The 278,354-nt window shown below is 42.5% G+C and overlaps 10 protein-coding genes across 16 annotated transcripts; 5 read left to right on the top strand and 5 right to left on the bottom strand.

The window, feature by feature from the left end:
• The first annotated feature begins 21,697 nt into the window (after positions 1-21,697).
• Positions 21,698-28,465, top strand: cdc42ep3 (CDC42 effector protein (Rho GTPase binding) 3). The gene is made up of 2 exons (XM_041947750.1): positions 21,698-22,326; positions 26,646-28,465. Exon 2 carries the CDS (start codon positions 26,873-26,875, stop codon positions 27,950-27,952), a length of 1,080 nt encoding a protein of 359 aa, XP_041803684.1. The 5' UTR covers positions 21,698-22,326; positions 26,646-26,872; the 3' UTR covers positions 27,953-28,465.
• Positions 28,466-73,885: 45,420 nt separating this feature from the next.
• Positions 73,886-87,959, top strand: opn3 (opsin 3). The gene is made up of 4 exons (XM_041947274.1): positions 73,886-74,292; positions 76,429-76,748; positions 86,168-86,419; positions 87,190-87,959. Exons 1-4 carry the CDS (start codon positions 73,974-73,976, stop codon positions 87,460-87,462), a joined length of 1,164 nt encoding a protein of 387 aa, XP_041803208.1. The 5' UTR covers positions 73,886-73,973; the 3' UTR covers positions 87,463-87,959.
• Positions 87,813-101,382, bottom strand: LOC121613691 (kynurenine 3-monooxygenase). The gene is made up of 15 exons (XM_041947273.1): positions 100,943-101,382; positions 100,533-100,602; positions 100,258-100,355; positions 99,552-99,641; positions 98,815-98,863; positions 97,074-97,161; positions 94,730-94,895; positions 94,559-94,630; positions 92,320-92,441; positions 91,649-91,796; positions 91,512-91,569; positions 91,339-91,421; positions 90,412-90,513; positions 90,263-90,322; positions 87,813-89,419 (listed from the first exon to the last, which is right to left on the bottom strand). Exons 1-15 carry the CDS (start codon positions 101,003-101,005, stop codon positions 89,273-89,275), a joined length of 1,416 nt encoding a protein of 471 aa, XP_041803207.1. The 5' UTR covers positions 101,006-101,382; the 3' UTR covers positions 87,813-89,272.
• Positions 101,383-102,585: 1,203 nt separating this feature from the next.
• ide (insulin-degrading enzyme) lies at positions 102,586-131,873 on the top strand. 3 transcript variants are annotated; one of them, XM_041947278.1, is made up of 25 exons: positions 102,586-102,710; positions 103,641-103,825; positions 104,706-104,913; positions 106,346-106,515; positions 108,239-108,361; positions 108,741-108,853; positions 109,017-109,179; positions 109,577-109,669; positions 109,834-109,925; positions 110,318-110,398; positions 110,758-110,861; positions 113,116-113,218; positions 113,343-113,465; positions 113,940-114,022; positions 115,879-116,023; positions 117,937-118,047; positions 118,296-118,416; positions 119,269-119,360; positions 121,452-121,563; positions 123,312-123,479; positions 123,984-124,256; positions 125,250-125,311; positions 128,359-128,431; positions 128,519-128,586; positions 129,452-131,873. In XM_041947278.1, exons 1-25 carry the CDS (start codon positions 102,625-102,627, stop codon positions 129,545-129,547), a joined length of 3,048 nt encoding a protein of 1,015 aa, XP_041803212.1. In that variant the 5' UTR covers positions 102,586-102,624; the 3' UTR covers positions 129,548-131,873. The 3 variants fall into 3 exon arrangements, with proteins under 3 accessions (XP_041803212.1, XP_041803209.1, XP_041803210.1); XM_041947275.1 differs by lacking the exon at positions 115,879-116,023 and adding an exon at positions 114,967-115,111; XM_041947276.1 differs by lacking the exons at positions 102,586-102,710; positions 115,879-116,023 and adding exons at positions 102,792-102,945; positions 114,967-115,111.
• Positions 131,874-131,935: 62 nt separating this feature from the next.
• march5 (membrane-associated ring finger (C3HC4) 5) lies at positions 131,936-162,208 on the bottom strand. The gene is made up of 6 exons (XM_041947326.1): positions 161,785-162,208; positions 150,463-150,665; positions 137,001-137,131; positions 136,624-136,807; positions 135,658-135,824; positions 131,936-133,930 (listed from the first exon to the last, which is right to left on the bottom strand). Exons 1-6 carry the CDS (start codon positions 161,826-161,828, stop codon positions 133,814-133,816), a joined length of 846 nt encoding a protein of 281 aa, XP_041803260.1. The 5' UTR covers positions 161,829-162,208; the 3' UTR covers positions 131,936-133,813.
• Positions 162,209-162,957: 749 nt separating this feature from the next.
• cpeb3 (cytoplasmic polyadenylation element binding protein 3) lies at positions 162,958-200,274 on the top strand. Of its 4 annotated transcripts, XM_041947065.1 has the most exons (11): positions 162,958-163,017; positions 164,767-165,710; positions 172,038-172,191; positions 180,692-180,748; positions 184,219-184,242; positions 185,682-185,849; positions 187,126-187,215; positions 195,138-195,256; positions 195,801-195,915; positions 196,420-196,601; positions 198,187-200,274. In XM_041947065.1, exons 2-11 carry the CDS (start codon positions 164,778-164,780, stop codon positions 198,412-198,414), a joined length of 2,070 nt encoding a protein of 689 aa, XP_041802999.1. In that variant the 5' UTR covers positions 162,958-163,017; positions 164,767-164,777; the 3' UTR covers positions 198,415-200,274. The 4 variants fall into 4 exon arrangements, with proteins under 4 accessions (XP_041802999.1, XP_041803001.1, XP_041803002.1 ...); XM_041947067.1 differs by lacking the exon at positions 162,958-163,017 and having other exon boundaries at positions 164,613-165,710; positions 172,038-172,122; XM_041947068.1 differs by lacking the exons at positions 162,958-163,017; positions 184,219-184,242 and having other exon boundaries at positions 164,613-165,710; positions 172,038-172,122.
• Positions 200,275-204,975: 4,701 nt separating this feature from the next.
• btaf1 (BTAF1 RNA polymerase II, B-TFIID transcription factor-associated) lies at positions 204,976-226,983 on the bottom strand. Its single transcript, XM_041947922.1, has 38 exons — positions 226,551-226,983; positions 225,324-225,447; positions 224,871-224,985; positions 223,765-223,908; positions 222,764-222,963; positions 221,690-221,823; positions 221,335-221,464; positions 221,132-221,200; positions 219,924-220,013; positions 219,745-219,840; positions 218,842-219,018; positions 218,457-218,597; positions 218,169-218,293; positions 217,518-217,638; positions 217,263-217,367; positions 216,924-217,073; positions 216,019-216,161; positions 215,661-215,835; positions 215,327-215,530; positions 214,492-214,912; positions 214,158-214,342; positions 213,905-214,061; positions 213,581-213,690; positions 213,115-213,316; positions 212,751-212,899; positions 212,437-212,589; positions 211,835-211,956; positions 210,983-211,150; positions 210,688-210,765; positions 210,471-210,600; positions 210,223-210,364; positions 209,987-210,117; positions 209,577-209,699; positions 208,936-209,088; positions 208,407-208,618; positions 208,122-208,281; positions 207,602-207,772; positions 204,976-206,489 (listed from the first exon to the last, which is right to left on the bottom strand). The coding sequence occupies exons 1-38, from the start codon at positions 226,562-226,564 to the stop codon at positions 206,340-206,342; spliced, it is 5,574 nt and encodes a 1,857-aa protein (XP_041803856.1). The 5' UTR covers positions 226,565-226,983; the 3' UTR covers positions 204,976-206,339.
• An 11,280-nt stretch (positions 226,984-238,263) lies between these two features.
• On the bottom strand, positions 238,264-241,941 carry ccnj (cyclin J). The gene is made up of 6 exons (XM_041947930.1): positions 241,854-241,941; positions 241,534-241,625; positions 240,648-240,858; positions 240,268-240,567; positions 239,269-239,428; positions 238,264-239,116 (listed from the first exon to the last, which is right to left on the bottom strand). Exons 2-6 carry the CDS (start codon positions 241,600-241,602, stop codon positions 238,744-238,746), a joined length of 1,113 nt encoding a protein of 370 aa, XP_041803864.1. The 5' UTR covers positions 241,603-241,625; positions 241,854-241,941; the 3' UTR covers positions 238,264-238,743.
• Positions 241,942-247,442: 5,501 nt separating this feature from the next.
• Positions 247,443-253,186, top strand: LOC121613859 (RE1-silencing transcription factor). Its single transcript, XM_041947538.1, has 3 exons — positions 247,443-247,579; positions 248,475-250,727; positions 250,894-253,186. Exons 2-3 carry the CDS (start codon positions 248,489-248,491, stop codon positions 251,565-251,567), a joined length of 2,913 nt encoding a protein of 970 aa, XP_041803472.1. The 5' UTR covers positions 247,443-247,579; positions 248,475-248,488; the 3' UTR covers positions 251,568-253,186.
• On the bottom strand, positions 252,990-273,157 carry blnk (B cell linker). 2 transcript variants are annotated; one of them, XM_041947539.1, is made up of 24 exons: positions 272,959-273,157; positions 272,618-272,680; positions 265,872-265,918; positions 263,184-263,249; positions 262,557-262,603; positions 261,247-261,275; positions 261,051-261,168; positions 260,639-260,742; positions 260,462-260,534; positions 260,267-260,350; positions 257,496-257,521; positions 257,377-257,405; positions 257,191-257,250; positions 257,028-257,055; positions 256,866-256,917; positions 256,702-256,762; positions 256,587-256,614; positions 256,373-256,403; positions 255,927-256,002; positions 255,750-255,778; positions 255,545-255,600; positions 255,348-255,431; positions 255,103-255,258; positions 252,990-253,508 (listed from the first exon to the last, which is right to left on the bottom strand). In XM_041947539.1, exons 1-24 carry the CDS (start codon positions 273,025-273,027, stop codon positions 253,392-253,394), a joined length of 1,533 nt encoding a protein of 510 aa, XP_041803473.1. In that variant the 5' UTR covers positions 273,028-273,157; the 3' UTR covers positions 252,990-253,391. The 2 variants fall into 2 exon arrangements, with proteins under 2 accessions (XP_041803473.1, XP_041803474.1); XM_041947540.1 differs by lacking the exons at positions 265,872-265,918; positions 272,618-272,680; positions 272,959-273,157 and adding an exon at positions 263,715-263,867.
• Between the last annotated feature and the right edge of the window lie 5,197 nt (positions 273,158-278,354).

The following is a 278,354-nucleotide window of genomic DNA, read 5'->3' as shown; positions in this document are numbered from 1 at the left end:
CCCTATTGGATTTTATTCAAGTGTTGCACATGGCCTCATGTTGCCTCCATATTATACATCTGCATAACCCCACTTAAGATGCAAAACTACCATTTTTTTTACTAATGTTTTTTTAAATATATTTTTTATCATAGATTTGTGGGTTATTTTCCCTTTTCTCATTTTATCTTGTTCATCTGCACATAGAGACAGGCACAAGATCAACAGATTGATAAAACCTTCCATCAAAAAACAAAAAACAAAGCAGCAACAACAATGACACTGACGACCTTAAGAGTTAGTTCATTTCATAATAGCCTCTCTCTGAGATGCCAACATTTGGTCTGTGGACTCTCTAAATGGTTATATCTTTCAGCCTATAGAGAGGGAGTCAACTAAGGTGACGGGGAGTTTCATTGCATAATACAATGTAAAGATTGCTACGTGCAGTTTCCTCCCTGCTCTCTGAACACAGTATTGTTCCTTAGCCCACAGCCTGCATTCTGCCTGCACATGGAACAAAAAGCCCACCTGAAACTCAGAGGCATGGTGGTGCAATAAAAAAAAAATGCTTGGCCAGCCGTTCTGGGTTGGCCCCGAAGAGGTAGATATGGAGATAAGGGAGGCGCATCCAGCAATGGCCTTGCTCCCATTGGGTCAAAGCCAGCAGATAAGCAGATATTGTCAACACTGTTGTTTCATCCACCCACCACAAATCAGCCCAAGCTCTCATACCACAGGGGGAGAAATAAAAGCAGCCTCAGATTCGCCTTTGTGCACATAAATGAGCCCATTACAGTTGTCAAATAATACACGGGAGAAGAATCAAGGTGAAACAAGGCATCACTATCAGGACTCTACTGACAGACCACAGAGTGTGAAGCCCAATTGTTCCCTGACAGCACTGTAGGAGCATTTTCTACTCATGTGCATGAGACGCAGTGAAAGGAAAACTAACTTCTGTATCAGTTGCGTGCCGTGTTCACAGATAGTTTAAAGATTCACTCGGCCATAAAGATGCAGCAGGTGTTGTGTAACAGAAGACACATTATCACTGAGATATCGTGTTGGTGAGGAATTGGGGAAGTCCAAGTCATGGGCCTACACTTGCTTTAATGATGTCTATCTCAGCTGCAAGCGCTCAGTGTGCTTCTCCTTAGGAGACTCAGCTAGTAACTGAATTAGGATGTGTCACCAAGGAACTGAAAGCTGTAACAAAAATCATAGCATGGGTTATAACTGTCAGAGGCCCTTTACAGCAACAGTGTCTGATGAGACTACTGCATCTGGAGAGTTGATTTTCTGGCACTGCAATGATGATTCACTGCCTCGTCCCTTTGAATATGCGATTACTAACTGAAAATGGTTTCTTTACTCTACAAAGACACATGCTCAGTCTCCTGAAGGTGTACCACAATGGAGAAAGTTCAATGGATCTACTGAACTGTAATTCAGGAAATGCTGGTTTCCAAAACGTGGCTCTCAGAAATGTGTCCTCTCTAAAAACCAGTTCCACTGAAAGTCCAGGTCTGTTGCTAGAATGGCAAGTACTACCCTGAAACTAACTTACTGTATAGCGGGTTAATTTGAGCTGAACTCCTGGTCCCAAGCTAGCTTTTAACTATCATCTTGTGGAGCTCAACTCGTGTTACCAACATCTGACCAAGCTGAAACCCATCAGTCCGCCTTTTCATTGGACTGTGACCATAAGTTGAGGTTCATGAATACTGGTTCCCATGCATGGTGGGCGGTTGGAGGATGAGTGAGGGAGCTAGGATGGGTTGATGAGAAGAGTGATCGCCTTATGAAGAAAACCATTCAGGTGACCCGCCGTCTGGCCCTGGCATTGCACTCCGGCTTCCATGATGTGTTCGAGTCTGTGTTTAGTGTGGGTGGAGAATGCGGTTTACCACACAATGATGGAGGAGGTGAGGACACTCTCGATGGTGCTCCTGTAGAACTGGGCGCAAACTTTCAGGGAGATGTTCATCTTCCACAACAGTCTAAGGAAGAACATCCTCTGCTGAGCTCGCTTGATAACATGAAATGAGTGTGTCTCTATTTCAGATTACTGGTGATTGTGGTACAGAGATGCTTAACAGACCAGCTATACACCTGCATTGTTGATGGGTAGTTGGACATGTGAGGTGGGTGTTTCCAGAAGTTCCTGACCATCTGTACAATCTTGCTGACTGCAGCTCCAGGTTATTATCTGAACACCACCACACCACCATTGTGACATAGTGTTCCTATAGGTCAACTCATCATTGTCCTTGATGAGGCTGTGGTGTCATCAGCTAACATGACCAGCTTGATGGAAGGCTGGAGGGGCAGTCACTGGTGTACAGGGAGACAGACATGGGGGAAAGGACACAACCTTGTCTAACACTGATATAAAAGTCGTACCTTTTGCTTCCTGTTGGTAGGAAGTTTTGGCAGGGGTACCTGCAGCTTGGTGGGCACATGGTCAGGAAGGACAGTATTAAAGGCTGAACTTAAGTCCATAAAAAGCACATGTGGTGCTAATAACATAAGCAGCAGTTCAGTTCCAGCCATTTTTATTGAAATGCAGCAATTAATAATGATATTAGTTACACCTGTGCTTAAGAGGTCAAAATGTCTGCAGCGACAAAGGTCTGTTCAACTTTAGTTCCACTCCACATTATCCCTCTGCTCATGTGCACCCCCTTATAATGACTCTGTGTCACCCCACAGATGGAAATACAGGTCTACCATTAGGCTGCATAAATCTAAAATTTAGTCCTGGGTCCTTTTGTTTCTCACTATTTAAATTATTTATAATGTGTGTTCAATGTGTTGCATATGTCCATGAGAAGAAAACCAGATGATCAGTGCCCAGTTAACATGTATTATCGAACAAAAAACAGTATATAATGCTTTTTCTATAGAAGAAGTGCAATGTATTATAAAAAATTACATTTTGCATGAATGAAGTCTAGATTTTAGGTGTCCAGTTATCTATAGTGTTTAAACCTGTTTTGGATGCGCCTGATCATGTCAGCTCCAAGGATCTTAAAGGATTATAATAATAGCCTTCTAGCATACAGAATTTGGCTTTGCATTCATCACATTTGCTCTCTCAATGCACCTCTGCAGTAACTCAAGTATCAACAGAAATGATGTGTTAACATTGTTGATTCATTGGTAATTCAAGTTATCCTGAGACAAGTCAGGTTTCCACTGTCTGGTCTTGTTTTTCCACTTGAAAATGCAGGACTGTCTGCATAGAAAAGGCTAAGCAAGAGTTGGGTCATGAGAATACAGCTATTTGCATATTGACATCGTGCTCTCTCTCTCTCTCTCTCTCTCTCTCTCTCTCTCTCTCTCTCTCTCTCTGTCACACACACACACATCCACCTCCACCTACCTTATTAAAATCCTGTTTCCCCTGTCTGACAGTCACTGCACCCTTCCTGCAATTAGTCATATTATAACATGCTAATGTTTGCAGCTCAGACTTTAGACGTTTATTCTTTAAGGTGGAATGTATTTGTATCGGCCTGCAGAGAGGATGAGATGACAAATTCATGTGTTTGTGCTGTTTTTCTGAGGTCATCACCGACATTACAGTAATCCGACACAAAGTTAGTGCAATATTATGATATTTCTTTGACCGTATCATTATTAAAATACTTGCTGTATCAGTACAATAAATTGCCTGTAAAATCAGGCTCCTTAGTTAGTTACATCACTTACAGTAGCAGTCACATGGGTGCTTGCCACACACCCAGCTCGTTATGTTTGTCAGGTTGTTGTTTCAGGCCTGTATTAATAATGAATTTGTCTGTATGAACATCTCAAACCCCACACTGTACAGATGTGTGTGCAGAGTCTGTATGTAATTTATGTACCATATGTTTTTTCTTTCAAGTTTGTGCTGGTGAGATTCATTTTGCTGTAAAATTTCGACATTAAACTAAAATAATTCTTACGATTCTCAAACTAATTATCAGCATTAACTTTATAATTCATGCATGTTTTACAATTATGTTATATTATTTGATTTGTAATAGTCTTACTGTGCATAGAAAATGTGAAAAATTGAAAAGAAAACATAAGCACACAGTTTGAGCAAAGTGTAAAAAATAAAAACTGGGCAAGCCTTTTACATGGAGGTTACATTGCACCCATACAGTTCCTCATGAACCAGTTTCCTGGCAGCCAGTTAGATTTTAGAGTGGCTAATAATAATCTACATTGAATATTTGTGAATGTGGTTCAGTGCATGTTATTAGTAGGGCATTGTGATAAAATATGTTCTTAGGTTTTATCTGAAGTGCAACCTGCAGTATCTGAAAGACTGACTAAGGCTGTTAAAAAATGTGTTTACTCCCTACTCTACGAATGCTGGGAAAATCTAAAGCAGGCAGATTACATCAGAGACCTCTCTGTGACTTCTGACTTTGCGACCTAATGATTTCTTCCTGTCTTCCTGTCCTCCTCCGCAGTGACTCGGGGACACAATCAGTCATGCCATCAGACAGTGTGCATTCCTTCCAGAGCAGATACACATCGCTTCACACATCACCAACAAATGTGGCAGAGAACTCTGTCCCTCATGTTAAAAATTAAGCTTTTTCCCCTAAAAGTTGGAAAAAACACCAAGTAAAAACACATAGTTCTCTAAAAAAAAAAGTTTAAAAAATAACACCAACACATTCCTATTTTTGAACTTTGATCAGTCCTTGCTGTCCTCTCCCCTTACTCAGCAAACGCACAAGCTTAAAACATTTATCTCGTCTAAGAGATATATGAACATGACCAGCAGGTGGCGCCTGAAGAACTTGTATTGGATCCTCCTGAGAGGTGGGTAAGGAGCACAGGTAGGGCCTGTGGACATCAGCATACATCAGAAGCAGACAAGCAGCAGATTCTGTATTGTGCGATAGACCAAACGAGTTTTGTCACTAGTCTACATTCACCAAGACACAACAGCTCTTTGTGGTTCAGGCTGGAATAAGCCAAAGATCAAGATAATCTGCTCCTAAAGCACAGTCTGTGCTTTATGTCGACAGTTCCAGACACATTGCACATAGACACATGTGAAGGTGAGAGGAGCCTGAGTCACGTCTCTCTGGGGAGTTACATGATGTCTGCTCTCCTCAGGTGGACCAAACATGATAATTAGATGTTACCACCTGTCACAGAAGACTCCACTTAGTCCAAAACATCAGTTTGGATACAGTGTAGGACTTTTTGTAAAATCCATTCATTGAAACGGGTAGAAGCGCTATATTTATCTCTAACATGTATATTACCACAAAACCGAAGGCAGAAGCATATATAAACTTCAACATTTTACATAAAACAGCTCCAGCTGTCTATAAAACAAGCTAACACATGCTAGTGACCTTGTACAGCTTTGACCTAACTGCGAACACGCCCCCAGTGGCAATGCTAACATGCTGACAGGTATTTACCACGTTCACCATCCTAGTTTAGCATGTTAGCGTGCTAACAGATTAGCACTAAGCACAACGAGCAGCTGAGGCTCTGGATTCATCATCTGTGAGCTATGAGTGTCTCAACAAAGTTTCTCCCTCCGGTTTTTGTTGAGACATTTCAGCTGATAAAAGTCCAACAGTCTGCCTAGGTGCTCTCGAAAACATTGCTGTTACACCTTAAAACCAAGACACATTAAATAAAAGACAACAAGGGAGACAGGAGTAATTGAGCGTCTGTAGGCTGGCCCCAGGAGACGCGGTTGCAGAACATCCATCATCTTCAAAGAGCACCTGATCCAGTTGGTTCTTTCTTCATTTTCTTTTGATCAATGTTTAATGTTGTCTCAGAGGGGGAGCAGTGGGTGTACAGCATATAAAAGTGAATTCACTACAAGGGAGAAATACACCTGAGAGTGTGTATGGCCATCCCTTTGAACAAGTGCCGTAAGATGCCACAGAATTCATCACCATTAATGCAGTCCATCATCAGTCAGTTTTAAAATGTCTTGTCCATCCTGATGAGACATGCAGGTGCAGTTCAAAAGGCGATTTATGGTGGAGCTGACTGTTAGCAGAGCCGATCAGCCTCCTCAGGACGGACTAAGGTGGAGTCATTATCATGAGGCCAACCGCGAAGGGCTTTTGTCACCAAGTTGCAGAAAGTTCAGCAGGAAGTTGAGAAAATGGCTTATTGTCTGTGACACAATGAACTGCTCCAGCATGCAGCACAGGTTTGTGTTGTCTGAGGCGGAGAAATTAAGAGATCTCTGTGGTATTTCAAAAATGTGAGCAGGTAAAAGCTGTTAAAAGTGGTTGTAGAAGTAGAAGGTACTTCGTAGTAATGAGGGTTACATTTCTGTTCAGAAATGGCATAATATAAACAGAATAAATCCATTCATTGTTCTGTGGAGCATCTCAGACACCACTGCACGTGACCTTATAGATATACAACTTGATTCTCTGAGCTAAATTTTGTTCTAACACTATTTACATATCATTGTACACTGACAGTTAGGATTCAGAAATACATGGACTTAGATTGTTTTTATATCATTCATGTTTGCAGGAAGTCATGAAGGACTCAACTGCCTGATTATGTCTAAAACTTTTCATTTTAATTGATGGGATGCCATCTTGCAACACAGTATTCAGTTCCCATGATACGTGATGCTCACTCATTAGGAGGCACCCTTTAGATACTCGTTAATAATAACTGATATTCTCATTTCTTGTGAACAGACAAGTAACACCACGTACCAATATATGTTCTCAGCTTGAATGTCCAGCGTCTTTATTGCGGGGGAGTTTAAATAAAAATCATACATACTGCGGCTTTAACTGGGGTGGTGCTTCCTTAAAGGATCATTCCGGATTATTACAACTTGGGTCTTGTTTGTGTAGGTTTGGCCATCATTCCTTTCAGTTATGATAACATTGTTCACCTAGTTGATAGTTGAGACCTGGGAACGCAGCCACATTGCTAAAAAGAAATCCAGCAGTTCAAATATAAGTAGTGAGAAGATCATACACGTTTTAAACAAACCATCAGATTAGCCAAACCTGTCGTGGAGGAGAAAAAACAAGCACAAACTGAACTGAAAGATTATTATTCAAACTGTCCATTGGTCACATCAATCACAGTTTAACCACTGACCTCGTGGCCACTGTACTTACCTTGGGTGTGCACTCAGTTTTCCTGTGCAATGATGGGTTACTGTCAACATTCCAAATATGTTCGTGTTTGTTTTTGTCCCTAAATGAGGTGGGTTGTACACAGCAATCTGGCTAAACTGTTGATTTGTTTACAACCTGTCTGATCTTCTTGCCGCTCATGTTTCATGCCCCATTGAACCTTGCTGTATCAGTGTCACCTTCGTCTCTGACACTTACTTTAGTAATCATAACTGATGGCAAAAGCTGCAAAAAGAAGACCCAAGTTATAATAAACTGGAGCTATCCTTTAAACAAGGGTGGTGGTGCCGCTGTGGTGAACATATTGTAACCTGCAGCCGGATGTCTTTGTTTCGGTGATGCCGCAGTTCTATAAATCAGCTCAGAAACCATATGATGGCAAGACATAAAAAAAAAAAAAAACAAAGCGAACAGTAAACAATGCATCTCCTCCCCTCCTCGCCTGAAGCTTCAATTTCTTATGTTTTTCTCTCTTTCAGGCTTTATTTGTGTGGTTGCTGAGTGAAAGCCACCACAGTGGCAGCGTGGCCCAAAATAGCCAAGGGTGGGGAAGGCCAGCGGGACTTGCATGTGGGCTGCTGAGCTGTGCGCTCTGTAGTGTCTCTAAACCATCCGCTGGCCTGTGGAATGGAGGCTGCTTCCTCATGCATGCCAGTGGTCAGAGCCGGGCCTACACACCCTCAACTATTTCTGTCCTCTTCTCTTGCTCTTTTTCATTTTCTCTCCCTCTTTCTCTCCCTCTTTCTCTCCCTTTTTCACATGCAGCTGCCGTTTCGAGCTCTGCAATATGTGGAAATGCAGTGGAAGCATAAAGGGACCTGAAATGTGGGAGGGAAATTCAGTTTGAAAGAGAAAAAAAGCTGAATTCAACTTTGCCCTCTCACCTAATTTCCACCTGATCCTACTACACCAGAAAAATGAAAAAGAAATATCCCATTCTACTCCTCTATTCCCATTATTCTTCTTCTATAATTTATAATGAGCTGAATAATTTTCAGTTAAATGTATTTGACTTATTTATTCCACATACTGTGTGTTTTGAACCATACACGTCTTATTTTTGGCCGGTTTGCTGTAATACAATACCGGTGACACAAGAATGCTCATCTATTTTCACATGTCGTAAACTGCTCTGGAGAAGGAAATGTTTAAATGCAAATGGAAGAAATAAGATATGCAGAGAGTTAAATGCATGATGCTATTTCTGGATTTTTTTTGTTTTTTTTTTAAATGCAAGCCGTACGGGAAAAAGGATAAACACGCCCCGTGGAGTTGTTAATCACAGCATCAGTCATCAGAGTGAAATGCACTTTTAATGATAACACCGACATTCCTGGGGCGTTACAGTTGCAGATCACACAATTATGTGGGGCTGATTGAATCTAATTCGGTGACTAATGAATGTTTAGCTACCGCGAGGCATGGCAGTTCAATGTGAAAGAAATGTGAAATATTCCTTTTGTCCGGTATCTGAATGTGTGAACTGCACCGCTGGGAAATATAAATTCAAAGCAGCGTAATGACAGTGTGTTGGGGACTTACAGAGGGTGGTATTGTTTTAGGGAGGCCTTGAGTTAACATTTGTTTGTCTCCAGCTTTCTTTGCTGGCTTAAATGTGCAGTATTCAGCAACACAAAGGACCATATGAGTGAAATATTGCCTGTTTGTCCAGATGCATTCCAGGCACCTGGTGAAGCACAAACACACAGCCGCTCACTGTAGAAGAATGCGTCCACTGGACGCTGTATAAAACCCCGTTCAACCTCCCTCTATCTCTGCTGCACTCACACACTGACCGTCAGTGGCCTGGAAACATGCCAGCGAGGCCTACTGTATTTCTCTACCGTGCATTACATACATTAGATACTGCAGAGGCCCACTCTGTGTGGTGTAGTGACCTAAACTGCCCACACTGTCAAACCCAACACATTTCAGCGGAGAGATGTAAAGAAATCCCGTCGCCATCCATCCCCAATAATACATTCCAGTCTTGTCTTCACATCTCGGCTCAGACACTTCTGTCTGTATCAGCGGCTGAGGGCCGTGATTGACGGCTGGCCTTGGCTCCGCAAAGTAAGAGATAAGCAGGCCCAGATGGGGCAGGTCGGATGTGTCTGCCCACATGATTTAGCCCTGAGTCTGGGACGGCGGAGGGGACCAGCGGCGAGCTTGCGCACCGACCCACCCCCCACGCCATGTCAAATACATACCACATGGGAGAGGTGTAGATCACTGTTTGATCCGCCCTGGGGGAATCGGGGTATCCAGACGGGGCTGGTTTCTCTGTTTCAGCCTCTGTATGACCCAGCTACTATGGGCAGAGAGGTCGGATAGTTTACCGCGCAGTAAATTGTGACGGATAAAATATATGGCTGCTCATTACACCGCAGAAGCAAGCTGATGGGTTTATCCTGGACCTCAGTCTCATCATTTTACCGTTGTCTGCTCTTTTGTGCGCTGGGTTAAGAGCTTGCATTACAGTGTGCCTCAGTAGAGTGGCGTAGGTTGAAGAATCGCTGAGTGATGGCCCCGTAATTATAGCAGATGTTATCATGTAAGAATAAGTGTTTCTGTCTGACCTGGACGAATGGAAGTTTAGTTATATAACAATCATCCGTTATTTTGTGGTGAACTATGATGGATAACAAGTTTGTGTCAGTGTTGATCAGGAGACAGAAGACAAGTCTGGAGCTGAATCTGATCCTTATCAGCTCTCTTTGACATGTACCAGATTGTTAAGGAGTTATGCTTTATGCCTCTCCCTAAATTACAACTGTACACAATAAAGTGAGCATATTATGGAAGCCTTACAGATAAGACATGTTTTCTGCACCAAACTGCAGGGATCTATCATTTGAATTCAGGCTTAAAAGCTCAGAAACATTTACCCCTCCAGTACCTTTCAGCTTAACTGATGTTTAAGGAGTTCGTACCTAAAGTGCTGTACCATTATGGTTTACAGTGATTTATGTGTTGTTTTCACTTGGTCACAGTTGGGAGGATCAAAAAAGTGTAGGCTCTTCAAGCGGAGGTACAACTTCTCACCGAAGGGGAAGCCGAGCAGAAGGGAAACAACTTGCTGTCAAAATTCAGAGGAGACATCAATCAGGTTTTTAAGACAACCACGTGTCTACAGCCACGCCAGAGAATCTGTAATTAGCACTAAAACAATGTAAAGATGAGGCTGATAGGGACACCATTAGCTTTGCAGGTATTTGATCATAAACCAAAGTAAGAGACAGATGAATATTTTGAGGGACGGGTGTTCAAATCCATAGAGGCCGTTGTTAGTGTGGCTAAGATGTTTAATGTAGATCGTTTTGAATTGGCAAATGTAATGCTTGCATGCTTAATTAATAAATCGGTATTTTTTATTAAATCGTGGTTGGCAGCTTTTCAGTGCAATGTACTTTGTAAATGATAAACTTAGTGTAAACAGACAACTTTTCACCCCCCCAGCTTTTCGAAGTGTTGTTATTGTTGGTGCGGCTGTCACAAACACAACCAGATCGCTTTCTGTTTTCCCAAGAGTCGAACCATCAACACAGCACAAGCTGCATTTGTTTCCACATTTCCACGAAGAAAGAAACAATCAACGCCACTTTGGGAATAAGAGAGAAGAGGTAAAGTGAATTTTACACGGAGTAATTCACTAATTCATTCATTTAGTCTACAATGGAGACATGAAAGCAAATAGAAACGATGCCAGCCTGAATGGATCGCGGTCTGCCTTCATTTTAGTCATTACATTGTGCAATCAACATTTATATCATAATGACAAGCAAAAAAAAACATAGAAGATAAAAGTGCACATCCAAATGCATTCTGCTGAATTACTGGAACGTATTTGATTTCAATACTACCAGCCTCTACTTAAGTTAAGGTCTTTTTAGGTCTGAGGCCTCAAAACCTCCCACTGCTTTCATTATCCAAACCTTTAATCCACATTATTGAATGCTTACAGGCAACATTAGATCATAACCTCAGCTGAACGATTCTGAAGCTACTAATTTGCTAACAAAAAAAGATCACCGAAAGATGAATTTATCAGTTAATTATCAGCTCGGCTTTCAGTCAGGGTCCTCTTTGATGGGCTCCGAGCTGACGCCACAAACGGTTTGTGTCCAAGCTATCAGATGGCCTTCCTTTCACATGATCAGCTCTTTTGTGGCCTCTCTGTGCCTCTGTCTTTTGCACACGCTCAGTTTCCCCCGCACACGCTCGGTGTCTCAATACTTCTGTGCACGCTCACTGGCTCTGAATACAATAAAGCCTGAGGTATCCCTGGTATTTGTCTAGCCCACGCAGCTCTCTCTGCCTTTGACACATACTCGAGTTTCTGAGGAACAGGCCATTATTACAGGCCGCCACACAATACTTTCTGAGCTAATTTCTATGTTTGAGTTGAGAAATGTAGAGTGTGAGACTGTGTGTGGCATGTTTTGACATTACATAAAGTGAAGGGTCAGTCCGTGAAGTTGAACAGCGGCTGAGAGGAATGTCAGGGTCAGTGGACTTCGTGTAGTCACACAGAGTAACTGAAGAAGTGTCGAGTTAAAATACCTGCAGCGTTCTTCCCGTCTGCGGACAGGTTTGGGCAGGTCACCATCGTACTACCACTGTCAGCTCTAAAACCACCGTGTCAGCTTTGCAGGCAGGGCAGATAGCTGAGGAGTCGCTTTACACAACTTTGTTCTGGGGCAAACATTGTAGAGATATGCTGATGAAATCTTTATTTAAAGGGCCAAACCATCAACAACCAGTAGACTTAATTTACCTACGTTTTACATGATTACTGTTTTCAGAATTTTGCCTCTTTTCCATCTCTCTCACGGCTTCCTCTTTTAGCAAGTTCACCGCAGTGTGAAGGTCACTGTGTGTGGTCAGATTAACCCATTTGAGCTCAATGTCGGTGAGGCTGTGGCTCTGCTCAGAAAAAATAAACAAGTAAAATGCACTTTCAAGACAGATGACTGGCTCCCTATACTTAAAATCCTAATTTACATGTTTAGAAGGTTGCTAATTTCACTTACAGCTGAAATTAACGATGTTTTTATAGTAACAGTGGATCAAATAGCTATGTGTAATGAGACAGGGTTCACATGTAGCGACAAAACCAGAGAGAATTATCATCTGCAGTTATCCTCAGCTCCATGTAGCGTTTTGTCATGTTTCAGCTCATTGTTTGGTTTTAGGAGCTGCAACTGTTTGTTTCCATCTCATTTCTCTCATCAGTTTTATCTCCAATCCAGCAGGCTGCTGTTTTTAGCTAAAAAGCTCTGATAAATTTGCTGTACACTGCCCACCACCACAATGGCAGGCAGACAAGTTACCATGTAGCATAGACGGTATAAAACATGGATGTAGCCTTTGTGATGTCAAGCCAGGTTTCTGAAGAGCCATCGTGAAGCTCAGTGACAGCGACTCTGGCCGTCGCCATCCTGGCACTGCCTGACTCCGCCAAACTCCCGGCTCATCCAAAAATGGTCAAAGAGGTGGAGTGTGGGTGGAGTTCAGAAGGGCCCAATGAAGTGTGGTTGCTGCAGCCTAGTGGCCAGCTGTCACTCAAAGCAGCCGTGCCCATAATTATGCAGAACTTTAAGCCTGATTATAATTTAAATGAGCCATGAATGGGGAAAGTATCTTTAGAGACGAAAACCTTTTTTTTTTCTCCCAGGCTACAAACATGTTTATTTATGCTGTAAAGCTGGTCATTTTAATTTGGGGGTCTATGGAGATTGACTCACTTTTGGTGCCAGCTTCAAGTGGCCATTTGAGGAACTGCAGTTTTGGGAATTTCCACACTGGCTTCATTTTTCAAATGCCACTTGGCATTTTGCACCTTAAGAGCCACATATTTCCTTTTTTAGTTGATGGCATCCAGAACAAAAGAATAAATTTTGGTTTGCATTCATCAGGTGGCCTGGAACATGACTCCAAATTAATGCTGGTCTGTATCTGCTGTGAGAAGGCAGTTATTAGCCATAACAACTTCAGCAGGTCAAAAAATAAAAATTAACGCAGCTTTAAATTATCCACTTCCCGTTTAATACAGGAAGTGCTGTCATTCCAAAGAATAATAAGATAAGATAAGATAAGATAAGATAAGATAAGATATACTTTATTAATGCCCAGCTTGGGAAATTCGGGTATTCCAAGCAGCAGGTAATGGCAGTTGGGAAAAAGGTATTTGTACTCCTCCACAATGTCAATGCCCAGACCCTGGATGCACACTGGTGTAGTCAGTGGTGCTTTCCTGTGAAAGTCTATCACCATGTCCTTAGTCTTGCTTATGTGCAGCTGGTTTAGTCCACACCAGTCGCAAAGTTAGCAATAACTTCCCTGTATTCCAAATCGTTCCTCTGTGATACACATCCAGCGATGGGTGTGCATCATCGGAGAACTTCTGGAGGTGGCAGCTGGCTGTGTTGTGTCTGAAGTCCGATGTGTAATCTGTTATGTATGTAATCTGTAATGTTAAATGAAGTTTGGGACAATGTTCGTGAAAGATTACTGATGCTACGATAATGCATATAAAGTAAACCAGTATTCTTTAACCGTGCTCCCCTGCTTTTTAACAGAGCTGCTACTGATCCTGCAGTATACAGAGTTCATTACTTAAGCAAAGCTAATGTCATTATTCTGCTGCTTTGAACTGAATGTAGGAACATTTAGTAGGGATCCATGAGTCTGCTGTAACTGACTCTGGTTAAGAAGTTCAAATTCCCCAAAATCTAAATGTCAAACGTTGTTAAAAGTTGGTTGTGCTTGAGCCAGATATGATTTTGCTAGAGAACCCTTTCAGTATGTGGCCATGATGTCAGCTGTCACAATACTTTATCCAGTGTTTTCTGGAAAAAAACAGAAAGCAACAGACAGAGATCTAAACTGGAACTGGATCCAAGTAGGGGGGATAGGAGTTGCACGCTGAGTTTCATTCATTGTTTAAAAGAATGAAATTCTCAAGTTCAAACTGTTGAGATAGAAAGAACAGCAGATGGTGTCTGGGTATCTTTAAGAATTCCGACTCAAATCTTCCCGTGCCTCTCTGCCTTTCCGTGCTCAACGCTGTTTTGGAACCAATCACATGCTTTACTGTGGGATGCGTGCCATACATAGAGCTAAAATGAGCAACAATGCCCGAGAAATCCTCAAGAATGTGTTTCTTATTTCAAATTACACAATTAAGCAATTTTATAGGAAGCATGACTGCAATCAACTTAATCAAAGTGTTTCTAAGTCGACAGCTGGAAACCTCCAACGCTTCTAATGAACTGAGCTTTTGGAGATAATCTCACCAGATGTTACAAAGCACATTGCTGTTGCTGGAAATAAAACCACACATACTTCTATCTAAAGCTGGTGAAAAGCAGCCAACACACACTCTGATAATGCAGAGTGCAGCAAAAATACTCCCAGAGATCATAAATACTCATTATTATTATTGGCATTATCAGTTCACTTCAATGAAATCAAAGGCATAGCTTTCTGTCAGTGATTTAGGACTCTTCTCATCTGCTGGCGTTTCCAGTCACAGCAAATTGTGATTTCTTTTTTCGCTTGACACAGCAAAATCTAAAGTGTCAGCTACAAACAGATTTTTTTTTCTTTACCCCTGGAATGTTATTTACTGACCAAACAGATAAGACTTCCATAAAGCAAACTGGAAGGACACATCTATTCCCAGAGGACATCCAAGTAGGCACGCAGAAAAACAGGAAGTAATCATTCGATCAGATTGGAGGTAACCCGACAACGACGGACTTCAGCTGAGGTCATTCCCCTCCCAAAGTTGTCATGCAACGACCGTGTAATATACTCCAGGTTCAGGAATAGAACAGAGCAGCTATACACTCAGTATCTCACTTCACTCTCACAGGGAATGCTGACTATTTTCCTCTCGTCAATCTGAGCCATGAGATACGCAGTTGGAAATGTCACTGTCTGGGTTGTTGCTCGATAATTACCTCCAAACATCAATTTATCACGTTATCTCCTTACATGAAAAAGCACTGTATAACCACTGCTGTGTACACATTCCAAATTCCAACATGGTGGAGCATGTTCTCCGAGCCTGGAAGACATTTCTAACGAGGAACAGACTCTGCAAACGGCGGAAGAATAAACAATCCCACGTACAGTCGTTTGTGTCCCTCAGGGTATCTATAGATCTCCATCGGCAAAACGTTAGACACCCATGAGCGGTGTTGATGCTAATATCCTCCTCCCAGCCAGGGATGGGACACAGCTCAGGTTCAGGCCTCCAGCTGGCCTCAGCCTCACTCTGGCTGGTATCCTGCTCACCCCTCATGATATGGGTGAGGGCAGCCTGCCAGCTGCCATGGACATAATAACGCTTTGGTTGTGGATGGAGCAGGATGTAGGCTGGTGGAAATAGACTACCACAAGCTGATTGCTAGAGGGTGGCCAGTGGCACAGCTACTGGAATTCCTGTGGGAAGAGTCACCCCTCAACAAGTGATGTATCACTTGCTCTCTTTCCAAGGATGTGAGCCAGACATCAACACACGAGCGTAGATGTGGTCAGATAGTCTGCTGCAGAAGAGGGAGCGTGTTCGAGGTTCGGGAAAAATCCCCCTCGGATACTCTTACACTATCATCAGTCTGAGATGTTTAATGCATTCCAGGAGTTATTTTGTGATGAAGTGTAACAGTAAGTTACATTTACTTGTTGCACATTTTTTCCTCGAGTTTGTCCCGTTTCCATCTTCCACAGAACATGCCTCAATTTGCTGCAATCAGCTGTGGTTTATGCATGGACGTCACAAGCGTGCCGGAGGCATAGCAGTGATGATAGCGAGCAATAACATTAATGACTGAGCGTTGGCAAGTTTTTCCCATTAGCAAAATTAAAGAGTCGTGCCCCTTGCTCCTAATGCAGCGTGACTGTGGCTGCACTGCATTCTGGTCTTTTGAGACTGTAACTGGTTAATGTGCCTTGTTTATGATGAATTGTGCCAGTTCAGTATTGATTTTCCAGCCACAAACGGGCCGTGAAACAAGCTGAGAACACAGCATTGACCTTTGTTTTGGCAAATGTGTCAGCAAACTGTTACTTTATTAGACACGGAGCAACATTAGCAGCAATTTGTCAATTTGGAGTCATGTTTCTGGCCTCTTGACGAATGTATGTCCAACATTTGCTCTCCTTTGAGTTCTGCTTTGGCCTCACCAAGTCTTGGGGAAGACATCTGGGTCTTAAGCTACTAAAAATCTTTGTTTTCCAGCTATTCAATAACTTTTTCAGTGGGCCGTGTGGGGCAAGTTACATGTAGTTATTAAACAGAGCCTGTTTATATAGCTGCAGCTGCCTGCTGCAGCTGAAATTGGAGCTGATGAGGGAGCGCTGAAATTAAACAAAAAAGCAAAACAATGAGCTGAAAGACAGTAGAAAGCTTTGTGGAGCTTAGCTTAGAGTTTGCCTTGTTGTTAACACAAAAATGTTGACAACGAAGAAGGTCTTCGAAGTCTAAGGAACTGAAATTTCATTGAGCTATTTCAGATTGATTTGAAAACAAGGTGAAAGGCATATTGAAAGTATCTATGTTCCACATAGTGACATATTTACAGTGAAACAGGATAGGCAGGTGCCACACATGCCCACTCATTTTCTTTTAGGGTGATGGAATAGTAGGAGGAGACATCAGGAGGAGAGAGATGAAGCCCATCGTGTGCTCCATTTAGTTGCTGAAGCAGTTCACTGTAAAATGCCCTAAAGCTGTCACAGATACCACTTTCCTCAGAGTGATTTAATTCTAGTCAGCGGGCCTGTAACCATGGTATTTTGAGGAAACGGAACAAAGTTTGAGGTGTCGAACACCTGAAGACGCACCAACGTACCATTCAGTTGCCAGGTAATGGACCGACGAATCTTAGCTCTTGCAGCTAGAAGTTGAAGATTGAAGGGTGGATGTCATGATAAAATATGTTGAAATTGGTTGGTCAAGCTTAGGCAAGCACACGTCTTACTTTGTTTTATAGGAAAAAAAAAACCTGGATGGATGATTTTGATGTAAGAATATAAAGAAATTAATTTCTTGTATTTTTTTGATAAACTGTGTATAGAATATCTGTTGCTGGAAATACATCTGCAGTATCTTTATGTAGCACAATATCATCTGCATTTGGCCATTTACTTAGAAACCACAGCTATTTGGTATCAATGCTGTGTTTTAAGGTGAATATTTCCTTAAAACGTTTGAATCCTGCTGGAAGTTAATGTGCTCATAATTCATAATTTTTTGTTGCAACCAAAAAGAGACATGACAGTTACAGTTAATGAAAACACACCTTCTGAACACAATAACTGCTATGCAAGTTGCATTTGTAACAGATTCCAGCGCTTTAACTCCTGACCACTTGCTCTTGAACTCCACCTTTCACCTTAAGCCAAGTTTGTTCAGTTGCTAAAATAGGCACAAAAGCCGAGGTGCTACCTCTGGTGTGTGTGGTCTGCAGTAATTCAGGATGGTGCATCGCCCGCGCACACACACAAAAAAACATTTTGGGATGCAGCCACAGAGCAAGACAGTGTTTAGACTACCCACAATCCCCTCCTCCCCTCCGCTGGGCTGCACATCATCCTTGCACTCAGAACATTGGCCAGTGCCCTCAGGATCGGTTCCCTCCCTGTGTGCTGCCTGTGGGGCTGGGAACATTGTGAAATGTTTACTGTCAAGATGAAAATAAATGTGCACATGAGGACCTACAGTGAAATAGTGCAACTCTGAGAGCAAGGTTCGATAAGAACGGCAGTTATAGACGAGGCTGTCACATGTGGCGTCATGTCTGTTAACAATGTGTATTGAGCGTGTGTGCTGATTGCTTTGTTCCTTACGATGTTATTTAAAGCTGAAAATGTTGAAAAATGAAATGAAAGCCTGCTCTAGAGTCATAGGGAGGAGTGTTGTTGTTGCTGCATATGTCTCTATTATTTTAGAGCTCCCTTTGGAATTAGTCACACTAACCTTTTCAATGGCTGCTTCACATTTAATCATAAACATGAGAGCTCAAAAGATGACATTAGTCTGTGTCCACACAATATTTTTTTCCATATCCTCCCCAACTTTCTGTGTTGGTCTCATGCTAGATGGATTCCAGTACACAAAGCCCGGGCAAACCTCCATCGCACCATCACCGGTTTCAAATAACTGCACTGAATAGCCGGCAGCAGAAGCAGCAACCGTGTTAAAAGACAACATATGGCAGAGCTTTGTGGTACTGTTTCATATTCCTCACCTCACTCACTGGGCTTACCTCAGACAGCAAGTGATAATGATGTAGCTTACTCCATCATGGGTGTGAACGCAGCTGGAGCAGGAAGGGTGGAGTCGGCTGATGTGTCAACTGAGCGAGGTGATAACATGAGATTAAAACTAAATCTGTGCGACAGGAGAAAGTCAGCGACAACACTACTGCACACGCTTGTTTCAACAGACAGGAATGTGGTAAATATGCTCAGAGCGGAGGATACCTCTTGAAATCCTGTTTTTCTCAGTTGATTTACTTTAGTGGACAAGGACGGGCTTGTTTACCTGACCTGGGATCAGCATGCGCCGTGTCCGTTGGAGAAAAGTAACCTCAGTGGAACAGTTTAGACAGGACACCTCAGACTGCAGAGAAACCTCACTGAGAAAGCGCTCCTTGTGTAAACGGCAAAGACGTGGGCCACAGCAGACAAATTAGTGTTGAACTGGAAGAAAAATTGAGAGTAATTTCTCCCACAAAACAACCCAATGTGCAACATGTGATGAAAAAACAAAAAACAAGATGACAAGCATGTTCCTGGCACACACTGTGTATTCAACAGAAGGCACTTTGAGTTGATGCTGCTGTCTCCAGTTTGGTGAGAGAAAATCTGAGGGCAGTTGTGGGGAAAAACAGCAGGCTCTTGGAGAAAACTGAGAAACCGTCAGTACTGTAACTGTAACTGTAGTCTAATGTTGGTAATACTTTATAATCACGGAAAATTAATAAATCTGTAGCTTATGGCTTTATATATGTTGATTTGTTAAAGGCTTTACAGATCAGTAATAATCCATTAATAATGACAAACTTTGGTTCACTAAAATGAAAATATGTTTGTTTGATGTATATTCTCCTATAACTTGCTGTTTTAGACATCCCTTTGCTCAGTGCAGACTTCATGGCTTATTAAAAGGCGAAATGTGTATGAGCATGTGTTAATGACTTGCCAGCATATGACTACAGATTTGATGTCTTATCAGAACGTGAGTAAAGCCACATTCATAATGTAGCAAAGAAAATGAGCTGAATCTGGAGGCTGATATTTATAAACTAAGCTGTAGAAGCAAAGGTCAGCACAGCGCAGAGCTAACATCCACAAATTTGATCTTTCAGTACCATTAGTGTGTAATTATAATGTAGACTGATGTGTAGAATTACTTTTTTTTTCCAGTTAAAGACTAACTTTCCTTGGTCTACTTTGGCCCATGGCCCGCTATAATAGTCCTACTCCTCCATAAAGGGTTCTTTCAAGACAATAATCCTCTAGGTTTGGAGCTGTAAAAGGTAAAAAGCTGCTCATCACTGGATTTTAGTTGGACAAAACAATTTCTCACAACTCAGTGACCCATGTTTTCCCTTTGTTGGTGGCTTAACTGATCTATAAAGCAAACAATTTACTATTCTGTGAACATTTCATTCAGATTAATATGATGGTCGTTAACATTGTATTGTGTCTTCTTGTTTGCCTCACATGCTAAATGTGGTCATTAGCAGCTAAACAGTTTTACTGGCTTTTGCTTGGTTGTTTTATCTTCCTCTGCATGGCTACAGATATTGAATAGTGGGTGCTGTTATTATATTATTGCTGATTTAGTTGCTGTCGTCACCGTTGCGTCCCTCCTGTCCTATGTTTGTACCTCTGATTTTGTTTGTTAACACGACTTTGTAACAACAGACATTTTGACATATCAGGAAGTAAAGCACAGGTGTAAATATTCCAGTAAATGATGGCTGGATTTCATTTAGCTTCCGCAGTTTTAAGGTTCTGGTCTAGTGCATGCTGGCTCACACTGCTGTGGTTTGCTGGGTCACTTACAGAGCCATTGTTAATGTTCGTAACACCGATGTTTTTCCTACTATGACCATTCAAGATGGCTGCTGTGAATAAGGCCTGTAAGTTTTTGAACATCTTGCCAAGGGACTGCAGTTGAAAATCAGCCAGCTGGCTAACACTGACACAGTAACAGATTGATCAATGCACATTATCCTTGTGAAATGACTGATTTACCATTTATTCTAACGTAATTATCGACAGCTTTTAATTCCCTGGCTATATTTCTCATCTCTCTACTCCTGAGCAATTTGTCTTTTTTGGGGGGGATTATGTGGAGTTTCCTTTTTGGGCAGTAGCTCTGGAGTTTCCAGGGTTTAACGGTCTTCCTAAATGAGAAGACAGTGTTGTGTGTTCAACTTACTGATCATGTGCCGGCCACATGGACGCCGCAATGACATCACCCCGAGGCGACACGACAACACCGTGCTAAAAGGGTTCCATTCACAACTGCTGTTTAAATGGTGCTAAATAACGCCTGTGTGAGTTAAATAGAGGGTGTCTCAGCAACGTAAGCTGTCCACAAACACACACAACCGCGCATTAATTTCAGCGTAAGACTTTGCAAAGCATTTAACAGTATATGGCTAGTTATTACATCGGTGAATCCATCACAGGAAATATATCGGTGGGCAGAACGCAGATTAAGAATGAGCTACCCGGGCCAGATTTATCAGGAAGGAGAAGTGAGAATTTGTGGTGTTTGCAGAGGGATGTGCTGTCTCGTGCTGGGCAAGGCAGGATTATTGTTAAGGTACTACTCGGGCTTGTGAGGACATGCATTCACCCCTTTTCTTAACCGCACACCCGCATTGATTGAAATACAAGCACCCCTCCCCCGACATCTACCTTCTTTGCCCTTTTGAAATACACTGTACAAGCAGAAACACACACCTCTCCTCTGCTTTCCCCAGCCTCTTTGGAAACTACACAGCAAACTGTGACGACACCTCTGAGCTGCAGCGGTTACCAAGGTGATGGTTTTTTTTTTTTTCCGATACAGGAATAGAACCTGCCCCCCCAAAAAAGGGGACGCACTGCAAGATCTGCCATGTCCTTGCCTTGAGGGCATCAGGTTAGAGCCTTCGCGCAGACTGTCTCGTGTCTCTGTCTTTGCATTTAAAATCATTACGGTGAAACAGCGATTCACACTGAGGAAGTCTGTTTTTGCTGCAGCTCTACCCATGTGCTGCCCATTAGCCTACTTGTAAATGTCCCCCGCATGTGCTGCAGTGCTGCAGTGTTTTTCAGCTATTAGTTCATACAGTGACGCCACTGCTGCTGCTTTGAAAAATAAAGGATCGTGCACAAAATGAATAGAAGTGGATGTAATCTGAGGTGATTTTGGAGAGGCAAATGATGGGAGGGTGGGCGTGCATATGTGATAGACAGATAAGGATAGAGAGGAGAGGCAGGAAGAGTCCAGTCAAGTGTCTGCCAGCTGCTGGCCGCATTTACAGAATAGCTCTTCAGATCTGAGCAGTCCGCAGTGTCAGACAGGGTGAGGCAGAAAAAGAGTGAACACACACTCAGTGTGCACTTCATGGACTGTTTTAGAGAGGAGAGACAGCCAGACATCCCATGAGGCATGTGCCTTTCTCCACACAGCGCTCATTTAGTCAAGCTTGTGATCACTCGTCACCGCAGCTCCACCAAGGCACAGGAAGCAAGGAGGATCCTCAAACACCACAGAGCTGCTTAAAAAAAATCCCAGCTCTGGGTAGGAGAGGGGACAGGCATGCACAGGTGCTGCTAGAGAGAGAGAGAGAGAGAGAGAGAGGGAGGGAGAGAGAGAGAGAGAGAGAGAGGAAGGGGGGTGTGAGGGGAGGTGTAGGAGGAGACTTGACTTGCTTCAGTATTGAATAGGAGCCGGAGCGCAATTCCAAAACAGCTGTCCGGCAGACGTCCCAGTCGACAGAAGTGCAGCCCCGAGGCAGAGACAGGAGGCAGAGCAGTGTCAACATGCCACAGGAGCAGCACAGCAGCCGCTGAACACACACATCACACAACACATAAACCTGGGGCTGCAGCAATCAGGAGAACACCAGCGATACCTGGGAAGGATCAACATCTCCCCATCGGAATATCTGAGGTGAGTGAGAGCAGGAACATGTTTTATTTCACACTCTGATGGTACAGTAAGCTGGATTAGTAGATAGGAGAATGCTGCTGCAATTTACCTGCTGCCCTGGAAGCATCTAGGGGATTTTTTTGGGGGGGAATGTCTGGAGCAGAAAGGGGTTTTGCTTAGTAACAGTGAAACGTGCGAAAGCTTGCACGGTAAGTTAAGCTTGTACAGGGGTGTTTGGACACTCTCATACATGCAACACAAGAGCTGAACTGTTAAGAGCAACATGATATCCTCCACGCTTTCCAAGAGAGACATTTTTAGTCCGGCTACACACTTAAGGCATGTTCCCCTGAAATGCAGAGCTGGCTTTGCCTTTATCTCTCCTGGGGAGCAGATTTGGAGGAGGTTTTTATCGGTGCGCTGGGAGGAAAGGACTTTTTCTGTTTGGCCAGTATATGTTGACATTCCCTTCATGTTTCATGTGCTTTGATTCGGTTTCCTGCTCATCTCTGCCAAGGATAACTCTGGCAAGTGCCGGCCATGCTTGTGGGTGGCACAAGGGGAGCGAGAAAGAAAGACAGAACAAATACTCCACCCTGCTATTCACCCCAGTCCCAGCACGGCCACCAGGCCCCCGAAAGTCAGGCCTTTGCCTATAATTGAGGTTTTTTTATGTAACAAACAGCTCGGTCTATTCTGTAAGGCTACCATTACCCTCTGTGGTATGTGCATTTGCTTTTCATAACAGCCCCAAAAGAGAGGGTCTTTCTGCTATTCAAAGGCGTGACAGAAGTCAAGGCCATGGTTAGATGTTAGAAGAGGATCTGGGAAGTTCAAGCTTCCATAAAGTTGATTTAAAGGCTAGTTTGTCTCCTACTCAGTGATGATGATACGCTGACCACAGCTTCAGAGGTGCAGAACAGCATGCTGTTTTCAGCAGCACTGATGTGAAATGTCAGCACAGTAACCCCATCACGGGAGGAATATTTAGGGGATGCATGACGTCTATTTTAAAGAATGGGGAAGTCATACGCAAGTCATGTTTTAAACAGCTGCTGTCTCTGTGTGCGTCCCTCATCACTGGCTCTGGATCAGTTTGCTCATCATTTCAAAGTCGCATTTATTTAGGCTACAGCAGAGTTACACCTCCCCTAAGAATATGCTGACCCAGTTGTATCACACGTGACTTTTAGGTGTCCAGAAATACCCAGACAAATCACGAGCCGTTAGCTTAATTACCAGATACCAACCCCGCATTTTATCTGCCCCCACTCTCAAACTTTCATCACCTTGCTCCTTCTGCTGCCCCCTCACTAATAACTAACCCAACGAGCACGAACTGATGAGGCAAGGCTCCATTTTTAAAGAGGCTGGAGTGGCTCCAGATCGCCTCATGCCCAGACAGATAGCTCTTGTTGACCCAATGACACAGTGGCTTTATCCTGCAGCTCCCATTATGACTGAATGGCTGCCCAGGCAAGCAATTTTGAAAGGAAGGTGCCATCAGATCTACACTTCCCCAGAGGTGTAAATGAAACCCCCCAACTGCATTTCTGCGGAGGTGGCGCCGCCAGGCTTGGACCAGTCAACACGTGCCATGCTGCCTCTTTTTGGACCACTTCCAAAAGGAGGGTGCAAATCTGGCCTTGGCTATAAGATATACCAGAATACACCTGCTCAACTATTAACAGCCTGCAGAGACACAAATGGATTGATTGGGTTAGGCCACATGGGTCCATCCTGGGATATCCTGAGCTCTTGTAATTGATTAATTTCCTTTTGGTCCAATGCAAGCTTAACTAACATTACTATGGCTTTTGAGATTCTCTACATACACTCAGATCAATACTGATTTCCCCAAGCCCTCATTGAATTAACCTTCATACTGGTTATGCAGCAGACCGGCATGAGGATATTGTTTTCCTCATGCTGCTCTGTTGGCCTCTGGAATTCCAGTCATGTTTGTCATATAAGCCAAACTGAGCCACCAGCAGGACGGCTGACGTGAAGGTCAGACCTCCAGGCTTTCACCGCACCAGCTGACTTCTCACGGGCTGCAAGTGTTGACCTTGGGTAGGATGCATAGCAGATGTCCCCCTGTGTGAGTTGCAAGAGTTGGAATGCTCCTCTGCTAGAGGATTTCCTCTAAGTTGGGTCCATACTATTGATTCCGACCAACATTATCATCACTTATAATGCATGGGCTGTGCATAGTCTCGTGCCATTGGAGAGGAGAGGGTCCACACAGACCAGGCAGGTGTTATAATTTCATCAGGGCAGACCAATAATCAATAGGTGTTTTTGGTAGGAAATGTTCAGCCAGCCGTACAGCGGTGACCTCCTATTCTTAGGAACAGCGCTGCAGAAGTTAACACAGATATAGATATGTGCTCTCTGAGCCCACAGGAAGCAGCTTTTGGCGTGGTGGTGCATTTGTTTCACTTCCTATCCAAGCTCAATTTCCCAGTGCAGCGAGCATCAGCTGTCAAGGTCAGAAAGGACTGAGGAGGAGCAGCGAGAGAGGGAGAGACACTACAAAAAGAAAAAAACAAGTGGGTGGAAGAGAAATGGAAGAAAAAAAATATAAGAAAGAAGTGAGGGATTTTGCTGTACCCCCCCATCAAACACTGCAGCACTCCTCTTCGCCTTCCCCCCTCCCTTTCTCTCGCTCACTATTAGCAAACAAACATGCTCTCCTTCGCACACATGGCCTGCATTCAAAACTGCTATCTCTCACGAGCGCAGTCAGGCACCTCGCGCACACACTCACGCTCACACCAGCACTCGAACACACGAGGGCCCTCGGTGAGCGGTGTTGCCGTTCAACACACTCGCACATGCCCTGCATCCCTCAGTGTTTGTCATGGCTATATATAGCCCATAGTGCTTTCTGGGTGACAGATTTATTTGTGCTGTAATGTCACCCCATGAAGTGAGAAGATTCCACCTTGTACTTCGCATCCTGCAGAGTTTTCACCGAAGTTGCGGCCCTCGGAGGGCAGATATCAGTGCCACCGTGCTTCATCTAACAGGTTGGAAACACAAGAATCTGTGTTGAAAATGGATTTCAGCTCAAAGGTTTCCAGCCTGCTGTTTGGATTCAAATACGCGGCAAGTGTCTCTCTGGCTCCACACTAATGTGCCTGCTGAATAAACATAGTCTACTTAAAGTGCCTCTGATAAGGCTGATGCAGTGTGTCTCTATGGGGTCGGCTGCAGCAGGAATGTGGATGTTTTCTCAGTGAAACCGTTTTTTTTTGTTTTTTTTTTGGAGGGGGCAGCGTGGGTGGGTGGGGGGAGACTGCCCAGGCACTTTTTGTGTAGCAGTGCACTCTGTCAAGACGGTCACTGCTGACAGATCTCTCATAAGTAAATATGTCTATAAATGGGCAAGCTCTCTCCTCCCTGGTGCTGTCTCCCACCCCCTCATCACACACACATGCACGCACACACACACACACACACACCCCGTCAACTCCCTTCCTCCACCGAGTGTTTTTCCCTTTCTCCTTGGTTGCTATGTCATTTCAAACGGTCAAAGCGATTCTCTCCTTTTTAGAGAGTTCATCCTACACTAAGCTGGCTGCCAACATGGTGACATTCTCAGTTGGGTTTGTAATGGAAAAGCTCTGAGAGGGCCGCATGCAATCAGCCACCTTTTATCAAATCCAATAGCACCTCAATAATGTTTACCCATCCTGATGCATTGTGCAACCTAGCCGGTATCTCAGCCCTTTATTAAACTCTGCCCATCAAATCAATTCACAAACTGCATCACCTTCTTTCTTTCTTTAAGATCCACTTGCAATGTAATCCCTCATTCTATCTCCCCCACACAATCCCCCCTAAACCCCTTTCCTCCCCTCTTTCTCCCCTCTGGTCCATCTCTGTCTATCTCTGTGCGTGTCTGAGCAGTAGCTTGTTCCTAAAACAGGCTGCCCTGCTCTGATCCCACTAAAGTCCCGCTTTGCTTCTCCTCTCCCAATCTGCGCTCCAGCTGTTCCACATTAGCACATCCAGAGTTGCGGAGGCCAAAGAAGGCTCATGTGTGGAAATGTGAATAGAGAAGCAAAAAGCCTTAGACCCAGGCCTTATCCTCCTCTGCTCTGGCGTCTGAGCTCGCCAGATGCAAAATGAGGATGAGGATTTTTTTTTTCTTGCAGGATCCAGAGTTTATTTGTGGGACTTGTGTTGGTTACCAGATTTCGTTTTCTGGAAGGCAGGACAGGAGTTTTATATCAGTAGCAACATTCATCAAAGTAACCTTCAGGAAATTTTGACAGTTCTGAGTTTATGTTTTGAAAAATGCTGACATATTCTTTATTTGTCTTTGATTTCAGGAAAGAGGCCATTTGACCTTTCTACACTGCTGGACAGCACCAGTCCTGCGTGGAATCCGGTTTCCTGATCGATGCTGCAATTGCTGAAATTATTTTTGGAGTCCTGAATGATCGGTGTGCTACTGAGAATGTAACTCAAGCTTCTCCCCTGTGGAACTGTAACATCCAGAGCTTATAGATCATTTCCGATTTTCTTATCCCGCATATCTGAGCTCTCTCTCGCAGCCATGCCAGCGAAAGCGCCCATATACCTGAAACCCACCAATAACAAGAAGGGAAAGAAATGTCGCCTCAGAGACATTTTGTCCCCAGACATGATCAGTCCGCCGCTCGGGGACTTTCGCCACACCATCCACATTGGCAAGGGTGGGGAGAGAGATGCCTTTGGAGACATGTCTTTCCTCCAGGGAAAGTATGAACTCCTACCCGGAAAGGGAGACGTCCACCCTCAGTATGGCATCCAAAGTGAGTTTCTTAGAGCTAACAGCACCGGTGATGCTTCCTTTGCCGAGACCCCCTCGCCAGTGCTCAAGAACGCCATCTCCCTCCCAACTATCGGCGGCTGCCAGGCACTTACCCTTCCCCTGATCTCCTCCACTGTGTTCTCCATGCCCCCGGAGCCGCTGGAGGACATCATTGGGCCTACAGCTCCCATGAAACCTGACAGCACTGAGGAGGTAGAGATCCTGCAGATGGATGCATTGTTGCGCTCCATGGAGGTCTTCAACAGCGAGCCTTCATCTCCCTTCGCAGACGTCCAGTCGAAGCCCGACGTTCTCCTGGACCTGCTGGAAAACACAGATAAGTCCGCCTCCAAGGCGGTTGCCAAAGCTAACAAAATAAACATGAGTGAATCCAGGTTTGACAAGCCATCGTCCTATTATATCAGCGGTCACAGCAACAGCACCTTCAAAGCCAACGGAAGCCTGACCAGCAACACAAGCAGCGACAGCTTTGACAGCTTTAGCGGTAAAGGGGACTTCCAGGGCAAGATCTGCAATGGCAACAGGAGTCTCAATGGCAATGGCAACTGCAATGGCTATGGACACTTTAACAATGACATTACCATGGGCTTCAAGCAGGAGCTCTCAAAGTGCAATGGAGAGTGGGTGGACAGGGACAGTGGGGTGGAGGAGGGCCGCATCTGTGATTTTGAATTTGAGTTTTCCAAGGAGAGGAGCACATCACAGGATTCCCTCGCCCAGATCACGGGGTCATTCCTCTCCCTTGAACTCGATCTGGGCCCATCCATCCTGGATGATGTGCTCAACATAATGGATAAACCCGCAGCAAAGAGCAGGCCTTGAGCTGCGCTGAGGCCCCAGGAGGAGAAAGGGAATTATTAAACTATAGCCATGAGGAGGGAGAGACTCAAAAAGCAATCAAAATGGTGTCTGGACATATCATTGAGATGAAAATGAGCTACAATAGACAGAGCTGCTTATGTTTTTATTGTCAAAACATGTAACTATTCTAGCTTCTATGGAGTGTTGATTCTTCTTTTTGTTTTTGCCATGCCAGCCGCATGTTTAAGATGCATGTATTGAGTTACAGCTAAAACACAGCCATCGTGCCTTTGACTGTAAAGATGCTACATGATAGATTTGTGTTCTTATGTTGACTTCCACAGTGTATACATGATAACTTTGAGGTCCTTTGCTTTTTTACACAGTCTTGAACCTAATGCATTTTGCGACTTTAAGTGTGTTTAACAAGGCATTATTTTGTCACGTAATTCATTTGCCACGTGATCTCTTTCAAACAGCAGAACACTATGCATATTTGTGTTTTTAAGGTTTTAACAAAAATAAATGTGTTTTGCCCTATTCTGCCTAATTTCTTGCATGTAATGTGTGCATACACCAGAACTGAGAGCTCATTTGAAAAACGATGTGGCACAGAAGGGAGACGGCAAACAAGAGAGATACCAAAGAAAGAAAGAAAGAGCTACAGATTGACAGAAAGAAGGACAGAATGGATTTATTTTCTCGCCTCTGACATTCCTTACATTCTGCCTCCCTGCCCTGCAGTGGGAGCACCGGTGGGCCTTCATCTGCCCAACCAGGCGCCTGCTCCATTTGTTTGCATGTGGACGGGACAGGCAGAGGAGGGGGCTTTGAAATTCCCTGCATTCCAGCTACAGAGCAGAAGTGTCCAGGACCAGACATAAATCAGCTGTTTCAAGGATGGAGGGAGGGCGTCAGCCTTAGAGCCACGCTATCGTCAGCCAGGATGTACAGCGAGGTTACAAAAGATGTACTTACAACATAGGTAAACTATTTCAGTGCTGAATGATAGATGAGTACTGTCCCTCTGTTGAACCAGCAGTGTTGAAGCAGAAGCAAGAGCTACCCCTCAGCAGTGGCCTCCTCACTCTGATCCTCAGTCCCTCTGGGCCTTTCAGTACAGACGCATGAGGGGCCATAACAAGACCTTATGGAGGCTTATAGCAGGCTTCCCACGAACACCCACGTGCCCACGCTGTGTCATGCTTGTTTAAAGAAAACAACATCAGTTCCCTCACATCCAGCAGTCAAATGTACTTGTGATAGCAAGGTAATTTCACATGCAAATAATTATCTGGGTTTGATTTCACTTCTGTAATTGAGCGGGCCAATGTGGCGAACCTCTCTGAATCCCTCAAAGGCCTCAGAATGTCCATAAACAACCGCGACTGGGCCGGCCGAGGCATCTGAAGCTGCAATAAAACCAGATGTTAGAGGAGACACGAACATCTCCCCATGCAAGAAAACCCATGTCATGGCAGATGCCCCAGCCATTGGAAAATCCCGGCATTAGTGCTGAAGGGTTTGCATACGCTGAGTTGAAACACACACCCTCCGAGTATGAGTAATGAAAACCTTTGCTGTCAAGGTAATTACTATGCTTCTACCTGCAATGGTACATCATTGACTTGATGACAGCCTTCATTTTGACAGGCACGGACCCCAAGCAAACTCCCTTCGGTCTACAAAAGAATTTGCGACCACAGCACTGTAGCGTGTTGTGTAACATATTAGAAGTGTTTCTGTAGAGATGCCAAAGCTCGCAGACACAAAATACCAGGAAATACCAGTGTTTTATGAAATCCAATACAAATACTTGACATATGTTACACCCTGAACACTGGCTCTACGACTGCGAGTTCAGAGCCCCGCATGAAACACAGAGTGAAGACTTTTATGTGAGCGACCAGTTGGCCCTCTTTTTGTAGAGGTATGTCTTATTGAAGCTTGATGTTTCTATTATTATTTTTGTATTGCACAACTTGGGCAGTGTGTGCGCTACCAGCAGACGCAGGGTGCCCTGTCCTGTTTCTGGCTCAAGTCTTCCGTGAGAGCCCGAGGGCAGACGAGAAAATACCAGAGATGGAAGGTAGAAGTAGTCCTAGTGGACTGTTTCTCAATAGAGCAGGGCCAAGGTGGAAGTTTGACCTGAAGAGACCTTGACTCCAACCGCCTCTGATATTCCATGCTGCACAGCAACACGATCAGGCAACTCATTGTGACACCCACGGACTCACGAGCGGAACAATATTGCACTTGTTTTTCGACCACGTAGCGGCTTTCGCTTGGCTTCGTGTTTTGCAGTTTGCTCGACTCTCTCTGCAAATGAATTCACAGAGAAATGAATGTTGCTTTTGTTCGGATCTTTTTGGTGCAGCCAAAGTGGTGTTACTGAAACCAGGGGAGTGACTGCCAAATTGGTGATGTTGGCCGAGTGAGGGAGGTGACACGGGTGTTGCCACCACCTGCTGCCTTGTAATTTCCCGACCAGTTGCTCTCTTGACAAGAACAGAAAAAGCTTAATTGCTAAATTCTGTTTTTGTGACTTTGATGCTGTGGTTTCGGAGGATGGTGAAAAACATGAGGAAAAAAAGAACATGCACACCTTTTTTAGCATGTTAGTATTTTCTAGGAAATGACAACCAAAAAATGTACGTTTAACACTTCTTGTGAGGCAGGCATCAGAAAACATAGAAATTATAAAGTCAGAAAGTACACAAAAGCTATTTGCGTTACATTAAAGGTAAAAGGTTCAAGAACATTTCATGAACGTTCCACCAGCAGATCAGTGATCTGGGGATCCAGCTCCTCAGTTTCCTGGGCTAAGGTGAAGCTGTCAGTTCACAGATGAATAAGCTTTGGCCCAGAGGCCACCGGTGCCAAAGAAAGCACAGCTCAGACCCAGCAAAATTTTCCACCCAACCTCCACAACAGCACTGCATAATGTGCACACTGTCTTTCACAGAGAGGTTGGTGAAGGAGCCCCTCGCAGCCGGACTTGAGCTGTGTCAGGCGGATGAGAGGGGAAACTTTAATAAGATGTTTCCCTGCTCATTGGCCCTAGATGGAGACAGCAGAGACGTGAGCAGCAGGATAAAGCTCCTCTTGTCTTCACCTGCTTCAAATGTACTGCAGCACGAAATGAGCCCAAACACAGATACAGTACTTTCCATGTAGCCAACAGACTGAGCAGGAGAAAATATCTGAGGCATGAGAGCAGCTTCTCAGGAATACTATTGTTAAACATTTCTTGCCTGCTGCAGGGATATCGTTCAACGTTGATACATATTGTACGGCATCCAAAATTGAATGCCATGACTACGATAATCGGGGCCTCAGTAGTAGAAGTTTCTTGGGAACATTTACATTGGGATGCTGAGCTTGGAGCTTGGAATCAAGTGTTCTGCAGATCTGCTGATTTAGTAGCGCGGGGCTGCAGCTCCCTTTCAAAAGACAACAGCAGGAGAGGGCAGAGAGAGCTTATTCTCAGGGGTGAATAAAATGAGCCTGAGCAGGGGTTGATGCAGTGCAGATCCGAGCCAGCTCACATACAGTTTGGTCTGGCAGGCGGGGGATACCTGAGGTTCGCTGCAGTGTTGACTGTTGTTTGGCTGACTGTAACCATAGCGAGTCGAGCTTGTATTTTCGGCACGTGAGGGCTGAGCTGAAAGGAGGGCAGAGACGGGACGAGAGTTAAACAGGGCAGTGTCACCTCAGAGGCAGCAGAATGCCTCTGAGACAAAGCCCAGGCCCAGTCAATGGTGGTGCCACGCTATGCAGAGCAAAACAAGGGCTACTGTACGCTTAATAGCGTACTTCATTTATCTTGAAGGTGAATCATAATTTCCTGGGTTATTTGTACTGGGCAGTATTCAGCACAGAACTTTGTCTTGTGTGAACTGTTCTATTCAAACATGGAACTAAAATTCCAGCTATTAACTGCAATTTTAAAAGTTAATGACAAGATTAAATGCTGATTATTTTCAATTTGCAGACTTTATAAATTGGTAGAATTTGGCATCAAGCCTCACAGACCAGTATTTGTCCACAGTATGTCACTTGTCATGTTGCATGAATCAGAGTTAAAACAGTTTTAATCTGTGAGTGGTGTCACTGGACAGGAATGAATACCAGGACATGTGCTAGTGTTCAAGAGGAGGCATGTATGCATGTGTATAAAATGTAAGTAGTTCTTTAAAGCAAAATATGTTTTCTTTATTTTAATCCATTGGGTCCAGGAGACTTGACCAGTTTGTGCTAATTAAAGATGCTAAATTTAAAGCCAGACCTCTGTAACCTGTAACCGTTGAAAGAAGAAACAACACAACCTTCCTATTACAAATGAAACTTTATCATTTTATTATTTCAATAATTATGAATACACAGATGTACATAGTCTGGTATGACCAGTAGATTATGGTGACTAACGTTAGCTTATTGGTCAGTAAACTTAAGGTAGATGCTCTGTAATTGACATTAGTTTGTTAAGTTAGTGACAGTTCTCTGCCTTTGTTATTGCAATAATATGTTTTAGCAGTTATAGCATTCGTTTTTATCCTGTTTTGTGGCCGATGTGGCAAAGTGCACAGTTCCACGTAACTTTCACTTGACTAATTCTAGTCATATATGTGTTTAAGGCATGTGACACTAAAACCATTTAAGCTCCAATTAAAAATTAACTGGAAGCAAACAAAGGAATAGAAAAAAATCTATGCGCTACACTACAGTGCATTTTCCACATGGACACGACATTGTGTACATTATAGTATTAGAATGTGGCTGCAGTCAGCGACACTCACTGTCCTCCCATCTGCTTTATGACGGGTGCTCTGAGACACTGGGCCTATAACACAGAGTCTGCGCTTGCCATTTTAATCGGCTTAATTTACAACAACCCCCACATTGCAAACAATTCATGCATTATTCATATTTATTCATATGAATTCCAGCTTGGGAAGAATGGGACTGTGACTGAGCCCAGCAGAATGGGGCAGTAATGTATGCTCTCTGTATCTGAGCTCTCCTTCTAAGGCAGCACAAGGCGTTGAAACCAAAGGCTGAGATCATGTGAGTGTTTCTAAGATCACCCTTGTCTATATTTTGTCTCTTTTCAAATGGCATGCCCCTAACCCAGTGCAGCAACTACCCATTCGGGTGCTCTCCTTTGGCCAGCAACTGATATTCGCCCATAGGAGGTATTTATATATTTGCTCTTTGCTGCATTTCCTCCAGACACCCCTCTGAGAATTCCTTCAATGCCCCGCGGAGGGAAGGCTCTCTCCCCTTATAGACGTGGGTGACATCACTCACCATCTTTTCCTCTTGCAGGTCAACAACATCTCCGCGGCCCTAATGAGATGACTGGACTCAGTCACCTTGTGGGATCTGATAATGAGGCCGCGGGTCAGTGACTTGCCCTGGGCGTGGCGTTTATTGGCGGACACATGCCACTCCTAAAAGTAGAACAGACTGTTTATAAGGATTAAATGCAAGACAGTTTTGTCTGTAGCGCTACATGATTGTGTCAGTGTTCATATATATTTCATATGTAAAGTATATACAGTCTGTTGATAAGCTTTTTCTTTATTTGAACGATGAGCTTTTATCTAGAGTTTCTATCATCTTTGTTGTGATTCCATTTGCTTTCTTTCCAAGAGTTAAATGAGAAAACTGTGTGCTGCTTGTGTTAAATGAACCACTGTTATATTAGATTGTATTGGCATGTAGCTGTCAGCTCTTTTCACTAACAGATATATCACTGTAGGCGTGATGGTAGGCCTGCCACACCTGCCACCCTCATTGTGATAACAAGAGCCCAGGAAGAAGGAGAATGATAGATCAATAACACTCTCATGTTTGTGTGCTCACCACCAGCAACATGTAAATCAGTAAGCAATAAAGGTGCTGTTGGTAGATGTTTTTTAACTCTGGACCGAGCCAGGCTCCAGCCTGAGCTAAGCTAACCGCCTGCTTATTGTAGCTTCAAATTTGCCTTGCAGACATGTGGTATCAATTCCATCGTCTACCTCTCGGAGTGAAAGAGCGCATTTTCCAAAATGTTGAGCTATTGCTTCAAACCTTAGATCCTTCAGCTGCTCCACTGACAGCCTGATGAGCGTTATTTGGTGCCTTTAACTCTCAGAAGGCCTCTGTAAAGCTTACAACGCTCAAAAGGCAAATCTTCCCACAATGCTAGAAAACTACCTTTGGCCCCAGAACGTCAGCCTCCTGTTTATTTTCAGTGGAGCTGCCTCTGGTCTCTCGATAAAATGATAAATTCCCGACTGTCTTATATCTACAAGAGGGATGACTCAGTCCTGAACTGTCTAAGACCACGCAGCAGTGCCGGCCATTTACTCATATGTTATATAAGTGTATTTGCTAAGCATATATTGTGAGTTCTACCTGCATGGGATTACACAGCTATAGAGAGCAGAATGTATGAAAGTACGGAGCGCTCAGGTCAGACTACATTCCTGCCGTTATGGCCTACCGCCTTCAGGATCCTGCCTTTTAAGGTAAGCCCTCACTCTGTTTCTCCTTATCCCCATGCAGGCTTGATCCCTCTGTCCCCCGGGGGCTCGCCGGGTGCCCCAGAGTCTCCTTTTATAAGTTGTCACCAGCCAGTCATGCGATCACATCTGCAGAAAATTTCCGAGCAGGTTCCCTTCCTCGGACCGTAAAAAGAAACAGCAGCTGGCGGCCATTCATTTTACGCTTTGTTTGGAGGAGCTTTTACACTTCAGGTTTGCACAGATGAGTTACGGCCAGGCTGTAAAGCAGAACAACACACAGCACGGAGAGGGAGAGTAAAACACAAGATCTCCAAACTTCCAATTTGAGAAGAGAAAGAGGAAGAGTTATGAATGAGGGCTGATGTTCTCATAGTTCTGTGACCTCTGTGCTGCTCTCAAGAGCTGCATTGTGCTTCCACCTGAAACACACCAAGCTGCGTCTGCGAAATTCATCTCATTTCCATTTGACACCGTGGGGAGTAAAGCAATATAACAGCTTATACTTCAGCCTCTTTCACTGGATTGTCAATCATCTGTGAGGACTGAGGAGCCCTGGCTCTCTTCATAACCCCCATCAGCACTAAGAATGCCTTGGACAGACTCCCGGTATGCATCAGGTTCAACATTAAATGACTACCAAGAGTTTTAGCATCGAACAACCCAATAGGAGTCAATGTCCGCATCACTAAGGATGACTCAATAACTCAAAGCAGAATGTCATGTATTATTCAAATATATATACGCCTTTAAATCTCTTCCCCATAGGTCTGTGAGTGAAGGTATCAATTCTTCATCAGGCTGACAAAAACGCAGTAACTCAAGTGAGCCCTCTATAGGCACGTCGAGCTAAAGCACTGAATCACACACAATGTCGAATATCATTTTTGAGCGTTTACTTTCCCAGTTACCTCTGCTGATGGCATGACTTCTACACTGCTGCACAACAACCTCATTAATCCCACACATCAACTCTTACAGAACTGACCTTTCCCAGGGATCACAGGTCGCAGGGTCTCCGTCTTGCGCGAGGGGAAATACCAGCAATGAAGTCTCCCAGATGCAAAGTTCACTTTTTGGCTGTCAGTGAGTTTGAAGAACATGACACTTTGTGAGGAATATCCCCAACCAGAGGCCGGTCACAGGTCAGACTGGATGTCCTCTGAGGACCTGTGTGCTCGTGGCCTACGGGAGCTGCTCCGCTCTTCACTTTTTGACAGATGTCAAACTGATGAATTATTGATGATTAATCAGATAAGGAGCCCACACACAGAAGCACGGATAAATACTGCTAATGCCAGACACTAATCCTCTTGCTGCTGGTAGCAGTGTCTGGGTGTCAATCATAAAAACCTTTGCAGGAGGAGCGTGCACAATGAGACGGTGTAAAAAAAAAAAAAAAAAAAAGAGCACCAGTCAAACAGTGGAAAACTGTGTAGACGTGATGGAAATATGGCATTCATGTATCAGTTCAAGAAAGGTTAGAGTCTGGGAAAAATGCACATAGCAATAAGTAAAAGGGAACACAGGTATGAGACACAATAATAAGGTCATTTTTGGAGACGCTGGGAAGGAGTTGCAACATTATGTACAGTACATCTACAGTGAATCTGCTTCCCCTCCATCCTGGCAATGGTCTTGATATTGTGAATTTGGAGTCAATAATGTTATCTAAATCAAAACCTGGTGACAGTTGTGAGGATATTACTTTCCATTCATATTCAAATCTAATCAGACAACACCCAGAAAGTCTCACCGAAGCAGATACGCAGCATTTTGAGTGCGTTGAATGAACTGAACGAGCCAATTTCCCCTTTTCATCCCTGTTGAGTTTTTGTATCACTGATTTTATTGTACATGTAAATATCAACTCTTCCCTAATAAGTTTATGATTCACCAGCTACAATCTAGAAAGCAGGAAATGTCAACCAGACGTTTAGGGCTAATTCTGAAAAAATGTCACAAGCACGAAGCTTCACAGTGGCCGCAGCGAGCTCAGGATGAGGAAGTGGTGAGCAGCACCCTCTACTGTTGTAACAGTGGGTGTCTGCTGCTCTGACCCTCGAGCCCATGCTCATTCAAAGACAGCCACATTCAGCTTTAACTTTATTAAGAGGATTTTCCATTGTTGGCATGATCTGCAGACCACCCAGATTTGTCTCAGCACTTGGACATTCCTCACTTATGAATGTCAAACACTATACAGCTAATTGTTTGTTCAATCATCCTGAGAACAAGATCTTCTTAGTGTAGAGACATGGTAGTTAAAGTTTTCCATCCATCAAAGCTGGGTCAGGCCAAAGCACGGGTCGAGCTGGTTGGGTGGTTAAATGGCCGGTGAAACTGACCTTCATCACATCTCATGAGGATGATGAAGTCAGAACTTTTCCATTTGTTTCAGATGGACTGAAAGACATGCATGGCGTGGTGCTGTATCAGTTTACAGCTACTGAAAATGTCCCATCAAGGGTTACTCTAAAGCTCTTTTACAAAAGTTGTGTTTTACTAATGAGATTATCTACGTTTGCACCTCCCTCCAAGGGCAGGGAGAGGAAGAATGAAAATGACTCAACTATTTTGTGGTCTGGCCTGATCCCAAGGCCTTTGCATGCAACCTGCTAATTCGTCCGGCTGGCTAACGACCGGCTTGCGTGCCAGTCGATCATTAGCGCCCCGTCAGAAACGGTCACCAAACATGTCACATGCCCTTCGGTCACTCTGTTCAGGGCCGACTGCCGGGGGGCCGTGCATGAGGGAGGCGGCCATGACACACACACACACACACACACACACACACACACACTAATAAATGAATAGCACAAGCACAAGGTAATGGCACAACAAACAGTTTGAGCTAATGTTGTAATGAAATGCATGATTTCTGCCAGTTTAATTATTCCTGTCTTAAACAAATTAGACCACTAAAAGACCAGGTAGACTGTGATTTACAAAACACTGCAGGCTGGACAGACTGATTCTGAAAATATAGTTTCATATACAAATTTTGCCAAGCATGAAATACACATATATTATGTTTTTTAGTTTCTAAAACAAATCTAGCAATGCCGTATTTAAAGGGGTGCTTAAATATTAAAATAAAAGTTTAATTAGGGTGAGGAAACTTACCATGATAAGAGATTTAGCTTTTACATGTTGAAATTTGGAATTTTTTTTTTTTTTTTTTTTTTGAAAATAATATGTATAATCTATTTTGAGAGCTTAAAGATTAAAGTGAAGCACATGACATGATGAAATTATAATAGACAACATGTAGGAAAACACTCGCAGTGCTTCACATGCTGTTTGAAGCAGTCATTTCATTCAACCATTTGCTACACCCTTGGATTTGTCAAGGCAAGACGGAGGCCACAAACACATTCTTTCAGGGAACTGGTTGTAAGACTGCAGATCTCCATTTTTCTGTGTGTATGATTGAAACCAGGCAAACATCCAGTATCGTGCCAGTGTGTGACAGGACCAGAAAGTGGATGATAAAGTGCGCTCTGCGAATTTGCATGTCACACTGCAGTGGAATATCGTATATGTCATGTGAGTTTAGAACATTGTAGTCAATGATGAACTTTGAACTGAATCAGCTGGTGTCGACTGACAGGACAGGAGGATGTTTTAGATACATACAGCTACTTTTCTCTATTTATTCTTTTTAAGCTGTATATGTGGCTGTCAGTTGTTACATATAATGACAGCTGCCCCTCTGACACACTGTAAAGCTGACGGGTGCTGAATGTCAGTCATTCTCTTTCAGGGAATAAAACCTATTTCCGTTTGGCAGGGAAAAGAGTAGATTCATGTTTTGCTCTGTGGAGTAGACCTTAAAATCTGAGTATTAATATTCCTAAAAACATATTTTACATATTTGGTCCTTTTCATGTGTGAAACTGGAACTTGACTGTGGTCAGAGACCATATTACTTTGTAATATAGTAATACTCACTGTGTCGTGTATCCTTGTAATGATCGGAGCCACTGGGTGGCACCCTGCTGTTACGAAATTTTCTTTCAAACTGACAACAGATGATCATTTCTGTGTGCTAACATGAAATCACAGAGAGCTGGGAACTTTGTGTCCCCATGAGACACAACCCCCATCAAGGGACTTCATGGACCCTTTGAGGGTGAGTGGCTTTATTAGTGTTCACAGTGTCCCCAGATTTAGGACCCTGGGGAAACACCATTTGGACTTCTCTGTCCTAAACGCACCTTCTCAAGATCTTACTTAAAAAAAAAAGGAAATTTAATGTGTATATGACTGTGCTTAATATTCTGATCGTAAATGTGTGTGCACACATCATCTGAGTACCCTGACATGCTCTCCTACCAATATAGGCCAAGGTGAGGCAAATTCTTCATTATTCTGATTAAAAAGTAGCTCCAGAAGTCCACAAACCTCTATTTTCCTTTCAACAACAAAAAGGAAAAATACTTTTTCAGTAGTTTTCAGATGTTTTTTGGAACATTATATGACACATTTGTTGAATCCAGCTGTTCTTTTATCATTCCATGAGCTTCATTCACTCTAACAAATGTGTTGACTGTATGTCCTTCCTCATTAAACATTTGCAGAGCTGATCTTTCTAAATATTATAAATCTTGTAAAAATTGTTTGCATTCATTTTTTACTTGCTAGCAGTCTTCCTCGCTGCCTCTGTTAGTGCATTGCTACGCTCATTTGTGCGCAAACGCCAACTTTCAATCAGTGGAGCAATCAGCAAGAGTGTATATCCTGTGGCCCACACGCTCATAAAGTAAAATAAACCACTGCTAGCCAGAAATATCTCCACAAGGGGCCTTTAAAGCTTCACTGTAAGACAGCATTTCCCAACATTTTTGGCTTGTGAGTCCTCAAAATAATAACCTCTTGTGACCCCTTATCAGGGATTTGGGTCTTAGTGGGGACATTATCTTGAATTATTTCTTTGTTATTTGAAGAATTTTGCAGGCCAGAGAAGGTGAAAGGATTCAAAAAAGAAAACAAAGCAAGAGAAAAGTACAGGAAATTTGGAGATTTTTTTTAAACATCTGGCAAACCCTCAGATTAATCTTGCAACAGGAAAGAAAATTCCATCTTTACTATCTGAGACATTAAATTCCCTGTTTGTCCTGAAGGAAACAGATGGGAAATCTTCTCTACCCTCAGGAGGAGACGGAGCATAAACATCAGATCGGCCTCCATCATCCCTCAGAGACAGATCATATTTATGTGCTCAAGTCATTTCATAGTGTTTCATCAAACAACTTCACACATGCCCATGACTTTATTTTCAAATTATGTGTGTATATATAATTTTGAGCTGCTCAAGATCAGCACCATCTTGCACCACCCTGTGTTTGTTTTAAGAAGGGCCCCTCACTGGCACTAATACAGAAAATTATGAGGGAAGATTCCAGCAGCTTAGCCCTTGCATGCTAACTGATCCATTAAAGCCCTAAAATGATCCGATCCAAGCCAGCTTTTCTAAATTACATAAACCTTATTAGAAGAGTTTAACAACTCAGAAAGTGGAGCAGTCACAATACAGTCGCCATATGACTGAAATCTCATCGGTGAACGCAGCAAAATGATGTTGTTTTTGAAATCTCCTCTGTAATCTCACATGAAAACCTTTTGTTTCATGTTTAAACCAATTGCACTGACTTAGCAAGCCATGTGGAAAGTTTTTGTTTGGTCTTAAGTGGCCACAGTTCAGTTTCTGGCCTGGCCATTGCAACAAGTTCATGTGTTTATGTGTGTTTATATACTAATACTGCACTGCATGCATTTGTACAATATTCACACGTGCCTATTTGAAAGGCATAAGCAGTGAAAAGTGATTTGAGGTGATGCATCAGAGAGGCTGGACTGACATATCGCACTCAGAATGTCTTTTGACTGACACCTCTGAATCTGTGATGAGCAGACAGTTTGTCTCCAAAGAACAGACAGTTTGTTCAAGACGATGAGATGAAGGAACGCTCTTCAAAGCCGACTGGACCGTCAAACAAACAGTCTTAGAGTTTCAAGTGCTTGTTGTCTTTAATACTTTTCTCTAGCACAAGCGAGCACAGCAATGCACCAAGTTGTGTGAATTTTTCAGACTTCAAAAAGTGTTGGACAATCAAAGGCAGTTAATGCAGCACAGTGAGGAAACCCTCCTGAGAAAAACTCATATTTATCATTTTTGACTTCAAGGCAGAGTGGATTAGTTAATCTCATGTGCCATCTAGTGTTTAAACTAGCATGGTGCAACACCAATTACTGTCTATGCATAGTACAAGACATCAGTTCAGAGAAAATGTGTGAATTCAAAGTATTTTTAAGCCATTTATATATGTACAAAAGTTAATTTGATGGCTGCTGTTTCAAAGTTGTCTTTACACAGTGTGATTGATGATTTAATAATGCAGTCACACAGTTTCTATTCCCTTTGCCACTGGGCTAAACACCCTATTATCATTGCATGAGGACGTCTTAGGTGGCTGTGTGGTTTAATCAACCCATGATTAATATTTGGGAGCCAGTAATAGAATCAAAAGTAAGTAAGTTGTTTAGTAGGAGATGCGAGACTGCTGGAGGTGTGATTGTGGTGTACAGGGTGTTGGCTTTGAAGGCCTTTGTGACTTTGCATGACAACAGCAAATTTGCCATGTTAGTGTGATGTGATGCCAGTGTGATTGGGATTTAAGTCAGGCGTCTGGTGTCTGACTGTCTGCAGGTGCCTTGCATACAAATAGCCATCGATCAATAATGGCACCGCGAAGGTTACATGGGCAGGAAAAGTTTGAGGCAAAGCAGCGGTGGATGAAATAATAGAACTTTAGTTTGGTCAGATGCCTGTCTTTGCTTTAGGATGAATAGTGAATAGTGAATGGATGAATAGTGCGTTTGGGTTTGTGTGTCATTGCAGTCATGCTGCATTGTGTCTACTGATCAATCTGTTGGAATCATTTATGTTGTAGATTGTACAGTTTGCATGCGCATATTACACATTACAATGTAAAACAAGTACAATAGCACAGTAGTTAATGTATAATGGTATGATGGACATCTCATGGGAGTCATTTGTCTGCCTGAAGGAAAACTGGACCAGCTGCATCCTGAGATGAAGGTGCTCCCTCAGCAGTTTTTGAATGTATGGAATCCTTCTGATAAAACACTACTAACAGTATATTAATAAATGTGTAAAAGCACTTATTTGAACCTATGGAAACAGTTTTTTTTAGTATTACCATATACAGGATCTTATTGTTATTGCAGACATGATGTTCAGAAAAATGCAAAAACTGATTCATCATATCCTTCGTATCCAGAGGAATGCCACATCCATTTGAGATTTTTTTTATCAAGATTTATTTTTCTCATTTATAACCAAACCTAGTCAAGGATGAGTAGAGAGCAATAACAACTAACATGAAGACAGTAACACTGCACCTGACGCTTATCACAGTGAAACTGTTCAGTATATTACAAGAGATGAGAAAACAGGGAGTCTTTTGAGATTAGTCAACACAGAAAACTGTTCTTCGCTCACTGTTAGATCAGACTCTCGCAGCCTTTTGCTCTCCAGCGTTTATCATTCTGTGGCACTCTATAATTCACTGGGTGGTACTTTCTTCCATCTTGTTTTTTCTTTGTTTCTGGAATTGCTTTTGAATGTTTTCTACTTCTTCTGCTGAGACATTATCGAACTGAATCTGTGAGACTCAATATCCATTTAACTTCCAGATTAGCTTGATTCATACAGGAAACCTTTTTTTTTTCGTATATTCAGCAGTAATAAACTGAGACATCTTTGATCAAAAGGGAATAATTGTTGATTTGGATGGCTTAAAGGCCAACTCCACTGTCATTTCCTGACAACGTTGATTAGCCTCCCTGTTAATTAGATAAGTTCATTTTGCAATCAAAGTTGCTAAATTGCTAAAAGGGATGATGACGACTGCCTATAGCAGAAGCTGCTTCAGCCTCATTAGCAGGTGCAATGTCACGACTCTTTCTGTCAGAGAACCGAGAATCATTGTTGTGCGCAAGCTCATCAGCTTCTCTTGTACTTTCGTATAATTGTAGCATTATAGCCTCAGTTCTATCTCTCTGAGCAGGTGTGTCTGCCGTTTATCTGTCTGCAGGTCAATCTGTCTGTCTTAGTTCAGCGTAGTTTGCTGGTCTAACTTATTGCATTAGCAGACTGTGTTCATTTTATTTTTCGGTTTCCTCCACTTCAGTTGAATGCACTGTTAATTTTCACGGTGGTATTTGATGTGCAGTGAATGAGAGCAATCAAGGCAGTGGATCACATGAAATCCCATCTGATAATTTAATTCTTTCATAATTTAGAAAAGAAGCAGTCATGTGCTTGTGGTTTTATGTGAATCCAGTGACAGTGGACAAATGACATGCAACTCTTTGGTGTGTAAAAAAAAATGATGCGTTCCAGTAGGCAACATGAATCTCCGTGCTGCAGTTGTATTCACTGGATCATCTTTTGCCAAACCAGAAAAAGTGAAGCAATAGTTTATTTAGTGATCTGTAAACAAAGTTAATTAACTGTACTGTCCTCTCTTGCAGCACATAGCTTCATTGAAGGTCCTGATCCTTTCAGAGACAACCCTCTTTACTTGTTTAGCCACCAGGAAGCAGCTGCTGGAGATGCAGTGGATTTGGGTGGAGACATGAGAACCGACAGACCAGGTTGGTCTGCCCCAAGTTCCATTACCGTTTGAAAAAACAGTCACCAGCAAAACTTACGCCATGACATCAACTCAGTACAGTTTCAGTTTTATTTGTCATATGTAGATTAACACAGGGTCAAATATCCAGTGAAATATGTTGGATGATAATAAAACTGGTCACCTCAGCAACAAGAGCAATAACCATAAGGTAGAAAAAAAAATAAGAAGAAACATTTTGATATTGTCAACCAGACAGTAGCACAGGGAACAGTCTGCGTGCTGATTGGTTGTGGTCCCTGGTGATGCTGCGTGTCCTCTGCAGGCACTGCTGTGGAAGATGTCCTGAATAGCAGGGAGCCTGTTGCCAGTCATCTCACATCTAACATTAGCTACCTTGTCTACCAATATTTCCAGTCTCAACTGATGCATTTACCATGATAAAGTCTTGTTTCCATAACATTTAACCACCTTGATAAATCACTGCACACTCTGTGTATACATTCTATACAGGGCCATGAAAAAGTTTTCAGACCTTCGATAAAATCTCACTTTTTAACAGGATAATAAATCATGCTGTAATATTTCTTTGCAAGTATCTTGGGTGTCTACCAGAGGTAGAACAAAGCACAACAATATTTTTCATATTCTCTACGGTTTCCTGCATTGAATACAAAAGTGGTTAAATGGACAGAAGCTGTGACACATCCCATAAATAAAAGAAGTGCAAAATAAAGCCAGCTGAATGGGGGAGGGAATTTCATAATGCAAGCTTTGATTGATGCCAAATTTGTTGTGTCAGTGGGCATTGGGTTCCTCTACATGTTTGAAAAAGTCAATGTGAATTGATGCACTGAGAAAATACAGAACTACAAAGTACCATGAGTGGAAATATAAAATATGAAGGTCTATGATGGATTTGTTATCCATTGGTCTGAGGAGTGAGGAGTTGCTAGTAGTGTCAGAAAGCTTAGTAGACCTATACTGTAACTAGGAGGAGGCTGATAAGAAAGGATAGGAGACTGGAGTTGCAATGTTGCATTGTCTTATCATCAAATGTGATGACACATATGTCCTTGTTTTGCTTGTCAACTATGTGAGCAAATGGATGTTTAAATCATCTACTGTCTCTATGCTATGGTGGCCCTGAGGGTCAAAACACAACAACATTTCAGAAAACACAGCAATATTTCAGACATTTCAAACCACGCTCACTTCAAATGATGAGTGCCGCGGAGTAGGCTGATAAGAGAGGATAGGAGGCTCACTGTGTCAGTGTTGTCCCACTGTTGTCTTATCATCAAATGTGATGATATGTGATGTCCTTGTTTTGCCTGTCAGCTGTGTAATGTTTGTTCAGAAAACACGCCACCAAGGTGAAAAGGAGGTGAAAACCAGAATTATTTAGGTTTGAGTGACTGCTATCACTATCCATGCCAGCGATGTTGAACTTGACACGTACAATAAAATGGCAACATGGTTGCCATGGTAATGGAATTATGTCCGATAATTAACCACACCCCCATTCTCTGTTCTGAGAAAGAACATTAATGGAGCAACATGAAGTAACACTGGCTGGATTGGTACTTTGGTACTCTCAAGGAAAACAATACATGTCGGTGGTCACTGACCATTTTCAGGGTTGGGTTGAAGCGACTCCAGTTAGCCCACAATTTGATATACCATCTGAAATAAGTTCTGACAACAGATCGGCATTTGTACAGAAAATTGCCGAAGGTACCTTACAACAGTTAAGAACCAAGCAGCGTTTGAGAGCTGTTTACCATCATCAAAGCCAGAGCTTGGTTGAAAGAATAAATGAAACTTTTAAAGCTAAGCCAAATGAGATCTGTGCTAGCACTAACTTGAGCTGGGTAGAAGCTTTACCTCTTGCGCTTGTGAGCTATAGCATGCAAACTCATACAAGTACGCACAAAACATGAACAACTGCAGACAGAGCTGAAAAGACTATATAAAACAACTAACTGCTATCCATTTGCAGGAAAAAGTGACACAGCTGAGACCCGACCAGAGGACTGAGAGACCAGGTGAACATTAAGGTCTTTCAGAGGAAGTGGCACGAGCCAAGATGAAAAGGTCCAGACAGAGTGACAGTCTAAGTGGAAGGAAGCACAACATCATCATCTGAGCCACTGCACGAAAGTTCAAGACAAAAACATGGGCAGTATTAAGTCTGAATGGCATGAGAAACAAAATAACTGTGAGGCATGTACTGATGACAGTGGGCATTTCTATGTGGGTGACAGGAAACTCGGGACAGGAGAAGTGTCAAAAAACTGGTGAGGACGCCACAGCTCCTGAACGTGAGTCCAGAAAGTGACTCAGTCACCTTGGAAGGAAGCCAGAGCCCATGACCCGGACGAGCACGATGCAAACATTCCAAACCATACAGGACTAGATGTCGTGCCAGCATTGTTAAATAAGGCCAATCATTTTTTAATTTCTCTCAGTGAAAGCCGAATGATGCCGAACACACATGCAAAAGCAATGTGAAGTAGTGTTAATAGACAGAATTCGGTTGTGTGGCTTTAGGACAGGCAGGCAAGGATTAAAATGGGGATTAGATCAGTGTTTAGTAACTGTAACTATGGGAAACCAGGTTAACATCAAGATCCAAATGGGTCACCAGGGGAGCCCAGAGTATACCTAGACTGCAGCTCCAGGTAAGAAATGCAGACACTGCTCAAGGACCAAATTACCCACAATCTGATACGAGAAGACGTGGTAGTACTGAAGTGTGAATTACTGAATGACAAGATAAAGTTACACATCCCACCTCAAAATATTTAAAAGTTTGTAATAACACATGAGATTCAAGCAATAGAGAATAAAGAATTAGATTCTGAAGACAATGTGTTGTGTGGATGGAAGAGAGATCATCCTCTATCAACCCAGAAAAGATGTGGACTGAGAGTGACAAGAGAGCAGCTTTTTGGAGAGCGGAGATTGGCGCACAAGCAATCCGACCTAACAAGACTTACGCACTGGAATTTTAAGGTACAGATAAGAGGAGAACCATCCCCTGGCAAAATTGCGAAGTCAAGAAGTGAATGATGATGCAACGCTGAACATCACCACTGACAGCCAATGTTAATATAGCCACCACTGCTATGGGCAAATCGGCAACCCTCTTTTTAAGCACAAGTGCAAATGTTGCTATTCGAGGGCCAGGGACCACCGCCGATCCTGAGAGTTTGACACCTATGCATGCTCCAAGCACAATCAGTGCAGCAACTCCGGGAATTACTACCACTTCCCAATAATATTAGGTAGCGCAAGAAAGAGCTAAACCTATGCAGCGAGGCGTGAAAGCTATGACAGATAGTAGTGAATGTATAATGCTGCAGAAGCTCCAATAACATTACCCACAGTTGTTCCATAGAAACATACATTTGAATAATGCGGTACGGTACAACGACGTGAGTGTAGAGAAGGTAGATTTGTCCCTCGACAGGACTTAGCAACACTTTTTAGGCTTCCTATGTGTAGAATCCAATATAGGTTTTTGTATGGATCTCAAAAGAATCATGATCATGATACTGCATCTAAGGTAAGTTTTTCAGTTGCTGTGAGGAAACAGCAGAATCTGAGACAAGAGTTTAAGGAGAATGCTGGAACAACTGGTCATGGGATTGGCTTTTGGGGAAATGGGGAGCCCTGTTAGTGAAGGCAGGAATCCGTGTGTTAATGGTTCTGATTGTAGTTTTTCTATGGCATGTTGCATCGTACTCATGCTGAGGAAGCAGTGCCTGAGCACCATGGACAAACAGACAGATCACACAGCTGGTTTCCAAATGGCTCCGATGATGAACATGCTGTCACCAGAGCGGGTGGCTAAGCTTCACCTCACTGAAATAGAAGACGGACATCCAGACCTGTTTCCCCTCCCTGCCTACCTAACCGACTCGTGTGAACTGGTGGCAACAGAGGGGAACACTGTCACACAAGACAAACCACGTAGAGGATGATTCAGCAACTGAGAATGCAAAGGAGTTAAGAGCGTCTGGGTAAACTCAAGATAAGATGCTTGCCTGAAGGTTATTTTTGATCACTATTAGTAACAGTAATCTGAATGTGCTATGCATGGTTAATACATTTTATTGTTTGAAATATATTGCAGTTTGAGTATCGTTCTGTATGAGGTTTTACACCCTCACGGGGGGATTATGTGGTAGAATTTGTTTATGCAATATGCACTTCTAAGTCTTGGAAGTGTTCTGGCGATGTTGAAGATAAGACACCCTCGCAATAACAGGACACTCAACAGTGCGCATCTTGTGAATGTTCAGACCTCGGACAGATAACAGGAAGGCTTAGGTCATGATTTTACCACATTCACCATAACAACACCAGTTAAGGAATATGACCTGAAGTGAACTGTGTCTCTGATGTCTCTGGCCGGACATCTTCTCAAAATAAGTGGTTGTCGGTCACGTCTGCGAAAGTATATAAACAAATGTAGACAAGATAAGACGGGGCTTTGCTGTGAGCATCTGTGCGTGCTGCACTCAATAAATAAAGTCCCGCTCTGGCTGCATCTGCTACTGCTGTGTCGCTCTCTCCATCACAACACGCACAATAGAATGGCAATCTGGTTGCCATGGTGATTGACCATGTCCAACTATTAACCACGACCCCCATTCTCTGTTTTGAGAAAGAAAATGAATCGAAAAACATGACGTAACGCTGGCTGGACTGGTAGGTGAGAGAAGAAAGAAAGAGGAGACGATTTTAAATTGCAACAGAACGACTTGAATTGAGCATTGCACGTTTTAAATGCAGTCAAACCCCAGCAGGAAATAACCAGGAGCTTCCTGGCACATTAAAAATGCATTTATACGATTAAACGTTTCACCGTATGGCTTCACCCTGTGCTATCTCAGAGAGGTGTGGCACCATCTGCAGGAGGTCATCATGTATTCCCTCTGCACCTCTTCACCGAAGGTCATCAGACGCATAGCTACTTTGCTATGGGATGGAAGGTAATGGCATTAACCGCGCAGCTAAATTAAATTAAATGCTTTTAAATGGCTGGCAGGAGGGAGGGAGGGAGCATGTTGAAGCCCCATCGCTCCAAGGTCATCCATCAACCTGTGTATCCTTAGCAACCGTGAGACTTTGGTCAGAGGTTAGATGGTCCAGTTCAGCTAGGACTCCCAGTGTCCTGCAGTCTCATGACGTGTCTGGTATCATAAATCACCTGGCTTCAGAAGTGATACGGGCTAATGTGTCATTACCCGACTTGGAATCTTTGATTGATGGTATCATCAGTGAGAGACGATGCCCCTTTAAAGGGAAATTTCAGTATTTTTCCACCCCGTTCTCACAAGGTTCATGAAGGGCCATGCTAAGTGTCCAGCAAGACAGCGTACCTCAGGAAGCCGTTGGTGCTCCTGCGGTCACTGCTCTTCCTGGATGACTGAGGAGGAAAAGAGTGCAGCGCTAAACTGGAAAATTTTGACGTGTCCATGAGTTAGAGTGATCTCAGCTGTGTAAACCCAGCAAATCTGCAGCTCTGATCAATGTTGCTGTGATACCGCAAAAATAGCTAATCCGAAGCTATGTATACTTCCAGTCTGACTCAGAGACATGCCTTTGAAATGATTTATGTAAAGCTCATGTTTATTTGGAAAGCTTTGGCAGGATTGTGTTGTTTTCCCTGTTGCACATTGTTTTGCTGCTGTTCATGTTCATCTCTACGACAAAGATAGTCCAAAGTTACCAAGGCTAAAATTATGAGAATAAGACCCAGGTGGAAAAACACTGGCCTTTTATTTGAAATATATAACTATTTCATAAAATATATCAGTACACTTGTATATTTCTCTTCCAGTTCTGAATGAATAGCAGCTCTCTGCACACAGCAAGCCAGCACAGCACAGTGTGCTGAATGTTTTCCCCTGATGCACATTTCCACAGTCGTCCAGCTTTGCCCGCTGGCTGGGATTTTTATCACCCACAGGTGGGAGCAGGGATGTGGGTGGAATTACAGATATTGGTCTGCACCAGTGAATCTCTGCTGTCACACAGTGGCCAGCTGCCTCCCCCAGGTAGAAAGCAATCAGAGGGACTCCCACTGCCGAGGCACAGCCGGGACGGTCTGCAGATGAGCTTCTTTAAAGCAACGACTGGCTGAGTCAAAGAGAGTCACGGGAAAATGAGGGGAGAGCTGTTTGAAGTTTGATTTGTATGAAGAAGTGTCAGCCGGAGTCTTTGGAAAGCATCGATCTGACCTGAGTGAGATGATGAAAGAGTCAGACTGACTGCAATCAAGACTCCCCTTTCTCATCCAACCAATCATTTGCAGTGAATTAACACACATATAGTTCCAAAATCGTGAAGCACCCTGAGATGAACTGAAAGGAAGAAGTGAAAAACAAGACTAGTAGTTGATTAATTCAGTCTTTAACTCCCTTAATCCTCAGACACGTAAACAGAGACGCAGTAGCTTTAATATGTTACCATCATGAGGTCTGCTTAAGCACCTCTGTTGAATTCTAATCCAAGACAGCCTCCTCTTCAGAAAAAAACAGCGGATGTTAATGCAGATGCTTTAATTTCATGCTAAGCAATCCCCACGAGCACCGGACCCCGGTGAGCTTGATTTGTATGTTTGTCTGCCAGCCCCTCCACATTAGAACTCATTTGATGAATCATGTTACATCTCTGTGGTGAGAGGACAACAGAAGAGTGCAGTGTGTGTGCAGGGCCTCATCGCCTCTTCTCCGGTGTACTGCTCGTCATGTGCTTTTTGAGAGGCCGAGCATGCAGTGACAACAAGCATTTTCAAAGTGTCTCATATTTGTCAGCGATTTGAGAGAGAAGCTGCACCTGAGGGATAAAACGACAGAAACACGGACAATCAATTATCTCAACTGCTTTAAAAAACCCTCTTAAACAACCACAACAAATCATCTATCCACCTGAGGTTCAGCTTCTACTACAACTCCAGATCCGTGGCTGCCAGAGAAATGAGCGATGACAGACGACACGGCCCTCTGGGACAGCGTGCACAAGGTAAGGTAGCGCCATAAATCTCCTGGCCAGCCTCCACCACTCTCCCAACATCGCTGTTCTGTAGCGCTGTGGTGCATTTAAGAGACGACCCCCTGAGCCTTTTGGGCCCATGCTGCACGCTCACATGGCTGGGGCGCTTTAGGGTGACACTTACGGTGATTTACACACCTCGGATAAATTAAGGGACAGGCGGACGTCTGCTGCGCCAGCGGCGCCATCATCAGCCTGTCAGCTGAGCTCTAAATCCAGCGCAGTGGACAGGAACTTACGAGGAAATGCAGCAAAGGGTGGTGTCAGAACACTTAAACTGTCTATAACACAGTCTAGTAACTATACAGGGGACGCTGGTGGAAAGACATTTTGGTCGTAGTTTTACATGGAAAGCATGACTGGAAGTCAGTGAGGACACACATGCATTACCCAGACACCAAATATGTCTTTAAAGATTTTTGAATACTACTCTTGCAACAGGCAAAGCGCAGATACTCAGCTGCTTGATCAAATACTGGATGCAGCTTTCCAGTCGACAGCCCTGTTTATTTAGCTCTACTCGTCTCACACAATGTTTACACAGGCAGCGCAGTGAAAGCAGAATATTAGCAGCGCAGCAGCTTCAGTCCTCTGTCTGTGTCTGCACACGATGCATTCAGGCAGTGTTGAGTGTATACGACCCACATTTTGGTAGCGCTCAGCCCAATTAGATGAAGGAAAATAGGCTTGAAGTGTACAGATATGCTTTGGGTTGATTAAAGCTGGATTGATGACAGCTGACGCAATCTGTTGGCGAAGCAAACAAGGGAGCAGCATGTGATTTAACAGAGAATTTCCTCTCACATTGGTAATTGTGTTTAACTTCAAAGTAAAGTAAACGGAGCCACTCGGCTTGCGACCGCCATGAAAGTAAAAAGGCTTCACCTCCAGCGCAATTACCTGTCAAATGATGTGTTCAACAAAAATGAAATTTGTCAAATCCTCAGGGAAGTTCAGTGCTGAGTGCTGACTCACACTGTCATTCTAAATCCCTGCCTGGTCCGGACTTTGTCACACACCTCATTTAAATGCAAGACAGCCGACTGCCGAGCGTGCGGATTTGAGAGTCAGAGAGGAAGACGGACCTCAGATATGACACAAATAAGAGGTAGTCTGGTGTCTGAATCTGTCACCGCCTTTAATCTCACTGGCCTTCTGATGATTGCTAGGTTGCTTAAAAAGCTGCGCTGGACATGGCAATCAATGTGACTTTTTTTTTTTTTTTTAATCCCACACACACAGCAGGGAAAGAGAAAGAGGCTGAAAAGTAGGACACAAGCAAATTAAACTGGCCAAGCTCTAATTGTCCTCCCTTGCTTATTCCTTGTCTTTGTGCTTTTCTAAAGACGGTCAAATGTTGCCTGTGTGCTGAAATGATGTTTTCATTGTTTCACTGAGTGATAAATAGATTTTAAATTGATCCATTTTTGTCATGGTTTTTTAAGAGAGAAACACATTTACGGTAACATGCCACGAGGACAGCCCATAATGACTTCCATGGTGAAATGTGAAATGTAATATATCATATGCCAGTAGGGATGTGAAATGAAATGACTTGACTGAATGACCTGAGTTAACACAGTCTGTCATGTCCCTGTTACTGAAAGTGTTATTTTCAACTGCCAATCTCACTCTCCCACACATCCTACAAAGATTTTGCAATGGCACAATTTTTCATCCATGAAACACATGATTGTACGCATTACTACAGTTCATTAGAGGTGATGTCAAACTGATTTACACCTCCATATGATTAGTGCAACAGGATGGAAAATGCAACAGGCTCTAACCCTTTCAGTACCGGTCTCTCTGATTTCATAGGATTTGAGGGTCAAAACACTAGAATGTGGATCATCAAAAGCTTTAGAAACAATGACAGGCAGTTAACTCCTTGCATTGATATAGTGTCTTAATCAGTGTGCTTTAGAGGCGCTGGCAGAAAGATTTCTGATATCAGATATCCAAACTTGGATAACTACAGGTGCACGCAAAGAGGGATTACAACAAAGTTGTAAATTCCTGGTCTTGCGTGAGCTGCACGTTCTTTTCATCAGTTCTGACTGAACGCCCCCGCGCTGCTGTAGCTCACAAACACTCCAAACATCAGAACTCCACCTCCGTGCTTCACAGTGGGGATGGTGTACCATTCATTCATTGACTTCTCTCCAAACATGGCGTTTATGGTCGGGACTGTAAAGTCTGACTTTTGTCTCATCACTCCAGATGACTTTGTTCCAGAGGTTTTGAGACTTGTCTAGAGGCTGTTTGGCACATTGTAAGTGGGCTGTTTTGTGACATTGGCGCAGGAACGAGCTGCAGGAGCATGCAGGTACCTCCTTTTTGAGCATCTTTGCATCCGACCAGTTTTTTGGCTGAAAACTTTTGTTGGTATCAGCAGAGCTCCCAATTTTCCACTTCTTCATCCAAGTTTGAACACTACAAATTCGCATTTTTAAAATCTTTTTATATCCTTTTCCTGATATATAAAATTCAACTACCTCTTCTCTCTAGCTCTTTGACAGTAGTTTTGCTTTCCCTGTGTCTCAGTATACAGGAACTGCACTGCAGCCCTGGATGAAATGTGCAGTGCTCCCTGAAGAGCTAAGAACCTCACTGACTATTTCTATACGGACACTTATAACAATCAAACAAGTCACAGGTGTGGAAACTTTCCCTTAACGGCCATTTAAGCCTGTGTCTGTCAGCTTGTGTGTGTATTATCAAACTTTCAAGGTATGCAAATTTTTGTTTAGACTTTTCATACATTTTTTTTTTAATGATGCTGTTTAGAAGACCGATAAACTCCCTGCGGGATGAATGAATGTATCCTTTGTATGAAATTGTGGAGATTAAAAAGGTGCAGCACAACTTTTCAAAGTGGCTCCACAAGGCTGCCTCGCCATGCAGTGTTTTACACAGCAGGCGGATTTGAGTGCTCGAGAGGAAAACAAGCAAAGAATTTACCGAATCAAAATATACTCGTCAGGAACTCCATTAGGATGAGGCATTTGGTTAAAACAGTGGCCTTGTGGAGACATGAAAAACACTTTGATGGATTACTTCTTAAGCAATTCAGTGAAAGCGTGTTCCAGGCTCGGCAGAAAAACGTCTCATTTAAAACAAAGAGCATGAAAATGAGGGTTAAGTTAAATCGCTTACTTTTTAAATATGTCAATGCTGTGGGCAATCATTCGTTGGTGTTCAGGCTCAAATTGTTATCTTGAGAATCAAAACCTTTCACACATCAACGGGGAAATAATAATAAATGTCACAGTTTGTGATTTTAAAGTGCTTTGAAATGAAATGCTGGCATTTCCAGTTGAGAGGGGACTTCATCATACAGATAAGGATAAAGGCACAGAGTGCTTCAGATCCCGTGTTTGCTTAACACTCATTTATGTGTGTTTTAATCCTGTGCCTGTGGATTTTCTACAGAGAAGAGAAGCAAATGATGGGCAGGAAAGTGGGTGAAGGTGCTTAAAACAAGACAGTAATGTTCCAGCCCACTTTAAATACTGAAACAAGCCCTTTTTAACGAGATCTGTCACCCGCCTGCCAGGAGAAGAGCAGTGGAGGAGATACGATCATTTAATCAGTGCTGTGCTGGGGATTCAGCTGAACAGAGGTAATTCAGGAGCGATGGGTTCAGCAGCATGGGTCAAGGTTCACACAGTCGTGGGACAGTAAGTGGGAGTGACTGACAGTTCAAGGGCTGTTCAGCTGCACAGGAAGGAGATTTAGACCCTGAGAAAGTATGAGACACGTCACTAAAACATAGGTCAAATAAAACAATAAAAATAAAGGATAAAGATACAATACCTTGCCTTCAGACCTCTAAACAGTCTACTTTGACATCGTGTCCAGCCTGCAGCTACTTGTCTCAAGCAAGTCCTCACAGCTGTTGCAGAAGCAGATGGCAAACACAGCCAAGCCTCTTTAAGAATGCCGTCACACTGTTAACCTGCCTGCTGCATGTTTTGTTATTCACCCCTGCTATTGTTGATTGGACACAGCACACAGCTGATTGTGTCCATAGTGCAAATTTAGGAGTTTGGGATTTGCAGAGATATTTAGAGTGCGATGAACAGATTCTGTTGCACATGATATCTAATTTATTTTCAAAGAAATAAAATGTTGAAACACTTCATAACTTAACTACACAAGCTTCCCGCAAGCTTCTTGTTGGATGTGTTACAAATAAATCCCTTTATACTTCATTTTTTAGCATGTGATTATTAGCATCTATTGTAAATTAATAGAAAATGTCTGGAACACAGACTGATAATGAACAATGATTACTGTAAATTTTATTTTCAGAAAAACTGCAGAATTTCAGCTTGCAGATGTAGAAACTGGTTATACAGCAGTGTAACAAATGATGTGGACATTACAGCTGTGTCAGCAGGAAAAAAAAAACTCCTCATGGTTGAATTTTTCACAGTGCAAAGAGTCCTTTCTGCCTGTGAGCATTCCTGCAGCCACCACTCTCCTGAGCCTCAGGGTGCCTTTGCTGCACAATTAGATATGCATTGTGGCAGCAGCCATGAGCACCCTTGAATACAATCTGTTGCATACAGTGTGTGCATCAGCAGGTCCCCTATTCCTCCTTTCCAAAACAGGCTGAACTCACTCCAAACCTTTGGCTTCAGTCTTTAACTTTCAGCCTGAATATAATTAAAATAAGTTAATTAAACTTAGTATTTTGAAATTGAACTAGAACAGCTGCAATTACAAAACACGTGTGTTTAAATGAAAAAGCAGCATAAACACAACTCATGAGCAAAGAATGAGCTTGGACAAACTGACTGCTCTACATTCATTAATCGCATAAATGTCACCAGTAAAAACTGAAACTTTAGAGACCCTAGAGCTGAAATGCACACAGCTGGCCAGACACCATGAGTCAACAGCGTAAGTAATTATGCATGTTTCAGATGGGCTGCAGCAGGGCAGCACGGCATCCTCAGGGTACGCAGAGATGTGGCTTGTCAGTTCACCACCTCTCAAGCAGGCTGCCGGTGGAGAAGTGGTCTGTATTGATCTGCAGGCGCCGCGGGAATAAGCAGCCGGTGCCCCGCAGTGCTGGCACCGTCAGCATCAGCTCTCTCTGTTTACTGCCCATTTCCTGCCTCCACCTCTGTCTCTTTCTCGTTTCCATAAAATCACACGCAACCACCATAGATTAATGGTACTGTGGTGTTTTAATCTGACTTCTATATGTTGATGATTGCTGATTTGACTTGAAATTTCTGACTGACACATTTTTCACTCTGTTGTCTTATCTACAGCTAGACTCGACAGACGAGTTATATCATGCACCAGGGACTGTGCAGTGACTTTATGTTTTTGGTCTCATTCAAATACAATACAAAACTATGGTTTAGATGCCAAAAATCACTTTTCCTTAACTCACCATGGCTTTGACATCTTGTCTGTACAGAAAGACAGATTTAACAATGCAATCAATGCGACGTGTGTGCGCATGTGTGTCGGGGCTCATTAGAAGTGTCAAACGGGCAGCTGCTGCAGGGGTCTTCTTCTCATTTGTTTCAGCAGTGCCTTCCTCTGCTTGTGCCCTTTACCACCTCCACTAGAGTGTGATGAAGGAGGAGGATCATGGGAGGGGAGAGGAGGGAAGAAATGAAAGAAATGAGACGAAAAGATGGAGGCAACTCAAAGGCTGGAAAAAGGGAGGTAATGAATGCGAATGAAAAATCCAATCCTGCTGTCACTGACCACAGCTGCCCACCTACACTGTCCAAAAAAAAAAAAAAAAGGCAGACTGAGCTGAGTTCCTCTGCTGTAGTGTTGATGGCGGAGTTAGGCTCCCAAGGCTGCCATAGTATCAGTATAGTCAAGTTTTGACATTGTGCCTACCAGCATGGCATCTTATCTCTTAGCATGACGTACGTACATGAATACCATTTCTTTCTCTAACTGTGCTGTCCCTCCCCCCTCTCCCTGCTGGGTCTATCGCACTGACCTTGTCCTTGAGATACTGCACTTCCCTCACACACCCAACCTCATCGCATCTAACACTTTCACACACAAGTGCACATGCCTCCCTCCAAATCTGCTGAGAAAGCTGCTGGAACCACACTAGAGAGTGACAAATGTCATTAGCATATAATCTTTCGCTCTTTCTCTCTGTTTAACACATCCAAGACTAAGTTTGACTCAAATTTCTGTGCAAAGAAGCATAGATGTATACGTGTGTGTGTGTGTGTGTGCATGCATGCATGCATGCCAAGTTCCTTACTGTCTCTATTGTCCTAAGAGATTTATGACCACCCATTTCCATGGCTTTAATCTCACATTGCACTGTAGTTGCTCATTGTTGGGCTTTAATGGAGCAGCAGTACTGTAGCAGCATTATGGCTCTCCTCAGATTACAACAGACAGTAGATGTTGCACAGCCATGCATCAGGATAATGAATGGGGTCTAATCAATAGCCTGTCTGCTTAGAACGAACCCTCAGAGAGAAGAAGCGAGTAGAGAAAAATAGGAGCGCAGTGTCTTATTGATTATTCATAAACAAAAGTGAGATTTTTTGTATAAACATATTCTCACAAGTAAAATCATTGATTGTGCGGCACAAGTGAAATGCTTTTAAAGATGTTTGTGCTTTATAGATTCACCCGTGAGCTCTGCCACGTATCAGTTACATATCAATACCGATGTCACACGACAAGTAGCTCTTACCTCTAAAGACCTCGTCATCGTGTTTTATGCTTTTGTTCCCCGAGTCTGACACTGAGATGCAGAAATGTCCCGTTCAAACCGCTGTGCAGCCAAGAGACTGTATTATAATATAAATCAGAACAGTGTCCAAAATCAGTTGTTCACTACACTCTATAACAGACACTGTAAGCTGCTTTGGAAGCTATTGACACTGTTTGCTTGACAAATGTGCTTCCACTGTTCCATATCATATCATTTTCATTATAAGAAGCGTATGATATTGATTCGCCACAGTCAGGTGTAATAATCCAGCCCTGCACCCAGACGCTCACTGTTTTCTTCCTAATAGCTCAGCATCACATCCTAAACCTCAGTGCTGCGGAGAGAAAGCAGGTTAGCAGCTCAGTGTCAGCGCAGCTTTAATTCAAGCTTCAACCTGTACTGTGTGCACTGTGCGTTAGCCACCCATGCAGATTTTCATGAGAGAAAAATCAAATGTCTCAAAGTCTTCCCAATAAATCGTTTTAGTATTCCTCCCTTTTTCACTCATTTGTAATCTCTGGACCGTGTGGCTCCTCTGATCCAGCTTCAGGCAGACGTGCCGCACAGCAGCTGGACTCAACGCTTAAGTGGTTTCAGTTCACTCTTGATGGCACTGTCCTGTAAAGCCTCCTGTGGAACAGATTGTGCTGCCTCACTTGGCCCGTACACGGTGGCTGACACTGACTGTTTGCTGTGAAGCAGTTGTGTGCTTGGTCGAATTGGCACTTTGCAGCATCGCTTCACTAAAAAAAACCCTGGTAGATGTTCGGACTAATTTGTGATAATGCCCTTAAGTGAAGGATTTTTAGTGAGATGAATTCTCATTAAAATTGCGCATTTATATTTCTTAATATTAGAAGAAGCTGAGTACACGTTCTTAATTTCTCACAAAGATCATAAGAAAATGAGCTGGCACATAAGAGAGATAAAATAATAATATATAATAAAATGTCTGTTTCATCTCATTACATCTAAAGAAATCTGTTTATTGTTGATGATGTGTCTGTGTGCAGTTTTGTCCTTGGCATTTGCTCTCACACCTATCCCACTGCAGGAATGACATTAATTGCCACAGCATGTTACAGACGTCCACCATAATACGTCATTGTGAAATTAAGCAGAGCGTCGCATTGATCTTGCGGCATTTTCTGTGTCAGCTGCTATTTGCTCAGAATAATTAGATGATGCAGGCAGGCCGCCCGCCTCCGCCGTGTTTGAAACCCGTGTGGGAGTCAAGCGTAACTGCTGGTGGCTTTAAATAAAGCTAAATCATTTGAGCACAAGCCAGTATGGCACGATGTTCCCGCTTTGTAATCAGAGTGAATCAGTTTTTCCAATTGTGTCAGACCGCATGACATTGTTAATTATGGTGCAGTCGCACAATGTGGATACAGATGCAAGTGGGGTGTCACATTCTAAAAATGCATCATTTCACATCTAAAATACCATTGTCACATATACTGTCTTATACACAAACACACTCTCATCATCAGAGATGCATTTGTTCTCCCACACATGCTCATCAGACACCACTAGAATGACAATGATGCTGCAGCAGCGCCTACAAATGGTCCTTGTGGTATTTTATAATTGAATCTCAAGGTAACAGCTCATTTGACCTATACAAACGAGACAGGTACACTGACATATTGAGCCGTCTATAATGGATTAGAGCATCAAAATGATGCTATTGTGTCACCTTAATTGCTACCTTTCCTGTGTGCGCAGCTATCGTGGAGTGTGCAGGCAGGTAAGCTAAATAAAAATCTGTGTCTTCTGCAATAGGAAGAGTGTCAAAAAGATCATTGCTAAGATGATGGAAAAGTTTGAACAAAAAATTGACATGACAGAACCAGAGCAGTTTTAAGCTTTAACTGAAATGTTGTCAAGAAAAGGATAAGAGGGTTTCAGTTTGACAGGCGGCTTGTTGTTAGACAGGAAGCTCGAACATTTATAGGCTACACAAGCTTCATAGGGATTAATATGTAGGACAAAATTATATTTTTGTGATAGTAATAATGGGCCTGCGGCAATGTATGTGGTCAGCACACAGATAAATCACTCTGTAAGAGGCTTATTAAAGGACCAGTCTGACATTGTGGGAAAACATGCTTGTTTGCCGTTTTACCCAGAGGTGAGGACATTGATAGAAATGTCAGCTTGAGCCTCCATTACATTGATTTGTTCAGGATACATTTAGCCTAGCTTAGTCTGGATCAGAGGGAAACTGCATCACCTGAGGCAAAGGAAAAACAAGCCTATATAAAGCTGTGCTTGAGCTATATGCTAATGTTAGCGTGCTAACTAAACACAAAGTACGCCTGAGGCTGATGGGAATGTCATTGATTTTGCAAGTACAAAGCAAAATATATGTTGATGATGGTGTTAAGCGAAACAGCAGGAGGCCAGTAAAATTATTACAATTCATCCTGAGGGCAACATAAATGGCTGGACCACATTTTGGATAATCCAGCCAATGGTTATCAAGACATTTTAAAGAAAGGCAGAAACATAAACCTCATGTTGGCACTAGAGGAAAAGTCAGGGAATCACCAAAGTCAATGGGATTCAATCACTGGGCAACATGAATATCAGTGAAAAAATGACAATCCATCCGATAATTGTTGAAAAAATGTCAGTCTGGACCAAAGAGGTGGACAGAAAGACATTCTACTGCTCTCACTCAGTTACTAAAACCTCATTATTTCACTTAAGTAGCCAGCGTTATCATCATAGATGTCACCTCAAGCAGCTCTGAAGAGCATTACAATGACACGTGAACAGTACGGCACAAAGGAAAAAAGCATAATGAGAGGCATTCATGGTCTATAGCATGAGCATCACAAGGTCAACGCTATAGGAGAACTTAAGAGAAAATTGTGATGCTATAAAAAGCCCATTGAGGGTGCGTGCACATGTCCGTCCCTCCTGCTGCTCTGCTTCCACAGCAGTCAGTAAACTGTGTGACTTCTATGCATATTATTCAAAGACAAAGTAAAGACGCTCCACTTCAAAGAGGATGTGACTCAATCTTTACTTGGCCTGAACGCTGCCAGCCTTCCCTGCCGGCAGTCAGTGAGTCAGTGTTTTGTTTCGAGCATTTAACAGCTGAATACATCATTTACAGTAAATAGCATGAAATTATATTAATTTGTCCTGCCAGATTCGTTTTAAAGATAACAGAAATGCTGCCTGGACTATGTTCGCAGCCGGTGTTTTTTTTTTCCAGTGAAGAAATGCTTCATTTTTGCTTGTGCTGCAGCCAGCAGCTCGTCAGTTTCGCTTAAAGGTGAGGAACAAGCTGGCTAAGCTCTGTCCAACTTGTTGCCTTTACAGTTTGGTTTTTGCATGAAACAAACAAGATATAGGCCTAATGTGTTAATTAGTGGTCTTTAGAGGGTCTGTTACGTAGCTTCTGTTACCTTCAGACTGAGCCAGACGAGCTGTTTTGTTTCCAGTCTTTGCTCTTATCCAGCTGGCTGTAGTTTTATATTTATGATAGACATGAGAGTGGTATCAATCTTCTTGTCTAACGCTTGTCAGGGAAGTAAAAAAAAAAAAAGCCCATATAGCAAAAAAGTTGATGGATTTCTTTAACTCTGTGCTGTGAGTTTTTAAACTTGACCAAATCGTTTACAGGAAAACATAAGAGACATCGTCAGTCAACATTGTGCAGATACACTTGGTATAACATCATCCCTGGGACACAAAGCTGTCTCCAGAGAGAAGTGTGACTGGTTCACTTTACATGTAAATCATGCTTTAAAGCCTGTACTGTGTAATATATTATTAAATCATCGCTACCCTTTCTATATTGCCGACCTTTCCATGCACGTGAACTGTATGCAACGATATGATGAATGTTAGCTTTATACAAGTTGTATTAGTCTATAATCCCTATAATGACTTTAATTAAACACACGTCATTTCATGGCTTTCTTCCACAGATCCATATATAACACACGAAGGACTTGAGTTAGATCAAAAGCACTGATAAAGAACGACCTGCTGGTAAAGCTGGTGTCTGTCATGTTTTTAATCAATATAACCACATTGTGTGCATCTCAAGGGTTTATTTAGACAGCAGCAAATCTATTGTCTGCCATTGAGGCATTGCACCTGTGCAGGCAATGATACAGATAAACTCTTCAAAGCCTTTGGCAGACTGGAGCTAACAAGTTTCACACTACGTTCGTGTTTTCACACGTCAAAATCAACGGAGGGCCCAGTAAAATCACACCTCCCAGGGTGGTGTGTTTTTCAGTTTTTGCTGAGTTTGACTGAGGCTACCACGCAACCTTCCACGACAAACGTGTGATCCTCTCACAGCTGCAGAGGGAAACAGCCCAGGGGAAGTTAAATATTTCAGCTCGGGAAAAGGCCACTTTCCTCATGTAGCGGTGAAGTCAGCAGCAGACAGGTGGATGGATGGGTGGATGCGTGATAGAATGCCAGCCGCAGAGAGGATCATCAAGGCATTGCTTGCATCCCTTTAGGTAGCTGGGAGCCTGCTGGCAGAACATGACAGATTGACGCAACTTCTCTAACGCTGACATTTATTCTGAATAGTAATCAACCCCTGTGATGTTTTCTATGGTAATTACATTGAAAAAACTCATCCTTCTACAGAAAGTGAGGCTCAGTTTGAAATGACGCACAGTCAGAAGGCCGTGAGTTGAATCTCTAGGTAGGTTTTTAAATGAAAGGAATCTGGAGCGAATATTGTAAATGTCTTTGTAGCTATTTTCTCTTTTAAGATAACACGGACAGCCATCACCGCTCACACACTGAAGCAAAGCAATAAACTGAGCATAGTATGTCGTCTTTGAGAACTAATGGATTTCCAAGGTCACTGCTAACGCCCTCAATATTTATGCTTAACATACAGCTGCACAGCACGGACAAGCAATTTCCAGCACAAACATGTATTCTTCGTCAGAACATAAAGAGAATAAATCATCCCTTTAAAGGTTTTCCGTCAGAGAGGCGTGACTTAGACAGTGAACGGGGTCTAAACTCTACCTGTGCACACTCCGAGTCACAGCACGATGCAAACACCTGCTGTTCGACAGTATGCCTTTACCACAGCACGCCACGCCTTTAACGCAAGACAAATATCACACTGATGCACTAATATGTACAACCTAAATAAGAGGCTGAATTTTAGATTTCAGTCAATAAAAAAGTGAGACCTTCATCTGTGTTTCTATTTTCTTTGAACTCTCCCTTTCATTTAGAGAGAAATCTTAATAGATTCATATAATGACATAATGATCTGCTATTCATGGGGAAAATAACGCCCACCCTACCCTGCTCTCCCCAAACTTTTAGCCATTCTCTGTCCCTCCTTTGTCATTTCTGTACAGCCCCTAAATGGTGTGGACGTCAGAGTCTAATTCCAAACCTGGATCAAATCAAACGCAGGTAAGAAATTTATATCTTGCGAATAAATTGTTTTTTGTTTTGTATTTTGCTGATCTTTTTTTCCTTATCATATTCACAAACTTTAGACTGGTTTCCTTTGTAGCTGTAGCCATGGCAGTAACCTCATTTCCCCGGATGATCAAGTACTGTGGATAAACAGAGGTGTTTTGATGCTGTGTTGATGTTTGTTATTTGGTCCCCTGCAGTAATTTAAAGTCTTCCATGTTCCATTTGTGCTTGACGACTAGTTGGAAGAATTTGACTGTCACTTGGTAGAAATGTCAGACAGCCAGCAGCAAGCTTTCAGCTATAATCACATGGATGAAAGAGCCTCCACCTGGAATAATCATTAAGTTGATGGAGGTGAAAAAAAAGTTGGAGACAGGGGCGATCAGAGGGGAATTAGAGTGAGGAGAGCCACAGACAATAAGACTGTCTCTGATTAGACAAAAGTTTTTTTTTTTTTGTATCTGCTGATTTTCACTGAAGCGGCCTTGCATCTGTGTTTGTATGAATGAATTCGGAAGAAATGGAATCCGCAAGAAGCGCACAATCCCTCGACGCGAACATCAAAGAAGCATCCAAACCTCCTCCTCGAGGGTCTTACTCCTCAAAGACGTGCAGAGACCTCATCCCCCATCAGCAAACTGATACCTAATGAGGTCAGAAGACTTCAAACAGTGCTCTGACTCAGCCCTGCTCCCACGAAGACGACGGGTAATGTATTAAAGATGAGAGGAGCTGATCGTCTTATACCTGCCTCCGTCTCCTCTTCCTCTTCCACGCGCAGTCAAAGCTCCACACTCGCACCTTTGACCCAGCTCTCCGTTTCATTGATAAGATCCTGGAAGTGTCCAGCAGGAGGACCGACTCCCAGCCTGTTTTCCTGCCTTGAAGGACTGGGAACAGGTTGCACTTCAATAAACTCTACCAACATTGACATCAGGCAGACGCAGACTTCTGCTGACTTGACGTCTGGTTACCTCTCTGCTCATTATCTGCTGTGCAACTTTAAGTTGAGGGTTGTATTTTAGCAGCTAGCTGTTTACTAAGTCCACTCACTAAAATCTGCTTACGTGTAGCTTTGGAAAGTTTTTCAAATGCATGACTTCAGATGGTGAATCAAACACAGTCATGTGTAACAGCAGGGTTACAAGATGCACTCTCAGGCTGAAGGTTTGGGCTTCTTGAGCCATTATTCGACAAAATAACCAAAGATATTTCTCTATATTGATGAAGGTGCTGCAGCATTGTTGTTGCTTTGTAAACAATTAGTCAAAGCTTTTACACTGACTGGTCTGATCACCTGGTGTGATTTGTTCAGCTGACACAAGTTGCAGATCGTGTTTCGGCGAAGATTATTAATTATTTATGTATTAATCATTTATACTTAAAAAGCTCTGGATAGGAATGATAGGAATGCCGTTACTTCTCCAGGTATCTGGTCATAAACCCAAGTTGGACAAATCAAAACCTGATGGTGGCGCTAGAAGAAAAACCAGCAGATCACCAAAGTTATTACAATTCATCCTGAGGGGAACAGGAATGTCTGTACTAAATGGCATGGCAATCCATTCTACAGTCGAGGAGACATTTCATTCAAAATTACAAGAAAAGTCAAGGGGCCAAACGCTGCTGTGACAGCACACATTGAAAACAGCATTCTACACCAAGCACCAAGTGTGAAAGCTTTGATCATGTGGCCTGATGGAGTTTTTGTTTCAGATGTTACTTCTAAATGAATTTCTTCATTTTACTATAAGATGACTTCTTCTTAAATAGAATTGACTTTCCTTCTTTCACCTCCCTGACCCGATTTCTTAAGCCCATCTGAAAGCCTGCAGTGTGTCTTTACAGCACAAAAACCCATTTCTTTGCATCTCAGATTTCTGCTGGTGTTCCATAAGGAAACTCATTCAGATGCACTTTGGGATTCTGTTCTGGCTCAGTTCTGCTGCCGTTTCCCTCAGTGTGACACACTGATCTGTGCATCATCTGAATCAGCAGGTAATTACTGTACTGTAGGTATCTGGGTCACTCCACTGACCAATTAAAAGCAGTCTTACTTGAAAGAGCTCAAACCAACTTTTTGAAAACTTTGCTCCATCTCTGTTCCTCACATCTTCCTGGCTCATCATAATATGCAGCACACTGCATCGGGGAAGGAATATTATTTCCTCAGGCTGATACCCGGACAGAGTTCGGTTTGAGGAAGCACAAGTTTCTTACCCACAGTATAAATATTTATACTGGGCCATGTTGGTATTTCAGTAATGTGATCAGTATCTGCTTTGTGAAACAAACAAAGTGGCAGCCCACACAAAGTAGAAACGCAGCATACACACACACACACTGTCATGGATCGAGGTTATTGGAGCAGGAGTAGGTGTTTATGTTTTCCGGTGAGAAATGCAGAAGATTTCAATCAGATTTGCTGCCTTTAATAACACAGCTGGCACAGACTCAACCTTCCTGCAGGATATGAAAAAAGTCATGATGCAAAGTTGGCGTGACTGTGATCAAGACGTACTCGTTCATCACCACAGCAACACCTAATTAATTTGTGTCTTTGAAGTTTGATTACGCGGGAGCCATGCAGGATATACGTAAATGATTTGCAAACATGTCTTTTGAATCTCTTCAGCAATAACTGAGGAAATCATGAAAGGAATTCTTAATATCTTTCTAGTTTTCAGCGTTTTGTTTTGAATCACTACATCCGGCCAAGAACTAATCTCAGCATGTAGCTCTATGTAAAACCACAACTTTTTCACATTTCCTCCTGATTTCAGCATTTATGGAAAGCTAAGCTAAACCTGGCTAATTTTTTACTGACAATATACTGCATACTGCGATTTTTGATGAGAAGATCTTATCTATCTCTGATATACCTGTCTGGGAAATGCAATGCCACAGCCAGCTTAGCATAAAGCCTGGAAACTGCTAGCTCTGGCTCCGTCTGAAGTCACAAAATCCACCTACCAGCACCTCTAAAGCTCAACGGGGCTCAACTTCCAATTAACACGTTATATCTCATTTGTTTAATCTGTGCAAAAAAAAAAAAAAAAGTGCAAAAGCGACAAGTTGTCATTTTGCTTTGTGTTATGTGCCAAAATATCTCTTAGCAGGCGAAGTGACCTTATAAATCTGAAATAACTGACTGTTGGCTGTAGCCATACATTGACCAAACAAATATGAAGGCATTGCAAGCATTTTTTTTTATAAAGAATAAGAGAAGCATTTTCTGAATGACACAAAAGACACTAGGATTGTTAAGCAAAAAAACAAACTAAATGACTGACAGCATTTACCGACCTTTACCTACATGCACCAGTCTGGCTATAAATGAGAGGATTTGTCTCTCTGTGCACCCTCAGCAGCAAAGCTGTATTTTCTTATACTCAAGTTATCTTTGTCAATATGCAATGCAAATGACCGCACGTGCACTCAGAAGGAGTCATTTCAGCCTAGTGATGATCTTCAATTGGGGAGCAGGTGATGACGTAAATATATTGTGATCAGAAGTAACTGTCCCAACCCTGATGGGTTCTGCCGTCACAAACAGCCCTCCATCTGACCTCCATAAACCTGACCAGGACAAAAGACCCTGTCTGTTTTCACTACGAGGAGATTAGCTGGACAGTGACGGTGACTCGGGGAGGATCAGATGGCCTCTGGACTGTCACCATCCTCTGACTGGGTTATCTGGTTTCACCCCCTCATGTCTATAAGTTTTCAGGCTCTGCAGGGGTCTGCTGGGTGGGAATAAAAGTCTGGAAAGTTCTGTTCATCACCTTCACTGCAGGGGCAACAGCGTCATATCAAATGGCAGGCTGGTGTCCATTCTGGCTGTTAGAGGGAACTTCGCCGTATTGGGCCACCTCAGTTTGTCCCCATCTTGTAATCCATCTCTGTTGTAGGTAGATGTGAGATGTCAGTCAGCCAGTGTTTCAAATTCACAAGGTAAATCAATGAGCATTCAAAGCTGATCATCTTTCATTATGTTATTTCATGATTACTATTTCACTGTTATTTCATTATGTCAGCATAATTAACCTCAGGTACCAAACATCAGGTGCTACATGCTTTGATGGAATATAGAGCGTATATACATTTACACCAGAATCAATGAGATATTGGACGAGCACCATCAGTATCAATCATCTGACATTTACCTGACTTTTAGAGCTCCAGTGCATCACTTCCACTTTCACTGGGATTTCCACGCGTCTGCTTGTCTTGGCTGAAAATATTGTCTGACAATAATCCTGGAAAAATAAAAAAAAATACCATCTGCTCATGCCTGCTAGCAAAAACGGAGCACTTGGGTCTAACCCGATTCTGTAATGTGTGTAAAATATTGTGTATTTTAAAGCATATTTTAAAGCATATTTTTTTGTATTCTCCTGTGATTTCATTCTCTATTATTGTCACTTCATATACAGTTGTGATCGACTAATAATCTGTGACATCTGTGTTTTGTCTGAATACACCATGCATCTCTCCTCATTTGGTAAAAGATGGTTTACCAAGGGGGCTACAATTAAAATTCAGGTATTGCATTACAGTTACTGATCCCAGTAATGCTCCATTACTGCAACAATGATGGGGCCGGCTGTGCTACCAGGGGGTTTTAGGCTAGTTTTAACATCAGTTTGGTCTGTTTGTGTTCGGCAGACAGACTGGTCTGGGACATGTTATCTCATCGCAGAGGCTGAAAGTATGGAAACCTTCTCCCAAAAAAGGAGAAATGCATCCCCCAGTAAGGAGAAACGAACTCCCAACAGTGTGTAGATAAGACAAGTTTGCTTATGTGTTAGCTGTCTTGCAAATGTGAGCCAAGAATAAGCCTCCGTTCAGGAATCATTTGCTGGAGCGCAGCAGCCTCGGTGTGAGGAGGCTGAGGAAGAAGAGAGTGACATCCTCCCCTCCTCTCAAACGACGAATGAGAGTATTATTAAGTCCTAAGTTTACTCTTCAGTATTAAGTAGTAGCAGTAACAATAGCTTAGCAATTTAGATCATTTCAGTTATTGCACTCCTGCATTCAGCTTCATGCATCACTTTATCCACCATGCTTTAGATGGCTGTTATGGCATTTAAACAAAAGTGGGATCTTTAAAATGCATTTCAGACAGCAGGGGGCCCTTTGAACAGCCACCATACCTGGTAATCAAGAGTAACCATCTCTCACTTGTCTGCAGCTTTGAACAGGGTTTTCACTGTGCATTCAAAGACATAGTTGCAAATATAATTGCATGAAAAACTATAGTCTTTAATCACAAGCTTATGGAGTTCAGCTAGCAAAATGCTTAACAATGGAAGATGTGCCATAAAACACACAGCTCAGTGCTAATCCCATGATTTATATTTTGTAAACTATTACATATCTTAAGTAAAAGAATGCATTTTGTGTCAGAACATTGATGAGATATAGAGAAACGTTGCTTATTATCATGTTTCCTCTAGATTCATCATTTATGTTGGTGTGTCTGCACATAGAGACATGTTTATTAAGTTGCCTTGACCAGGATGCCGTTATAATTATAATGAGCTTTCGATGTAAATTACCGTGTTTACTATAATAACTGGGGTGTTTTGATTGCCTCAGCTGCAGGCCAGAAAATAATCCAGATGGACTTTAATAATGTAAATCAATTGCAAAATTGCGATGAATTGGTTTTAAGTAGGCACTATTTCTCGAGGGACCCTCCTCCACATTCCCAGTTTAGAGTTTATATTTTGGCCTTTGCTAAAACTAAAAATTAAAAAACACCCACCTACAACTCCTGACTTTTTATAAATGAAGTCCTGAAGAGATGCTTAGTATAATAATGAGCACATGCCTGTGTGCTGAGGACATCAATCAAATTAATGTGACGGTGAGAACCACCACTTGTTTGTGAATCAGCATTTCTCACCGTGACAGAAAAGGACATTGAAGATGACACTGAGGGTTGCTTGCAGTGCATGTTTCAGAGTGAGGTGAGGGGACGTCGTTATATAATAATGACCACTGCAGAGAAGTCAGCCACAGAGAGGAATATTCTTATGCCTGATTTAAAAACGACTTGCATGAGACTACCCAGCGGTGAGGAGGGTTGACATGCTGATTGAGCCGAGCAGAAAACAGACAGCTGACATTGACAGGTTCCAGTGGGCGAGTGCATCAGCAAAAAGAACAAAGAGCAAAGATAAAACTAACTCCATGACGTGGATCAGTCATCCTCTGTGTTTGTGCGGGGAGGGGGGGTGTTGCGTGTTGTATTCTGTATTGACTTCAAACCTTTTGCAGCATTGTACTAAAAAAAACTCCAGAGATGTCAGTCACACCAGAAAGACAGAAAGGTGAAAAACGTTTGAGAGGAGGGGAGGATGTCAGCGCTCAAAAGAGAAAGACGAGCACCAAAGCGGGAGCTGCTGCGCTGACACTGGCTGAGAACTGTGTCTGTGAAAAGAGATGTAGGTCAGGAGGGTGTGTGGAAAAAACAAGTAAAACCGAGTCCGTCGCTTTGAGACACAAAAGTACATCAAGGCTTCGAAAACAAATAGCACAAAGCTGGGGATGTGCACGCAGACACTCAACCACATAAACATTTGTGAACAAACCATACAGCCTCTTACATGCAGTATTGTACAATGAAATTGTGAATAGAAAACACTTTATTCATCATGATTTTTTAACCTAATTTGTTCTATACCATGCTCATATATGAAGTGTTTTATTGCAGATTTGGAGAAAAGGCAGATAAATGTTAAAATAGGTGTGCAGAGCCTCATTTTCTCTATGGAGGAAGGAACACTTTAATTCTACTTCCTGATATTACAGTAAAATGAACTACTGAATGCGACTTTTTTGTTTTTCAGATTAAAGGTGCATTCATTTATTTTCACTTGGGGGCAGCAGAACAAACACAACACTACTATTTCTAGGCAGCACACAACAGACACTGCAACGTTTTGGCTAAAAGGCGAATATTTACTCCTATTTTAGCTCCGTTTTGGTCTCCACTAACCCCTGAGCAGCATATCAGGCTTTTTAGCTGCTAAATCCTGTACTGTGCTACCAGCTCGTTGCTAACTTTGTCTGCCCAACATTTAGTACACATCGGGAAGTGTACAGCGAGTTAAAACAGCTGAAACCTGCTGCAATGGAAAACAAGGTTGATGAGAGCTTTTTGGGCAGGAAAACCAAAACAATTAAGTGAATTTCATAATTCTCTGTGGGTTTATTATCAGAAGCTATCCATTTCAATTTACGCATTAGTGCAGCTTTAAATATGTTGCATTCATCTGGCAGTACATCATAAGACTGGGCAGGCTCGAGAACACTGGATGCAACACCAGACACCAGCCTGACAACAAAACCCTTTTGGAGCCGTGCCTCCAGTGGAGGAGAGAAACCTCCAGGGGCGGAAAACAGATCTGAGGCATCCAAAATACCTCCTCTGCTCGTCTGTGGCTCTGAGAATTGTCAACCTCAGCGTCGGTGATAACCTCTTCATGTGTCTCTCACTACTGCAGCTTGACACATGTTGTTTACATTTGTGACACTTTGGCTCTGAAGTGATGCTTATTCACACAAACACACACATCCATCTTATCCAATTACTGTGAGAGCAAGATATGGTTTAGTGCAATGAATTATTCATAACTCGATAAAGATGCACCACAAAGGTTACCCTGTTAATCTGGGGTCTGCTGCTCTGAATCCCTTTAAAAGATTAATTCTTGAATTCAGCTGACATCATTGGCCGCCATAATTAAGTTGCATTTTGCGGGGGCAGAACTGGGCCACCAGTCTGTGGCTCACTTTGATTACAGTGTAATTCTGGCTGCCCTTGTCGCTGCATGGAATTTGACTTGGGTCTCGTGACTCATAAGAACAAATTGATTAAAGTGGTTTTGGGTAAATTCCTGACGTTTTGTCTCCACAGTCTCACCACGCACACGTGCACATCCTTTGATTTAACTCCATTCTTCAGTCATTCAGGAAATTTAGAGGTAAGAGATTATTTTCTGATTGATCCAAGCTCCACATAACTATCAGATTTTATCTACATGTATATAATGTAAAAGCATTTTAGCCGCTACAAAGCATGAAAACAGAAGCTAAAGAATACTTTCCTCTAACATATGCACACTTCATATAGAGCAGAGCACTACAGCTGCACTCCTGCCCTGAACTTCCACATTCATATTCTCCTCTCCGTTAATCCCTCACAGCAGGGATTATAATGTAACAATTTGAGAGAAGATGGCTTTTTGCAAATGCGTTATTTTTACTTAACATTTACAAAAAAAAAGAGAGAGCAGGCACGGCTGCTATTGCAACGAATATGTTCCACACGTAAGTCAGGAGCTCCTATAGTGCCACTCCAGATGTCACAGTACTCTGGTGAGATGGAAATCTGCACACTAAGTATGACGCTAGAGTGTGTGTAGCCTCAAAAGGACCAGCACGTAACGTCTACTTGCTGTTTCTACATTTTGTTTTTGAATGGATTAAGCAAACAAGATGAAACATGTTAATCACTGGAGTTTAGAGGTGCTGGTGGATGGACTTCGCTACGTTTGCAAAGCCAGACAGGCAGTTTTTACTTGTTTGCAGGAGAGACTCGACAGACTGCTACAAACTGCAAGGCCAGGCCAAGCTACCACACTGACTGTGGACTTTCTCATAACAAAATGGGACAACGGACACACTTTAGTGAATGGATTAATTGTATGTTAAGTTTGTTGTCTATAATGTCTTTGAGGTGTGCCTTCTGCATGAGCTCTGGCTGTAGAATGGTATTGAATTTTAGCTGTGGGAAAGAAAGGGAATAAGCATATTTTCCAAATTGTTGAACTGTTTCTTTACCCGCCTGACACTGCCCTGACCTTTTGACAGCTCAGAAACGCCTCACTGCTTTGTTCGAGCTTTTTTCTGGTGGAGGACCTTGCTTTTTCCATTTGAGATAAGGATTTTGCACATTTCCAATAAAGAATACATGTTCATGACTTTAATTGCTTTTCCTGCAGAATGCAGAGATGAAAATGTCAACAAATTAACACCTTTAGTTTTGCCTGCAGCTGTGTGGCCATGCATAAAAGTGGTTTTGATGATTGAAGGGCCCTGATTATCCCCTCTTCTCTGGAGCGCCACACCAGTTCATTCACAAGAGACAGATGGTGATTCACTCAGTGCATGAAAGGAGAGTCAGAATAAAGGTATAATAATACTGAATTCTGTCCTCGTGCAAGTGGTGGTGGAACTTGTTCAAAGGTTTGTGATGTCTGATGATAGTGACAGTGAAAAGCCACTTAAAAATTCATTAGAAAACTGATTCACAGTACAGTGAGTATGATGCTACAGTAATTGCATCTCAGGGGGCACAGTGGTTGCTTGGGTGCATGCAAACAGATGTGCTATGTGAAAGATTGAAGGCTCATGTGCGTAGAGATTACCTTTAATAAAATACCACTGGATGGAAACTATTACGTTCATCGCCTCTTCTTAAATTGAGAGAGAGACAAACAAATGATGGGGGAGCGAGAGAGTGATAGATGGACAGATAGAAGGACTGCAGGAAGCTTTGATTGGAAGCTGGACCTTGTTGCAGACCAGAGGAAAAAAGCATAAGAAGGAACTCAAACAGAAGCATCTGTCTTTAAGTATTAATGGAAATGATGTCAGCAGCGAAGACTATAGAACTGGCTTAGAGAAACCAACAAACAAAATAGTGACGCCACCACAGAACAACCTTGACCTGGATTTGTTGTCAGTAAAGCCTGTTCAGTCACTGAAATTTACGACGCACGTTGTAATTCGTCTTCCTGGTAATATTTGCATGCTGTTGACCTATCTACTAATTGGATTTTGCATTTATTTTGAAGTGTTGCCGGCCTGAACAATAATTGCTGGTGATGCATCTGTTTTCCGACACAGCTGCACACTATTACACTGCTGTTCATCTGCAGCAGTCTTTACACTCAGAGGTCAACATTAATCATAAGAAAGCAATATGATGTGCGACAGCATGGACAACAGGAAAATGAACCACTGACTACAGTGCTTACAGTTCCCTTTTATAACGCCCTTGGTGTTAAAAAGGAGAACACATTTTATTTCACTTTCCAGACTACAGCATAAATCCTGGCAACTGATTATGTTGAGATGAGTATAAAGCTTCAGCTATACCTCAACTGAAATACCTTCAAACTATGAATGAACATCACAAGTGTGTCAGTGGATGAGCTGCAGCATAATTAAAACATTCCTAGAGAGAGAGACAGACAGAGAGAGAGAGAGAGAGAGAGAGAGAGAGACATGCACATCCCTAACACACATCCTCATCTCTTGTGTTATTTGAGAGAGATCTGCTATTTTGAATCAACCTGTAGGCACAGTGAAATGAGGTCAGACGCAAAACAACATCGCTGCAGGAATCCAACATTTGAACACGGTGACATTTTCTGTGTGGACAGACGAGACGAGACGAGACGAGTAGTGGGAGACGGGCACCTCCAAATGTCACAGGACGTATAGATAGACACACCACGAAATCAGCGGAGTTGCTGTTCTCGTCATGCCCGGTGCATGTGAAACTGTGGGTCTGCTGAGTGGGGAAGTGACACTGCCAGGCCTTCCCAACGCAACAAATGTACACACTCATGACACTCTGGATCCAGGAAATGCACTTTTTCCTTTTGCATCATCTCCTGTCTGTCTTCTTCCAGCTCCCCTCCTAAAATGAGGATTACCACTATAATAAAAGGTCAGATATCACAGGTGTGTCCTTTCATACAGGACGAAGCATCATTATATTCAGCCTTAAGGTTCTGGTGAGCAGCTGGGCTGTGAGAAACATGCTCACCTGTGCTGCAGGTGAAAATAAGCATCTGTGAAAAGAAACAGATGTTTAGTGTTTAGTTCAGTCTTGTCAGCAGCCATGACCGTTTTAAAAGAGTGTTTCTTGTTCGTGTGTTCGTGCATGTGCATGTGTGATAATGATAGGAAATCTTATTCATCTTTCAGGTGTCCCTAATAATCCTCATATGAAAGCAATCTGTAGTCATAAATGCATTAAAACATGTAAAAACACTAAAAATATACAAAATTTGTTATATTTACGTATCATATATGAAGTTGTAGTGGTGATGCATAAATAAATGATTTCATTATAAGGTGCGACTGTGTTGATTCTTGAATTAGAAGCTACATCAATTTCCCCGAAATCATCATAACACTGGAAATAATCTGGAGACTTCGGTTTAAAAATAAAAGTGTCAAATATGTGTTAGTGGAACATGAAATACAAGCGAAATACTGCATCATCTACGAATGTGTAATAGTTTAATATGTCAGAGGACATTTTTTCTTCTTAAATAATCCCTTTATGTGTTTTTCAAATGTAGCTTTAATAAGGCCCGTGTTCGTCCCCAAACATGCAGGTCAAAAACCACTTTACTTTGAAAGCATAGGCGGAAACGCACCGTTAATGATGCGCGTGCCTTGACAGTGGTACATTGACCCAGTTTCAGCAAACAGCAGTCTCGCTTTGGTTTGAATGAGCGGCGCGAGGAGCGCGTGGCGCGGAGCGGACGGTCTCTCGTGCGGCGGAGCATCGCGCGCAGCACAATGCTGGAAACCAAGTTTTCATCCGCGCAATGAATCCTGTCAACGAAACCAGGGCCGAGAGAACTGCTGAGCATTACATTTTCGCAGCTGGCACCTACAAACTTCTCGCTTTTACCATCGGCACTATCGGAGTTTTCGGCTTTTGCAACAACGTTGTTGTCATTGTTCTCTACTGTAAATTCAAGAGACTCCGGACGCCCACCAATCTGTTACTGGTGAACATAAGTTTGAGCGATTTGCTGGTTTCTGTCATCGGGATAAACTTTACGTTTGCTTCGTGCGTCAAAGGCGGGTGGACGTGGAGCCAGGCGACATGCATCTGGGATGGCTTCAGCAACAGCTTATTTGGTGAGGAAACAACATTTGTTTACACTCGTAAGATATGTGTTTCACAGTTATGACTATCCTCACACAAACTTTTTACTAAAGACCGCTGCATTAAACTGTTTCCCATCATTTCCATCAAGTATTCATTTCTCGCTATAGCCAAATTGGATTCAGACATAATTCGCAATATGAACAGATGCAGCCTGATGTCATGTAAGCACGCAGAGAGCAGAGATGAGCTCATCCACGATGTGGATTACCTGTGTAACCCATGCAAAGGGACATTCCACGCAGAATTTGATTTCTATAAAATGCATGCAAACGCAGGTAAAAGCTTTATTTGTGTTGGGGCTTGTGCACACTTCCTCACTTCATTTGTGTGATGCTTAAAACAAAGACTGGGTCAAAAACAGTTTGCTGACCCCTTTGTCTCCCCCTTGATGAGCTGCAGTGAAATCTAACGACCTTGAATCCCTTCAATATTTATATAATATATTATATTCAATTTTTCCGTGTATTTGTCAGACACTGTGTTTTTGAATGTGAAGTGAGCAGATCCTGCAGGCCGCTGTTACATGCAGAGGAATCTCTGTCTCTCTCCACTGCGCCTGCAGCTTCCATTTTACTGTAACATGACTGTCCATTCATTACCTGCATTAAATGTGTTCGGGAGTGAAGTGTGAATGAACACTCCGGGTCATTCTCTAGGTGCCCCTCCTGCAGGAACTGCAGCTCAAGAGGACGGGTGTGTGATAACGAGCTCATTAGAGCAAATCCTGAAGCCTTTCACTGCTTTATCAGCGAACTAAACGCAGAGATGCACTTGATGGTTGCCCTTTTCTTCCTCTCCTGTCATCTTACCGCCCTTTAGTTGACATTGGCTTCTTTGCACCTGACACATTTTTCATGTGGCACCACAGCTGGCGACACAGACTTTTCTTTATCTGGTTTGCATTGCAGAAATGCCTCAGATGAGCATTTCAAAATAAAAGCGTGCAAAGTTTTTGCTTGCATTCAGATTAATAGTTGATATTTTAATCTGAGACGGTCTTCGTTCATCATCCGAATGACACTGAGCAGAAAGGAGGGGCTGTCCTGCTGCTCTGGCTCACACTCAGATGGGCAGGACAAACCTGGCAGATAATGGAGATTTCAATTAGAGTCACATCCTGAGAGCTCACCTGCCCCTCCCCAGAGTCATTCACTGTACAGTACAGTTAGGAATGATAACAAACTCTGGAGAGTCTGGCTCTCATCACCTGCACCTGACAAAATGAAAAAAAAATATGACTCCCTGCTTAAATGGGGTGTCATATAAAAACTGAGGTGTACAAGAATAAATGCTGTAGCTCTGTCTGCGTCCTCTGGTCCTCTATACGCAAATATGTCGTCATCTCTCTGCCTTATAATATGCATTACTCAGAGGAGGCTGGTGTCAGTGTGCCCTACACACACGGGCCACAGGGGCTGCAGCTATAAACCCTGGCACTTCTGTCAGTGCACGTCAGCCCTACTGAAACTCTATCTGGGCAACTGCGACCCAAGCCGAGAGCACAACCTGAAACAACCTGTGTTTGTCCCCTCAATCAAAAGACTAGTGAATCGCAGCCAGAGATGAACAGGGTATTGGAGTTTGTAATTGGATAGATGTATAGCTTATGTCATGTGTATTGACTGGAAGGACACAGAATCAATTTTATATCCTGTGGCATGGCTCCTGCTCGCAGATGAGCTCTTTGTCCTACACGTCATATGAAGGAAAAATGGGAACAAAATGATTCGCGAGATGAACAGAAGAGCTGCAAATATTTGAATATAAGATGCACGCATCGCTAGCACCACACCGCTTCACTCTGTGTGGAAGAAGCAGGCTGTACAATGCAGACGCAGGTCTTAGAGCTGTGTGTGTGTGCGTGCGTGTGTGTGTGTGTGTGTGTGTGTGTGGGAGGAAAGAGTCTCTTTCTGTGTGTTTTCAAGGATTCACAACAAATTGCTTGAATGCAGTTTTTTTCTGCTGCACAATGTTCAGAATTCTCTTTACACAAATTATGATGAAACTTGTTCAGTCCAAAGGGAGGCTGAGTAGCCACTGACCCAGATCCTGCAGTGAGTGCTCTACATTACTCAGCGTGGCTTTGTGTCTGCCCCCGCCGCCAGGCATAGTTTCCATCATGACTTTGGCTGCCCTGGCCTATGAGCGCTACATCCGGGTGGTCCATGCGCAGGTGGTGGACTTCCCCTGGGCGTGGCGGGCCATCGGCCACATCTGGCTGTACTCCCTGGCCTGGACAGGGGCTCCTCTGCTGGGGTGGAACCGCTACACGCTGGAGATCCACCAGCTGGGCTGCTCCCTGGACTGGGCGTCTAAGGACCCAAACGATGCCTCCTTCATCCTCTTCTTCCTCCTGGCCTGTTTCTTTGTGCCCGTGGGCATCATGATCTACTGTTACGGGAACATCCTCTACACAGTGCAAATGGTAGGTCTGCAAGTTTTTTCTGTTCAGTTGTTAGCATATTCGCTAAATTATGAATGAGTTCGACTGATAAACAGAATGAATTAGACGGGCTTGTGAATGGACGGCTGCTGATCAAAGTCTTCAATCTGGGAAAGCTACATTAAAGATGACAGTAGAAAAAGATGATTGTGCTCCTCCCCCACTAATGACTGAACCAATTTAACTCCATCTTGCCCTATTTGAGCTGCTTATGAATACAAATGTAAAAAGTCTTATATATTATTTTTACATCTTGATGTGACACTTGACCTGATTTTCATTTTCCAACAACTTTCAGATCATATACAGCTACACATTTCAGCTGCTCATTTTGACTCCTTTTACCTCTAGCGCACACGTCAACAGACATTTGACCTGCCTTCATCTTCTCCTCTTAGTGGTCGCACACTGACTGACAGTTCAGCTGTGCTCTTTTGTTGCTCCTCTTCTGACAGTTCAACAGCTGTCATCTCTTACTCTCCGAACAACAGCACTTCAGCTGCTTTGAAAGCACAGTTTGACACTGTAGACCACTTCAGGTCTCAGGTCTTCAGTTTCAAACAACAAAAAAACCTCCTCAACTTTCATTGTTCATCCATAATTTACCCCAACCGCTTTCACTGCTCACACTTCAGCGTGCACTTGCACTGAAATTGACACTTCAACTTGATTTGTTGCTTATAAAATAACACTTTCAGCATGTCCATTTTATCTGCCATCTCAGCTTATTTCAGTAACTGTATTTCGACTGCCTCTTAACAAATAAAACTACAACTGATTCAGTATTTCAACCGATTCAGATGTTCTAACTGTGAACTCAGGGACATTTTCTTCTGAAATCTAGAATTTCTAATTAGAGATGTGAAATAAAGCTGAATATACTCTGGGTGTTATTACTCTCGGCCAAAGTCTGCACAGATACAGACTTTGCAGACCCCTCTGGGTTTTCATTTTAATGAAAAGAAAATCCTTGACCCTAACTGGTCAAGTGCTGCCTTTCGCTCCACTTTCATTACGGGCACCATTATCATTACATGCCTCTGTGCCTGAACGGTGGAAATCATTGGAAAGCTCATTGTGCACATACTGAAGCTTGGGGGTGCGGCCTTTAGTGTTTGACAGTCAGGTAAAATATGTCATGTGAGCAGACTGTCAGGATGAGAGTTAGCATTCACCTTAATGATTCCTGCAAAAACAATAGAGAAAGTCAAGATTCTCTGATCTGTTTGTGTCTGTATCACCTTCACCTGGCTGTACCATTGAGGTGACAGGGCCGCTGACCAGCATGAAAGGGATAAACGTATGCGTGAACGAGAGAGAACGCTATATTATAATCAACTGGCCTAGGTGTCTGTCTGCATCACCAGTTGGTGCAGCTATGCTGGTGCTATATTTTTACTCCGTTAGGTATTCGCAGCCCTCTAGAAAGCTGCTTTCTCAGAGCCCACCAAACTCCCTGAACACCCTCTCAGAGGCCTGGGAGGACTTGTCACTTCATTTTGCGAGATGCTATGAAAATCTTCAAAGAGAAGTACTCTGAACCCAAGTATTTTGGGCTTGGTGTACAGTAAGTGTGGTTGGCCTGCTTTGGCAAAGCCAGAAAGTCTCACTGTCGACACGTGGAAAACCTGGAGAACGGTAGAACTTTAATGTGGAAATAGATTGTATAAGAAATGTGGAACATTTTCACATAAAAACAGGCGTTGTGAATTCATGAATAAATAGAGGAGCTAGCGGTGATTCAATCAGCTGCTGTAGACTGTCTTGAGGGAGTCTAGATAGTTGGCATATGCTCTCTCATCACATCCCTTTTGCTGAAGGGTATAGTCGTTAATTTAAACACAAGATACTTGTGCTCAAAAAGAGGATTCATTCTCAGTGAAGAACCTTGGAGCTCTAATCTGCCTCTATACCTGCCAAAGAGCAGTGATTCCTAACACGTCTCTGGGGGTCATCAGGTGGAAACCTCCCTTCAACAGTGTTTCGCCTACTTAGTCCCACTACACCTCCAGGAGGTTAGGCAGTGAACTCCGGCGTCCCAGAGTCACCCCCCCTAGTGCCAGTTCACACTGCTCCTACACAATCCAAACAGCACCGCCACGTTCAACTGACCCAGAGATGCTCCAGGTAGTGGCCAGTACCGATGCTACCATTTAACTATTGCTAATGCTACTGCTAACCGCTAGGAAGAACAGAAGAAGACAATACAGTTCCGATGCTACCATTTAGCTAATGTTATGTGCTAACCGCTACCTGCTAAGAGGAACAGAAGAAGACAATAACGCTAGATTCACCTATACTGTTAATGTTAATTGCTAGCTACCAATACTAACTGCTAAGATACTATCATACTCTCACCGCTTTAGCTATTGTTAGCTGCTACAATGCTACCACAGGCCTAGATGCCACATGTAACTGCCGATTGCCACACTACCATCATCTACCCCTGCCTCTCACCAACTGCACCAAGAAAAAAGCGGGGTGGGAATACAAACCCTGGTTCGGGTAGGGGATAGAAAATAAAGAGGTAGAGTCAAAAGATGAAAGTAGGGATTGGATACAGACCCTTGTTCGGGTAGGGGGTGGAAAATTTAGAAGGTGCTGAAGGTGGAGGCCTAAACCACAGACTAGATTTAACAGCCTCTTCTAACATTTCCTTCAAGAAGCAGCAAACCCTACCATTTCCTTCAAAAAGCAAACAGAGCAGGAAAACAAACCCTAACATTTCCTTCAAGAAGCAGACAAAACAGGAAAACAACCAAAAAGATCAAAAAACAAGCCAACTCTGTGTCTTACCACGCAAACTCACCTGAACAGGCCGCATGGTCCCAAAGAGAGACTCTAGCTGGCCACACCCCCCACCTTATCTAAACTTCCTGGTTCTCTTCCTATTGGCAGAGCGAGAAGATGGGGCGGGGAAAGCAGAGCAGAGGAGAGGTGTCTTGTTCAGACTTTAACCTCTTCTCTTGCCGGGTTAGGCATGCATGTCCTCTGCCTGCCCCCCCACTGTCCCTATTTCACCCCCCAACTACTATTATTTCTCCTGATCCATATCCACTGACTAGACCTAGCAGCCTCATCTGACATCTCCCTCACTGTCTTTCTTAAATTTTGCCCATGCACTCCCAGCTCCCTCAACAGTGAAACAGCTGACCCTGCAACAAAACCTCTACACCCCACTTCAACCGGACAGACCCTGGTCTTCCATCCCCTCTGCTCAGATTCTGTCTTTAAATCTGCATACTTAGTCTTCTTCCTTTCATAAGCTGCCTCCACTGAATTTTCCCAAGGGACTGTTAACTCAATAAAATACACAGTCTTTTTACTCATGGACCATAAGACAATGTCTGGCCTCAGATTACTATAAACTATTTCCTGGGGCACAACTAGCTGTCCTCCCAAGTCGACCTGCATTTGCCAATCATCAGCCCCTACCAGGCAGCCACCTCCCTGCTTTCTCCCTGACTTAGCAGCTTTATTTTTCTCCCCCTCTCGAACAAACTGCACATCTAACCTCTCCTTTCTAGAACTTCCAGAATTCACCTGCTTCCTTCTCTCCTCAATGCCTGCGGCTAAGCTTCTCAGCACCTGATTATGCCGCCATGTATACCGGCCTTGTGATAAGCTAATTCTACAACCTGACAAAATGTGCTTTAAACTTGCTGTACCTGAGCAGAGTGGGCACGATTGATCGCCCTGTACCCAGAGACTTAGGTTCTGCGGGGTTGGCAACACATCGTATGTCGCCCCTATCAGAAATTTAATACGGCCTTCCTCCATATTCCACAGGTCCCTCCAACTAAGTTTCCTCTTCTCAACACCTTCCCAATTCAACCATTGTCCCTGTTTGGCTTGACCAACTGCTTTTGCCCCTCTTAACAACTCCTCCTGCCTACGCACCTGTTCCACTACAAGCTTTCTTTTCTCCTTTAGACCTGCTTTATTCCACACTGGTTTGCCTGGGCCAAGCCCCAAGCCTCCCCGGCCAAATTGAACATTTCCTACTATTTCTGCATGCCTAAGAGCTGCCTCTGCCTCCTGCACTGCTGCCCTTGGGTTCCATTTCCTCCCCCCAGAAGGATTCGGAACCACATTGCTAACTAACATGTCCTTACTCCCAGATAATAAAAGTTCTGTCCTAACCTTAGTGCATTTAAACTCCTCTGTTAGACTGGATACTGGCAGCTGAAGCATTCCTTTCCCATACAAAGCTACATTGCTTAAGCACCTGGGAGCACCCAACCATTTTCTAATATAAGAGCTAACTAGCCTTTCCATTCTCTCTGCTACAGATAATGGGACTTCATATACTGACATTGGCCACATTAACCTAGGATACAAGCCAAACTGCAAGCACCACAACCTCAGTTTTCCTGGGAGCCCTGATTTATCTATTCTCTCCAGCCCTTCTGCAACATCCTTTCTAAATTGCACAACCTGTTCAACATCATTCAGGTCCACATTGTACCACCGTCCTAGACTCTTAACTGCTTTCTCCCTAATTGTTGGGATTTCCTCACCATCTATAGCAAACTTTCTATCACTTACTTTCCCTCTGTATATTGAAATACTCCTTGACTTACTAGGCTTAATCTTCATACTAGCCCACTTGAGATTCTGATTGACTTTATCTAACAACCTCCTTGTACATGGCACTGTTGAAGTTAGCAGTGTCATATCATCCATATAAGCCCTAATTGGTGGAAGACGCATTCCATTCTGCCGTCTCTCTCCACCTACGACCCACTTGGAAGCCCTAATAATTACCTCCATAGCCATTGTGAAAGCTAGCGGGGACACTGTACATCCTGCCATAATACCAACCTCCAATCTTTGCCAGCCTGTTGTGAGCTCTGCGATACTTGCACACAGTCTGATGTCTTGGAAATATGCTTTCACCAAGTTAACAACTATCTCCGGCACTTTAAAGTAGTCAAAGGAACTCCAAATAAGGTTATGTGGCACTGACCCAAACGCATTAGCCAGATCTAAAAATACAACATTCAAGTCTCTTTTCTCCCTCTTAGCTGTCTGAATCTGATGCCAAATCATGCTAGTATGCTCTAAGCATCCCGCAAATCCTGGTATCCCTGCTTTTTGCACTGTCGTATCTATCATACCATTCCTTTCTAAGTATTTAGCCAGCCTCTGTGCTACGATACTAAAGAAAATCTTTCCCTCAACATTTAGGAGAGAAATCATCCGAAATTGGCTAAGGTCCGATGACTCCTTCTCCTTAGGGATGAAGACACCTCCTGCCCTGCGCCATGCTCTTGGAATACTTTGTTTCTCCCAAACTATTCTCAGGTATCTCCATAGTGTCCTTAAGATGCCAGGTGCACTCTTATAGACACGATAGGGGACTCCATTAGGCCCTGGGGCCGAAGAAGCCTTTGCACGCCTAACCACCTCCACCACTTCTCTCCACCTAGGTGGGCTCACATCCATCTCCTGCTCCACTTCCCCTAATGGTGGCATGTCAGGTGGAAGACCTATGTTCCTATTCTCCTTTGAATCTGAATACGTCGACTTCAAATACTGTTCAATCTCTGATTTCGTTGCCTTAAGTTGCCCTCCTTTTTCTTGATTAAACAAGCCTTTCACAAAATTAAAGGGGTTCCTAAAAAATGCTGACCTTGCACGTTCCTTCTTCTTTCTCTTCTCCCTAAGGTGTTCTGCCCTTCTGAGTACTGCTAACCTGCTTCTCAGTTCCTCCTGCAACACCTTAATTCCCTCCCTTTCTTCTTCTGTCGCCTTCCTCCACTGCTTTCTTAACTGCCTCCTTTCCTTTACTAACTTCTCTATTTCTCTTTGCCGCCTAGACTTGCCGACCTGCACCCTCTCGCCTTTCCTTTTGACAAGCACCCCAAATCTCTCTCGACCATAGGAGTAGATCACATCTCCAATTTTATCCAATTTCTCCACTACATCTCCTCTAAGCCTGCTTAATATGACTGATAAATCTCTATCAACTGCCTCCCACTCTTTGCTATCATTAGCCCTTGGCCACTTAACTCTAGCTTTCTGCTCCATGCTTCTCTCCTTGGCTGGCCTGTTGCCCTCAACACCAACTGCATCCCCTCTCCGTACCTCCTCCTCTCCAGGGATAGTGTTACTGATATCCTGCGAACTGTGGTTTTCTACCTGTCGCTGGACTTCATCCGACTGATTCGACTGACTTCTCAAGAAATACTGGTCGATGCGGCCACTCTGCCCTTCCACCGCTAAACACTTCCTCCTTCCCTGATGAGTTCTAAGGCCTCGGATTGATGTTATTTTCTGCCAGCCACATGGGCAAACTTGAAGCTTCTTATCCTCTGCTGCACAACTTTTGCTCTCCTTAGTTGCCTTCCCTGTCACCTGAGTACTGCTACCTCTGGCCCTAAGAGATGGGTCCGTGCCCCCATCCCTCACTGAGTCATGTATCCAAGGCATAGTCATATCCGTTATCCTGTTCGTTACCATGCAATCCACCTGTGAGTCATCTTCCACCCCTGCTCTCGCTGACTCTTGGGGTATTTTCCTTATATTGGTTGTAGCTAAGTCTGGTTGTAGCAAGGTTAAGGCTTGCCACTGCTGCCATGGGTTGCTAGCCCATACCAGCACCTGTGGGGTCTTTTCCCTCCTGTCAGCTGTCTTTCCAAGCAGTCACATGGTCTTTCCCATGTTGTCAGCTGCTCTATTCACAACAGTCACTAGCCAAGCTAGTTGTGAGTTAATTTAAACACAAGATACTTGTGCTCAAAAAGAGGATTCATTCTCAGTGAAGAACCTTGGAGCTCTAATCTGCCTCTATACCTGCCAAAGAGCAGTGATTCCTAACACGTCTCTGGGGGTCATCAGGTGGAAACCTCCCTTCAACAGTGTTTCGCCTACTTAGTCCCACTACACCTCCAGGAGGTTAGGCAGTGAACTCCGGCGTCCCAGAGTCACCCCCCCTAGTGCCAGTTCACACTGCTCCTACACAATCCAAACAGCACCGCCACGTTCAACTGACCCAGAGATGCTCCAGGTAGTGGCCAGTACCGATGCTACCATTTAACTATTGCTAATGCTACTGCTAACCGCTAGGAAGAACAGAAGAAGACAATACAGTTCCGATGCTACCATTTAGCTAATGTTATGTGCTAACCGCTACCTGCTAAGAGGAACAGAAGAAGACAATAACGCTAGATTCACCTATACTGTTAATGTTAATTGCTAGCTACCAATACTAACTGCTAAGATACTATCATACTCTCACCGCTTTAGCTATTGTTAGCTGCTACAATGCTACCACAGGCCTAGATGCCACATGTAACTGCCGATTGCCACACTACCATCATCTACCCCTGCCTCTCACCAACTGCACCAAGAAAAAAGCGGGGTGGGAATACAAACCCTGGTTCGGGTAGGGGATAGAAAATAAAGAGGTAGAGTCAAAAGATGAAAGTAGGGATTGGATACAGACCCTTGTTCGGGTAGGGGGTGGAAAATTTAGAAGGTGCTGAAGGTGGAGGCCTAAACCACAGACTAGATTTAACAGCCTCTTCTAACATTTCCTTCAAGAAGCAGCAAACCCTACCATTTCCTTCAAAAAGCAAACAGAGCAGGAAAACAAACCCTAACATTTCCTTCAAGAAGCAGACAAAACAGGAAAACAACCAAAAAGATCAAAAAACAAGCCAACTCTGTGTCTTACCACGCAAACTCACCTGAACAGGCCGCATGGTCCCAAAGAGAGACTCTAGCTGGCCACACCCCCCACCTTATCTAAACTTCCTGGTTCTCTTCCTATTGGCAGAGCGAGAAGATGGGGCGGGGAAAGCAGAGCAGAGGAGAGGTGTCTTGTTCAGACTTTAACCTCTTCTCTTGCCGGGTTAGGCATGCATGTCCTCTGCCTGCCCCCCCACTGTCCCTATTTCACCCCCCAACTACTATTATTTCTCCTGATCCATATCCACTGACTAGACCTAGCAGCCTCATCTGACATCTCCCTCACTGTCATTCTTAAATTTTGCCCATGCACTCCCAGCTCCCTCAACAGTGAAACAGCTGACCCTGCAACAAAACCTCTACACCCCACTTCAACCGGACAGACCCTGGTCTTCCATCCCCTCTGCTCAGATTCTGTCTTTAAAGAATCTGAGCAGAGGGGATGGAAGACCAGGGTCTGTCCGGTTGAAGTGGGGTGTAGAATCTATAGTGCCAGCCACTGAGTCTGTTACTGAGGTGTGACGATGTTGTTTCCATTTGCTGTCAACTATTATCAACATTATGGAAACACTGCTCTACAGTAAATACTGAGAAGTAGTTGTATGTGCCAGGTGTCTCTCGGTTTTGCTAAAGCGGCTTTTATGGATGATTTAAAGCAATGCTATGCAACTTTTGACAAATAACTTCAACATTCCTCCTCTTGCAAATTCATTCAATTCAGTAGCAATAAAAAAACCCATTTTCTAATTCAGCACATTCAGGGGTTTCTCTGGTACTTACATGGTCGGGTATGACCAGTAGCATGGCGGCTAACAGGAGATATTGCTTAAAGAGAAAACATTAGTTAGACAATGTGCAAATTATAAAGATCATAACAAGTACCTGTTCCCTCGTTTCCTACTCCCTGTTCAGTGGTTGTGGTTTCTTGGGGTGCGTTCTCCCCCGTCATCTCTTCTGTAGCCTGCAGTGCAAAACTGTGTTTCACAGTTTTTTTGTTGGAGAGTTTGGCTGCAGCAAAACACGGCAGCACTCCAACACAGTTGCATAAGATGTGTTCACAAATGTATTCAAGGTCATTTCAGTCTTTTTTTTCCCGAGCTGGGGTCGGGACGAGATAAATCGGAGGCATCTCAAGATGATTAAAAGGATGGGAAGGGAGATGAAAAATGTCTCTGCTGTGCTTCCTTCTGCACGGTGATACAGTTGATTGGTGTAGTTAGATAGAAAGAAAAGTGTTCCTACATGAAACAGCTCACAACACGCTCTGTGCATTCTTCAGAGTAACCGGGTCACGATTTCTGGAAAGAGACATTGCTGTTGAAGTTTCAGATATATTGTTTTTGGTGCTTTGAGCCACACAAGCCGAGTGCCGTCTAATTCATTTTTATTCGAGAGAAAGCAGACATCTCTCCAGAACTGTACCTTGAGGTCATTCCTGACAAATGCTGTATGATTATTATGGGGGGACATTCAAACCTCATGTAATACAGTCAGACTAGCAGCATCTTGATCTCATTAAGGCATTTTGAGAAACCTTTTTGTATTCCTGCTTTTCTCCCACTCTTCTTCACATGCATACACATTCAGTCAAACCAGGGGACTGCCCAGTTAAACCACCAACTTTGATCCAAACCAGCAACACTGCCTGTCTAATTGTTAGGCCAGTATCCCCCTCATGACAGCGTCTCACTCCCTGTTTCTCACAGCTGCGCTCCATCCAGGACCTCCAGACGGTTCAGATCATCAAGATCTTGCGCTACGAGAAGAAGGTCGCCGTCATGTTTTTCCTGATGATCTCTTGCTTCCTGTTGTGTTGGACGCCTTACGCCGTTGTGTCCATGATGGAGGCCTTCGGCAGGAAGAGCATGATCTCTCCCACAGTGGCCATCATCCCCTCGTTCTTTGCCAAGTCCAGCACAGCCTACAACCCCCTCATCTATGTGTTCATGAGCAGAAAGGTTTGTAGTCCTAAAGTTTTGGACGTATGAATACTACAGAAAATAACTTTTTATGTTTGCAGGTAGAAACTTTTAAGTCTGGGTGAACTTTAACACCTGATAATCGGACATGAGTAAACTGTGCACCTTTCCAGCACTCTTTTCTTGCTCTGTGTAGCTGGTGAGCGTGGCCTCAGTTAAAAGGTTTTGCTGCTGTCTAGAATACATTATGTTTGACTGGAGAGGTCTGACTGGCCACTTCCTGCGTGTTCAGTCGTTTTTTTTCCCCTCCAGTGATCACAGCTGAACTGAATTTAATATGGACAAATAGGGCAAATCAATAGCATCTCAATTGGGGGCGATTGTTTGTTCTCCTCTTGTGCTGCTTCAGTGGTTTGGGTAGGAAAACCAGCATCAGAGTGTCTTTATGACTGCAAAAGAAACTAGTATTTTATGAACATTTGTGGGAACATTCTGCAGAATTTGATTTCCCATAAGTACATTTTTTAAATGAAAATCTGCAAAAATGAGGAAAGTGAGAATCTGCATCATAGTATGTTTTCCTGTTAGTGTTCTGATTCATTTTTCTAAGCCTTAATATGTACAGTCGGCATGTGTGTAGGAGTGAAACTGTCACTGAGACTAGCCTTAGTTTGCTGGAATCCTTAGAGGCTGGTATCTCATGTGTTTGACAGACAAATGAGTGTGGAAAGGGTGTTATTTCATCCCTGTGATGAATACCATCCTTTTATCTCTTCCCTCTGCTTCTCTTCCAACTCATCCCCTCACAGTTCCGGCGCTGTCTGCTGCAGCTGCTCTGCTCACGGCTGTCTTGGCTGCAGCGCAGCCTCAAAGAGCGCCCCCTCGCGCCGGTCGAGCGCCCCATCCGCCCGATCGTCATGTCCAGGCCTTGCAGCTCCAGGGACCGACCCAAGAAGAAGGTGACCTTCAGCTCCTCCTCCATCGTCTTCATCATCACCAGCAATGACTTCCACCACCTGGATGTGACCTCCAAGGCTGGAGATTCCACAGAGGTCAATGTCATCCAAGTGAGGCCATTGTGATCCACGAGGACTTTTACTTCTCGCCCCACCACTCAGTATGCCTTAGGACCTAACTTGCAATTCCAAGCCAAAATAATTCTGTCTGACCTCTCTGGACATTTCTGCGTCCACACACAGCTACAGACTTTTTGAGACTAATTGTAAATATCCAACTGTCAGCCCAAGATCTCAGCTAACATATTTCCTGACAGTGTTTCGTCTGAGCGGGTAGTATGAACGTGTGACACCCTCATCTAACATCAGCTGTGGTCAAGTACATAATGATGTAGTTAAAAACTAGTGATATGTTTTCCTTGGACACACACTTATTTGTTAAATACACCACACAGTATATGTGACACCTGCAGAAATGTATTGAGTATTTAAAGGCCAGCAGCGTTATGGACCTGAGTATGGATCAACAAGTGATAGCATATTTTTTTGGTTGGTACCCAACTGCAAGTGTGTAAAATGGAAAATAAGCCTTAGCTCCTTAGCCATAAACCATTATACACAAACTGACATTATTGTGTATGGACTCAATAAAGAGATCCTATTTTAATCTATCTGGCTTGTGTACCTTGTCTTATTTCAATCTAAATCTCCCGTGTGACCAGAGCAGTCACTGTGAAATGACTTTTGGTGGATTTATATGTATGAGGACTACAGGAGTGTAATTAGATAAGAGGAGATGAGACTGGGACCTCAGTGTGCTCCAGTGAGACTCTCCTTTCATAACCTCCTGGGCTGTCAGCTATGAATAGCCTTGATGAATGGATTTCCATAGCTGATAAAACCCTTATTCATTGAGGATGTGTGAGTGAGTGACTGAGCGGTCTTTGTTTTTATATTGTTCATTTCAAATAATAGTTTGACATGTGGAAAATGCGCTTGTTTGCTTCCAAGAGTTAGATCGGATGATTTATACGACTCTCACATCTGTTTGCTAAATGTGAGGCTGCAGTATAGCCAGATGTTTCACTAAGCTTAGCATAAAGACAGGAAACAGCTAGCCTGGCTGTGAAGCAGGGGTCTCCACACATCTGGCAGCAGTATGCAGCTAAATCAGGCACTTCTCAGTTCGAGAACAGCAAACGTTTGATTGATTTGCAGCTTTCAAGTACTTATGGGCTGCACATTGCTGGGAGATGCACGGGGACTCCTGTTTTTTAAGTGCATCTTCAGGATCTGTTTGCACGATTAAAGTATGCAAATGAACCAGCATGCTCCAGTCCCTAATCCTAAAACTTGTTCATCTTGCTTGTTAAACCCACACAAAAACTCAACACAAAACCCTCAGCAAAACCACAACCTGTCTTTTTACACTTCGGTTTTTATAAAGATTACACAAAAGACGTATAACATGTTAATTATCACACTTTAGAAGCACTGCCAGCTAGATATTTACTTTACATTTGCAGCCAGGCTAGCTGTCTCCAGTTTTTATGCCAAGCTAAGCTAACGGCCTGCTGGCTGTAGTTTCATGTCTGGTATGAAAGTGGCATCAGTGATGGTGATGATATGTCAATGATCTGATATTGTCCCAAACATCCCTCATCCTATAGTAGTAACGGAGCTAAAGACATAATAAAAATCTGGCAGTAACTTCAGTCAAACCATTAACAGTTAAACACTGGTGGAATGTTATTATCAATCATTATGACTGGTATAAGTTAGGGCAATTATTATAATAGCACAGTAGTTTGCCTGGCAGAGCCTTCATTAAGTTAATTAAAGGGTTCAATCAAACTCTAATTAATATCTGGACTCAGTTCATTCTAGTGTTTGACGCTCCAGTCTTTGCACTCGTCCGTCAGAGCAGAGACGGTGCTCACGGGGTCTTGAGGGCCATGATCCTGTTCCAAATTCTCTCAGCCGGGATGATGAGCTTGTTGATATCAGGAGGAGTTTTGATGAGCAAGTAGGAGCCTCCCAAAACTGCTCCGGTAGCACAAACCAGCAGGCCGCGGTTTATCACCTGTGAAAAAGAAACAGAAAACACCTTCACCTCAGACTTTGGAAGTGAATGAGGAGGAACACCAATCTGTCAAAAGCACATCACGACAGCAGAGAAAACGCCCTGTCTGTGTGTGTCTTGGGTAACACTTATGTAAATGGTCCAACAGTTTTTAGACAATGTCATAGAAAGGAACTGACATGTCACTAACTCACTAAGTACTTAATAACTTTATTCATAGGAAGGTTCCTGACTAAGGGCTAATTGCAATTTGGTTACAGGTAAACGAAATCATCATGCACTCTCTGCAGTACACCTCTGTTTGTCCGTGTCAGTATCACATTATTTTATTTTGTTAACAGCAATGCTCTTCCTCTGTATATGCTGCATCACACAGCAGTTTCTCTCCACCAAACAGAGGTCATGTTGCCCTTTGCCCAGAAATCCCTGCAGGTTTAATCAGTTTACAGGGGAGGCTGTGAAATCCCCGCTGTCCTTCTGACTGTGGACCATTAGCGCAGAAGCCCTCAGCACAGGTCACATCACACAGTTCAACACAGCGCCAAGGACTAACCGGCTCATCCACAGCCAAATACGAGAAATCAGATACATTTCTTTGTGCGGCAAAGCTCTGTGTTTCTGGTAGAATAATTCAAATGCTTCTAAAAGTGGAAGTATTTACCCAGTGGGAGTCACATCTGCCTTTCATGCTCAGTGCTGATAATACTGCGACTTCAAAAGAAGCCGGAATTACAATATTAAAATGTTCAAAGGTATTAAATATGCCCTAAAAAGTTAAATGTATGCAGGGAAGATGAAATGACAGAGTCTTAAGAGAGGACATATTTTCTCAAAGTGTCTTACTTTGTCTTGCCAGTGCCAGCGCTCCACAGCCTCGTGGTACCTTATCCGAGTGAAAGTGACCTGGAGACAGTGAAGGGCAACAAATGACATAGAGTTTGTTGTCAACCAAGCGGTTTGACGGCCATTATTTTGTTTATTTTGACACTTGCCATTGTGTAAAGTGGAATTATTGTCTTTGGCATGAGGTAGTGGAGGAAGTTGTCAACATATTTTCTGAAAAGGAACCATCTGGAGTTGACATGTGCTCTCATCTGCAAAACAAAGAAGTACGTGTTAGTGAACCATATGTCCTCCGTCATACCCTGAACCCAAGCTGACTTTGTTATGACTGTGAATGGCCTTTCCATAATTCTCATATTCAAACAGTACAGGCTATGAATTATAATTAACAATTAAGTGGGAGGTCTGGAGATGTCAAATTGATATTAATTTTGGCTTGATATAATATGCTGCTATAAAATGTTATGGATTAAGCTACATATGATATATGAAACAAACGCACAAAACACACACACACACAAAATGACATAGAGCAACATTAGCATTCATTTGAAGTTGTGTTTCCATCCACCAGTTCAGAGTTCAGTTATCACTCTACTTTTAGCTCTGTTTTGGTCCACCATCTCCCAAGGGAAATGGCTTTTACTGCAAATCATTCGATTATACAATAGTTGCAACTTTAATGGTTGAATTGTTCATGCATTTTAAAGTACGAGGTTACCTGGATGTATTCAATTCAGTTTGATTCAAAGTTTCTCTGTAGAGTGCTACTCATAAAAAAGCAGTGCAAAGCATTTCATATTAAAAAAGCTATATAGAACAGCAAAAAAAAGGGCTGATAAAGAAGAACATCCATGCATGCATACACACACAGCAATTCAAAGTGGTTTACAGACAAGCAAAGCAGCAAAATGTGCTCATCAGCAAAGATATCTGTGCACACCTACACATAAATGCACATGAAGATACACACATACAATTGTACATACATGCATCCATTTAAGAAAAAGCTTGACTGAAAAGCAGTGTCTTAAGTTTGGTTTTAAAAGTTGAAGTTGTAAATAAGTATGCATTACTTCAATGTAGTTGTACATGGCCAGGTCTGCAATCGCGTGGTCGTCTGGAACTCGCACTCTGGTGTACTCAGGCAGTACAGCACCTGGGCGGATGCACGCAGGGAAAAAAAAAACAGATTTGTCACTTCATTCTCATTGTCCCCTTTCGAATTTACTCATTTAATGACACTTACTGAAATCCTCATTGAACTGTTCCATTATTTCTTCAAAGACAATGCAGTCCTCAAAGCCCTACAAAGCATGAATGGATGAGTGAGTCTCCATGTAATACTTTTCCGCCTTTTTCTCGCCTCCATTTAGTGTTACTTACGGCGTTCATCCCCTGCCCATAGAAAGGAACCACTGCGTGGGCTGCATCGCCCATGAGGACGCATTTGTCGCCAATGTGATATGGGGTGCACTTGACAGACACCATGGCCTGCCCAGGCAGTCGGAAATAATCCCTCTTGAGAGCATCACTGCGAGGCACCAATGGAAATAAAACAATTACAAACTCATTTTGAGATATTCATTATGACAGTTGCTCTTTTCCCAACAACAGACTGCAAGCATCTGTCACATCCAAGAAAGCTAAAACAGCCGCGCTGCGTACGCCCCGGTGAAGTCAAACAGTCAAAGCGTGCATTCGGTTGTTTATGCCTGAGCGCTCCACATAAAGTCGACCCAGGGAGGAAGTGAGTGAATGGAGCCTCAAGCGTTTGTACAGCTCGTGCTTATCTCTCTGTCACCCACAACATAGGGCTCACCTCAAATTAAAGCCTCACCGCACAAAGCCACGTATCTACAAGTCTGCAATTTCACACCTCACAGATCATGGCTGTGGATGTGCTGGAGTCGATGGGATGACGGGAAATCAAAGTGCTTTTGAGGATGGCTTGGTAGGATGAATGAAGAGATAAAGGCAGCGGGGGAGACGGACATGACAGGCGGTGGAGAGAGAGAGAGAGAAAGAGTGGCTGCGGAGGTGAGAAAGTCACTTACACTCCTATTAGTGGTATGGTGTCAGGGAAGTACTTCTGGAAAAACTCGATGACTTCATCTCCGGTGGTGATCTTCTCGAACTCTTCAAAGGGCATGAAGAGGGTGCAGGTAAATGTCTTGTCCTAGATTGGAAAACACACACAGAGCACAGCAACGTTCGTTCTCAAATTCCATTGTGACGCACTTCTTGTCAGGTTCAATTGAGTCATGTTGGAGATGCTGCGTGGCCGCAGGGGTCGGTTCCAGCAGGCGACCTTTGTTACGTGTCATGCCCCTCTCTCTCTCTTTCTCCCATTTCCTGTCTGCCTCTTCACTCTCACTGTCCAAAAAATAGTCATCTTAATTTACACAAAGATATTACACTTGGTTACAAGATGATTTATAAAATTAAATGTTTAACACCCACTGTTCCAGCAATAGGATTAGAATAGATTTAAGCCTTTCTGTGATTTTCAAAAAGAACATCCTGTGTTAACAAGACCATCTACAGACATGCTTGAAAGGGAACCAGTGCTGGGTAGTTTTACCATTTGAATTTCAGCAATTTACATTACAGTTAGTGATCCCACTAATTTGCCATTACTTTAATATTCACTGGTTCTGTCTTGAGTTAAATGGTGGGTTGATATCACTTTGCTCTCTCCGTCTCTCTGTCATTGGACAGGCTGGTCTGGGACGTGATAGCTTGGTGCAGGAGTTTGAGGTGTGGGAAGGCAGCAAGCCTCTCCCAAAGAAGAGAAATGCAGCCCCTGGTAATTCCAGGGTTGTCTTATTTAAAAGTTGTACGTTCTTGGCTGGCTTGCTAACGTTAGCCTATCAGGTTTTGTTTAGAGCTGCTTTTCTGAGGGACTTCTGGAGAGCTGAGAGAGGCTAAGGTAGCTGCTGGATAGTCCGTAAATCCCTATACATTTTTAGCTGCCTGCTCAGTAAAGCACAATGTCTCGTTTTCTGTTTCTAAACATGTTAAATACAAAAGGTGTGACATGTGGATGTGGAGGATTTGCAGCTATTTAAAGTCACCTTTGATGAAGCCGAAAGTAACGGGCCAGGATGGACTGGGGCAAAAAAAAAAAAAAAATCCAATAACAGAACCCACAGGAACTTTAAAAAATGAATCTGCCTTTAAATGCAGATATCTGTTAATAGAGATTAACCAAACGTCGAGTTTGGTTGCTAATCGGACTGCAAACGATGTCTGTTGTGTGGACGAGGAAGCCTTGGCCTGGAGATTCGTTAGCCGTTATTATTTCGACTGATATAATGGAACACACAAAAAGCATCTGTGATAAAATATCCTTGAGGCAAGGTTCTTACATAGCTATTCCCGAAGCTTTCAGTCGTATCCACTGAGGAAGGCAATGAGACATGTAATAATAAGCAATAATGATGAATAAAAGAAATAATGAACCCACTCACAGATTAAGTAGCATCCTTTCATACATGCTGCATCCTGCAGTATTCTGTGCACGCTACACATTTAACATGCATTTAATCATTTGTTATATTCTAATACAAATTCACATTACTTTCATGGGCCTGAAAAGTCATCCATGCCAAACGCATTATAGAATCTTCCATCAATGCAAATGTAATAGCCAAACTACACCCAGTGCCAGTGATGGATGAAGTGCATGGGGGTTGTGGGCGTGCCGTTATGTGCCCATTTTAGCAGGTGCTATCTATCAGCGTCACAAAGTCCTCCCCGAGGACCTTTTAGCACTGTTTCTGTCACCGTCCACAGCGGCAAGGATGTGTTTTTCTTTTATTTTTCTCAGGCCTAATGCGTTCCTGGGAACTAGGGCAGTGAGTGACAGTGCAAACACACTCCAAAGTCAGCCGCCTTAACCTGGTCTCACTGAAGAGAGCAAAACTGTTGTGCTGAGTCGGCCATGCAGAAAAATCACCGCAGGATTAAGAAGGACAGGAGAGACGGAGCAGAGAGAGAGACTGATGAGAAGGAGGACATGACTGCCGTGTGGAAAGTAGGCAAGAACTGTGATGAGCAAGCCTCTCCTGGCTATGAAGCGTCTGTAAACAAGGCTAATTAGCTCTGTGACGACGTCCCAGAGGTCAATCATGCGCTGAAATTCTCTGAAGTGATTATGCTTTTGTCTTTCTGTAACAGCTCGCGGTTGCCAAAAAATGTGAGGTAATAGGTCACATATTTACAGCTCACATTGCTCAGTTTGCACATGTAGTTTGAGAACACGAGAGAGAGGAAAATACAATTCACACTCACCAAGTTGGGCAGAGCGATCATCATGAATGTGTTTCGTGGCCAGATGTGCAGATAATTAGGCTTCATGGCAAACTGGGGGGGCGACGATGAAAGTGGGACAAATGAAAAAGGAAATAAACGACGGGGTCTGAATTGTGCGTCTAATACCAACAGGCTGTGCAGAGGACTGACCTCTCCATTGATGGGTGGCATGGTGAGCTCCATGTAGCCGTGGGGGATGTAGGTCTGGCTGTAGTTGAAGCGGCTGCGGCGGAGGAATTGCTTGCGGATGGCGGAGAACGCTCCATCACAGCCTACGATCAGGTCTGCCACGATCTGCTCCTCGGACCCATCCGACCTGAGAAACATACCAACATGAGAAATTCACTTCAATGACATCCATGTGTATGTAAGCGGACTGAACTGGTTTAACAGGGTCTTCCTCTTCATGTTTAATCTGAGAGTCCTTAACATTTAGAAAAAAAGTAAGCAGTTTGCATGTTAAATAATGTTATGAGCAATGTCAACTTTTCAGTCAGAAACCATCAGGCTTGCTGTAAGCACTGTCCCGAACGCACCTGTCACTCCCTCTGACTCTCAGGTGTGTAAATAATGTTCCTTTGTGGAAGTTTAGCCTGAGAAAATGTGTGTGAGGCCCTCAGGCTAAGGTTTGAGGTTTGATTCACTCTAATGCATAGCGAGAACTGCGTGTCGAGCTTTTTCTGTCTCACACTCGGCCTTTTCATGGTGCACACTCCGGGAGTGTCGTTTCCTCTGCTGGAGTTCACTTAAAGCTGCAGCTTTTTGTTTTTTTTCTGTGCAGATGTTAAATATTTTTCATTCGAGATTTAAATGGCACATGGTAACACGTCACTTTGAGAAAAGATCATAAAAATAGTTGCATTTAACTTACAAGCTACTCATTAAATATGCATAATTTCATTGACACTTTAAATCTGAACTATGGTTATGACACTAGCTGTATAACATGCCATCTGAATGGTTGTGGCTTTTTCTGACTCACAGTCTTTTCACTCAGTCATGATGGTCACACGCGGCTTCTATAAACACACGGTCAACTGTTGGGTACATCTGCACTTTGCTTTAAAAGCTGCTCCAAACAGCAGGGGTCAGCCTGCCCCTGGACACAGCCTGATGCAAAGACTTCCTGCCACAGTTCTCATTGTTAGTTAAATGTTGGCTCTGAGGTCAGATTCTACACACATTCATGACCCATGCGGAAACGCTGGTGCATCTGTTAAACTCAACGCTGAGCACATCCGAATATATTCTTGGCTCACTATCATCTCATTTAACGATCCTTGCAGGGGACATAATGGCGTTTTTTGGTGCCAAATTGCTTGTAGCACCACTTTAATCATTTGGACAGCAATCAGCATTGCTCCACAGCGTTATTCATTTAACTGTTCTTGAACCCCATACACATTACTGTATGTATTCACGCCTTTCAGGTCACGTTTCGCATGAGGCTGTGCATGACCACGCAAAAGTCCAAGGCTGTAGGTCGAAACATAAAACAGTACGGTTGAAATACTTCAGCCTGGGCCAAAGTGGTGGACGCACATTACCGTCCACGGAGCCACAGTGTTAGCACGTGAGGATAAATGTCTGGTAATCCTGAAGAAAGATCTGAATCAGCTTTCAGGGATGTTCTAAGATTCGTTATTAGATTAAGTATGACGATAGGCCAGACTGTAAGAAGAAAGCAGGTTGTGCACATCTATTTAATTCCCTGGTTCATATTGGAGGATACTGGCTATCACACGGCATACCACTCTCTGTGTACTTTCAATTATATAAGCTGGAGGGTGCAAATATGAGGGTGGAGGGAAGGTTGTGTCCTGGATGTACTAGGCACCATTTTGGATTCAAGGTACACTCGCAGCTTTTAAACTTAAAGCTTGACTTAATTAAAGTGCACGAAAGCGTTTGTTCGCTGTGGGGATAACTGCGCAGCGGCTCATTCTCATCCACATTTTTAACTAGGTACATGTGGGACCACCAGGAATAAAAACGAATAATTAAACAGAAATTACAACGTTCACATCAAATGGATTTTTACATGTTCGAGATAAGGCCGGATTCAATTTAAAAACTGTGTGATCAAATTAAAGAGAGGTTGTGCTCCTGAATATTGTGGTAATAACTCACTGCATGAGTACGCTAATGCCCGCGGCTAAAAAGACCTGGAGGTGTTTCAGTGTTAATTGGGTTGTAAATTGTGTGCCATATTTTGCTCAACGACGGCCAATCACAGAGCCGCAAAAAAGTCACGTACAGGGGCTTCAAAGGCGACGTGTTTATCACGTTGCCAGAGCTCGGGCAGTTTACATACACAAGGTCGCATGTGCTTGCATGTAGGTACACAGAGGGAACAATCGATAAAGCTGTCGGTAAAACAAGATGAGATGAGCAGATGAGCTGCTCCTCATCCTAAGTTAGCCCCCATGCATTATGTGCCCGTGCGCGTGTGTCTGCGGGAGTGCGTGCATGTGCTAGATCAGTAATTATTTACCTGACAAAGGTCATTAGCCCTGTCTCAGCACTCCAGTCCTGCAGCTTGTAGTCAAAGTTCAGCTTTGTGTTTGGATACGTCTCTGCCTCTGTGGGGGTAAAATATTACAAAAGGAGCTTATATCACAGATACAGGCATGACACAAGACCAGCACTTTAATGTGGCAGGTTATATCTTGTTAAATCCGCAAGAAACCTTCCCGATTCCAATAAAATGCAGTAAGAACACAGCCAATCAGCAAACAGATAAATCAATGCCCCTCTGAAGGGAATGACCTCCTGCTGATTAGCATGAATTTCATGAACAACACAGCACACCAGTCGATGCGTCTGGTTTTGTGAAAACCGATGCGCAGCTTGTCACACTCTCTGAAATCTCGTCATCTCAGTGTTCACTCCAGGAGTCTGGATGGGCCCTGATAAGAGCGACGGCTTCACAATCAGCCTCTTTTTCAGCACACACAGGCAGCCTAATTAAACACGGGCCCATGCTGTCGCACATTATCTCCAAGCGTGCGCACTTCATTAAATATTAGGCAAAATCCTTTTAGCCCGAAAAGAATAACACATCCCCTCACGTCCTCTGATGTACTCGTGCGGTTGAAAGCCTCGCATGAAGCCGCCGCTCAGGGAGTATCTGCGGCTGATAAGGCTCAGCGTGCTAGCAAACAGACCAACATGGCACAATTAGAGGGAAGAAGGAATATTGTCTTTTAATTTGGAGCTTTGTGACATTTCATGAACTAAGAATGCGCCGAGTGAACAGACTTGAAAGTTGATTTAGGCTTTCACAGACTTCAGCAGTATGTATTAAAATACCACAGAATTTGTTTGGAAAAGTTGACTGGTGATTCTTTAAAGTACCACTACATAACCTTTGAAATTCACATTGCAAATAAAAAGTTAAAAGCATTACTTGGTCTTTTATGACCAGCAACAAATGGCAGGAATTGTTGGCTAAAGTTAGCAAACCTCTGGTGGATATTGAAGTTTACTGACTTTATAGCTGCATCCCAAACCACCACCTCCTCCACTCACTCATTAAGCATTTTCTCGTTACTTCTCGCCACTCAGCAGAAATGACTTAATCTGGCTTTAAACACCAATAACATAGTGAATCCACTAATACATTTCTGCAGCAGCTTCATCATTTAACATTATTAGAGAGTGAATCCTCCTGCCTGTTTTATAAAATCACATAGTACCTAATGACAGGGCGTTAAGCCGGGACTAATTCCTATTAGCTCCCATGCTGTATGAAAGCCTGATCTAAAATGAGAAGAGTCTTCTCAATAACTTAGAATTGCTCTTTCACTTACTAGTCTAATTTTATTTCCTTTGTGCATAAGAGATGAAGATTAAGATAATGCATTTACAGTATTAGAGTGCTGTTCAATTCAGATTTATACTGCCTGGAAGGCATTAAATCTGTCGTAACTTTAACATGAAGGTGACTCAGGCACTTCTTCAAAAACTGAACTTCCCCTGGAGGATTAATAAAGTATGCCTTCTTCTTCTCCTTCTCCAACTTCAGCCATGAGAACGACATGTTAGACTGCCATCATTGTAACATAAAGGGGCTAGAATTTTGCAGTATTTTCTTGTAGGAAAGATGCATCATTTGAACATTAAATTGTCCTTTCAGTTTTTGTCATTTCAGCACGCACTCCATGCCATTGTGTTCAGGGTTCATGCTCCAAAGCCGTCTTGGCTAAATTATAAAAAAAGGACACTGTTCTTACCTGTTAGCAGCTCTTTGTTCAGATTGGCTCGGTCTACTGACAGGATGTACTGAAATGAGAACCGTCTATATTTCAGTGTAATTCTACAGATACTACAGCTTTACAAACAGAACTGTAGCTCTACTAATTTAAATGGGAACAGGAAGTCTCTGTGGTTTATACTCTGTCTCCCTACATCCATGAATCTACATGCCTTCATTGTCTTTCTTGTATATTTTTGTCTTATTCAACAATCCAAGTCCCCGTGAGATTGAGAATCGCTGCCAAACTGGCAGCAGTGTAATTAAAAACAGCTATTTTCAGACAGGCTCATCATATGTACAAATAAGAGAAACATATTTCATGATGACACATAAACTCTAGAGCCTTGTGACAAAAAATATCTATCTGACTGCACAAGTTGCCACTCGTGCCGTTCATCATTTGGTGCATCCTTGGCTCACCTCAGCTAACACACCTCTGTGCTTGCAGTTTCTCTGTGTTTCTGTATGTGCGTGCTTAGGACCACAAACTCGAGGGTGCGTGTGAGGTCTGACAAGTGGAAAAATGAACATCCAAACTGTCGACTGACTCAGTATATGAGGAGTGTGGGAAATATAGTTTACTAGAAAGTGACAAGATATAGCAACACTGCATGGCCATGCAACTAGCAGTCCAGTCTAAGACATGTCATCAATCCCAGCTGACAGCTCGTTGCAGTGTTGTGTGTACAGTGGAGCCAACAATGGCCAGCTTACCTGGCCTTTCTTGCCATAAGGGATCGGGGACTGTTTCCCACTCAAGGAATGGATCATTCTGGCATGCATGGGGATTCCCTGGGAGACAATCTGGGGAAAAATCATTAATACAGGGGGTCAATTTTTAAAAACAAAGTGTATTAACATTAGGATAAACAATTAAAAATCCATGTTTTTTATTCTCAATTTACTGGTGGTGTCAGCCCAAGCTATAGTTCACGTGGTGACCCAGTGAGTGAAAACCTTGTCAAGTGAGCCTTGTTTTGTCAGGCTGAAAAGTCATGCAAGTGTGAAAAAAAGGGTCTGATGCAGAGTTCTCAGGCGTACATAATAAAGCCAGTGCACCAACACACAAGATTCCTGACCTCAGAGGCCAGAATGAACAACCTGACTGGACTGCAAGCAAAGAAAGCAGGGTGGACAGATTCCATGATGCCTGGCCACAAATTTAATATTTCATCACTAGAGAACAAAAAATGAAGGGTTTCCACCCCACTTCCCTCCAACTCGGCCTATGACGTGTGGTTTAGGAAGACTAACATGCTAACAAGGGCAGGAAGTGTATGCTGCCAATTTGTTTCTTTGCCACGGCCATCTTTTAGCTAGATAAAGTGGGGTCACCATGCCCCTTCAGCCCTGGGATCAACTTCACTGGACCTCATTTCCACTTCACAAGGTGAAAAGTGAATAGATCTGAGCAGCATACCTTCTCCTGCATTCCAACATGTTCGAGTGCTTGCCGACCCCTGTGAGACAACGCCAGGTTGATGCTTCTCCCCTTCACAATTTTGGCTTTCCGGATATCTGACCAAAATCAGACACAACGTTGCAGTCTTACTTTGGTTACCCCTTGAAAAAGCAATGTTTGTGTGCTGGTCAGGGATGTTGCAAGCTTGATGTGTGGGTCTGTTCCTCGGAGAGAGGAGTTATGGGACAATGTTATTCACTGACATGGGTTGCAAATAGAGCTTTGAATACTACCTTCCCGAGTTTCGAACACTTGCACATCAAAGCCTCTTTTGGCAAAGAAGCAGGCATTCAGTGCCCCAACCTAAAGGGGGAAGAGGGGATAAGGACAGGTATTCGAGTCATTGAACACGAATCATTAACTCTTAGCTACATAATATTAACTCCATGTAAACAACATAGCCCTTCCTGAACACGCCACAGCACTTCTGTAGTCTTATTTCCTTTATTCCACTTTTCAAATACACATTTGACTGCATTTTACAAAAAAGAAACTCATCTTCTTTGCATGGAAAACAGGCTCTGTAGAACTGCCTCCTGCTCTAAGGATCATTGACTCGGTAAAGGTCAATGTGCACTCAAGAGATCAAAAGACAAGATGCTGCACGTTGAATTAATAATTCACTTTCATTTTCTTTTCTTACCAAACCACCGCCCACTACTGCTACAACTTTTTTCTTGATGGGTCTGTCGGTTGATTCCTCCATGGCGCTGACGGTTCACTCGTGGCCTGACCCTCCTCACCGCTCACTTCAAAGTGATCTACTGAAGTCCCGGGTCGGGATTTAAAAGAGGAGGGGCAAACTGAGACCCACCTATGGCGCTTTCTGCATCATTTCCTCTTTCAGAGCAAATACAAGCGACAGATAAGACACAGCTGTGGTGTCAAAAGGCCCAAACCAGACGCTCCTAATGCGTAAGACAACTTATTTGGGCGGATGTTTAATTCCCGGAAAACCACCATCTGTCTGACGCATAGTAATCCTGCAGGTGCAAAAAGACTCCAGAACGAAAAGCTCTTTACAAAACAGTGCGTGTGTCTAATGTGTTTAGTCGTTATAAGTGAAAAGAAAGATAAGGTCATATAACTGTTATTTTTCAGGTGGCATGTACAACTGTTAAGTACTGAGATGACTCGTATAATAGATTACTGCTCAAAAAGTCACCTGTGACAGGGAAGGAGCACGACTGACGGGTACAAACAAAGACATATGTCGCCATCTAGTGGCTACGTGATGACAGCAACTTTACCACAGAGTGAGGAGAGCAAAGTTTGTGTTTTGTTGGTCGTTATTATCAATGGCAAAAACAGGCTCCTTGCAACATGTGTACAAATACGAAGAGTGTTTGAAAAGAAATGAAAACAAGTAGATATAATTTTACAAAAACCATTATCATAGCCCTCACTTTTTTAACAAAGAAATTGTGCAGTTAGCCATTTCTACGTGGGATTTTTCGTTGCCATCACAACAAAAGGAAAACGGTCTTAATTTATGTATTTGTATCATTCGCTCAGTCTTTCCTGTCTTATTGTTATAAAATGTTCAACATCTATCTAGTATATATTGTGACTATGCAGTGACAACTTTCTCCATGCAGTCCACAGCCTCTCTGGCTCTTGTCTTAGTATAAAGAAACACCTATTTTACCAGCAATTGCTTTATTGAGCACGGAATTTACAAACAGGGAACTACGACTTTACATTGTTTGACATCTGTGTAAAGAGTAAAACATATACATTTTAAAATTAATTTTAGAAAAGGTTAAATTGTGGGGTCAGTCAGGTGAATGTTTTGTATCTTACGGATACTACCAGCTTCTTTAGTTACTACATTTCAGGGATCTCTGGCTTTACTACAATACAATATTTACATCAATATTTTTTCCCAGTTTAATTTTCCACAGACTTGAGATTTGAATTGCGGTGAGTATTTCTTACACTTCCTCTGACTTTGACCTCAGCAGTTAGTTTCACACTACTTTTATGCGTCTACAGCTGAATGCGCAGGACAAAGCTTAAAAACCGGATATGATCAGCGCTACACTCATCAAATCCGAACTCCACACGCAGGATAGCTTAATCGATATCAGAGTCAATGACATAACGCAATTTTCGAAGTAAGTTAAACGGTTTCCTTCTTTCCAGTTACTTAAAGTCTAACTGTATAAGTAATTGCCATTGCAGAAATCACATGTATCAGTCTGAATGTACTGCAGAATCGATAACCTACCATGTTCCTTTTTGGTCTGTTCTGTGTTCGATTAGTTTTGCCTATTCTAATATGGCGCTGTGAAAGCCGAGGTTTGTTTTTCATGGGTGCAAAGTATGTTGAAGTGCATTAACCGAACGGCCCAGTTTACGAGATATCTACAGTCAGCGGGCAACGTTTTCTGTCTTAACAACGATTTTCGGTACGTGTTACCAGGCAAATATAACTTTTTTTGTTACAAATAAATTTGTTATTTTCTCACAAAACGATAGGCTAGCTAGCTGCCAAGCCGGACCGTTAAAGCCGGTTTGTTGACCTCAGTTAAGGTCCTCAGATAGACTAGAAGTGTTAGCTTTGTTGCTACTTAAGGTGGTAACTGAAGACGTTTTTTTTAATCGGCAAATTGTGAAAAACTTTCCAGCAGCGGGAAATTGCAGGTAACCACAGAATTAGACAGACGAACTCGGATGGATGTTTGCCCCGCTTTCTAGTGCTTCTGATGCTAATTTAGCAAGCTAACGCTAGTTTGCCTTCCGTGAGTGGGATTATTTAATGTCCTTTACGAGTGACGATAGCTAATCTCTACTGTACGTTGACCGGTATATTCGTGTTTTCAGTCAACAACCTAACAATAAATTGTGAATAACAGATGTCTTTGATGTGTATGGATGTTTCTACTAGCTAACGCGACTGTACTTATAAAAGCAGTACCGGTAACGTCGTAGCAAAGTGACAATAACGTTAACGTTACACACTCTTTATTCGAGTTCGAAGCAGGATTGTTGGTTGTAAACAACGATATAGCCGTTCAAATAGAAAAATATATGAACAGAAACGTGAAGGAGGTCTACATCAAATTTAGAATCCACCAACAGCAGTATCTTTCATAGTGATGATACCAGTTGCTCTCGCCGTAGAGTCTAAGTAAATGTCCAAACGTTTATATTTTAAATATTCATCGTATTTGTTATATTACATATCCTTGTGCTATGCATACTACAAATATGAAACATCATATGCCTCATCAAAAAGAGCTAATGGAATTTCCTTCAGTGCTAAAACTTCTGAGCACAGCAGGACATACTTCTTGGCTAACTGCACTAAACTGTACATTTGGTTCCCTCCACGGCAGGCTGGTGTCATCCTTGCCACTCAGAATGACCGACCCGGCTGTGAACAGGGTGGTTAGCGACATAATTCGCTCTCCGGAGGACAAACGGGTTTACAGGGGCCTGGAGTTTACCAATGGCCTGAAGGCCATGCTCATCAGTGACCCAACAACAGACAAATCCTCCGCTGCCTTGGATGTCCACATAGGTAAAGGTCTTTCGTCACTATTATCTTGCCAAGTAGTCATGTATCTTTCCTCCATACAAGGACCTCTATCAGTTGTGGAGTGGAATAGAAAAGTATTTTGTTGCCCTGTAGGCTATGGAAATAATCCACATTATAGTGAAACATGTAGGTAAAAATGCTTATTGTTGCATGCATAGAGTAACCTCAATGCTGGCCTTGTTCTGCACTTGAGGTAAATATCTTTGATCTCTGTTATCCAGTATTCCTGTTTCCATGAATATACCTTCAAACATAATATTGCTGTTTACCCACCTGCTGTCCCATTTACAGATAAAACATTTGCCCAACAAAAGCTATGACAATGGTGTGACTTCCCCCTCTAAGTCCTCACTCTGACCAAGCAGTAGGCTCCTTTTACTTCAGGAGGAAATAAAAGTGAAACATAGTACCAAGTTTCTGTGGGCAATTAAATTTTACCCATGAACTCTTAACTCAAAGAGGCAGAGCTGCAGAGATAATAAAAGTTATTTTTAGTACATATAATATAACCTGAATAGTATTACGATATGACCAAGTCTCTCAGGTTAGACGTTTTCCCAGTTTGTTTTTAATTATTTGAGTTATATTATTAAGATGCTGTTTCTATTAGTTCATCAAAAAAATGTTCCTTGATTAACAAGGTAACAATGTAATTCTCTGTATATAAATTAAGCTGTTGTTGTGCCATACTACCCCTCTGGGGTTATTTCCAAGCTTTTTCAGTCTTTGTTCTCCTCTGCAGTGAGGCCAACTGACCTGGCAGACACTGAAAAGTGAAGATGTTGTATCCGAGAACTTTAATGAACCCATACCAACAGCTTGATCAGCTGATTTTCTGTGCCCATTTTTCTTGAATTCACAGGTTCTTTATCGGACCCAGCGAACATCTCGGGCCTGGCACACTTTTGTGAGCACATGCTGTTCCTGGGAACAAAGAAGTACCCCAAGGAGAATGAGTACAGCCAGTTCCTGAGCGAGCACGCAGGCAGCTCCAATGCTTTTACCAGTGGAGAGCACACCAACTATTACTTCGACGTGTCCCATGAGCACTTGCAAGGAGCACTAGATAGGTACTTTCCTGTTCATTTGATGTGATTAATTTTTCCTAGTACAGAAACAATTTGTCTCATGTTTGAGGTACATCTTAGGTGTTTCCTGTATTTACTTTTTTTATTGGGTTGTGCTTAGCTGTAATACCTTGTGTGGGCTTTAGCACCTTCGTATAACATTGAATTGTAAGACCTGACATTAACTACTGGAGAGCCTGTTGAATTCAAATTCATTCAACTCTACGCTTGTTTAAAGCACTTGTTTAAAGCTCATGAGTCTTTCTTTTATGTTGCATCTACCTTTGTCCAATTAAGAAATATGTCATCTCTCTGCCTAAGTGGTTGTTTAGCTATCAGTGTACAGTGTTCCCCTTGGGAGTCCAGGTGTTAATCCAAGTGAGCTGCCATGTCGTTACCTGTCCAGCTTTGGTTACGAGACCCAGCTTCATTGTATCTTCTCTTTTGTAACCACCAGCGTAGTTCCTACCCCCATCTCAGGCGCAGGGTGAGACTGATGTCCTCAGCTTTGCAGGGGGCTCTTCTCACGTGTCAGCTGTGGTGGTTTGGAGAAGACAGTTGGGCAGTGTCAGAATTTAACCTTTTGGGATAAGCTTACCTACTTATAAATGAATGATAGTCTAGCAAGCACATGTTTATTTGTCATAGGCTAATTGTTCCCCTGCGCCAGTGAATTGTGAAGGCCATCTGGACTGTAGTGGTAGGAAAGGACAGTGCAGAGTATGTTGAAATATTGATGATGTTGCCTCTTTGAAAGTAGAAGAGCACAGTGTCTGAAAGGATCATGTGTGTCATTAGCTGGTCCCATTATTTTAACCATACCCATGCTGTAATAGTCAGAATGCCTGTAGTTATCTAACACTTTCTAAGAAATTTGCATATTTGATCATTGGTAATCAAAGAGCAAGATTTTTTTTTCTAGATTCACTATTTGGTGATTAGAAGAATAACAAGCACCACAACCACAAACACTTACTATAAACACATTGCAGTGCCAGGAAGCATTGTCCTTTGCAAGAACATTTTATTGATCTGAACAACCAGCTGCTGTGACAGAGGTACATTTTAGTACTTGTTAGATTGTGCTGTCTATTGCATAAATCTTCAAATATACAGCTCTGGCTGACCTTGGACGGAGCTTTAAAACTATTCAAATTTTGTGTCTGCATGTCATTTTCTTATTTGCATGGCAGTTGCACTCACTGTACACTTATCCAAATGGGTTTTCACCATGACCCACTTCCATTTTTGTGTGTACACACAACGATCTCCATTTATCCCAGAGCAACATTAGGCTGCCACTGGAGGATCACATTTTAAAATGCTAAAAAATCACACAGCCTTAAGTAGTTTCATTATGCGTCTGAAAATTGATTTTTCATATTGAGCTATACTCTTTCATGTTCCCTTTATTGTCATCTTGCTGTCTCTGTAGGTTTGCCCAATTCTTCCTGTGCCCATTGTTTGATGAGAGCTGTAAGGACCGGGAGGTGAATGCTGTGGACTCTGAGCATGAGAAGAACCTAATGAATGATGCCTGGCGGCTGTTTCAGTTGGAGAAGGCCACTGGCAACCCTAATCACCCCTTCAGCAAATTTGGAACAGGTAGGAACTTTCCAGAGTTGCCATAAATGTGCATTAAAGCTAGGCCATACATATATCGATATTTAGCAAAACGAACTTTTCCTCTGCATTTGGGCCTATCTTTCACACAGAAACACACAAAGATTTTCCACAACTCTGCGTGTCTGTGTGTACATGGAAAATAGAGTGTTTGAGAAATGAGGATGTCATCACCCTGATTCACACATGCCCATTGTTGCTTTGTGTAATTAGGATGCCTCGATAACAATTGCAGACAACTGGTTCATATTTGGTTAGCACTGCTAGCCGTGTGCCTGAAAGAATAACTAGAAATGAATAATTAGCTACTGCTGTTATGTTTTTTTTAGTAAGTACCAAAGAAAAACAAGATCACTATGCATGCTCAGAATGTTCTTCTCTGGTATTTGATGTTTCGTTGATGAAGACATTTTTTCACCACCTATTGGCCTGGCATGCTTGTTTGCGTGTTTAAAATAATTTTTACCTTCCCTTGTATGTAGACATATTCTCTTTTTAACTGGAGGTGGGGGGTGGGGGGAGAGGGTCATTAAAAATATTTCTGCACATATGTGTGTTCAAGGCCTCAAGCTGCACACGATCATAGTATTCATTCTGACTTTGTGCTTACTGCAGCCTGCCTCCATCTGTCTCCTTCACTGTAGACATATACTGATCACAACTGGAATAGTACACATTAAACAGTAGATATTTAGTACCCAGGCCAAGAACTGCATAGGGTAGGTGAACTAATTACATGCTTTTTGGACCTGTCTGTTGGCCTATTTGCATATTAATGTTGTTGGAGTTCATATTACACCACTTATGCACCTGTTTTGTTCATCTTAATAATGACTTCATCATAGTGAATATTGTGAGATTTTAGGCAGCATAAGTACCCCACTTTATATTTAGTAAATAAAAGATCACAGTGTTCTACAACAATAGATACAACTTATATAAACCCACTATATGTTTCACAAGCTGCAGCTTTGATCTGTGACATTTTGAACACTTTTTATGCCTTCTGACCGTGACCAATGATATTCACTCATCTGACAATTTACTGTGGTGTGGGGAAAATCTCTGGGCCAATTAATTCCCAGGTCAGAGTGACATAGGTGTGGAAAAACTCTGAGCTCAAAATAACCACCTGATGGCAGTCTTGAATTATATAATCGTTATTCCAGTTAAGAATAGAAGAGGATCAGACAGGCCTGAAAGTCATTCCCTGCTAGAGGACCAACATAATCTTCTCAGGAAAGATGCTTTGTTTTTTCCTGTTGGTGTCTCAACAAACCTCCACCGCAGGTACTCGACATCCCTCAGAAGTGCTAGATGTAGGCTGCGCTTGTATTTGAAATAAAGCAGGCGAGCAACTTGTCCATGTATCTGACTGGCTGCTGTCACTGGGCCATCATAAACTGATAGTAAAAAAGTTTACTACCATTGTCTCAGATCAAATGAGTTTCATATTTCAGTGCTCTGAAGATTTATGCAGTTCTCAAGAAGACGTGATGATGTTTTTTATGTTTTGCATCTCACATTCAAAATACATTGATAATTGGAGTTATACTATGAAGATGAAACTCAAGGATTCTATTTTTATTTTGTTTTTAATCAGCTGGCAAATATTGATCAGTACAGTTGAACTCTGTCATGGGGAAGTTGTGTAATTATTAAAAAAAAACAAAGGTTCACTTTTCTTCTATTATTTCTCTTAAAGGTAACAAATTTACCCTTGAGACCCGACCATCTAAAGATGGGGTTGACATACGTCAGGAGCTCTTGAAATTTCATTCTACATACTACTCCTCCAACCTCATGGGACTCTGTGTGTTAGGAAGAGGTAAGAGTTGATATTGCATGATTCAAACTTTCAGTGTGTACGATCTAGTTTCAGAAATGAAAAATGATTTTCATAGTTGTGTTTTCACTAGTGTATAATTACCTGGAAAAAAAGAAGCATTATTGTTGTTGTTACCTTTCACCTTTTATCAGTGCTTTTTCTCAGTTTCAAATTCAGAGCTAACTGTTATTAAATGAAGTGTCTCTGTTCATTACCACCGGAAATTTACAGATCAATCTATAAAAACTGTAGTTTTATTTCTTTGCATTTTTATGAGGTACTGAAAGTCTACTAACTTTAAGGTAAATCTGAGCAGAATTATACCGTACTTTACTTAACTATTCCAATACTATATATTTTTTGTCCTCTTAACCTACAGAGTCATTAGATGAGTTGACCTCCATGGTGGTTAAGTTATTTGGGGAAGTGGAGAACAAGAGCGTGCCTATCCCAGAATTCCCTGAGCATCCCTTCCAGGAAGAGCACCTCAAAGTGAGCCAGTTATCACAGTGTTTCTCACGCTTTACTGTACACTCTTTACCCTTTTACTGCCATATGAGGCCATAGCCAGTGTTTAATACAATAGTATTATTTTATTTGCTGTTATATATATTAGTAACACGTTTTTTTTTGTTGTTGTTGTGTTCTGGAACAGCAATTCTACAAAGTGGTACCCATTAAAGACATAAGGAACCTGTATGTGACTTTCCCCATCCCGGACCTACAAAAGTACTACAAATCTAACCCAGGACATTATCTTGGACATCTGATTGGTCACGAAGGACCTGGAAGTTTGTTATCTGAGCTAAAATCTAAAGGTAGGACCTGAAGTAGAGCTCCACGATAATGACAAACATGTCTGGATGGTTGCTGAAAAACCAAGCTTGAAGTACGATGTATGGTTGTTCGTTACCGTCTCATCCCACTTCAAAGGCTAATGATTTTTACGCATTATTTTTATTATTTTGAAATGGTATGACCATATATGAATATTACATAGCAAAAATCAGAATAGGTACCATCTTCTGATAAATAATTCAACCATAGTGGCCAGAGCCACCACTCACCACGATATGGGTTTTTAGTAGTTGAGACGCATTATTAAAGTCGTTAAGATCTACAGTTTTCAATCTTTAAATATAAAATATGTAAAAAAAATAAAATAAATAGAAATATGAATATGAATAGAAAATGACCATGATTATTATTTTTAAGGCTGGGTGAACACACTTGTTGGAGGGCAAAAAGAAGGAGCCAGAGGATTCATGTTCTTCATCATCAATGTGGACTTGACCGAGGAGGGCCTCTGTAAGTAGTGCGAGCGATTACGTGTGCACTGTACTTCATTCATCATTTGCTGATGTGCTTTGCATGTGATTTTTTTCCGTATTGTGGTCAGATTTGTTTATATGTGAGGAAATTACATATAAATAATACTGATTGAGGCCTGTTATATGTATGTGTCACCACAGTACACGTTGAGGACATCATCTTCCACATGTTCCAGTATATCCAGAAACTGCGAACTGAGGGACCTCAGGAGTGGGTGTTTGAGGAGTGCAAGGTAGTTAATGTTTCTATTCAGCAACAGCATTTCAGATGGGGGGCAAACTTGACCTACGTATTTCTGGTTAGTGAAGAAACTAATAGAGCAACACTGACGTTGACAGCAGAGACTGATGGATTCAACCCTGCAAGCTATTTTCGCATTATTCTAAATGTAATCACATCAAATGAAGCTAGATAGTGTTCGTTTTCCATTCTACAGGGTAAATGTCTTTTTTCCCCTGCCCCCCAAAAAAACTTTCCTAGAGGATTAGAATAACTTTCAGATTAAATTCTGTGCATTTACCTTTTCTAGGATCTGGCTCTAAATGTCTTTCAACTGTATGCAAATGTTGTATGTGTCTTCACCTGTTACATGATCCACTTCTGTCCCTCTTCCTGTCTCTGTAGGATTTAAACAAAGTGGCCTTTAGGTTCAAGGACAAGGAACGACCCCGTGGCTACACCTCCAAAGTGGCTGGTTTACTACACGTAAGTCCTTTCTCCATCTGCAAAGGTTGTTTCCAGGGAGACACAGTGCAGCCCATTGTGTCTGTACCTGCTGTCGTCATCAGGCTGGTGCTGCTGTTGCTCTGTATAGAGAGAAGTGAGATTTTGCAGAGGTGCAGTCAGAAATTGGCCAATATGTACCACAGTTCCAGTATGACTGTTGAAGCAAAGCTCATTTACTTAAGTATTAAGTAACGAATGCTAATTTTCTTTCACAAGTTTGCAGGCTTCCATTCAGTTATAAAACTGTTGATTAGAAATCATTTCACTTAAGTGGCAGCTTGGCCTTAAGGAAATATGATATATGATAGGCTGACGGCTCTCTGCTCTTTGTGTTTCAGTACTACCCTCTTGAAGAGGTTCTAGCAGCAGAGTACCTTTTGGAGGACTTCAGGCCAGATCTGATTGAGATGGTGCTGGATAAGCTGAGACCAGAGCATGTCAGGTTAGTGTGAGAACATCGATCTCTGATGCCATTCATGCACTTTCTAAGTATAACAAAGATAACATTAACATTAGGAAAATGTCACTTTAACACAACACTCCTTCTAAATAATAGTATATATATTGTGTTATTGTGAAATACCTATTTCCTTGTTGATTTCATTTCCCCATTGTTAGTGTCATTTATTGATAAATAGATGCATTGCAAGCCTTATATACATGTAATGAGTGTATTTGTGCATAACATCAAAGAAATCCCTGAGCAAGTCTGCCGTATCTTAGTAACAGGTATCTGTGATAGATCATAAGAGGATGATAATATGGAGGATAATAAATTCAGATAGTAATTATTTTTTGTTGCCTGCCAGCTGTGACAAAGTGCTGTTGGTCTGCTCTGATATTTGGATGAAACAACTTTTCAATTTTCTGTCTTGAAAAGGAATGCCAAACAACTTCACAGATTTGATTATCTCTGCAGCCTCAAAGGTTCAGTTTGTTATATCAGGAGATGGATATGTGTGCTCAGGAATACATTAACAGGTTTTGCTTTCTTCATTGCAAATGCTGGTGTCCTCATAGGATTTGAGCATAAACAGTTCAACCAAGCTAAAATGTTTCCTAACTAGCTGCCTCGTGTTATTTAAAGGTGTTTCGTTTTCAGTGTATAATCCCCTCTGCGACAAATGTCTGACTTTAGTGGGGGAATAGCACAGTCTTTTCTGTTGCAGCCCTCCTTTCTAGTAGCAGTAGTTAGCTAGTAGCTGCTAATAGTTGCAGCCCTTATAAAAATCTTCCTCAGTGTAGCTTGAACACTGATTCATTTTGGGTTGCTACTTGTGTCAAGCAAAGTGCAGGCTTGTAACTAGTCCATTCGTTAATGTTCACCAAGGAGGAAATTGCATACACTCATTGGCTGACCCCAGCTGTTTGCATGCCAGTGTCTTCCTTCACTGAAGTGGCTACTTAACCTTGGGGTTTTGCCAGCACTGCTTTGAATTCGTGACTGTCTTTCCTCACATATCAGTCTCCCTCCAGCAGATACAAGTGAAGTTACAGCAACTTAGAGATATGAATTATAACCACACATCATAATATACACTGGAGTCTCTGTTACAGTGACAATCAGACAAATAGATCCTTGTTTAGGCTTTGCTCCTCTCCTCTGTGATATGTCTGTATCCTCACTGTGCTGCATTGATATGAACTATGATGAGCTGGTTGTGGGAAACATCTCTAGCGGGCATCCAGGCGTTGCCTCTTCCTCTTCATCTCCATGCAGTTCTAATACATTAGTTCAAGTTTGCTGTTTGCTGTAGCCTAAAACATTCTCAAATTGTTGTAAAATGTTGTTAATCACCATTAGATTAGATAAGTTATCTTGGCCATTCAAATTAATACAAAAAACATGAATATCACGCGCCATTTAGCATGATGGCATTGTATAGACTGACCTTCTCTCAGCACCCTCAACAGCTGCAAAGTTTCTCCACCCAAGTCAAATTCACAGCATTTTGTAAAGGACCAGTTACCTTCAGGTCTCAGCAAGTAGCAGAGGTGGAGGAAGTATTCAGATTCTGTGAAAATATTCAACTGCAGGTAAAAGTCCTGCATTCATCATCTATCAGACCTCCACAAAATGGATAAAATTGCCATCTGAAAGGAATAAGTTATGTTAAGGATCATATTAATGTTCAAATAGTAGTTGATGGGAGTATTTTGAATAAGCTGGAATTGCTCAAATAAAACTATAAATACTGTGATTTGCACTTGAGTACAGTGCTTTAAATGTACTTGTATTCCCCCACTGCCGAGTAGACAGACTCGTACTGGACTACACTGTAGAGCTGCAGCCTTTGCAGCTCATTAAAAAAATCGAAGAAATGAATATGAACTAGTTAATTTTTCAGAACTGTGTTCAAAATAATGAACTGAGCATGAACTTGTTCATGTAAATATGTGTGAACTGAGCTTTGACCTAGCTTTTATGAAGTGTAAACATGCATGTAGGCACCAGTGAACATTCGAAATGCAGCACACTAAGGCAGGATAGGAATTCTAAACATAGCTCCTCAGTTAGAGGCAGACATGTTGATGGATTTCCACTGTCTCAAACATGATCCAAAAGCAATACTAATAGAAAAGCACTCACATCCCATCCTGTGGACAGGTTACAAACAGAGAGTATCTAATTAGCTCTGACAGAGAGGTTTTTGTATCCATGTAACGTGATCTGGTTCACCCTTTTCTTTCTCCAGAGTTGCAGTGGTGTCAAAGTCATTTGAAGGGCAAACCGACAAGACAGAAGAGTGGTATGGCACGCAGTACAAACAGGAAGCCATCAATGACGTGACCATTGAGGTGAATCACTGTGGTCACAGTGCTCTAATCAAATCACACACAATACTGGAAATCTTTTTCTTTTGCTTTGTGCTGAGTGTGTGACTACTGCTTCTGCTTTGTTGTTTGTATGCCTGTGTTTCAGAACTGGGCAAGTGCAGACCTCAACGGCAAGTTCAAATTACCTATGAAAAACGAGTTCATCCCTACCAGCTTCGAGATCTACCCTCTTGAGAAAGACTCTCCGTCAGTCCCCACTTTAATCAAGGCAGGTGTTTTTGCAGTGCAGCTCTATCATCAAAAGTCATTACCCAACTGCACTGGACAATCCTTCCTGCATATTGTGAAAAATCTCTGTTCTGCTTTCATATGGTAATAAGGTATTGTGACTGAGACATAATATATATAGTAGTATTGTTTCCATTATGTCAAGATCAGAGAAACTAAGCTGTTAGCAACAGCATACATATTCCATTCTCTGAGGGAAATACCAAATAAAAGTCTCTGGGCCTTTTTTCTGTTTTATTTGCTAAAAGACTGAACTGTAGTCTGTTAATGTCAAAATAACTGTTAAATTTACGTGAATGAAAAAATGCACACTGTCACTTGTAGTGTGTAGCTAAAGTGTGCCTTTGCTGACATTTCCAGGGACTGGAAACAATTGTCTTGCTCAGACTGGACTTGATTGACTTAATGAATATGCATATGAGAACTGCCTGTGTGTGGTGTTCATCTCTTCCAGGACACTGCTATGAGCAAGGTGTGGTTCAAGCAGGATGACAAGTTCTTCCTGCCCAAGGCATGCCTTAACTTTGAGTTCTTCAGGTGAGTAACTAACTATGAACCTTTGCACTGGAACTGGAGACACAAGGTCCTACCCACTAAATCAACAAAAAACAAAATTTTCAAAGTAGCTGGAAGAAATTTCAGTTTTGCATTAACTGTACCTTAACTTTACAATGCCATTAACACATCACATTAGACCAGATCAGAAAAGATCTCACCTCTCAGATGAAGGTAGGTACAGGAACGCAGGAGTAAAGCAAATGTCCAAATTGCAGCCACTCAGTTACGCTGTGGCTACACTTGGAAGGTGAATATGTAATTTCTCATCTGTTGTTCACGATCAATGTCAATGTCAACACAACTCTGCAGGTAAAGACTGTCACAGTTTGACCATGGAGGGTTGCACACCAGTATGTTAAGAGCAGTGGAAATACAAGTTGCAACACATTGCCAGTGGAAACACAACTGCATAGCCTCTTCTTTATGGGGGGAGGTTGAGGCCAGTGGCATTACATAAGTTTTATTTTTTTTTGTAATATTTTCACAATTACTAAGAGTTAAAAATAATTTAAAACTCTTCCTTTTCCAGTTCTGTTATAGTTTACTAAGAGGCTAGAACATAATTCTCTTAATGCTCTTTCAGTGGTTGCGTATGCCACAGAGAAGATACGACTATATAAGATGGGATAGGCTGGAGTGGCTTAGTTTAGCCGATAGTTGACAACTGAAACAGTGGCAAACCCTACTGTGTGGGGCTCTAATTCGACAATATTAGTCTATTACGACTGTTATTGTTTTGGTTTTGTAACAAACTATATAAAGTGGATACCAAACCAGTCATCCTGTACCAGAGCATTGTGTGTAGAATCGTGTTGTGTATGATGCTTTAAACACCTTCTGCTCCTAATGTGAGAAAATGTAGAGACCAGCATCTCTACCTTTTGTGTCTATGCTTTGTTTGACCACTGCCATTTTCTCTACAGCCCGTTTGCGTATGTGGACCCATTGCATTGTAACATGGCATATTTATACCTGGAGCTCCTCAAGGACTCCCTCAACGAGTATGCATATGCAGCCGAGCTAGCTGGCTTGAACTATGACCTCCAAAATACCGTCTATGGGATGTATGTAAGTATTCACTCCCCATCGCCCTCAGCTGCATCCCAGACCGTACGTCCCAAACCTTTATCATCCTCAGACTGGGCTATTGTGGCTCGGGCAGGCCTGGGTTGACAGGTAATTTTAAGACACATGTATGGACAGATTGGAAGGTTTTACCACACAGGTGATACAGTTCATTGAAATAAAATAAAACAACTTTGGACAGTTACAGAAAGTGCTGTATGTCAGTGGTCAGTTGTTTGTACTGTCAAAATATTTGACAATTTGACTACTCATGTGGTAAACCCCACCCATGCAGTTTGAAAAAAATATTCAGTATTTGCAAAAACCTTCTGACCCAGACCTGGCTGGTCCAGCCTCTGTTCTATCTGCATCTTCCTCTTCATTCTTCATCAATCCTTTATCCCTTTTTGCTCACCCACCTCCAGCGAAACCCTTATGACTACTTAGGACGTGTTTTATTTTCCCACGTTGTCAGACATATTAAAACATTGTCATCTCTCTTGTTAGTGTTAAATCCACAACTGTATTTCGCATCAGGTGGAGCGGGGGTGTTCCACCAGTGACAGAGTTTATGATTTAAAAGATAGATCTTAAAACAGTTGTGGCACAAGTCTACCAGAGAAAGCTGGTCATGAGGCTGCATATACATACTCTTCTTATCGTTCTTCTCGTACTTGCATTGTCTTGTTTTTTTTGTTTGTTTTTGGACAAACCCTCATACCCAACAAACATGATTTTTGTTTTTGTTCTTTTTTCCCCCCTTCCATTAGTCGCTACCTATACGCAGATCCCCTGCACTGCAACATGACCTACTTGTTTCTCAGGTTACTGAAGGATGATTTAAAAGAGTATACATATGCAGCCCGCCTGGCCGGGCTGGTGTATGGCATAGCCTCGGGGATGAATGCCATCCTCGTAAGTACGCCGTTTGAAGTCTGAAGGGAAGTGGGGGTGCCAATGAAGGGTCCACTTTGAGGCTTTGACAGAGTGTGGAAATGGCTTGGTTCTATACGCTCTGTTTGACTATGTGAAGTGCTGTGTGTTCTGTTTGTCCAACCAGAAGGATTTCTAGGAATCTCTGCTTGCTGCACCATTCCACGCAAACCCCAGCCTAATATGTCACTTCACTGTAGGAGAGCTGCATACCGTCCTCTGGAAATGTCACATGCAATTATAACGGCATTTGATTTTTACCTATGATCAAAAGATTTACCTCATAGAATCATGTTTGAGAGAATCTGTTCCTCAGATTTTCTTTTTTCGTACTGCTGTGACATCTCCAAATGTAGTCTTTGTCACAAGACTTTTTTATTACTACGAACTAGATTCATTGATGTAATGGCTTTTCATTTTAGGCCCTCGTGGCAATAAAGCTGACAAATGTAAAACTTTGTGCAGACTTGCGGTTCACACTGAACCCCGGCCACTTCAGACATGGAGTCACGAGTGACTGATATTACAGATTCACTTCCAAAGTTCAATCAGAGTTATATATTCAGTGCATGTGCAGGAGAGCGAATGCAAAATGGCATGACTTTACCTGCTCTCTCTCCCTCTCTCTCTCTCTCTCTCTCTCTCTATATATATATATATATATATATATATATATATATATATATATATATATATATATATATGTCTTTTTGCCTGCCACTCTCTACTTCTGTTGCGTCCTTGTCATACAGTTAGTATATGGGGAAAAAAAGTCTCTGTTGCAAGACCCAAGGAGTAAAGCCAAATGATGCAGATTCTGTGACATATTATTAGTCTCATTTCTGCTGATGCAAGTTCACAAAGGATGTTGGAAGTGGATGTCTTTGATGGATAGTGATTTGCTTAAACAGACACCTCTTTGTTTCCCCCATTTATGAATACAACAATTTTGCTAACTGTGTGTGTGTGTCTCACAGATTTAAGTCAACCTACCTAAGAATGAAGCTGGTTTGCGGTGGTGCTGTTTTGCTCTGATCTATCAAGCTTTCTAACTTTGCCACTAACCATCTTCACCCTTTGTCATACGACCTACTAACCTGTATTCATTAGCTACCATTCACCAGTGACTTCACGATTGCGGTGTGTCCTTAGAGACAGCTATTCAACACACTGTCTGTGTAGTTGCGTGATGGGCTGTATGTAATTGATTGAGTCAGCAGTATTGGTGTGGCTGGCCGGGTGTTTGTCAAGGTTAATGATGTTAGGAGAGATTACTTGTAACGGGTGTCACCGCAGGGACCTAGCGACAGGGAGCGGGGCGGAATGGGATGAGACTGAGAGCGTTGCCATGTAGCTGGAGGTTTTGCTGAATCATGAAGGACCATAAGGTGCAGATGACATTGCAAAGTGGAGGCTTTAAATAACCTTGACTATTCTTTTCTATTTTTACAATACTCATTTTAGTAGAAAAACCTCATCATCAACCACTTAGGCCTGCTCTGACTCCCTGAGAGTTTTCACAGCAGGAGATGATTACCTGCTGCTTCGTATTATAGATCAACGTTTTGTTTCCCTTTTTTTACTCTTGTGTTCAGTAGGAGTTTTTAAAGTCTAAAATTTGTAGTTCTAAAGGTTGTTTATTGGAACACTTTGGGCAAACAGATGTCATCGTGGTGACTCATCTTATGCAGGGGAGTGATGTGCTTTTCTTGACAATCATTTGGTCAGCCAATAATTACAGTGCTTAGTCACACACTATAAATACATGAGTCAGAACCTTCACATCAACAAATTAAACTAGAGCATGATCTGTAAAACACTGATCATGCCGGGCTCACCTTACCTTTCTGTTTGTTGATAATGTACCGCCTGTCCTCTGTCACTGTCTGCTGCAGCTGTCTGTTAAAGGTTACAATGACAAACAGCACATCCTGCTGAAGAAGATCATCGAGAAGATGGCCACCTTTGAGATAGATGAGAAGCGCTTTGACATCATCAAAGAAGCGGTAAGCTGTGACTGCAGCTCCATCATCGGTACAAAGTTATGATGAGTCACGATTGATCGAACAAAAGGCTTGTGGAACAGCTAACTTAAACCCTTTTTTTTTATTCTGCCTCACAACACAAAAGCAGTAAAGTAACAGTTATAGTGGTTTTCATTCTCTCCAGTAGTTTTGACATACTCCCTTCAAAAAAAAAAATCCTGTTGAAGTGTTCATGTTGAACTGACTTTGCCATCTCTTTCTCCTTTCAGTACATGAGGTCTTTGAATAACTTCAGAGCCGAGCAGCCTCACCAGCACGCCATGTACTACCTCCGTCTACTAATGACCGAGGTTGCTTGGACCAAAGATGAGCTCAGAGAGGCTCTGGATGGTGAGACGCTGCTCTTAATCTCACTCTTTCTCTCCGTAACTCTGTCTCAAAGTCCCAGCCCTTACACTTATTAGCCCCTTTTTTTTAAGCCAAACTGAGCAAGCAAACCTTGGGTTATGTAGCTAAGTTGCGTGAGGTTGAGTAACACAGTAGCTGTAGCGCCAAACATACAACTGTTCTATGGCACTCTTTCTCAGTTTCATAGGTGTGAGCTCCTGGGTTAAAGTTTCAAGGTGTTTGGCTTGCAGTCAGTAGAGGGCTACTCCTTCTCACTTTAAGTCTTTTCTTCTTTTCTGGCTTCCTCCTTACATCCTCATTTGAATGCTGAGGCTGTTCCCCAGCAGATGCCTCCCTAGCTGCAGTCTTTCCTCTCCGCAGTGCCGGTGTGGAACCTGAAGGGCAGATTGTTATATTTTTACCACGGGGCTACACAGACTATCCTCGGATTCACATGAGACTCAATTAACCTGCAGGGTCAAAGCCTGTAGCCCCGTCACCAGGGCCTCCAATTACCACAGCTTGTTCCCTTATCAGTACCCTTACCCTCCTGCCGTCCCTGTAGTAGCTCATCCTTGAATCTGGGTCAGACGTTGCTTGAATTCAGATTGTCCAGTCTGTATTGAAACAGGCCTGATTCTTGTGCGCGTGAAACTGAATGTGTATATAACTGTACGTTTTACCAGGCTTGTATCACTGTCTGACGTGTGAGCAGTGTTGTCTTGTTTGTGACAGGAATGTACAATGAAACAGCAGTGGTTCTGTTTTTTGTGTATGTTTTTTTTTAACAGTCTTGATAGCAGCTTGGGAAATTGCTCTTTGACTGATTGCTGTTTTCTGTGATCTGTATTCCAGATGTAACCCTCCCACGCCTCAAGGCCTTCATACCTCAGCTATTGTCACGGTTGCATATTGAAGCCCTTCTCCATGGCAACATCACCAAGGAGGTTTGTCACTTGAGACACAAGTTTTTTGGGTTTTTTTGCACTGCCAGCTGAGACAATTTGAGTTTTGCTTGCTAAATTCACAATAGTGCAGCTTTCCCTTCATATCAAGACTTTGAATACACCTTTTTATTCTCAAACAATTTCTGAGTCACCTCCAGTTAATCTGGCCCTCTGATGGTATCACAGAGGATTATTGTCAAACCTCTGACGCAGCACGCGCCTTACGTCTTTTAATGATGACAGCATCACAGGTGGGTGGAGAGAGAATCAGAGTCACCAGTGGGAGAAATTATCCATTTCATCATCATGGAGCTGCAGTGTGGGCTTTTGTAAGTCCAGAGCAAAAACTGACCAAAGCAGATAAGCCTTGCAATGTTAGGCTGTATGATAGATGAGGAATCAGGTACCCATGTTTTGAAGAGAAACATTGTGCTTGGATATGCTGTGCTGGAATTGTCAGTGACTGTTTGTAGCCTCCTCATGGATGCATGGAACTTATGGTCTGGCACATGGCACCTTTTTATAAAGTCCCAGAATACAGGCAGAGGGCAGGGTCTCTGCAGATGAATACACCACCACACATTTCCAGTTGGACATAAGTGATGATTGAGAGTCGTTATTTTTAAATCTAGGCGTTGTTTTTAAGGAAATCCTGCGGACTACATCTTTAATGTTACCAAAGCAGGTCAGTTACATTGTAGGAAAACACTACCTGAAAAGGTATTGGTGATGTCGCTTTAATTACTTCCTTGTTGTTTTGTGGCAAGGACAGTTAAACCTATTTCAATGCAATACATGTTCCTCTTTCATTAAATTTGAACAATAAAGCTTAAGTTCCAAACCCCAACTTCTTCAGATAGTACACCGACTTCAACTGCTTCAGTCTCAAAGTCCGACTCTGAAACCTTCCAATCCCTTGTTAACTAAAGTCATCCCATATACACGCCCTACATACAGTACCATCACATGTTCCAAAAGGATTCTATAAACTATGGCTATTACACTGCCAAGTCTACAAGCTGTGAACAGTGAAGTTGGCTGGATAGTCAATAAGCCTCATTAATCTTAATTACAAAAAACAAAACAGATTTCCTGTTTTATGCCCAAGTGGTTTGGGTTTCATCTAAGAGGTTGTATGATAAATCTGCTACTGAGCCTTTTCTGCTCAGGACAACCCAAAGAACAATTTTTAACTGTTTTCTGCTGATAAAAAAAAAAAAAAAACAATACTGTCCACAGTGAGGTCTGTAGATTATCCTGAGTAAGCGCTACATTGTTTCTGGAAATACATTGCTATGGATTTTTTTTGATGCTCTGAGCACCATATGCAAAATTCCTTTCACCGTTTCTTTACAAGTGTAGCAACTCGGGTTGCAGCGGCATACCAGTGTCATGTATACTACAATATGACAGTCGACAGTTGTCACACCATGTACGTTTGCTTATCTACGGTATTAAATTCTGTAGCGTTAGTGTAAAACAGTGTATTCAGGTTTATGTAAGTTTCATGCCTATTAATACGTAATATTTTTATGAAACTATAATAAAGCATCTGTTCAACCAAAAAAACACAACTGTATTGTGTAATACTGTATACGATGATAGCAAGATATTTCTAGATGGTGCTGTGTAGATTTCACTCTGTTGCAACCCTACAGTAGCAACAGAAGTCACAACCGTTGCTAATAAAACAAAAAATACCTGCATGGCCAATGAAGGTGAGAAATATACACTGAATATGGCATATGAAGCTAACATCACTGCAGTTTTTAGGTGAAGGTTAGAGAGCAATGCACGGCCCATACTGAGGGTTGAAATGGTACAATGTCAAGATAACTTAATTCTGCTCAGGTAGAACCCACATCTTAATGCAGCCTGTTGGGGGATGTACATAGAAAATCACCAACTGAAGTAGGTGGCAGGTTATGGGAAAATATGTATAACAGCTGGTACATTAGAAATTCTTGAGGAAGCTAAACATCAGAGGTAAACGGCAAGTAATGTTGTTCCTAGAGTAGGATTTTTCCCTCAAAATGCTGTTTTTGTGGACTAAAATGTTTTGTTTTCCCTCCCTGTCTGGCGTCTCTCTAGTCTGCTCTTGGCATGATGCAAATGGTGGAGGACACGCTCATTGAGCATGCTCACACAAAACCCCTCCTCCCGAGCCAACTGATTCGCTACAGAGAGGTGCAGGTTCCAGACGGTAGGTCTCAAAGCACCCCCCCAATCCCATACACACACAGCAGTTAAGCACTCTCAATCATCCTCTGCCAGTCATGTCTGTTTCCACAGCAACCATGTAGAAGAGTCCTTACCGAACACTCTCGCCCTCGTCATCAGTGATGCTGTGTTGCGTTAGTAAAGACTTGATTAAATTCAACATCTCTCATTTCCCTCAGAGGAACATAATGGTCACTCAGTGGAAATTGACGTCATCAGGCAAAATACGTACACGCCATCCCCTCAGCTCAAAGTCGAATGCACACACGCCAAGGAAAGCACCTGTGCTTGCCTTTCTGATTACATTAGGAAAGTGGAGTGATGTGGAGAGGAAACCAGAGCTGTGCAGGGCCACCTGGAGACATCCTGGAGTCTCACAGAGGGATTTTCCAGGCTTGGCTCCAGACTGCCAGTAGTCAGACACAGAGCAGGAGCACTGGCGAAGGACGTAAAGGATGTAAACACAAAATTGGCTTGTGTTAGACTGACTGGTTGACAGTCTACCCAGGAAACATGTTATTAATCTGAAATCTGAGAGCGTTAGAGCGGAGAGTTCACATAAATCTGTCCAGCTACACATTCATGTTTGTTAAAAGCTCCATGTGATCCAGATGCTGTCTGAAAGTTGACTGAAAGATTATACCACACTGACAGCGTGATGTTTATTGTGCCAAACAAAACAAAATACACAATGACACACAGACCTGCAATAGCCACATGTCACATTAGTGCTGTGATTAATCAAAGAATCAAAGCTGGTCCTTTTCAGTTTCCCAAGTAAACTTAAGTAAATGTTTTGACATGCTGAGAAGAATGTGAGAGGGAGATGTCAGGGACTGTGGACATGACACTCCCCGAGCACAGAGCCAGAGTGCTCCGTCAGCATGTGATAAAGGTACCTGCATTACCCAGCCTCAACTTGTGCTCATGCTACAATGGATGGCCCCCCTCCATGTTCTGCTGGAAAGAAATTTTAAAGCCCAGATGAAAGGCAAAAGGAGACCGATTTGGAGCCGCTGAGCAACAAAAGCATGATGTTGGCATTCAACAGAATGTCTCCGCCTTTCTGGAAAGTGTCACCACTGTCCCCTGTCTGAACTCTCCTGTTTTACTGTATCACACTCATCTGTGCCTTAAGAAACAATGCAATTGCTCATCAGTTTCTTGCAGCCATTGATTATGGTTTTGAAAGACCAGATTATCCATACAGGGGTCATCATTTGGAGTGGATTATATTTTCATTTGAATTCATTTCCATGCTAATCTGAGTTCATGAATCGCTGTGGATTTTGGTTTAATACAAGGATTCTACCTTAAACTACCTCAAATGGTCTTCGCGCCGTCACTGCTTTCCATGTTATATATCTCAGCACGGCCCACTCACGTTTAACAGAACCATCTGAACTTACAGGCTTTATAAACGAAATTAAATCTGCACACATACCAGAATTTAATTTAGATTCTTATACTATCATCGTCTGTCTTCCAAAACCTGTTCAATAATCTGTTTTATGTAGCTGTAGCTAGTATTACAAGATGGGAGGGAGAGAGACTTTCAGTGTTGCCTCTATCAGATGCATACACACATACATAATACATGTCTCCTTCTTCAGTTGTGTTTCTGCCTTTAGTTCAGCTCAGGAGCTTTATTTTCTCTGTCAATAATGCATTTTCAAGTGAATGTGTTTACTTCGAATGATTACACAACAAATATTCTTCTCTTTCTCTCAGGTGGTTGGTATGTTTACCAGCAGAGGAACGAGGTGCACAACAACTGTGGCATTGAGATCTACTATCAGACAGACATGCAGACTACCCATGACAACATGCTGCTGGAGCTGTTCTGTCAGATCATCTCTGAGCCCTGCTTCAACACACTGAGAACCAAAGAACAGCTGGGTGAGCCCACGAAACACAAACGAATCATGGAGAACATATCGCGTGTCACATTTTCCAACATGGTTTTCAATATTCTGTATATGGAGACAAGACAAAACAGCGGCGATGGAGTTATATTTTGCTACCAAGTGCTGAATATTTATTCAGACGTTTTTCTTTGAGAATTATGCAGCTTTAATCTTCATGTAGTAATTAGATACTACTCTATAAAGACCAGAAATGCTTCTAAAGGGCTGTCAACCGTGGTGATGGTTAATAACTTGGGGAATGAATGGACTGAGTTTCTGAACCACATTTCCTTGGAAGTAGTCCTGTAATAACACTGCCAGATCCAAAATTAAGTACAGACACAGTAATCAGAACAAAATGTTTTTCAAACCACTTAAAGGCTGAAGTACATGAGTTTATAATTGTAAAGTTAGTAGTTTTTCAGCACAAGCTAAGATTGCCTGTCTGTCCTCTGTGCTGAGCTCTTGCATATCTTCCTCTCTACACCCTCCCCAGGCTACATTGTGTTCAGTGGGCCCCGGCGGGCTAATGGAGTACAAGGCCTCCGCTTCATCATCCAGTCGGAGAAGGCACCCCACTACCTGGAGAGCCGCGTGGAGGCTTTCCTCTGCACCATGGAGAAGGCCGTGGACGAGATGAGCGAGGAGGCCTTCCAGAAACACATCCAGGCCCTGGCCATCCGTCGCCTGGACAAGCCAAAGAAGCTGTCTGCCGAGTGTGCCAAGTACTGGGGAGAGATCATCTCTCAGCAGTATAATTTTGACAGAGGTGAGGCCTCCCAACAGTCCTCTTCACCTCACTGCTAACTCTTAATTATGGTTAGGTTCAAAGGCCATATGAAGCTTTTATATATTTCAAAAATATATTTCTAATCTGCCATCTTTTCTAAACAGTGTGTTTTACGTAGAAAGTCAGATACAGGTTCTTGAGAGTTATCAATATTTTGGACAGTCGCAGAGGTGAGCAGGATGTTGCTTAGAGCTGCGCAAATTTGGATCGATTAAAGCCTGAAATAATCTGCAGCCGTAGCACACCTCTCTCTTGCAGCACTCTCCTGAGTGCCATAATGGATTGTAATGGACCTGATTCACTGGTAATCTGCCTAAAGCCCAGAGAGAGTGATGGCAACGCTGAAAGGCTGCCAAGGGAGTGGTGGTGATTACTGACACTGGTGGAGGGGGGCTGGGGGGGGTGGTAGCAATCATGCTCAATGCCAAGGACACAGAAACACATACAGCACACGCCATCAGTCAGTCCATACACACAGTCTGCTCCATGAGCCAACTGTGAGGTGGAGCTGTGGTTAGTCACATTTTGTGCAAAAAGATGCTCATTCAATGATCTTAGATTCTTTTTTAAAAAAAATGAACATAATGAAAATAATATTTGATAGCTCAACTATCAGTTTTCCACCAGCAATTGAACACAATAATGAGCCAAACACCACCCTGCGGTTCCAGTTGCATTGTTATGCAGCAATAATGACTTCCAACTTTCACTATGATGAATTGCAAGTGTCGAGGAACTTATAGATTAAAATATTTTTGTTTAAATTTCATTGACATGAACTGAAACTGCTTAGAAACTATTGGTATGGTTTGGACAGTGGTCAGTAGAAAATAAAGTTAACTCGAGCCATAGTTTTCAGACTAAAGTGGGCCTTATGTGCAGTGCAGCCCATCTTTGAAATGCTCTTCTCAGGTTTTGACTGTAGTGATATGATTGTTAATGATGTTGATGCTTTTTTTTGCCCTGTTGCAGATAACGTTGAAGTGGCCTATCTGAAGACTTTGACTAAAGAAAACATAATGCACTTCTACAGAGTAAGTAGTACAAACTTACAGTGGTATGCAAAGGTTTGGGTCACAATTTCTGCAGAAGATGAACTGATCTCCAAAAAATAAGCACAAAGTTAAAGATGAAACATTCTTTTCAGCATTTTAAGCAGGATAAGTATATTGTTTTGGTTTTGTACAGTACTAGAGTGAAAAAAATGAAAAGAGCATCAATTAATTACCATGATTGTCACAACAATCAGCAGCCATGGACTCCTCTAAGCAGCTGCCTAGCACTCTGAAAATAAACAAATTGCTGCCCTCAAAGCAGGAGAAGGCTAAAATAAGATAGTAAAGCGTTTTTAGGTGGCTGTTTCCTCAGTTTGTTAAGTAATTAAGAAATGGCAGTTAACAGGAACAGTGGAGGCAAAGCTGAGGTCTGGAAGACCAAGAAAACCTTCTGAGAGAACTGCTCATAGGATTGTTTGAAAGGCAAATCAAAACCCCCATTTGACACCAGCAACTTTTCAGGAAGATTTTGCAGACTCTGGAGGGGTGGTGCACTACTGTGCAGCAACACCTGCACACACATGAGCTTCATGGAACAGTCTTCAGAAGAAAACCTTTATTGTGTCCTCAACACAAAATTCATCTCATCGAGCATTTTGGAAACAAGTTCTGTGGACTGAGCAAGTTAGAACAGAACTAATAGAATTGAAAATAGCCACAAAAAGCAAATGTATGTTTAAAAATAAGTGCAACTCCAACAGTCAAGCATGGGGCTGGACCGATCGTGCTTTGGGCTTGTGTTGCAGCTAGTGGCACAGGAAATACTTCACTGGTTCAGAGGCCCTGACAGTTAACAGCATGGAAAATCTTCAGATAGACCTCAAAAGAGCAGTGCATGCAAGACAGCCCAAGAATCTCACAGAACTAGCAGCCTTTTGCAGGAAGAATGGGCCAAAATCCCCCAAGCAAGAAGTGAAAAACATTAGTATCTGCTTATTGGTATTACAGACATCATTTTTAGTTTATTTTAAAATAATTCATATAAATTGTCTGAAACATCCTTCATACTATGGACCATTCACACTCATTATAGGGTATAGGATGATGGGGTTTAATGGCTTCCCTTCAGATATTCTACTGTTCACATTGTATTGAGTGAATATTAAAACCATGAACGGCAAACAAATCTGAGCTTAGAGAATTTTAGTTCATCATTTAATGTGGGAATAACAACGTGATATTTCTAAAATGACTCCCTGGGTGCTTTTACTCCAGCCACAGATTTATTCGAACAGCCTTAAATGATGACGCTCATTTGATTATAATTGTGGTACTCTGCAGCTGTGGTTAATGACAGCAGAGGTGTCATTAGGAGGCGGCTACATAAATTACAACAATAAACCTGCATTTTATGACGTGCGAGAGTCATGAGGTATCTCAGAGGTCTATCAGTCATTGTTAAATGCACGTTTGAACTGCCTACTGATGAATGTTGCATCATAAATAAAATAGCACTGACACAACCCATTGTTAATACCCGATGGCTAATGGCATAACCCTAACCTGACCTTTTAAACGGCGTTTACGTCACGTCTCGACTGACCAGACTCCACTGAAACATACAACGTGAAACGATCTGTTCAGTCTCACACAGTCACACTGAACAGACATTATTTGATCAGTTGTTTATTCAAAGGTAGATTACGTCCACAGTTGGACCTTCTTGTGTGATAAGGAAGTTTGTTTTATCCTGCAACCAGTGGAAACTTGAAGAAAACGCTGGTGTCAAACAATAGACCCAAATCTCATTAACAACGCCATTTCCACCCCAGCAAGGAAGTTGGTGAACTAGCTTGCCAGCTCCTCTGTTGTTAACTGTTGCTGATTATTCAGGCGGTGTTTTGACGATGAAGACAACAACTCCCATGATCCCACGCTACCTCACAATGTCATCAAACTCTTGTTATTGTTTTGATTGAGATGGCAGATTTAACACAGCTCTGGGAGTTAGCCCGTATGTTTGCCACTTTATTGATCGTGTGTCAATAAAGTGGCAAACATATCAATTGTATAAATCCAACTACAAGGTCTATTTAGTAGATGTTCTGGAGCTTTTGATCATATCACACACTAAGTTTGCCCAGTCACTTTAAGGACTTCTAAAGCCCCCATTAAAAGGGAAGGTACACAGAGAAATCTTAAGATAGATGTTCGAACACCTCTAATTCCATAACAGCTGGCCACGCTGTCTGCTAATGAAGACCAAGTGAGCTCCAGAATACAATACAATAAACCTACATATACACCTTGAGGTCTACGAGGCGGTCTTCATCTGAGGGTTCCTCTCCATGTATGAGTGATGATAATTAATTACCAGCTGTGGTGTTTATTTACACATAACATTTGAATATTTAGATAAACGAGAGCTCGGTCCAGATCAAACGCAAGTCTCTAAAATCTGTTTGTGTGTGTGTCCAGACACACATGGTTTTACTGGATTCAGCCTGCCCTCCTAGCTTTCATCTCCTCCCGCTTCTATTCATAGCAGTGGAGGTGACACTGACACAGGACGCTCACAGCATATCAGCTGCCATAATGACAGGCAGCCAGCCTGTTTCAAAGGGGATAAAGGGCCAAAGACACATAGCTGCTGAAAGAATTGGTATTATCTCGGTCCAGCAGAAACCATTACAGGCCCCATGCAGAATAAACCTAATGCATTTCTAATGTCATATCAGCTACAATCGCAGAATTTGGCTCGTCTTTTTTTTTTTCTTTTTTGGTCGGCAGGGTTGAGGCTGTCTGACTGCAGACGAGCCAAATCTTCAGTCTAATATAATCCCCCATCCAGAGACAGTGATGAGCCCCCACTGTGGCTAAATCTCCACAGAGTTGTCACAAGTCACCCCAGACTCTCTGTGAAAACACTCAATGAGTCATTCCAGCTACTTACAACTATTTCTGATGAAATTATATATAATTAAGTAATGACTGAAACTCCCAAGTTTTGGTCATGATGCTGTCTGCAGCAACGCTCCCCGCCTCCGTCTGTGCATCACCCCACCTGTCTGTCCCCGTGTCTGCAGGATCGGCTGACAGTCGAAGCCCCGAAGAGACACAAGGTGTCCGTGCACGTCCTGTCCAGAGAAATGGACTCCTGTGAGTACCTGTGTTCATTTCAATGGGACACCCGGCGGGTTCATTCATCGTCAGGCTGACCAGTACATCACTGTGTGTCTTTACCAGGTCCAATAGTGGGAGAGTTCCCCGCTCAGAATGATGTCAACCTGGCCCCCGCTCCCTCCCTGCCACAGGTAACGATGGTGTTCTGTCTCTATGCTCTGCGGTCATTAACCTGACTGCATCCCCAGATAGTTGGATGAAGTTTACAACTTACGACTAAACTGCACACAGCACATCTGTGTTTACTCAACGATAAACTGCTTCATACGAAAGGGAAGAGACAAAATGTCTTTGAGTTGCTCTCCGGACAGATTTTACCGTTACAACAGATGATAAATGTTAGATTTCAATGCCACACTTTTTGTGGGTCTCCGTACCCGATCCTGAAATTTAAAGGACAAGTCTGATGATATTTTGTATGTTTTATATTGTGAAGATATCACATGAAACAGCCAAAACCAAGAACAAATCGATCCCACAACAAGTGGCACACTCACAAACTTTAGTTTACACTTTGTTGATCCTGTTCCTGGAATGTGTTGGTCTTATCTTTCTCATACTCTTCCACTAGGGAAAAATGCATGTCAGATGTTTTCTAGGTTTTATGTTTTCTAGACATTTTGCTTTTGTCAGTAGCTTCTTTGCAGCTTCTTTGCTGAACTGAGAGAATTTCCACCTTTGTGAAGAGGTGGTTCCTGCTGAGTGAAAACACAACAAAGCCAAAGTGAGGACGAACATTTTGCAGCAGCTGTTGTTGATGATTCAACCACACTGACCACATTGCACTGAAAACTTAAGTGAAAGAACTAACAGTGCAGGTTACCTTAAATAGTTACCATGAAAACAGTGCGCATGTAGCTCTTTTCGCTATCAGCACCAAATGCCGTCTAGAGGTCGGCTTTGTCCTCAAATGAACGGGCAAAGCAGAATTGTGTGAAGACGTCAGCCATCGGTGAGAATGCCACTCTGACCTGCCGCCTCTTGTTTTCTCCGCAGCCCACGTTGGTTCAGGACATGACGGAGTTCAAGAGGAGCCTGCCTCTCTTCCCCCTGGCCAAACCCCACATCAACTTCATGGCTGCCAAACTGTGAGCGAGGCCGGCAGGTCCACGCGCAGCAGCAGCACGGGGGCGCCGGGGAGGACGACCGCGAGGGACCCTGCTGTGTTTCCCACCTACACCACCGCCCCCCTCGTCAGGAAGACTTTCATCTGACTGAGCCTGCGTTAGTGCGTGCGTGTGCGTGCGTGTGTGTTTGCGCGGGTGTGTGTATGTGTGTGTGTGTGCACGTGTGCCAGGCTGGAGCCACTAGAAGAGATGCTTGGAAACAAACGAGTGTGTTTGAATCACAGAGTTAGCCGTGGTTGTCGACGTAGCCGTGTTGACGATAGAGGCCACAGCAGACCTCACCTCATGTTATACGCCCGTAAAAGGAGACGCAACACTCACACGCATCACGATCCTGTGTAGGCTGTTGTAGAGGAAATAGAAACAACGTGTAAAAAAAAAAAAAAGAAAAGAAAAGGGCCAGTTCCCTTTCAAATGAGTTCAAGTACACTGCAGAAGCTTCACAGTAGGAGGCGTTTTATTTGAATAATTCAGACATGCTGCTTGAGAATGGATGGCTGGTTTATTGTGATGAACTGGGGGCTGTAGAGGTTAAAGACAGTAGCTCCATGAAGGTCTTCTTCTTTTATTTGTTGGACTGGTATGTTTGCCATGTAACTCTCGGAGGTACCGCGATGCTCCTGAAAACGTGATCAAAAGGCACACTCGGTCAAATGGAATTTTTAATGGATTTTATTCAAATTTATGCATTTCTGAAGAATCTCTGCCTTTATAATTCTAGTTTTAATCCTCACAGGTTTTGAAATGTTTTTGCTCGTAAACTGGTAAAATGTTGGGACCCTTTAAGGAGCTGTTTGAAATCGCTCGTCACAGAGAACCTTGGCCGTGAAATTAGTTTTTTATTTTTTGTTGCATTTTACAGTAGTATGTAATTCAGACATCTCAGGGGTACCTCCATGCTGTTTGTTTTTTTTTTTTTTAACATTCAATTTTACTAGTGATTGATTTAAAATAAAGACACTTTTATCAGTCTGTCATCCACATTAGTACTTTGTTCACTTCACTGAATGTGATCAAATCCTTTTTGGTTATTTTTGTCAAACTGAAGGCTGTAGAGACGAACAGCAGTTTAATTTGTCCATTTTGTAGGCTCGGGGAGATCGTCATCGTTCTCACACTCTGTGTCTGAGACTTGCAGAGACTTTCTGCAGCTTGTGCCTTTCTAGGGGGGCATCAGTTAGTTTGTGTCTGGCTGCACTGAGCTGCTCTCGGTCTGATCCGGGGGCAGAATCCTGGAGGGTCTAACCCCCCCTAAATTGCTGGACTGTGCGCCGGCTCTTACAGCACAGGTGTCAAAAAAAGCAGCTAGCCGTTTTCTCTGAAAAAGAAGCATTTTGTGTCGATGTTTAAAGGGGGTTGAAGAAAAGCTCCGGTCTGGATTTTTTTTTTCCTGAATATATGCACTTCTCTCACTAAGCAATAAACTTAATGATGTGGACAGGGAACAGTGTGAGGCAGAATGAGACGTGGCTCTGCACTGCTGATTAGCTCCAGCAGCTGCATCCACACTGATCCCAAACGCTGGAGAGGGCTGTGTGGTGGTGCAGGACAGCGGCGTCGGTGTCGGTGCCGTGCAAGCGTAACCTGCTCTCTCAGGTGCTAACCAGCTTTGCTGTGAAACCACTGCTGGTGGAGCTTCCAGCCGCTCTGCTCAAACAGCCAAACGTCTAAGTTCTGATTATTTTGCCCCACCATACCTGCTCTCAGGCCCAGATCATAGCTCACTCATGATGCTGCAGTTTTACAGAAAGACTGAAGGTGTGAGGGAGTACCTGTACGATTGTGCTGTATCAAAAGCTTCTTCAGTGTTTTCCAGCATTTTACTACGTCCCAACTAGATCAAAACCATTTCAATTTCTTTTGAGCGAGCCCCCCCTTCATTATCAACTGCTTCTTTGTTAAAGGGCAATGTTCCCTTTTGTGGTTGGAACCCAAAGACAAGCAGCAGCAGCAGCATTCGGTAGACTCACTCCCACAAGCAGTAGCTTGACAGCACCTGGGGGGCGGCGACAAAGCCGTTTTCATGCAGTGTTCAGAAGAAACTAGTAAAATTACATATCAGGCTGGGGTGGGCCATGCACTGTTTACCTTGTGAAGTACCTAGTGATTGGTTTACATTTAGAAAATCAAAAGTTTTTAATTTCTGGATGTCTTTAGCAGCACAAGAGACTGTGCTAATTGGCTGGTCGGGTTTATGGGCCGGTGATACATGAGTGCTGACATTTTGAGTTTGGTCTTTTTATTGTCTCCTGTGTGTGTTTCTGATTAATAAACTACTGAGTGAAGCCGTATATTCTTGTTTTTTTAAATGCAGCATTTCCCTCCCACACAATCTCAACACGTGCACATCAACATTGGAAAAATACATTTATTCACAGAACTGATACCAGAGCTTTTAAACTCAGATACAATGTCTGTACAACACAGTTCAGACTTCGTCTCTTTTGGCAGAGTGGACTCTTTACAGTGAGTGTGCAGGGGAAGCTGTGGTTTGCAGGTTGCAGGAGGACATCTGGAAAGCAGGCACAGCTTCAATGTGCAGGTTAAATATTAAGTGGTTGGCTATGTGTCATGCCTTGTCACATACTGACGTTTCCTCACTCTTGAGAGGCAGAACACAGCGACTTACGGCTTGGTTGTAATAACTCACTTTCTTTTGCTCCCAATGATTTAAAACCAACCTATCACATATGCATGTTAGAGAGTCCGTTCGCTGAAATGACAAAGCCTTATTTTCACACATGCCTCTCATGCAGAAAAGAGTACTCAAAGCCTGGAAAAATAAAACGTCTGTTGTACTAACAGAACTTAAATATATTTAAAAAAGCAATTTTCCAAAGGCCTTGCTATGAAAGGTGATTTTCTAAGAAAGAAATGGTTAAAAAAAAAATCTTACATTTAATAACTTGATTGTAAATGAAAATGCAATTTAGGTGCAGGCAGAAATAAAACAAGCTATCTGCACAGCTAGATACCGCTGAAGAGAGCGAGGAAAATATGGCTTTTATCATTTGGTTGAACTGACCCAAAGAGTCCTGCCAAAATGTCAACTGCTCCGGTCACTCATTTTCATTTACCAGAGTCCATGTCTGCACGGTAATGAGCTCAGAAGCACAGTCTGACCTCCGGTTCACACTCAACACAACAGTCTGATCATCACATGTTGGGGGTAAAAGGGGGATTGCATTTCAGGCAGCAAAAGTCCTGACTGAAATGTGCGTTTCACATCTCCCAGTGAAAAGTGCTGCATCGAGCGTCATGTGAGAATCCCCCGAAGCTTTGAAATACTTTGTCACTGCAAAAAGCTCTGAGAGGACCGAAGCATCCATATTATCCATCGGCCCATCATGGCAACAGGCTCATCCTGCAGGAGCTTCATCGGACAATCGACATGAACACTGCGCGGCATGTGAACGGAAGAATTAAACAGTCCTCGAAACCCAACTCCGTACCGACTTCCCACTTCTCTTTAGAACATCAAACCTCGACAGTCGCAACACATGAGTTCTTAAAGCTTCCTGCTCGTGGGTGATGTACTGCATCATGATTGACAACTGTTAAACACATTTTATTGTTTTCTCATTAATACATTCCACACACTGAACAATATTCTTCATTCAATATAAACCCCCCAACATTGGCAAAGAAGGCTTCTCAAATCTGCAAAATAAACATTATAAAACAATTATTTATTAATATTATTATAAAACTTTCTAATTACACATGCCCCACGTTTTTTTTCCTTTAAAATACAGTAAGTTTACAATAAGTTTTAGTTATGCGATTGTAGAAGCACATCCTCCCTAAAGTCACACAGCACGAGTTCTTGGGAAAGAGCCGCGGTGTATGTTAGTGTGTGTTTGTGTGTGTGTGTGTGTGTGTGTGTGTGTGTGTGTGTAACTGCACACTGACTGCAAACATGCTCTGGTCTGCGTCCGCGAGTCTCATCCATCTTCACCTCATGAAAGCGTTGCAAGTTTAAAAACAATGTGAAGTGGCGGTGGTGGGGGATTCCTTGCGTGGATGTCGGTGACGGTGGCGTGAATCACTCCAGGAGGGGTGAGGTGAGGTGTAGGTATGAGTGGATAAGTTTGGGGTGACACTGATCCTGAGTCTGTTTCACCGGCACTTCCTGTTCAGAGTCTGACGGTTCGTATCCTCCCTCCCCTCACCCCTCCGGCAGAGGCGTGCGGTTCGTCCGGCTGTCCTCCCTCCGGACCGCGGAGCCTCCTCAGGCTTCCTCCTGCTCGGGGAAGTTGAGGATCTTGCGGTGGGCTTGCCTCAGGTACTGCTGCTGTTTGAAGTATACCTTAAACGCCCCCTTGATGGCCACAAAGGCGATACCTCCCTGTGGGAAAATAAACTGTGTTGAAAGAGGGCTTAAAGACAGATTCAGCTCAACACGTCAAAGCTTTGCCCCACTCACGGCTTAGGAAAGATCTTCTTTCATTGCCACGCTGACTGTCACACGTATGACAGCACATAACATGCCATAAAAAACACACACAGATAAACAGGCAGGAGATCTTCCTGGCTGCTTCCTGTCCAGCTATGGGCAAGAAATGTTTGACAACAGCTACAATACTTGTACTCCTTGGCTAACTGGGGTCAAAATTAACATTCAGAAGCAGTATCAGTGTAAATGATGAAATGATGTAGAAAATCAGTCCATCCTGCAACTGTACGAGCTGCGGAGGAATGTAGCTCTCCTGCAGCAGACTCTGGATAAAGAAGCTGGCAGGCTGCACACCCACGCCCTCTTTTTTTTTTTTTGCATATCTCTGTCGTGTTTTATCTCCACAAATATGAAGTTTAAACTGTACAAAATCAATCATTTACAGCTGCACCAGTCACTTTGCCAATCAAGTTTAGATTGTTAGTTATCTGTAATATTATTACTGTAATATGTGCACTTTAGTAGTAGTTAGGCTACTGCTCTTCTATTCTAGAAAGAAAACAACAACTCCTGAATTAATAACCAATGAACCACTCTTAACACTGATGGTGTCATTATTCTGTAGCCTGAGCTCTAAACAAGGCCTTTCCTCCTCACAGTAAAGCACTGATTGTGCATCCGGCCCACTAAAGCTTCCCGTCTGGCCTGCAGAACATTAATGAATTCAGAAAGGCACACACCTAATGTTCCTCAGCAGTGGAAGAGGCCCAGTCCATCCTGACACTGATCAGCGATTAGCTTCCCAACCCCTGGCAACAAGCCAGAAACTGTAGTTTATAGTTCACCTGCTCCACAGAACTGGATTCTTCTCCAACTCCATCCTCTCTCCTCTGTGGAGCCACCATCAGACTGCTGAGCTCCCAGGCTGACCGCTCCCTGGAGCCGTCAGCAGCATACTGGCCAGACTACGGGAGGTAACTGTTGGGCTGTCGGAGAATCACTAAGCCTGCCTAGTAGATAAGTAATATACATTTTCTTCCAAGTGTCTAGCTCTCATTATGGATTTCCAATGATTTTTTAGGAGCCTGTTAACACTGATACTGCAACATTTTGTAAGAAAGTGAAAATATCAAATAATAACAGGATCATTAGGCCTAAATAAATGTATTTTTTATGTGAAAGTCCGGTCCCCACAGTGCCTACTTTGGGAAATTCTGGCCCTTGGACAAATGCAGCTGATGACCCCTGCTGTGAGGGGTTAAGCAGCTATCAGTGGTCTACTTATACCTCAGTGGTGTCAGTGCAGCTCGGATCACTCGAGCCACTCTGGTTACCTCTCTGTCGTCAGCACTAGGTGGGAGAGGAGGTGGGCTTCCTCTCATGTACCAGTGGCTCATACAGTTAACACTTGCTGAACTGAAACCATGTATTCACTAGCATTGTTGCTAGTTGCTAGTTGGTAGTTGTTGGCTTCAAATCACCAGAGGCTAACCAAGGGGAACATGTCGAAAGTATTATCAATTAACTCACTTGGACAGCTATAAAATGAATTCTAACCAATCAACCACACATAAACAGCAGATACAGCGCGATTCTCAGTACTCCTATTTAAGCTCCTCTCATCAAACTGCTGTGTATTTTCTGTAATGATGTACGAGGGGCTTTCTGGCTGTACCCACCAGGATGGTCCTCTGCAGGTTGGAGTTGACGCTGCTGAACATGAGCTTCCCCACAATGGTGGCGATGGTGGGGAAGACCAGCGCGCCGCACAGGATCCGTGTGGCCGACACATGGTCTGCAAGGGGGCTGGCCTCGGCTGGGATACGAGGAACTGGACAGCCAATCCCTGCAAAGGCACACAGACAGCGGCGGGGAGCCAGCTGAAACACGCAGTTTTATTTGTACCAAAGACTGTATAAAAGAAGTGAATGTAGCCTCCGGGTCTGCAAAGTGAAGTGCCTTAAGCCCACATTCTTTCTAATGGCCAGCAGGGGGCGAGGGGCTTATGAGAAAATGACCTGACTTCTCACTCGATTAATTACGTCAGTGAGCAGCTTTCTAACGAGTTTATGGTCTCAATCACTAGTTTCAAGTCTTCTTCAGTGCAGAATGATGCTCACTTTGTAAATTATGGACCCATTTAGAGTAAAAAAGATTAAAAGGCAGGGTATGCTTTAGGGTGTGGTTACCTTCTTTATTGAAAAGTAGCTACCATGGCAACCTCATCGATCTCAGTCGGATCCACCCTTCGCTCTTCCCTAGCTCCACCCTCTAGTCCAAATATGGTCACTTCTGGCTCCCAAAAACCAAGATGGCGATGACCAAAATGCCAAACTCAAGGCTTCGAAACAGTAGTCAACGGGTGACATCATGGTGGCTACATCCACTTCCTCCATGTAGTCTACAGTTTGTACCTGACAGTACAGCTGATCTCATAAGCAGAGAGATCATCTTATTAATTTACCATTTTCTCCAGCAGTGGAGGCTGCGCTCGAGCCAAACACGACTGCTGAATACAGTTACAGCTCCTGCTCTTATCCTCATCTCACAATATCTAACCAAGGTCAAAGCTGCAAACAGTGAAAGCAGCACGAAGACAAATAAGGACATTCCCGAGTGCTAGAGTTTCGCACTCGTGTCCTTACCTGGGAAGATGCTGTTGAGGATCTGCAGTTTGTTCGAGTACTTCCTCCACAGACGCAGGACGTAGTCCTCCCAGCGGATCATCTTGCCGAGGATAAGCATGACGGGGATGGTGGGCAGGCCAATGAGCAGGAACAAAGGGTCAGCCCGCTCCATAACATCCAGGCCCTCCTTATGGCCCACCACCTGGAGAGCAGACGGGACTGTCAGAATGGAAAACTACAGCGGAGGAGTGAAGCTGGTTGACTTTTACTTACAAATGAGAAAGAAAGAATCAGGGAAAGAAGCAACTGACACTGAGCAGACAATGATTTAATTTACAGTCAAAATCGGACTGAACGAACAAAAGAAAACCCCTCAGGAGATATTTTGGTCAGACCTGCATGACAGTAACAGCTCCGTAGGTGACAGCAGTCCAATAGATGGAGCCCACCATGATGCCAGCGGCTGCGAAGGGGCCGGCCTTGGAGATGAGCCGGTCCGCCAGGTCGAGCACATAAACCACAGGACCTGGAGGAGGAAACAGCCGAGAGTGAGACCGACTTTGTAGAGATGCAACTCTTAGTTCGTACAACCCAAATGAAACGGAATATATGAGGCGGATATTGCGAAGTAAAAAAATCTGTAAACAATATATATCGGCATACGGTAATTGTTAGACGGTTAACACATGGTGATACACATGCCTTTGATTTGTTTTTTCAAAGAATTATGACTGACCAAGACACACACTGATCTGGGCCTTTCGTAGAGAAAAAAGTCTACTTGTCATTGCTCTCTTCCGGACGAACTATGTAATGAAGGTACCGTTTCTAAATTACCTCAAACCATTGGCACTTCTGTTTTAATTAATTCACTTTAACGTAATCCCACTGAACATGAGTGCAAAAAGATTTCTGTAATTCATCCTGTCACAAGCAAACATTCAAACGCCTTCTGTTACAGTGCCGTTAAATGTCATTTACATGAGACTGAATACTCTCAGATCTGACAATCAAGGGACAAGCCATTGAGCAAGTGCAATCTTATAAGTATCTTGGGACTATCATCGACTCCACTTTGAATTTTAAATTAAACTGCGAAGCTGTGAGCAGGAAGGGACACCAGCGTCTATTCTGTCTGCGGAAGTTGTCCCGCTTCCACATTGATAGGACCATGATGACACTTTTTTATCGTGCTTTTATTGAGTCGGTTTTAACTTTTTCACTTGTGTCATGGTTTGGAAACCTGCCCTTAAAAGAAAGGAACTCAGTGAACCAGATTATTAAATGGTCTGGTCGGCTCATTGGGGAGTCACAGCTGTGCCTACAGTCGCTGTACACTCGGCAGGTACAGCGACTGGCCAGCTCCATCTCCACTGACGACTCCCATCCCCTGGCAAGTGAGTTCCAGCTGCTACCATCAAAAAGGAGACTCATAGTCCCGAGAGTTAGGACCACTCGCTACAGGAACAGCTTTGTTCCTGCTGCGGTTTCTCTTTTAAATAGGAGGTCTGTCCTATTTTAATGTGGTCTTAACTTGCTTACTTATTTATCATTGTTTTACCGTCCCTTGGATCATGCTCTTATGTTTTCTTAGCATGCTCTTAACAGGTCTTATATTGGCATTTTTAGTGATATTTAATGACTTTTATTTATTTTATGTATTTATTTTAGTCTTTTAACCATGATCAGTGAGCTGCTGGGAGTACCTGTCAATGTCTGCTGTTAATCTGTCTTCTGTATGTGTCCTGTGTTTCTGAATGTTGTGTATAATGTTTGAGATGCCCTCTCCAGACTGCAAAACAAATCTACCTACGGGTATCAATAAAGTTACCTTGTAACCTTGAGACTGAATACTCTAGCGGTCTGATGATCCTGCTGAAGCCAACTGGAAGGTATCGTGGGGGACAACACAGAGTGTACAGCAGGGGTCATGAGACTCCTGCTGGTAAAACAACCACTAGAACTAAACAAGCATCCAAACTCAACAATTAAACCTTGCAGTTTTCTACACAGAGAGGCACCGGCCATCATTGCTTGTGCTTCCTACTCTTGCATAAAAGTTGGCAGGTGAAAAGATGCAATAATTTAGCGAGCACTGTGACCTATAACCACAAAGTTTCCCTTTCTGTCTACATATCTGCCTGCATTCAGACGAGAGCGAAAGAACTGAAGACACGAGGGAGTTCACCCTAAATAAATATCATGTGGTCAGGCAGCCTTCCAGTGCAACAGGAAGAATGACAACAATGGACTAATGTGAAAGTTAAGAAAAAAAAACTGAAACAGGACAGGTGCGGTGCACACCTCCTCATTATTGTTATTGGCAGGCAGGGAGATACTTCTCAGGCAGGTTCCACCTAGATTAAATAAGCGGGTTGACTCCTGACACCCATGTAGTAAGGGTTAATCTGAAACCCGAACGTGCCTTCAGAGCAGCTACGTCTGACATCAGGAGCACAACCTAAAAAAAATATTCTCTACTGCATCCTCCTCTCTGGCATTCTAGGCAGACTCGAGGGAAATCATGCAATATTTACAGGAAGGCAACCTGATTTCCTCACTCAGACAGACCCATCCACATCCTATTAATAACTTGCCCAGGAGTCAGTGGGAGGAGAGCGGGGTGGGGACGTTACCAGAGGGGCCGAGCCCAGAACGCAGCACGGGGCCTTGATGTGTTGCTGCAGTGCAACTATGTAAAAACTGCAAAACAACATCCACGACACAGAGCAGCCTGGGTTTAAAGGCCCTGAAACCCGTTGGTTCAAACACCTTACTGTTTCATAATCAAAGTTGTCCTACATACAGCAAACACTACATTTTCTGCCAAAGTAGGAACGTCTGGGGTATTTCACATGAGGCTTCTGTTGTGCGCTAAACCTTAGTTACTGTTAACAAATCTGTAAAGCTGTCTGGTCTCACATGGCACACAGACAGTTTACAGTGATAACTGGCAAATTTACAACTAAAGTCTTCATGATCTTCTATTCTTTAAACAATGCATCCTTTATTTCAGACAGTGACAGACAAAAGTATCACTTCTACCCCGCGATTTGGTCAGCTGCAGCGACCACTGCTGCTGGCAGATGTTATCAGCAGTAGCTAGCTAGCAAAGAAGCTAATGTTTGTTTCCTGAGTTGGTTAAAATGTTATCTCCAGCTGACTGCTTTTATAGACAGCCCTGTTCTAATATTGCAGTGTAGAGCTACTTAGTCCTACAATGATACTGCCTGTGATCAGACACATATTTCATTGAATCAGAACCTTTGCTTTGGTTTGGGCAACTGATTACACTTTCAAACTGTATTTTTTTTTTAACGTTACAAGAGTAAATGCTTCAAGCATGATGAGTAACAAATGTGTTTGGCATGTATTAAGTATTTCTTTGAAAGCAGCCCACTTGAACACAGCTTCAACATGTGAAAAAATCCAATGCTTGATTTGATATTCATAAGCAACAATGCTTATGAATATACATATTTTCAATCTATAAAAAGTTATAAAGATTTGATGGCAGGTTTTCAGGGTCTTTCATAGTGGTAGCAGTAGTTCGTATAGTGGTAAGTTCTGACAAGCAAAAGTAAATATATCCACCAGAATCAAATACTGTGTACAAAAACACATGATCTGACCGTATCTGTTCAGCTGTGAGCGGTTACAGCCATTTCCCTTCATACATCTAATGGTGGGTTATTACACAGAGATGTAAAACAATCGTACATCTTTAAGAAAGTGAGTCAAAGGTCATTTCAACAGGCTTTCTAACAAACACGCTCGTCACTGGGGAAGGGTGACATTTATAATCCCATTTTTAAAATAGAGATTTTGACACGTCTTGTCTGGTTGAGAAATAAAGCAGTGAAGTGGTATTAAAGCAGTGCTGAGTCACTGGTCATTGTGAAAGCAGGACTTGGTTCAAGAACACCTTCCCCTCTGGCATGGCAGCGGCAGATTGATAAATATATTGTCCTGTTCATTTATGCTACAAGGCTGACGTAGAGCAAGTAAAAAACAGATCGACCTTGTAGCACAGAAAGCTCCCGTCACTTAAAGTTAAGGACAACTGTGCTGTAGTTGGTTACAGGCTGCTGGCTAGGGAATTACTGGCGGAGCTGCCGAGCCATCTCCAAGTCATCATTTAGGACGCAGACAGATTTAATGCAAACACCTGAGCAGATTCATTTTCATGAGCTCCACAGAGAAAACCGAAGCAGTGACACCAAACTGTGACACGGCTAACGGGAACATTTACATTAGCCTACACACCATGTGTAAAAAAGCAGCAGCTTTCAAAAATAATTCTGGGGCCTGGTGGTTATTTTGAGGTTCTGGGTTTTTGCAGTTGGGACATAAGATAGACTTTATTAAGGTGTTTGCACAGCCAGGCCACCGTGAGGCTGTTACCCATAAGTACTTGCCACAAGTTGTATACAATCCAGCCCCTGTTAGCTGTACACCTATTTCTGCAGCTGAGTACATCCACTCTGTAAAAGCTTTGAGTTTGGAGCACAGTTCAGTGCAGCATTTTAAGCAGCCTTAAGGTCTTTCTCTTCAGACAGCAGTGCTCCTGGCCACTTGTTGAGGAAGGAACCCAAAGCAAACAAGGAGCATTTGGCACTTTTAAAGCTACTTAACACGCAACGGAAATATCACACTTTTCTTTCCAAAGTAGTTATAAACACAGAAGCTCTCTCTCGTCCTCTGCCAGCCTTTTGATGTTTTCCAGAGCTCCTTTTTACTGCACCTGTGTTTGCTGACCGGATTGATCTCGCGTTGCTTGAGAGCATTCATACGGCATATTCTGATGACAGGGTTGGAATCTCTTCCGCTTTCTCCGTGCCTAAGCATTACGGCATCGCGGCCGGAGGGAACTGGGTCGCCCTTAATGGCCGCTGGCAGGATGGAGAGCTGAGCAACTCATTTCAGCCACTGGCAGCAGATTCCATAATTAAGATAATTAAAAAGAAGGGAGGGGGGAAAGTGAAGGGGGGGGGGTGTAACTGCAATTCCTCAGTAGTGGGCATGCATGCTGGCACACTGTTCCTGCTGGCTTGTTTACTCTCTCTAGACAGAGTGTCAGTAAAGAAGGAGCAGCAAGGACACACTGTCCTCAGAGTTATATTGCCAGCCAAATTAGCATGATAGGCTGCCTTTGGCTCTGCAGCAGGTGCCGGTGGGAATAGGACCAGCACTGCATATAGCAACGCTACTCTTTGTGGGCTGCAGTGTGGCTTGCTTCCATATCTTCTGTGCTGTAACAGAGAAAACAATCAAAACCTGGGTTAATAGAAAAGGTGATCTGTGGCTCCAAATCAAGCCCCCCATCTGATCCGGCAGCAGGCAGGGGTCCCACCCTGGGAGCTAAACATGAGTAATGCCTGTCAAGCCTCTAGAAATGAGCTGGCCTCTGCAGCAACCCTGAGAAAATAACTACCGTGGAAACCTCCCAGCAGCACTCCCTGTCTCTACCTGTCCGCAGCTATCACCCAAATTGAAAGCTGTCATCGCAGTGTTGTCACCAAGCTGTTAAATTGCTATTATTCTGAAGGCTAATTAAAGCTGCTGCAAGTACCACAGCTTGTGAAGCCAAGCCACCAAAATTAGTTTAAAAAGGAAGCATATATATACTCAGCATTAAAGTTTTAAACTAAACATGGTACCATGTCTGCACAACAAGCAAATCACAAATATAAGGCAGCAGTGGGCCTATAGAACACATCATACACACCATAATAAAGAAACATGAACACTGTTTTTGTAAAGGAACACTGCAGCAGTGATGCAGCAAAACAGACAACGTTATGCTCCTCCTGCTCACTTTGAAGTGCACTAATGCCCCGCGTATCCTGCAGCTAGAGACTACAACTCCTCAGACGGCACAAAGAAGATCTGAGGCAGGAGGTGCAGAGACTTAATCTTCTGGATGTATCAATAGTCTGAATGTAGATGTGGGATGATGTGTTTGAGATGTCTGGTTGAAACTTTGTCATTGCTGGTTTGGGTTTCAGTGCAGTGTGGCCAATTGCCAAAGAGTAACGGAAGTTTCAGACCGACCCTAAAAAAACAGTCATGACGTGGTAAAGTAACAAACCCAAATGCTTTGCAAATGCAGTTTGACCCAAGTCTGACATCATGCAGGGACGGAGATGTAAAAATGAGCAAATCAGCATGCAATTTTTGCATGCAGTGCTCTACTGGAAAGGATCAGGTCGGAGGCACATTCTGTTCTTCAGAATCTAGAAATGTCACCGCCACAGCCCTGAGTTCAGCGTCACGTGAATGTCATGTTAACGTCGCAGGGAAACACTGGAGGACAGCTGTGATTTCATGGATTCATCAGCAGAGCAGCGGCATTACTCCACCCATATCCTCTCTGCTCCGTCAGCCCCTCCCGTGACCCAGTTTCACTCCCACTCCTCTCTCCCAGACACATCCAGCATCTCTGCACGACTCCCTCGCCACCTCTGTCTGACACTAGGTAATGGGATTAGGAAAAAGACACTTTTCCCTGAGGACGAGGAGCCTCTCAGGTAAACTCAACAGGCTCTGTGCATATAACCAGCCACTGCTCCACGTCTGGTCCACATCCAATCAGCTGCTAGGGGAAGAAATTGCCTTTTTTGTGTTCAGAACAAGGCTAGAAATTGCTTGACCTCTGTGATACACCACTTTAACATACTTGAATAGAGATTCACTAAGCCGAAGCTAAAACAGCTAACCTGAAGTTAAAACTCCTAAAAGTAAGGCGCAGATCAGTCCTAAGAGTCTTATATTTTTGATCTAAGAGTAATTCACAAAGCATTTTTAAACATCTAAGACTGAGAGAGGATCGAGGCAATCCGGCAGACTCCTAAATTACTTAGACTCATAATCAGTCAGCTGCTGTATAGTGCTGACCGATTAATCCTATTTTCATTATCATTGCAATATGAGCATGTGCAATAAAAACAATACAAAAAGACTCCCTGAAATGTGAATTTCATTTACACACGCCAATGGGTCTGTAATGAATTAACACCCACCAAGCGCCAAATGCCGGTCAATTTTCCAGTTGGTGAGTAAATCTCGAAAGGCTGTCCACCACAATAGCAGGTGAACGTTTCTACCAAAGCAGTCATGTGATTAGACTTATGCTGAGGGTCCCGTCCAGACACAGGGACGGGAACTTAATTGTGAATTCGTGTGTTTCTCATAAATTCTGAAATCTACATTACTTGTATGGCTAAGCACATGGGAATGATAGGGACTTCATGGTGCATTCAAGAGCAACTCATAAATTTAGAAAGCCATTCTTTCTAATAATTATACACTAAAAACATAATATCCCATTCATTCCTTATGATTTTTTTAAATAATTTAATACAATATACATTCAGTTTGACCGATAAAAGTTGCAGTTTTCTGAGCTGTGTCAGAGTCATTAAAATCAAAAAATATTCTCTTCAGACTCCACTTTGTCAGTCAATTAAGTGAACATTAAAACAATCACCAAGTGTAATGAATAAATAAATAAAGCTGTACCCAGTGAAGCTAAATACAGAATTAAGTCATTAGAATGAAACTTTGTTTGATTCTCTGAAAGAAAAGAAAAGCATCTCTTTTTATCAACAACGTAACCATTTTGTCCCTCCTGCGTATATTTTATTTCACAGCCATGGACACAGACCAGTTACCTGTCAACCAATCATTGTAGTCATTAAAGACAGTTCCGAGTGATAGGACATTTTGCAAATACATGCTACTTCCACAGCTCTACTATGCTCCCACTTTAAGCCTTACGAAAGAAACTTAATTTACACAATAGAGGTCCTGATTCACAGAGGAGCCGTCTGAACCTTACTAGATGCTTCTCTCACTTAAAAACGCAAAACTAAGTTTTCTCTCTAACAGCTAGTTAGATGTGCTGCCTCCACCCACACATCCTCACAGTCTGTCATCGAAACTGAAGGGAAACCAAAGAAAGTGACACACGGTCAAATCAAAAGGTAACACAGGCCTATGGTTGCTTTAAAGTCCTCAGTAAATGAATGGTGAACGTAGCAGAAGCCTGCTGTATCATTCTTTAAGGGCGCCATCACTCAGCAAATCAGCCACAGTAAAGAGGAAGTTCCCTTTCAAAACACACCACTGGCCCATCCATCACAATGCTCTATTGCTGTTGGCCAAACCACTTGAGCATTTGAACACAAGACAAAGCAAAACAAACTCTGGAGGAAGCGTCAGGATCTTGAGGGCAAACATTTTACCTTGTACGTCACTGGCTGTTATAAAAAAAAAAAAAAAAAAAGATCTGGCCAAGAATAACTAACCACAAAGACATAATGACGAGGCACACTGTGAGAAAATACTGCTGCAATGTGTCTAAATCGTGACTTCAAAAATGGCACTGTGTCACACAGAGACTCAATTCATTATGTGCCTGTGAGTGAGACTAACAATGGATAACACAAACATGTTTGTGAAAAAATCACATGAGTTCTGAAGGACTGAACTAGCATAGATTTGCATTTAATTTAGAGTTGAATGTTAACCTAGAAAATAATTCATTTCAGTAATCCCACAGCAAAACTCCAAAATAAGTTTGTTCGGTGCTCCAGCAGGTCATCTTGGATTTCAGAATTATAGAAAATGAAATAAAACCACACAAACAGTAAGAGGAAAGGGTGCATGAATATCCAGTGTATCCCTGACTGGGAGAGATTTGTTCTAATATAGCCTAAAGTACACAGTTCATTTTACCATGTTGCTTGGCAACCAGTCAGGCATGGCTTCACCTCAATTTCACTAAATCTCTACACGTTTTTGTGCTTCTATCTTTGCTATACATTGATGAGTTTGTAACCAAGAGTCATTCTTTATCTCAGACACAAACACTGGGCTGCTGTTTAAACAACCAACCCCCTTACAGTAAATCCTGTAAACCTCATTCCTGTGACGTACATTGAATTTGAGAATTGAACATTTCTTCAGCTAACCAGTTTCAATTGATTGTTGTGAACCATAAGGACACATACACAATTTCCTACATGCCCAGGGCAGGCCAATAGAAAACATAAAAACCTTGTGAATTAATCATCAATGCTTTCAATAAACTGCACAATATGCCATTTTTACAGCAGACATTGTGACATGTCCTAGTAGGGAAAGCACAAGTTCTGTTCTATTCAAATGTCTGTGACAGTGAGCCAGCATGTGCAACACTAGAACCTTGAAACTGAAGCAGCTGAATGGAAAACGCCTGAAAACACACATTAAAATTAGGAATAAGTATAAATGAAGCAATAAATCGTATTTCTGTGAAATGGCCTCGATCTTCATCTCTTCAAGTTGGCGTCTGGAGCAGACAACATACTGTATATTTTATAACTGATTCTAACACAGAGTGTACGTGCAGAGCTAGAGTCTGACAGACACTGCAGCCTCCTTATTCACCATCTATTCAACAACACCCAATCATAACTTCTCCTTCCTGTTAGGCACCAACTGAATTGTTGAAAATATCAGATCATTTTTCATGAAAACTGAAAAACACAGAACATCTCCACTCAAACCCCATGTTCTTAGCTTTGGGGCATCTCTTTCAGCCACGCATTGATCTGAAACGATTCTTTCCGATTTTAGAAACAACCTTGTTGGACCCTCTTCAACTTCCCTATAATAATCAGATAATTTTTCTGGTAAGGTAATGCAAACATCTTTTTAATCGGTGACCCAAAAAAACTAGATTTTTTAAATGACTAATTAATTATTGCTTAACACATTAAATGTAAATCTGCTCCACTGCAGCACTAAGTGACTGTCCTAGAAACCAATTAACAGGAGCTAAAACATAAAAAGGAAAGAGCCGGACGGACACATTCACAAACACCCAGCAACAAGTGCCAATAATCAGCTCTCAGAGGGAGATACAGACACATACAGGGTTATTTACTGAGGAGGAGGAGTGTGTAAAGAAGCTGAGCTGAACCTTCTTCTAATAGCACCAAAGTGACTGACAGCACAGCCTTGGTCACTATAAATATACATGAACCTGTTTACCAGCTGGGCCAGGCCTCCTGCAGACTAACATTGTCTTAGGGCCAGCTACTGTCTCAAATTGCAACTTCTCTCTTTGAGGTTGAAATAGCAGCGGCCAAATGGCTGATGGGTAACCCGGTGACAACTGTGCACCATTAACCTTGTACGAGTCCAAGTTTTGATACTTATCTGTCAAAAAAAAAATCAACAAAAGGGATACAACTACTCTTTTTGCTGTACCTAGAACGTTTTTCTGTCACTGCATAATGCTGTGCAACAAACAGCATGAGGACAAGTCAGTCGCAGTCTTAGAGAGGTATGAAGGGATCTGAGACAGTTCTGGCCAAATAAGCAGGCTGTGTATGTTCACTAAGATGACTCATAGCTGGTGTTTAGGAACAATTGAGGCCCTCGTCACTCTGACGTGTCGAGATAATTGAGGCAGCCGCTTCTCTAAACTGCTGCTGGTCAATCAGCCAGGATCTGGGAAGCGTAACAAGTGAGTACCCTCCTGTTCCTCGTCAGGCTGAAAGGAAATATTTACCCACATCACCACAGAACCTATGCTGGCTCCGGAGTAAATAAACATCCACTCAGGCAAGACAAACTGAATAGCTCTCAGAGCTTTGGGTACAGTTACAGGCAGCAGCTATTAAGAGTGCCCTCAAAGAGAAGCGTCAGCACTCTATTTACATGGAAACTTGCTTTGTAATGCTGCTTCAATGTTGACAACTGCTGGAAAATGAGAGTTGTGATGACATTTTGACAGTACAACAAATCTCATTCAGAATTACGAGCTGGAAACCTTTCGGCAATTTCTCAATCTGTTTTAGTGCTGTATAGCAAATCAGCAGACGGGCAATCTTTTTCACTTTCTTTATAGCTTAAAAATGCATCGCACACCTAAACTGTCCATTGTGATTGTGACATTGCTACAGGAGTGAAATGCTCAATTGGTGGAGAACAAAAAAAGGTTAAAAAATGATGCAGCAGAAACAGAGGTATTGTGCTTTTAGGTTATGGTTTCAGTTCGGTTTGTTTATGAGCAGGATAACAGAAAAACTATTGGCTTGATTGTCATTAAATATGGTGGAAGTGTGTAGCATTAGCCAACGAAGAACCAATTCAATTTTGTCGAGGATTGTATCACTTGGCGTGTATGGGAATTATTTTTCACTTTGGTTAACATCGCGAGATATATTTCAGTTCTAGACCTACTACAGGTTACTTGTGGCATTGCTCCTTGGGCATGCTTTGTACTGTTCTGTTGACTGAACAGACTAATCAAAGCATGTTGACAGAAAAAGAAATAACTCATACTACTTAGACAGATGTTTGACCAACTGCTGCGTAATATTCTCAAAATGATTAAACTAGGGATGTCAATGGTTAACCATTAATCAGTTAACCACTGACAATATTTTTAACTGGTTAGGTATGTTGGTCTATCGGTGAATTTGCAAATGCGTACATATGAGCACACACTCCACAAAGAGCTTGAGGCTAACAGTTCCCTTCCCTTAATGAAGTGCACTAAACAAAGTTCAGTGTGGGAACATTTCATGCAGTAAGTCAAAGTAATGTGTAAATTCTGTGATGAAGCTCTTCAATTTAGTGGTAGTAGCACTATGTTGTACAACATTAAGAATGAGCACAAGTTGCTGTTAGCCGGGGGGAGAATATACATGCCAGTCTGAAGCCATCACCAGGTTGGTGTGCCGAATCATTTACACCGATATGTTGTCAGTTTGGTAGAGGGCAAAGACCCTGAAAGAGCTAGTTCGGTACCCCGAGTTCCAGTGCGTTATGTCATTGAGAGCCACGGTGACTAAACGCATTGAAAAACACTTTGAAGAAAAGACAGATGAGCTAAAAGTCAAGATAGCCAAGGAAGACAAGCTGGCTCTGGCCACCGACTGTTGGACAGCTCTCACACATGAAAGATACATCACAGCTAACTGTCACTTCATCAGTGCTGACTGTTGCAGTCCAGTGTGCTCCTCAGCTCAAAATTAACCCCTCAGTTACCGTTTAATGGGTGTTGGGGTAGCTAAATTAACCAAAACTGACATCCCTAGGTAAAACTATTCATAAAGTCAGTCAAGCATTAGATCATGTGGTCAGTTATAGTTGACTAATGTATGTAAATTTGTCAACGAAGGAACAGGTTACATAACCTTTTAAATTTTCGATGCACTCCAATACCTAAACAAATAGCACAATATTGACTTTTTGTGGTTCTTGACTTCACTCTGTGCACCTGGTAGAGATCACAATACTCTACAAAGCAGTCAACCTGACCTATACTGCTTTAGGTCTACCAGCTGCTATAACAAAATAAGAAAGATTGATACCTGCTGTACGACAGCTGATGTGGCTCATGGACGATCAGCTATGAGTATTGGCAGGAAAAGATCAGGACACCCCTAATTCTAGCATCTTTGGAAATATATCCAGACATGTATATATAGCAAGCCTGAAATTAAGTCTTTTCTAGGGCAAGGCCACTTTGGCCTTTGATGAATAGAAATCTATTGGGGCATCAAAGCACCAATGCTGCAACAGCATGATTAAAAATTACATATTATGAAGACAAAATCGTATCCAATCAATAATCAGGAGTCAGTGTACTGAAAAACAGTACAGTTTATTAAAACTGTTATCTGAATGCTGATGAATGAATGATTCCATTTAAATGTGAACAACTAATCATATTAATTGTTACTGTTATATTCTGATGATAAAATAAAGTCTATAAATCATCAAAGGGTGATCGAGATTAATCTGGCCAAGTTTAAATACCCATGCAACTATTAGCATTTGAGTCTGACATCATACAAGATGATTTGTCAAATACTGAAACCACATATTTAATTGAAAATAGCACAAAAACAACAAAATAAATGTTGAAACTGAGAAATTTCATTGTGTTTTAAAAATCATATCCCCGTTTAGAATTCGATGTCAGAAACATGTTTCAATAAAGTTGGGACAGTGGCAACAAAAGACAACAATGCCAAACCACATTCTGCACATAATCAAACAGCATAGCTCTGTAGTAAAAGAATCCAGCTGCTAAACTGGCCTGCCTGCAGTCCCGACTTATCACCTATTGAAAACGTTTGCATTATGAGACATAAAATGTGACAAAGGAGACCCCGACCTGTTTGGTAGCAGTACATCATACATAAAGCAAGAATGGGAAAACGTTCCACTTTCAAGATGACAGCAATTGGTGTCCTCAGTTCCCAAGAGCTTACAGAGAGTTGATAAAAGAAGAGGTGATGCGACAGAGTGGTAAACATGACCCTGTCCCAACTTTCTTGGAATGTGTTTTTGGCATCAAATCAAAAACAATGAAATTTCTCAGTTTCAACATTTGACATGTCTTTGTACTATTTTGAAATAAAAAAAAAAAAACTATTGATAGTGATAAGGGACTAGTGAGGCGTGGGGTACTCATCACTAGATGCCACTAAATTTTGTGATTTCTGATATATCCAAAACTAATTCTGCTAGTTGCTTCTTAAATGAACAAAACAGAGCCAGGAGAATTTGAATCCTAACTCGTGCAGCCACACTTGACCTTGGAAAAGAAAAATAAAGGAAAATTTGTCCCTATAACGTTTAATTATTTTAAGTTTTCTGCAAGCACAGACACCATGCTCTTAAACTCGAGTCTCTTCTACTGTGCTCATCAGCAAAGAAGCATCTTGGCACAAAAGAAAACACAAAGCTAAGCTAGTGTCGCTTTATGGTTGTCTTGTTCCTCAGCATTCAGCTCAACTCCCCCAGCCCTGATTTTATCCTTTATTTTATCCTTTGTGAGATGCAACCCACCTAGTTTGGGAAAGACGATGAGGTATTCTGCGTTGCATTGTGGGCAGGCCACGCGTGCCGTGCTGTTGCCCCGCTGTTTCTCGTCCACCCAGCGCTGCAGGCAGGCCTGGTGCACCCATTTGGTTGAGCCGCGGCAGCGACACGGACGCACCCACTCTGCCGTGCGGTCATCTTCGTCTGTGGCGAAGCACACCCAGCAGCTCCTAAAAACAAACACACACACACCCACAGGTAGGATGAAGACATTGAAACACATACATACACCCTGATAACTGGGTAAAGATTGTAGACATCTCAATGAATATTTTTGGTAGTTACATTACATGACAGTTTTGCACTTTTTTCCCTTCGAGTGTGAACAAATTACTATAAAACAGTTGTGTTACAGCTGATGAAAACTGTGATGTCAGGTGATTTTAGAAGAGACACAACTACATTAGAGCATCTGCAATTCTAAATAATGGAGAGCAATAGTCACCATTAGCCCGTTTTGGCAGCTGCAAAACCGGCTGCAATGTAATCCCCCCGGGTGTTTGCACATCATCAATGTACGTCCACCGAAAGTGTTTTGTCATTTTGCCAAGGACGGGCTCAGATCATTGTTCTTAGTGTCTGACAACATTATGGAAAGGATCCCAGACAGATCTTTCTGTTTAAGAGTAAGATCCTTTTGGTTGAACCGGAAACAGCTACTATATCGCTCTTGCCAAAGCCACCAGACTCCATTTACAAAGCAGTAATTTTATCATCGCAAAACACACTTCATTCAAACTCAACAGAAACAAATGAAACTCACCAAAACATTCTTCACCTGTCCCTAAACTGTCCCAGAAATCACCACCAACTGGTCAAAATAAACCGTCTTCAACAGATTTTCTTGGTATAAGAACAGTAATTACCAGATTACTGAACAGAAACGGTTTTATGCATGTTGGTAATCCTGAGGGGTTTGATTGAACAGGGTCCAGTCAATGCACTTCTTGTGACATAACACTTTTTATTATCATGGATAAATTATCCACCTACATAAAAGATCACAATAATATTCTAAGAATCTGAGAAAAAGCCTGACAAAGTGCTGTGAAACAGATGAAGAGAGACAGCATACTAGCTCCAAAAAATCCTAGATTTACTGTATATTTATAAGATTTATATAGAACAAGGATGTGCTGACTTCATTGACTGGCTACATTTAGGAAAAAAATAAATGCCAGAATCCCAAAACTGAAAACCGAATAGCTAACCAAAGAACAAATATCTGAATAGTTGAATATTTGGGTCCAGCCCTACCAGTCACATCCCTTATTATAAAGCAGGTATCTCCATTATGTCAGAGAAACACAAAAACAAGATTTAGAACAAGAAATAGAATGGATGTAGAAAAGAAGACCCTGAAATAACAAATATTGGCAAATTAGTTATCAACTAGAAAAGTCCTATATTTCTCACAAATGATGATCAGACTGGAGGAGAGAGTGAAAGAGAGCAAGCAAGACTAATATAATCTTCCACATCCTCTGAGTGAAAAGCAGGCAGTCAGCAACACAAACTGACTTCAAACAGGAGTCAAAGGTTTAGGCTTAGATCAGGCTTACTTGGAATTCTAACTGAGAAAAGTGTTGGCGAAGCCATTTTTCCGCATTTAGGGAACAATGAGAGAGGGAATGATCAAAGTTTCTCAAATAACTCCAGACTAAATGGCCTGGATGGAACACAGACGCACAAACAGCATCACTGGGCCAGTGACTGCACAAAATCAGCCACGATCAATACATAAACCCACAGGCAAACAAGCTGTTATATGCTGACTGCTTGTCAAGCATATCCGACAGCACAGCAGAACTGTTCAAAGCATGTGCACGCACAGACTAACAGGCTCTTCATCCTCTGGATACAAGGCAAATATTTTCCAGGGCATTATGTTTTTCAGTTACCATTTAGTTCCAAAATCAATACTTTTTTGACCAATATATTCCATAGAGGGCCAAAATTTACTTACTTATGCACAGTTTCTCTTGCTTTTCACTAAATATGGCCACTTGCTTTGCCTCTAGTTTGAGCTACATTCTACTGACATTGCCTTTAGGATTAATCACAATTCTACTCAAACCTAAATTCACCATGGCAGCCCCATGTGAGTGAGCACAATATTATGATAACCCTCAGCTAGGCTATGCAGTGGCTTACTTGCAGACAAACCGAGGAGACAGTCTCCCTTTTGTGTGACACCCAGACAAATGCCTTGCTCTGGCCTCAAGCCAAACTATATCTTAACACCCCCCACTCCACCTACAAGTAGCCAACACATCCTCCATCCTCTACTGCCACATTTTATCTCCCACACAGTGAAAGTCCTTTTGAGTAAACTGTTCTTCCACTTAAAAATGGGTATGAGTCCAACTCATCAAACTTATGCCTCCTCACTCACAGGAAAAGAGCAATTAGTATGTTTAGCCTGTCTGCTGAACATCTTTGAATTAATTGGACTGTTTTTGTGAACAATACACCCCCTAGACATCGTCTGCACCATTTCTGTCCAACATCTGGGAGGAAATTTGATATCTAAGTTCCCTGACCTTAGCGCAGTACATCTCCAACTGTGACAATATATTGCTTTTTCATAATTAATGAGCAGCATGCGACAGGCTGGAAGGTTCATCACCCCTGTGTCTCACTGCATGAGGCTAAGTTCAAGAATCTAGACCAGTGACATTCTTAATTTAGCTGCTATGTACCAATGAAGATAGTCATAGGTTAGACCTGAATAATGGATTTAAAAGACTCAGCAACACCAGGCTATGACTACCACAACCAAACTCCTCAACTATGACAAGAAACAAACCAGTACCTAGTTTATGTGCATACATTTAATTTTAGGTCAGAATGAGTCTTAACTGCATTTTGCTCCCCTACAGGTAATTCTCTGCATTTTGGCATCTTACATAATAACCACTTATGATGCAGCACAGATTATTTTAAATGCATGAAAATGTGTTGCACTTTACTAAGCACCAACAATGAAACACTACAATGAAGCATGAATTATTATACAGTAGATTCATCAATACAGTATGTACGTCACTTTACTGAACACAATGATAACTTATTATAACTGCATGGACTTTTATATCATACTGTGAGTATTTACTACAGTTGATTGCTGAGGTGTGCATAGTTGACTCTTGGGACTCATAATGTATTATATGACACAACAGTCAAGTTTTAGTTTGTAACTAGTCAAGACCATCCATAATACACTTGAGGTTATAAATCATTATGACACATCTCTTTGTCATGACTGTTGATACAGTACAATAGAGAGCATTATGAATGTATTATAATTCACTATGAAGGCCTCCTTAACACACTATAGATGTGGTCTTCATAGAATGTGTTACTGATCTTCCTTTAAGCCACATTCACATTCAATTCAGCCTGGGACTAGCCCATTGCTAGGAAATCCATTGGTTGAGGGCCTTACTGCTGCCGTCGCACCATTTACAGCTTGACTATCTGTATGCGACATTTATATTCTCATTTTCATAATTACACTGAACCTTGAACAGCTGGCATTTCACTGGATGAATGAAACAATGATTAGTGCACACACACCTCCCATAAACCCCTGGCATAAATTCAATGAGGAGAGATGTTTGGTTTTTCCTCTTTCAGGCTATGATTATGTACATTTTGGTTATCATTTATGGACATAATGTAATACTAGGTCGGCAGAAAAACGTCAGATTAATATTCACAAAATCCAAGGAACAGCACACAAACATCCTCACCACCACAATACATATCACAGATGAAGATTCATTCTACTGTATTAACACAAATTTAAAGTCTGGCCTATCCATTCCATGACAATCATGTGAAAGGTTGGTTTAAAACTGGGTCCAAAGCAGGTTGAGGGGTACCAGACAGGACAGCGTCTCTCGTCTGACAAGGTTTAGACAACTAGCTGCACATGTCTGACCTGTTAAGACATATCTAGAGTTTACAGTTTCATTTCCTGTTGTCAACAACAGGTATGCCAGTAATGGAGGAAATCTTCCACTCCTTTTCTCTCACTGGGAAGTAGGAAATGTTTCTTACCACATCAGTAATAATAGAAATATCTGGTACTAACAAGAGCTCCAATTGCTAAACTTGTTCCTTGAATACAGCGAGTTCCATGGCTTTACACATATTTTATTGACACTTAGTATGAAAGGAAAACTCTCACATCCAACAATCATCCACTGCCTATGACTGCAAATATTCTGTCAAGTTTTTCCACATTGTTTGAGTGTATTGGTGCTTCAATTATGATACGTTAATCAAGTTTAACTGGCATAGAACCTTATTGGCAGTTAATTTTGATGCAATGGAGACATCATTCTGTAAATATAAGGCGAACATGTCCCAAATCCTCCTCTTATTAAAAAAAATTGCTTTTTGGAAAAAGAGGTTGGTAGGTTTTCTATTCACTTCAAAGCAAACTTTTCTTAGTGCCCACCTCTAGCAGCACTTGCACATTGGCTTTAACATTTATTCAGCAGTTGACTCAGTGAATCCCCATAGTACACCATGTATAATTCAAAACTCCTGCTCCCACAGTTGAATAATGGATGTCAAATCTGGGGCCTTCTCTCATCGTCATACTGAGGTCTACGTGTGCTCTGTTACTGGGGCGTAGAAGGGGCTCATCTGTGAAAGACTGGATCGCCAACTTGAATTATTTGCTCGGGTTGCTGCCTGCCTGCAATGGATGATTTTCCAATACTGCCCTGGTGCTGAATAAAACATGACGATGCAGGAGAGGAGCCTTAGGGTCGAGGTGCTCAGGTGACATGGCCGGCTTACGGGCCACGACGGGCACACGTGGGGAATCTGATGGAAACGTCAACCCTCCATTCATATTTCTGTCTACTGTCCTTTAGAGCTCACCACGGAACTACCCAACTCCCCTTTCTGACAGGTATGTGAGCCTTTACAATACTCGACGCTCTAACACGACATCAAATGCAATTATAGTGTGTTTGCACTGCAAAGCTGGAAAGGGCTAATGAGGAAAAAACATGCATCTTGAGACCATTTCAAATGTTCTACACTGGGGGCCTTTCCATTGCAAAAAACAACTGCCTAAAAGTGAGGCAGCTATAAAACACAAGGTGGAGAAGCTGAGTAGAACGGTGGACAGATGTCTCCACAAGAGCACAGCAGCAGAGAACAAAACCCAGGGCTCCCTTAGATTCACTGGCTCTTATTCCTGTAACCCAGCCCTGCAGCATGACAGGACCTAATACAACAGCACCGAAATGCTATCCTCTGTGCGAAACCTTAATCTCCAGCTTGCTGTCGCCTCGACCCTGTTTAACAGAACACTCGGGCAGATAAGCCTATGCAGCACATGTACAAAATGGTCTCCTGCATACAGAGAATTCATGTGCTGTTTGACAATTTGAAGAACGAACATCAACAACAATCTAGCCCAGACTTCATTGACTTATCAGGTGTAGTAAATAGTCGCCTGCTGGTGATTCTACGACGGGTTCGCAGCATATTTACACATTACAAAAAAAGAAGCCCTAACACAGACACGTACTACTGACAGATGCTACCACACCTAACACATTCCGCCATTACTGCTTAACAAGGTCTGGAAGGATTCCATGAAAATGTCCTTCAAGAACATGAGATCTAATGATGGCAAGTTGCCTGAACTACACTGAAGCTAAGTGACTTGCCATCTCAACCACTTATTTACATGCTAACAGGCAAACTCGAGTGGGGCTTTGCTGTTCCACAATGAGCTTTAATCCACCTAATGCTGACCGACTGCTTTGAAACTTCAAGGACAGGCAAATAGCAGCGTGTCTTATCCTTTTTTATTTCACCAGTTGTTTTGAAAAACTGCCAGGATGTGAAGCAATGAGGGACTGAAGATCCTTCCAGTCAAGCTACGTCAACATGGGTTCCACTTAGCTGAGGATGTAATTTTGACAATCTAAGAGGGCGCAGGACAGCATCTTAAAGTCACACAAACACAGGGGGTCAGATGGTGAGCTCTAAAGGAATACAGGATGACAGTGTGACAGACACTGTGTTCAAAGATGAGTGTGACAGCATTGTTACTTTCTCATCGTCTCACAAGTCAGGCTCCCGTTCTGTAAGAAGCACATAAGCCACCCCACAAAGGCTCCTTTCACTCAGCAGTGGTCACGTGACTGTGGGAAAGCTGGAGGTTCCTCAGCACAAAGGCAGGGCACAGGAACACCGGATTCTGGCCCACAAAGATCTTAAAGGAAGGTTAAGGTCTGGGGGGGCTTCTCCATGTCTGACTGCTTCTACTCAATCACATACTAGTCTTGTTCATGTCAGTTTAACAACAACCCGAGCTGTTTGTCACCCTGGAACAATATTGTATCCCTCGACCCAGAGTCTAAGATTTGGATTATTAATGTGTCAGCTGGTTAAATGACTCTTTGGCAGATACATGAGTGAGTGTCAGCTGCCACGCTGATACTGATGTGATAGTTACATAGTCTTTGGTATTTTCCACATGAGATGGACGAAATAACAGAATGTCCTTACAATCTTGTGCAATCGAAGACAGCAAAATAAACTCTAGTTTCTACAATTACCAGACTCATTGAATCAACACCTTGCTGACAGTGTCAACAAAAACATTTTAGCCTTGCAGTTATTGAATGTATATTGCATTACAGTATAAAATTGTTTGTGACATTTTAAAAACAACAAAAACTGATCTGTACAGTATTCATGGAAGTCTGTTTACATTGTTTCAGTCATAACAAGCAAGTAATGTTTGTCCACTGAGTCAATCAAAACAGGAGCCTCCCACCTTTATTAGTCTCAGGCTACACCAAATAACAAATTTGTGTACTTATACTACTAGTACTAGGCACTGTGACCTTTGTATTATATCAACACATGCACAGGAGTCCAGGAAAAGGCATTTGTTTAAGCCTCCATTGGCCCACGAGTGGCTGGCTTCCAAAGTTAAGAAGCAAAGACCAGTGGTGGATTACAATTCATTAATCCAAACTTCCTGTTTATGATCGTCTCAAAAGTCACACCTCATGTTCACATGTCACACACACAGGACATTTCTGCTTGCTGTAAGTAATTTCTGCAGGCCATCACAAGTCAAGTTTATGTCCACAACTTAAGTGTGTTGTATTGATGGAACACCTGTTTACAAATAACTTGGTGACATTCTAGCTATGACTGTTGTTGCTTTCATACTCCTACTTATTCCAAATTAGTGATGGTTTTTGAAAAACACATTATTTGTTATAGAGTATGGCTATGATGGCCAAGCACATACATTACCTCCAAATCCCTAACAACACTTTGATCAATGCTATGTATGTATGTCAATATGACTATGACCTCTAATTTTGTAGTTTTGTATTTAACAAGAAAATGAATGTCACTTTCTTTCTCAGGATTGCAGAGAACCTGTAGACCCTGACACCACCCCATACAAAAATTGCACCAAATCAAGGCTACAGGCCCCTCGTCATAGACATACAGCACATATCTATATACCCATTCATACAAACAACAAAAGGGTCAGGATCTGGACAAGAAAAGCAGAAAAGACTAGAACAAGGAGGATGTGTGAGAGCCAATAAAAAGGGCAGGCTGGATTGAAATGTGTCCCCCACATCTATTTGTGAAACACTGCATTGCAGGGGCAGCTGGCTGCTTGCGGTAGGCCCAGATAAGAGCCTGTGGAGCCTTATGTTTGTCAGTGATAGAGGCTGGGTACACAACAGTCTGGAAGCAAGGGGACATGACATACATCTTCCTGCTATCAGCTCCTCAAACACTGTCAGGGTTATTGCCTCTGCCACACACCCGTAGCACGCAGTTAAAGCACATTTCACAAAGCTCACATGCCCTTCCTTTCTTTCTGCTACTGTACCATGTGCTTGGGAAATGGTTTCAAACTCCAAAGTTCAATATTGACAGAAAGTGCTGCGTCAAATTCCTATAAGTGCCTTTTAGTACACACTACACAAGCTATCAAATGCCAGTGACTGTTTTGACGGAAGCGGCACAGCAATGTGATTGGACGAGACATTGCAGCATCTGCTCACCACTACTCACAGACAGGATGGAGAATTCTGGTGACACATGCAGCATAATAACGAGGGGAGCAGCCATCGTGGCTTTGACTTAAAAAAAGGGAACCCAAACAACACATGATCCCGTGTTTTATTCTTAGAGAAAAAAGATGGATTGGCCAGTTGTGAACAAATGTCGAAGTTAAAAACAAGACTCTGTTCGTTTGGTCAAAGACACTTAGATCTTTTCATATTTAATCTTATCCTGCAGTGATTGTGAGTCCAAGTTGAAACTTGGACTTCAATTTTGGGTACTGCCAATCATATGAAAACTGTGAGATTAGTATGTCAAAGCACCAAACTTCCTATAAATCACCTGCCAATTCAATCACAGTTATTACTTTACTGAATTCATCACTTCAATTACCCATGCTTATATTTTTAAGAAGCGCATGCCAATAAACCACCAACCAAAATGACATCAACGTTGTTATTTTAAACATCTACTCCCATCCTCACGAAACTCTCATATAACATTTGATATAGTAGATTCACTTATCTTGCAACAACTGACCCTTCACTAAACCCCCCCCAATAAATCTCCTTCGTAACTGTCAAGCTTTCCATTCTCGCGCAGCACATATGGATGTTACAGTGATATTGTTACCACATTTCCCACCGAAACTACCATTCATTTTTAAAACACTTGGTCTTCGATACCTCACAGGAGTAAACAAAGTCAGGCTTGGATTGTTTAGCGGATGGCCACAGATTCTGTCGGTTAAAATGATGACTCACGCTAGTAGAATTTATACGTGTAGCTAGTTAATGCTGAAACTCCATGAGGCAGTTGACAAGTCCAGCTCTAGCTGATGTTTCCATGTGACAAATTTTAAAATCAGAACCATGTAAGTGTCTTAAATATGTAACTGATGACTGCATACATGAGGTATTGCTGAAAGACTGAACATGTAGCAGGCATAACCATCCTCACCAGATGCTGATCCATATAATGTATACAAGGGACCAGCATTGATTGTATATTTCAGTGTAGAGCTAGCTCATCCTAGAGCATGGTATTAAAAATAAAATGTAACAACTATAAAATGTAGCAGCAGTAGTAACATGTTTTACAAACATTATTGAAACCTGTCAGAGTATCAAAAAAGTGAACAGCATTAATAGATTTACTTGCTGTCTGCGTTTGTCCACATAAAGATAAAATCCTCCGTAACTTAAATGGAGAATGTTAACAGGTTCCAATTTTCTGTTCTCAATTTGGCGGTGTGGTAACCCTTGTATTTACATTTGATCACAGACTGAGCTTTTAAATAACTTCAAAAACAGGAATGTTTTCACAAACATGGCCAATGATCTTCAGCGTGACCTTGGCAGGTAAGAACTATCTGTTCCCACCGCATTTCTGACATCACTTATTTTGTGTTTCAAAATAACAGATCACACAAGTGTTGCTGACATGTTTTACCCCCTGTTGTCAGAAGACCGCACATCTATAAAAAAAACTGTTTAATCAGGCATCCCAAAACGCTAACTGCTCACACACTTTAGCCTTAGTTGGTTAGAACCAATTATTTAACTGTCCATCTTTGATTAGGGCAGTATGCTTTAATGAAGTCTTTAAATTGGTAAACTGTATTCTGCACAAATTTGCTCTGTTCCGCCCTCTCTATATATGGAGGGCTATAGAAGAAAAGGCTGGCCACATCCGAGGTACCCAGTCTCTCATTTCATCCAGTTTCATCAATATATGAAATTGACCACATTATTTGGTCGTGCTGGTTAAAGCAGCAAGGCAAAAAGCAACCCAAGCTACCTGCCACAACAAACTGAGCCGCCTCTTGATTTGAGCTGAACACAAACACAATGCACAACAAGTACTTATCAGTAAGACATGACATAACATGACATCACATACTTAAGCCCCTGAGGAGAGCAAACCTTTGTCTTCATTGTTTCCAGTGCTACACTTCAAATATCTGGAAAATATCTTATAGTTAGTTGGAGAGAGAAAGTGTTACGACTTTGGTACTTCATAGGTTAAAGTCTTAAGTTACATTATGTTACTGTGAGATGCCTGTGGATCACACCATTGCTTTGTAGAGCAGCATGAACAAAAGCCTACATCATAAATAGAAAACACAAAATGTTCACAGTAAGAACTGATGCTCCAGCCAAACCAAGAAGCCTGAAACAGGCAAAAAAAAAAAAAAAAAAAAAAAAAAAAAAAAGTGTTGTGCTGAATGAGAATTTAACATGTTGCAAGGGGATGGTAACTGCTGGGTGTCCCAAATAATAAAAAGGGGCAGTTTCTGACGTGCATTTCAGGTTGCAATATCTTAGTTTCGTGCCTAGTGTGACCACCAAAGTGACGGGGTACAGCTTTGAGTAAGGTTCAGTACTGCTCCAAGGGACCTGCACAGTTGCTGAATGTGTGCCTTGACATCCCTCATGAAATGTACCAAGGGTAGGGTTGTATGTGTTTATAGCTCAAAATATTTCGCCACCTGTCGTCTTCCCTCCATGTGATCATGAAACTGTTCAACCTGATGTGCAAGGTTCTGCCAAGTCAAACTTGTTTTGTTAGACTTTTCAATGTCAGAAGACATGTTTGAACTTCTATGTCAGTCATAAAATTTCCCTCAGGCTTCAAAAGGAATTCATTAACTTGTGTGTGCAGGGACAGGGCAGCTATGACAGTTTACCAATGTGACACAAATACCAACATGTTCATTTAACTGTCAAAACCACACAAAAATGGCTGGTCACTAAGATTTTTTTCTGGATACAACATTCTCCTCGTCTAATGGTCAATAGTTAACAGGCCACCTGTTTTGGGAGAAAGTGGCAGGTGACACTGTGACCTTTTGATGATTCCGGGTCACAAGGTAAATGTTGAAGAATAACAGAAAATGTTCGAAGTGATATGCTCGTATTAAGATCATTTAATGCATTGATGTTACGTTATTAACCTTATGACAGAAGCAGTGGAAGACATCCTGTATCGACACTGCAAAAAAAACTAGCTAACGTTTAACGGTATTCAAGGATTCATGGTTTAACGTCAGCAGTCGGTATAAAGCCATAAGTACATATTAAAGCAGGGGAGTTTTTGAATATTTTAAGAAAAAACGAAGTCAACTTTCCTGCTTTTCTGTCAGCCGTGATTTTACGTAAAGCTACATAGCAATCATTAGCATGTTAGCCTTAAACTTGAACTCACCTGTCCAAATTCGGCTGCATGACTACTGCGCCCTGTTCCGCCATTATCTTGGAGATGCAAAAAAACTAATAAGAAAATAAGAAAAACTCAAATGTTGTCCTGTTGATAGAGCAGATTAACTGGCTTCCAGATAAAACATTAAAATGGCACGCCTGTTAATTTGCTGCAGCTGGCGTGTAATCACTTGCTAGCTAGCTGGGGAACTAACGCTAACTGGCTACATAGGCCTTTGTGTTGATACGTAGCGTCAGCTGCAAACGAGCCAATTGTTTAGGATAAAACTATTCCTTCGTGGTAATGGCAGTCTAAACAACATTTATCTACGACCGATGCACTATTTCAACTCAAAATCCTCTTTACATCGGCTACGACCTCGTTTGTCTCTAACATTATCGCATTGGCGTGACTGCTTGACTCCATTGACTGGCCGTCTCTGAGGTAACGCAAAATAGCACGTCCGTGCGTGGCTGCGTCATCAAAACAACGACGGCGCCGACGAGGACGCAATTCCGCTTTCACGGGAAATGTAGTTTCACAATGCTTCCCTCCCTCTTATGGCCAAAAATATCAAATTAATGTTCTGAATCCACACCCGATAGATGTGCCAAAGAGAGTCCACGGCTTCTTGCAGATTCAGCCATCATGAAGATGCACATATGGCTACAGAACACTTCTAATAGTGGTAAGACTTTTTAATTAGGCTACATTAGCTTTCACAAAGTCTCCTCACCTCATTTTCTTGTCTTCGCTTGGATAGTTTCTTTTTTTTTTATATCAAATCCAGCTTTTATGAAAAAATAATGTAAGCATTTAATATAAAATTAGTACTGATTGCTCTCTGTCTAGATAAACCATGCCCGTGCGAGTGTGCGCGTGTGTGGGAGAGAGAGAGAAATAGAGAGAGACCTTTACTGTCAATCATCACTACTGTTTTTATTGCTGCTTTAACGAGTTGCTTCATCTTGTAACCCCTCCTATAGGCCAGCTTTGAAGCTGATTTTCATCGCAGGAGTCCAGAGAGAACATACATATTTGTTGACCAGCCACTGCAATAGTGAGAAACTACAACTCCCTACAGCCTCCTCGGCATCATCCATGCGCCGCAGTCAATCAGCTGTTGAGGCAACTGCTGACTACCTCGGCACAAGGGTAGCTCGTTTGTCATATCTAAACCCAGACGAGGCAAACAGAAATATCTTTATTTGCAGAGTCCCAAAAAGGTGAACGATAAAGGTAATTGAAGCTTCACGTTAGGCAGAGAAGCGATCACGCTGTGTGTGCATGCCGTTTTGTCGCTGGTGTGGAGGGACATATGGATTAAAGGGGGATATCAAAGCAAGACAGCTTCATGAAGTGTATCGGATGCCTCGATCGGCGCGATAAACAGGCATTTGAATGGTCAGGTTTTGGCAGTGTCCGTGGTAAAGGGCCGGTGAGGTGAGCCACCACAGGCTGTCGATTATGCTGCTTTGATGACCTTGGAAGCGCAGCTCTTGGAGGAGAAAACACGGATTAACTGGTGGGGTGTGCGCAATGCTATTGGCTATTGCGATTGCCTTGAAAGTCCAATTTGTATCACTGCCATTCTGCTGCCGAAATTGTCCCTGCATGTCATCTGGAGTGTTATTTTCAAAGTCTGCAGAGTATTGCATCCATGTTATTGAAAGGCCTCGGTGTAAACTGCATATTAGCTCTCCTGCAGCCACGTTCCGACAGCCAAGAGGAGTCTTATCAATGTTATCATGCGTTTTAATTTAGCAGACTTTTAACCTTGGATGATTTGACACTGTGCCATAGCATAAGGTTGTACCTTGCATGCGCTCCAGCTGTCAGGATGTGCTCAATTGCTGATGGTAGCCTTGCAATAATCAAGCGTATTGAGGTCTATTTACAATTTAGATTGCCCTGCTCACTGTTGAATTTAATAACGTGGCAACTTTATTTATCTGATTGGTCCTCTGATTGCACAATTGCCGTCATGATAGTATATGAGTGTGTGCTTATTACTTGGGCTTTTGCAAGGCGTTGTCTCTGAAAAGCAAAGGAGAATTTTGCATGAAAGATTCAATATATAGGAACCAACTTTCAATAGGGGACAGAGTGTTCAATGATATTCCAGCCTTGGCTTTAAATTATTAAATTATTGCCTTAAACTGCAGGTTCCGTGGGTACATCTTGTATTATGCCAACCCCTGACTGTGTCAATACGGACCTCGGGCAGAGTCCCTCTTTGCGCTATAATAAAATCCCTTACTATAAATAATTTTATTCCAATTTGGATTTAGGCCTATGTATGTACTCATTTGGGCTATCAGCTTGTTTTTCTTTAATAAATGATCTCCGTTTATACATCGAACTAAAATCGAAAGACAGACGTTTATTGCAAAGGAAAGGTTTAGCCGGCAACATGCGAGCTCTTTGCGGTATAATAAAGTGGTTCAGGTGCGTCACTTTCTGCTGCATAAAAAGGGCGAAGTGTGCCTTTTGGTGGAAGTCCTTTCAGTTTAGAAAAGCTCTGCGGCCGTGCGCCTCGACGCGCCTGGGTCAAGAACTGTCTTTTAACCTTGTTAAAGGACAGCTGTATTTACTGACGTATGTAAATGAATATAGGGGAGGTCCTTGGGCAAAAAAACACACTCTGAATCAGTTTCACATTGCAGCTCCGGAGTTCCTGCGTGGAAGGAAAAACGAGACGTGGCGAAATCTGGTGATTATCTGCAGCCATATATGCCCCGTGTGTAATTTGTGGGATTTCTGAATCATTCTGGTGTAGTTTTGGGAAGTGTGTTTTTCCTCTTCTTCTTTTCGGCTAAATGGGTGATCACGCATTCGCTTTGCAGTTGCCTGGTCCCTCTAACATCATATCCCTGTCGGAGTTGTCCCAGTTCATCAGATACTACAGCAGCCCGGCGAGCCCGGTGTCTGATCTCCTGAATTACAACAATAATAATAACTCCCCGTCTCTGTTTCCCCTCGTTGCAGCTCAGCAAACCATGCAGGATGATTTACTGATGGACAAAAACAAAGCCCAGCCTCACCATCAGCAAGATCCGACGCAAGTAGACCCTCCTCCCTCCACCCCGACCCCGTCATCGGAGCCCACTTCTTCTTCATCGGAGTCGGAGAGCCCGTCGACCGGGAGCAACCAAGCGGCTTCAGCGCTGAGCAGCAGCAGCAGCAGCAGCAAGGACAAAGTGCCGATGGAGTCGCCGATCCTGCCCGGGTTGAGCTTCCACCACCAGCCGCAGGAGACCGGCGGCCCCCTTTCCTCCCCTTCCTCCTCGTTCGGGAGCACTTGGTCCACGGGAACCACAAACGCCGTGGACGATAGCTTTTTCCAGGGAATACCCTCGGTGAACGGGACGATGCTTTTCCAGAACTTCCCCCACCACGTCAACCCGGTCTTCGGGGGCAATTTCTCCCCGCAGATCGGTCTGGCTCCCCAGTCCCAACAGCATCAACAGCAAGCCCAGCAGCAGCAACAGCAGCCGCCGCCGCCGCCGCAGCAGCAGCAACCCCAGCAGAGGAGATCCCCTGTCAGCCCCAGCCAAGGCCCCTTCCCCCAGAGAAACGCTTATCAGACCATCATGAATAACAGCAAGGGGTCATCGTCGTCGTCTTCTGCCCCGTCGTCCGCTTGGAATAATCACCAAAACGCCGCATGGAGCACAGCCTCCAACCCCTGGAGCGGGCTGCAGGCAGGCAGGGACCCGCGCAGAGCGGTGGGCGTCGGGGTAGGGGTCGGGGTCGGAGTCGGCGTCGGGGTGCCGTCACCCCTCAACCCCATCTCCCCCATGAAAAAGCCCTACACCAGCAATGTCATTGCACCCCCCAAATTCCCGAGACCGGGTCCCCTCACCCCCAAGCCCTGGATGGAGGACAGCGCCTTCAGGACTGACAACAGCAACAACATACTGCCTTTCCAGGTAAATACATTCCCAGTAAGAGCAGGCCCAGGCCTACCTCTGTTGCTTCAGCCTGTGTTTGAAATGTTGACCACTTTGACACGTTGTCAGTTATACCCTGGTGGTCGACGTCTCAAAAATACAGACCTATAGAATGACTGTTTCCGATGTGTTTTATATTAATATCCAAGGAAAACCACCAGCGCCTGAGCTAAAAATACACAGAGGCTAGCCCAGGATAAGGTCACCCTGAACTCATCACGATCACGGATTCATTACCTATAGGTCCGTGTGTTCTAGTGATTGATTATTTGTGCTATAGTCAGATACATTTGCAATCAAGAAATCATTCTGTCGCACGAATCATATCCTTGTCGATCATTTTCTCACAGCTGGTGTTTCTCACTGTGTTTATGGGTTACAATTCGGTCGTAATCGCAGAGGCATTTATTTTTTATTGATTTAGATAAATCAACATAAAATACCTTCATTGTAGATGTGCGATATGCCGAAGCTTTGACTTATGCGTCTTAGTTAAACTGACAAATGACCATCCCATTTTGCCGGTAACAGTAATATTTTTATATGGCTTGTCTGCTGGCAGACTGTGTTGTGTAGCTATAGGTCGAACGAATCGAATGAGACAGCGAGCCCTTTGAATATTAATCATCGATCATAGCTATTTTTTCGAAAACACAGCCCAACACCACCGAGTTATTGCTAGAAATAGTCGCTGGGCTCATTTTATCGCGCTAAATGGTTAATTTTCGTCTGCCAGCTCACTCTCCTGAGGTTTAAAGGACACAAGACGCATTCAGGTTCTCCTCGTACGCTTCCAAATTCACCCTGAAAAGACCGCTGTGCACTAACTTGATTGCCAGTTCACCACAATGATCAGGAAGGATTTCTTGTTTTCAGTGATGCATTTTAGAAAGTAGGCTACAGTACATTCTATTAAATAAAACGTTTTATGCTCGTTATTAAAAAACACAAACTCAAACATGTATTGTAATAATTACTATTATTATTACTTTTGTTGTTATTGTTTTCGTCCCTACTGCCGTTTTAACACGGTTCAATTCCTCTCCTCTAATTATCTCGTACAAAAGCTTTTATTTTTCTGTCGCTGTTTTCAACATAGCGGTAGTTTATGAGCGCTCTCCTCGTAATTGAAAGATTTTTGACAGTACGTGAAGGCAGCATCCATATTCGCTTTTGATTGGCTTGTGATCGGACAGTGGGCGGGGAAACGGAGCGCAGGTTAAACTCGGAAGGTAGAAGGATTTTTTTTCACAGCTGACATTTCTATATGTTTGTGCTTCTTCTGTGAGAAAGTCATCTTTATTCGGGTGTTTTGCTAAGAAAACGTGTCAGCTCTCAAGCAAAGCAGCATTAGAGTTAAACAACAACTCTGGCAGTCCGAATACAAAAACACCACTGGCTCTAGGGTTGTATCACAACGTGTGACAAGCATTTGTTAGTCAACGCAACACTGTAAACGCTGAAGGAGGGAAGGGCGAGGATGTCTTTTATTCTTTGAATACAGAATGAGCTCTGACATTTTCAATAGGACAAAGAAAATGTCAACCCTGATGTTAACTGGAAACCTTCTTCTTGCAGTTTCCCCGTCCATACCAAACGTCCCCCTCTATTTCGGGCTCTGTCACGCAGGGCCTCTCAATGATGTGTGAGAGGGTGACATACAGTACTGTTACCTGTCTTTTTGGACCATACATATGATTCCACAGGACTCACCTCTGTTCACCAGTATAGTGGACACCAGAGAGTCAGTTCCATACTGGTTTGATTTTATTTCACTTTGCATGCCGTGACCAACAGGTCTGATGGCAGAGTAGACAAACATGAGTAGTGTGATGGCCCTTTCACCCGGATCGTCATGTGTTTCCCCTATGTTCTGACAAACGAGCCAACATAAAAAAATAAGCCATCTTTTTCTCCCCCTTAAGTCACAGGCTGACTTGAAAAGGAGTACTTGTTCGCCCGATCAAAGCAGTGACTCAGGAGAACGGAGCCAGCCAAAATTTTAACCTGTTACTGAGAGGACTGCATGTGCAGACGGAGCACAGCCCGGCGCAGGCTGAAATTCCAACCGGCTTGAAACGTATAGCCTTTTGAGGATATAATGACTGTGTGTGTCAGTCAGGCCTCCCTCGGCTTTATTACACAGTTTCCTCTGTTGAGTGCCTCTATCTCTTTTCTCTTGACTTGGCCAACTTACAGCTCCAGTTATCACCAGGAGACAAGGTCAGGGGGCCACATGTCACGCTGTGTAGAGTGGTCTGTTTACTGAAGTGAAACTCAGGCAAATAGCAGAGATCGAGTACAGTACTCTGATGTGGTCAAGTGTTGACAGATTGTTCATATATATATATATATACACACACACGCACACACACACACACACACACACACACATGCATATTCTGCTATTGAATAATATCAGTTTAACAGAGGGGGTATTTTTCAAGGCCTTATGAGTACCTCAGTGATGCAGTCCTGGCTTGAGCTCACACTTAGCTGTTTAGCAATTAGACCCATAATTGGTGAGGAGTTAACACCAGGATGCGAGGTCAGGGTGCCACACGTCAACTGTGCTGTTTACTGAAGTGAAACTCAGGCAAATTCCTGAGCCGAGCAGCAGGCAGGGCTCCACACACTGGTCCCGCACTGTCATGTGGGCAGCTGGTGACAGGTGTGCTTGTTGTCGTCCTGTCGATCTCCCTCAGTGTTCTTCAGGCGGCCCAGATGAAGCGCAGGATGAAATGTTGAGTCCCGTGTGCTCTGATACGCGCTCGCACTCGCCTGCTGCCACTTGAAGGTGGAGGAATGTGCGGAATTCAACTTAACATGTCAGCGTGAGGCTTAAGACGCAAAGTCACATGAGGTTCTCGGGAGATGCCGTGATTTGGGACGATGTTAGCGGTCCTCTGTGATCGCAATCACATCATATCAGATCAAGAAGTTGGAAGTCGGTAGGCAGACTGACAGGTGGAGTCTCCATGTCAGATGGCGTCTGATGGTCATGTGAGACGGCAGGAGCTTCGACGTGTTTGATGGTGTAACCAGTGTGATTTATGTGAGGTCGTCAATCTTGTTTAGCTTGTTTCTTGTGTCATTTTTGCTTCTTTTGTCACCTAAACTCAGCATTCTATTTCGATAATGCGTTTGTCTCATCTTAGCTTTGAGATAAGACGGATTTAACCACGTTGATTAAAATAAGCTATATATATATGTCAGGATTGAATGGTACAGCCCACTGCCGGATGAGCCTGGGAGCAGAGGGCACGTTGGCTCATGCCCTTTGGGAATGTTCACATTTGAGCTAAAATGATTAGTCGGTTAGTTGCTCAGTCCATTGACAGAAACTTATCAAAATGGTAAACAATTTCTGTACTTTAGTATTGTTTAAGTCATTTATCAAGCAAAAAAGCCACAGAGAAATATTTTTCCAGCTTTCCAAATGCAATGATGTGCTGTCGTTTTTTGGGTTTTGTATCTTCAGTCGGACAAATCAATCATCAATATTTTCCAACATTTTCTAGACTAAACAATGAATCAATTCATAAATAAAATAACCATCATCATCAATAGTGATAACAATCATTAGTTGCATCACTAGTTGAAACCGGTTCTCGAATTCCTCAGTGTAGGGCTGCAGCTGACAATTATTTTCATTATCGATGAATCTGCCGATTATTTTCACGATTCATTGATTAACCTTTTAGTCTATGAAATATTTTTAAAAACTGACATCTTCAAAGTGCTTCTTTTGTCCAAGCAACAGTCCAAAACCCAAAGGCTCTTCATTTATTATACATGACAGCAAAAAACAGCAAGTCCACCAGCTTGAAAAACTATTGAAACTGACTGATTGATGGATTAATCAACTAATCGTTACAGCTCCACTTCACTGGAATAACTATCACTGATTATGAATATAGGGCTGTATATTTTTTGGTGACATTTAATGGATTTAAACAGGCTTTAATAAAGTTGGGAAGACGATTTTTAAAAGAGTCAGTGTATTACGCGATGTGAATATCAGGATACATCTGTATTCGTCGTCCCTCTGTGAGTCTGTGCCCCTCATACGGATTTGTTTTTTCTTTGCGCCTCTTCCTACTGATTGATTGGTTGTGTGGTGATGAAGCTGAGCATGAAAGTTAAACATAAAATGAATTACCTGCTTCTCACACTTTTTACACTTGATAAAGTAAGAAAACAACAGATGATAAATTCACCATCTGCTTTTGAATCTGGCAAAGCCTTAACCTTACAGAGCAGACTGTATTCATTAAAAACAGGTATTCAGCCATGTCTTACAGGCTTAGCGTGTTTCTGACCATGATCCCCTTTAACGTTCTCTGATGTCTTGTTTATGTGTCATGAGGAAAGATGAGCTGCAGGTCGATCCCGAACCCGCGTTGCACATCCTCAGTTTCTTGTGCGATGTGTTCAACAGTAAAGTCTGTTTGAGGCTTTTGTGTACATACGTATGATCTCTTTAGGTCGTCTGACTCCACCGAGCTCTCCGACCCCCACCAGTCACTGTGCTCATCCACATGTGTCAGAGAGGATGGGAGGGGGAGAAAACTAAAAGCTCAGCGTTTCAAGTGTTTACCGTTTGTACCAAGTGGGCAGATTTTTATCTACGTGGCGCTGTCGGGTCCAGAGTGAAGGGAATAACACTTTTGAATGCTCAGCCGAATGGGCAACAATAGCTGCGGCGTGCAAACAATGTGGCCCCGGCTTGGGCAGCGGACACAGGACGCAGCTGCCAAGGCTACAGCCTCCAGCTCCGGTTAGGCGCGCTCTCAGGCTTTACCTTTGGCACACAAGCCGTTCTCATAAATTCAATCGCACATGGCGGGCGTCTGAACGTTTCGCCAGCAGGGAGCGGTTAAATCTCGAGGTGCTTGACGCAGTACTGACAGTCCAGTTCTGGACTCAGTCAGACCATTCTGCCTCATAGGATCATGAAATTAGTTTTTATAAATCATCGGGTAAAAATACACGTTAAATGACACTCAGTGCTACCTGCTGTAGCATAAGCATCTCAGAGCACCTTGATTTCCTGTCCAATGGAACTGACAAATACGGTCTAGATAGCATCAAAATGTTTTTATAACGTCTTAACATCCTGTTATTCTTTGATCAAGTATTTCATTATTTAGATCAAATGTTCTTTTTGGACAAATCTAAATTTAAGCATTGAAGACCCATGGCTTCTTTTGAACAGGTTTTACAGAAAAACCTGTTTATATATTTGTAGTTATTGATATGTGTCATTGTACGGTTTTGAAAGAAGTGTCACACTGGCATCTGTATGTTCACTATCTGCACTAGTATTGAAAAAATATAGTACAGTGCACAGGCCTGCCACTATAACTCAGATCTTACACCTGTAAAACGCGTAGCACAGTAGATCCACTGCTGACAGATTGTATTAGAATAATCTAGGGCTAATATCTACTAATGATTATTTTTGATTAGTTATTGATCTATAAGCATTTTCTCGTTTAATCAATCGTTTGGTTTATTGAATATCAAAAAATACTGACTCGATCTCAATTTCCCAGAGCCAAAGATGTCTAATGGTTATTTGTCCAACCAACAGTCCAAAAGCTGAAGATATTCAATTTGCCCTCATAGAGGACTATGAAAACTGGCAAATATTCACATTTGAAAAGCTGAAACCAGTGAACTTCTGTTAAACGATTGATTATCAAACCGTGTGATCAGGCAAAAATAATGCTACCCTGGACTGAACCTCCAGAGGGTCAAGAGCAAGGCGTGGAGAAAGCCCAAAGAGTAGCTGTTTCGGTCATAGACGAAATGTTTCCACCCCACCTTCAGACTTGACAGTTAAGAAATTTTGACATCAATCCAAACAGATCCTCAGGGCAGAATCTTGTCTGTGCTTTCACTGCAGCTTTGTGACATGAAAAGTCTCAAGAAGCCTCTGATGAAGATTCATATCTCCTTTTCAGTATCAGCTGTATTCGCCGTCATCCCCAGGGCTGACACAAATAATCTGCCCCCCCCCTTCCCCGCTCACGTCAAGTATCACATCCTTATCTTATATCAGTCTAAATTAGCTACGAATGCATCTCATCCTCTGCTGCTTTTTTTTTTTTTTAAACAAAAATGGGAGCTGTTGGTACATGCGGGTTGTTGCCAGGGATTTGCCCTTGAGCAAGGTAAGCAACCAGCCAGTATCAGTAGATCTAAGTGAAGCAGCCGGAGAATGTTAAAAGTGTCTATTTTGTATTTGATCCATGGTGGTGACTCTAATCCTAACCCTCCTCCTGTTTTGCTGTGTTGCAGGACCGGAATCGGCCCTTTGATGCTTTTAGCTTGCACTCTTTGGAGAATTCCTTAATGGATATGATAAGGACTGACCATGACAAAGGTAAACCACACCCTGCCGGTGGCCCACCAATGACTATCGCTGATATTATATGGAGGAATCATTTTGCAGGTTAGGAATATTCATATGTCCATGCTTACAGTATTTGGGTTGTTTTTTGTTTTTTTTTTTGTTTTGGCTTCATGGGCATCATCTCTGGGTACATTTGTTTTTCTTTTGCTCTATTTGCCAATCTCTTAACCAATCCAGTATGGGTCATCATGTTCTGTTTGAAATTGAAATGAATAATTAACATTATGAGCCTTACCTGCAAAATCTCAAGGAATTCTTGTTTGTGTGTGTGTGGTGGACCACATGTGCAACAATGTGCACTCATGTGGTCCTGCTTGCAAATTGCATTTGCCCTTTCTTCTCATGCTTTACCTGTTAGCTTTCAGCTGATTGGAATCAATGGATCAAGTGATAGCGGCACGTGACTCGTGCTTTTGTCGACTGAACACGCTGCGAGCTTAAATGCTGAGTGATTGAGTGTGTTTGTGGTTTGCGTGTTTCCTCAGTGACACACCACAAAGCACAATTCAGAAATCAGACGCGGACCTTTATTTTGTGTGTGATTGTGGACTCAGACATGCCGCGGCTGAGTCACAGCCTGAAGATGGAATCAGTGTTTCTAAGCAACCCTGATACACAGAGGCGTTTTTTTTCTAAATGGTGTGATGCAGATTCAAACTAAAATAAATGAACATTTCACCTCCTGGGAAGTGTAGAGAATTTAATAAATCGTGAAAACAAAGTTAAGAAATCTCGCTTCACACCCTTTAAGGCCTTCTAAGCCAATATTTTTGTAGCACAGGTCACGTGTGTATTGTAAAAACTCTGGATCCACTCTCCCAGATGGGGCCCTGTCAGGTTGGGTGTAGGGGTTTCATGCTCCCCCATCCTCCCATCTTAACAATGGAAAGGTTGGTGGGAGGGGTATATAATGAGCAGAGCATGTTGCTTTCTCATGCGTGGAGTCTGTTTTCCCAATGTTGTGCTGAGAGAGCATTGTTGCAGCGAAGTGGTCATCCTGGCCGGGCCCGACTTCGCTGGAAAGGTGTCGTAACATCCTGCAGGGTTTTCCTCGCGATTGTTTGTCGAAGCACAGCAGAGACGCGGGGAGAGGGTGGCGCATGGACATGGGCGTGCATTCCTGCGTCTCTCTGTGTGCTTGTTTACCCCGCTCTTCGTCATGCAGACAGCGTGGGGCTGCGGTAAGCTACCGTGTCAACCACAGAGCGGCTCCACCCTGCCAGCGTACCTACTCACTGTCTGAGAAGGGCCGCTACGCTCTGGCCCGGTCTGTGATCGACTGAGAAAACCATCGCTGCTGGTGCTCTCTTCAACTCAGGAGATCAGTTCTTCTTCCTCTGCCCTAGCGTTTCAAATAAACACATTAGGGCACACTTTGTTCGATGGACCCCTGTATTGAAAAGACTGTTCATCTAGTGTTAAACTGTATAAGAAACACTGTAAAGGGAGGAAGAGTTTTGCTACCTGACCCCGACAGGTCGGGTCCATTTCGTTGTGTAAATCTTCGGGTTAAGGTCGGTTCAGGTTTCATTTTAAGGAATAATTTGTCAAGAAATGTCTCTGTTTCTCTCTAGCTGCATGTACACTGCACAATTAGTTGCAAGTAGAAATGCAATAGACACAGTAAAGCAAATGTGTTGACAAGCTAAATGTCAGTAATTGAAGAAACGTGGCAAAATGTAACTTCTGGTCCCAAACTTGGCTGGACCAGGCAGGTTGTAAAGGCACGGCCAAGTTAGCCCACTGAACTGCCTTTTTGTCTCATAGAATTCAATCAGCCTGGTGTGTTAATGTCAGCTGATTTCCTGAAGGGAAGCGGGGGTCTGTTGTGTTGCCCCAGTCGGCTGTGAAGCCACTCAGCCGGCCTGCTCATGTCATTTTCAGTTGGCTCTGAAGGTGTGGCAGCGGTTTCTAGGAGGAGTTAGCTTTTTTTCACTTTGCTAAAAACTCTGTGTTGTCATCTCTGCATGTTGACCTTGCAGAGCTGCGCTGACGGAAGCTGCAAGTTAGTTATGTCAGAAAATGATGTCCCCGTTTTTAATCCATTTAATGCCCACTAAGCTCTGATTGGTCAATTAGTCTGGTGTTTAAGAAGCTGCCATTGAGCTCGACAGCAGACCTGTCTGAATCACGAAACAAATCAGAGGTGTGGGCGGCGACTCAGAGGTGTGGAACCGACCGGGCCGGGTTTAGCTGCGCCCTCGCACTGCAGCAAAGATGACACAGCGTCTAATGCTGCGGCTGTGAGGGTTTGTTGTTTTACTGGAAATCTCCCAGAGTGACGAGGGCTCTCTTAGTCTTAAGATGCATTTGCAAATGTGATCGCGCGCATGTTATTTACTGAAGCACTGAGAGTCAGCATCGGGATCGTCAGCTGTACAGATGCAACCCTGACCTGACAGGGACAGCAGGAGTGTTCTACCAGGGACAATATCCACCGTACAGATGACACGATTTGGATATTTTAATCAATGTTTTGTTCTGAGCTGTTTTTCTAAAGCCAGTTAAGCTCGTACGACCCACTGGTGATAACCACCAGTCAAAACTAATTAACCCAGTAGGCCCAGTTTTGCATTCCGAACTGAATGGGTCTCACCCACATCCATCCCATCACAGACATTTCTCACATACTTCTCATTGTGACTGGAATAGTTGTTTTTCCTCGAGTGTTTTATGGGTCCCTGTATGTGTGTGTGTTGTTTTAAAGACGTGGAAGCACTTGTGCCGTGATCCGAATGAGAATGGTGGGTCTTCTAAAGAGAGTGTGAGGTGACCCCACCCACACCCCTCTCTTTCCCTCTGTCAAGACAGGGAGGAGGGCGAGGCCATCTCAATTCAGCTAGTTTTTTTTTTTTTTCATGCCACTTGTTTGGAGAAGAGTCAGCTTCAAAGGGTGTGTGTGTGTGTGTTAGCTGTGAGAGAGACACTTCATTCTCGCGATCCTCTCAGACTTTGGAAAAGCTCTTTACTCCTGGGTGAGGGGAGCAGGGCCGCGGGGACGTCTGAACAAGCGGGCCCTTTCTGTAGCACCACACACTCAAAAACACACACAGGCACGCACACACACTGGTCTGCGTGTAGTTCCTGAAGTGGGTCAGCTGAGCTCACGTGTGGAGAGCTAGGCACCCCCACACAAACATACGCACCAGAGATTTTCCCCTTGGCCTGGAAAAACACCACCAGTTTGACAACAGCCGCCACGGCTACTGCCAGCAACATCGTCTCTCACACACACACACACACAGGATACACACATCCAAATAGTTTCTGACATGCAAATCAGCTGTGACATTCCATGCAAAGCAATCTCACCTCTCAGGCCGTCATGATGATACTGCGTCTGCAGCATGCAGCCACACACACAACCTCAGCGTTGTCACCGGCCATTTGAGAGACTCAGGAGTGTTAATAAGTCCCTTAAGTCCTCAAGCTGGATGCGTATCGCATCCACCCACAATGTCACAATGAACACACACACGCATTGCCTCAGCTGGTCTGACTCACATGATCTTACTCATGCGTCAGTTACAATTTGTCTCTTTGTGTGAAAGTGCATTACAGACTGGAAGAAGGGCGAAACAGCTCGCCTGGCTAGGTCCAAAAGTTAAAAACTGTCAGGCTGCCAGCACTTCTAAAGCAAAACATTAGATCTTGCTTGTTTAATACACACAAAAACTGAAGTGTACCTTCATATTTAGCGTAGAGACATGAAAGCGGTCATCTCATTTAACAAGAGTATTTACAAAAAATGTTTCCTTTGATTGCCAAGTCTATAAAAAGTCAGAAAATGAGCACATTTCCTTATTATGTATGAACAACAGTTAACAAACTCGAAGTGAACCAGTTTTGAAAAGCTCACACTGCACAGCCTGCAACCTATTAACGTTTGGGAATTTATTTGAGGAAGTGCTTAAAATATTTAATCAGATTCCTAAAATTGTTGCCCATTAATTTATCTGGGGACCGACTATTTGAATAAATAACACCACTGGCATTTGTACTGAAGATTGCCAGCTAGTTTACAACCTAAAAAAGTTGACACGCTGTGTAAAACGTGAAACAGAATGTGATCATTTGCTAATCCCTTTTGACATACAATCAATTGGAAACAGTTCAAAGACAACATATTTGATGTTTTACCTCATCGCTTCATTGATTTTTGTAAATATCTGCCTACTCTGAATTTGATGCACATGTTTGAAACAAGTTGGGACAGGAGCAACAAAAGACTGGGAAAGTTGTGGAAAGCTCCAAAAACACCTGTTTGGATCATTCCAGGGGGAAAAAAGGGGATAATATCATGATTGGGTGTGAAAGGGGCATCCTGGAAAGGCTCAGTCGTATATAAAGGAGATTACTACATGGGCTCAGGAACACTTTAAACTGTAAAACCATTGTCAGGAAACACAGTTCACTTGTAAATGACTGCGTTCTGGTTTTATCTATGTGTTACACAGCCCAAGTCAGGGTTGCAGATTTACACGAGCAGCATTTCATTGATTTTTTACAGGCTGTGGTGTGTTTGGGTGTCACCCATGTGTTGCTTAAGACCTGTATGAGGTATAATGTTGTTGTAACAGACAGGTGTCTGCTATAACTGAAGTCATTAGTGGAGAGAGAGCAAACGGTGGTGTTGTTTGACTGCGTGCACTTGTTGACAGGAGCATCGGCCAATGGATAGGAGTTGACTCACGGGCTTTTTTCAGGACGAAAACAAGAATTGCAAGTGCAGTGCAGGTCAGATGAGTAAGAGTGAGATTAAGCTGGAGCACTTTCAGTCTCTATATATATAGGTTTAGTTGAGGTGAAAGTAAAGTTTTTCATTTAAGATTCAGCTTTAACCAAGAAAAGAGTACCTTCCTCTGTCCTAACTAGATCCTTTGAGACTATGTTTGTTTGGAGGGGGAGGTCTATGCAGACGTTTGTTTTTGTTTAAGGTTCAAAGCGGGGTCACTCGAGCTTAACCTGAGGTGAAAGGTCAATGTGTGAAACACTTTGTTGGGTTAAAGTTTGGCTGACAAGCTGGACTTGACCTCTTAACTTTTCAACTGTTGTAACAACTCTTGAGATTATGGCGATGTCAGAGGGATGCCCTGTACTTTAAACAGCCATTAATGAGTCTGTGGAGATAAGACAATGTGTTCGTTCGCTGTGTTAAAGTTTAAATTGCACCTTGCTTCCAATAAACCCCACTGTCAGGGTGCTGTGTTTTGTTATGGTGGAAAATTCATGACTCCTGCAAGCATGACTGAACTAATCCAGTTCAGGCAACAAAACAAGTCTGGGCTTGTTTTGTCTATTAAAATCATGGTTTGTCCAGATCTCACAAACCATGAAATACTATTGAAAGCTTTACTGTCACTGCCAAGTTGTGCAGCAGGCATAACTGGATTCTGGAAATCCTGCCATTATATGATTGGCATTTAATAGTTTCATGATTATTACTTTTATGAAACATTAAATGACAATGGGTGGTTGGCATATTTGGGGATGTATGTCTAGAAATATGCCCCAACCATTTGTGTTTCATAGTGTACATAATTTTCTATAGTTTCACGTGTTATGAATTAATAGTTAAAGGAACTTTGGCCAGATTGTAATCATCTCGTTAAGGGTCGATGGGTTCAGCTCGAGCTGGTCTGAAGGGAAAGATGTAGGCCAAACAGACAAACAGAGATACATTAAATAACTCTCTCACTGGGTTTTTTAAAGAAACACCCATCACACATGCCCCTCAATGAGTATTGTCAACCCTTTTTTTTAACCCCTTTTTGCCAGTGTAGTGTTGGTAATTGAAGGTTTCTTTGGCAGTAGTCAGCAAGTAGCGCAGCTTTGGGGCACCCTGCTGCTGTGGTGTTTTTTTCATCTGTGCTAACATTTCCACACCTTGCTGTTGGCACACCCACTCTGCTCTCGTAACTCCTGCTGGAGCTTTCTCCTAGAGGTGTTATTGGGGGCTTAAATATGTGCTATAATGTGGAACAGAGGGACCAAAGCAGATGAGAGGAGCTCCAGGTGGGACACAGTCGGCGGTGATCAGCCACATGGAATCTTGTGAAAATTTAACCGCTTAGGAACTTGAAGCATGGCGCTCATATAGCCCTCAGCAGTTTCTGATAGTCAACCTATGCAGACCAAAGGTCCCAACCGTATTTGCTTTTCCAGACTCGTCCAGACAAACCCTGTGCACCCTTGACAGGACCACATGCTCTGTCAAGAGACCAGTTTCTTAGTTTTTGAGAGCATTTGATGAGAGATTCACATTTCCTTACAGCCCTTAAAGTTGCTGTCTTTTAATCTGACTGCTTCTCAGAGGCCTCAACTCCCCCAACATGACAACTTCGGAGTGTCCCCTTCAGGGCACCAGATCCCAAAATTGATGCACTGGCTATGTCCAGCTAATCCATCCCCTGCTCTTTATCCCATTTCTACCAAAGCGGTCACAGCGAGTTCACTGTCCCGTCTAAAGATTGTCAGGCGCGTGAAAGGGAGGAACTGTTGGATCCGTGCCTAAGGAAGTGGATGGCGTGCCTCCCGAGTGGCCGTGCTGCTGTGCAACCATCATGGGGAGGTTGAGAATAGCTCAGGCTCTCGATGAGGAAATGTCACAAGAAGAGCAGCAGCAGCAACCCGGGGGCCCCTCAGGCCTTGCCAATCAACTCCTGGGGGAAGCAGATGGCACATGCCCAGAACTATTTTAAAACTTCAGGAGGGCAACTGTCCCCCTCCGTCATCCAAAATGACCAGTGTAGACGGAAAGGCAAGCACTGTTGTGACTTTTGCCCTCCTATCAGCAAAGTCACACCTTTGATTGTCAGTGTATTCACTGGAGCCAGACTACTATTTTCTAGTGTGTAATGTAGCACTGTATTGATCCGCAGCCAAAAGTAGTGGTACTAGGGCAAAGTGTATGGCCTGCTGTGGCGCTATAAGGGATCCACTCCCAAGGACACTTCAGCCGGCCAGACGTTTGCCTTTAAACCCTGTAATTTGATTGGAGGACTAACAAATAGACCACCCACACATTTACCAATACACATGATTCCGTGCAGCTACCCCTTGTGGCTCTCGAACTCAGATGAACGTCTGGCCTGACTATGAGGTGTAAGGCTGTTGAAATAGAGAAAGCAGTGGATTATTGGAGAGCTTTCTGATGAGTTTAAAAAAAACCCTCAGTGTGAGGACATTGGATAGTCCTCCTTTTTGTTGCATGTGGTCTTTGCGGACAAAATGCTCATTTCCTCATGATGATAAGAAGGAAAGAGCAAAGATAATGTGACACTAGGCCATGTCACACATATCCTCGTGTTCAAACAAACGTGTGTGAATGTATGGGCTTGTCACACTCCATTTCCCCCCCGAGCCCTACTGTTGCCTGGATGTTGACTGGCTGAGGGGACTGTGGAAATCCACATCTGTGGAGCCGCAGGGTGTCCGCCCCCTTCATCCTCCCCCTACCCTGCCTCTCTTGTTTTCAACCGGGTCTAACTGATAGTTCCACTTTTGTCTACGAATCAGGAAGAGGCCCCCTTGCTGCTTGCACTGTTTGTCTTCTGTGGCCAAATTTTGAAACTTCTGACATGTTGTCTTGTTTGCGCCATGGCAGCTTGCAACACGCAGCCGCCTATCTCTCAAAGTCCTTCTTATATATGGGGAAACATACACAGATATCCGTTACAGTTGTCCCCCTCGACCTCTCTCCCCCACCTCGTCCCACCACCACCACCACCACCACCCCATGGTTAACAGTGAAGTGACGCTCTGCACAAGCGGATGGGCTTGTTCGCAAAGGTTGTGTCTCATTAAATCTTAAGAGTATTTGCCAAATGTCATATGCATCCCAACGAAACTGTTGCCTCACCCTCTGTCGTTCTGAAATGCCTCTAGGTAGGCTGCTTGTTCGCTGTGTGTTCAGTGAAGAGCTGGTGTAGGCGGATTTTGTCAGAGGGCCCTAATTTTAAGTGGTTAGGGATGAAGGGTGTGCCTCTGTGGCTGCCACTGCAAATGATGTTGACAGTGAGACGGCAGTGTTTTGTCCCGAACCAGGTAGGCTATTTCTGCCTTGGCTTAAGTGTATTTTTCTTGTTGTCGCCTGTATGTGACAGAGATAACCAGGAAGGCTCTCATTTAGAGGTCCCGCACCACCCCTCTGCCTACAAAAGCACTGACAGATGGGCCCTTGTAGCATGTACACATTGTCGCCATAGCAGAATGCATGCTCTGTTGAATTCCTAGCATTATAGCTGCCTTTGTTGTGTGTACGTGTGTGCATATGAGATATGTGACAACAAAGGAATGTGTGTTTTCACCTTGTTTTTTCACAGCTGTTTTCTGTGGTTGTCTTTCCGCTATTGTGTCGCATTGGGTACATTTGTTGTTTATTCATTTCATGTTAAACATTTCATCACGGCTGACATTTTCCCACTGCCGACAGTAGAATGGAAGATTGAACAAAAATGTCTGTCAACAGGGTGGCTTTTATCAGCGATTTTCACGTTTCCCCTCTTTTGTAAAATCTCTTCTTTTTTTTCTTCGACAGGACGTATGGGCCTCAACTTTCATCATCCTGGAGCAGACCACATAATGCCATTGAACAGTAAGTCACATTTCATTGTCGTGGCCATCGTCTTCTCTGTCTGGAATTAATCAGAATTTGTTTCAGTTTACTGATAAGTGCTTTTTGTCCTTTGTGTTCTGAAAGAGTTAAGAATGGGAAGTGCTTCTGAGGCATGTTCCCATGAAAAACATATGCTCTCTAACCGCAGGGGCCCATGTCTCTGTGCACTGGGCACACCTGCCCTACCCTACCCTTTGCTAAGGTCTGGATTCCCTGACATCACAAATCCAGGACAGACCTCTTAGCACTGGGGGAAGCACAGTTGCCCTGTGAATAGCACTTCCAAAAATACCCCGACATGTAAGACTAGACCCCCCCCAGTGTCCCACCAGTCGGCAGATGACCAACAGTGACAGGAGGTGAGCCAGAGAAAGAAATGAGGTCTTAATCCTGTATGCTGCGGCATGGATGCCACAACGTTTTCCAGACCAGGCCTTGCCCTTCCGAGTGCTCTTTGTTTGTCTCTGGATGGGATCAGAAACATGTTTTCTTTGGGTCTTGCACATTCATTTTTTGGCCTGTCCTCAGGTTCTTTTAGAGGCAATCATGTTTCCCATGTTTTTGTTCTGACCTCAGCAAAATATCAAGGATGTCTGGACCAACTGGTGATCAAACCAAATCAGCGAAGCCCTAGTTTCCTCTTTGGACATGTTCAGTCGGCCTACCGGGTATAGGAACCGGTAAAGGCAGAGGTTACCTAACATAAAAAAAACTTTCTTGGTGAAGCTACCGTCACATCTTGACAGCACCGGTGCTCCTTCCTCATTTTGTTCCTTTCATCACTCGTATCCTCTGAGAACGTGTCCCGGATTGATGTTAAACTGTTGTGTCATGGGATTACACTCAGGCAAGCACAGATCTGCCCAAAACTTCCAAGTCTGTCAGAACTGGCTCTCTCCGCCGTAGCCTGTGATGTGTGTAGACAGGGAAGCTTTGGTTTCAACTTTGAAAGTGTTCCACTCAGTGTTTCTCCTTCATTTTGTCCCATTAGCTTTGAGGTTTCACGCTGTGAGAACCTGTAAGGGCTCTACTTTCTCCGGATGGCGTTAGCACTTGAAGTGAAGAAGAAAGGGTGGAGAGTAGTAAGCGTTGGTCCTCCATCCAGATTTATTGCTGTTGTTCACTTGACAGTTTGTAGAAGTGTTTGAGGCTTTGAAGCCGAGCAGAGCAGGAGACATCAAGCTCATCGTGCCCAGAGGAATCACCCAGTTTGCTTTCAAACACGTTCTCTCACTCCCAGACACCACGCAGTTTGAAGTTGGTGCTTATTCTTAACCCTCACTTTTCCCTTTTTTCCTCTCCCTCACGGGTTGTATTCTCTCTCACTGAGGCATCTGATGGTTTCCCAGTGCAACGTTTACTTCATTTTGCCCTAGTTGCTAGGTGACTTTGTTTCTGCCAGACGGCGAGAGGGCAAAGCTGCAGAGAGACTGCCCAGGTTTTTTTGGATTGGAGAGCCAGATCTTTTTAATGAAAACATAGCGAGGGAGTAGAGGCTCAGAGACAATATATTCCCCGAGAGAAGCCAGTGGGGCAAGTAACACAATGGGGCTCTCTCACAACACAAAGGCCCATATTGGTTTTTTGAGGCGACGAGTCTGCTTTGTGACTGATGCGCTTAGAGGAGCAGGAGGATTTGTGTAGTACTGTATTACCCCGCCCTCTGTTTGTTGGAATTTGCACCATCTTTAGTCATCTTCTGCCTCCTCTGTGGTTTGCGTTCGTGGCACAGCAGATTCAAGTTGAGCTTGTTTGTGGGGACATTTCATAGATTAAGGAAACGCTCAAATGCAACCCAGAAACAAGATGTGGTATTTTTGCAGAAAACTTGAGCTACATTGAGCATGAAAGTTCTTTTTTGATCTTAGAAACAGCAGTAACACAAAAAAAAGATAAAAAATAAATCATATATGTCAAGATCTGTTTCGTGTATTTTTTCCAGAGCTTTTGAATGCATCTCATTGTCTTTCTCGATGCATGGGATCTGCTGAGTTAGCTCAGATGATAGCTCACATGAGCTAAGTATGGAAAGTTTATCATGTGACAGGTGCTTGTATGTGGGGGGAAGACAGTTAGATGCAACTGAAAGATGCAATTGGAAAAGCTACTCAGTTGACTTTGACAGACTGAAAATAATGTAGACCTCTTGACAGGAAAAAAAATGAACTCAATGCCCTCTTGCTAGCTTTCTCATAAGCGAATCTACTGGTCCTTCTCAGTGGATGGCATTTGCATAGTTGTCATGGAGATAGATCTGATTTCCAAGAATGGAAATTTAGGCTGTCCCTTAGACGTTTTCATTGTTGTATAAGGTGGGAAGACTGTGAAATCTGGAGAAGGCTTTGGGAAAAGTTACTAAATGGACCTTGACTAACTGGAAATAATGTAGCTCCTTAAATTAAAATTCAAGGTCCACTTACTAGCTTTTTCTGAAGCTTACAACTGCACCTCATGGCCTTCCTCAGTGAATGGAAACTGCTCAGTTCTCATGGACCTCATGTCACGTTACAACAGTTGGTTGTCAGTAGAGAGGAGATGAACAATACGTAGTTTCCAGTGGTCAGAAACCTAATCTGAGAAAAGCGCGCTGATGACACCAGTAAAATTTACGCTTGATATCTATATTTGTTTAGATTTCACTTGAGTCCCTGCAGAGAAATGAGCTGAACAAGATAAGACCGAAAGAACGCTGAGACTGAGAACTGGCACGTGATCGGCTGATTAGATAGAAGTGATCACAATGTTGTACTTTTGCCTTGCTGCAGATTTAGATCAGTTCAGCACTGACATCATAGCCTGCTCTCCACTGCCCCCCCCCCCCCTTCTCTGCATGTCATCCTCCCTTCTCAGAGCCTCAAGGCTGCCAGCTACCTCGACGCCCTCTCCTTATCCTGTGGGAAGTTTCCACTCGCACCTGGCCTGCCATCCCTGACCTAAGACCAACTTGTAATATTTCACCAAGGCCATGATAATGACTAACCCGCTCTGCCTTCAGTCCTGCATGTGCTCTGCTTTATGGCCTCATTTGTGAATATTCACAGAAGATTAGCACGAACGCGAGCCATCGTGGGTTCATTGAGCTGAGATTACGATCTCCGGCTATGGAGCATCACATTATGCTGCTACATATCTCGGCCATTCCCGTGGCTAAACCTCACCTATCGCCTCCCCCCACCCCCACCCCGGTGCGGCATCTGCATCCGTTTGTTGCTAAGGCAGGTGCAGCAGGTTTACTGTGGGCTGGTGCCAGGCTGTAATCATCACCCTCCTCCCGTCGCTGAACCTTAGGTGTGGCTATCTGCGGTTTCACTGTTGCCTTAGAGATGTTCCTGGTTTTGGTTTATTTCCACAAAACCCATGTCTCTGTATCTCTTTCCTACCCTTGTTCCTGACCCAACCCTCTGTCTCTCCTTGTGTCTCTCTCCTTCCCCCACTGTGCTGACAAGCAGCCCGGAGCTATGGCCGCAGAAGAGGTAACGTGTGGCGTTTTATCTGGGGTTCTGTTTGCCATGCCGGCCGTGTCTCTCTCCGAGGCTGAGGGGGGTCTTAGTGTGGTGTCACTATCTGCTTTTCATCTGTGCTGTGATTGAATGAAATCATATTAATTTTGACACACAGTTTTCCATGTTGTGCATTTAATCAACATGGGGCAAGGGTCCACCAAATCTGTCGATATGAATCTTGTTTTGCTTGATGGTGAGAGGAAAAAAAATCTGTCTGCCAATTTTCTTTTCTCTATTCTGAGTCAGCGTTCTACCTGTAATATTTCTAATATGAAAAATATTGCAAATTAGGGATGCAAATGCATCCACTGTGACAAAGAAAAGTAACAGCAGTCCTAAAAGCATGTAATCTGTAACAACAGGGATGGACTCCATTGCTCCAGTCAACGGCAGCGTGACTGCGCCACCGAACCAAACACTAAACCCTTTCAACTGTTACTGCATGTTTGGTTGGAGTGCTTCCAAAACTGAATCTCACGGGTTTCATGAAGGAGTATGCTGACTCAGAAATGATTCATCATCTGAATGGCAAAGACGGGTGCTTCCAACATGGATCATCTCTGATTTGATGTGCTTTTCGACTAATTCTGCTCTCTTCAGCAAGGAGGGAAGCTGCTGTGACATTTGTGAGGTCACTGCAGTACAGGGCTGGGGTTTTATGTTTTAGTTGTAGCATGGTGAAGCTGGCCAAGTGCAGTGAGTAATGTCTGAATCACACTGCTTTTCGATAAAAGGTGTCCACAAAGTGCTGGCATGAACACAGGAGGAGGCAGAAAGTGCAGTATTCCTTACTATGTAAAGATAGTTTAGATAGTCCCACTAGCAGAGAATATCATAACCATGCTCATTACTGACAGTCCCTCCATTCTTATTATGCACTGCAATGCAGCATGTTGCCTACCAGTCAAGAAGACTGATATTACTAATGAGGATTAGGAGATGGAGTCACCAGGAAGCTCCCAAGATGACATCATGATTATGATTTGATGTACACCATGGCCAAAAGTATGTGGACTCCCATGTACTGTATGAGTGTTCAACATTTTCTTCCCACGAGGCTTTGGAACCTGGGAATCGTTGTATCTTCACGGGCGTCCACATACTTTCGGCCACATGGTGTTTTGTTGTTTTTTTTTTTTTTTTTGCTTTTTGTTCCTTTTCAAATCATGACAGAATGTCCCAAAGTATTGTAGGGAAAGCAAAGACATTTTCAAGAGTTTAGTCAGTATTGTGACAGTAATCCCAGGATCCAAACTGATCCTGGTGCGGTGATCGTTTCCAGATGTGGTTAATTCAGTCTATCTCTCACACCCTCCCTCCCTTTTTACTTCACACTCTCGTACCTCTCTGTCTTCCCCCGTTATCTCTATCTCTCTTCCTGGTGTCCTTCTCTTTTCCTCTCCTCGCAGGTCGCTCCTGTCTTTTTCCCTTTGAGGATGGTTTCCTCGACGACGGCCACGGTGACCCCTCCCTGACCCCGGGCCTGAACTCGCCAACCCGCTGTCAGAACGGAGAGAGGATGGAGCGCTACTCCAGGAAGGTCTTTGTTGGGGGCCTCCCCCCTGACATAGATGAAGGTAAACAAAGGATTGTTTTTCATTTTAACATTTGGAGAAAGGTTTCCATTTAACTTCAGGCTCTTTCTCAGCACAGCTGCAGATTTACATACAGCGCTGTGTAGTACTTTCACAACTGGAAGCCTGTGTTTGGCTGCTTGCCACTAATAGTTACACTGAAGTATAAAAACCTTGTTGAACCTTGACACTCCTTGTTGAAGATGACAATTTAACACACTATTTAGCCACTGTAAATTTCAGGTACTCTAAAAGCCTGGGTTTGCTGTACAATTTGAAGCTTTTACACCAATGACAAAGAAACAATGAACAGATTTTTTGGCATTTTATCAAAATTAAAGGAATAGTTCAACATCTTCAGAAATACTCTTATGTACTTTCTGGCCGAGAGTTAGATGAGAAGGTTGACACTGCTCTTTAACGTTTTTACACTTGTGTGGATTAAATAAGAAAAAGATATAATTTTGTTACCTTTGGATAGAGCCGGATTAGCTGTTTTCCCTGTTTCCGGTCTGTGTGCTAAGCTAAGCTAACTAGCTGCTGGCTGTAGACTGAGATTTACTGTCCAGACATAAGAGAGGTATCAGTGTTCTCATGTAGCCCTCAACAAGAAAGTATAATTCCCAAAATGTCACAGTATTCTTTTAGGCAGTCCTGTTTAAATAGCCTGAATTCATCACGATGTTTGCTGTACATTTTGAAACCTTTACACCAATGAGCCGTAACCAAAAAACAGACTTTTTACAGTTAATCAAAGTCAAAATGTTTTTTGTTAACCCATCTCAAAGAATTGCAGCAATTTCTCTTTTCCATGCCTCAGAGAAATGTCCATATTAAAAAAAAACACTTTTTTAAGCCTCAGGCCGGTTACGTCATGGACCTGTAATTGTTTCCACTAACTCTGGAGCATGCCAAGGAGTTTAACATTAATCTGGAATGTTTCCTTTCATATGTGTCCGCAGCGTAGAACAAGCGAGTGTAACACAGAGCTGATGCACAATGTGTGCCCTTAGCTGGTTGAAAAATTAATGAGTTTCCACAGCACGGATCAGCCCAGTGCAGACTGGATGTGCCCGGCCTGTGTTCCTGTTTAATGCAGTGGCCACCGCTGCAGCGGGAGCACGGCAAAAAATAGAAACTGTGCCTGTCTCATCACTGAGTGTGGCTCCGCGTCCATACTTCACATGCATATTACATGAACAGCCATTAATGTTGTCTTATAATGTCATGAAAATAACATTCAAGCCTGCTTTTTCTTCTATTTTCTTCATCTTTACAGACGAAATCACCAACAGCTTCCGTCGCTACGGGCACTTGGTGGTAGACTGGCCCCACAAAGCTGAGAGCAAATCCTACTTCCCACCTAAAGGTAACGACAGCTTCTCAGAGCACAATCTGTATTTTCCCATCAGACATCAAAGTCTACACCAATAAATATCACCTCGGGTGCATCGCCATTGTAGAGTTTTGTAAAGAATCGTGTTACTGGGAACTCGTGGCTCGTGCTGTGTAAGCATGGAGGTGTCTGTTTATCTGAGTTAGCCCCTGTAGTCCTCTCGCAGAAAGGCTCATACAGTATAAAATGACTCCATAACTGTTTTGACCCGAGAAGTGTTTGCTTGAAAGAGCACCTGAGGAGTGTGAAAGTTGTCCTCCTTTCTGTGCAGCCTCTCTCTCGGGTGTCATTTTCAGGCTGGTGATCAGAGGAGCACCACCCTCTCCCAGGCCTCTACATCACTCCCTCTGGCCCGGGAGCTGCTGTGTGTCATATTAGGAAAGCTATTAAAGACGCTCTGCAAATAACTAACATTCCATCGGCAGATGGTAATACGCTGCATCTGGACGACCTGCGAAAATCGCTGCCAGTTTCTCCCCCACTCTCATTTTTCAACATCCCTTTTTTTTTTTTTTTTTTTTTTTTAGCTTGCGAGGATTATTTTGAATAGGCTTGGCTCTACTAATATCCAAAGCCAGGAGGAAAAATGCAGCATCCTTTTAGGGGAATGAATGAGCTTACGGCAGCTAGAGGACGCCGCCGCCATGTAAGGGGAGGAGACATGTGGGACTAGTCATCTGTGTAGAAATCATCTCCTACTCTAATTTAACCTCCCCCCTCCAAAATTCCAAGGGAAACTGCTTAAATATCCTGTTTATGTCACACTCACATATTAACATGCAAGGCAGCTTGGGCAGATGTCTGGTGACAGAGTTCTTCTTAGCACTAATAGCTTCAGGGTCGAGCAAGTGTACATCTGCGTGTGTGTGTGTGTGCGCTGCTGTCGTGGGGACTGTGTAACGGCTGATATACAGATGTCGGATTCGCATCAAGAGGTCATCGGCCCCTCCTCGAGTTAAACATCCTTCCAAGCTTGACCGAATGGAAGATAGCTGTCACTTTCCGAGCTGCTTCGCATTAAACTGCCGCCGCCGTGTGTCTGTACGGTTATTAAAGTGTTTTGGTGAAGAGATGACTCATAATGTGGCTCAGTCCCACTTCAGGGACAGGCTAGGACTCATTTGGTGCTTGGAGAGAACTGGCGACTTGGAGAGGAAGTAGGAACAGGGATCAATGAACTGTGCTCAATGATTTTATGTTTTCACAACTCCAACATTGTAACTTTTCCCACATTTTTTAAATTCAATTCCGCAATAACTTTCTTTGCAATAACGATACAAATTCAATACAAGGTTTTATGTGTTTTTTGCTGAAAGGAGAAAATTTGGAGAGGAGACCACGGAATAGCCACATAGCCACATCAACAGCCCAATTTTGTTCATTCAGTCACTGGATTGTAGTAGATGGAACGTTCATTCAACTGGACGCACCTTTTTGTTATGTTGGCCGTAGATTTGGTCCAAACCCTGCAGATCCCTTAAAATCCGCAGAGCCTTTTTGCCTCTTTTAGCTTGTTGTTTAATGGCCCACAGCTTTACTGGTTTGGTTTATTCTTACCACTCTCTTCTCGCTCTAGTCGCAGCAGGCGCCTGTTTTTCTGCAGAAAAAGCTCCAATGAAAGCGCTGTACACTAGATGCCTGGCACCAGTAGACAAAGCCAGAGACTAGCTGGTGATCATAGTGGAGCATTTAGCAGCGAAAGAGCCAAATATTTCCCCTCAGGAGCTGCTGAAAGGAGGGGAAATATTGTACTTGTATTCATCAGCTGGCCAGAAACATGACTCCCGAGAAACGCTAATGTTGTTGTGCTAACACGTTCACTATATAACCTTCATAAGGAGTTAAGATGTCAGTGTTGTGTTTACAGCTTCTTACGCTGCCCCCCAGTGGCCAAAAAATCAGTTGATGCTGCTTTAAAATTCTACCAGTGTTTTAATGCACAGTGTGATATTTGTCACCGCTTTCTTGGTCATCTCACACATAACAAAAGTGTGACCATTAATAAGTGATTGCTATGGTGCTGTCACTCACGCCCTCTCCCATTGGCCGACGCTGTCGTCACTGTCGGCAATAAGCTTGAAATGTTAGGGAGCTATTTCTGTCTGTGATTGGGGAAAGGAGGAGGCGGAGGAGGAGGCGACGCTCTCCGTACGCTGGGAGTCTGAGCGCTGGGGGCTATAAACTGCTACAAATGCTAATGCTCACGTCATACCGCAATTGTGTCAGACTTGTTCAAAAGGTTACAACAGAAGTGTGCTTTGGGCTACAGCCAGTCATTATCAGCGTGCTTCTGCTGTCGTGAGGCAAACTGGATGTCCAAAAACAGAAATCTGTATTTTCTCTTTACTCAAACAACATGAATGCAGCACGGCTCAAATAATGGCAGCAGGTGCTGCGAATGCTGCGGTGGCAGCAGTACATCGTCCTGCATTACTCAGGCTTTGATTTCTCTTTTTGCCCTCGTGCGGGGATTATATCCAGTGAGTGACTTCTTCAAATTGAGATAGTTAGCGACGCTTGATTTCAGCCCTCCACTACTCCATCACTGACTGCTCTCCAACTGCTCCAAAGCTTCAGGGCCCGTGTTTGTTTTTAGGAGAGCAGATGTTTGTGTCTCCCTCCATCCACGCTGCCAAGCCTTCTCCTCCTCCTCCTTCTTCTCTTTCTTCTCCTTCTTCCCCCCTCCTCGTAGAAGCTGCTCTCAGCAGTCGGTCGCAGCCCTCTGCAGATTTCTCTCTCTCTCTCTCCCTCCCTCTCTCTCTCTCTCTCTCTTGGGGTAGATATCATACTGGCTTCATCTATATGTTGGTTCACAGGAAACTGCCTGCAGACTTTTTGTTTGCAGGTTTGCTCTCTTGCTTGCTCCCACGTTTCTCTGACGGCACGTGGCTGATCCTCGGTCCTGCCGGTCACTGGGACCGAACACGTCAGGGCCCCTCGCCCATGTGAAATATATCTGTTGACTCATGTCTGTTGCGGGGTATGAAACAACAAGCCTGGATTTAAATGTCACTATTAAAGCCGAAGAGATGCGCATTGTGACTGTGCTCACTCTGTTTATCTAGTCATCATGGATTGGATTTCAGCAAAGTCAACACAACTTTGGGTTGATGAGGTAATGGAGAGAATAGGATAGCAAGGTGGGACTTTGATATAGCAGTGGAAAGATGTTTGTGTACTACTTAGTGACTGATCCCACAGTGTCAGTTTCATTGCGGTATGTGGATAATGCAAAGTATAAGCTAGCGCCGGGTAGCAATGCAATATTTCACTCAGCAATGTATTTTTAGACCATTAATGTGGGTTAAAAGGTGATTGAGATATTAGCATTAGCATGTAGCACACTGCTTTGCTTTGAGCTCTGACACATTCTATTTGATTTCCTGGCTCAAGTGCTTAAAGGAATTATTTGACATTTTGGAAATGACGGTTATTCACATTCTTGTCAAGATTTAGACGAGCAATCAATTCTACTCAACTCATGTTGGTAAATACGAAGCTGCTGTCAGCAGCAAGTTAGCTTAGCTTTGCACAAAGACTGGAAACAGGGAAACAGCTATCTAGCTATCTTAGCTCATTGTTTTTATTTGTTAATAAATTAGCTAATAAAATTTAGCTTTACTGGTACCTGTAGCCAGATTTTGCTACCTTCAAGTAGAGCCAGGCTAGCTGCTTCCCCCCTGTTTACAGTCTTAATGCTAAGCTAAGCTTACAGACTCCCGGTGTTAGCTTCATATTGAACATACACACGGGAGTGGTATCAATCCTCTCATCTAACTCTTGGCAAGGAAGCGAGCATGGATATTTCCAAAATGTGCAACTATTCCATTCATACCTGTGCCCCATGTACCCCAGTAAAGCCTAGCCTAATGCTCTTCTTCGGTAGCAGATTGCTGGTTAAGTGGTTACAGATTGTCATCAGGTTGCTATTGAGGTTGAACTTCTTGTTACAGCAAAGACCGTCCGGCACGACGTCATTGGTTTGTCTGTGCAACCCACAAGGCAGTCTGCCTGTTGTTTGTCTGTAAACAGCGCTCTTTAGGCTGGAAAATGCTGCGGGTGGACATGTTCCCGTTCCTCCCCGGACAGTGCTGGGAGCTCAGCAGCAAAGCCCTATAAATCTCAGGCACGAGCCACTGCAGATCTGCGCTCTCCTCCCGTGGTGTAAGCCTCTGCACTGCGCAAGGCTGATGGAAAAAGACAGATCCTCAGCACCATTCAGATTAAATATCAGAGCATTAAAGTGGCATAGAGCCCTATGGAACCTGGTACAGGCTGCTTTATTGGGAGGCCTTAAGTGTTGCACAGTTTGGTGATAAGCCGTGCCGTATTCATTTAGCTTTGCGCACTCTGACCGAATCAAGTCGTCCAATTATTTTGTCCAAAATGAACTGTGATGTGGCCTGATTGCATGTTTCGGGGCTGTTAAAAGTGTGCAGGATAATAATAGACAGATGCCAGCAGAGAGGCCTACTTAACACTGTAAAAGTTTGTGTTTTTCTTTCCTTCTTGTTGAAAACGTAGTTTTGTTCCACTAATAACGCTGACTTCTATGAAAGACCTGAAGTTTGCCTGGAAGTTAGGAGTCGTCACCTGTGAATTTCGTTTTGCCCTGACAGGTAATAGGAAGCAGCGCAGGGCTTTTACAGTGCTTTCAGTGTGAAATTGAGTGTAGCACATGGAAGAAGTTGTCTGTCTCGCTTTCCAGGGCTCTTGCATCAGTTTTGTAACTTTCTAACAGGCACTTTGAAAGTCAGCAGCAGCTTTCTAAGCCCCGTGTTCCTCCTGCTCCCCGTGCCCTCCCATCCCTTTCCTGACTCTCTGTTTGTATGGCAGTCACTCATGCTGCTTCTCTACCTCTCTCCCTACCTTTTCTCACTTTCCCCCTCTCTTTCCATCTGCCTCACGGCTCTCCCCCTCCTTCTTTCCTCTCTCTCTGCCTCTCTCTCTCCTGCCCTGGGTCATGGAACATGTTGTTCCCTCCTTCAGACTGTATGAGCTGCTGGCTAGCTCTGCCTTTTCATGCTGTTTTTTTTTTCTTTTCTTTTTTTTTTGTGCAAGACTGCAGTTGTTTTTTTCTCCAAGGGGGATGTCAGTGCTAAACCACATGATTTCTCCCAATGACAAACCCTCTTTATGTAACCCAGCAACACAGAGACAGGGGTCTTATGTCGGGTGATGACGAGGCACGTGGAGAGCGATGACGATGCACAAAATGTCAAGTCAGATTTTTTTTTTTTTGCGGAGAGAAGTTTGCCCTGTGTCGACAAATTATAAAAAGACCGCAATTAGCTGGCCACTTAAAGCAAGTGATTGCATTTGTGAATATTTTAGTTTTGCCCACGATGGTACAGCTTGTTGTTAGAGAAAACAATATAGCCCCACTGAGGTCGCTAGCCTGGTACTTGACTCTACACAGCTCATAATAACACCCACTAAAACTGTTAATTCACAAGAGCCTGTGTGAATACTTTGCATAATACTAGATGCATACAATCACACAACACTGCGTATGTTAATGTGTACCACGGAGCAGAGTCTGGTACTGATCCAAAAGGGCCACGTAATATAATCATAATAATTATGGTGTCTGTGTTGTCATCGCTTAATGATTGTGTTGCAGTTCTCTAGAGGACACACAGGCCTGTTTCACCACATTCACTGTCTTTTCTTACTGTCACTGCTCCCATTAGTATCATAGTGTTCCTGCTGTTGGCACATCCATTTACCTTGGAGCCCCATTGAAGTACGTAGCAGCCTATTAAGTGAGGGATGGGTTTTTTTGGTTAGTTTGTTTTAAGCTGTAAGTATTTTTTTTTCTTATTATAATTTCCATGTATTGCGGGTGTTTAGTCATCATCATGGTAATGGTGCTCGGCAACAAAATGATTTGTGTTGGCAGCATTAACACTATAAAATCAATATCCATTGCAGACCACTGAATGTGTGGCAACGTCGGGGTGCAGAACAACGATGTCCATTTTCTCCTTTCTTTGCAAACACGATTCCATTAACTGTAAATGGTAAATAAGGAAATTGCCTGTCATGATTTCCCTGAGCCCAAAGTGACGTCTTCAGATTACTTTTTCTATACAAGCAACAGTTCCAAGCCCAAAGATACTCAGTTTACGCTCATATATGGCAAAGAAAAGCAACAAATCCTCAGAAGTGAGAGGCTGGAACCTGCAGATGTTTGACAGTTTGGCTTTAAAAGTTAAAAAGTTTTAGCTCCAATTCAGCTGAGTTTTATTTTTGGTGGTTTACCGCAAATATGACTTATGATTGTAACACTGAAGCTTCTAACGGCACATGGTGATGTCCTCTGCTGATACAGACACAAATGTCACAAAGTCACAATTGCCATGACCGCTCTAAGGAGGACGCCGTCACGTTCCAGTGACAGGGGACACGTCACATGCACCAGGACACGCGTCACGCACACACAAAGGTCGCTGTCAAGAGCAGCAGCAGTTTCAGCCCTCGTGAGGACACGCACGTCTGCCGAAGCACCTGCTTTTTTCCATTCCACCTTTGATGCTCACTGCTTCTCTCTTGTCTTGCTTTTATCCCCCCCGCCCCAAACTACAGCACACGCTCATGCCCTTCCTCCTCCCTCCCTGTCCTGATACACACTTTGGCTCGGACCTACCCACATACCACAGTTGACTGGGTCTGCCGAGTCAGGCTTTATTCCTCCTTTCCCCTCATCTGCAGCAGCTCCGCTCAGGAATGTTAAAAGTGAAACATGACAGTTGCACATTCCTCTTTCTCGCCATTTTCACTCATGCGCTCGTCTGCATTAGTGCATGTGTCTGAATTTATGTGTGTGTGTGTGTGTGTGTGTGTGTAAGGGTGATACTGAAAGGCCGTTTATAAAAGCAGACTTCTTGAGAGACACCGGAACGCATGGTTTCTGTAGTAGTCTCAAGGGACGGAGTGTACTCCAGTAGAAACTAGTCTCTGGGTGTGTATGTGTGATCGTGTGCACTTGTTCATATCCACCCATCCCAGTTGCTCCACCGAGACAGCAGCTCATATTCCCCTGACTCATGGGTGGCACAGGTGGTGCCGGACGTCTGCTCACATAATCAGAGCAGGACGGTAATAATTTACAACCCGTTCGGAGATGACTGTGTGCTCCAACATCTGCTGCTTTTTGACGGAACTGCAAATACATTCGCTCATGCCAAGTATATTTGACTGTAGGAAAGCGGCTCTGGGCTCTCAGCTTGCTTCTTTGTTCTTTCTCAGTATAAATCAGATCCCGATTGCTCGCAGACGCCCATAGCACCGTGTGATGGGTGCACCTTATTGAGTCGGCTTTCTGTCCCTCCCAAAACGACTTAATAGCTCTGACCTTGGATGAGGTCTCCGCTCGCTGTGCTAAATAATTCAATAGTACAGAGTGACTGTCTGAACTGCTCTTTTCTTTCCGCCTCGCACAGACATCGCCAAACTCTCTCTACCTGGACCAATTCTCAGGGAAGATCTGCAGTGGGTTAGGCTGATCAATTTTGTATGGTTCCTTTAGGAGTGGAGCACTCTTAGCCATTTAATGTGAAGCGGCGCACACAGCAAGGTGCCGGGGGTAGAGCTTCTTATGGAGGCAGGCGAGGCAAAAGAGGACAGAAGAACAGGCCGCAAGGTCATGCGCCTGTGTGGAGACGCAGTAGTCTGAAACTATGAATAACTACATGGAAAAATGGGCCTTAGTCATAGCATTGTGACAATGTCGACATTGTAGAAAATACTCAGATGTGTACGAACTGTTGCCCAGAGGACAGAGTACAGCATCATGGTCACAAGGGTATGACTGTTGCATGCAACAGATGTAGTTTTTGTCAGATAATATCTGCTTTTTTTCCCCTAAAGTCCCCGTTTGCTCTTCTCTCCAGGCTACGCCTTCCTGCTCTTCCAGGAAGAGACTTCTGTTCAGGCCCTGATCGACGCCTGCATCGAGGAGGATGGCAAACTCTACCTGTGTGTATCCAGTCCCACCATCAAAGACAAACCGGTAAGTGGCAGACATTCAGCGTAATAGCTTTTAAGCAGATTTATGTCTTTGCCTGTCCGCCTTCTTCCCCCATCTGTCCAAAGCTGCTTCAAATAATCAGAATCCGGTAAATTGTACATGAAAAAACAGGAACAGAGTTGATGCATATAAGAAAACAAAAGTAAGAGTCTGCAGCCCTTCTAGCAGCTCTGTGAGGCTGTATGTTAGCACAGCGGTGCTGTGGGTTAAATGTTGGGTCATTTATTGCTAACATGCTTGCAATAATAATGCTATTATTTTTGTTTGTTTAGCGTGTTAGCATGCTAATAATCAGCACCAAACAAAAAGTACAGTAATGTCATTGGTTTGTCAGGTCAGAGTCAAACCAGAGTAACGGACAAATTGAAATTTTGGCCTGTGATAAAAGGTCGGTGATCACCAGAGTTATTAGCATTTGTCCTCTGGGGACCGTGAATGTCATTGTCCTCCATGGAGCCCAGCTGCTAGCATGGCTAATAAATTCACAGGAAGCATACCACACATTTTTTCCTTCTTTGTTACGCAGGTCCAGATCCGTCCCTGGAACCTGAGCGACAGTGATTTTGTCATGGACGGCTCCCAGCCTCTGGACCCCCGCAAGACCATCTTCGTAGGGGGGGTGCCGCGGCCCCTGCGTGCAGGTAAGTAACTAATATGAATGGAATATCTTTTTTGCAATCCCACAGAAGCCTGTAAATTGGCTTCATAACATTGGCTGGCATGGAGCTCGTTGCCTGGAGGCTATAATGAAAGTTCTCCCTCTGAGAAAGCAATCCTCTACTTGGGTTTCCAGGAAGCGGGCCAAGTGGTCGTCATGTTAAGAATTCATGGTGTAATGGAAGGCTCAGTCCTTCTGTTCTTGGGATAAACATCGCTGCCTTGTCTGCAATGTGACCCCGACTAATTATACCAGCAGTTTGAGACTGCTGCTCTGATGAATAGTGGAGTAGGGTAGATTTTTACAAGGGGTAATAAAAGCGTCAATCACAAAAGTCCAAGTTAAACCTTTTGCTTAGTTTTTTAAGAAAGGTTGAGCATTTTCATTTCGAGGACGAGACAAATGCCAAACTTGCACCAGACCTCTGAAGAGGCCTGGCCGTAGCGCTAATCACTCTCTCCCTCGTCTTTTCTTGACTTCCCTCCAGTGGAGCTGGCTATGATCATGGACCGGCTGTATGGAGGTGTTTGCTACGCCGGCATCGACACTGACCCCGAGCTCAAATACCCGAAGGGGGCCGGCCGCGTGGCCTTCTCCAATCAGCAGAGCTACATCGCCGCCATCAGCGCTCGCTTCGTTCAGCTGCAGCACAATGACATCGACAAAAGGGTGAGCGATTCCGTGCACTCCATTCACAACATCTCCGCTCCGCACCGCAGCTGAGGTTTTCTCAGTCATTCCTAAGGCATGCTGCAGAGCTGAACTCTGCTCGAGCCCTCTCCCATGTATCAGAGCTTTCATTATAGCCGGGTTTGCAGCCAACTGCACAGCACAGCCTGCAATAACGGAAGGCCAGGCCCGGCTGTGCAATCACTACGGCCCTTGGCTGCGGGAGTCCCGACAGATGTTTCAAGTTGCAGACACACAGGGTTGGTTTAATTATAGTAGTTCCCTATACATGTATATCCACTGGGGCTCTGCTGCAGCCTGGTTATTTTAGGCGTGTCGGCCAAATGCAGCAGGACAGACCGTGACCAAGGGAGACTGGTTGTCAGCCAGGAAGCAGAACCTCTGCAGGGCGGGGCGCTCCACCCCACCTCGCTTATGACCATCGATCTTCAGCGGGGGGTTAGGGTGTCATTGTTATGACTGGAACTGGGTGGGAAACAAGTAATGTTCAAAGCAAATTCAAGAAAACAGCATTCAGGAAAGCAGGCAAGGAGAATCGCATCATAGTTTTCTGCAACAAAAATGATTCCTGCTGACAGGAAGGAGAAGGTAAATAATCTGCATCCGTCGCAGGAAGTGGGGCGCATCCTTGAGAACCACTTGAGTTTATAGCTGTGGTGTGGAACAAAGGTGCCTCTCTTTTACCAAATTTCTCTTTTCTGGCCTTCAGCGTCCACAGTTCCATTAACTGTAAATGGCTCCTAATGATAGGACAAAGAAGCTCTTTACCCCCCCGGTCAGCTTCGTGCTAGCTCAGTTCATATTGGTGTCTGATGTCATGGCAGCGTCGCCGTTTCGGCCCGGCCGTCTCCTCGTTTGTCTTGTGGATATTGCGCTGCAGTTGTTGCAGAGTTTAACTAAGAGGGACGGTCTCCTGCAGTTGGAGGATTTGATAACCTTTCATTTTGTGGCCACGCCATAACAAGGTCAGCATCCACCCCTGCCTGCTCGTGCACAGAGGCGTCTCCATGGCGACGGAGCGCTCATTTCTTGTCTCCGGGCTTCGTGGTCAAACTCGTTTCACTGGTGTACGGGAGGATGCCTGCCTCATTCTAGCCCGGTTTTATTTTATTTTAAATTGCACAGAGATCGCCTTGCATGGGGGGTTTGTGGAGAACGGCGTGCAGGAGTGAACGCGCCAGGATCAACACGGCTGTTACTTTAGCTGCATACTGTGCAGTCCAGCACAAACAAGAAGAAGATGCCAGTTAGAAAATGCACCTTTTTCAAATGTCACTTTGTTACGGAATACCTGCCTTACAGGAATCATTTCACTTGTTTCATTAATAATAAGATCGTTTTACGAGCAAATATGAGGCTGCAGCACTCAAACTACAGTTCCACCTTAACTACACTGCGTCTAACATACAGGCCAACCTTTCACCCAACCTCCAGCTGGGAGAGCTGCTAACCAGCTAGGTGCCATTCAGGGCAGCATCCACGTTTGTCAGACGGGATGACTAACCGTGCTGCAGCCGTGGGTGAGAATAATCTAAACGCCACCTCTCGTTCTCCGTCCTGCCAGGTGGAGGTGAAGCCGTACGTCTTGGACGACCAGATGTGCGACGAGTGCCAGGGGGCGCGCTGCGGGGGGAAGTTCGCCCCCTTCTTCTGTGCCAACGTCACCTGCCTGCAGTACTACTGCGAGTACTGCTGGGCCAGCATCCACTCGCGAGCCGGCCGAGAGTTCCACAAGCCACTGGTGAAGGAGGGGGGCGACCGCCCTCGACACGTGTCCTTCCGCTGGAGCTGAGGGGGGTCACAAGTCAGCCCTGCCCCGGGGGAACCCACACCCGACCCCTGAAAAAGCTCCCACCCCACAGGCCGGGACAGCGCTGCAACCCCTCCCACCGCCCCACCTACTCCACCCTGCTCCCCACAAACACCTCATGAAAAAAGCAAAAAGGATACCGTCAAATCCGTGGGACTGTCTTCATACCACATGGCTCTGAACTCATTGTCTGGTGTTCCCCTCTGATGAAGCATTGCGGGGAAATGAAATGCGAAAGTCTATCAGCTTAGAATTTGCACTTTGGCACAAAATGTCACCAAACACAGACACACACACACGCACACACAGACAGGATGGTATGTTAGACGCCTGGCTACTTTCAGTTCCCCGTTCTGTTGACTGGGTGGTGTGGTACGTCCTGTTGGACCCCCCCTTACTGACACAGAGGTGGGACCATACAAATATTTAAAAAGTATATATTTTTTGTTTTGTACCTATCTATACATATATAGATAATTTAAATTTTATGTAAAAGGAGCATGCACTTATTTTCAAAAGCTGTAGTTATATTGCCCCGAGGATAAAAAAAAATTTACCAAAGGCAAATGAAATTAATGCATACAGAAAAGCTAATAGGTGGCATAAGATGTAGCAAGATGTAACAACTATCCAGTAGTGCGGGCCTATATCGCCCAGAGTAAAAATAACACCGGCTATATTCACTCTCAATTTTGACTCTGAAAATATTAATACCTCATATGCGCAATCGGATTAGTTTGCTTTGGATTTCTAGGTCTTTATTTTTATAATAACATTATTTTTTAGTGTTATGTAAATGTAATGCTGCAATAGCTTTGCTGCTAAATCCATGGTATAAACAGATACCATAAGTATTTTATTGAGGCTAGGGTGTAAAATAATAACTAACAGATCTAGAGGAATGACGAGCTATCGTAGGGGGAGGGGGGCGCCCCTAGACAACGATGGCTACCTTTTGTGGGGGTCAGGGTGGGTCGCCCCTTACTGCATGTTTATTTCAAATCAGGTTGCTGCATGCAATAGACTTTTCAGTATCATGTCTACTATTCGATTCTGCCCATGTTTGCACAACACACTACAGACGTACGTTCAACTCGCACGAGACTGGACAGAAACAGGGAAGGCTGGTCCAAGGAGAGGCGGCGGCTCCACGGCGCCGGTCGGGCTGACGGGCCGCGCCACAGGGCGGCCAGAGCGGGCGGTTCCTGCGCCAACGGGCAGTGAACGCATCCAGATGAGGGGGAAAAAAAACAACCTTAATAATCACAAATCAAATTAAATGTAGGACTACCATTTAAAAGTGTCTATGATAGGTGAAGTACTTTTTTGCAGTGATTGTTGATATAATTGTGCAATTTTTTATACCGTATGTAGTTAGGTCTGAGTATGCCTAGAACTGTGATTCGCTTTAACTGTCGTCAATGTCCGACATAGAAGTCCTGTGAAACTTCATAACTAGTGTATGCACACGTATATATGTTCTCTTGTACACACACTTGCACCAGTCTACACGGAAGCCTCTCGACACACACACGAACACACACACACATACACACACGGATGGCCATCTTTTCTTAACGCACACGAGCAGGCCTACAAACGCGGAGTCTGATCCGAAGAGAAGACGCAGCGACGTGAGCTTAAACAGAGAACCGAGGTCTTTTATTTTTTTGCGTTTCCTTTTTTGATTTGTCCCACCGTCGACGAAGGCGCACGTTTACGTCCCAGAATGCAACCAAAGAGCTCACGTGTCGGACTTTCAGCAGACCACCTGACAGGCGGAGGGAACGGCCACCCGCTCACACGGCCTGCAGCGGCACTGTTGATAGGATGAGGGCAGATGGGGAGAAGGATTTGGGGGGGGGGGGGGGGGGGGGGGGGTAAAATGAAACATTGAAGCTACTGGAGACTTGAGGTTGATAAACTGAGCTCTGCACATGCTCTCACTACATGTCTGGGGTGGGGTGGGGTGGGTGGGAACATTGCCAGAAGATGCAGATGTGCAAGCTGGGGTTACCATATTTATCCAGATGGTTTTTTTTTTTTCCTGCAAAGCTTGAAGTAACGGACCTGCTAAAAAATGGTGGACATATATATCTTTTAGTTGTTATCAAAAGGTTATAGTGCAAACAGGATTGGGTGGGTGGGGAGAAGGGGGCGGCGTTCCGTAGTTATGAATGCAATGCATAGAAAATATCGGCTGCTGAACACAGGGCGGCTCCGGTTTTGGGGGTGGGGGGGGGGCTAGTTACACTGGGTTTAGCAGTTTTGTGGACAATCCGAACGGGATCCTACATCATTGCGAGTTAATGTGTGTCGTCCCCCTTTTCTTTCTCTGTCCGTGAGTTGTGATTGTCCCGTGCTGGCGCCCCGCAGACCCTCTCCTCTTTCTCGTTTTAGTCGCAAACTGTTTTTTGCTTTAGGGTAGATGTTTTTGTTGTCCAAGAAAAAAAAACAAATTGAAGCAAAGCAGAAGATTTTTTTACTGACAGAAAAAAAAAAGACTTAAAAAATAAGAGGCTAACCATGAGTAATAATAAGTATCCCTATGAAAGTGAATTCTGGGTGTTTTTGTGACATTTCTTTCCCCACCCAGACAGGTTTTCTATGTTTGTTCCTTCTCTATGATAGATATTTGTTATGCACTACTCTTTGTATCTGAACAGTTTTCGACGGTCAGCAGTTCTTTTTGTTAAAAGACAAAAAAAAGATGACAAAGCGTGCTTTCTGACTGACAGGATCTTTTGCAATACCTCAATTTTGAAATATATTAGGAGAGAAACTGATATTTTCTAAGTAAGTTTATTCAGATGAAAAAAATATATATTAATTTAATTCTTCAAGAGAAATGAATTAACAGATGGTTGATTTTTTTATTTTTATCATGCTTATTTGCTTTTATTTTAAGAATTTATTTTTTTGAAAAAGACAACAACTGAAGGAGCTAGAGCTTTATAACTAATATAATGACGTAGTTAGAGAGAGTACAGTCTACTTTATTGCAGTGGAAGCGAGGGTGAGTGTCCCACTGGTCAAATTGGTCGAAAACACCAGAGAAGTTAGGAAAAAAAAAAATCAACTATCAGGTGCTCAGAGAGAAAACTGAACATATTTCCCACGTTTTTGTATATTTATAATCAATCATTTACTATGCTGACCAGAGTTGTGAAAGAGATCTTCTGTTCATTATTTTTTTAAGAGAAGTTTTTTATGTTTCCTAAAAGCATGTGCTCCCTTTTGTTTTGTAAAAAAAAAAAAAAAAAAAGGTGACCCTGATTTGTTAGCCTGACGTCGTCGGCAGGAAGATGAGAGGCGGCCCGCGAGAGTCACTGAACAGCCGGAGGTCGAGAGACGAGAATGTTATTTTTAACACAAAACAGACACAAGTGTTTTCACCTGTAACTTGATCGAGAGCCCCCAAGGTGCATCAATTGACTGGTGGCCTTCTATATTCACGCAAGACTTGAATTAGTCCCATTTTTTAAGGCTAAGAACCTTGATTCTTTGTTGTAATGTGCAATACTGTTTGTACTGTTTGTAGAAAAGAAGAAAACAAGAAAAAGAGGCATAAATCTTTATTGCAGAATTATTTTCATTGCAAGCATTGTGATTCACTAAAATCATTTTCTACTGTGTATTTACCTACTCTACCTGCTAGTACCTTCCAGTAGTAATGTAGCCTTTGTACTGAGAAATTTTCATTATTTTTAGAAAGTTTTGCTAAAAAAGAAAAGAATTTAAACATATTTACATATTTTCATTTTTATTTCGTATTTTTCTTTACAGACTTATTTCTCAACCATTAATAGTTATTTCTGGGGGAGACTTTCATATCTGGTCAATGTCATTAATATTATTTTGTATTTTTACTTGGAATAAATTAATTTTATGATGCTAATTCTTTAAAAGTTTATTTTTTTTCGTTTGTTCACTTTTTTCATTTTCTTTTTGACGCTGAGAGAGAAGAAAAAAAAAACCTTTGTAATATTGTTACTAAAGTGTCTCGATTCTTGAATTGCTAAGCTTTATGTGTTAACTCGCTGATGTTGCTTACATTAGTGTGAAAATGATCTACGGAGAAAAAATAACTACTCGCAAACAACAGATTGGTGGTTGGTGATGTTTAAGTGATTCGCAATGTAAACAAATGAATGGGCAATAAAATAAAAATGGCAGAATGGAGCATACATGCAGTATGTTGTGATGTAATTGTGGAAGATGGACAGTGCTGACCATTTCCACTGCTTCTGCTACGCCAGTACTGCTGTTACCACTAACTCTCCAGTAACCCCTCCTCACTTTGTGCAGTGGAGAGCAACATGTCCTCACATACGAAACATCCAACAGCTCCTCCTAAACAAACAGCCGTGTCACGCCCCTCCTCTTCGTCGTAGGTTTGGCCCCTGCAGAGTGCTCCAGTGTGATTGTATTTAAGCGTGAATGTAAATGTAGAGGTGTGTCACTGTAGAATCTGGATTATTCGCAGGAGATGATGGCTTTAAGTGTTTGCTTCCCCAGCTTTTGGTTTGTTTCTGTACTAGGGGTTTCATTTCTGCAAAATCCTTTGTTTTCTGCCTTAAAAGACTGGTTTGACATTCTGGGAAATACACTCAGAAGATTGATGCCACTGCAGCTTGTGAGTGATATTGATGCTCTCATCTGACGCCCAGTAAGACGGTGAATAAGCTCATTTCCCAAAATGTCCAGCAGTTCGTCGAATTGAGGCTGAAACTGCGTTTTGAAGTGTTTTTTGACGCCCCGTCCTCTGCTGTCTTCATCCAAAAAGAGACTCCAATGTTCACGTGAGAATGTTATTTCTGGCTGGCCTTTTTTTTTTTTTTTTAAGCAGTTTATACAGCTGATGCTAACAGCACACAGTCCCACACTTTCTCTCTCTCTCCCAGGGCTCAGTATCATTCACCACCATACCACCAAGTGTTTATTTCGTATCTCCTGGCCTTTTTTCTCTTTCTTTTTCAACAATTTATACCCGAACTATAACACAAAGTGTATGTGCAAATGAAAAAGATCATGATTTGGATGATGGCAACCATTTTATATATTCCTCTCTATAGGTATACGTATGTATTTCATGTAACTAGACTTGGGTAGTAAACTGTATATTCACTTCTGCTTCATGGGCGTTCTCTGGGTAGGTAAACGCTGTAGGTCTCGTCATGTTGTGATCTCAAAATAGATGAAAAAAAAAAACAGATTGGTAGTGTGCTTTTTTTCCACAATCATCCCACCACTTCTGAACTGTACGTTTGTTTTTTTGTTTTCGTTTTCTTCGGTAAGGCGTCTGTGCTTTTATTTTCTAGGGTTTTTTTTTTTTCTATTTCCTGACTTGAACACTGGGTCTATCTTGGCGAGGCTTTTTGAGATTGTTGACTTGGTCTGAACTTTTTGCAGTATTAACTGTGATTTGAAAACATGGAGCTCAATGCTGCTAATGCTTACTACTGCTTCAGAGTTTGTAGTTCCCACCTTAATTTCTCCTTTTTCTGTACTAATAAGCAAATCTTATTAAACGTAGTTGTATGACGCTGTGAAGCCTTGTGGTCTTTGGCATGGCATCCTCTCCCTCTGTCATCTCTGTCCCCTGTTAATGCACCAGACCTTATGAAAGAGCTGACCAGCACTAACTTGCACTATGCCCTTGGCGACTTCGTCTTTAAATTCACAGTTCAGGTGAAGCAGCAAAAGCATCCACCACAATGAACAGTTTCTGTATTTGACAAAGCTTTCTCCCCACAAAGGCCAGCTGCTAGCTGCTCTTGAGCTTTCCATCAGATCACACCAGCTCCATGGGCAGATGCAGTTTGCCCAGCTGTCATGGAATTATAAATATTCAGATTTTGTGGAAGCAAAGAAAGGCAGTGAGGACTTGACTGAAATATTTGACTTTGAAAACCCATCAGTCAGGGTCTGTGTGGTTTTAATTTGAATTGATATCTCTCTGAAATTCCCGGGTCATTCTAACTTGTTTGTTTTTTGGTTCACATAGAAAATTCAAGTGTCAAAAACTCTAAAGTTATCTTTGTAAATCAAAAAACAATCAAGGTGCGATAAAATTCACACAGCAAAATTCCAGATGAATTGTTCACACACATCTGGACCACAGATGATAATCCAAGCAGACCTGTGCTGTCAGGTTACGTCCCGTCAGTCACATGATCCAAGAAAGGCGAGCACAGATACAGTGAACGACTGGAAGCTCTGCATTCTCGACTTTTCTACCCATTTCTGTGAAATAACGTTTTGAAAATGTCAAGTTATTCTCCTTAAATTTTAACAAATGATTCAGAAGTTTGTTGGTATTCAGTGTTGAAACCAACATTAATCATTAGAGATTCCACATGGAGATATTCAGTTCCTTACAGAACTGAAAATTATTTTAGCCTTTAATTGAAAACGCCTCCTGAGCATTTTCAGGACTTCTCATCCATGTTGGCTTAAAAGTTGACTGAAACTAGAAACAGAAGCAGGCAAAATAATCTCACCACGAGGTCCATTTAGGAGCTTTACTAGGTCAAGACTGAACGCCTATCAACTTTAAGGACAAGAACTCCTGAAAGTGTCACCTGCTGGTGCATCTGCAGCCTTTTCCTTCACAGTGTGTGTCTGCAACAAAGCATTAAAGGATCCTTAAATACATCTACTTCATAATAGGACTTATAATTTAGGTTCATTCAGTTTCAGCCATATCAGTATTATTATTCTTGGATGTACAACCACACCATCTACTGGCAATCACTGTCCACGTACACAGAAAAAAAGATGTGTACTTCAAAGGTCTGTAGAATTTATTACAATTCCACGATCATAAACCAAAAGCAGCAATTACAGAAATATGTACAAGTCTGTTATTTTTTTTTCTAAAATACTTGTGGCAAGTGTTCAGGTACCAGTTTCAGCTTGGCCCCGTGCTCAGTCTCTAATGCTGCGTCAAGTGCAGCGCTTTTCCGGCTCACTGTAACACCGCCGCTGGAGGAGCTGGACACAAGGCGGACCGCTTCTCCACAAAGCCTCTTGATGGCCTCGGGTCATGTGGACGGCGCTCCCCGGGGCCAGCAGAAACGTTCGCCATCTGGAGGCTGGGAGTCGTCATGTCAGAGCACAAACAGCTCCTGAGCCCAGCAGTCACCGGTGTGCTATAAAAAGCCAGTACAGCGTGTTGACATCCTGTGGTTTCTCCAGCGAGCTCGTCACTCGCGGCCCGTTTCCCTTTGTTGTACAAAAACATGTTTGTATCCATCAGTCAGAGAGGCGTTGACAGGTGTGGCTGGGTATCGCAGTGCTTTTTAAGACCTTGTGATGAAGTGGGGGGGAGGGAGTGGTGGTGGGGCAGATAGGAGGGAGGTGCAACTGGGTAATGGTGCTTAAAGCAGTTAACACTGTATACTCTAACAATGCATCGTGGGAGGAGGGCAGTGGGCTGTAAAAGTAGCACCTGGTGCTGGAACTATAAAGGATCACTATGATACACTACGCTTGAGAGACTACACAGTGGAGGCGCCGCTGTTAACTCATGTAAACGAACACTGGAGATGTTTGTTGCAAAAGGTGCATCGTCAACATACCATTATATTCTCTTAGCAGTTTTGCAGAGGTTTGCTCTTAACAAGAGATTATGGGATATCTGACAACTTCACGAAACACTGGAAGAAAATGTTTTAACATTGCTGCAGCATAACTGTTGATCTGAAAGCACTAAAAAATAGATGGAGTTCTTATTTTGGCTGTTTCAGTTATTGCTTTGGGACATTACTGTAACTACTTGCTAACAGTGACTCCTTATAGTTATCTTGTGGAAGGTTGTGGGGGTGGGCGTGGGAGGCGGGCAGATAGTTGCATCAGCAGGGGTCTCCTCAGGCTCTGACCAGCAGATGGAGGCTCATACAGTGCTACTGCAGGGAGTGCATGAAGTTGTCCAGGTTGTACTCTGTGTCGTACTGCTGCTGGTCCCATAACTCTCCCAGGCCGTCCAACACAGACTTCATGGAGGCCTTCCCTGAGGTTGACGGCGACTGCTCGTCCTTCTCACCCTTCTCGCCCTGAAACACATGTACACACTGACAGTTCAGCCAAATGTGATGCATGTTCCACAGGTATAGGAGCACAACAAGCAAGAACAGGTGTGTCTTTTCAGGAATACACAGGAATGCGAGCTAGCAGGCTTTTGTCAGATGTTTCTTTCTAAGCTACTGAAGAGCAGAAATGACATTCTGTTCTAATAAAAAGAGTACAGACACAGTTTGTACACCCGATGATCACTGCCATATTGCTCTGAACTTCAGTGTTATAGTTCTAGTGTCACCATTTCATCTGACATCAGCTGTAGCAGTCTAGGTTCAGGTGCAGCAGTGTGCTATGCAGTGCTTTAATAAGACAAATAACACTGGCCTCATTTACACCTGCTATTAACAAGTGATCTGTATCTGGATAATGACATCTGATCCCTGCCCTTGCTTTTACAACCAGTATTAATGAGCCCTCTTGACATCTTGATTCTGGCCTGATTGGATCTCTATATGCAAATTAGTCAGGCGGGGCTGGCCAGGCTTGCTGAAACTAGCATGACGAGGCAGAGTTAGGTGACCTCTCAACTTGCTCTGTGGATTTTTTTTCCTAATAGCATTTTCACGCTGTACAAACTGTATTTATACCCGACTGAAATCCAGTCACAGTGACAGTGTGATCCGATCATGGTGCAAATGTGATCCGAAGGCGGATAATCTAACTATTCTGGTCGCAATGCATTCTGTGTGCATTTTTCCTTTTCCAGAAAGAAGATCCAGAAACATTTCTAGATGCAGGCCTGTGGTTTACCACGCTGAAATGAAGTTCTGAACAATACTGACAATAACCAGGATAATCAATAGAACATGTACACACTCAATACTGAATTAATGCTTTTTGCCTTTAATTGTAAATGGTGGGTTTCTGAGCTATTCTATTATTGTTTTCATAGTTACCGTGTTAGCCATTTTATTCTGTGTGTATACATTTTCAGTTGGATAAAGAAGATGTGAACACTTGGAACTTCCATAGTCACGAGGTGACTGATGAGATTACAGTCGTAACAAACATTGATTGCATCTCTGTGGTCCCCACTAACATGTTTCTCCTCCTCAGTCTAGCCTCTGTGTCACTCAGGGGGTCTCACCTTGTCCAGAGTGAAGAGGTTGAGGAGCTGGTCTGTGCCCATGCTCTGCAGGCTGGCGTTGTCTTGGCTGATGACAGTGTTGGCGATGCTCATCTTGAATTTCTGCAGACCCATGATCTTCTCCTCCAGTGTGCCTCGTGTGATCAGCCTGTACACGTTCACCACTCGTTTCTGCACAATACAAACACAATGAGAAAAGTGAACTGACTGTATGAGATGTGTAGGACGGTGCCTCCCTGCCAATTTAATTTGACTTGGTTCATTCTGCATCACTTGTTTCACACAAGAGCAGCAGTGTCACACAATCCAAGGCTGTTCAACAGCCGTATTTAATAATACATCAGGAAACACTGATGAACAAATGACATCCTGTTATGGGAGCCATAGAGGCATTGTTCATTCAGCATCATTTTAATAAAACTGGAATTTGTCAGAGCAAATAATGATCTAAATGTTACTGGGACCCAGCCTGGGACATGGTCCATACTGTATACTCTGATGTATGCTATGTGTACAGTACCTGTCCTATCCTATGGGCACGATCCATGGCCTGCAGGTCCCTCATGGGGTTCCAGTCATGTTCCACAAACACGACGGTGTCTGCACCAGTCAGGTTCAGACCCAGACCCCCAACATGGGTGGTCAGCAGCAGCACGTCAATGGAGGGGTCATTGTTAAATCTGAGATTCAGTGAGGAGAAAGCCAGGGAGAAGAACTTGACTTTGGTGGCAGCTCACATTCACACCAACAGGCAGAGTTCTGAACTAAATGTCAAATTTGTCAAGAAATAAATCAATCCACTGACCTGGACACGATGGAGTGGCGCAGGCCCGCCTGCACACTGCCATCCAGCCTCAGGTAGGTGACGGAGGGCAGTTTGGGTTTCAGCAGGTCATGCTCCACAATATCCAGCATGCTCTTTAACTGACAGAAAATGAGCACACGATGCTGGGCCACCACTGCCTCGGTGCCGCCCTCTGATCCTCCACCACCACCAAGACCACAGTCCAACAGCAACTTGAGATCATAAAACACATCAGAGTTTTAATATGAGACAGAGAAGTCAACAACACAGTGAAATTCTGCAATAGGCTGAATATCAGTGATTCTGCGGGCAAACAATCTGATTGGTCAAGAATGCAATCTCATGGGCCACATTCAACAATATTTCACTATTTAAAAGAAACAGAAGTTCCTTTCTTTGTTTATCTGCTTTCTTATGCAACAATATTACTTTCATGACAACTTAAATTATGCAAAATCCACATGATTTTGGATTATGTGGTGATGTGTGTGTGAACTGATGTGGTGTAGTTGATCCGAAAGCACAGTACCTGTTTGAGAGCAGAGAGTTTGGGCGCATGCTGAATGTCCCGCAGGCTCGAGTTTTGACCCGTCAGCTGCTCAGTGATGCGCTTGTACTCTGGATGCTGCGGGGTCAAGACCAAGCTTGGGTGGTTACACAGCTTCCGCAGGTACTGCAGTGCCTGAAACAATGCAGAAGGAAGGGAAATATTACTGCATGGACATAAAGAGATGCATATGCAAAAGATGCATAGGCATGACAATGAATACTTTCACTCCAATCGTCTCAGACTCTCAGCCTCTGGTCTGTGGATCTGAAGTTTTATCTGAAATCATTCTGCATTCTATGAAACATTCACATCATGCACACATGTGACGTGATACGCAGTGATCTACAGGTGGCGCTAATGCACTTGAAAACAAGTTAGGGAAGATTGCTAACAAGTAAACGTGGATGTAAATAAGGTTGGTTTTAAAATAGCAAAGAAAATTGGCTTTAGAAATGTTTTGTGAGGAAGAAAATACATTCAACACATTTGTTAAGGATGTGTTTTGGTGAAAAACAAATGTAATATTAGAAACTTCTCCACAGGGAATTTTTAAGTATTGTTGCAGGCAGGTTATCATTTGATGCCAGCACAAGATATATATCTAGGAAAAAAATCTGTACCTGGAAGACATGGCCAGTGGCCTTCAGCTTAGGCTTTTCCTCTTCTTCTGTAGAGGCTGTGCAGATGCTGTCCTCCACGCTGGCCTTGGCTCTGGACTTCGCAAAGTCTTCATATAGCTGAACCTGCAGATAGTGAGAAAACACACCAGGTTGTTAAACTGAGGTTGAGCCATTTTCCAAATGTAGTTCCTGTGGAAAACAGTCACATCATTTCTAACCTAAAATGATGTGAGCATTCATGGAAGGCCTTTAGCTGGCCTGCAACATCATTATCTACTTTTTGTCATTAGAACAAGACAAGTTTAATATCCCAGATTATAATCCAATGGCAAGAAAAATGAAGAGACAAAATCTGGCAGCCAGTGGGTCCTGGAATTAAACATTAGATAGCTGTTAGGGGCCACAGGTACCTGTAGAGCACTCAGGTTGCAGTAATAGTCCTGAATTATTTTAGGAGGAAGGTCCTGGAGGACATCCTCCTTCATCCTCCTCAGGAGGAAGGGAAGCACCTGTCTATGTAGGGCCTCCATCGCCAAGACCCCTGAAGGAAGAGAAACTGGTATTAACCATAGTTATTGTCCTAATTTTAATAAGTCTCTTCATAGAAATGGGATGTAAGGAAAGGTAATGTTCAGAGCTGACTTACCTGCCTCCTGTTCCCGTGAGGAACTTTTGGCGTCACGGCTGGCCAGGATTGGTTTTCCGTAGCGAGCAGCGAACTGGCGTTCTGTTCCAAGGAAGCCCGGCATGAGGAAGTCAAACAATGACCACAGCTCCAGGACATTGTTCTGGGGGCAGAACGGGAAAATATTCATACTCTGACTAGTAAAGATACAAGCAGCAAAATACAATTTCGAGGGCCAAATCATTTTGGTAGTCAAGACGGCATCTCACCTGGATGGGCGTTCCTGACAAGATGACTCGGAAGTTGGCAGCCAACTGCTTAATGGCTTTGGAAAGTTTGGTTTTCCCGTTCTTGATGACATGACCCTCATCAAGGATGCAGTAATTAAATTTTATATTTCTAATATGAAAAAAGTTTAAAAAAAAGTTAAAAACTGAGCAGCTACCTACAAAACATGAAGATATTAAGAATTAGAATGAAACTCACCTAAAAAAATCTATGTCGTTCCTTACAACATCATAAGAGGCTACTATGAGATTGTGTTTTTTCACTTGGTGTTGCAACCTGGAGAAGTAAATGTTTGTTTAGGTTCATGAATTTTGTTAGGGGATGTAAATGAGACAGACAATGTGCATCTGTGTAAAACTCTGTCTACCAACATGTATCATAAAATAACCAAATCAAGCCAATACTAAAAAATGCCTTGTTCCACTGTACTTATTCAGTTCTGTCCTTTAGGACGAGGACATAAATCATTCTCTGTATGCTGACTAAGCTTTACCGCATTCGTTCTGTGGGAGGCCCAGTGTAGTGCAGTGGGTTGAGGTACTCTTTGGTGCAGAACTTGCCAACTTCGTCCACCCAGTGGCCAGTCAGTGTGGGCGGACACACCACCAGAGAGGGCATGGGGCTGCAGTCCGCAGCCTTAGTCTTGGCATATTCCTGTGTCCTGAAAAGACATCAAACAGTTCACTGTGTAAGTTCACTTACACAGCACTTCAAACATAAAGACTGTTTTTAAGAACAAGGATCAAAATGAGATCAAACAATACTATGACAAAGCACTGTTTATATTAAAGCTGTCAAATCTTGCCTCGCCTATTGCAGTTATAAATAAATAGCATCTTACACAAGACCTTTATTATTTCAAAGTTATTGTTTTACACAGCAGGCATAACAAGCTCTTTATTTCTGGTTCAACTTCTATGAGACATTTCATCTGTTGACTTGAGGAAATAGTTTGTCATACATGTAGACGGCTGACAAGAATTCAGTCTCAGGTAGAGATACGGATTCTGTCTACACTGCCAATTGTTTACTTTAAAAAAAAAAAATGAGGAAAGACCAGCCTGAAGCTGTATTTCAAGTATTTCAATCCTTTCTGTGATTTAGCAGTACTATATATGTATCAATATCTGACACTGATTACATACACCAGCATATAAAGAGCTGCTAAAATGCATAATATGTTTGTCCATATATTTTACTATTTAATTATAAGTGCTTTAGTTGCTATAGAGGGAATGATCATATGAGGGCTTCTGAGTGGAATAATATATGGTGTCAAGTGACGGAGGAGGGGGAGTCAAAGTCATAAAACAGCATCAGTAATCGTGCTGTTTGGACTCAGTACCTGAGGTAGTGATCTCCTGCCAGAATGCAGATGGACTGCAGCGTCTTGCCGAGGCCCATGTCATCACACAGGATGCCGTGCAGCTTGTATTTGTTCAGAAAGGACAGCCAGTTCACTCCATCCTGCAACGTGACAGAAAGACACACTGAAAATACGAACACTAAAATCTGCTCACTAACTGCTGTTGGTTAGAGTGACATTTTTCCTCTCAGTCAGTTATGGTTGAGTGCTTGAGGACCATTAGCAGTAAGAATGGTAGTAAACTGGGTTTCTACACTTAAAGAGATAGATGGCAGTTCTCAGCAGACCTGTCAGCATACCACATTTCTAGAAGGAACCTGCACATATATCCCATCTCCATTTGACAGCTTTAAATTTATTCTGTCAAGAAAAACATGTTTTGTCAGTGTCTGTTTTTTACGAAGCAAAACATCATTCTTGAATGTGGTAGAAAAATGATCAGACTCAAGGTGAAGAGGCAGCTCCGGCAGAAAACACTGAACAGTTGTTTAAATGTTTCAGAAACACAGGTGGGGCACCCTTCGTCTGCTGCTTGAAGAGGTATTGCAGAGGTGCAGTGAACCCTGGGAAGTGACACACACCTGCTGGTACTTCCTGAGCTCAGCCTTAATGGGCACAGGTATCTTGTAGTTCTCCAGTTTTCGGCCATCGAGTAGCTGCTCCAGGAAGTGGCGCTCTCTGGCCTTCTGGCGGATCAGGTCAGCGGACATGGCTGGCGGGTCTGGTATACCTGCCTGGTAGACAGGGGGGAAAAAGAGAAACTTTAAAAAGAAAAAACACTGGATAATCGCATTGTGTCATCAGTGCTATAGCAAGTGAGTGATCTAACCATTTTGCAAAGATCCTCAACTGTGCATCAAAACAACATTTTAGCCTTCTATTAGTGTACTCCTACCTCTAGGGGCAGCAGGCGAATGAGTGTGGCAAAGCACTGTGTGGCCATGAACCGAATGCTATCACTGGGGTCACTCATACGACCCAGTACCGGCACAACGAGCAGAACGATGTAAGGTACAATGTCCACATCCAGCTGCTCCATGACACCTGCAGGGATGTTAGTCAAGGACAGAACTGCACAGAAACAACAGAGCAATAACTACAAGGTTGATGCTTTAATCCTGAACAACTTTAGACACAACATCCCTACACTGTTTTCTCCCTAAGATTTTTTTTTAGAAAAAAGCATCACTGTGTGACATGCTTGTATATTGTGCTAGGTAAAAATACAGAATCTAAAGTTGAGTGTGAGTGAAGGATACAGGCTAAAGCCTCAATGGCACCCTCCTGCTTGGTGCAGTCTTCAATAGCAGCTAGCCAGGGGAGTACGGACTCCAGGAAATTGTTCATGGTCTCCAGCATGGCTATCTTACTGAGCACGCCCACACAGCGTGCTGCCATGTGACGCACTGCTGTGTACGGGTGCTGCAGGCATGTGAACAAATGGGGTAGGTGCTCCAGTAGCTACAGAGAACACACACACACACAAAAGAGACAGACACGTTCAATAATTTGCTTGCATGATAAAAGCTGCTTATCTCTCCTTCCATGCTAAATACAGTTCCATTACTCTGGTAACTTTTTGAGACACACATTTTGATGGTCCAAGGAACAATATTTAACTGTTAAGTCTCCATATGATGCTATCAGAATTATGGTCAGTGATAATGGTTTAGGAAACGGTGGTATAAAAGTACAGTCAAGCACTCTGTGGATCAGCAGTCTTACCAAAGGTTTGAGTTCAGCCGCCATGGCACCTGCCATGACTTCCAGCACTTGTAGGGAATTAACTAGCTCCTGAGCTGCACTGTCCCCCCTCTCCAGCTGGACCTGCCTATCTAGAACACACACGAGACACACAGTGATTCAGAGTACTGAAAAGTGGAGTCCTGGATGACACAGAGTGCATTATCTTGGAGAAACAAAGTAAACTGCTGTTGTGTTTGACCTTTTTACACAACACACTGAAAACAGTGTGCAGAGCGGTTGCTGTGTTGCCAAAATAAATTAAGAACTTCAAAGATTAAAATCTGATCAACCCAATCAACATACCAATGCGCTGATTTTCAGTCACCACTGTTCTCAATGGTCCCACTGTGTTCTCCCATAGGTATGGCAGAGACTTGGTGAGGTCTGCACCAAAGTGCCTGGAAATCGTTGTTAGGGAGAACTCTGCCCCCCGTCTCTGAATAAGAAATGGCTTCTTGCTCTAAGAATGAACAAATCATATAAAAGAATGGTAAACACAAACTGCTGTCATCATTATCTAAATGTGAGGAAAATGTACTTTAGGAATCCTCTGTACCTCATCATTATCAGTACTAATGGTACTGCCAGGAGGAAGCTCTGTGGTCGGGGGCTTTGGGGCTTTAGGGGCTGGCCCCCTCTTACTGGTGATGGCAAACGCTGCCCTTTGGTGACGGTACAGGGTGATGATGCCTCGGGTTTTGTTGACCATGTGGTGCATGCCATCTTTCTCCACCCCACCGCCTTTAATGATATAAGATATAAGAAAGGAATTTGGTCAATAGCTTGGTTCCGAGCACTTCTTCAGTGTTAATACAGGATTACTGAAGGGCGACTGTTGGTGCTTTTCATTCTGCGAATACAGGAAAACAAAAGACACAATGCTGTGTAACCTTTGGCATTTTCCTGTGTGGGGGGAACAGGGCAAGCAGATGAGGGTGTGGCTGCAGAGTCCACGCAGGCTGAGGCACAGAGGTTTTTGATGATCTTGGGGTTGGGGCACGGTGAGCGTGCAGCACACTGCTGCAGCAGCTTGGCTATAAAAGAAGCAGCATATCCCTGGATCAGGGTGTTCTCCTCCCGCTTGATGGCCTCCATCAGAGGCCTGACCAGAGGGTTGAGCTTGTCAGGAAGCACCTGCAGGTTAATCACTGCACAGGCTGTGAACATGTGGACACGTAAATGCAGCTGCTGCCATTCTGTGCTGGTCTCCATCACTGTCGCCTGTGCCTGCTGTCGTTTACTGTCCAGCGCCTGCCACTGTTTGGACTTCCCGTTCAGACCTGCCGTTGACTCTGTAAAGATGGTGGTTACCTAGGGAACAAGCAGGAGTGACAATGTGGGTAACTGGAATGGGAGCGCAACATCCATTGACCTTTGAAGCTAAGAATCAGCTGGGTACCAAACCATTGCCAAAGCTGTCAGTTGAGGAAATAAAGAAGATCTGGACTGAAAACATACTACAGCTGATGATGAAAAAACTGTTAGGACAATAGTAGCCAAATACCTTGCAAGTCTTAAAGGGCATAATAATGAAGAACCAATGAAAATCATACACCATCAGTTCACACACAGTTTGAGTTACTGACATGGGGTCACTCATTACAAGACACAACTTGTGGGTTCACATGATATCTTTATCTGTATTTACTTAGATTAGCTTCATTCAGGTAACAGTAGGTGGTGAAAATGTTTTTTAGGTGTTCCTATGTGTGTGGCTGAACTTACCAGTTCACTGGCTTGATCAATAGTGAAAACGCTACAATTAAGGCGGTCTTGCAGGTCTATGTTGGAGTCAGCAAGCAGTGCAATGAGCTGCTTGCACTCATTCTGCATACGTGTGAAAGGGATGGCAATCTCATCATAGTACAACTGCTCTGACAGAATGGCCAGAAGGCGGGGATGCACCATGGATGACACCACCTGACAATCCTGAAAGAGACAGACTGAAAAGTGAATCAATGTATTCGGCCTGTGAATGCCTGATTCTGTTGTAACACTTTCAGAAAAAATGTCCTGTGACGATTCCACAATAAACCAGCTCTTTGTCTGAACTTTTCACCTTCTGCAGTGCAGCCCACTCGCAAAGCACCAGAGCCACAGTTATGCGTTGCAGGGCAGATTTGGAGTTGAGGTGGAAGAGCAACAGCTGGCCTAAAGACTCAGCTGGTCGGATCTCCTGAGATGGAGCGTTGAGCTGAGGGTCACAGATACACCTACACAGAGCCCCGAGCAATCTGGATTACAGAGATACAAAGAGAGCACGGAAACACTGTCAGAGCTGTTGGCATTTCCATCTGCTTTTTATTAACAATTCATCTTTCACTTCTGGTTTCTTTATTTCTTGAGAGAGAAAGTCTTTAGTTCACCTCAAGATCAAGACTGAACTTTTTCCTTCTGATGCAACAATCAAAACTTACCTGGCAGCCATGAGGCGAGCACGAACCACCACATAGTCCCTTGTCATTGGGTCGTCTGTCACCGTCTCGGCACCTGCTATGTACTCCTGGACCGTTTCCTTCACTTGATTGGTCCCTTGACGTCCCTTTGCACCAGCCTTATCCTGTTACATCAACATAGCATTAATTATTACAGGATAAATTAAATAATAAAGAAAACAACTCCACATAATTTTCATGTGGATTTATGAATGTCACTGTGGGTGTGCAATGTAACAAGCAGTTTGTAGCCATTACTGAATTCCAACATTAGTCGCTTTCTCTGCTTCAAATACATGCTGGATCAATTTGGTGAATGTGAAGTGAAGCTGCTCCCATTTCCAACTTGCATTCCCTCTCACTCAGCATTGAGCCACATTTCATTAACATGCTGGCATAAAGTTGAATGCAGCTTCTCTGCTGTACTTTTATTTCCTTCTCCAAACTGTTCAGGTTGCTAAAGCTCCCCTTGCTCATACATAGAAGAATCTTACAGCCATGGCCTCTGTCTTTACCCTGTGTGCTAGTCTGTCGCCTAGCAACCTCAATGAGGTTCACTGTTTTGTGAGGTCTTGAAGGCACTTGTTGACGTAATTTGCAACAGAAACACTAGTTTGTGTTACATCAGATGTGTTGCATGGTGTATAACACATATAGTGATTTATACAATTGGAAAATAAAAACTGACCTTGAGATTAGTTTTCCAAGATCTTCAATGTACAATATTACTAATTTCACTGGCTAAAATTGCTACCAACTACCAGCAATTGCTCTTTGAATGGGACATCAGTTTTCATTTGAGGAGATAACCATTACACAGCTGAGAAGAGAACAATATAGGAATTCTTATTCTTCAGTCTTATTTTGCTATCAATTAAGTGTACAACCTTGGAGCGGGCCTTCACTTCTAGCAGCATGTTCAGGTCAATGGGAATGTGTGAGGCCTGCATCATGAGACAGAGCCAGGCACCCATCCATGGACAGCTGGCTGCTACCACGTACTGCTGGGGGGCCTGAGACAGCAGCTCCATCCACACCTGCACACAGTGACACACATCAACAATCAAGGCAAACTCCAAAAGCTCATTTGCACACATGGAAATATAAGTGAAATAATAAAATAATTAAGTTATGATGGGAACTGGAAGAAATGTCTTTATTGCTTTAATTCCATCTGAGCACTTTCACCAATGAGATGAAGTGGCCGTCTGGGTCATTCAACAAACCTTTTGGATCAGTTCAAGGATTTCCTCATTGCTCTCAAGTATGCAGGACTGGAAGATGTGGCGGAGCATATCTTGTAGGATGGGGTTGATCCACATTGCACAGCTCTGAAGAACAAAAAACACACTGCCTTACTTATGTTGGCCTGTGGACTAAAAAAAGCTTGTGTTGTTGAGTGTTGTTTGTATTTGTGCTGTTAATTCCTGCGTAAATAAAACCTGACAATTTTATTACCCGAAAATACAATTCCTTCTTACCTGGTCCGCTTTAGACAGCAGTGTGAAAAGGGTTTCCAGTGCTGCCCGTCTTACGGATGATATAGTGTGTCTCAAGAACGGCCAAACTCGAGGGACCAGGACTGTTAATGACTGCTGCATGCTAGAGTAGACAAGAGTGTAGGTCAATATATATACACACACACTCAGGAAAGGGCCATGCAAGAGCTAAAAAAAAATGATTACAATAACACCTTATTACAAGGGTATACATTTAACCCCTGAAGAGTCAGTACTCATCTAATTGTGTGTTTATAGCAAGTTTGCTCAGTGGTGGGCTTGCATTGTGTACTTTCATGTAAATCCAGTCCAAATGAAGTTCAGCCAACCTCCTGGTGCATTGCTGATGCTCCACATAACACACAACCACAGAATGCAGTGGAGACAATCTGCTTGCCTTCAGTTTTATTACAATAGATGAGCCAAATACTTGTCATTGCTTTTCCTTTGCCTGGTCTTTTGTACAATACTTTGCTGGGAGTCAGCTAAATTTGCTCAGTAATGTTACCAAATGAGACTTACACTATACATCTCTAATTCACAGCACAGTGCCTCTTTAGAGTTGGACAAAAATAAAATAAAATAAAATGGTTCTGAGGCAGCAGCACTTATGTGAACCTCCCTGAGACTGACCTGCATTGTCGGACCTGGGGGTAGGTGAGCAGCGAGGACAGTAATGTCATGATGCTGTTGGTGGAAGCAGTGAGGTCATCCAGGTCCAAAAGAGCATCCCATAGTGTGTTCACAATGAAGGGTACCTGAGAGACACACAGAATGTAGTGTCTAACCAACTAAATTAAGACCTCCAAAAGGAGGACAACGTGGAAAATGACATTGTTTGTGTGGAAGTGTCAAACTTCAAGACAAACTAAAACTCAATCAGGATATATTGTTAAAAGGCACAAGGATTGCCTCTCTAACCTTACTGGGGAGTAGCTGTACCAAGCCTTCCACCACAGGAATGAGGGCTGAGGCTGCCACAGCCCTGACATCATCATCTAGGTCCTGCAGGCCTACAGTGATAGCAGGGAGCACCCGGGGCAGTAGAACAGAGATCAGGTCCTGGGAAACAGACGAAAAGACAGATGAAGGTGAGCACAGATGTATGGGTATGAGATCACAAAGACAGACACTTTGCAGTGGCATCTCTCCACATGCAGCACATCGCATATGCTTGCATCCATGCACCTAACTTCCCACCCCCACAACTTATATTCATGACCATATGGCTCTAAAATCAAATACATTGTAGAACCCTGCTATGCTTATTTAAGAGCTCATCAGATACACACAGAAGAGGTGCTACCTGTCGGACAGCCAGGGCGTACTTGATCCCGAGCAGGCCTCCGTGACGGGCCTCCCACTGGTCTTCTTTCAGCAGCTTCAGCAGGACATCTACTGTCATGGAAACACCAGTTTCATTCATGTGGCGAAGGGCCACACCGAGTGTCTGGGCACACGTCTCCCTGACAGGAGCCACCACCTGGCAAAGGGGGTGGGATACAGGATAATTTTCTTTCTTTTTTTTTTTTTTTAAACTCAGGCATTCAAACCAACATAAGGTCAATCCCGATTAGTTCCTCCTCTATGGCTGAACTGAATTTTTAAGGCTGTGTTGTTGTATTACATTATTCTGGCTGATGTTTATTTTGTCACACCTTAGATGTAGCCAGTAGTGGAGCAAATGAGTCACAAGGAAATGTAGCACACACATGACTTAACGAGGATAAAGTAGAAGGTTCTATATTTATTTTTTTTAAATCGTAACTTTTTCAACTCACTGCTCTTCTGCAGTGTTGCCACACTGATGGAGGAAATATAAAGAAAGCCACTTTATCAACAGTAGAACGGTCATACTAAGCATCGGAATAGTCGACATACTTTTGTTATTTTGAGGAGAGGCAAGTGTGAAACTACAGCCTTACACAAATATGATATAGGACCCTGTTTAGACACTACAAAAAAAAACAAAAAACATTGAGGCCGAACAAACCTGCAGGTATAAATATAGCTAACAGTAAAGATATTACAAGGTCAATTACATATAACCTTAATAAATAACCATGACATGAACAAAGTAAAGCAGCATAATGTGTTACATGTCCTCCTTTACTACACCACATGTCTGGCGCAAGTGTCTCACCTACAAAAAGCCTCTCAGTAACTTTAAAAAATTTTATTTAAAAAAATAAAATGAAAAGAGACCTACCTCATCAGATACAAAATCTCCAAAGCGGTCAAGAGCAAAGACACAGAGCAGCCGGATGACCAGGTCCTCTATCCACTCCTGATGCTGCCGTAACATCTAATGCCGGACAGTTTGTGTCATGTTTAATTCTTATCAAAATGTTAAAAAACAAACATACAGAGGACAAGGCTATGATGTACCTGTTCTGCAGTGCTTCCTACCAGCTTCCCGCCCCCAGCACCATGGGACTTGAGTATTTCTCTAAGACCTGTGCCTGCACCATGCCGAACCTGTAAACAACCACATACAGTAAGATGCCCTTGCCATCTGGTATTGATGGGGTTTCTGGGTCTGAAAATATTGCTGAACTGTGGAAAAACATTATGACCAAGTAACAGCAGACCATCTGAAGTATGCTAGCCATAGAATCTTAGTGTTACTTGCTATGTGTTTTTCTGGATTCTTAATGCATGGCATGCTACCTGACTCTATGTTCTCTTTCTTATTAATGCCAGTAAAATGTCCGGCATTAAAAATGACAGACCAATTGCCCTGGCTAGCGTATTCTCCAAAGTATTAGAACGAATTCTCTGGGCTTAGACTTATTAACTATCAGATGTATGTTGATGACTTAATCGTCCTGTCTCCTTACAGTGCCGATTTACAGCAACTGCTCAAAGTCTGCCCAAGTTATGGTATAGAGTATGACAATAAATTTGCTTCTTAACAAAAAAAAAAAAAAAGAGAGAGAGGAAAAAAGTTGTCATGATTGCTAAAACCAAGGAGGATGAGAAGCAAAATTAATGATGTATAGTGCCAGTGTTGCAAACAGTATGCACAAGCAAATAAGCCATCACATAAATTTCATATATGTACAGATTATCTAACAGCCCTCACTTACTGCACATTCTATACAGCCACTTGTGGTGCAGTTAGAGTAAAGCAAAAAAAAAAAAAATGCTTCAGGCGTTATTTAATAATGCATTTATAGTCATTATGTGACTAATAAAGTCCCCAGCCTTTACGTTGTGTTGAGGAATATTATTAACAAATTCATTGGTCGATTAACTGAATGTCGTCAGTGTTTTAATCACTGTGGACTTCTGAGCTGCAATGATTATATCTTTGTGTTGTCCCTTCAGCATTATTATGATTATTATACTGATATGGACCTGTCAGTCTGAAATTAAGTTGAACTGAATTTTTTCATACTGGTCATATACAAAGGTGTTAAAAAGGAGTTGTGTTTAAGTATGTATTTACTATTTTGACAACAACCTATAAAAGGCTCAATAAATAGTTTGACCATATCACTGAATTTTAAAAGGTCTGTCAATCCATTTGAGACTAACAGGTTCCAATCCTGAAATTCTCAGCAGTTATTTGCTAAAAAATGCTTTGTTTTTACCTCCCATGAAGGATTGAAGAGGTCATTGCACAGCTCCTCACAGAAGCTTTCCAGAGGCCACTCATGTATCTTAGGACAAAACGATGACAAATCAGTTACATCATAACAAATGTGAACTGTTTTTAATACTGCTATTTATACCATTTTTAGTCAATCAATAGTTCGGGACTTGACATCAATGACTGAACTGCCTGATCCCTTACCTCATCTAAAAGACTGGAGTTATCTGGAACATTGTCAATTAAGACTTTATGGTCTGTTGCCGGTTGGTCAATGACTACATTGGTGGTTTTCCTTCGTTTCTCTTCAGGTTCACCCTCAAAACTGTCATTACTAAAGGGTGGAGAGATCACAAAGTGAATCACTTTATCATCACAACCAATCAAAACTTTACATGTAAAGGCTACGATCATGAAAAAAGTAAGTTGATGCTCTGAAATGCACATTAGTATGTGCGGGGGACTTCAATATGTAGTTCTACATTTCTACATGGTCAGAAATAACAGCCATGATCACACTGGGTATGCTGCAGGTTCACAGTATACATAATAATCTTACCTCTTTTCATTTGGATCCATGTCTCTGGACCTTTGTTTGGCCACTAGCTTGGCCATCCTCTTAGCCTTATTCTTCTGACGACTGCTCATGCCCGGCCGGAACTCTGAGTCAATCAACTCAGCAGCCTGAATGGGCTGAAAACAAAACAGTGGAGCTGATCATTTAAAAGTTTAACTGAACATAAACATGATCAGCTGTAGATGAGATTACTGAAAGAATCATTGAACAAATTAATTCTCTGGTTCACAGCATTATGACTCTCCAAGAGCTGCACACTGTTTCAAAGAAATCTAACCTCCTACTCCAACAACAGTTCTCCTAGGTTAACTGCATTCTCTCTGCCTGTTCATGCAAAAGTCAAGTTCATTGTTTTATGTTGTGTAGGAATTTCGGCAGGAACAGGCTATCAGTGAATGAAGCCCCGTACACCAGACTACCAATTTAATTGTAGCTACCTATTCAACAACAAACATGACCATGGCCAACATTCTTAAATACAGCTCAGCGAGAAATACAAAAATGTGTTTATTATGCTGTATTGCACATCATAACTAGAAATATGTACAGCACCTCACATTAGATAAGACACGCAGGCTTGGAAGATACTACATTAACCAAGACTAAAACTGGAAACACAGAAATATCAGAGTGTGATTCACAAGAGACAGAGAAAGACAAAAGAATGATTCAGAAGAAGACTGTCAGAGAGGACAGCTGAATCTGTATGAATTTATTTAAACTTCCTGAACAGATGTCCTGTGAAGACATGCTTTCCTGTAGCAATGCAAAAAGCGTGATGATGAAAAATGACTTCTTTGACTTCATACAACTTAGCTAGGTAAGTCAGGCCATGACTTTAAGCCACAGACTCTCACCACCGAGCAACACTCAACTGCTGACAGAAGCAGGCGCCCACTTCCTGCCTCATGCTTTTCATCATCTTCAACTATTTTTCAACTTTATAGGTCACCCAAGGCTACAACTTGCAGTAAGAGCCTTGGTGAACCAAAGAACATAAAGTGCATGCCCAAAAGGTCTGCTGAATCAAAGCTAAGAGGCTAAACTGAGACCTACCACGTGGTTCCGGGAGCTGGATCCAGCTGTGGCTTTGCTTCCATGGGCTCGAAGCCCACTGGTTTGGCAGGTATAGTCTAGGTCCTCGTCATTGAACAGTTCCTCTGTGTTCATGCCGATAGCAGCGCCCATGTCCAGACCCAACTTCTTCTGAAGAAGCTTTCTCTGACGGGCCAGGCGTTCCTTTGGGTCCATCTCACCTGACAACAAATGACAGGAAGTCAGGGGAGAACTTTAGATTTCCTATAGGACAAGTGCACTGTAATTGTGTGAGGGATACTGATTATCTGTAAGTAACCAACACGGTATCATTTTGGAGGTAAATGCAGCTAGACCACAAAATGATGAGGGCTTGGGCCACAAAGACAGGAACGGTATCAAAAATATTTCAGGAAATCACCTAGAAGATGCTCATTTAGCAAACTTCAACAATATACGGGAGAATAAGAATGAGAAGTGAAATCCTGTCACAGAGAAGCAACAACTGGTAACAACTGACTGACAGGAAGTTCAAATTCAAATGACATCAAAATACGAAGAGAAGCAGTTTTTCCTATTCAATTAGCATTCAAATTCATGGAAAAGTAGCCATGCTGCTAGTGTGGTATTTGTGTTTGCCTCAGCATCAATACAAGTGTGTGATCTCAGGAATAAGGAATACATCTAGCACACAAAACATTGTTTAGCAAACAAAGAATAATCATAACTGAATGTTTCCTCAAGTCAAAACTAACAGGTCGGAAAGAGCAGATTCAATCTCTGAATTAGCTTAAAAACAAGAAGGATCAAAACACAAAGCTGTCCTGTGGTAAGTGTCCCAAAAAGACTAGCCAATAACCAAGACCATCCTACTCTTACATTCATGGCTCAGGTTACAATTTATATAAAGAATTTACACAGTGCAACAATGTATAAACTGTGTGTATGTAAGTAACAGTGTGGAGGTTACTGTAACAAAAATACATAAATAGATAAATAAAAAATAAAGAATCTCTGCACACCAGTTTTGTCATCCTGCAGCTCAAACTCTGCACCAGCGGATCCCAGCAGGGAGGCCCCGTGTTTGAGTAGGCGGGAGATGTCAAAGTGGTAGAAAGTCAACCGGTCACAAGAGGAGTCCTCGGGAGACAAATCTTCACAAGACTCTACATGAAACACACAAAAAAGATTCATAACTGCACATTTGTCCCTCTAACTATTTAATGAAACTGAGGTCATGCACACACTAATGATTTTCATCAAGAATAAGACTTTTCTTTTCCACCCTTTAAAACAGTCTGCACATCGGATGAGTCTGAGGTCTTACATTGTTGTATGAACAGGTAAAACATATGCTTTTCCAGAACTGCAATGCATGCCTTCACAGATGCTGTCGGGTACCAAGCAGCAGAAAAGTGTCTGATGCTCCTTGAACTCATTTCGTGCAATACAGCATATCACACAATACAGCCTTCACATAATCAACAATCTCAAACTGGTATCTGCATATGAATGTAGAATCTACAGGTAAGGGGCAAGATGTTGGTATCGGAAGTTGTTTCTGTTAGTAGTCTGAGTAGCACCGGTTGCATGTAGGTAAGCAGCCCGTGTGGACAGCAAAAGAGGTGGAACACATTGGCCGAAATGCAATCACAGAAGCTAACGTCAGCTATCATCTGACAGTGATTCCCCTTTGTTTTTTTATGTATCTGCATTCTAATGCAGATATCAGTTTTAAGAGATTACTTGAAATGTCAAGTTGTTGGCAAGTTTGAAAGTTAAGTTGCTAATCGGACTGTTAAGGTCTTTCACAAAACCAGTGCGTAGAAGAGGAAGCCTTGGCCCAGATATCTGTTACTCGTTACCAGAAAATCCACTGGCTACATTGGAAGCCCCGAAACATTGTCCGTTGTGCCTAGGGGCTAAATGGTCATCAGAAAAATCAAATGAAAGTCTATAGGTTTCCAGATTGGATAACAATGTTGCTAAAGGGGAGAGGCTCAACAAAGTTTGAGATCATGTCAAAAACACAACTGCAAATGCAGTGTTCAATGTGGCACACGTGCCTCATCTTAACATCACTCCAATTTGACAGCAGTGAAATATTTGAACAAGCTGAAAAGCTCACCTTCTTTAGGCTTGGGGGTTGGGTCCCACTCAGGAATATTCTTCACAATGGCCTCAACAGCTTGGCCTGCTGCTATACGAGTGTCCCAGTTAGGACTCCTCAGGTAGGTCAAGACCTTGTCATTCACAGAAAATACATTAACACATAAAATTTTAATTGAAACTGCTTGACATACAAATAGAAGGAAAGAGACAAGTTAAATAGCCAACACAGAACATAATCTGCACCTTTGTATTTTGCCCCTTTGTCATAACATTAAGGTGGTTTGTTACAAATGCAGGGGCAGAATCAAATCGAGGTGTTAATATGGTATAGAGAGCTCAGAGACCAGGGAGCAAGATTTACACTATTATACATTATTAGTATTCCATAAATTTGATTGCAGGGACAGTGTTATATGCCCAGATTGAGTCTTTCATGGGCCTCCATTAAATCTTGAGCTATCAAACACACCTTTGATAGGAGATTATTGAGTTCATGTGGGTGGAGTTTCACCACTTCTCCAAGCTGCTGGGCTGCTGCTTTCCTGGTTACTGGTGTTGTTCCAGTGTCAAGCAGGATAAACAAACGGTCAAGTCTAAAGACAAGTTACAAAAAACAAAACAAGGTCAACATAAATATTACAGATTATGTGCAGCAGTCAACAAGCAACATTCTGGTTCCTCTTCTCCAGTGTTTGGCACTTTACTGTGAAAGGGCCACCTCTAAATTCTAAGTACCGCTACCCTCATGTGAAGATTTTTTGTGCACATTAGTATAATTTTTGCATTTTTTATTGATCTTAAAGAAATGTCACAATATCACTCATTGTGGCAAATGCTCTAAAGGCATGACACTGACATTTATTTTAATGGATAAAAACAACTATGTATTATCAATTTGCACCAAGGTAACCTGTAATGATCCTGGTCTTTCACTGATGTCATTAGCAGTCTATTAATATAACAAAGTGGATTAGAGTATGGGGTGTGACTTCAGGTACCACTAATACTTAAGCTGAACTGCAGATGAGTCTACTTTGCAATGCAACAGAGGACCAGTGGCACCACGTGGAATTATCATAACAATTGCAAAGAAAAGCATTAAGCACACATCAAAAGCATCTTAGCACAAGATAATACTGCCACATATTTAAAGTTATGTTAAAGATGACTGTAGCATCAAGGACAGGCTGCAAACACTTAAATCTGACAAGCTTGGGTGTTTAACTTTGCACTGAATAACTTGTGTCACTAACCAGTGTCCTGTTCCGGTTGCAAAAATTAATAAGGTTAACTGACAGGTAGCCAATGGTGGCTTCTCGCGTTTGCAAACTGGTTTTCCTGACACAACTTCACTATCACATAAGTTCATCTTTAACGTTAACTTGCTTAACGGTCGAGCATCACCAGAGGACTGTGAAACAGTAAAACGTGAAAGTAGCTTTAACTGGTATTTCGCACCTGCAGTGAACATCAGTCCAGACTGAGTTATGAGTCCATACCGCACCCGGCCTGAAACCCTGTACCACGAATAGTGACTTACACCATAACGGTACACTGTGTTAGCTTGTAGGCTAACGTTGGTCGGCCGACGCCATGCCATTCTTTACCAAATCAAAAGCTAGCAGATTAGCTAGCTAATTGTTAAGGAAAATCGGAAATATAAAAGAGAGTAACGTTAAGGATAAGCCCGTCTTACCTTGATACAGCCATGGTCAATTACTGTACGACCTTTCACGTTCCACATTCAACAGGCAACCAGTAATTTGTGACTTTTCCCTCGCGACTGTTTAACGTTTCCAATGCGGCAGATAACAGTAGATGAAGTCATTAGCTAGTTAGCAGCTAATGCTAGCTAGCCGAGGCCCAGGCTGTGCGCTTCTGACCACACCAACTCTATCTACCGAAGAGAGTGAGTTCACGACCAATTCATGGCTTCAAAGTTGTCCCTCTTGTCTTTACGGTATCTTCTCTCACAAAATATCGCCAAGTACCACACGCATATCAATCTATAGCTAAAGTTATCCTTCAGAACTCTCCGCGGATAAATATTTTAACCGTATAAGATGTAAAGAGTTATTTTGTTGCACGTTGACGGGAACCCAGACGACTGTTTTTATATGAGGAGCCATCTTGCATTTATTCCTTCCTCCATAGCAGGCGGGGGCTGATTGGTTAGGAGCATCGGGGAGAGCCAATCAAAATGCACGTTAAAAGAGGAAGCGCATGGAAAGAAAAAAAAAAACGAACATGACATTTTTCTCAGTTTTTGCTACCTTGTTGCATCCTACGTGGCTGCAGTTAATCTAAAACATAAAATAATACCACTAACAGATGTGTTTGTGAGTGTGTATGCTCAAATAGATGCAGGCCACTTATTATTTAACTGCCATTAACTGAGTTTGCTTCTAACACTAGTGAAGGCAATTTCTGAAGAGATTGCACTGTGAATGCTGGATGTTGAACTGTGTTGCTGGTTTTAAAAGTTGAATAAAACCAACAGTGTGGAAGATATTAAGGTTTGTTGAACAGATGACACTAGCCTGCATGCTGCCTTTAATTTGTATGAAGAAGCAGTATAAAGAGTTGGAAAGTGCTAGTAGTATAACAGAAATATTGATATTAATAATAAATAATAGCAATAGTTATTATTATCATTGTTATCATCATCATCATTGTTATGTTTGTAAAATGTGTGTTACTATGGATGCCCCTGTCTGCTGCAAACCAAATCTATCCTTAGGTACAAATAAATTAACCTGAAGCTGAACCTGCAGAAGCAGCTGAAGGAGTATGAGTAATGGCTAGTAGCTATACTGTGCTGCTGGCATTAATTTGTATGAAGAAACAACATAAATCTCATAATGTATGAAATATGCAGAATTTTATAAGGTCTGAATTAAGTTTCTGTCTTTATAAATAAGCATTTAAGGCTTGAAAAATTCTAGAAATAGTGAAAATGTCTAAGATCTGTAAGTGTGTGTGTGTGTGTGTGTGTGTGTGTGTGTGTATTGGATGTGTTACTTATGTTAAGGGGACATCTGTTCAAACAATCACATTGTGGGGACTCGCTTTCCTTATTATTTCCTTTTTAGGGTAAGTTAGTTGGCTAAGGTTAGGGTCAGTAGAGATTTATATAATTATATAGGAAATTAATGTAAGTCTATGTAATGTCCCCAAAAATGATGGAAACACGAATATGTGTGTGTATGTGCGTGTGTGTGTGTGTGTGTGTGTGTGTGTGTGTGTGTAAGCATGTGCACAGGCATGTCAAATTGATAGCAAATCTATATCAGCTGTGTTTCCCCAGCTAATTAAAGGTTACCGTGTTGATGGTAAATACTGTTTGACTTGTGGTTCAGAGAGTTCATTACAGAGACTTTAGCTGAGGAACACCTCTCATACTCCTGCTTCTTCCTCAAAGACAGTAACTCCTTTTGCCTAAATGGCAACATCCAAAAAATAGAAGACCCTGTCGAGCACGCAATGTGTATAATCCAGTGTTTGGTAATGTTATTTTTAAAAGCAACCTGTTACATTACACGATAGCTGTTATTGAAAAGTAACTTGTTACGTTACAGCATTACAAACTGAGAACTAACATGTTGGAGTAACTTTGTGTAAATACAATTAAATAAAAAGCCACCTGCAATTCCTAGCACTTTTTTTTTTTTTTTTTTTGTGCAGAGGATGCGTAGCCTACATTATGTCTCCCTTTCTATGTATCGACTCTACTGTTAAGTCATAAGCAAATGGCAGGAATAAGAGATGCAGTATCCCTTTTACAGCTCTTTATTAATGATTACATTTGATTACAAGTAAACATCAGATTAAACTTCAATGAGAAAAGCTGACTTATTTGAAGTACATGGCATAAATAGAAACCGAGGTCACCTGAGCATTGTGGAGCAGTGCTTCGCTTGCAGCTGCTTCTTCACATTTGAAGTAGAGCTCTTCGCAGCTCACAGACTCTTATCACCCAGACATGATTTACATTTTGCTGTTCTGTTCCTGTCTTTTTCATCCACAAATTCAAAATAATGCAAATACTTCTGTGTCATAAAGGCTGTCATTCTCACTAGCTGAGCTATTCGAGGAGTATGAGTAATGGTTTTAATTTGTATGAAGAAACAGCGGAGGAGTATGAATAGTTGGAAAAGCAGGACAGTGTCTCATTAGTATGAATAGAATGAAACAACTCAAAAGTTAACACAGTTACAAAGGGACTTGCCTTTCTTATGGGGACGAAATGCAAATCCCCATAATGCAAATGCTTAAATTTTAGGGTTAAGGTTAAGGTTAGGGTAAGTATTGGATTTAATTGGTCAGCTTGAGACGAGACAAAATTGCACTAGAGTTGATTAAAAAACAAGAGAGTGATGGTCACACACATCCAAAGAACTATTTTACCACTTAATAAATGCATATAATGTAAATTCAATATTTTACTAAATGTTGTTGGTGCTACTGAGCTCTTGACACCATCAATCCTCTTTTATCGTCACAGCTGTATATTGCATGTTTTTCACAGTCTACAGGAGAAAAACAAAAAGAAACACTATGGTATGGTATGGCTGTGCATATGAGTAGTTTAACATTTGCATGTTATGCAAGACAGACAAGGAAAAGAAAGCACAACTTTATGGGTGACCATTCTCAGTCTGTCCTCATAATATTTAATGGTTTCTCAAATTGGGAAACATTCACACCACAGCCTTTATTTCTTTCTCATAAGTTAGCCTGAAGGAAGAGGTCTAATTCTGCCATGTATGTGATTACTGAATATTAAAAATGCAGTCTGACCTCTATTATTTGAAGGCTTGGTCTTTCTCCTTCAGCAATGCAATTCAAAAATGAACCTGAACCTAAACCTTTCCAATGCTCGCAGCGTGTTCTTGAAGCACTGTCATTAAAATCAGGTATAACTCACAGGCCAAGGTTTAGGATGCTTAAAAAAGGTGAAAGTTTTGAGGTCTGCAAAAGATCCTAAATTATATTTTTGGTATTTATGAAAACACAAACAAAACCATGCAACTAATCTGCAGCGGTTATAAGAAGGACCGCAGGGGATCCACCTCATCTTCTCCCGTGGCTGAACAGCAAACATAAACTTGACTTAAGAAGATGAAGAGGGCAGCTTTTGAGATGACTGAGTTGCGTCAAATATCTTTTACATCAAGGCATAAAAGCGTCGCTGCACAGAGGGGCTGCATTGTATCTTTGAAATGATTTTATCACATAATGAGCATCCTGTTTTTAGAATTTTGGTTATGAAACCATGTTATGCAATGGCTAAAATAAGCACTGGGCAGTGCAGTTTGGAGTGCTCACATTTACATTACAGCTTAACCTGTTTTATCTCTTTGTGGGATGCAAAGTATACAATTGCAATAGGTGACTGTAGTATAAATAAATGATCAATATGCCTTTCCAAATTAGGAAGAATAAGATTAACATTTTTGTTGCTTTTATTAATATCATTGTTTATATTTAAAACCAACATATAGACATAAAAACCCTGACCCAGATGCGACTTACATGTATATTTGCCATTTTTGAGTCGCCCTTGCCTGACTGCTGTATACATAAAGGTTATATTCTTGATAGAAATGGATATTTCTATGCACAGAGTATATGTGTGCTCAGTGCAGCATCAGAGTATTGGAGAAAATGAGCAAAGCTGTCAAATATCAGGTGCAGCTGAAGGCTTGCAGCACAAGCTACATAACGTTAATACTGAGCACATTTATTTTAGAACTGGCTATGATTCACACTGTGTTTCGAAAGAGATCTTTTTCACCTTCTGATGTCAGTAAATATGGCTGCAGAACCTAGAAACAGCTAAAAAACAAGTTTAAAAATAGGCAAAGCTTCACAATCAAAACAATAACACCGGGTTTTTCGCTGAAGCAGGTCTTATTGAAAATATCACTTTAACATTGCGATACCTGGTAAATTAAATCTGCAAAAGTTTCTAGTCGCAAATTGACATTTAAGACCTCTTCATGTCCTTTGAATACACTGCTGCTGCTGATCTCGGTGACATATTCATGCTAGCTGGTGTCTGTACTTCTGAAGCAGGGTGAAGGCAAATAGATCATCCAAACTGAATAGAAAAGAGGCATCGTTATGCACTGATAGAAAATATATTTTCAGAGCTTTGAATACAATCTATCATCTGAACGCATGTAATGGGCTCATTCATTCTCCTTCAGAAGGTGGACAATGTGGTTTTCATGAGGCACTTTTTTGTGTAGGCTAATGAGCTCATGAATCTGGAGGAGGAGGATGCTTCAGTCACTGGAGATAACGTTTTTGTTTTTTCCTTTCTTTTCTCACCATGTGCAATGCCCTGATTTGATCTGTTTAATCCTTGAGTTGAGTTGTCACTCCCAGACTAAGTTGCCCTGTAACACAGTTACAGCAAAATCCTAATAAGTATTTAATGATATTTATAAAGGGTGGTTTAGACTTCAACACCATAACTGTATACATAAACCTCCAGTATAATATAATATACATCCAGTCACCCTATCATATTACTACTGTATATTACTATGAATGTACCATGGAGCCCCTATAGTCCAGAAAAGTGTTGTTTTTTTTTGTTTTTGTTTTTTTTATCTTGCGCAAACAATGCATTTATCTTGCACAAGATTAGAACTTGTTAGCACAAGATAATTATCTTGTTGAATCAAGATAATTATCTTTTTGGCACAAAATAAAAAAAATTGGATAGACTTTTTTTATTTCAAAATGCCTGTTTTCAAGTGCTGTTATTTCACATTTTTATTTTTCATTTTCACACATTTCATTTTTTTTTTCATAAAATCAATTTTTATAATAGTCACTTGTTGCCAGTGGCAGTAGTCACCTCCCCTTCATCTTTTAGCCAATCAGGTGTACTCCTCCTCTCTTAAGCTTGCAAGGTCGACCACTGCTACCAAATTCAGCCAGTTAGCTCCTGTTAGCTACAGAATATCAAAAATGCTAAACTTATCCTGAATCGGGCAACTAGAGAGTGCTGCTGTCAATAAGCACAGTACACAGACACAGTAACTGCTGTTAACCTGCTCTGGCTTGTCAGCTTTAGGTTAGCACGGCTGCTAATGCTACCTACCTTGTGATCTTGGATTACAGTATTATTCAGCACCAAACTGAGAAGACAGTGTTAGCATTGTTAGATGGCTTACGTTGGCTAGAGCAACCATATAGAAATAGTTTCTGTCTTTCTGTTATTTTACTCTTTTTGAGTCTTTTTGAGTCTTTTTCTTAGGAACATCTTTTGATGGAAAATGCAGCAGAAATAACTAAATGTTGGTCGATAAACAACACACAACCCAGCCTAGCGAGTTAGCCAACGAGGTAGCTAGCGTGTGTGTGTAGCCTTGTGAAGCTAAGTAAGTAAAAGGAGATATTAAATTCTGTGTCTGTCTGCTGTGTTTATTTGCTGTAGCAGCTAGATAGCTGATTCAGAATTACTTTGCATCGTTATTGCTCTGGCTAACAGGAGCTAACTGTCTTAATTTGGTGGCAGTATAAGGTGCTTAAGAGGCAGAGGTGACAACACCACTGTCATAAAACGCTACATTATGAAATCTAAAAAGTTATGGAATTAAAGTGGCATTTTGAATATGCAAATATTGAATAAAAACATATTTCTGAAAAGGGGCATTTTGTAATAACTTTTTCTAATTAATTATTGTTTAATAATTGCAAAATAATAAAATCAAATAAATGTAAAATAATGAGTTGAGTTTTATTTTGTTCAGTTACGTTGCAAGTTATTGTTTCATTTATAGACTTTACACAATTTTAATCATTTGACTAATTTCATCATTAGGTATTTATCTAATATAGAATACTTTGGAGCTCCATAAGCGAGTGGCACCTGACTATGTGTCTTAATGAGCTGCTTCTCATTGGCTGCTGTTAGAGACGCAATCAATTGGATTTTTACAAATGTTTGTGTGGCTTGTGTTGTTCAGTGTAACCTGAATGAAGGCCCATTCACACCTAATAAGCAAATCAACTGCAATTATCTGCTGAATTCTTCCACTTCGAACTTGAACTCTTGTTGTTCCAGTCATCTTTGTAATTTTCTTTCTAGACGTGACAGTGTTTTTCGGCCCTAGCGACATGAAACACAGTAATGCCTTGGAGCAGTCCTCACACTATTCCCCTCTTGTTGATGTCTTGTGAACAGAGGCGCAGAGAAACGTGAGTTTTCGCCTGCCTGCCCTGAAGGAGCAGTTTGACTTCACAGCAGAAGAAGTGGGGCTGTGCTCAGTGTTTGAAGTTTAGGAGCTCTTACTTTCTCTCTACTGTCTAACACAAACTTTTCTCTTGTTGCTTATTATTTTGGCACTTCTATTTCTCTACTTTCATCCTCTTTGCTTACTGACTTTTAATAGTCAGACATTCCTTCCTCCTTCTTAAAAGCGTTACTTGGTACTGTTAGTTCTGCTGTTTTGACTCTGATAAATAATTCCCTGCGGATTAGCTCTGTTTCTGTTGTAAGCATGCCTTTGTCCAGTACCTATAGCAGCAAAGCCTGGATTCACTTGATTTCCTGAATAATGAGCTTGTAACCATGTTTGTCTTTTGTTTCATAAGTGCTATAAAATGTGGTTTCCCCTGAGCTGTAACTGTATGTTTGACAAATCTTAGTCTCTTTGCAGAAAACTGAGCGGACATCTGAAATCACTAATGCCTGCTCAAATTTAATTCTGAACCTATGTGCTTGGATGCAATGTTCAATACTGTGGACCAAGACTCTCTTGCACATATTGAAAGAGAAGAGAGCTCTCATCATTCCTCCTGTCTGCACTGGCTGTGAAGTGATCCCTCCTAGGCCCAGCTCCAAATTAAGAATTGTGGGATAAAGTCCTCATTCTGTGCAAACATGAATTCAAAGGTTCAGCCAAAGATAGTATGAGGCTTCAGCAGTCATTAGAGTTAGTATCTGTCTTTTTCTTTTTTTTCAATAAAAAGTTCCCTCTTTGTGTTACTATCTCTCCACTGGAGTTTGTTAAGGAAACACTGTCAGGGTAAACACAAAGAGGGAATTTCATACTTGACCCATGTGATTTGACTAACTCAGACTGCCAGAGGGTCAGAAATTAGCTGAGGCTGATTGCTTAAGCCAAACTTTTGGAATATGTTTTCATACAGAACGAGGGCTGTGAACATCACTTACATTGTCTTCATGGCGAGTAAGGAAAAGATAAGATAAACTTTATTTATCCCCAGCCGGGGAAATTTGGGAGGATATGGTGTTCCACAAGGACCAGTGTTAGACCCATTTCTCTTTTGATTTCCATGTTCATCTAAGACCACAATATTCACCAAAATAATGTCTCCTAGTTGCTGTCCTGATATTGCACAGCTTCATGTCTGGCTCAGAATCTCTGACACCAGCACCTACACATATTCTCATGGTGTGTCTGTCAATGTAGAATAAAACGCAACAAAATGCTCCACTGTTGTGGAATATGATGAATGTGATCTAGAGTGCCTTTGGGGTGCTTATTTGTTTTAAAATAAAAGGGAACTTTTCTGAACAGTTTTTCTCTCTGGGATATAAAAACTCTGTAGCTCAATACCTCAAAAGCACTCAGACTGCACATAGAACTTTTTTCCATGGTCATGATGCTGAATTTAAAGGGGAAAACTCTGCTGTCATCAAGAGAAAATTAATGGAGTATGGACAAAAGCACAAACGCTTCTCAGCGTGACCAATTATATTACCATTGTTTCGTTTTCAACTTTTATGGATGGCCTGGATGTTTAATCGCTAGTGAAGGCTTTACTGTTGTTTTTGTTCCCCAGGAAAATCCATGCTCAAGAGGCATGCTGTGCTACGGGCTGATCAATGGCACCAAGACAAACCACACAAGTTCTTTCCAAGGTCACTCTAATTATCAGAGGATTACATCACACTGATTACCACATGCATAAATGTACATTCTGAATATGGAAAATAGAAGTTGCTAAATCCTGTTAGTATGCATGGAGTAACAGATGGATGGGTGGGCGGATTGGGTTTTCAGATGCAGTATTTTAGAAACCACCGGAAAGTATGTGAAAGTCATTTAACTTCTCTTTCCGACTGTTCATCTGGACACTTAGAAACGATCATATAGAACTGAGGGTGCAGGTTTCCACTCTCACTCAGAAGAAGCCCAACCCATGCTGCTAGATGAGATGACTTTACCATGTTCACGGTGGTTTTCCTGCATCACCCTGATCACACACTAAACACCTCTGTGAAGACTGACAAAAGGATCAATGCTGAGCCAATATGTTTTGGAAGGTGTGAGAGTAAGAGGCTACTCTACAGCTGGCCTGTACCCGGACACAGTAGGAAACAGTGAATAAGTAGGCGGTTAAGATAAAGCTTCCTGAATGGCTTCATAAATCCACCTACTGGTTTGGCTGCTGAACTGATATCCACAGTGAACAGCAGTGTTTGGGAGGGGGGAGCAGCGAAGCCTAAACCAGGTCCATCAGGCTGCTTCCTCCTCCACAGGAAGCTCCGCAGTGTATAACCTCAGAGTGGAAATGCTATTTTAGTAGGCCTGCCACATCGTGTCATGTTGGAATCAGGAGTGTAATAAAGGTTTAGCTGGAAGTTTTGTTTCCGTCAGACGTGACCACATTGTTTTAGAACAGGAACTGACTTTAATTAGAGTCTATCAAGACCCCTTGGGGTTTCCTTAAAAGTATAGCCATGATTCAAGACGTGAATAAACAAAGTGGAGTGGAATGGAAACAAATTGATTTGGATGTTATATAACTAAGAGACTGGCTTTGTGTCTCATTCTAAACTTGCCCTTCTCCTCTGATGCGCAGGAGAGTGTGGGCATGTGGTTCACCTCAGAGATACGTAATGTTTATGTACTAGAATAAATATTTAGGATATTCCTTTCCAAGCTTTGCATGACCAGTTAAATGATCTGACGCTCAGAGCCTTAAAAACAAGTGTGAAATGGGGTGGAATCTTGAGAGAAATGAGAATGAATGTAATGACATGATGAAGTATGAAAAATGATGTGTGCACAGCAGCTGACGTTTCTGTTCAACATCTTTTATCACTGGAGAACAAAGAGTCTGTATCCTGAACACATTAGCGGCCTTAGACATCTTTTGACGCGCACAGACTGCTGGCCTGTTTTCATGACTTTACTCAGGGAGAATGTGAGAACATGAAAACTTTGGTTTGGTAAACTTTGGTAAAGCTTTCTTTTCTAGGTGAGACAGCCCACATGCACTGAGATGAAAATCATTGACAGAAATGTGGCACATACTGCCCCCTGCAGATGGTGGATGGCCTCGTCACCAGAAATAAACTGGCATTATATGAATCACATACTGCAGGTAAATAGATATCATAAAGAGAATCTATTACTGAACAGATTTACACTCAACAAAGACTGTTACCGCTGTTGTGACAAATTCAAATCAAGGAACAGAAACCATTAAAGGAAAAAAACTGAATGAAGTGCAGGGACATAATGAATACAGGGGCTTTCATACAGGGTCACCAAATGGTTTGATGAGTCTGAAATGATGTCAGCAGTTAAGAACGCCGACGGGAGATTTTGAAAGTGTTAGACAGCGCTGCACCATCATCAGAACACCAAATTAGGGAATATCTTCTGGAAGAATGGAGTTCATCCCTACAGCAGAGATTCCACAGACTTGGAGAATCTACAACAAGAGGCACTGAAGATGTTCTGGAGGCTTGTGGTGGAATACAGACTCCATTTGTGCTGTTCTTTTCTTTCAGTTATTGTTTATGATGTGTTGCTTTCACTGTTTCTGGTCATTTTGTGCTTTTATTAGACAGCAAAATGTAGAAAGATGACAGCAGGGGATGGGGGGAGGGAGAGAGAGATGGGGTGTGACATGCAATAAAGGCACCTATTTTGAACAGCATGCAGCAGGAAATCACATTTTGTATTAACTGTATGCTCTTCCTGCCTGTTCCAAGACCCCATATTCCCCTGTCACTTTCTCACCTGCTGAAAACACCTGTTTGGATCACTCCACAGGTAAACAGGTTGATTGGTAACAGGTGATAGTATCATGATTGGGTATGAAAGGAGCATCCTGGAAAGACTCAGTCTTACACAAGCAAGGATGGAGCGAGGTTCACCACTTTGTGATCAAATTATCGTATAAAGAAGATTACTACAAGGGCTCAGGAACAATTTGTTAAACTGCTGTCTTGTTACAAATGATTGCATTCTAGTTTTATTGACATTTTGCACAACGTCCCAGCATTTTTGGAACTGGGGTTGTACATTCTAATTCACATCAATGCAACAGCTCTGCCATAGCATCTATCCTGTAAAGGTCATAATGTTCAGCTTTTGGTGACATTGGCAGAAATGTGTAAATTAAACTATTCGTTCACTGTTGAGGTTATAGATAAAGGTGATGCTGCGCTGGACTACCTCAGAGTTAGAGGTGTTTCTATTTTTTTGGTCCTTTCCATTCATATACATGAGGGGGACAGAATATTACGAACACCTCTCAATATAATGCAGTCCAGAACAACACCACCAAATATGAGCTCAGTGCTAAAACACAGAATTGAATTAACACCTCTATGACAGTGTAAAAAAGCTACATATATTACAGGCATCACACATGTAGATTAAATGGCAGAACAGTTGTACTGGATTACCTTAGATTGCACAGGTGTACTTAATAAAGTAGAAATTGAGTACAGTTGGTTCGTTTTATGTTACTGGGTTGTGTCTGTTGCAGTCTGCATCACACTGCCTCACAGCACTGAGACTGCAGGGAGAGTTTGCTTTTGTTCTGTACAGCAGTAGTGCTCAAACTGTTACACCCCCGCTGCAGCATGTACATTACAAGATGGATAGATTTTTGACTGGGAAGGAAAGAAAAACAGGCAATGCTCAGAGCAAGGTCAAATCCAAAATCTGATGATGTCTATCTTGCTCCTGGGTTCACTATGCAAGTCTAGTGTCTATCGTGTCACAACACTCGGGGATGTTCTTCAGTAAAATTGAAGTTGGCTGGTTTTGTTGTGAAATCCAACTTCATGCTGTCATTGTTGGGATCTTTTGGCCACACACCAAAAATCAGCTTTAAGTATTCTGTGTTTCAGCTACAGTGGGTGTTTGGTTACTATCGCACGTCCAGTTTTCTCCCTCACACACTAACAATAATTGTTCACAATCACCAAGGTTTTTAATATAGCAATTATATGACACTATTTTAAACTAGAACTACAATTTTCAGGCAATATGAAAGGAGTCAACAGGACAAAAATCTCAATTCAACTAACAGATTTGTATTTTATTTAAAACATTCATTGTAGAAGTGCATGGCACTGACTGAAATCCTCTGTGTGCAGAAGAGCAACAATCTCTCTCTGCAAAGAAACTGACATCTATGTTCTTTCTTAGTTTTACAAATGACACTCAAAGAAAAACCCAAAACAGAACACTAACACAAACTGTGCTCTCTCATCTCAACCACAGAGTGGTTTGTGCATTCAATACTTCTGAGGTAATTTGGCTCAAAATAACACTACTTACTTTTGGTCTGTAGCTAAATTATACAGTAACATTAGTGGGCAAAGAGGTGCAAACTCTGCCTCTAGCCACCTTATAACAACATTCATATTTGATTTCTCAAACAAACAAACAAACAAAAAATCCTCATACTGGCTCTCCACAGAAACTTACAACAGAGTATGAATATTGCACAATGCGTACGGCTCAAAGTGCTGGACCAACTCATCAAGTCTCTTCAAATTAAAAACACCATTTTTCCTTCAGTGTATTTCTATGTTCAAGAGAAAACAGATCACATCTCTTACTCCCCAAAAATGGCCGCATCCTGAAACTCCATCATCTGTCAAAGTACGGAGCAGAGCAGGTGTAGTGCATGCTGACTTGGTAAGCTCTGCTGGGAATGTTGGACTTTGGATCCAGCGAGGTAGTGATGGCCTGGGTGTTTCTGTGCTGGGGGCCGTTAGGAGCCTGCAGGCTGGTGGTGGAGTGGCCGAGGTAGGAGGCGGGCCTGTGGTTGGGGGCCAGGCCCGGCTGCTGAGCGTGCTGGGGATACTGCATGCTGGGCCGGTGCAGGTACTGGGCCACAGTGGCTGTCTGGCCTGAACCGTGGTACGCTGTCTGGCCCTGCTGCTGCTGCTGCTGCTGCGTCTGCTGGCCAGGCTGCTGGCACTTTTGCTTGCTGGCCTCTTTGACGTCACTGTCATGTGCACTAAAAAAAGAGAAACAAAGTTGTACTGTTGATCAGTGCGTATCCACCTGCAACACTGACGCCAAGATGAATTCCTGCATGTTTTGTTTTGTCTTTGGCGACCCTAGTCATTTTTAATCAGCCGTCACAAACATGTAGAGACAGATACACACATGAGCAGCTTCTCAGCACATGGGACTAGGTTCTCCCATGTGTAGCCTGTCCGGCGCTGCAGTCGGGGTGGCCATGTAGGGGACAGGTGGAGGATGAGGCGGGAGGTGGCCACACAAGCAGCTGCCACCAGTGAGGGGGCAAAACACAAATACACATGATCTGAGGAGAGAGAGAAAACAGCAATCCATTAGCACTAGCAGCGATTCATAATTGGTCATAAAATACTTAAGGCCAGGCTAACTTTGTAGGTTTGTTTTACAATAGAAAATGTTTTTATGCCACACACATTTGTGTGAAAACCCCTGTTAATTGTCATTTGTAGGCTGTTGAAGCTACCATCACACTTACTGCCTAGACTAGACAGCTGAAACAAGAGCGCTACAGTACAGCACGTGAAAGCTAGCTACTGAGGCGGACACGGCTAGTCTCAGCTTAAGCTTAAACTACTCTTGATAGTTTAAGCTATTTATTGATTTTGAGCTATTTAAAGCCATTTTGAGGAATCAACATCTTGGTAATCCAGTTTGTTGTTCTAAATAATGCATCAACTCCACCTAAATCCAATCATTATTGAGAATACCTAAGTAAACTCCTGCTAAGGCTAACTAGCTTAGCAGAGCAGCAGTAACCGCCATCCCAGCTTGTGTTGACTCTCCCGGAAGTCATGTGATTTGTTGTGGTTAAGACAACTTGAAATCACACATTTGAATGGATTAAATAGTAAATTAATTCATCATATTGATTAAAGTATAAATGTCAACAGCACAATAATCAAAATAAACCATCTAGTTAAATGAACAAAAAAGCTAAAGGAACACAGTCTGTGGGTAGATGCTGCATTTATCTCTGCAGGATTATCCAAAGGAAGTCATTTGTTTGCATCCAATAATCAGCCTAAAGAGGCCTGAAATGGAGGCAATCTGTCACATAGGTTGCTGGCCAGCCAGAAAACTTCAAACTCTATCTTCTTAACTTGACAAATCTTAAATGCAACTTACCTTGCAAGGAAACCTCCAGGAAGTAATCAACATACTTGGCCATGTATAGTTTGGTCTTCTCCAGGCTGGTCATAGGCCAGCCATCACGGAGGTCTCCCTCGTGCACAGCGATAGACAGGCAGTATTCTATGAAATGAGCGGCTGTAGGGAGGTACAGGTTCCACTGGAAGGTTTCCAGCAGGAGCAGCTCCATGTCAAGTAAGACCTGCTTCGTCAGGACCAGGTTCATGGAGCTCATGCAGCCCAGGCTGTTCAGGGTCTCCAGCTTGGGCACCCGGTCCTCCCTTTCCTCAAATTTGCCTGTAACGAGGAGCAAAACGTCACACCGTGCAGAGACGGAACAGCCACGTTCCGGAGTGTGAGGTCGGCTTCAAACTTACTGGCCAAAAGAAGACATGAGAGTGAGACCATGTGAAGCTGCTGCACCGTGAGATCATAGCGGTCCATGAAGAGGTCCAGCAGGTAGACGGCCAGGTGTCTGGCTGCTGGACACAGCCTGAAGTGGTTGCTGACGATGGCTATGAGGTCTGCAAAGTATTGTCTCAAGTTGAGCTGAGGGGACTGGGCTTTGTAGGAAGGCAACTTGAGCTCCTGTAAGACAGCATGGTGTGTTTGAGATCTCAGAGCATACAGACTTGATGGTCATTATTATTTAATCTGCTTTAACTATGTATACATGCAAAAATAGACACAATACACACACACACACACGAGCTAGACTGATCAATTGGTCTGGGATGATTTAAGATCATCAAAGATACTGATACTGGCATGGGTTGGCTGGTAACTATGAAGACACTACAGTGTAGAAAAAGTCAACTGTACCTGACTTAATTCAGAGACAAAGTTTCTGTTTCAGCAAAAAGCAGCTTAGTTTTAACTGCAAAACCTCTCTTAGTGTCTCATTACATATTATGGAAACAATATTTAAAAATAGGCTAAAAACAACAATTATTATCATTATTAAAAGTGTTTATGTTATGCATTGATTTAAAAAAGTGACCAATATATCATAAGATTTTTTAATTAATTGGCCTCAAAAATCTTGAAACAGTATGCGCGCGCACACACACACGGGCAAAACACAAGTATTTAATACAAAGAACACAGACTCAGCAATGGCACATGCAAATAATTAGAAGAAAAGGGGCATGAAACAAAGATAGGATGTTACGCATGAAACTGAACCATGACACAAAAATACTAAAATGTCACTTCTGAAGGCTCCACTTGGCAGACGCATCAGAAGTTATGTGTCTCACTCACTTTGTATCGGAGCGACTGGTAGATATCTGCAGCGAGTTGTCCTTTCCACCATTGGTCCTCCAGCTCCATTTAACACAATATTTTGGAAACCTCTGAAAGGCAAATTGCGTGAAAAGCAATCGATCAACTCATACCTCGTGCTGAAGAGGTTTTGCACACGTAAAAAAACAGAGTATCTGATGCACGACCACACTTTCTAACTCGCTTCAGTTCCTCGGATCAGGAGAGGACACGGCCATCAATCGCCTGTCGCTCATTGCATGTTTCTACACTGGCAAGTGAAATCTGTTAATGTTGACGGTTCAAAAGTGGAGACTCACCCGATGAGCACATGTAGTGAATACTGCGAGACAGATCCACCTAAGTCAGCTTCTATTCAAGCGAGCCTGACATGCTTGCTCACACTCATTGTTGTAATCAGGGTCTGTTTGGCCCAGCACGAGTTCAGCGAACGCTGCTGCTGCCTTCAAACGCTACCGGAAACACCAACGTCTATTAAGAGCGCATGAACAACCAAACGTAAATGAAGCCGTGAGAGCTAGAAGGCGGTGTTGAGCTGGTGGTACAATAGCTTTACATACCACATTTTTTGCTACAATGTTACATTATTTAAAACATCTCAGCCTATTATGTTTTTGTCTTTCCTATTTCCTTAAAACAAAACACAAAACACACACATTTTTGAAATAACCTTCTAAATGTTGGTAAAAGTCATTTGTAACAAGGGATATTCAAGTCTGAATTTGTTCTGTCTCCCAGAACCAATTTCTGAGGTAAGATTTGTCATTGTTTTTACCATTATTATTACAGTACCAGCCTAGGCCCAATAGACTGTGGTGCAAATTGAATGAGTCCATATCAAGACATGGCAGACAATAATTTCATGAATGAACCATTGTCTTACCTTAACGCAGCAAATATGCAATAAATACATTTCAAAACAGCACTATACTTGCTTGCGATTGGCACCGCCACACATTAGCGCAGGTCTGCTGCCTGACCATTTGGGAGCAGTGACCGAGTCGCACATGTATAGAACAAAGCGGCATGTGTGGGACAGTGACTGTGACAGACACAAAAATGTGTTGATTCTCTTAAATAAAACAAATCTCCTGGGAATGATGGGTGGATAGGTGAATTCTATGATGTGTTTATTAAGACATTAGTCCCATTTTTGTAGCTGTTATTGAAGAATGATCGCCAACCCTTTAACAAGGCCTTTTTAAATTGATCCCTAAACCAAAAAGATAGAGTAGACCTTCAGCCCTATAACTGGATAAATAACAAAAAAGTTTAATATGTGGTGGATGAGAGATCTTTCATTGAATGGTAGAGTTCTGCTAAGTGAATATCCAGATTTGTCTGTGTGTTGTTATCATTGGAAAAGGCGAGATAAATGGTAATTGTGCTGACTGTGGTATTTTATTGGTTAAACAACTAAAGTTACCACATATTACAAAGAATACGCAGTGGTTTTTGATGCGTTGCTGAGGGCTGTGCTGCTGCTTCTAAGAGGTTCAGTAATCCAGGTTTCAATGATCAATAATGCTTGGAGAAGTTGACGTCACCTTGAATAAATGCTTCAATAAATACATAACTATTAACATACACACAGCAACTCTGTATCCAGGAAGATTCTTTTGGGCTTCGCTTTATGGAGGAATCAATTGGCAGAAAATTTGGTTAGTTGGGGGAAAATGTTGTCTAAGTAAGAAAGTTAAATTTAAAATTTTGCATTAAGCATATCCAGCAAAAAAAAAAAAAAAAAAAAGCCACGCGAGAGATTTAGAATTGCTAAAGAGTCTTCTGTCTGTAAACTGGAAGAAGAAACATCTGTCTGTCTTTGGCTTCTTCACTCTATGTAGAGCAGAATATTTTGGATTGATGTTCAGCATTATATAAGAAGGAAGACTGGACAGAGAATTCATTTTCAGGATCAAGACATTTTTATGTGTTGAAGGCAATGAAAAGGAAACAGACACTTTGTTGTTTTGTTTTCTTTTTTATTATTGTAAAAATTCCACATTCAGATGAACAAGCTCCAAACCAAATTTTGATTATTTATTTATTATCAGGAACCATGTCAATATGGCACTAATTGTATTTTTATACATTGTTATGCACCAGTGAGACATTTTTAGACTTCATATATATCAACAGATATTTTGATTTTTTCCTCATTTTTATTCTCTGCTGACTTTGTATATGCACCTCTGATGTGGACAGTTTTTGTTCTACATACTGTTGATATACATGTTGTGTTCTCTAAAATAAAGAAAAAATTAATGAATAAAGAAAACTCACTTATTATGGGTGCTGATGACATTGCAATATTTAACATTTCTATATGTGAAAAGTATACTGCATGTTGTGTCACATTGTCAATAAAATTGTCAGTATGAAGCTGTCAACAACTTTCTTTTTTAACCTTTCTTGAATTTGATGAGGCGAGCCTTGGCTTTGCTCAAAAACATGTGTTGAAGTCACAATAACAACATGTAATTAACATCAGCAATCTTTTAATGTAGCTGCTCTGCATGCTTCATCCCGGTGCTGCACTGCCACCATGTGACCGCAGTGATAATGACACACACAACTATACATTAATCCAGGTGTTTTCATTATTTTATTATCACTTTACCAGTAGGCAGTGTAGGTTACACAGCAACAGGCAGTAAATTTAGGGAAACCTTCTCTAACCTACCTTCAGCCCCTGCTGCTGAGTGACTAGGATGCCTTTATACATTAAATAAAAGTTATAATTTTTGGACAACAGAGGAGGTCACAGTAATGTCATTCTATAAGATAAGATAAGATAAGATAATCCTTTACTGAGCCCTCAGAGGTAAAATTTGAGTGTTAAAGCAGCACAAAGACAGAAATAAGTACAAATAAATAGAGACACTCCCAAATAACTGATGTCAAATAAAAATAATAATAGAAAAAAAGAGAAACTATGCAAGGGCCAAGTCATACCCACACAGCATCTGTAACATTAAGAGAAAAAAAATCTAAACACTGTGTTTCTTTGCAGGAGGCATTCTAAGAGTTAACTCTTATCAGCCATTTACTTTTTGATAATGCTGACATGAGCCAGGTCAACTTGACCCGCAACAATTAGAGGCTTAGCATGTCGAAATAAAAGCTATGGAAAAGTACTTAACACACTGTATATTCTCTTTAATTTGATTCCAAGTCTGCGTTTTATAATGATATTCATGGCTGATGAGCGCCATTTACCCAAAGCTACACTGCATTCAAGACGAAAGTGCCAATCATCATCTTCCATAAATAACCACTCTAATAAATGCCTGGATTGTTAAATGACGGTTATCCTGAAAACAAACTGAGGAAAGGTGTTCATGTGTTAGGCTATAGACATTTGTTTTGAACTGATATTTTAGAACAGTATATGACATTTAGAGAAGCCCATGCGTCACAGTCTCTGAGTGTAATGAATGTAAGCATGCACATGTCTCTGAGAGTCACGCTGAGATCCTGCTCGTGTTTTTGGGGCTGCTTTACTATCAACAGCGTGGTGTCACCCATGTCTCAGAGCCTTTCTCTACACCCAGGCCAGCTCTGTGGTTCGTTTTCGTAGTACGAATTCAAAATGGGTCATTTTGCCCCGGCAGCACAGCACAAGTCAATCTGACCCAGATAGGTTGAAACAACATCATTGTTACATCGCTTCTGTCTCTCAGAGTCATAGGAACTAATCTCATGCACTGCCCCAGGTTACCTGATCACCTCAATGTAGTGATGATGCAGAGTGAAACCGATTATATATATCATCAAAGACCTCAGCTGGCACATTACTTATGGCTTTGTGCACTGAAGCATCATGGGAGATTTTAGCTGGAGCCAAGGAGGGAGGTCTACCGGGTTGAGCTGACAGTGCTGGGAGAAACTGGAATAAGGAGGCTTATTCACGGAGCCAGCGTGATCCAACTGTGTCATAACCATTCATACCCATTGTCTTGTAACCGTGGATCGGTCACTTTGGATCATCCACTAAAATCCAGGAACCACATATCTAATACTGTGTTGTTAGCAGTTATACTGTGATGGAAGTAACCTCACATTCTTTCCATTTCTTTATAAGCTCTGTAGGGAGCCCTAGTGCAAATTCAATAACAATGAACTTAAAAAGACATCATAGTGGTTCCATTTGCTGCTCAAGTCATTAAAAAAGAGCAGTCCAGAGATTGCGTCTCTGAGCAGGGGGTGAGGCTTAAGAGGATTGGTACTGCTGGCTGCTCTGTGGTAGAAGCTGTTGAGGTGGTGGGTAGCCTTGTTCTTAATGGACTGCAGCTGCCTCCCACAGGAAACAAATGGTGCCCTGGGTGGAGGGAGCTGGTGGCCGTCCTTTCTTCGCTTTTCTTTGCCCTGGTGTCATGCAGGGCCTTGGTGGAGCACAGCTGACATCCACTGACCTGTGAACAGCTCGCTGCTGCTCTTATTTCCCAACAGTCAGACAGAGATACCAAAGCAGAGGATGTAAGCAGTCCGACATTGATCAGTACCACCAGTGTGTCGTCATGTTTTGGGTGTATTCACATCTGAAGCACTGCGCTCAGTGGGGGTGTCACCAAAGATCTTGAATGACTCACAGGGTCTCTAAATCTGAACCATTGATTTTCTTTTGCTCCAAGCTGCTGGCAGCACAAAGGTCAATCTGCCCATGCAGACTCTTTCACATTCACAAGATTCAGCGACAAACCAACAAGTCACGTGAGGACGATGGAGTGCATATGTGTTGTCATTTCTGACAAAGGTCATTTAAACAATCAAAGTCAGCATCTTACATATCAAGGCTACTTCGGGGCTGCCATGCTTATTTTAAACTACATGAAGTCACACATTGAAATGACAGCATATATATGTTTGACACATTCATGTTAAAGAAGACCATTCAAAGGTCACTGGGGTGAATTAATCTACAGCCTGGCTGCTGCAAACTCTGGCCCAGTGGGCTATTTCACGGCTGTTGTTTCAGCGTGAGGAGCAGCCCTTCGTCGTGATTTGTGAACTACTGGCCGGACCCAAATGGTGCCCAGCTTCTGTCAGAAGTGACCTACAGCCTCACTCCCATAGATAATGTGCATTACATTCCTCCAGCTGCCTGGAATACCAACAACAAGGCACATATTGAGTAGAAACACAAGCCAAATGACCGTCAACTGGCACAAAGAGAGAAAAATGACTCAGGGATGCCTTCAGGTGTCTTTCTGACCATGCTCTTACTGCTCCCTTGTTGAACTAATAGTAATTGTTTTATTTATTGTCATGAATTTAGTATTTGATTGTGTAATACTGTTTTTTTAATTTTCACACAAACCTAGAATAAGGACAGAACCCTGATTAGATCCCACTCAACTTTTACTATCTTTCAGTCATGCTGTTCGTGCCCACTTTGCGGCTCATTCCAACAGCTTGATGCGCCTTTAACCACCGAAGTCCTTGAATGTCTTTCGTGTATTTTCAGTCTAAACTTGCGAGCTGTTGCAACGTGTTTAATGGCTAAACACTTCATAGCTGGCGTGTGCGCTGACCTACATCAGGGACCGTGAATCAAACTGCGTGTCCGGCAGCCTTTATTTACAAGGACGGGGTGTATGACTGCTGAATTAGCTGTCAATGATCCGTCCGAACATTTCAGCCTTATAAAATTGCACCACGCAGACCCTCAGTATCCTGCACAGGAGCTGACTGTAGTTTAACTTGAAACTAATGGATGTGATGGTTGTAGCAACCAGCTGATGGCAGTTTGGTTGGGAAAAGTGGTTCATTAAGTGTCGCTTTTACAGCATTTCGGGTATGTTTTAACGTACGCCGACAGAAACCAATTGTCCCCACGTGAATTAAACGCTACATGACATTTGCATGAACACAGCTCGTGTCGGGCTGTAGGCCCGGGACGGGAGGACGGCTCTCTGTCGGAGGAACCAGGCTAAAGGCTAAAGCAGCTCACAGGCTGTAATCCCCGTATGAAACCATCATGGCTGCCACTCGCTGAGCTGTCAAGCTCCCCACAAAAGAAAAGGTAAAAACCGAGACAACTCCGCACAGAACTTGAGCTTCATGAGTAACCTCGACCACCCGGTGGGTTTATCTGCAGTAATAACTCGAAGCGAGGTTAAAAACTGCTGTGGCGTAACTTTGTGGGCACGTTTTTTAGTCTTCAAGTTATTTCGTCTTTGTAAGCTCTTGTCGCGTCGCGTTAATTCAAATCAGCCAAACGCTGTTTTCAGTAAACGTTTCAACAGTTAGCCCAGATGCTAAGTGGCGATGTGTGTTTGCACGCGAAAGCAAAACGGCTCGAGCTGTTTGTCGGTGGGACAGTTTTATCGTAACTTTGAATTCCCAAGGCGGTCGTTGCTCGGTACAAAGGCAGGCTCATCACTTTGTTGTGGTCAAATCAAATTGCACAATGGCAGCACGATTCACCGATTAACATGCTACTAAGAAGTGCTACCGCGGGCCATTCTTGTCTTTTTATTGGTGCATTTGTTAGTTTTAGGAGGTTTTGAATTGCACCTCCCACCGTAGCGTATTTGGTTGTGTTTTAAGCGGAGCATGAAGTTCATAACTATTGTGTGAGCAGGTGAGGGCAGTTTCCTGCACCTGGTGGGTGATTAGAAATGATAAGCTTGTTGTTTTACACCTGATGTGAATGTAATGAATTAATATCCGTGCAGAGGCATTTTTGAATCATAGCCAGCAACAGGTGGACTTAGTGAAGTCACATGCAGAGGAGGAATGTGAGTGCACCGTCTTTTTATGGGTTTCTGTAAAATTATGAAACGTCAGTCTCAACACAGGGAACATGCTGCTTCTTTTCATAACAAAAGTTAACTCATTTCAAAAAAAGCACTCCTGGATTTGTAGCATTTGTGAAGCTGTGATATGTGTTCGCTGACTCTCCCCTGCACTTTCAGGAACCTGTGAAACCATGGATTCGGTGGATATGAGCACAGTTACCTCCACAAGAAGTAAGAAACGGCGCGTCAACAGGAAGAATAGAGATCGGCACAAACGGCTCCACCTCAGGAAGACCGCCGTTCAGTCCCCAACTATGCAGACTGGAGATAAGCGTGGACCAAAGAAGATAGCAGAGGAGTGGGAGCAGAGCACGGTGTGGCCTTCATCAAAGAAGCCCCCCCAGGAAGCACAACAGAGTCAGCAGAGGACAAATGACAGTGGAAACACACTCAGGTTCACGTGTTCTCAATGTAGGGACAACTTGGAATATGTTCCCAAAGACTTAGTGAGACACTTTGAGGAAAAACACAGAGGGAGCCCACCAGTCTTTCCCTGTCATATGTGCACTTTTAGCACCCACGAGCTCTCCTACTTTCAGGTTCATCTATTAAGCCACAAGGACACTTTTTCTAGTTGCATCATTTGTAATGACAATGTTCAGCGCACATGGCCTGAATTCAGTGCACACCTGAGTATGTGTCACTGCCAAAATGGCAAGTATTCATGTGAAATGTGTCAGAAGTTCTCCACAGGTGACGTCATAGCGTTTTTAGATCACACGTATGTGCACAGTTTGGGCCGGGAAGGAGCGAGTGATGACCTGTCACTGCACACGAAGTTCAAGAAGAAGTTTGGCCCTGAAGCGACCACTCAGACTGTGCGTTGTCAGCACTGTGGCTACGAGGCATCTCAGAAACTGTTGATTGCTAAGCACATTAAAGCTGTCCATGTTTGCCCGAATGGTAATCAGAGGAAGAAGAAGAAGAAGGAGGTTCATTCCATAGCAATGAAACCAAATGACCCAATCCCAAAAATTAAACCTAGATTAACAAGAAGTGCAGTTAGGGAAATGTGTTGGCTGACACCGGACTGCCTTTCTCTGCCGGGGAGAGAATTCCTGGATAAATACTGCCATCTGTCAGATCCACAAACAACACTAGAGGAGACGCAACAGTTTTTGATGAAATCTGTTTCCGGGGAAGCCGGTGATCAGAAGTGGACCAAGGCTCTGAAAACCGTTCTGTCAAACGTCCCCCAAGATATGAATCTTCATCCGAAGTCAGAGAACGGCATCATGTCGAACTCCTCGGACCTTACTGTCCTGACAGTCAAGAACAAGATAACTGTGGCTCAGAACGGCGCCACATATGCTAAAAGGCTGAAAATGATGACGTCATCAGATAAGGAAACTGTTTTCCCAGAAAGTGCTGCTGATGATGCCCGTTGTGTCGTCGACCAAAATGCCTGTCAGTCTAATTTTAATGATCATACACCCGCCCCACAGACTGAAACCAAACTAAATAATGACGTCTCCACGCCAGCCCTGAACGAGCCATCTGAGTGCACTCAAATGCAGGAAAACCGAGAGAATCAGGAATTAAAAAACGATGAGGAAATCGAGGAACATGGTGAACACCATGAAGAGCCTATGCATGAAGATGAGATTAATATCTCCAGTGAGCTGAAGTTGACAAATGAGAGCGAAGAGCAGTCAACCATTCATAAAATTGTACCAAAAAAGAAGAGACGAAAAAGAAAGGCCAGATCTAAAAATGCGGATAAGAGATCAGCAGGAGTGGCCTTAAAGATAGTGTTAAAGAAGAATCCAGTGAAGGAGAAGCAGTGGGTGTCACAAAGCTCTCTGTCCCCATCAGGAGGTGGTTCGACGGATGAGTATTGCAGACTGCCAAGTTCTCATACAGCATTAGCGGAGACGGCGCAGATTCTTCAGAACACTGTGCTAACAGAAGCACAGCAGAAGAAATGGACCAAAGCTTCCAAGACGGACCTGCACGACCCCTCTGAAGCCATCACTTCCATTCCGCATTCAGAGCCACGCGAAGAACTAACCCCCAGTTGTGCTGCAGAGCCAATGGGGTCAAAGAATACGGACGGGAACACACCTGTCATGCTCGAAGGCGTGCTGTCAATGCATGAAGAAATGCACGGTGATGCAGAGAAGTCGCTGCCGTTATTGGAAGCAGAAGTTGACACGAGCGGCTCAGCTAGGCCAGGCCAGTCATCTTCCAGGGCTGCGGTGGTGACTGAAGTAGAAGCGTGTCCCGAGAATGCACCGCTCCAAACATCAGGCGGTGGCATGGACCGCCATGTGTCAGGCGATGGGATGAATTCAGCCGCTGACAGAGTGACTCCTCACAGCAGTCGCACCAAGTCTTCCCCTGTTTGCCAACCTGTTATTACACCACAGGGTAAGATGGCAAATTATAGTTTCTGCATAGGCATAATGGTTGAGTATTTAACATGCCGCAGCATTTTCTCTACATACATTTGAATGTTCAGTTTACGTTTACAATCAAGAGCAGTAGCAATATGAGTGAAATGCTGAAATGAGTGTTTTCCCCTTTTGTCTTGCAGGTAAGATAAACTCTGAAGATTTAAGCCTTGCTCTCTCTTCAGAGCAAGTTGTTGAGGGGATGAGAGGCGGAGAAGTGCCTGCAGACTGCCCAGATCTCCTCAGCAACACCAACTTACCCGCAGTGAAAGCCATCCAACAGGAGCCCTCACCAGCCTCTGAGCATCAGTGGCAGCCGGTCCCAAAAACCCTGGAGAGGACCCTGAAGTTAGTAGCCATAAGTCCATCTCAGTTGGTAAAGCGTCCAGCCGGAGACCAGCCTGTTGTGGTGCTAAATCATCCGGACGCCGACATCCCGGAGGTCGCCAGGATCATGGAGGTCATCAACAGGTACAGAGGAGAGGTGCAGAAGGTCATACTGTCACGGAGAACCGCGATCGCACTCTCAGCCATGAACGGTGAGGCCGCTAAGACGAAAGGCCCGACAGATGCCCAGCCTGACTCTGCAGGGCATGGTAAAAACTCTGTACAGGAGAGGTTCATGTTGAAACTGAAACTTCGCAGGCTGAGCAGGAAAAAGTACGAAGTAGTGGGTGCAGTCTCCCCGAGCGGGGACGCTGAGACGAAGTTTCGCTGCTGGTTTTGCGGCAGGGTCTTCGCAAATCACGAGTCGTGGATGACCCATCGGCAGCGACATCTGATGGAGTGGAAAAGGCCAAACTGTGAAAACTCTTAAATGTCTCACACACTGGATGAAAAAAAAAAAAAAAAACAGTCTGGAAAAAGATGACTTTGCAATACAACATAACAATAATGGAAACAGTGATAGCCAGCCTCCTCAGCTTTTTTAGGTCTTAATTATGATTGGTTGGTTTTGAGGAGAATCACATGATTATCACGCTTCCTGGAGGGTTCACATTCTCAGGGTAATTGAAACATTTACCTGTTGTCTCTCTCCCAGTTTGAGTAGCTTGATATAAACTCTTTGTAGATTATTTGTAAAGCCACAAGGACGTGGTGTTGATAATTTAGTTCTTTGTATAGTTTGTATTTTGTCTATGCGATATAGCTTTATTTAAGGTGATTTAAGTACACTGTCATATGGAATCTTTTATAGAACACTGTAATATGTATATTTGCCATACCATCTGAACTTTATGAATCAGTTTATGTACGGGTAGGCTTTATAGCGTGGTAGCTATCATATTTATGTTTCTGGAACGGGATGCAGAGACCCACAAGTTACTCAGATATACCAAAACTGTGTGTTTAACAAAAGGACAATAAGCTGTTTTATTCATCATTTATTTATGACTGTTAGTTTTAGCCTTTATATGCTTTTCTGTGTGTGTTCTTGGGCCATTGGAAGAATCAGTTTGTTTGTAAATTTTTTGTATAAACTCCAAATTATGTTCAAAGATAGTATTATCTGGAAGAGGTCTATTTTCATGCATTCATTCAGTGGAGGCAGATATCCCTAAAGACATGGTTCATTTAAAAAAGTAAACCTGTGTTTGTGACATCAGTGACATAACAGCAAAATCATTTTTAAATCTGGATTCAAGAGGCCTAAATGATTTCATCATGTGGTTGTTCCCAATGAGATTCCTCTTTTGACTTGAAATGATAATCTTATCTTTTAATTGCACTATGAAAGGAGGATTTATATTTCCTGTTACCTCACCTTATCAGGCCTAAGCCTTTGACAATCTCAGCCAGTGTCCTACTGTGGCTAAACATTTCCTTCTGCAGCCGTGATCCCTCAGTATTCTCAGCAAGGGAACAGTGGCTCCTCTGTCTGTCTCTCTGTGTGTGTGTGTGTGTGTGTGTGTGTTCATGTTATTCAAGGACCATTGGACAGATGCACCTGTCCTGTGTACTGATATTGTGCATGTATCCCTGTTTCTGGAGCGTGCACTTCAGTGTCACTGTGTATATCTACTTTTTTTCATTTTAGATATGAGATTTATAATTGTATATAGTCCAGATAGAGGTACTGTAAAATATTACCTGAGAATTTTCACCAAGTGCCTAGGAGTTTTTGTTATGCAACAGATGTGCATGAGTATATAGCATTACTTGTCGACCACAAAATAAATGAACCAGTTTGTCAGTTCCTGGTGCTGTTGTGTGATGACTGAAGATGTGAGCTGAGTTATGCAACACAAGAAAAGAATTTTATTAAAACAAAATATACAACCTTGTATTTTTGGCTCCCCAAAGTATTGCTGTCATAAACAAATGTCTACCTGTTTCCTTCAACTGCAGCAACGCTGTGTCTTCCCTTTCATTCATTTTAATTCACTGATTACTGACGGGGCATTAAGAAAACATCTAAATAAAACACGAGTTAAAAAGTCTTCCGAGTCAGTACTGCTTAAGTTCTGCATGGCCAGCTATGCAGGCAGCGCAGCACGCGATCCCGTTGACAGGACCTCAAGTTAAAAGGGAAGGAGAAAAGCATCATGCAATGAGTTCTGTAAACAATAGTGTGACAGTAAAGGGCGAGTTGGAATGCACAAGTCCAGTCACTCGACTGTTTGCCATCAGTGAGGGTCTTCTAGGGCGTCACTGGGTAGCACAGTCTGGTGGCGTCCTTGGTGTTGCTCTGGCTGTCAATGAGCACCAGAGGATTCCTCTGGTGGTTCTCAATGATGTGGGAGACGCTGCTGAAATACTGAAACCAAAAAACAAAACAAGTGATGAAGTGAGAAAAGTTTAAATATCCTAAAAATCACAATTTTTGTTTAATGAGCTCAAATTTAACATTTTCCCAACGTTTCCCGAAACATTTAAAATGATCTTGAAAGCTGGTTTACAGTATACAACCTGTGATGTACTGTTGAAACGGTTGATGTGGCTATTAATAATTAATGTAAGAACAATAATCAGTAAACAGAAAAAGCATCCTGTTTCAGCCTACCTGGTCACTGCTAATTAAATTGGACAACAGTTTTTTGTATATTTGGGTCAAACCAATGAATAATTCCCCCCTCATTTCAGTATTCTTACATTCAGTGTTCTGCCTGTATTTAACGTGTTTTGCACAAAAACTGCAAACATTTCCACAAAAACAGAAAAAAAACACAAAATCCACTAATGAACAAAACCATTTAGAATTGTTACCTAAATGTGCTGTTCACACTAACAGCTCCAACAGTGTACTGGCCTAAAAAACTGGATCCAGGCCTATTACACATTTGACGTTTTGACATGTCAGAAGGTGAAGCACAGCTGTAAATGGTAAAATGAATGATGGCTGAATTCCATTTAGCTGCTTAGGTTTCAGAGCCCTGGTATTGTTAATACTGGCTCACTGCCTTTAAAAGTGTGCTACTTTCTGCCAGCAATCCCACAATGCACACTTATTTCAGAGATGTGTGAATCACCGCTGCGTACTCTGCAGCAGTGAGTGACGACACAAAGAGCCGATGATTCGCGAGTGTCCAGCCACGGTCACACTTCCACACTTACTGGGACACTTGAATGGGACAGAGCCATCGCTAATGTGATCAGTAACACCTGTGCTTTTCCTTTTCCAGGTCAAAATGTGTGCTGTGAAGAGGGTCAGTGTGTGACGCAGGTGACGATAGGATTTCAGATGATCAAACATGCAGTAAAACCCACGTCAGCCTGCCAGACGGACATGAACACATGGGAAAATGTACACGTACATGTGAGTTTTGGTGTCCAGTAGTCTGACTCCCAGGTAAAGAAACATTATACTGAAATTATACTGATTATATTGAGTACACTATTTTTGTCAACTTCAAGTATACTTAGTGTACTGAAGTAATCCATGAGTACCACTTGAGTATACTTTAACTGTAAATAGTTGCTAAATTGGCACCTTTTCCAAACTTTAAGTGTACTGAAGTACACCAGTGAAAATCAGGATTCATGAGTACAAGTGTATTACTGTATATCACCAACATGTTGGGAATATACTTAAAATTAATTGAAATTCAAGTCCACTTTAGCTAAGCGTGCTAATATTATATTACAGAGGACTTGAAAATAAGTATACTTTTCATGAGTATACTTTGCTACTATTAAAAGTATTTGTAGTTTAGAACACTACAATTTGTAATACACTTAGAATAAACACCTTTTATAACTACTTTGAAATACCACTTTAAGTGTTGCACAATTACTATATTCATTTTTAATACATTTAAGTAGAACTTAAAGACACTTTTTCAAAGTGTCTGTCAAACATCCTTTCAGTCAAACACAGTTTAAATGAGAAAAAGAGAAGTCGTGCACGTTACCTCCTCCCCCTTCTTCTCTCTTCCCAGAGCGTACTGCTGAGTCGTTGGTATGAAGCGGACTGGGATGTTGTACACTCTGCCTTTGTAAAACACCACTAATGTATAAGGCTGCTGTGCATCATGACCGGAGCTCTTCCTCACCATGAACGCCCCGTCCTGAAACACAGGGCACTCACAGTGAAAGGCCAGCGGGGGGTTGTGGGATATAATCCACACACTACTCGTTTGGATGACTGTGCACTCACTTTATTTGAGCGGACCAAGGCATCGTCAGCAGTCTTGCGGTCACATGTGCTGGCATACCAGGATTTATGATAGACGTCGGCGTCCTGAAATAAAGTAAATGGAGAATAAAATGATTTTAAACTGGAGACTGGAGATATACTGTATGAATATAGTTTATGTTAATTATTCATCTTTACAATATAATGTAAGAACACACCTTATCTTGGCCTGTTGACCCGTTTTCAGCAGAGAAACTTCCTCTGTCAGCTGCTTCTGGACATCACAAACATCAAAATAATGCTGTTTTGTTCAATAATGTAGAACTGAGGCATCTCGATTCTGAACTTCTTTCACTTCACGTTAAAGTCAAACAGTATATGGGTGTTGACCTGCTGTGGGACACATGCAGGAGCTGTACTTACTGAGGGAGGTAAACTGTGGGAGAGGAATTCTGCAAGAGAGACCACAGACAGAGCCGACCGCAGTAAATACACAGCACAAAGCTGCGATTAAAGGCAATTTTCCTTCAGTTGCAAAGCATTAAAAATGTGCGTGCTCAGTATAATGCATAGCATAAAACTGTATGTTGCATTTCTCACTTTGGCCGCTTCAAGTCCAGGGAAAAAGCCTTTGGTGGAGGCGTCTGCTCAGTTTGCATCACAGGCGGCACTCGGCCTGTATAAATCCACACATATGGTAATTAGACTGTTTGTTTTTCTGCTTAGTAATAAGTAGAAATTGAAATCCACAAATTGAATATGTAAATAGTTTTTTCAGCTGTACATCTTTAACCTGCTACATTCCCTTTTAACTAGAACAGAATAGAAACAAGAAAATCTGTAATGACTTGTGTTTCAATGTAATCACCATCATCACTGTGTACGTCAATAAGTGTATGCATGTAAATAGATCATCACAGGACAGCGGGCCACATCCTGGCCTTCACATGGAGAATTCATTCACAGAAAACCCAGTGAGGAAAAGAAATGTGCGGAGGCAACATTTCACTGGTATGTACAGCATCTGAACTCATGTAAACACTTACTTTCAAATTCCCTAGGTTTCAGATCTGGCCTCTGCAAAAGAGTCACATTAAATGATATTCAGCATCATAAACTGAAGTACATAGTGCAATGTTGACAGACATCAGCTGATCACATGAAAAACAAGGTAAAACACAGCGAAGCCAAGATGATTTAATGTGTTATGAGGAACACATATTCAGAGCACGTGTTTTTTCCACTCTTTGATATTCCTACCGGCTTTAGAGGTGGCTTCGGTGACCTCCTGAGAGAAAAAATCAGGATCAGACAATCAGTTAATCCCTTCTTAAAGCTTAAAGAGATTACAGTATAGAAGCTAAGTGATGCTTACTCTCTGGGCAAAGGTTTGGGTCGGAGTGCAGGAGGACCCTCTGTGGGTTTACCACTGGTACCTGGAGGAACACACAATGCAATGATTCACCAGTTAGGGAAATATGTTTTTCCTCCTTCCACTGGCCATCCTCTAGATGGCGCAACAATGATTCTAATACTCACTATCATTCGGATCACAAACTTCATATTCATCGTCGTCTGTGGGCTCCTGGACCTGGAAAATCACAGTGCCAATAAGTCAGACTCCTCCTGACTGTGAAGCACACATTAAATCTCTGCAAGAAACCCCTTTTAAACGACATCTTGCACATTTGTCATACTTACAGTAGTAGGAGATCTTGACATATTCAGTCTGATGAGGAAAAATGTATTAGTGTTGTGATTGGAAAGCAACGCAATACTTCATAACAGACAGAACTGCACTGAATTTACAAATACGTCTCTTTCAGGCCTCTAAATGACATGCTGGCAGTGTTGGCTGTCCTACCTGGGGCTGGGTTTCGGTGGTAACGAATGTGACTGTGTAGCGGGGGGGATTGGACGCGGTCTGCAAGATAGATGTAATGACATGATTTGTCTCAGACTGTAGTCAGGTTTTTTTTCTAAAACATTGCATATTGTATGTCTGTACTATTACAAGAATAAACCAAAGTCAAGACAGTCTCAAACTGACCTGCTTGCAGGAAGAGACAATGAGCTCTCCTGTAAAGAGACCATAAAAAGGAACCACAATGAATTCAACTTATCAATGTACCTTAAAAAAATACTTGGACTACTGTTACATAAACGTACCTTTTGGTCTGGAACTTCATAAACGTCTGAAAAATAACCAAACAAAGCTAAAATGAGGCACACAGTAGAACAACAAAAGCCTTGTTTCAATGCTGGATCACATTGTCTTCATCACAATATGTCTTCAGATTACAACAGTCCCTGGCCTTGGGCATTTTTATGTGTTTTGACTAGCTGCTTTAGACTGTCTCCCATTATAGTGTATTAACAAAGACTTCCCATGCATTGTTTATAAGCTCTTCATTCAATACTGTAGACATAATGGAGGCCTCCATTTTCCCCTGTTACGCCACATAGCAGCGTAGCTCTAATGTTGGTCAGTCCACCACTTTGGTCACAACTGAGGTATGTCAACAACTATTGGATGGACTGCCATCCAATTAAGTTTCAGTAGACTGAAATTATGTGCAGGCATTCATGATCCCTAGAGGATAAATCCTAAAAATGATCACTTAGCCAGAGAAATATCTGTAGATCTGCTTGATGGGTTGATTCAGTGCAGACATTCATTCTTCCTGTATGATTCTGAAGACTTTGCTGATCGCCCAATTTTCCCTCTATCACCTCCACGAGGTTGACATTTGTGGTTTTGAGGGAATATGAAATGTGAATTTTGTACATGCATCCGTATCCCCCTCAGGATGATCTGTAATAACTTTGTACATTTGTTAACTTTTCATCTAGCGCCTTCATCAGGCCGGAATTTTAATTTGTCCATTAACTCGGGTTATGATGAAGTGTCTGCAAAACTATATATAAAATCAGGCTTTTCTGCAACAAATCTAAATTCAGTCATCGTAATAAAATGTTTGGAATTTCTTGCACTGAGGGTTTGGTCAGGGCCTAACCCATTAAATGTGGTCGGGGTCTATAGACCCCCATCTGCAAGTTCTATTGACAACATAGCAGCTCTACTCTCACAGTATTCTGATGTTGTATGAATTACTGTGGGTGACTTTAATCTGAATTGGCTGAATAATACATCTGATTATCTGTCTCCAGGATGTTCGTAGTAACCTTAGTTTGTCCCAGCTGATCACAGAGCCCACCAGGCCAAATTTAAAAGATTACTTCAGGTCTACTCTAATTGAGTTCATCTTTTCCAATAGGATTGATAAAATTACGGCCCACGGTGTCTTCAAGATAGGAATTAGAGATCCTTCCCTTGCAGCATGAATTACAGACGCTTGGTTAAGAAGACACAATCTCACACGAGTACAAAGACAAATCTAAGACATTTTAAAGACCAAGGCTTTGTAAATGATGCAGCACACATTATACATCTGAAATCTCAGATGGTGAACTGGGACTGGATTTTTTCGGCAAAAGAAAAAAAACCCCAAAACAATTTAGAAAAAATCCACATCGTCTGTGAGAAACAACTAAATCTTATTATTATTGAGACTTCATTACTAACTCCTATTCAAACACTGCACAATGTTGGCAAGCAGTTAACTCAAACCCAAACAAAACCACTGTTTCCCTACCTGCACATTTGAAATGTGATATCTGTTTGCTGATGCTGAAAAGAATTAACAGGACCTTTCTTATTTAAAATGACTGAGTATGCACCATGAACCACCATGGTCCTCAGTTTACCTTTCTCACCTTCTCACCTGGTGATGTATTTTAAGCATTGCAAGCCATTAACACCAGGAGTTCAACTGGGGAGGATGGATTGGATCCTTTTGCTCCATTTATCGCAGAGCTATTAACACATAGATTCAATCTTTCTATCACAACAGGCATATTTCCTAGTGTTTGGCAGTTGGTGTATGTCACTCCATCACAAAAAGGAAGTGATAGAAATGAAATTACAGACCGATCTCCAAATTTTCTTGTCTAAGAAAAATCCTCAACTCTTTGCTAAATAAGCGACTGAAGGCATTTCTTTCAATTCACTCTGGATTAAGTCCAGATTTAGAGATAATCACAGCACTATTTCAGCTATTACGATAGTTACACACAACATGGTACTTCATACAAATAAAGCTAAATTCATGCTGTTTACTTGAGACATTGATTCTAATAGTATACATATATCCACTGTGGAAAGGATCTAACGATGAGAGAGTTGCTGAATTTAAATATCTTGGCATGCGGCAGTCTTGACAACAAACTGAGTCAAAAAAGTGGCTTCTTTTACAGAAACAGAAGCAGCTTCCCTGTGGTTAGTAGAAATTGTTGAGGCAGTTTTCAGTTTTGGATTATGGGGATGTATTTTAGTGGAACTTCCCTGTGAAACACCTACACGCGCTCTATCATTCTGCCCGCAGATTTATTACTGATGACAGCGATGGTACTCACCATTCTATGCTGTATGATAAGGTGGGTTGGTCTCTGGCAGAGAGGTATAAAAAACACTGGCATTTGTTTATCTATAAAGACTTTGTCTGAAAGCTACCACCTTGCACTTCAGTGATGCTGAATCAAACTCATCAAAAGCTTATGCTTTAGATCCCTCGAGCACATTCTGGATTTGATAAGTCAGTCTTTTCTTTTAGTGTCTCAAATTCTTGATCTTTAATGACCTTTAACACACACGCGTGCTACTAACCCATGCACAATTGGATGCTACAAAGCCGCTAGCAGTGCTGTAGATGGTTTTATTTATGACACACTGTGAAATTAATCAGCACTATCACACTAACAGACTGTGGATGGTGTGTTAAACACAGGGTTTGACTCAGTGCAGCTTCTTAAGAGCAATAATTCTGGAGGTTGACTCCTTGTGACCTTGAGGTGCAGCATGGTTAATGTACAGTACTTACCAGGACTGGGCGGACACTCTGGCGAAGGTGTAGGCAGCATGGGAAGGTCCCTCCCTGCTCTGTTCCCACCATGCATAATAGGATCTGAGGTGAGGCATGCAGATAATCATTATTAGATTTTTATAGTAGCAGTCCTTGCAGCAGTAGTGTACTTCCAGCTGTCGTTCTCCTCGACTAATTGGATGTGCAGCTTACTGGGAGGTGGATTCTCTGCAGGTTCTATGTAGTTGTCGTCATCGTTGCTGCCGTCTGGATTGATGTAGTCTTCCTACAAAACAACAAAGACAACATATTCGTTGTGAAAATGTGGCTGTGTCAGCCTGCAGTACAGTATTTATGTGAGCTTGAGGGGGAGAATCAAAGTTTCTTTACATCATCACTCTCCACATGGGTGGGTTCAGGTGGCAGTTGTTTGGAGGCTTTGCTCGGGCGGAGGGGCTTCCTGGGTGGCCGGTGGGGTCGGTTACGGCAGTTGTCTTGAAAGGAGAAGCAGCAACAGAAAGAGTACATCAGTATTTGCATGAAGCATCATTTTGCGGCCTTGGCTCGACAGTGTCTAATGAACCAATGCAGCTTCAGCAGGAAGAGAGTGATTGCTGCAAAGGAGAAGCTATTGAAGATATAGAAACTGTGTGTGAAAAAGGAATCAAAGCTCATGTTAATTTCGTCATCAGGAGAACCAATGATGTTGCCATAAAAATCAACACTTAGCCATGGTGAAAAAGAAGGTTTTGGGTTTATGTGCAGATATAAATAGTTCTTCATGTCCAATGACTGCACTGACCAAGATACTCCCCCCTTGGGAAGGAAGCAGAGGGAGTTGTGGTGAAGACTCTGTGGCTGGGAGGCGGCTCGTAGCTGTCATCCTGGTCCTCACGTGGATCCTCATACATGTCATTATCCTGGGAACAGCGTACTTGTGATGTTTCCAACAAATCAACAGCTGAAATCACTCAAAGTTCACATTTTTCCCAACTTACGTAATCAGGTTCAGACAGTTGGTCATCATCTGTAAGCAAAGACATCGGAGGGGATTTCATTACAAAGAGGGTCCCCAGTGTGTAAAAGCAAACATTTAAACTGTGGATTTTCTTAAGCCCAGATAAGTGAAGATATTAAGTACCAGCATTAAATTCATCTGAGCAGGTGTCAGAGTGCATTTTCTAATTTTAGAACAAAGTCAGCTTCTGTGTCGAGGAACTGTGGCCTCCCCACCTCTTCAACTATGATCGCCCACATTTGTAAAACACAGACACAGAAAAATGATGCTGAGTTACAGTTAAACTGAGTTACAAAACTCCAAACTCTGGACTCTTCAATTCTGTCTTAAAACAACACTCACATACCCATATGTACGAGTGGCAGGCAGGTATGCATCTTTCAAAATGCGCCCTTGTGTACCAGGCTCATCAATACACGTTTCTATTCTCCATGTGTTTCTTGTCCCATAACATGTTTGACCCAATAAAGTAACTGTGAGGGATGTCCAAAAAACCCCCCAGACTTTAAGCAGATACCTTTGCAATCCACAACCTACACAGAAATGTCAAACTGAACCCAAACAGCTGAAGAGACTTTTCTCTGAAAAGTGGCTGCAACATGTGCCGTGGCTAAAGCTAACGATGAGCCCACCGAAATGTCGTGCAAGATATGCTGTTCACATCCCCATCTAGCAGACGGAACAGGTGTGTTTTATACAAGCTCAAAGTGTTTCAGTCATCCATTATTTGATCAACATGAAAGGAGTGAGGAGCACACGCATGTGGCACAAGCTGTCGCTAACAAACAAGCTAGTCAAGCAGAAAACCAGTAGCCTGCGTGCTGCACGGTGAAACAAGTTGAACGAAGAGTAATCAGAGACTCTACCAAGGACTGGGAGGTGCATCTTCATCATCTACCATACAGGAAGCTCCAGCAGATGTTAAAAGACTCCCTTCCTGCAGTGACATGATTCTGAGGTAAGTGACGGGGGGCATCATCCACTGTTCTCAGCTGAAGTTAATGAGGTTTCAACAGTCTGATTTAGACAAATCGAGTGGGCATCTTCCAAACCTGCACTGTTTCCTACAATGTTTCCTCGCTGGACTTTGGTGTGACATACTGGCATTTGAGTATTGTTATTAGACAGACTTGAGTACAGATGTTCTTGATGTCTGTGCATCAAACACCGGACAACACTCGACTGTGTTTTCAGCATAATGTATGAAATTATTTGACAACCACCTGTCGTGGTGGCATCTGCAGAGACTCACGTTTCCTGTGGAACCAGTGATAACGAGTCCGTTCTTACCTCCGTAATCTCTCGCTGGTACTTTTGGAAGTGGTTTGCTTTTCAGTCTGCCACATAGAGAGATACCGACATCAATGACTTAACAGTGGTTTGACAGTGTGAACACTCCCCCTTATTATTAATACAAGATATGAATTGAGATTTGAATTTCAAGTGGAATTGTTTGACTAATGACACTTTGTCTTGCTGCCAGACGCCTGTGCTGTAAATCTGTGAAAGGCCTGTATTTACATGAGCCCAGTTAGCAGACTGATGTGCACATTTACCAGACAGGATGAGAATAAATGGCTTCTGTAACAGGAGTCATTGTCATATCTATCCTTTTGTGCCTGAAGACGTCTCAATTCAGGAAAGGAAAGTGAGAAAACAGCCATCTGTTGATGTTATTTTTGGGTTTGTGGGTATCTCTCTTATTCCAACGGTTGTGAAAGAGGAATTGACCTTCTCCACTGATGCATATATTCACCACAGAGACTTTTTACATCTCCAGACTTCTCCAGATTTGTCTCCTACTTAACGACACACGTAACTTCAGGCTGATATATTTCCACTGTGTTTTTTGTCCATAATATTAGCTTGTAGTACCTTAAACAGAGCAGTAAAGATCTTGAAATTCTCGATACTGACCTTCTAAGTTTATTCAGCAAGCTGCCGTCATTTTTCTTGATGTCTTGAACAATCTTCTGAAGCTGCCTGGAAAACACAGAAAATGAAGTTTGCAGTATGATGAGCTGAACAAAACTAGAAATAATAATAAGAATAATGATAATAATAATAATAATAATAATAATACATGACCTTACAGTTTTTGTTTGAACCCTTTTGTTGCTTGTGGAGAAAATGTGAACAGAAGTCACACAGTATTTACTTTTGTTTTGTGGGTAACATAAAGGGACTATAACAGCGGTACAACCCTGGGTACCAGAATGCTAAATAAATGAACCTTTAGAGACAAAAATGTAAGAAATTGTGGTTTCAGGTATTTGCAAAAAGTGATATTATGTCATCGTCGCTTCAAGTTCAAGTTCTTCATTTGTCACATGCACAACAATCACACTGAAGCAGTCGCTGGCAATGAAATTACTTTTCCTCGAGCCCCCTGAGGAAGGAGCAAAGAAGAAGAAGAAGCAAAATGTCAAATGAAAATGAAGCTCTTACCGAATTTTTGCTGTAGCAGGAGCAGCGAGTTTACCTAACGTCTCCATATTCATGTTTAATCTGAGAGTTTACATTTTCGGGCCTCGTGTGTTAAGTGTGTGCTGGCAGAGTGTTTTCAGAAATGTAAATGAACGCTGTGTTTGGCACAAGTCACGTCTTTGTCACAGAGGGGAGGGAATTCATTCTAGCCAGGCGCTGCAAGAAAAATCACTTCTCTTTTCCACTCCCTGTCTCTCACATACGTACCCAAAAACACATTTCAGTCAACACAAACCTCTTGCATCACATTTCCATTCCATTTCCACACTGCCACTTTAACCGCTGCTGACAACAGATCACCTGAATGAGGTTGCTGGAGGAGGCCTTCAAGTTAGTGGGAGGCATGTTGGAACAGTTTTTACCAAGGTCGACCATGCACTTGTGCCTATTTCACATGCAAACGTCTCTTTTGACTTTGATTTCTTAACATTCTATCATCTGCAAAGAACTATGGCCGTGTTTAAAAAGGCTTCCTCAAGAGAGACACACCTTTTATTCAGTGAGTCAGTGTAAAGTGGGTGCATGTTAATCCACCACTGTTTCCAGCTTTAAAACAGGTCTGTGTGTAAGGTCATCAGTAGTGCGTCATGGAAACCACTGTGTTGTAATCCTAAGTGCTTTCTGTTTATTGGAGGGCGAATATAAATGAGTGTTCAGCCTTTTCCTGTCAGATGATCCACTACAGCGTGTGTGGGTCAAACCCCCTCCCAAATTAATGTCAGCTCTATCGTGATCACAGTCAGCAATTAAAACAATTAACGATACAGTTTGGGATTTGAAGGAACCAACTGCGTATGATTCATGATGAGGAAAAAAAAGGTTTTAGTGAAGAGCTGCTCGGTTGAAAATGAATGCGAAACTAGTTGTAAGCTTATGGGAAACTCCTGTCACCTCACTAAGATTTTTAAGTGTTTTCCAGTTCTCAACATGGAGCTACATCCTTACTGTGTCACAGACTGGGTGAATGAGTGCCAACAATTCCTGCCTATGTGAGACAGCAGAGAATCTTGTGTTGCTGTATATAGTAACCTACTGTATGTCATTACAGTTTTTTTTTTATTAATATTGTCGATGTTTTAGACAGTTTGACTGTCTAAGAGGACCAGTGGATTTTCTCCATGCTGCAGCAATAACAAGTCACTTCCTGGTTCAGCAGGTATATGGTTAGCCACATAAAAACAGGAACTCAAAGGCCAAGTATGGAAGCCCAGGGCTGCCAATACCACACCGATATGCCCTGTATACACCTAAACTGAGATGACATTTTTGCATGCATTTTAGCACCATTAGTGTCAAAAATTAAAACGTCAATCAAAATGATCCAATTTAATATAGATAAACACACAAAAAACAACCTGTGTAGGTGAAAGAACAAAGCAGTTAAAATGAAACTGAACGAGAATCAAACTTGGAAATGGATTTTAATTGTTGCATTTCAAGTTTTTAATGATTTAACACTTTTTCTATTTAGCTTTTAGCAGCAATGATGCATTTTCAGACACAAAGATGTTGATTTTTCATTTCATTTTTTATTTTTTTTGTTTAATTACTAAAAATATACCATTTACAAATATTAAATTAAAAGTAGAAATTGATACACACATTGCGATGAAGTTTCAGTTTGCCTGACTGATTCCACTTTAATAGTGTCAGACATTTATTTATGTGAGACACACTCACACACACACACACATGCACACGCACACACACACACACACATGCATACACATGGGGATACATGAACAGGAACATAACTCACAAACAAGAACAAACACACGCAGACAAATATGCAGGTGCAGCCTGGCCGACACACACATACACACCACACACACCAAACAAATACATACATTAAGCACACTGTAACTTTATTTTTGAGGCATCATCTTATTTATTAAGTATGAAGCTTTTTATACTTCATCAAGCAAAAATAATAATAGTAATAATAATAAAGAGAGCATGTTATTCTTTGTTTTTAACCTCAGTGTTCCAGAAATGTTTTACTCTCATGACAGCAAAAGGAGATAAGAGAAGCATTGACAGGGAGTACGGAGGTAAGGTGGCACGAAAGGGAGGTAAGATTGAGGTGTGTGATGACAGCGGTACAAAAGTGTCACTTACGGTTGGTGGATGAGACTGAAATTACTCAATTCACTGTCAGACAGGCTCTGTGGAAGCAACAGAGAAATCAGGTGTAAACACATGGTGACAAGTTGAGGAACAATTAGACGCTGCAGAGGTGATAAATGACTGTGATTCCTGATGGCAGAGATAATAATGCAAGTGTGTAAAGGCTGCAGTTCAAACACATCATGCATCACCCCTTGGCTAACAGGAGATGGCAGCATCTCACTAAGGGCCATTTCAACAGAGCATTTAATTTCTCACGTGTAACCCTCATGTTATTTCTAAGCTACACCAAAAAAGGAGGGACATTATTAGCACAAACACACAGGATGACAGCCGCAGGGTCAGAGATGGTTACAAATAGTACATAAATACATATATAACACCTGGAATTGTCAGTATTGTCGTTCATATACTGAACTCCATGGAGAAGTTGCCTGGCTTAGATAAAGAGCTCAAAGATAGCATCACACTTGAGGATGGGTGATTAAATACAAATCATTTTAATGATGTAGTGTATGGAACACATTTAATGCCGCAATTTAATCAAGACATATTTAGAAACACACTGGTGGTTCACAAACTGACATGATGAAGGACACAGAGCTGACAACACTAAGAAAATGACAATAAAAAATAAAGCAAAGACAAAAGTGTGTTTTCTAGTTTCCCTTGTTTTGTGAATTAACACTGGTGACCCTAGAGTGAAGAGCTTCCTCCTGTAAGCACACAGTATTGTTTTTGTAACACGCTGCACACCAACGCCGTCTTACGCAATTTCATAAATTGTCAAACATTTAAAAAAGTTTATCTGGCTGCCTGCTGCATTGTAATTTTTGGTCGCATTTAATGTCTGCTTTGGAGTAGGGCAATTGGGATTCGTAAATGAAAGGAAATGATTACCATAAAATATGCAACAAATCCAGCTAAATTATGTATTTCCCTCTTCATTCATAATTCATTGCTCCAGGTCGTTCCTTGCTCTGTCTCTTTCCTCTTTCATATTTGCTGTAATGTAATGAAGATCCATGACAACAAATGTTTGCGGAAGTCCGGGTGCTGTGCACTTAAGTTTGTAAGCTGTCAAATGAACAGAGAGAGGCTTGTGATAAGAGGTTAACATGTGAGGCTTGAGTCTAATATGGCTGGCTAATTTAGATATGAATAATGTATTGATGGCCCTTTATCGGCAGAGTATTCTGTGAAACAAGGGTAATGATGTACTATTAAGTTGCATGTAGTTTTTCAAAGCTGTTTGTGATTTATATGAGATATTCCACAAGGAGGGGCCCGGCAATGTGGCTCACGTTACCTTACTGCGTGAATAAGGGAACCCTGGTGCAACAAAAGGATGTGTTACCTTTAGGAATAAGCTCATAGTGCGGTGAAAGCAGAGCTGGAGATTTAATAATTTGTAAATCAGACAGTAAGATCACTTAATATGAAAGGCTTTACCTCCTTCAAAGTACTGAACCTTGGCCTCACAGATACGCACTTGATCATCCCACTGGCTTACAGGAGAAAAAAAAAGGTATCGTATAAAATCAGACTTAGCCTTTTGACACAGAATAAAATATCAAATAGTCCGCCCCAGTGGATACTCCCAGGCACTGCTCCCACATTGAATTATTTATAGGAGTGTCTGTGCTTGTTCAAATGAGACACAACAGCTCTACAAGCTACAGCCTCTTCATTGTACAATAGACCATGACCCCTCACTAAAAACAGCACTCAATCACATCTTCATTTTTCACAGATTTTTATAACTTGCATGCAGCACAGTTAGCATATGAGAGCAAAAGCCACTGTCTCCGTGTCCCAGTCGTTTTCTAGCCTGAATTCTTGCTTGCAGTGAAGTGATTTGTGTGAACAGCAATGCATGTGCATGCCAGATTTTCAGCTGAAGATCATGTGTGTAATTGCTCCGTTGGTCCTCATAGATATCTGTTTTCTGCTTCCTTCAAATCGATCATATGTAGAACGTTAGGATTTCTGACACTGGCACCATCTGGTGGGACTATTAGCAACACTACAAGTCTACAATCCAGCTCGACGCTCGGTGAGGTCGTGGTCGGATACAGTTGTCCTTTGTTTGTTTTCTAAATCCTTTGTTCCAACAATGCTATCATGCTGTTCCTTAGCAGGTATGATGGGTACCATGTTCCCCCCTCTTAGTTTAGTGTGTAACAAAGTACAGCCAAGGCTACTGGAAGAAGTTTTACAGATATTTCAAAAGCAAAAGTTTGGCCAAATCACAGATCTATTAAATTAAATTATCTGAATTTCCCCTCTGGGGGATCAATAAAGGATGATCTAAATTTGACCTGCTGCTGGCACGAGATGAAAAGTTAGGATCTCACCAAAGTCATTAGATTTATCTGTTGTGCATCATGAACGTCTGCACCGAAGTTCATGTCAGTCCATCCAGTAGTTATATATATATATATATATATATATATATATATATATATATATATATATATATATATATATATATATTTCAGTCTGGACTAAATTGGTAGACCTACTGACTGACAGACCAACATTGCCATAGAGCTGCTTTACCAGCTTGGCTAAAAATACATTCTGGGGGCAACACTGACTGCCAGGATTATTTCTCTTGTCTGAAAATGAGACATAATTTGAAACAGACTACAATCATGTACACATAATGGCTTTAAATCATAGTACCTAAAGCAACCTGGTATGGTGTACATGTAATGATATAAATTAATTACAACGGCTAGAGCTATTTCCTTGAGGTTCAGAGAGGTCGTTGCTGTAGGACATCTCTGCATGGATAAGGATGACCACAGACACTCACAAAGCTCTGGTTACAGCTGCCAAAGTTTAAAGCACATAACCCGGCAAGTACACAGATTTTAACAAGAGTTCTGTGTCAGTGTGAAATCTCAATTCCACCTTAAAACAGGCCCATGGACGACCACTCTTTGTTCCTGTTCACGTGGGGCTGCCTGTCCTGCTGGGGCGGCCAGCGGTGAGAGGAGCAGAGGGTTCGACACATGGGACATTTGTTTATGCTTTTCTTTGAAATGAGTTTCATTTCACGATAGAGAGAACAGCTTTGCAGCAACACGCTCACAAAAGTACCTTTGGTTGTTTCCCAGCAGCTGCGCAAGGTCCCATGACTGTCGTTAGGTGGGACACTTTCCACATGTTCACAAATCCACGCTAAATGCTCCAAAATCACAAGTGTAACAAGCTAATTGTGGTTCAAGGTGTTTTCTCCTTTCAGACACCAAGACTCTGCTCTGTTTCCTTTATTACTCATGACGAGGGGACTGTGTCAAAATTCAAATGAGACTGTGAGGCTTGGCTTGGACTACATTAGCACCAAATCTCTGTTGAGAATTACATTTCTCTCTTTTAACTATAGCCTATATATATATTTACAAAGCTTTGTTGAGCACATGTCATTTGTATTTCACTGTAAATGTTTGATACCAACAACAAAGTGAAATATATTGAAAATATGAGTACATAGGCTGTCTTTTACTTTGAGTGGCCTTTGTTTGCAGTGTAGATGTCATCATACGCAGCTGAAAACGCCATCCTCGCGCAGCAGCCACACACAGCCAGCGTCACAAAGATAGAGGCTGACAGTTCATTTGATCTACTATGTATCTCTTTTAACCTGTCTGCCTGCGTGAGCGAACACGGCATCAAAAAGATGGAGATTACCTTTATTTGCAGCGCGCTGACTGACTGTCCACGCTGGAGCATACAGCCGCCTACCACTCAGACAGAGCCGCTCATTCTTACCACCGTGATGAAGAGATGTTGTAGGTGTAATGTGAAGAAGGTGGATTCGAGGCAGAGCCAATGTTGTCTCGTAAGAGCATTTTAGATCCGTACTTGTGTCTATTTACTTGAGGATTTTATGACCTTTGCTCCTCATACTGTATAAACATCATATGAATTTGCAAAGTGAGCCAAAGGCAATGCTCAGCACATTCACTTAATGACATTCAGTGTCCAGAGTCCAGACCTCTCTGGCCTTAGACACAAGCTGAGTTACTGATGAGTCAAGCAGAACTTAACATAAAAAATTATTCGTCCCTATCTGCTGCACTTCCGGCTACGAGACAAATGTTGGGATCATGCGCTTTTAATAAATTCCCAGGAATGTGTCCTAATTGTACTGGTGAAGAGACGTATTATGAATTTTAAATTTCCCTTCCAGACATGTTTTAAGACCCAGAAATATTCTCAGTTGAATGACATTTTGTTGGATCTGATCGTTCTAAAAGAAAAAAAAGTTCAAGATGTCTGCTGCCTCACTGAAAAGTCCAAGCTCAGTGTACGGTGTGCACGTTGTGTAAGTTCCTCACTGGACCATGATTGCCTTTCCAAACTCGTGATGAAACAAAATCGTGCTTGTACAAACTGTGTTAAACTCTGATTTAAGGTGACATTTTTGAGCGGAAGGGCTTTCCGAAGTAAAAACAAAACATGCAAATATACAAAAAATCTGTTTTGTTTGACTTGAATTTATAACAAATCTGTGATATTCAACCGACACTAAAACATCAAAGCTTACAGTTGCTTTTGTGAAATCCCCCTGCAACGGGAAGTGACATTTCACTGCCAGACGCCACACGCAGCTTTGTCAGCAATAGAAGAGGAACTCGATAGTCACAGCACTCGTAACTGAAGAGTGCCACCTACTGGAACTGACTTCATCAATAGGACATCCAAGATAAAACATTCCTCAACGGTGACGAATGCCTTTAAAGCAAAGGTGTTTGCAGATGTAGTTTTACCACTGTTCTAACACACACCAAGTGAAGTGTGTGGCAGGAACAACGCACAAGGACACACAAGGAGAAAGAGACAAATCACTCTTTTTATAGGCAGAAGGCTCTCTCATTGCAGTATACTGATCAGGGAGGCCTCATCCATCAGCTAGCTCATGCCCCACTTCAGAAAAAAAAAAAAAAAAAAATCACCCCCTGCCTCCTCCAGCAGTGAATAATAACACTAACCAAATGAACTGACTAATAATAACTAATAAAAGTAGAATTAGACTGAAATCAACAAAAGATTCAGGTTATAATGCATGCATGTATGTCACTTAAGAACTAAAAATGACAACCTGCTGGTGGCGCTAAATGCAAAGTCAGAGGTAGATAAGTAAGCTTCACCCCCTGGCGACCACTGATGTCTGTGCAAAATCTCACAGCAATCCATCCAAGAGCTGTGTAGATGTTTCAGTCTGGACCGGAATGGTAGACCGCCTGACATTATCATAAAGCCACGCCGCTCGAGGGGCTAAAAATCAAACACAGCAAACAACAGTGCACACAACTAGGCGCAAAAATTGAACTGATAGTGTGTGACTGTGAATGTTTGTCAGACTCTGCAGCCTTGAAGCTGGTTAAATTGACGGTGCGTGAAGCCAGCGGTGCAGCCCCGGTGAAATATTCGTGTTCAATACTGCGCGGTTTACCTGACCTTAATAGAGCCCAGGTGCGCTGGCTGGAGCTGGAGCTGCGGGATTTATCAATCAATACACATACTGTATGTATATGTATTTTTCAGATCTGCACTGGTTAACTTGCACATCAAAGCCTCAAGCTATGAAACATTAATCATTCTGACTGCTAAAAATCCACAGTGAGCATATTTTAAGGGAGATATGCCTGTCAGATATAGGGGAAATATTTCCATGATGCAATATCCCACCTAAATGGAATCAGTTCAGGGTCAGTGAATAATGAATAGAAGAGCAGACTGTTGCTCTCATTTGTCAGCAAGTGTTTTTAAGTGGCCACTATTAAGACGCGTATGAATAAATGCTTGTAGAGGCATTCCAATGCACAGGAAGTATTATTAGGATCCTCAAAATAATATTAGGAAGTTAGAAACCCATGCTTCAGTTATTTCACTGCACAAAATCCTCTTTAAACATTGCCCCTGATGACTGAAGCAGATTTAATGATACTCACTTAAATAAGTAGGGATCACAGCTTTATTAGCCTTAAGTCTCATTTCACAGTTCTTACTCTCTGCCAAACTGACACACAGGCGGTTTCCACCTGCACTCATTGTCTCAGCGTGCTGAAACACTGGTAGGACCTCAGAGACTGTACACACAACGCGGCCGATTCAGATAAAGCAATGTGAGCGATTTCAAAGCAGAAGTTGCAGCTGATTTACACACTTCCATACCAGGAGGGCTACCGATTACACATGAGAAGCGTTTGGGAAGTAATACATGCAAGTGGCTTTACACTATGTTTCATATCCTGTAAACTCTTCTCTGTTTTTCAACTTTGGACATTTGCAGTGCAGCAGTGCAACTCAGGATTCATACTAAAAGTTTATTCTTCAATTTATTCAAGAAATATAAATGTTAAAGGTTCAGGATTCAGCTATATCTGAACAAGAAAAACAAACCCTCCAGCAGTCACATTTGAGTTAGAAAAAAAAGTGAGAGTGAAAACGTTTAGCATTGTAAACTGGACTTTTACAGTGTCACAGCTGGACAAATAGCTGAAGGAAATGTAATTATTCTGCTGTTTTTAATACCATAATCAGAATAGTAATTGCTAGGGAGGATTTGTCCGTTTTGATGAAATTAGAATAACAAACTGAACACGGCGCAACGCTGATATGATGCTGAAGCGATTAGTAGATTATGTAACTGCGAGCGGGACAGAACCAGTATTTTCTGTAAAACTCAGGTGAAAGACGGAAAATGTGAGGGATTAACTCACCAAGAGCCTCTGTCCATTAATTCCCAGTCTGTTCACGGTGGCAGCACATTCTTGCATTCTGTTCTGAGGGCAGTAAACACATATTGATTTAGTTTCCTGAATGAACTACACAGATTAACTGAATTTAATTCCATAATGCTTGTCTCCTGGTCCTGTTTATTTTAACCCTTGCTTGAGCTGTATATGTACAGTATGTCTAAAGAGAAATAGTCAAACATGAGATCACACCTTTAGCCAGAATGAACTTTTAAATGATGAGGAAACAGGTCAACATTAGCCTCCATTGGTTCTCTGATAGCGCCTCTATTTTTGTCTATTTTCTCTACTTTTCTTGTACTCACCTTGCACATGAAGAAGGCTACCTGCGCCTGGTCCCACCCCTCACACTCCTCTCTGGATGGCAGGTTCATTTTTTTCTCAACAGGGAACCTGTGAGCTAGAGCGTGCTTCTGGAAGTACAGTAATAGACTGACCCGTCACGCACCGCAGCTCCCACACTCCAGCCAGCTTCAACAGGGAGAAGTACACACAGGGAGGTCACCTCATTGAAACCAACACATGTTCTCCGTCTCCTTCATCCATAAGTAATGTGGCAATTCATGGTATTTTAAAAAAATCTAAACTTGTCTCCGAGATTGCATTGAGGCATCCGCAAAAGGGAAGCAGGGACTTCCTGAAAGTCATTCTATATAAAGTCTTAAGAAACAAAAGTGTCATAATAGACAGAGGCTTTCCCGTCCCAGCTTGGGTACGCTTCATTTACAGTCAAGAGAGTGTGTCATTTATTCTGCATTTATTTTTCATTTTTCCAACGTGTAGTCTGACTTAAGGTGCAGCTCCAGTATTTTGTGAAAGGATAGCTGAAGAGGTAATAACAGCTGCGCTATCTTTAATGAAAGCCATGAGTAGAGTGTGTGTGTTCATTCGACTTCTGGATGTTTTCATCAGGACAGGACATGGGCTGGTTATTTGTTGACTAGCATCTCTGATACAAGGAACATGACTGCGATTAGGCATGTCAGGAGAAAGAGAGATCCTAAAATATGATGAAAGACTTTTAAATTGATTAAATGTTTGTTTTTCAGTAAGTGTTGGAGATAACAAAGCCCTCCTGCCACATTTGAGAATTTAATATTATTTTTGGATAGTTTAGTCGGTATTCAAAATATGATTACTGATAAGTCAGACTAGATGTCTCAGGCTTAGGAAAAGGACTGACAAACATGACAAAAATATCTGACTTGTGATTTAAAATGGATAGATATTAAAGGAATATTTTGAAAGTTGTGGTTTTACAGAGATGATGAGGCGGTTAGCTAAGCATAAAGACTGGAAGCAGGGGTAGACAGCTAGCCTGGTTGTGGTTTTACAGAGATTACACCTATTTCTTGTTTAAATGATCATTTTGGGGCATTTTTGCCTTTATTTGATATGAACAAATGAAGAGTAACTGTTTCTCTTTCTAACAGTGGCTGGGCGCTGTGACCTCAAATTAGTGAATAATCACCTCCTGGCTCTAGCTCTATACTTAATGCACAAACATGAAAGTGGTATCCATCATCTCGTGTAACTCTCGGCAAGAAAGGAAATACGCATATTTACCCAAATGCATAACTATTGTATTAAGGCAGGAACTGAGGATGATTGTGATGAAAAGGAGCATGTGGGGTCTGAAACAGTGGTTGTGTAAAAAAAGTTCTACCTCAAACAGAATCGTCCCTTTTCCAGATGGATGATTGCAATTAGTTCATTTTCTACATTTTCCAATTATTTTTAGTAATGCTGTGCGTGTATTTGATCCTCTCATTACCCATCAGCACATTTGAAACTTCACAGTCTCACACTTGCAAAAACACTTGCAGTGTTTCCTCATTAAAATCTATCTATCTATCTATCTATCTATCTATCTATCTATCTATCTATCTATCTATCTATCTATCACTGGATAAATCGATGGGACACTTTTTTACTCATGATTGTCCCATTTTTTATTACTTACTTTGCTGTTTACTTGTGTTTCCCTTCTAGATTTAAAGCTGCGTTAATCAATATGTATATTGATCAATATTCATATTGATTTGTGATTAGTGTAGTAGAATTAAGCCAAATGGTGACAAACCCTCAGAGAGAATCAACTGGCTGAATTTCTTGCCATTTAAGCATCTTTTTACGTTAACCAAACTTGCACCAGAAGCAGCAAAAGCAGCAGCAAAAAAGCTCTGATTGACCTGACTGTGAGCTGCCGTCCCAGTATACCAAACTGCCAGAAAAGTTAGCAGTTAACGAACTAAGTGGAGCCTTTAGCTGAATAGATCTAAAAAGCCAGTTTTTTCTCTCAGGGGTAGGTGGAGAGCAAAACAGAGCTACCAAGTGAGTGAATATTGAACTTAAATTTGCCAAGTTGCCAGAAACATGACTCCAAATGAATACTGAAGAATGCTCTATGTCTGCTGAATGTGTTTGTATGCTAACATGTTAGCCATATGAATGGTATAAGGCGATTTATGTCAAATGCTTTGTTTTCAGCATGTTCTGCTACCTCCAAGTTGCCAAAAATATATATGTCATGGTATTAAGGTTCTTAGAATCAATCCACTCGTACCATATATTCAGAGTTTTCATTGAAGATACAGTACTGTAGTTAAGCACTATATGTACTGCTTACTTTACAGAGCTCCTAAATAAAAACGGCTCACAACAAGGTCTGTGGATTACCCCAAGTAATCTGGAAAGAGACATTGCTGTTGAGTTTTTCAAATGTATTTTTTTCAGCATCTTGAGCAACACAAGGATTTATGTGAAAATATTTAAATCAGAGGACAGTGAGAGAAAAGGAGTAACCCTTACCCTAAAATACAGGAGAATCCCAGGAAAATGGAGGGTTGACAGGTCTGGTCTGGCTTGAATCAGGTTGCAATACAGAAGCTACGTTGGAAACAAATGAAATGAGCAATTCCTTGGACAGAAAGCAACATTGTGGCAGGCAGACTCACTCATGTCAGTATGGCTGGTAAGGCTATAGAGCGGTTCAGGAATTACACTGCAGATAGAAGCAAGTGTCCATACAGATGGTTATGAGTCAAGCTTCATGGACATCTCTTTCTTGGGAGTCTCTCAAAGGTTCAGTTTTAACCCTCGTCTTATTTTCTGTTTTCATAAATAACACTGGGAAGGGCATGCCTAAAGTTAAAGTGCATCTTTATGCAGATGATGCAATTGTCTACTCAGTTCTCTGATTCAGGCTGTTTCTGAGCTCCAGGCTGCCTTTTAACAGCTACGGGCCTCATTGTATGGTCTAAAGTTGGTTCTCAATGCTAAGAAAACCAAAAGTACAATCTTTTCCCGAGTTTGCTCCCAGACCTCAGATAATGTTAGCATTCATAGGAGGGGGCTCAATTGAAAGAGATCATCACTCTGGTATTTGGGTGGATGACAGGCTCTCTTTTAGAGTGCATATTGAGAACCAAGTGAAGAAACAGAAGATTAGGCTCGGCTTTTATAATTGAAATATGGCTTGCTTTAATTTAGCAGAGAGGAAAACACCTGTACAAGTTCCGTTCTGAACTTCACACATTACTGTGAACCTTATGATCTGTTTTTTCTGGTCGTCATATGGCCTCAGGAGACGAGCTCTGATAAAAAAACAAACAAATAAACTGTATAACTGAAGAATGCAATTGTTATTCCTAAAATGGATTTTGTTGCATCTGTTGTCCCTCATCCGTTTTTAACCTGAAGCTAACCCATTTTAATCTGAAGCAACGTCCTTGTTAAGTGAAGGCTAAATAAAAACAACTGCTTCACTTTGGAATCGTGCTTTCATTAGGTACAACGTAGCTGAAAGCATTTTTCAGCAATCGGCTAGGTTAAAGACAAGGCTCACCTAATGCGTTGCGAGTCACATTTTGGCCTTTGACTTCGCTCAAAACCTGACATTCACAGAAAAGCTTGGTCTCATCTCCAACCAGAGCATCGTCAGATTAATTTCATACTCAATATGCCATGATCCACTGAAGTTAGGCACAATTAGAAATTTTAAATGAATAAATTCCCATTTTTGGTATCTTTACAGCCACTTTCATTACTGTCAGTCTGGCGGTGATCTGCACTCTATTGAATGCACTCTTCTAGCTATAGATCAAACTACCCTACAGTGTTTGAATAAAGCATGAAATAGAATAAAAGAATACACCAATAATAATGTTCCAATCTAATGTTATCATTTAAGGGCCAGGGGCCACTCCACACAATGAATATTCTAGCTTTTAATACCTTAAGTACATTCTGTGGCTGTGAGTCAAATTTTGAATTCTGGACTGCTCTTGCTACTTTTATTTAAGTAAATGATTTGCATACGTCTGTCACCACTGAAGATGTACAATGTTTACACTGAGTGAAATAAGCCCATGACCTGTGTGCACCACTCCATCAAATGAAAATGTTACAGATGTCTACTGATACTTTCAGTGGTGGGTTAGGGTTTGGGGTTATAAAACAAGAATAAAATAGTCCAGCATTTGAAGTACATTTGTGTTATCAGCAAAATTGTACAAGTATCATGGGTAGAGGTAACCCACTCATGCACACTGGCCTATTTCAGAATGCTATATGATATAATACTAGATAATAATTACTGACACAATAATGCAGCCGTAGCATTTTAATGTTGCAGCTGGTTGAGGCAGAGCTAATTGTAGCTACTCTACTGTTTGGTAGTTTATTCTATAATAATCAATGAGATTTTATAAAATCACAGTATGACACTTATAATCTGAAATCTAACTAGTAACTACTGTTTGGCTCACAACCCACTTGCTGTCACATCATCCTTTCTAAACAGAATTAACTATATACGTATAGACATTTTATCATGCATAAATGGAGCTACTGAAGAAAGTTAAATGAGAAATTGGGTTCATTTCTCTTGCAGTGATTGCCGCTGGCAGTTTAAGAGCCATTTGTCTTAGTGTTGCTAGAATTTCATCGTGCTCACTTTGGATGGGGGCCAGCACCCTCATATAACGCTGAGTGATTGGCTGGGGTAAACAGTCAAACAATTAGTCACGTCTGCCCTGTGACACCAGTTAACCCTCAGAACTCCATGCTAATGAGAGCAGAGTGATAAATTCTGTCTAGCTGACAGAGGCAAGGTGTGCTTATTAAAGTGAAGAAATGAGCAGAGGCTTTGGTAATTAGATGTAGAATCAAAGCCTGTAATGATCCCCCCTCCCCTTCGCCTAAATCAACAAATCATACCTATTTGGTCTACTGAAGCAGACGCATTATTGTAGATAATTACAGCACAGTGACATTTAAACCCATTCTTTCACACTGTTGACTGCTGTTGCACAGAAATCAAATCAAAATGAGACAATGGCTCATGTTGTAATTGTCTCTTTGGAAGCAAAAGGAATAGATGAGTTAAACAGATTAAATCCATTTTTAGTTTGCATCCCTGACCACTGCATGCAGATGCTCTCCCTGGCTAAATGTTCATGGCTTGCTTGTACAGTACCTGTGTGTGCAAAGGCCGTGTATGAGCTTGTGGGATCTCAGGGGAAATGCCCACAAAGGCTCTCATTTTCGGCAGTAAGCTAATTAAATCGGTGGAGCAGATGGCGCAGACTTGGTCCGGACATAATGAGACGGTGAGTGGCGAGACGAACCGGACATGGCAGGACAGCTGTGAGGGGTTTGTGAGGTGACCAGAATTCAGGCGTGTCCCAGGAGTGAGGCT

This window comes from Chelmon rostratus, chromosome 11 (genome assembly GCF_017976325.1).
Source record: "Chelmon rostratus isolate fCheRos1 chromosome 11, fCheRos1.pri, whole genome shotgun sequence".
NCBI classification, from domain to species: domain Eukaryota; kingdom Metazoa; phylum Chordata; class Actinopteri; order Chaetodontiformes; family Chaetodontidae; genus Chelmon; species Chelmon rostratus.
This window is presented reverse-complemented; position numbering and strand designations above follow the sequence as displayed.

Coding starts and splice junctions, on each gene's coding strand:
- cdc42ep3 (XM_041947750.1), top strand. CDS start 26,873: ATGCCAGCGAAAGCGCCCATATACCTGAAACCCACCAATAACAAGAAG.
- opn3 (XM_041947274.1), top strand. CDS start 73,974: ATGAATCCTGTCAACGAAACCAGGGCCGAGAGAACTGCTGAGCATTAC. Junction 76,749..86,167: donor TCCTCTACACAGTGCAAATG/GTAGGTCTGCAA, acceptor TGTTTCTCACAG/CTGCGCTCCATCCAGGACCT. Junction 86,420..87,189: donor ATGTGTTCATGAGCAGAAAG/GTTTGTAGTCCT, acceptor ATCCCCTCACAG/TTCCGGCGCTGTCTGCTGCA.
- LOC121613691 (XM_041947273.1), bottom strand. CDS start 101,005: ATGGAGGAATCAACCGACAGACCCATCAAGAAAAAAGTTGTAGCAGTA. Junction 94,631..94,729: donor TGCCACCCATCAATGGAGAG/GTCAGTCCTCTG, acceptor TCGCCCCCCCAG/TTTGCCATGAAGCCTAATTA. Junction 92,442..94,558: donor TGATCGCTCTGCCCAACTTG/GTGAGTGTGAAT, acceptor TTTCCAATCTAG/GACAAGACATTTACCTGCAC.
- ide (XM_041947278.1), top strand. CDS start 102,625: ATGTTGAAGTGCATTAACCGAACGGCCCAGTTTACGAGATATCTACAG. Junction 113,466..113,939: donor CAGTCCCCACTTTAATCAAG/GCAGGTGTTTTT, acceptor CATCTCTTCCAG/GACACTGCTATGAGCAAGGT. Junction 128,587..129,451: donor CCGCTCCCTCCCTGCCACAG/GTAACGATGGTG, acceptor TTTTCTCCGCAG/CCCACGTTGGTTCAGGACAT.
- march5 (XM_041947326.1), bottom strand. CDS start 161,828: ATGGCGGAACAGGGCGCAGTAGTCATGCAGCCGAATTTGGACAG. Junction 135,825..136,623: donor CCTCAACAGCATCTTCCCAG/GTAAGGACACGA, acceptor GTGCCTTTGCAG/GGATTGGCTGTCCAGTTCCT. Junction 133,931..135,657: donor ACCTGCAGAGGACCATCCTG/GTGGGTACAGCC, acceptor ATTTTCCCACAG/GGAGGTATCGCCTTTGTGGC.
- cpeb3 (XM_041947065.1), top strand. CDS start 164,778: ATGCAGGATGATTTACTGATGGACAAAAACAAAGCCCAGCCTCACCAT. Junction 165,711..172,037: donor ACAACATACTGCCTTTCCAG/GTAAATACATTC, acceptor GCTGTGTTGCAG/GACCGGAATCGGCCCTTTGA. Junction 172,192..180,691: donor ATGGAGGAATCATTTTGCAG/GTTAGGAATATT, acceptor TTTCTTCGACAG/GACGTATGGGCCTCAACTTT.
- btaf1 (XM_041947922.1), bottom strand. Junction 219,841..219,923: donor TAGGAAGCACTGCAGAACAG/GTACATCATAGC, acceptor GTCCGGCATTAG/ATGTTACGGCAGCATCAGGA. Junction 207,773..208,121: donor GTGCCCATAGGATAGGACAG/GTACTGTACACA, acceptor TGTATTGTGCAG/AAACGAGTGGTGAACGTGTA.
- ccnj (XM_041947930.1), bottom strand. CDS start 241,602: ATGGAGCTGGAGGACCAATGGTGGAAAGGACAACTCGCTGCAGATATC. Junction 239,429..240,267: donor CCTGGAGGTTTCCTTGCAAG/GTAAGTTGCATT, acceptor CTCTCTCCTCAG/ATCATGTGTATTTGTGTTTT. Junction 239,117..239,268: donor TGTGCTGAGAAGCTGCTCAT/GTGTGTATCTGT, acceptor CTCTTTTTTTAG/TGCACATGACAGTGACGTCA.
- LOC121613859 (XM_041947538.1), top strand. CDS start 248,489: ATGGATTCGGTGGATATGAGCACAGTTACCTCCACAAGAAGTAAGAAA. Junction 250,728..250,893: donor ACCTGTTATTACACCACAGG/GTAAGATGGCAA, acceptor TTTGTCTTGCAG/GTAAGATAAACTCTGAAGAT.
- blnk (XM_041947539.1), bottom strand. CDS start 273,027: ATGAACCTGCCATCCAGAGAGGAGTGTGAGGGGTGGGACCAGGCGCAG. Junction 257,522..260,266: donor AGAGTGTCCGCCCAGTCCTG/GTAAGTACTGTA, acceptor GTTATTTTTCAG/ACGTTTATGAAGTTCCAGAC. Junction 257,056..257,190: donor CCACCGAAACCCAGCCCCAG/GTAGGACAGCCA, acceptor TTTCCTCATCAG/ACTGAATATGTCAAGATCTC.